Below are 232053 nucleotides of genomic sequence, written 5' to 3'. Positions count from 1 at the left end.
CTGAACAATGAGACCACCGTGATTACAAGAAAAGCACTTTATTCCTATAATTCACATAGTAAGTTTCTGGGATCGGCCATTGTCAAGGAAAGTTTGCCCTCGTGAAACCCAGCGTGTCACCCGTGGTACCAGATTGAATATAAAACATCGCGAGAAACACTACTGCCGCTAGGAAGATGTCTTTCCACGTCCGAAGATCTGTATCTAGCAGAGCATGTGCATAAACTTTAGCTTTCTTCTTCAGCAATGATAATCTTAATAATAAACCCGTTGGTGCTAGGAGCTGGGATGTTACGCAGTGCAGCGATGCGCACGCACCCTTGCTAACGACATCTGAGAACCCCGACTCCATGGGATTATCATTGGAAGTATCTCTGTGTTCGTATCTTGTTAGCTCCCACAAAGACTGTGATACCAGAACACTGCGGACTGCGCTGTGTGAGTGAGGGGAGGAGTCTGAAAGGAGACCATACCGGATGCCTCCTTCGCCCCTTGATGTGCAGTTGAGCATCCCAGCGTGAAGCCCACTGCTGGCAGTGCACATGCTGGGACTGTCAAGGGGCAGACGGGCATTTCAGCAAGGCAGCTAAAGACGCAGAGTAGTTTAGACAATTTTTAGTGTTTCGTGTTTTATCTTTAGCGACGGATGGATAATCAGTCAGAAACCTATCACGATGTATATGCTAACTACATAGGATCTGATGCTGTCACCTTCTAACACTAAATGTGTAGAGATTATCCCTCTGTAGGGAGTGAGCGCAGTAAATGCATGGCAGGTCTGTAGAAGTGTCTGTGCTGACAGCGAGTGAATGACTGATGTAACTGATGATGCAGTAGATGGGCATTATAATTTTCTGCAGAGGCCTCATACTTAGAGGCTGAAACTATGGTGGTTCAAAAACTGTGTTCTGTGCCTGTGGCGTTACTTTTTTTCCTACGTTTTCAGCTTGTAACAGCAATAAGGCTTTTGACACAGGGCACCTATAGCTCATGGCAGTGTGGGTTTGTGCCTCTGGCCAACCCTTCCTCATGCTGCGAAGAAAGGGGCCCTGTTGGTGGGTTTGGTTCATCATTGCATAGCTACTTAGAATGCAGTTTGCAGTAAATATCTGTCGGTGAATTCTTTGAAAACCTCTTAAGGCTTCATTCAACTTGCATTGTATTGCTGCCTTCCAAAGTCTCATTCATCAAGTATATACTACAAAGAGTTAGCAGTCATTTAATGCTGCCCTGGGCTGGGGGATTCTCTCTGAGCAGTGTTAGAAGTGGATAAAAGATGAATTATAAAGCTGTGCTGAGAGAAACTTTTGAAGCTCTTCTTTTCCTGCTTGCAGTCGTAGGTGGGCTTGGGCAGCACGTGGTGGTGGCTGGGTACCTGATGAGCCTTCTGAGCACAGTACATTTCAGACGCTGACTCCAGCTTGTACTGACTTCCATGACAGACACTATGCCCTCTTGTACTGCAGCCATCTTGGAGGAATAGGTCATTTCTGTTTGGGTTTTGGCAGTTTTGCACACAGCTTTGCTTTCCACACCAATCCATCTTCCAGTACATTCCTGTTGCTTAAAGAACATTTATTCCAGTATTGTTTTCTGTTTCGTTCCCATCTATCCTCGCGGCTTCTTAAAGCTGACTGTTCTTGCAGGGGCCATGTGCTTCTCCTAGAGTACAAAAGTAAGGTCTCTCCTTACTAACTGCAGGGTCTATATATTACACCTCAATGTACACACTTTGCTGCTACTGTTTGTACTGTCTACAGTAGAATTTCCTTATCTTGCTCCTGGTAGTGCATTACAGGCAAGCATGAAATGTAAAGTATTTATTTAAATAAAAACCTCTAAATTGGTAATTGAATTACCTCCCTGTAGCTTTAGAGTTTGTGACATTTCTTGACCTTGCTAGTTCTTTCATTAGATCCATGCAAGATCTAGTCATATGGTTAAGGATATTAAGCAGACACGACTATGAACCCAAGAAACCGTATTACTGTTGGTCATACTTAAACTGTTTATTTCCTTAAGTATATGACCCACAAGGATGTGAAATAACTACAAGAAACTGTTTTTGTACACTGTACATCCTTAGTATTTTTACACATATATGATAGGGATGCACATTATTTTCCTTCGTACAGACAGCTTAAATAAAGCACTATGTCAATCTGCTACTTCTGTGTTTTTTAATGCTAATTTGTTCTGGAGGTTTGTAAATATATTATATATATATGTTCAGGCTTGCCACAAAGGACATATTTTTTTATATCTGCACATTAAATATCTTAGAGGATAAAGTTCCAAAATCGTTCCGTGTCAGAGACAGAAAAAGGGAAGCGAGAAGGTGGTTTTGCAGACTATTACAAAAGATCTCTTGAGTTTGGCTTTGAATATTTACTCCATATTTTGAAACAATTTTATATAGGTTAGATGTTTTGATCCTGAAATGCACAAAGAATTGACTTAATTAATTTCTTCTTACAAGAAAGTGTACATGGTTATTTTTTTAATCACTGTATGTATAATGATCTGTGCGTGTTTAGTTACAAGTTTTATTTGCTGTGAAGTCCTCGTGGTAACTGTTCCTTGCCGTGACCTATTTCAGATACCGGGTGAGCAGTTTCAGCTTGTAAATTCAGTTACGGTATTGTCACCAAAAAAGGTTTTTCTGGCTAAGCGAGACGTATTTGTGCTGTGGACCAAGGCTATTTGCACGCCGGTGGTTCATGTTTTGAGGTATGTGTGTCTTCTAAAAGTAAATTTGGGATACAGTCTTTAAATAATGATTACAGGGGGTTGCATTCTATCAGAAAACCCAGTATTGAAGTGGAATTGGTAGTCTCAAATCCTGTAGCTAGGTAATAGTGCTGGAGGAGGGAGACAGGGGAGGTGTGATTTGCAGGGCACTGAGAGGTGGGACTCGTTGAAGCCCAGCCGCCCTGTTTGGGTCAGGAGGGCTGAGTGTCCCCGAGCAGTCTGGGCATCAGCTCAGTTCTCAGACATGAACCCTTCCCTGCAATGTGAAGGAATGTGTGAGCCAGCTCTCTTTTTTTCTTCTTTTTCCCCTTGCAGTAGGAAGTACGGAGCACAAGACAGACAGTTGCAATAGCAGATCAGTGTCTGGGCCTCAACCAGGACAGCGGGACCGTCTGTTCAGCCTGTGTGGAGGTACAGGCACAGAGCATGTTGGGGTGATGCTTCAGCTGTAGACACGGAAGGTTTGATCACCTCATCTGGCTTTTGTAAACTTTATAAAACCAAGCATTTTGTGGCTAAATAGATGGTGAGATGGGGGGCAAATGGGAGCTGGGAAGACCTGGCCCTGTCCGTGCCCAGCAAATATGCAACTGCTACGAGCAGAGAAGCTGCTGCAGAGAAGTTGCTCCTTGTAGTCAGGCAGCCCAGTGGCTGGCAGTTGTTCTCTCCATGCTGCCATCAGCAGCAGCTGGCAGTGAAGCAGGTCCAGGAAGGGTGAGGTGCATCAGTGCTCCAGGGTCTCAGTGAAGCCTCAGTGTTGGGACTTTGGTGCCCGAGTCCCTTTGCACATGTAGCTGAGAGACGCTTCTGTTGAAAGATTTAGAGCATGGGAAAAAAAAAAAGAGTTTGCAGACTCTTACCTTTATAAACTCATTCTTACCTGTCTATCTATCTATAAAGTAGTGTCAGTTAAAGATGTCCTTGAGTGTGGAGAGCCCATACTTGTGCTAGACAGGAACCTTCTTTGTCAGGCATTCCTTGCTGACAGACCTGAGGCAGTGGAAGCACGTTTACTGTCACGGCAGGGAGGCAGGCCAGGGAGGAGCTCAGATGTGTTTGGCAGTTTCATATGGCAGGAAATTGAAATGGGAAGAAAACCACTTTGATGTTAAAGCTGTACCACTAATAATTCCTGAAATACAACGGAATGAAAGATTGCGTCCCACAGCAAATGGTAACTGTGTCGGTGCGGGTGCTGTTCCTCCTCTTTTTGTTATGTTTCATTGTTCATGCTGGCTGGGGTAGCCTTATCACAGGGAAATCTTTCTCAGCACTTTTTTCTTCTCTTTACCGGTGCGATTCAGCAGTTACACTGAATGTAGAAACCTTTTTCTTGTATAGTTTACCTTGCAGTAGTTCAGCAAAAGATTCAGCTAAATTCTGTCCGAAAGAGCTTGGCATTTGGAAAGTCATTTTAAAAATACAAACATGAAGGTAAGCAGAAAGAATAGTCCTCCCAGCGTATTGCCAGCTGCTTTAAGTTCAGTCATTTGAACTTGAGTTCAGCTGCTGCCCATCCCTCAGACAGCCGAGTGTCTGCCAGCAGGGGGGTCCCAAACAGCTTCCTTGGTGCCAAGAGCCTGGCGCCCCGATGCCTGCGCTAACACAGGGTCCCTTGTGCCCAGGGCTTTGGCCACTGAAGGGAAACCTGCCCCAGGGAAATGACTCAGTGGTTCTCATGCTCTTCTGATGGATAAGTGGCTGTTTGTTAGGACTCAGATTTTTGTGTAAAGGGGACAAACACTTCCAAAACATCAGTTTCCCAGGTAGATGCTGGTAGCGAATCCTTAACACAAGCCTGGTGTGATTTGTGCTAGGCTTATACATTCTCCTCCACATACACAAGTTTTCCCTTGAACGCGAAAGGACACAACCAGGAAAAAAAGAATTAGTAAACTAAGTTTATTGGGTTTGCCATCTGTAAATAAGACATCTGTATTAAATTATAAAAACAGATTAAAACCATTTTATAAAAATCATAGAAATAAATCCAGTACGCGCTCCATCACGGCTGTTGCCACTGGATTGCAGTCTCTTAGGCAAGTCTGAGATGTCTTCCTAGAAAGTTCGGTAGGGGAGTAATGTTTCAATATGTTGATGGCACTGTAGTTAAAAACAAGTACAGAGCAGGTGAGGGTAGGCAGCACGTTGGTTCTCTGCGTGAGCTTCAGAGAAGCCCAAGTTTCAGGCGCATATAGAGGAGAACTGAAAGACAGAAGAAAGAGATGGGAGCAGAGCGTAAGTAGTGAGCATGGAGCCACTTGCACTTCTCGTTTGTGTCACTCCAGCCTGGGGGTGAGTTCTTAGAAGAGAAATACATAACTGGTTAAGAATGTGGCAATGCTGTGTAAACAAGCGCTGTTCCAAAGCCTGGCTTCCTGTGGGCCTGCTGTCCTGCCTCTTTCTAAGATCAGAACTCGTCCAGGTAACAAGCACAGGAGCTGTCTGATTTCTGAAAAACAAGGTCTCCCTGAGCTTTAGCCATCACTCGTGTTTAGCAGTAAATAACTGAGCTGTTGTTTTGGGGCACGTCTTGCATCCTGCCCCTTCTCCCTTCCAGGAAGGAGGAGGCAGGGTTGTGCCAGAGAGTGTTTACTGTGAATTGTACAGACTGTGTACGGGGTGGGCAGCTGTATCAAAACAGGAAGCTGCCTGGATGCTGTCAGAAAACCTCTGGTGGGAAGGCTAATTTACAGTTTTGAAGCTCTTGCATCGCTATTGTTTGTGCATCCTCAGTAGCACTTCAGGACTTCATTAAGACCGAGAGATGAAGCTCTGGTGGAGCTGGGTGGATACCCAGAATTAAGTGACTGGAGTTCTGAAATTTGAATTCTAAGAGATGTAAAATGACCTCAGAAATAAAAATAAACTTTCCACATCAGCTGGTTTTATGTTAGAGGGCTGGAGGGTTTTTCTTTTTAAAAAACAAACTTGGTAAGGTAATGAAGGCAGAGTTTAAAAAAAAAAAAAAAAAGGATTTATAATGCTGCAGTTCATTAAAGAATTAATTAAAAACAGTAACATGGGACTTTTTTTTCCAAGAACACATGCACCACATTACCTGCGGTGGTGATCAGCGCGCTGCAATGCGAGTGAAATCCAGGGAAAGGCATAGAGGATAAGCTCAATATCGGTGGCTGTTCAGAGGAAGCCTGTTCTGTGCTGCATTAACCCGCTGTGTAGGGCCAGCACCAGAGGACAGACAAAAGATGGCAAACTACGCCCACCCTGCCCCGCTGTGCTCCTGGCCAGGCACCCTGCAGGAAGCACGGATGCTGCTTACAGCTGCAGGCGCACAGAACTGGCCACGCTCACCTGATGCAGCACTGGGAGGGTTCCTATCAGGGCATCTGGGCATCAGAGACCGTCCTGGCTGTTCCCTCCCTTCCTTTCATAGTTTAACTCACCAGTGCTCCAGAAATGACACCTTGTCTGCAGAATGTCACTGGCTATTACAAACACCGGGCAGATGCACATTTTTGTACGTTACACTAAAAATATATGGCCTTCCTCCCCCCAAGTGGTCTCCTGAAAGAGGTGAGGACCTTGTAAGGATCAGCCCAAATAACTCCGACATCAAAGACAGAAGGGCTACTCATCTTCTGGCTGTGCAAAAGGCACCTCCAGCATTTAAGTTGAAAGAAAGGGCAAACTAAGCACTTGGGAGCCCATCCAAACTCTGCTTGTTGCTGGGGCCCTGCAGCAGACCTAAGAAGACAAAGAACAACTCAGCTCAAAACAGCTGTAACTCTGACAGTACCTGTATGAAGCGAGGGGGGTAAATATGCTCAAGGTTGAGTATATTTGATATTCCTTTTAGAAACAGTGGTTAGTCACAGGGAGGCTCGCTGAAAAATAAGATGAGTGAGGAGGCAGCTTCACTCGCACAACAATCTGGAGAGCACAGGGAGATGTTCAAGGGAGAAGGCAGACCTGGCTGGCGGTATCCCAAGGTCCCAGCCCCGTCAGCTGTGTGCGCACAGGTGGGCACAGCTGGCAGCAGCCCCTCAGGCAACCGCGGTCAGCAGGGGGATTACAAACTGGGACAAACAGCTACTTCTGTATAACTGATGGACACCAGGGCAGATCCTGCAAGTGAAGAGCATTCCAGCATTCAGAAACATTGGGTGGACAACACTGAGGTTGTTTTGTCTACTATATTATGCACATTTGTATTTAGTACTTGGGATGGGAGCTCTGTATCTCGCTCTCCTGACTTAGAGTGACTGGTGATCTAAAGACTTTCAAAAGCAGAAACTCAAAACATGATTCTTCCAAAAGCTTTCAGAAAAAGAGGTATCAACCCTGTAATTAAACTTTTGTCTGCCTTCAGGTGGATCTGCCTATGGTAAACTTTATTCCAGTATTAACTATTAACGACATCTATTAACCATCAGTGTAATGGCTTCACCTGCAGCACATGCTGTAAGTTCAGGCTGAATTATCGTACCGATCTTTTTAGCGCTATGAAAATTAAAATTATGATTTGAGAATCCTCATCACATTGTACCCATTACTGCCTTACTCTGGAATGACAAAATTCCACTCCTCCGCTTCCCAGGGTCTCTGCCTACAGCGTGCTTCACATGTTAGAAAAGAAGATACATAAGGAAAGTTTGACAAGGAAATGAACTGGAAAAACATTAACAGCGAAATAAATCGGTGCTAGAGTGGGAAGGTGTGTGGATAATTGGAGCCTTCTGCTGTCCTCTGTCCGTGGGACAAGTTTTCCAAGTGAAGATGCTGAACCCAGCCCTAAATTTGCAGGCAGGTGATTATTCAGAGCTTCTTTCAGTGACATGGGATTTCATGTCATTGTTTCAAAGGATGTAATTCATTGCTGAGGATGACAGAGGCATTCTTGAGTCCTGTGGCAATTGCCTGGGTGCCAAGATTTGTATATCCTTCTTTCTCTCCAGTTCAAACTTTGTTTTAATTGTGCCAGGTAAACCTGCTTCTGCTGTGGAGTGCTTGCCCTGATTGTTCAGTGTGGAAAAAAACCCAAACCATGCCACAAACAACACACCAACAATTTCTAGCCCCAAAATATTTCAAACACTTTCTTCTCCCTTTTGTCTTGAAGTGTTTGCCAGATTCAGCCCACATCTGCAAATAGTTTTAGTCCTCCTTTCCTCTCTCTCCTTTTTCTCTATATATAGTGTACAGAAAAAATACCTACTTGTTCTCATTTCTCTTCATCCGTCCAGGTTTTTACTTGATTCCATCTGTGTCCTGTTTGAGATCTGCATCCCATTTCTTCTCCTGAAATACACAACTGCTCATGTTCCAAGATACAACAGCAAATCTCACTTAGTGTATCTGACATCATTTTGCAAGGATTCAGTGTAATTCATTTCTCCCCTTTCCCCAAGCTAACTGCAAAGGGTAGCAGCTGACTGAGGCAGTAAACCAAGGTATATGATGTCACTTTCACCTTTAATCAATACTGATCACACAATTGAAGTTACAAAGTATATCTTTCTATAATAACTAAATACATCTTTCTCTAAGTAAAATTTCCCATTCATGGTGAACTATCCTTTACTTCAAACAATTGTCTGATACTCCAGGCAGCTCTCTTGGGCTGAATCTCCGTTCCCAGAGAACACTGCTGCTTTAAATAGCTGCAAATAGGTTTTTAGTATTATTCATTTTGTATTAAGTTTTAAAAGAATTCTAAGTAAGCGTTCTCAAGTAAAAGCATCCTCTGGAGCACAATCAACTTATAATGAAGATGCAAAAGGAAGTCAGGACTTGATAGCAATATATCTCAAAGACTGTTTTTGTTTGACTTTTGTACTTCTGCCCAGTTCTATAAAAGCACACTTACTTCCAGATAAAAGAGATGAGCAATAACAGAATCCCCATGGACTGCATATAAAGTCTCTTCCTATTACCAAGAGAGTGCTTCCCTTCAAGTAGTTATTTTCATCTCTGAACAGCAAACCTTCCTTAGCTGCCTTACAGAGAGAACACTGCTGTTGCCCTCACGCTTGTCAGTAGTTACTACATGCTGATAACCCAACACTATCTTGGTTACCAGGCTTGGCTACCACAACAGGAAACCCTGTCAAACCAAACACACTGACATGATTAAAAACTTAAGTATGGATTTTATTTGCCTATTATAAGCACTTACTTATTAAATCCAACTTCTAAGACATTCTTTTTCTGTTTACTGCTATGTGTCCTACAAACAAAATACTCTCTGCTGCATTTCTTTTGTCACCCATTGAGCAAAATCCTGTGCAAACTCACAAGTCTGCTGCATTCATCAGTTAGAAGACTTCATGGAACAGCTGAATTAGCTGACTGACTTGGTCACATAACAAGAGTTTGATTATTTGATAGTTTTACTATCAAATATGCTCCTGCTTCTCTTTCTTCCTCCTTTTTCTGAAAGAAGTGGTTGAAAGAAAACAACCACACAGTCCTCTGCCTTATTTCCAAAGCACTGACTAAAGAACAGTGGCCGAACAGCTGAGCAACAGCAGCCCACAGGAACCTGCGTCTTCCTGGAGACCGCTGGAAGCAGCACGTGGTCCTGCTGAGGTGCACTGCAGTGCTCACTGCTCATGTAGAGCTGTCTTACGTTCTCCATCACATTTGGGTGAGTGGCCGTGAAGAAGCAGGGAAAATGGATGGCATTTAAAAATAAGGGGAAAAAAATCACCAAGTGATCGATGGACCTGAGTCTGACAAATGGTGGCAAAAAGATCCAACTAATTACCAGCATCAGCTACAGTTCAAATGGTAATGCTGTGGAAGAGTGGATTTGCATTATCTCTGAAAAGGGAACACAACAATCTTCTGATAAGAATGCTAGGAACAGTAACCAAGAATAACTGCTGCTGTTCTCCTGTCTCTTCTAAACACTTCTTCCTTTAGTTTGGGCTGAAGCAGGACTCGGGTCCAGCTAACAGTCTCTCTCCAATTTAATGGAATAATTTTTTCATACACCAACAGAAGCCAGCAGTTGGGAAGAGACTGCTGGTGGATTTCTCTGCTAAAGCTGCAGAACATTCCCCTCAGATTTCCTTTTCTTTTGGCACAAATACCTGTGTTCGCAGAAACTGCACCTCTTCTGTCAGCAGCTGCTTCTCTTTGAAGAGCTGGTTCTGTTTGTTGAGGAGCTCCACCAGCTGCTGGGCAGTGACCTGGCAGTGCTTGTCCAGCTGGTGCAACCTGGAGAAACAGATGAAAGGGTTGCGCTGTGCCTGAAGTGGGAGTGCACCGCAGGGCTCAGATGTTTGCACTGCAGGTGAAGCTCCCAGGTGACGGAGCTCTGCCTGGCTCTACAATGGGACTGAAGTATTGCTCCCAGGGTAGGCATTCAGTGCATTCTGATGCTTTCAGCAAGCGTTTCTACATGTCTGCCCTTCTCATGACAGGACAGCAAGTCAGTGTTGCAACATCAGCAAAGGCCCCAGGGCTGCATCCCAGTATCTGCAGCTACGCAAGCTATGCCTTAAGCTATGCCTTGGTCTTCTCTGGCATGGATCAGGTGGAGGCAGGGATTCCTATAGAAAGACACCAAGAGCCCATGTCCCCAAGGGTCCCACTTTGTGATGCTGCTACACAGAGGGCAGCTGCACCTTTTCCTGTCTGGGGTAGAGGATTAAACATCTCCGGTCACTGCTCAGCACTCTGAATGCCACCATGGACGTTTTTAAGTTTGCCTGGATCAGTAGCAAGCAAAGTATATGGAAATATGCTGGAAAATGTTTTTACGTTAAATGCACTCCATCCATTCTTTAAGTAAAACCACCTTTAACTAGGAGGCCTTGCAGATATCTGTAATCTAGAGAAAAATGCACTTAGGAAGCAGGAAACAAGTTGCTTTTTGTTATGCTTAGGTCTAGATCCAAACTTCCCACTTGTTTTTTTAAAGGCTTTCTTGCTCAACATACTGAAATACAGCTTTCACCGAACAAGGTGCATCCTGTATCTCTTGTACAGTCTCTGCTTATAATGGAATTAGTTATATGCTCACAATAAGGCACATGATTTTCGGAATTTCTTCACTTTCAACTCCATGTGGTAGCTCTGACTTGTACAGCTGTCATAACTCAGCTCAGATCATCGCTCTGAATATTCACATTCTTCATCAGGATTGTTCAAATAAGTGCATCAGTAAACACCCCCAAATTTCTTGATAGTGAAATCTCAAACTTTGTATCAAAACCAGCACTTAGTGGTCTGCATCAGTCAGCCACCTTCTTTGAAGTCAAACCGCAAGAATCCTGCAGCAAACACTCTGAATGGATAAATTTCATCCTGCCCTGTTACTCTGCTAATATATACTGCAGAGAGGGCCGTGGGGAGCTGCAGGACCATCTCCTGGGGATCAGAACAAAAGTATATTCAGCAGGCTGCAGTGACAGCAGGTTTGTCAACATCCCATGATGTAAATAAAAAGACCACTTTAATAGCACAGAATATTCTATCAAATACACACTTACACACTCTGAGTTCAGTTTCACACTCCCTACACTTTCTAAACTGTAGCACATAGATACATGAGCTGGTCATGCTTGATTACTTTATTAAGTGTGATTTCAGGGGCAAGGAACTCCAAAAAGAACAACCACAAACCGAAACAAACAAGGACACAAACCCAAACCAAAATGAAATTCCCTCACACAAAATGCCCTTGCACACTTTTTTGGTTCTGTTTTCAAAGATACTTGCTCCTCAAGAGCATCAGATTGCTCCCAGTGTGTGCAAGGACAACAGCATTATTTGCTGGAGGCAATGTACCAGTTTCAGACTGGAGAGCTGAGTTCTGCCTACTATTTTGCCATTGATTTCCTTAAATGTGAGGTTTTGTGACCTTATCACGCTTCTTTATTTGTAATAAAGGCATCTTCCAGCCCTTTATTTATTTATAGAGCACCTACCTACCTGTGTGCCCCCGGTGGCGCACGGTGTTAGAACCGCCGCTTGCAACACCAGAGGGCCCGGGTTCGAATCCCCCCTGTGGCGCAAGGGGTAAAACTGCCGCTCTGCTACACTAGAGGGCTCGAATACCGGGAGTTGGACTCGATGATCTCTAAGGTCCCTTCCAACTCGCACGATACTATGATACTATGATACCGCTTTATAGCAGTACTTGTAGGAAAGAGTAGCTGGAATGTGCTGCCTTCAGGCAGCCAAAAAAAACCTCTAGTGCCACCTTACTTAGGTATAGCCTCAAGGCTAAGAAATCCTCTTTGTGCAAGGTCACCTCAGATAGTACAAAAGTCCCAATTCAACAACCACCAACTACAGTCTGGATTCAAGCCATTCAAATGTAAGCTTCTGATGAGTTCTACATTATATTAGTACCTTTCCCATTATGCTAGCACTTCAGTCTGCTTTAAGGGTCTTCAAGAGACCATCTTACACATTACTTCTGCTGCAGCTAAAGACATTGTTAAGTGCATAGACCTCTCAACAACAATTCTGCAGCAACACATGGAGCATCGTCCATCCACCCTGCATGCAAAGAAACCACCACTGAAGGAGACCATGAGTAAAGGACCTTCCTTCTTGTTGAGGAGAAGGCTCCAGTTGAAGAGACACCACTTCAGTGCAAAGAACTCTAGTTCTGGCACACAGAGTGAAGTATCTATCTTCCAGCTGATGGAAATTCTACATCAAAACTGCACCGTCTACTAGATACAGGCAGCCCATGCAAACCACAGAAACATCTCTGGATATGAGCCTTAAGTGTTCTCCATCGTAAAGCTCTGTATCTTATCAGATCCTGTAAAGAGTAATTTGGATGAACTTTTGTAAATATAGAACTCTCTAATGTTTCATAATTTTACCATGTCACATCAGACTAGCTCCTTAAACAAAAGTAGAAAATGATGCAGGCACTGAACTGGGCTTGGCTGGCAGACCAAACCTTTACTAGTATCACCTGTAGCCAGATCCAGATACAGGGTTAATAATGTTCCTTCCTACAGCTCTGGGTCATGATAATGAGGGAGTAGATCTCATCAGTGCACATCTCAGTCTATTAATTCCCAAATTCTGTCTACCATTCTGCTCTCCCAAAACTGCTGCCAAGCTGGCCCTTGCTCTGCATGCTGGGACGACCAGCCTGCTCCAGTGCAGTCAGCTCCCGAGGACAGGCTCTGGGCCCTCTCACAGTGTCTGCTATTACGTGTGACATGTGCAGCACAGCCACACATTCCCATATGCATTGTATCTGGCCTGCCTGCTGATCTCGTAAATGATTCAAGATGAGAAATGAACAGCTCCACCCACATTCACTGTACTTCCCATATGTTACAACTGCACATCGATGCCTGCCATCATTTTTACAACTGGGTGACAGAACCTTCTGCACATTTTGCTAATACGAGTGAGTGAGGTTGTGCAGTCACCACATTCACTTCGGCAACACCATCGACTGAGCAAATGTGCACCATGCCCTGAGCATGAGTGACCACTGCACAACGGCCCACACATTTCCCAGTGAGTTCACCTTCCCACTGGAGCACAAAGAGCTCCCCAGTTGGGATGCCAGTGGCTGCTGCTGCTCTGTGGCCTGGGAGCACTGAAGGGTGGGACCTGATCCCACTCTCTGCCATGTTGTTTCAAGGCAATGAGGATTAGAAACGTGTTATATTTGGACTATTTACAAGATAACTTTACATCAACAGGTAGCTTCCATATAGTCACAATAATGTCCTTAAATTATTTTTCCACTCAAACTGAGCCAGTCTACACCAATATTCCCATTTCTACACAGAGGCAGGAGATGGGCACTTTTGAGCAGCATAGGCTTCCAGCAGAGACCAAAATGGAGGCATCACAAGCTGCAGCAAAGCACTTCATGGTGAGCATTTTGTTCTGATCCTGAGCACCTGAGTTCGAGTGTAGCTCTGTGTCAGAGGGGTTCTGGGCTACCTTACCAACTTCATGCAGCACACGCTATAGCCTGCAGAAGGGCTCATCTCTCATTGCACAGAAAATGAACTTGGATCTGAACAAGCAGTCCTGGGATGAAATAGAAAGGACAGGTACATTTTGTTACATTACAGGTAGGAGCAAACAGCCAGAAACACCATAAACGCAGAGTGCAGAGCAAATCTGTGGCACCAAGGTGAATTCTGCTCAGCGGAATTAACTACAGCACAAAGCTGGGCTAGTGCCTTATGCCTACAGACAGATGTAACAGCTTCCTTTTCTACAGCCCCAGCACCGACCCAGTGGCACCTGCCAGGCCCCAGCAAGGATGCTGCAAGCCCCTGCTCTGGGGAAGTCAGACCCATTAATCCACAGGCAACTGTGAGCCATGTGGGAGAGCCGGTACTACAGGGGCGGGGGTAGGGCCTGTCAGCCCTCCCTCCTCTGAGTTGCACGGCTGACAAGGGAGAAATTAATGTGCGGGGATTGGTAGGCAGCACCCATCCAGCCAGCAGTGGGGATCAGTCCTTGACAACACAGAGGCATTAAAAAGGTTATTTACTCTTTCGGCACAGTCAGGGAACTAACGTAAAATGCTTTCCCTCTGCTCTGCCGAGTGGAATCTGCTGAAATGGCACGACTGGATTGCAGCAACCTGCAGCCGCTAAATCACCAAATCCAATAACCACGCTGCATTTACTGGCACACATCTTAATTAGGTTTTAATACAAGTAATCTGATAACTACTGCTGGCCAGCGCGCATGGAGCTGTCAGAGCTGAAAGGGCCGTTACCACCCTCACCAAAGCCCCCCATCTGCCAGTTGCTGTGAAGATGGGGGGCAGCCCGTCAGGCCAGGGGCTCCCTGTGGCAGGCCCAGAGCTCCCTTCTCTGCACACCACACAGCTCTGCACCATGGCCTCACCACTCGCCTGTGGGAGGGAAGGGCCTGAGACCACAAAAAGACTGAAAAGGGGATAGGCAGAATGGGGCAGCATGCAGCCCGCAACGCCTCCCCAGCCAGGAGGCTGGAGTACCAAGAGGGAGCATCTTTGTGCCCATGTGCCTGGGAATGGACATGGCAATCAAGTGCTGCTTCTGGTCATCAGGGGAAAGATGGGAGCAAAGGCACAGACCCCAGGATGCTGCACAGATGCTGTTGAAGGAGGGCAATGGTGGACCTGGTAGCCGGCCTTTTGTGAGCCTCAGGTAGTGTGTGCCAGGCTTAAAAACTACTAGCTAACAACCAGGAGGGAACAAGCCAGTTAGGAAAGACAACAAAAGCCAGCACTTTCCTTCAACAAGCTTCCACCCCTACTAGCATTTATTTAGGACATCTTGCAAATTCGCTATTGTACTGAAATGGTAGGAAGTAGTTAAGGTGGGGTAATTCACAGATAGCTGTACTACAACACATTGAAGGATGTTGGGCTTGTATATTCAGATAGTCAGAGGGTTAGGAAACACCAAAGCAAAAGCTCTCTGTGCAGTCTCTTCTGGCCCTGCCTCCCACCTCCAATGCAGCTCCCCCACACTCACCTTTTCCCCAGGCAATTCCCCACTATCACCGTTGAACTGTTTCAGATCATAAGTTCAGACTGTAACTATTCAGACTGTAAACCATAAGTTTGTGACAAACCCAATGAAATCACAAAGAACTTAATGTCTTAAAACAACAAGCACCACCACAAACCTTAAAACAAAAATGCTGGGGATCACAGCTTGCTCTTGACTAGGATAAAGAAGGCACAAAAATACTGCTCCACATGCATTGATGATCACACTTGCTTTGTCTGTGAGAGTTACAGAAAACTAGACTTACTGCCACTTGAAGAGTTCGGTGGTCCAGCTGGTGCTTATGGTAACAGAGGACCATCCTTTCTCAGCCTCCCAAACTGCGGTCACTCCCATCTTTCTTGTGGGGTCAGCAGCATGGGTCCTCTCTGCTTTTCAGCTCAACTCTGCTACTCTTCTCTCCTCCCTTTTCATAGCAAGAGTGAAGTCGCCCCTTTCTTAAAGACACCAAAATTTACTTTCAACAGCTCTATGTGCCTTCAATCAGCTCCACAGGCTACTAGGACACTAAAACTAGTTGTAAAAGTTAGTTCTCACATAAGCATCTGCATCATTGTGGTTTGCAACACTCACAGATTCACACAGTAAATTTCCAAGAAATTAAACAAGAACCTATAAATCTTGAAATGCAGGCAAATAGAGAACTATAATTCAAAGCTTTGCTATTGTTCTACGCTGGTATTTATTTAAGTTGTCAAGGCACAGATCAGGACCTTGTGACATGAACATCTCAGAGAATCTCCCTAAATGCTCCCAAAAATTAAACACTGTACTATCTATCCTTTAACTGAACCCCATTCTCCCTTCTTGTGTTAACAAAAGAGAAAAAAACTCTTAAAATCCTTGATAACGGTGAATGTCTCAGTACTGTTACACTTGAAGTTGTGACTTCTAGTACGGGGAGATGGTTTAAGGCACATTAACAGATGTTTCTGTGGCATTTACCACCAGACTGAAATCCTTACCAAAATTCTGTTGTCTTCTATAAGGCCAAGACTGTTGTTTGTTTAGCTGGACCGGGAATGCAATCAATACAAATTCTAGTTTAGTAAGGTAAGTACTTGCCTACTATAAGCTGAACAAACTGATCTAGCATATGTTAACAGTAAGTAACTTGAGATTAATATCCCTTGCAGAATCTGGAATCAAACACTTAAAATATCCACATCTCACCATGGGTCTGTTGACCCAGGTGGTTCTTAGTTAACGTTTTCTCCTTAATGTATATTGGGTAATCTCTAAATTTCCCATTATTAAAGATACTCTTAATTACTCCACACAATTTCCAAGAATAGGCTACATTACTACATCTTCCCCAAGAAGATAACCAAATGCATGCCATAAAAACAACTGCAAATAGGGTTTAATTAAAAGTTTACATAGAAACAGTAGCTTCCGCTTTATTTAAGATGTCATCACCGACTACTGGAATATATCTTCACTTTCACAGCTGGTCCTACAAGTTAAACAAATAGATCATGTAGGAAACCTGAGTCTGGGTCTATTCTTGGGCTTCCAGTAGCTCATGTCTAAAGTGCTGAAGAGAGTATTACCAGCCTGCTCTTCAGTAGGGGGTGTAGCAGCTGGGCTGAGCTGATATGTCAGTCACTTTTAGCCCACCTGGGTTTTGACAGGAAGGAAACCATTCAAGAGAATGGACAGGGTGCCGTAAAAGATACGGGTGAAACCTTTATTATTATCTCTGTTTGCGTCTGAGTCCCTAGGCTAAAAAAGTCTTTCTTCCTTTAGAAGAATTCAAATGCTATCACCCATGACAACGATGTGAACTCTGGATCAGTTTCAGTTTTGCTCTAGAAAAGAACAGTTCTCATTCATAGTTTTTGCTTACTGCTGAAAAAAAAAAACCTGTTTAGTAAGAATTCTCCAAATTATTCAGGCTATTAAATCAGAATGCCATAAGACATCTCAGGAGAAAAAAGAGGAGCAGAGCTGGAAGCAGGCAGTGTTACAGGAATACAATGAATCTTACAGTCAGGCTCTGTAAAACATTCACCTTTCTAATTTTGTTACGTGATGGACAGAACAGATTTTACACAACTTCCCAACCAGGAAACAGTGTCATGATAACGATGCAAGACCTCAATCTTAGCAAGCCTTCACAACTGACTGCTAATGTTCAGAAGGCTCATTCTACAAGGTACATAGGCACATTACTGATTTTTTTTTTTTCCTATGCTTGTCTTTTACTAGTTTTAACATCTTTTTGTTTTACTTTTTAGAATGCATGCTCCATTTTTCCCACATCTTACTGTTTCCTCTCATTTCAGACTAACTGGAACCTTTGCAGGTTGCTAGCTGGTGTCCGCACAAAATGATCCCGATATCCGAGTCAGGGAGATGGAGAATTTTTTAATGCAATCTGCCAAATCTGAACTCTTTCCTTCAGAAACACTTTGCCTTTAAAAAGAAATACCCAGCATGAACCTCATCAGAAGCGACATGTAACAGACAGTACATGTGGTGTTTGGGCAGGCGACAGAGAACTGAAAAAAAGTCTTTACTTTTTCTATCCCGTGGCATGTGCACAGTGTACATGTGGCCCAAGCTGACATGAGGCATTTGAACCAAAAAGCTGATAAAAGCATCAGCTTCTGTTAATTTACTTTTTCAGACATTGTCTTAATTAAAAAAATACTACTGCTAGAAAGGGTAGCGCAGCTGAGCTACAACTGCTTCAGTTGTTTCTGACAGTTGCAATTACAGGGTAGCAGCACAGCTTTGAGTTCAGTCCTGCTGTCCTTACTGAGCCCAAACTAGCTGCTGTCAGGAAGGACTGCAGGCACGGTATTACAGAGAGCATAAAACTTCTGTTTGTTGTCATTACTACCTGTGTCGGAAAGGTAAAATGTTTCTCACCGATGGCCTTTCAAATGGAAGCTCAGTAGTGCCAGGTGTAGTCCTTCTGATCCTGTTATCTGCAAGGGAGCCTTCCCAATTTAATACTTACATATCACAGCTCTTCAAAATGCTCCTCAGCATAAAAACCAAGGCTGTTATCCTGAATAGTTTGGCTGCTATAAAAATATCAGTGTTAAATATCTTTGCAGGCATCATTCATTAGCTTCTTTGATTAAATCCCATCACCTTTATTTGCACCTCTGATGTGCAAAATATGCCCCCCTTCCAGAATCATTTCAGATGTGTGATTTTGCCTACAAGCTCTGGAAGGCTAAACACATTTGCTTACTTCCAGGGCTCACACAAGGTTATCATAGTTTTCAAAAATTAGTGAAATAATTAATATACAGAGTGTAGTTTTATGCTTGTGACATACAAGAGGATGAAGATTACTTCAATGTAACAAAGATCATTTGTCTGTGCAGCATATGCAGATACATGTCTCCCATACAAGACCGCTGCTCTCTCTACACAGGCCATACTGCTTCCATTTGTGAACTTCTCCCAAGCCTAACTTATTCCCTTCCCTCACATACAGCTCTACCACACATCTATTCTCGAAATCTATTCCATCTTGGAAAGAAAAAGGAGCACCAAGGAACATGTAGAGTGAAAACATTATAGAGAAGATACTGGGAAGCAGGTGATATGAATAGACCAGGTGAGCAAAGGAATCCATGATGCGCATGGGATGCAGAGAAGAGCTGTGCATGGGTTTACCCAAGGAACTTTTTGGCTTCTGCTCCCCACTAGCACTGTCCAGACAGACAAGCATGGTTCTACCTTGCCTGAGCTACTGCTGTCACCCTTTGGACCAGTGCCTACCTCCCTGACTCCCTTGGTATGCCATAAAGCTTCTGTAGAGACTGAAGGGAGAGTCACAGCATGAAGAAAACACCGGGTGAGGAATGTCACACTGAACACCAAAAGCTGGGAAGATAGCATGGCTTACTGAAACAGGTTTTGCATTGGAAACAGCAGAGAAGAAAGGAGTTGCACCGTGAGAAAATGGAAGTCAGAAAATTGGGGAAAAAAATAAAGAAATAAAAATCTGAATGATCTGAGCAGTATTGTCAAGTGACCTCCATGGGCTCAGCTCTTGTGAATGCAAAGTCCATGTGATCTTTTGCCTTAAGGTATATTTAAAACACAGAAAATTATGGCAATTGTTTAGAAACACTGAAGGAAAACAGGGAAGCATTTCAGAGAAACACATCTTAAAAATAATTCTCTGTAAGAATGACTACTTATTTCATTATTTGTGTATATTAGTTCAATTTTGGTCTGAATTTACCACACCAAGCCTGAACTTGATCACTGCTACAAAAAGGTTTTATTCCTGCTTTAGAGGCAAAACTCATTGCAGTTGTCTTCAGTATAACCATTAACACCTTCACAATAAGCAATATGACTGCAACCCAGCAGTCTGGAGAAGAGTATCAACACACTCAGATCACAGCCAGTAGGAAGGGTCTACTACACCGTTTTGGGGACAGTACCTTAGCTCATGGATGAGAACAGCCAGCCTCTCAAACAGTGGCACAGGCCTTCTGAAAGCACCAGGCAATCTGAGCACAAATGTGGCTCCAGCCTGGCTCTGCTATGTCTTGGCTTGGCACGTCCATCAGCAGGCACCGGACCCTTCACAGGAATCCTGTGGTAAGGCTACTGGTATTTTCCAGCAGAAAAATTCATTCTGTCCAGAATATGCTTTCACGTGCTCTTCTGTTTTCCATGGAATTTTAGTTACTGTCAAAAAGTCCAATAAAACTTTTAGTCTTTTCTGGACTACAAGTTACAATGTATATTAATCATTTTCTTGATGCATCTTCAGTGCAAATACAGGAAGAATACTTTTCCATTTAAATTGCTTCAGAAGACCTTGCAAGAAGTAAGTTTGCTTTTCTCCTATTTTCTCACTGCCTTGTGAGGCTGTGAATGTTCCCTCCCTGGAAGCATTCAAGGCCAGGCAGGACGAGGCGTTGAGCAACCTGGTCTAGAGGGAGGTGTCCCTGCCTACAGCAGGAGGTAGGAACTAAATGATCTTAGTGGTCCCTTCCAACCCAAACCATTCTATGATTCTATATTCCCTATATTCTGTTCTTTCAACGGTAAGTGATAGTAAAGCTTTATGAAACAAGAGTTTAAACAGAAAGCTCAGAAGTACTGATATTCTGGGAGCTGATAACTCACATAAGTGACTGATCAATTCAAATTAAGTGCCCAAAATCACCTGTAGTAAATAAAGAAAACAAAGCCATGTATATTTAAAAAGACAACTGAACTGTGGTTTTTGTTCTTTTAAGTAGCAATACAGATAACAAGCATATTCACAAAATGAGAAGCAAGAGATCCATCTACTACTAATCAATTACTTGTCTTCTAGTCTTGGTAACCTCTGATACTGCTGCTATAGCATAACAATACTGTTATTCACAATTCATTACTGAGTGATCTACAAAGATGAAAGCAGATTTCTAAATGAATGCACCCTTTTGGTAACACACACAGCTATGACAGTGAACTCGCATGCTACCAGCACAAAACCCAGCCAGGATTTCTGGAAGACTGAAAGTTCAGCAGAGGACACAGGAGCAGCACAGGCCCCCATGGGCTCTCACCGGCCCGGCCCCATTCCTCCTCAGCAGCCACCAGACGGCTGCCTAGAGCCCTCCAGAGAGGTGCTGGTGGTCCTGGCACGGCTCTAGGCGGACAACTGCCCACCTCACACCTGGCCCAGCCATGGCGAGGTGACGAACAGGCTGACAGAGCCAACCCAAGCCTCACTCCCCGGGGAGGCTGCTTTTCATCGGCGCTGAGCAACATATGTGGGCTCAAGCAGGGGGGCACGAAGGCGGCTCAGGAAAAAGCATGCGCTGCTGTAACTAAACTGCAGATTAAGCTGAAGGCTGCTGTTTCCTAAGCTCCAGATAAGGACCCTTCTGGGCAGTAAGGAAAAAAAAAAAAAAAGAATAAAGAGCAGTAATTGTAGTTTTACTTCTACATTATTGTTAATTTGGGCTATATTAGAAAAGCATTTGTCTCAGATTAAGATAATATATTTTTCAGCAAGTATCCTCAGTAGGGAAGATGCTTCTGCAGTTAATGGTTTGTTTCTAATGTCTCTGAAACGATAACGTTGCCTGCTCAGCATGTATTTACCTATGAATGAATATCTAGGTGTCCCTCATGTTATCTCTTTACATAAAAATCACGATATGGGATGATAATGTCCTTAAGGTCTCTTCAAATAAAATAATCCTCATTTAATCAAACTCTTTTACTGCAGCATCAGATTTTTATATTTTCTTTGTAAAAAACAAGACTGAGAAGATAAAACTGCACTGACAGGTATAGCAAGAGGCAAGATTTCATTGACATCCACAGAGTAGTCTAACATTCTATTTTGTGACAAAAGAGAAACGAATAAAACCTATTTCTGTTACAGATCTAGATACAAAAGCCTTCCTTCTGATCCAGAATAACTCCCGTGAGCTGCAACATGAAATACTGAGACTCCCATAAAGCACAGAAAAGCCCACCGAGAGCCCAATCCTGTGTTAATAAAAACAAAAGGAATTTTGCCTTTAATAGGAGCAGGACCCTTGTTTGCATAAAGAGCAACTTGTCAAACAGAATACAAGTGCCAAGCTGGTACATTACAGCCACCAGCACAATAGCCCCAATCTTGTTTTTAACTAAGTAAATCCCAGAGAGAGCAGTTCCCCCTCAAAATCTGGGCATCAGCTACAAATTAAATGAATCGGTGTCTCAAAGTGTTCACGAAGGATGCAGGAAATTTGCAGAAGGGCACGAGGCTCTCATTGCAAGCAGAGGGAAACTGCATGCTTTCATTATAAAATACGAGAGTGTGAACAAAAACCCTGAGCACAATAGTCCTCTTTCAGGTATAAAGTTCAGAATTAGATCTGCAAGTTTCCTGCATGTTAAAAGAAGAGCAGAGAATAACGATATAAAAATCCTTCACGAAAAACCAACAAGCAAGGATGAAGCAGTACCCGCCTGGGGGCCAATTGCCTCTCCAGCAGCGGTAAGGCTGTTACTAGGCTTGCAGTACCATTTGTTCCATTACACAATCTCCTGAAGCCTTTTACAGAGAGCTAAAACAACTGCCTGTACCAACACGACACATGGCTTTCCATCCCGACTCTTTGCTAATCCAGACGCTCCAACCATCTTTCTTTAAGATGCCATATGGTTGGCAGAAGCCTGTAGATCTAGCAGCACATCTGCTTGTATGTTACTTCTCCCCTCCAACTCCCCCCTCCACACCACAAAAGAGAGAGCAAATAATTATTTAACATGTAACCAGTTAAACTGCATTTAAAGAGGACAGGAATTATTTAGCTCTAGATATTTAAAAAATATAGATTGTTGTAGAGGAACATTTGCCTATCAGTGATCTGACAAATACAGAGAAACAAAACAAAGGAATGAAAGGCATACGGGCAGAACGACTGCTACATTTGAATTATTTAAATGACTGCCATTTCAGACCTTATGCCCTAAGATTTATTTCCTGCATTACTGTGCCACTGAAGAAAAGATTGAATTTTCTCTCTCCGCTTTTGTCAGGGGTGACTCAGACAAGCAGACTAGGAAACTGTAATATACTGAACCGTGCTTTGTTAAGCAAGCAGAGTGAGTCTGTATGCTAATGACTCTGCAGGAATACACTGACACACTGATTTTTTTTGGTGTGATGAGCAAAGATTATTGACACTGTTGAAATCCTGGTTACGCTGGCATGCAGGCATCCAGGTTGTCTCTTTAGAATCCAGACGCTAGTAAGACAGGCTGCAAAAATAATTTTGTTTGTGATGAGTTATCATTTGACCATTTATGACATAATTGACTATAACAGAAAAGAAAATATACACTTTGGGGCTGGAATCAAAAAAACCAAAAACACCTAGAAAACAGAAATTATAAATAAACGTGCCTATAAAACTCTCATCAACCACTGTGATTGAATAGTGATCTCAGTTAATGAAGGACAGGCAGAGATGGAAATGTGTAAGGACAGACGGCACTTTGCAATTCTGTCTGCTGAGGATTTGCAGCACCTTTTGTTCAGAAACACTATTTCCTCATTCAACTTTTCATGCATAAGTAAAATAAGACATCAAAGAGATAAAAGATAACAGTTCTACCTCAAATGCTGCTCACATGTACAGTTCATGTGATTATCCACACAGACAGACAAAGTACACAGCATAAGGAACATGAAGCACGTTTAGGGTTTTTCTGAGAACAGAAACTATGCATGGATTTGCTCCCAGTAGTCTCCCCTTATCAACTCTCCCTTATACTGAGCATAGAGAATTTCACTGCCTGAACAGAGACAGCTTTCCTTACAACACAAGAATGCTGGTTTTTGACAACGTAACCTAGAAATAAGTGAAGGATGGGGTGACCAGAGCCCACCCTCACTGAAAGGTCCAGTGGAGTATTTCTGAGGACATAACACTCAACTTTCTATGCTATTTATTTTAGGTTTTGTATTCTCCTTTTATCCTGTGTCTCAAGGTGATTTTACTTTTCAACAAAATTGCCTTCGAATAGTCTAACAAAAAAAAACCAACAACCCAAACCCAAAAGGCCATTTTCTGTTCCCATAATTCCATTATTTTCCTTTTTCTTTAAGATAAAGATGACAAAAGTTTAAAACACAATTTAATTTCAAAACGTAAATTGTATCAATGCATTCAACGAGGCAGAATTTGCTCAGTTAAGATGTGATAAGGGTTGGTTTACTGCCCATAATAAATAACTGCAATAAGAAATGTTCATTAATAACTACAACTTAACATTATAAAACTCTCCATAGTTCAGAAATTAGGGAACTACTTACATGCTGAAAAAACACAACCAACAATCAAAACTAAACACACAACACACACAAACCCCCAGAAAACCTGGAAAATAAACAAGCCCAATCCTCTAGCCTCTTAGATGAACATCTTTCCAACCTACTTTGTTTAGCATACATTCCTGATCATTAATCATTTTTTATTTCAGATCTTAAGGGCCAGGCAGGGCCACCTGCACCACCCTTCTCTGAGGATTCTGGGAGATGTCAGGGAAATTTTTGTCCCAAACAGAATTGTATCCATTAACATCCCTTACTTTCCCTGATGGAAAGCTACAGTCAAATTTTCCTGAAAGATTCTCGGTAAACCAGACAGTACTTAGTAGGTCAAAATACCTATTTTGCCTACTTGGTTGCTTTGGATACCAAAGGAATCAAACCAGCAGGATCTCCTCTGAACTGATAGTCAAAACCCATCATCCCTAACCAAGTTCAGCATCTCTCTGAACATCAGCTGTGACAGAAGCTCCAGAAGATGCTGTGCTTGGAGCACAGTCACATAGATTCTCACATCCCATTCCAGTCCCTCACTGGAGGATTTCAGTACATCCTTTCTTCATTAAAAGCCCATACAAACATCTGAAACTGAATTTCAGAAACAACAGGGCTGGCCAAGAGTGGTCCTTTGGACTATGTGAAACATGCTTTGGATTAAATATCTAAGAATTTAGGGATTACAGTAAACACTGCTTGTGATTACTGCAATAGGAGACAAAGCATATAGTTTAGATAGAGGCAGAAGAAGGCAAGTGAACTTTGTATACCTGCTTTATCTTCTTGTTTCAGAACAGGCAAATGAAAAGAAACCATGGGCATCTTGGCCAAAACTCACTGCAAACTGACCACTGTAGAAAGAATGTGAATGCTTTTATGTGTTACATTCTTTCTCTTAACAGTGTCTGCCAAGAGCTTCTCCCTTGTCTGGAGACTCCAACTACAATGCTTCATAAAATGCTCATCCTCAGTGATCTCTGGTCAACAGTGCCAATGAGTTCACTGGATTGCAGTTTGGACCATTCAAAAAGAACCGTCTCTCTTTAATTTACTAATATCACAGTAACATAGCTACAAATGCAAAACAAGGTGTTAGTTTATTCGTTAGTTTTTGAAGAAAAGACAGTTCCTATTGCATGGAATACTCAAGATCATAAAAATACTCTTAATGCTTGAGGTATTCATACTCATACATACAGGTAAACCTGAAAGGTCTGATATCGTTAAGCAATCATTGTAAATTATCTACTCAGTTTTATTAGGCGCTGCACTAATTGAAAGAAATAACACAATATTGCTCTTCCACTGAGACAAAGAAAAATGGGGAATTGAAAGCAAAGTCCTTTTCATTTGAAAAGGCCTGAACGAGGAAGCGTGGATGTTAGCAAGGGAATGAGGTTTTTTTTCCCTTAGCACACCCATTAAAAACAGAAAGCATAGAGCCCCTACAGTAAAAAATGACAACACTTCAAACTGACATTTTTGTTTTACAATTCCAGTTTTGGTATCATTTCTAGATGGGATAGTGACTGCGTATTTAATTCTAAGGATACAATAAGAAAACATAGCTTACAGAAATTAAGTATTCAATAAGGTATCGGAAAGATTTCCGCTAACATTTCTGCCAGTTTCATGGTATTCAAACTATTTCAATGCAAAATTAGAGAAAATAGAGCAATTATGAAAATATTTAAGAATATTTTTAATTTTCAGGTCTGTGGTACTGAAGTTCCACATTTCTGCAGTTCTCAGCTCTGGAAACACCCTTCCTTGAGCTTTTAACTTTGCCTTCCCTCATCCTCCACACACAGACTGTGGAAGAGTTCAGCCTCCACACTGCAGTTTGTAACATCAGAAGTGCACATGAACAATAGCCCTCCTGCGAATTATTACTTATTCAGTAACGACATACATCTTACATGTGCACAATATACTATATTCAACTGTTATGATCTATCACTGTAAGGTGCACATCCACTTACTCCAGCATCTCTCTACAGCATTTTGAGTTCTGAAATTTTACTTGCATTGTGATGTCTCCACCACCATCACAGCACCCTTACAACAAAAATTAGTAGGCCAAGATAGTCTTCTAAAATTAAACTCCGATCTGAAAGGTATATTTGAACATTTGGGGACCTCTCTTCAGATGCTGACAGCGAGACATGTGAGCGGATGTAGAGAGAATCTGGATATATGGTTCACATATGGGCCTAACAAGAGCAATCTCTTCATATAATGAATTATTTCTCATGCTAAGTCTACCTTGTTTTCTAATGTCATCTGAAAGGAATGCTGGAATCTGGGACAGCTTTCCACATCAGAGTCTGTTATTTAGCTGCCTCATGTCAGAATTATTATCTAATTTCATAGGACTTCTGCAGATTTTTTTATTTTTTTTTTTAACTGGTTTTTGTACTGTTCTTTTGTTTGTTTTGTTCTGCTTTAATACAACCAATACCACATCTTCTTAGGAAATCTTTTACTTTTTCCTTATTCTTATATCTTATTTCCTTACATCCAAAGCACCTGAAGTTATACAGGTGTCCTTAGTGATAGCAGCAACCTTTGTCTTTGCCTTCCTTTCCTGCACATTTTTTCTTAAGGTAAGCTTGGACAGCATGTTAAATATTGGATTTACATTGCATTTCCATTTCAGCTAAAATGCAGCTTTGAGTAAAATGGCCTGTGGGGTTATATGATATGTGGTTTCACACAAACCTTTACAGGACAGAACTAATTCAATAGGGTTTATTTTTCACTTCCTCCTGATCGCTTTTTATCTTCAGCTAACACACTGAATTCTGCACTGTACAAAGGAAAGCTCAATATGACTGCTCATGTAGAGTCATGCTTGGGACCTATTTGGATCTAGAATCAGATGAAGGACTTGTGCTCAAAAAAATTAAGTACTCAGCAATCTCAATTGATTTTTTCTTTTTTAACAGGTACAGTACCACAGTTCTGGGGCACTGTTGCAAAAACAAAACAAAACCTTCACTTTCACTTAGGGAAAAATATTCAATTAAGAAGAATGAAGGCAAAAGTTGCTTAGAGCTGCCCAGCTATTTTGCAGTTAAGTCATCACTGAAATCACTTAAGTCATCAGAGACAAAGGGGTTTAATAATTTACAGCTAGCTACGAGTCACAAGTTTCACAGGCAGGTCTTCATTTAGTTCCCCACGTGCTAAAGAAATGAAAAATTCCCTTTCTGATTCAAGGTCCTAATTAGGATGATAACTGGAAGAATTCCAGAGCCATCACATTTGAAAATAACAACCTATCTATTTACAACCAACCTCATTTGTGGCATATCATGAGGGGAAAAGAAAGACTACACCAAATGAACTACCATACCCAGTTGAGGTCTGAACTTTTCCAAGTTTCAAGGAAGTCCAGGACTTTGGAGGGAACTCAGCCAGTAATTCAAGCAAAGATTCTTCAAAGGATAAAAGGGGCTGATATATATATATTTTTTCCTCTTTAACTAAAAGCAGCATCCCTGGTTTCTGAGAACAGAGTTTTGGAAGAAAGGAAGAAAACAGAATTACAAATAGCAATCAAAGCTTTCTGTTTATGATGCTACCATTTCACCTATGAAAAAACCCAGTTGTCTTCATCATCATTTCCAAACAATTGCATTATTTAAGGCAATGGTGGAGTACGAGACTGGTCTGTTTCCCACATTTTCAGTTGTCTCAGCTGGAAAGTGAATAAGGCTATTTCCCCAGGATGAGTGAATAATTTAACTCAGTGCAGTTTTGCACAAAATTATTTCCTCAACTGAAGGAGGGAAAAAAAAAGCATGGCTAGTCAAACTCGTGTTAGAGAAGACACAGATTTAATTTTATTTCCTAAAAAAACCTGTTAGTTTCCACAAAGTTTAACTCACAGCGCTACTGTTAAATAAGTATAAATCTTCACATTAAATCAGCATGGTTTTCTGTGCTAAGAGTTTACTGCCTCTGCACAAAGTGTCACATACAATACTTATGTATTACCTCTCAAACAATACTGCATCAATCTGGGTGAGATAAAATTTATGCTGGAATAGGCACAGGATGAAATCCCCACATTATACACTGATACTTAGGAGAGGTCTGCTGCATGCAGAACTGGTTTTGATCTTTAGATCATAAACTCCTGGGGGCACAGATCTTCTTTAATTACATGACTACAAAGCACCATGTGTTTCCATTATGCTATTTAAATAGTAGATTTAATTTGAATTTACATTTATTGATGTAAACATTACTGACTGTAACGGTACCCTCCAGTCTGATGCAGAAAGTCACTGAAGTTTTAGGAAAAAAAAATAAATAAAATCCTTCCCATAAACATGACAAAGGTAAGAATTTCCAAATGTACTATTTGAAAAAAAATGAACAGAAATTAATAGGAGAGAATAAATTTTAGGAGGACAGGCATTTTAACATGATATCTTCATACAAATGACACTAACACCTCAGGTAGCCCTAGTCCACAGTTCTGCTCTAATACTTCTGTCTTGCATTTATTGCAGGACTGAATGAATTCAATTGTCTCCAGCAACCTGCATTCCACTGATTATTGAAAGCAGCATGGGAAGGCTCGTTCATTTACCTTACAACGCTGCTCTAACAGAAGTGGAAGCTCTGTTAATGAATGTAACTGTCAGGACTCCAATCAGTTCTGCTTTTTACCGTAATTAATCCTATCTCTGATTTTGTGTGTATAGTCCAGTCATTGAAAACTTCATTTTGTGTGCCTTCTGTAAATTCAGTGAGGTTCAAATAGACTAGAAAGGTACCGAATCCACTGAGAGTTAGGAGGGCAAATAAGTGTAAAGCATTTTTACACAACAATTTCAGGTAAGCTTTTCTTTCTATTAAAAACACATGTCCAAAATTGCACTAATGCTGCAAGAGTCTTTAGTTTCATCCTAAAGATAACTTGCAAACACTTAAAGAGTTACTGTTTGGAAGAACCTAGGCAAAAAGTAGAAAAAAAAATTATCTACTATAAAGATGCAATGTATTTTTCAGTTACTGTCACGTTCCTATTAAAAACAACTTTCAAATAGTGGATCTTGTAAATTATATGTAATCAGAACATACAAGCACTAATTTACCAGCCTAAAATTTGCCAGAATAGATATAATTGAAAATGAAAGCAGACAGCTATGTGAAAAGTAGTAATATTCAGCACATATTATACTGCTTTAGACTTCACTGATCAGTTTTCATGATATAACTCACAAGGCAGCTAAGCAAAGTAGTAAGCTGCAAGTAAACACTCTTCCTTTCTGTCTACAGAAGTAATTTTTTTCAGATCAAGGAATACTTTTTGATTTTGGACATGACCACCCCTGACCCATCCTTCTTTTTCATTTTGTCCTTACTCTACCTTGCAGAAAGAAAGAGTGGAATACAGGACCTTCTGGCTAATCTAAAGACACGTGGGCAGAAAAAGACTTAATAAAAGAATCTTAATAAAGATTCACTACAAATCTCCCAATGGTGGGAACATAATTATGCAGATAAATGATCATCTGGAATAATCTTGGATTTTTGATCACATCACCAATAAACGCTGGTACATAGGCTAAGTTAGCATAGACTAACTGCAAAAATAAGTTATATTAAGTACACTGAAAGTGTAAGACTGACAGCTTTCTTGATTCTCTGCACATAGAGGACTACAGCACTGTGACTTGTTCTGCTCTTGCCCACTCCCTCCATCTCCGATTCTCATTTGCTTACCTACTGAATGAAGGTAATAACCCTTCGTAAAAACAGTTTTCTTTAGACATTTGCAGCTTTGGAACACTGGAAAAAAAATGCAGTGGATCTACCAGACTCATTATGCAAAAATGTGCAAGCCTTCCTTGTGAACTTACAGACTATCTAAATGACTCTAAGAGAAACTAACAACTTTCTGTATGCAACAGTGCAAAAACCTTAAGTAAGACACCATTAAGCTGGTGCACATGCATGCTTTGTCAGAGGTTAAATATTCTCCTTTTTCTGCACACAATCTGTACAGTTGCACACAGAACTGAATAAGGAAGCCACAGCACTATTTCTGAAAGGTAAGCACAGGTCTTAGTAGGACTTTCAAGAATAGCGCAATATTTACAATATTTTTACAATAAAAGCAATTGTTCCAAGATGGCCTTTGTACCAGGATGTTTACTGCAACATCTGGGTAACCTAGTAATTGCTCAGAGAAGTTCATAAAACTTCTTTATTAGTAAAGCCCGAAAGGAGGTACGACGGGGAGATGTTATTCTACAAGCACATCACTCAACAACCTCCTTTTGTTTCTTAATCCATAGCACTCAACAACCACCTTTTGTTTCTTAATCCATAGCACTCAACAACCTCCTTTTGTTTCTTAATCTTTGTGTTCCTGCAACAACTTTCTCCAGACCCGGGCAGCTCTTATAAATACACCAGCAAGATAAACAAATGCAAAACAAACAATAACTTGGAGCATGATACTTCACACACTGCAAGTCTCCATAGCATGGCTTCTGCAATCTTAGAAGTGACATCGTTTCTCTGAATGTGATTCACAGAGAGAGTATGGGGCACACTACTATAGTGGAGACCGTGAAGAATCAGGAATGGTGATGTCTTTTTTCCTCTAGGCTGAGACATGAGGGTACTAGCTCTGGTACAGCAGCTGTCTTACCAGCTCCTGGATTAGTTATGGGAGAACTAAATACTGACATGCACTCTCCCAGATGAAACACCCCTCACTACATTCATATTACTGAACAAAATAAACATAACATTTCATGATCTTTGAATACAGTGTTTATAGAGGGAAACTCCAACATTCCTATAAACATAAGGAGCAATGCAGTCTTCGTTCTTGTCATAGCGTATTGATTTTACATACATTTATGAGAAAACTACTGTGCAAGCTTTCAACGTAGCAACAGTTTTCTTAGTAATACTACAAAAAGCTTTTTTTCTTTAATACAGTTTGAAAACAGCCCTGCAATAAAAAAAAATGAAGAAGCAAATGATTTAACACCCTTTCTCCCCTTCTCTATCCTATCACAGAACACCAAAAACAGTATTCCTGTGGTACTCATCACTGCTTCTAACAGTTAGACTGTTTCTTATTTGTGCATTAAGATCGTTTATTTTTTCAAGGTTAGGACATAAATGGCTTCGCTCACCTTTACCTAATGCACTATGAATCTGCAAGTAGTAGCCCTTGGGAATTAACTTTCAGAATTCGTGGAATTATCCCAAACACACATCAAGGTTGATCTAGGACAAGATTTCAAGTTTCTCCTACAAAGGCTCAGAAGTGTTTGCCAGTCATGTAGATACAGCACTGACGAAATACGCTCTTCTCTGAGACAAGAAACATAGTGCACAATAATGCAGTGAAAGGAACATGCAACTATCGCAAACAACTGCCTGTTACAATTAGCCTTTTTGGCATGAAACCTGGATTTCTTCATGTTACACTCCAATTCAATGTTTTCTCCCTTTCATATTCACTACCAATTTCTCTGAACCCAAAAATGTCAAGAGGTCAACAATTACATTGTTCACAATAGACCTCAAAAGTAAGAGTGACCCTATGTTATATCTTCATTTTTCTCCTTTGATCATCATTTTATTTGACTGTATTTCAGTAAATTATCCATGTAGTTTTTATTTTGACAGCTCTCTTTACAGCAGTAAAACAAAATGTGTGCATTGCAAATGGCAAAGATTCAAATTTCAGCTATGTTTATCCAAAATAGCACTGAACTGCTTCTGTACTTATGCTATACTGCCTACAGCCTTACGGAAGGGGAGACAGATGGGATGAATTTAGCAGGGAAACAGCTGTGGCTTGAAGAAGAGACAAGCAAAAGTTTCGCTATCAGGCTTCATTATGTATCAAGGTACCAGTAAAATGTGTATCCGTAAGGCAGCCAAAAAAGTGTTTTTCATTTGACTAGTGATAATTACCTTTTCTCGACAGCTGACAATGTTCTAAGCAGCATTAAATAGGTATAATAATTAAGCAATAAGATAAGACAAGCAGTGCCTTGCTGGGGATTATGGCTTGCCTCGGGCATGTTGGGAGGCACAAGGCTGAATGGTGAGTGACTTCAGCCACCCACGAAATGCAATAATCCCCCAGAAATGCACTGCCTGGAGTGTCATCTTGCTATTAAAAATGGAAATTTAAAAAGGACAAAACGTTAGACGTGTTTCCTGTAGATTTTTTGACATGGGCTAACATTACAGAAAGCTAATGAAGAAATTCCATTTCAGCCCAGCCTTTGAAAACCCTTTTCCAAGGAGACAATTACCTCTGTTCTACATGTTTCTACACTGTATTCAAAAAATGGACTTGAGAAGCACATGGATTTGCATCATCTAACATCTGAAGAGGCACACCATATTACAATATCCTTCATGATGGTAAATGTTAAAGCCAGACTGTTTCTAAGATGTCTCCAAATATTTACTCTGTGCAATTGTCCAAGCATGGTGTGATTTTACAGACAAACTTTTTGCACAGGATGGGGGAAAGGGGAAGAGGAAGAAAGAGGAATAGAGGGAGAGAGATCACAAAGTTGAAACTAAGAATAAATCCCTCCTAGTGTTGGTAGTGCTAGTGTAGCACTCAGAAGGATTACACCAGCTCACATAAACAGAGGAAAATTTATTATAATTGCAGCTGTTGCACTATGAGAACCTTTTGAATCTGGAGACTTGGAAGCATCCAACAACCTTGGCTTGAATCAAATAAAAATTCTAAATGCCTTTCAGGAACAAGTTGGGTCAAAGATGAGTTTCCTTTCCCATAAATAAAGGTAGAATAAGATTGTAGGAGGTTAAAAAGGTCTTTACAAAAAATAGCTCTAGGAAAGAGTGGCATTTTAAGTTACAGAAGAAGAGTCTATCTGCACTTTTTAGAAGTGCAAAAACAACGGTGCAAAAACAAGTCTTCAGTCTCATAATCTGGAACCAACCCCACTTCCAATTAATTTGAAAAAGTGAAAAAAAAGTCACAAACAAAAAATCTCTTTAAATGCAACATTAGTTGTGGAACTTACTGACACATCAAGGTTAAACATAGAAAAATTTAGAGGCAGGTTAGGCACAGGGAAAATGACAGCAACCACAACTATATTAACTTCAATTAGAGCAAAACTGTATTATGTGCAAGTAACTACAATGTTGAAGTTACTACCAAAAAAGCTGGGTTCCAACAGCCTAGCAAAAATCAACTCACTCATTATATTAAAAACATCAGCTGTCATTAGTTTTGGGTCTCCTTACAACACTAACCTTCAAAGCAGGTAAGTGCCAGGATTTTATTATGGCACTGGTAAATTTTAAATGTTATTCATCAGTTTTCAGTTTCAGTTCCCCATTACGTGGAAAGAGAAGACAGTCTGAAAATTTCAGCTACACATCATACATAGAGACCAAAACCAGAAGAAATTCTGCTACTGCTGAAAGGAGTTTGCCAAATAGGTTAATAGATTTTAATAGTATAGTGACTTTACTATAGGCCCTGTTTTCTATTGAAAAGATCTCAAATACTGCTAAATATTCCAACTACCACAAGAAATATGGTACAGAAAAAAGAATTTTGAAAATGGAGATGCAACACAATATGGAAGAAAATAAAATGACCATAACAGTCACAGATTTCAGCAAATTTATTTTTAGATAGTGTAAAGAACCAAGACTTGCTAAAGATGTATCTAGCTCTAGGAGAAACATGGGAAGGACTGTCCTCTAGAGTGCATACTATATTGGGAAGGTTATTATCCTGAGTAGAAACCTTTATTCTGTAGCTCTGAATACATATTAGCAAATGCTTTACATGATGCACGATGCATTTCGGTGCTGTTTCTTGCCATTAAACAAGAAAGTTTTTATGAACTCACAGGCAAGGGTGCAATGTGATCAACTGACTGGTCCATTACTAATGTCATTGACCAGAAAGGCTACTAGCAGTCACAGAAGGCAAAAATATTCAAAGGATGTGGTGGCTAAAGGAAATTGGTAGATTAACACAACAAGGACTGCATATCATCACCAGAAGCAATCTCCAATTGAAAAAAAAGGGAGATTAAAAGTTGGTTTTTCACTGGAAGTCCATGGCTATAATTGTAACACAACCCTTCTCTAGCATCAGTACGATGCTCTGCATGGGGCCAAGAATTTATAGATTTTGCCATAATAAGGAGAGTCTGCACTGGGCTGCTGAAGACATCACCTTTATCCACCTCCTTTTCAGAGGATAGAATCAAGAATTCTTTGTTAATGCTAAATTAACATTTAAATTTGAAACCCAGCAACTGTGCTGACAACAGAAAGTAACAAGAACAGCCTGGAACCTTATGCTGTGCTGTTTTATGTCACACATTTCAAGGCTTTTTACATTCCTGGTAGACAAGAACACAAGCTTACTATTAGTGAGCTGAAGGCTTTGACTCCCAGAAGCTGAAGGCATGAATAAGAACTATCCCTCACGTTTTAGAGAAGGCTGAGAACATCAAAGCAGTCAAGTTGAAGATATCCTCAGCAGTGGACAATTATCAGACTCTTAACAGAAGGGATGTTAGTCAGTGCTAATAGCTGTTCAAAAGGGAAGCAAGTTATTTGTGCCTCTAGCTTTTCTTCGAGGCATAGACTATCCCCCATGCCTCAAATATCCCCATGAATCATCTCTTTCCCAAATATTATCCTCCAATTTCTAAAACACTGCAACTGTGGTGACCAGCTGTTACCAGTGTGTTACACATGCAAAGCGAACATGGACACGGTGTACTTTTTCCCCTCTATATAGTTTACATGCTAACTGATCAAAACATATGTAGCATTAACTAGTCCATAAAAAAGGCAATTCAATAACTATTGGCCCATTAATATGACTTCAAACATCTGAAAAAACTACAACAAATGATGAAGAAAAAAGAATACATAAGGACATGAAGGTAAATGGAAAATATGAAAAAAACAGAATCATAAGATTAAACCATGAAGATTCTGTCATGTCAATCCTAATTTCTCTGGCAGATCAAGGCAACTAACTTAATAATTTAGTAAGTAACTACCTGACTAAAACAAAGAGCACATATGATGGAAGAGCTGATGGTGAAGAATAAGTGCATTTCTTTTAGTTGTGTTTAAGCAGATTACTGAATATCTGGAATTATGATTCAGCAGAAAAAGTGATAGTGGGCCAATAAATTTAAAGACAAGTCATGAGCTTAGAGAAGGTCTGGAATACTGCACAGAAAGAAACATTATGCACAAGAACAGCAAAAATGGGAAAAAATTTGATGATACAAAATCTTACACTGCAGACTTCATGGATTTTTAGTTCATAGTAAAAAAGTCTTTGCTAACAACCTGTAATCACTTGGGAGAAAGAGGCCCTGGATGCACTTTTTGGATAGAGATGGATTACCAGTATTAAGTAGCTATAAGAATGACAAATGTAATCATAGGATGTCAGTCAAGGAATGTACAGTAAATATATTATTCTACTACCCAAGAAACTCAAATGCCCTTATCCAATGCCCTGCCAACAGGTCTGATCACCCATATTAAAAGATCAACACCAGAAAACACAGGGAGAGGGAAAGCATACTGCCAAAAGAACAAATAAGAAAGGCTTCATTTATTATTGAGTAGTAGACTGAATTGATACAACCACTGTCTATAAATATGGTGCAGATAAAATAAAAGCAAAACAAAAGAACTACTTACAGATATTTTGAATCAAGGGCAAATGGGTACAAGCTGACCACAAATAAATGCAGATCCCAATCAGTAGGACAGTGGTGCTGGAAATGACCTAATTAGAGCTGTGAGGCCTAATGACTCTTATAGTGGAGCTTAACGGAGTCCCAAAGAAACGGTTATATATATGCATATATCTAATATATAAGCATACATCAAATGTACATGTTCAGTCATAGCTGCAGTAGAATAATACAGAATGTGGTAACCAAGAATAGATCTTACAGAACATTATTATATTCCCATAACTGTTTGAAACTTGTGCGTGATATTTATGTCCAATTGTCATTTACTTCTCAAGAAAGGGAACTTGTGCACTATATCACAGCATTTTTCTGAAGACTATATTTTATTCTTGGTATACATTTTCAGGTTTTCTAACAACTAAGATAATTCTTGCTGTATGTGTGTGTGCTATCCAAGCAGTTAGAGAATATATCTTCAAAAAAAATTGTTCAGGAGTTTGCAAAATGTCATAAAAGCTGTTACCTATTTAGAAAACCAATATTAACCTGTAGTCTATACATATAAAGGTATAAATAATATATACGCACATGCTACATATATGCCCCTATTTAAAATAAGGAGAAGGAAATAAAATAGACAGCAAGCAGGAGAGGAAGAGGGACGGAGATCATATCTACCATGTTAATATATCCAAACACATTAAACAAAAGCCAAATACAGTTTTATATTTTGAGTGATTTGTTATATATATATATATGTAATATATATACACACATATATATACATACATTTGTTATTTTTAATAGTAATTCTCTACAAAAAAAATTACAAACTAAAATATGAGCATATTGCATAGCAATAAAAAATTAAGTAATAACGATAATCCCAAATTCCGAATAGAGCTGAGATTTTTTCACTATTCTCAATATAAAACTTAATGCCTTTTAAACTAAAAAGATGCAATTTAATGCATTTTTTACTTTGTAACTGCATTATAAAACATATGCTTAGTCTATTAAGACTAAGGTAACAATTATTCCATTGGAAATATATATAATATATATTGGAAAATAAAAGGCCTTCTAAGCAATGGTCGAAACTGAGTTTTTCTACTCATCAACATTTATAGAAAAACAAAACAAAACAAACAGAAAAAACAACAATACATGAACTATAATTGTATGACTTAGAAAGGAAATGTAAAATATGTAATTCAAGTTAATAGATTCAGTTATCAAGAAATAATTTTATTCAATTTCACTGGAGATCTACCAAACAAACTCCAAATTTCTATTCCATAGTGTGACAGCAAGTCAGCTATTACGATTTCAGCTACTTGAAATGGCTGGTATATTCTCAATTTGTGTCTCAATTCTCATATATATGTGCTCTCTCATGCATATGAGATCTCTCACACTTCACTTAGTAACAGCAACAAAAAAATTAATGGTGGAAAAAACGTTCAAATTACTGTCAATCTAAGCATCATTTATTCTCTCTAACTCCTATAGTGGTCCACTTAAGAATCCATTTTAGCTACTCTTACAGATAAGCTTATCCATAAGAATCATACATTTCCCCATAGGTGGAAAACAAATATAATTTCTCACACGTTGTGGTATACAGACATTTCTGCACAGTTGCTGCACTCCACTAGAATCTCTGAAGGGGAAGACACCCCAGGTAGTTGGCTGCAGACACATCTCAGCAACATGGCACGTAGTTACAATTTGACACATAGAGTCTTTATAAATCCAATGTCTATGAAGTCAAACAAATCTCCTTATTTATAGTAACAGGCAAGAGCAGATCTCTGCCGTCTTGTTACACAGATGGCTGTAACATTTTTATAGTTAACTTGCAACCACTGATGCCTGAGGAATAGACACACATCTGCCCCAAACTGCCAGTCCTGCAGGCTCTTCTTTTTAACTTCAGCTCCCAAAAATACAGTTGAAACACACACAACACTACTGCCTCCCCCAAAGCACCATGACAAAAAGCTCCAGTCAAATCTGTATAACATGTATGGCTGATGTTGTGTCGATCAAACAGTGATCACACAGACATTAAAGGAAAAAACACCAGCTCTAGTCATCAGATAGGAATTCTAGGGAAAACTTACAGCTCCTAGATTCTACCTACAAATAGTAGTTTGAAAATTAGTTTGGATGCATCCAATCATAAGCTTCTAGAATTGTTTTATTACTAATGTTCCAAAAAAGCATTATACTTCATACAACATATTATTCATGTACTCCTTCTCGTTCTTCGATATAAAGGCATAATTGGTTCATCTTTAAGAAAGGAAATTGATTGCTTGTGATTTTCTTCTGCTACTTGAAGATATCAATCCACATTGCACACATCATTTGGGTCTTTAAAATTCCATACTTTCTTCTATCTGCTAACTTCTACTATGAACACTTACCCACAGAATCTGAAAAATTTAATCATAAAATCTGCTTTCAAGTTGAAAATTGTTACCACTGTGCTCTTTGCCACAGTAAAGAGATCTTATTTCTCCAACAGCCATACCTGTAAAGGCACTGAGACAGATCAGCTCGCTTCCACAGGCACAGCCTTATGTCATGCTATCTAATACTTCTGAGATAACTTATATAGCAAATCACTATTTACAATCATTTAGATGGATGTCTACCTTTTTTAATGCTGTATTTCACTGAGCAAAAAACCAGAAAGGGATGAATATTTGCATTACCTTGAAGACTGATTTAAAATCATCTTTAAAGACTTCAGTGTAAAGCAAACTTTTGTTTTGAAACCTGCTTACAACATTTCATACAATATTCATGTACAGCATATAGCCAGGCAGAAAGATAGGAATGGCAAAAAAAAAAAAGTTATCCTGTTCATTTTTAGCAGTGTAGCTATCACAACTATCAAAGCACTGCCGATCCAAAATACATCCTGATCTCCTACATCTCCTACTGATCAATTAAGTCTTGCTCCACAAAGCAGTTACACCAGGGCCCACTGTATTTTCATAGCAGAAAACAAGTAGTGACAGACTTCTTAAGTACAATGCAAACATTTCTTATTAATCAAATGCAATATTAAGTTCAAGATTTAAGTCAAAACAATTTTGCTACAAGAAACTAAAGAAAGGCAGAATAAAAATAGAAAGAAAATCAGGGAGGAACCTGCTGCACATGGTTGCATTGCAAGGAGACCAAGGGTACTGGTGGCTGAATAAAAAGGGAAAACATATCCTTGCAATAAGAAGCGATGAGCCTTAATAACAAGTTGTGCTTATTTGTACCTCAGTGGTGGAAATCTGAGGCAAGACACACTAATTGTTCTTCTCTGTATTGCTAAATAGCACTGATAGATCTTTGTTTCCAAAATCAAAAGGGAAAAATGGTTGTTTTTTATTTGGTGGAAGTCCTTCGACTTATATAGAAAGTAGTGTGATATTCATTTTTTGTACAAGTTATACTTGCTGTTTTTCTTCACTTGGAAAAGAATAGTTCATAGCCAATTTATAGCAGTTGGCAACTAAGAATCCATTACAGTTTTGACATGGAAACTAAAAGCAGATTACACTGAATTTTTAAAGCAGATTATAATAGCAGCTTTGTCATTAATTACCTGGATTTTAAATAAATGCAGTGTAAAATCATAATTAAAAATATGTTAGAAGAGCCTTCTCTTAAAATGCTGTTACTGGCCATGATTCGAATGCTTGATAATCTCCGCCACATTTAAATATTCTAAAATATTTAATGTGACAAACATTATCACTGTGCTGTTTTCTCTCCTTGCCGTTATCAAAACAGCAGCAGAAGGTAGGGCACTGCCTGCAGCATGACCGCTCTGCTTTCAAACCACTTTTCTGTTCTGGATTAATGCTTTCAATCTTTTCTACTGTATAGTCACTGCTGCTGCAGCAGAGAATGAACATTTTCCAGTAGTTCCATTTGGTTCTTACATAAAGGAAAGGCTCTCCAAAAACTTACTAAGAAATTTTAAATTCACCTAGATACTAATAATACAGGGGAACAGCTAAGGAAAAATAAAAAGATGGATTTTTTTTCCCCCTACAAGTAAAACTGAGTCCTCGGTGTGTGTTGCCCAAATGTGAAAAATCCACCACAAGAAAACAAAAGGGAGGTAAGATCGATGGAAAAATTATACGGTCACATAGATGGGAGACAATCATGTAGGTATTTTGAGTTTCTTTGTTCTCTAAGCTGTAAAAAATTACAGCAATTCTGGGTTACAAAAGAACAAGATGAAGCTCAAACAGAAATCTGAAAAGAAAAAGAGAGGGACCTAGGAGACTGGAAAGAAAACAGAGAGTTTGCAAGAAACAGTGGACAGACAGAGACCACAGCTGGAATGGAGTGAACAAACAGGACTGGAAGATTCAGTACATGCAAGCTATGTTCTTGTCAGGTACTTTGTTGTCAAAAATAGACCATAAACTTTTACTCTGTGAGGACTACCTAGCCCAAATGAGCTTAAACTGAACCTTGTCTTTCAGTACTGACAAGAAAGAAGTAGCCAGGTCAACTGGACTTGCAGAAATGAAATCTTTTCTACTTCTCCCATCTTCCCAGCCACTCCTCAGATTCCCTCAGAGACCATTAGACTCAAAACAGAGCAAGAGGGTACAGAATCCTTCTGGTACCAAGAAGAAAAGCCTCCAGAGTGATCTTTAAGACTATCCAACGCAGATCACAGCACAAGGTAGTCTGGACACTGGCCAGAACGTGTATCAGTGGTACTATTTCACTCTAGCTGCTCCCAGTTATTCCCAAGAAGTCAGTACTCCTTTGAAAAGGCTAGAGGTACCTGGAAGCAATCAATAGCTCTCGGATACTAAGACCTTCCACAATTTTTTTTGTTTATATAAGTTAAATATTACCAAGAAACATAAGTTACAGAATCCACATCTGTAATATGCCTTCACACTACTAAATAACCTCCTCTTTTCCTCAGCCCTCCCTTCCCTTCTCTTTTTTTGTATGGTAAGACAATTCATCCAAGTTAGAACAGAGAACAGCCGAAGCAGCCCACACACATATGTAGTAGGCTTAAATTCTTTGGAAGACTATGCTGTTCAAGTTTTCCTTTTATTTATCCAAAGTAGCACGAGCAAAAGATGTTACAAAAAAAAAAAGAAAGAAACAAAACACACCACAAACTTGACAGAATGCTTAAAGGAGTCGGGGGAAGGGTGGTCATTTTCATAAAGCAAGACCATTACTTTCAAACAATTTAGTGTCATTTTTATGTTTACAGCCTAACAGGTAATAGTATAGCATACCACCTGCTGACAGATTAACAGGACCTCCTACCTTGACTTCATCCTCTCATGCATTCTCCCATGCTGGATACACTGTTGGTCCAATTCATCATTTCGTTTCTGCATCTTCTCCAATCTGCCATGAAGATACTCTTTTTCCTGACTAAGCTGGTTGACTTTAGATCTACAGAAGTAAAACACAGTGATGATGGATGTTGTCAGATTTCATCCTGCAGCGTGCCATCAATATGTGGCTTCAGCATTTATGAAATTCCATATATGTATATATAATGTATAAACAGGCTATTACTAGAACTTCCAGAAACAAGAAACCACTTCAAATAATCTTAAAATGAAAGAACATGAATCTGCACTGTGTCTGGTAAATATGTCAATTACTCAGTCACAGGTTGGCTATGCTAATTTCAGTTTTATGTAAACAGGCATGTCATTTGACATTAGGTGCTGCTATTAAACATCATCAATACATGTAAATTCATGCTTGTTAAGCATTTTGAAAACTCCTTTCAAGTTCTTTGTTGGTAAAGGCCAACGTCTAATTCAAAAAATGGCTACTAGAAACTTTTTCAACCCTTATTGTACTGCACAAGTTGAACTCTGAATAGTACTACTGTTTTAGAAACTTTATCGCCCTGATGTGCCCAAAATACTGCATGATACATTAAAAAAATAAATAAAAAGAGGAAAATTAATAAAAGCAACGTATAAAGCATACACACACTCTAATCTACATAAGGCTTGGCAGAGCCTTTAAGAAATTTAGTCACTTTCTAGCAATTCTTATTCTTCACGGGTGAGCAGAGATACCAGATCCATGAATGACCTGGGACTGTTACTTGCTACATCTCTAACCATCAGCCCATGGAGAAACAGGCATGAGCTGTTTCTTAATATCAGGAAAAGACCTCAGATAAAATTGTGATAAAATATACATTATGCACTAGTACAGTTTAACTCCTTAGAAAAGGTTAATGAGAACATGTCAGAATCTGCTATACCATCAGAACGTAAGAATCAAAAGCAGGCAAATTTGTTTTATGGCATCTGCCACTCCAGATCTTGAGGTTAAAAAGCTTCAGAGATATCTTTAAATCATAAACTTAAATATGCTGCAGATACAGAATGAAGAGACTTTACCTTCCTGGCTGTTACAGAATGCAACAACAACTGACATTCTGAAACACACAACAAAGTGCAGGGGGAATAAATACTTCTTCAAAAACATGTTGTTACACTGACAAGACAGATCTGGAAATGACAACATAATCTTTTCGTATTTAAATGGAGAACAATACAGGATATCATCTGTGAATCTGAAAGAACTTAGCAAGGGCAACTTTGAAAGAAGACTGTAAATAATTGAATTTAAATATGGAGTTATGGCTCTATTATGGAACAACAATGAAAAATATATCAGAGTCACACTAATGTTCACATCAAACTTAGGTGAATGAGTAAATGGACAGCTTCCTAACAGCGTGCAGGATAGAATAGGGAAGTAACATAAGTAGAACATGAGAACATAAGTAACACAGTCTCTAATCTCTAACACACAGCTCTAAGTGCCTGATGCTTTGAACCACGTTACTTGTTTACTCTTCTTCTAATACATCTCTTTTGGAATTACAGCTGATGAACTCAACAGAAAACCTACATTTATTCCAGTTTAAACACTATTTACACAATGGCCGTTCTAAGTTAAATATTAAATAAGTATTTCACGACGCTGAAATTTTAAAAAACAGCACACAGGAATGGTGGGATGCCCACTGAAGTCCATATTAAGAAGTTCAAGTGTTGGTATTAAAAAGAGAACACTGGTCCCCAACAACATGCATACTGAGTTTGTATCATTGTCTGACGAAGATACTGCCTGTATTTTTAAACACATCACTCGATCACGTCAGTTTCCAAAGTTTATAGAAGAGCAGTTAATTCTACATGATTTTCAAACAATTTCAACATCACTGAGTAGTAAAAACATACCTGTAATAAGCCTAAACCATCATGATAGCAAATATACACTATGAGCAGTCAGCCCAGGGGCAGTACACGGTCTGCACAAACGATCCTAAATAGCTCTGCTCACACAGCATCATAAGAGGAGTGAGCTGTATTCAAAGTAATTGCTGAAGGAGGTAACAACAGAAAAAACCCCTATGCCTCTGGATCCAGCCATCTACTGTATAAGACAACTCAAGAAGCAAGTTATATTTGTACCCCTACCACACCTGTTGGGACAATCTTGGAAAAAATACCACAAACATAACAGGCTCACCCAAAACATTCAGATAAAAGAGGCAAAGAACCAGTAAATGTTAAGTCATAACTTAAAGTTGGACATAGGATATTTTTAGGATGAGCTGATTTTTCAGTATTAAGGTGGCAAAGCCGTCTTTACTCCCCTGAATCATCTTTTGCACTGCAGCACTAGGACTCACAGCAAGAGGCTGGCTTTTTTAAGCATTGTCTTTTCCTGCCCTTAAAACCAGTTATTTACTTGTACAGCAATCAGATACATTAAATATATGCTGTAAAATATTTTCTGCCATCTCAATGAGTACCACTGTATATTATTTTAATGATTCATCTCTCAGACAGACTCTGTTTCACATCTTCACACGGCTACCCTAAGCAAACACTCTGCTCCTGGTAGCGAAGTGCAATTGACTGCAGTCAACCAAACCCGCAGAAAAATAGTTCAGCCGGGTGCGTGTTCTTTACTTCAATTAAACTCACACAGTTGGATGCCTACTGTTGCCAAAACAGTAATATAATTTATACATTATAGTCCAAACAGTAAAACTACACTAAAAGTCATTTAACAATATTTATAACGCCATAAAATACAGTGTTAAAATATATGAACTGCAATATGTACCAAAATTATAAAATTTGTTTCTCATCATCAGTGATTAAAACCAGGATCATTGCTCTAGCTTCAATACTCACAACCCTGGTGACAGATTAGAATTCAAATCTTAATGATCAATTTACAATTAACAAGATAGAAGTGAAACAAATTAAACCAACCATTATATATAACGAGACCCAACGGACTCCCATTGTTCCCCTTAATTACAAAACGCAAATGACAAATACACAGTGGGCAGTGTTAAGCATTAATCCACAACCTAGAAACTCAGATAGTGACAATTGGAGAAAATTAATAAAAAAATAAAAGAAGAAATCAACAGAAGACTATGGTTTAAACACGCCTTTGCATACAAAAACCTTCCCAGACACTACCTTCTTTTGCACGGCTTGAGGGGTTTATAATTTGTCTGAAGTTGTCTTCCTGATTTATTTTTTTTTAATCCTATGGAAGCGGTTAGGTTGTAAAAAAAATAAAAAATATTACATCTATCAGAAAGCCTGCATTTAATACAAAAACATGCATGCAACACAGAGGTATCTCACAAGTAGTGCAAAGATGTAGTCATCAAAAACAAATTTGAAATGCCTTTCATTAGAAGTGGACCCTTTTCTTTCTACAAGAAAAACATGAAGTTACTCTCATATCTTTTCTTAATAATAGTTTCACCTGCTTTTACTAATGTACATAAGTTATAACATCTTCCAAAAAAGACTTTTTGTTGTTGTTGTTGTTTTTGTTGTTGTTTTGTTTTTTGGAGCACAAAGGTACAACATTCTATCCCTGAACTGCAGCTTTACACTGTATCATAAGAGAACGAGTGTGGAGAGTGCCCTTTGGAGAGATGCTACTGAAAGCTAAAGAATGTCCATGAATTTTAAACCCAGTTTAAGTCATTTTCTGCATCTGATCTTCTGACTGCATCATTCTTGAACTAAGTTACTATTTCACACCATCTCCAGTTTCACCTTTCAGTTCTCCTTTTCATACACATACTTTTCCCCCATACATGTTTGTCCATTCCTTTTACTGCCTGCAACAGCTCCCACCCCAACACAGGCAATCTCAAACCATTCTGGGGCCATTTCTCAAAACTTCCATAGTGTTTCTTGTGCAAAGTGTACCACTTTATGGAGATCCAAGGGAGCTTCTTCTCCCCTTTCAGGTTCTTGACATAGTCAGCTAATGCTGCTAGGTGGAGAAACACTTGGCAATCTCTGGTATTTATTTTCAGAGAATAATGTGTTTTCACAGTATGTTTTCTGTCTTTCCTTTATCCTTTTACAGTTACTAGTCTGTGATTCTGAGCTCTAGCAACAAAGTCTGTGTGCATTTTTATTGCTGGAATAATGATATGGTTTGAATCTATTTAGATTTCATATTACTTTAGCAGTGGAGCCCTGCTTTTTCAGAAGAAAAATTCTGTTTGCTTCTCTCTCAAACACCCATCACAACATTTGCAAGGGAAGATGGCTTATATTTCCTCAAGTTTCTTGTTTGTTCCCCAAATACTCATGGTGGGATTCATCTCCCAACTTCAGCTACTTAGCAGCTAGTCAACACCTCTTATTCTGTGGAAAGTAGGATAGCCAGTGGAGGCAGTACCTGCGGAAAGCATCATCTACTTATATCATTCCCCTTTGATCATCCCTGGAGACAGGATATTGGGATAAATGAGTTCTCCCCCTGAGTGAGTGTTGACCCTGTTGTTAGTTCAACAGGATAATAAAATCCACCCAGAAGAAGAAACCTATCTTGAAAACCAGTTTTTTCTTTGCTGAATGCTTCTCTTACTTCACATAAGCCATACAAGATTCCTGCCTTTAATTGCCAAATTCATTTTGCATGAAATTTACAGAAGTCACAGAATACTACCTCACCATTTCAGCCTTCTTTGCCAGTGCCCTTAATATGACCTTGCAGAAAGTTTCAACAAAGTCTACTTTCATACTGAAAAATATGCAACATCAAATTAATGATGAGGAAGGAATATGAGGGCTGGAACTGTCTTACAGAACTTAGTTTTTAAATAGTTCCCTTCATACTTTTGCATTTATTAAACCAGTTGTTGCTTCTAGTTTTTATTGTACTCCAGAATTTTTAATAGTTTTGTAACGTAGCCCTACAACTGATTTCAAATGAGAGCAACACATAATAATCAGCAGCAGAATCAGAGCCTCAATGACAAGCAATTCTGACAACAAATTTTTCAGAGATAATTATTCAGTGTGTACTATTATGAATGGAGCTTTAAGTAAATAACTAAACCAACACATTACGGTTTTGAGAGCTTTAAATATTTACTAGTTTCAATACAGTTTTAGATAAACTGGAACCGTAGTTCCACTAACAACTTTATACTTCTCATATTAAGAATAAGAACATTAGAAATAATATAGTAAGCAATTTTTACACTGGGAATTATCTAAAGCCAAGAAGATTAAATTAATAGCCACAAACATCATCTGAAAAGTAGAAAATGAGAACCATCTTGGAAAAAAATCCATCCATGTTAATTTAATGGCATGTATTATATTGAGAGGATGTGCAACATCTGGGACAAGATGAACAATAACAAATATTAAAAGTCAAATATACAATAAGGAAGCACGTCAAAATAGTAAAGGGGATAGGATAAGAAAATATACTGACCTGTATTTTTCTGACATTTGCTCCAACTTGCTTGCCAACAAACAACATTCTTTCTTTAATTTTGCTATGAATGTTTTCTGGGAGGTCAGCAATGAGTCCAGTTCATTTACTAGAAATAATAAAATTAGGATACTAGAAAATTATTTTAAAATTACATAAATATAAAGAGAATTTAGAAACTATTTAACATTCTTTATTTCTTTTGTTTAGATCTGAGTGCTTTTGGTACGTTTTTTTATACTTCAGCTATATGCATATGAAATTATAACATCATCATTCACCAAATAAAAAGGCTGTATGTCAGAATAAGCTAACCTAAAGCATTAAAGTGATGTGACCATTGAATCAAGTCTTGTGTGACAGGAGTCCCTGTAAAAACTACATATCTCATCCCGTGGTTTTACTTTTCAGCTGGAAGGTTACTGGTATTTCTGGGAGGAATAAAATTAGTAGCCTTAGCATCCTTTTGCTTGCTCATCTGGCGCAGAGGATATGCTAGTAATCCAAACATGCTGACAGTAAAGTGCATTATTTTGTCCTTCTAGAAAGCAGTTATTTTATTTACAATGCCCTGTGCTTACTGTAATTTACGTTGTCTCTTATGATCAGATACCAGACTTATCCAGTTCTTATAAATTCATTTTCAGCTACTAATAGCTTGGGCTACACCAAAATGCATGACCTAGAAATAAAAAAACCTTTATTGTTCCAAGAGGAAGATAGTGCAAAATATTTTTTTTATTCCTGCCTTTAAAATCACTCAGAGAAATATAGAGAACTATTACCCAAATTTCCTATATACATGAAAGATCATAATACACAAGGGTTTCTTTAATAATATAAAGGAGTGTTGAAAATAGAGACATACTCAGCCTCAAAGTTGTTTCATTTTTATGTACTGAGATAATTAATACACCAGGAGGGTAAATTACACATCTCTTGTGCAAAGTTACACTTGGTGATATGCAGATGCGCTGGCTAGAGCAGCAATTCTCTGATTCTGAGTGCTTCTTTTCTCCTACTGTGTAGAGAGTAGCTATAACATTTGTTTGAATTCCCTGAACATAAAATAAGGTCCTCAAGTACTGCGATAAGGCTGCAAAAAAGGAAAAAATTTAAAAAAATTAAAAAAAATTTAAAAATCAATGGGAGATGTAAATGTGCCTGCTTCTTCAGGTATTAATTGGAACTGCTAAGGAGTAACACAGGCTACATCATTTTTCTGAAGGCATTAGAGGACTGGTGAATAAGAATGCTGTTTCTTTAAAGATATAAATACACCATGCTCCATAAAAGCTGAAGCTTCTCCTCCTTTCTATGCTCAGAGGCTACTTCCCTAAAAATTATTTTTTGGTTATAATATGCCCCTTTGTTCATTTTATTGGCATGTCAAAATAACAAAAAGGCTTTTTTTGTTTTGTTTAGTAAAACCCATTTTTACTCACAGATTAAGGTTAGAAGCTATTGATCTGCTAAGTCAATACAGTGGGGTCTCCTATTATGACAAATTGAAGTATGCAAGGGATTAAATATCCTTCTTCTAGATTGGGGGTGTTGGGAGGGGGCTCATACTAATGCTAAAAATGTTTGAGGCTGCAAAGATTAAATAAAGGAACATATCAATTTGGAGCCAGTGAATTACATCCAGCTGCGACAGTGAATTAAGAACCGATTAATGGCTAAAGCTTTTCTCCAGTTTGGATGCCGAAGCAAACTCATTAAGCTTTTAGAGTAGCTATAATGTGTGTACTGTGGGAACTGTTCAATGCTATTCAGGAGACTTTAACTGTAAGCTCAGAGCATTTCCCGCAGAGCTTCTGATGCTATTTTCTTTATATAACATGTGTGCCTGAAAATCCAGCCAAAAACAAGCCCTTTGTTTTTCTACTTTGTTGTGGTCTCTCTCAGCTTTACGTTTCTTGAACACAGGTAAATAAACTCATAATCCAGATGGTGCAACAGATGTGAGAGCAGCACTCTGAAATCAACAGACAGTGGGCAATACTTTCCATTTTCTCTTTTAAACGCTAACTAATATGTAATTCGGAATCTCCGGTGTAGTTAGCATCTGCTCCCTTCGGCCAGCCAAAGGTTACAGGTGTTCCTGATGTCATTTCACAGTAAGGCGTGGGCCTGGCTTGTGAGTGAGTGCCCAGGCTCTAATCTTTCCCTACCACCTACCAGTTTTCTCATGCTGGGCCTCCATTTGCTGCATCTTCTGTGTCAGCTCCTGCTCTCTTTGCTGGGCCTGCAGGGCTCGGGCCTTTGCTTGATTGCTAATGCTGCGCTGAATGCTCTCTTTCTCCAATCTATTAAAAAAAACATACGTATAAGAAAAAAAAATGTAAATTTGATAAAATAAGGCAAAAAGGCAAAGCAGCATATTCAATTAAGAAAAACAAAACTCAAAATCTGTCCAGGCTTTTCACAGGAATCATTTTTATCCCACTGCAGGTTAAGCAAGCTGACCTTTCTCTTACAATGTCAGAATTTCTCTAGTGACTAGTAGAAAATGGGTAAAAAAAAATATGACCTATTTCCTGAGTGAAAATAAGCCATGAAGACCATCATTTTTATTATTATTTTTTTTAATTTAAACACAACTTCTTTTTTGTAAGGAACATCCCCAACATGCATTTTGCACTGAACAGACTACTTGTATTTTCTTTTAAATGCTATCTGTTTAATTCCGTAAGGAAACTCGGGGACCTGACCCTGAGATGGACTGGTTCCCAGTGAACCAGCAGGAGACAAGTCAATGGGAGCAATTGCCACAGTGCTCATAATTCAGCTACTCTAAAAGCCTAATGAGTTTTCTTAAGCAACCAAACAAGTTTTAACTATTAATTTATGTAAATAGGAGATGAATGCATCCATTACAACGCAGAAGCCTGTTAGTGCCACACAGGCCCAGCCCCTTGCAGCCCTGCACACTGGGGGGCTGTACAGGAAGGTCTAAAGCACAGTACTATTATGGAAGTACACAGGCAAGAGAGCAATTTACTTGACCAGATATGCAAGATGGGGCAATCTACTCCTGAGGCAAAACAAATGCTAGACTACCACACTCCATTGAAGCATTTTATTTAATGCAAGCCAAGCAAAAACAGCATGGAAAATAAGAAACAAAAAAAGATATATGCATATAAATTAGAAAAGGTCCTCAACCACAAATTTATATCTAGACTTCCCCAGAGGTCATAAATATTTTTCTGGTACGTATTTGGAGCCAGATTCAAAATTTCACACATATGAGGACTGATTTCTAGATTTCAAAGGACTTATATACACATACACTTTTGCACTGAAACTATGTTTTGTAGCTTACGATACATTTCAATGAAGTCCTGAAAACGTGTTGTTTTATTCTAGTGATAATTCCCATTCCAGGGGACTACAAAATAGAACACGGGCACAGATCATGTAAGGATAAAGCCACGTCTCATGTGGCTGCTGCACTTAACCTTTGGATCAGTGCCTAATAACCCATCCAAGATATTGCAATATCTCAGCATGACATACACAATGTTAAATCTTCTCTCTTAAATTTACCCCAAAGCAATACAAATGGTGGGTCACATTACACTAATTCCTGGTCCTGATGTTGCAAGCAGTACCTGAGGCAAAACTCCCTTTGAAATCACAGGCAGCTTTTTCTGAGGTGGGACTGAGTGATTTGACAGAGATAATACACTTCAATAGCAGGAATATTATAGCTTTAAAAAAAAACAAAGCACATTGTACAAGGATATTTCAAGCACTGTTTTACACTTTATCACATCACTCTTAGAATTACCTTGTAAATATATTGGTACTCAGGAATTATACTTACATCAGTTCCTAAGTATAAGCTCCAAACCTGGAAAACTTTAATATGAAAAAAACATTTCATAGTTGCTGGGGGAAAAAAAAACAACACATATATATATGTTTATATATATAAATATATATCTAACAGCCCCTTCCTTCCATTTCCAAATGTCTTTTGCCTTCAGATAGCTGTCATGACCCATAGACTGTTAAAAAAAAATGCACTAGCACCTCACATATCCCCCAGACACTTTCAGCAGCAGAAAGTGGCATTAACACAGTATTTGTTTAATAGTAACTTTGCATGAGATGGCTGTTGGGAACTAAGTTGTCATCTGGAACACAGCTAGCTAGCAGGATCCAAACTATTGAGAGCTGAAGCTACCAAGGTAAATCTGTACAGGTCTGTTTCTTATTGATGGGGTCCCTCCTGTCTAACAAGAACTCATGTTATTGGAGAGTTCAAAATGAATGGAGAGCATTGTATTGCTAAGGGGATTCACCAAAAAAACCAATGCATCTAGGGTACCTACTGTAAATGTAAACAAACAGGAGCTCAGAAACAGTGGATACATGACAAGCTCCTTATACCTGAAGAACATAGAGATGGGTGAAAATCAGTGACTTAGCGTAATGCATACAAACCAGTAGAAGAGTATGAAGATAGATGTAAGTCTTTAAGCAGAATGGTAGCTGATTAGTCTCAGTATTCTGGGGACTAAGGCATATCCAGTGTCAATAAAGACCAAGACATGAGGTGCTTAGAGCTGCTGAGGAATGAAACATTTCTTGGAGCCAAAGTTGTCTGAACTTAGTGGTTAATCACTCACAAACAGATCTGACACCCTCCCTGCCCCCTTACTTTGCTCTCTCTGCTCTCTTAAGTAAAGTGTCCCCTATATATATATATATATATATACACACACACACTTTTTTCCTATGGGTATAAAATAAGTATGCATAAAGCATGTATAACAACACCCAAGAAACTTTAGAACTACTGGAAGAAAGCGAACTTGGTTTAAGAAAAATAAAAGCTTTCAACTGTATCTAGACAGTAAAATGTTAGGCTCCTCCAGCACTAAAAGTTTTCTATTCCAATAGCTTCAACATTTCTCGTATTGACTAAGGAAAAACGCAAAGACAGTGAAATGTAAAGAAAGTACAGCCCAATTTTGATGATGCAAGTAAGATCAGAATCAGAAATGATGGTTTAAGATTAATTGTACCAGTTTTGTGGTTTTTTTTTTTTTAAAGTGTGAACTATAGTTACCAACAAAAACGATAGAGAATGGGTGAGCTGCTTCCCTAAAGCAGAAGTATTAAACTCACGAGGATTTTCATTTTTTGTGCCATATAGTCAGAAGAAAGGAGACAAACTTAAGCTCTCCTCAGTCTCTGCTCTGAACTACAAGCTTTCCATTGTGATTTTCTTGGAGCACCAATTGCCCTGGGCCTGGTTATTCCTGTCAAGGGCAGACCACTTAGTTAACATGTTTCTAAATAATTCTTGCTTTCTAAATAATTGTTGACATAACCAAGGCCACAATGAGCTGCAGCTCACAGAACAGGAAGGTAAAAAACAGGATTGACATCACTTGCAAGCCATAAAAATCCCTTGATGAAGATCAAGTGAAAATTCACTTGACCTCAAGCTAACATGTAAAGCACATTGGCTCAATTTGAGTCAACAAAGTCAATAAAACAAGCAGAGAAACAAAACTTCCCTATCGCTAGTAAATGAAGAGTAGTTCACAGGTACAGTTTTCCACAAGGAATGAAGAATTTAACTATTAGCGATGTGGAAGTCTAATTTGACCAAGAAACTGATTTTTTGCCTAGAAAAGAGCAAAACTTAGATTGATACAACTTTGAATTTTACAGTGCAGTTTAGTAGTAAATACGTCTGCGCAAATTTTGCTTTGCCAGGAGTAAAAAACCAAATTAAGGGAACACAAGATGAATCACAGCACAGAATCAGGTCTTTGACTCTGGAAGTTGCCAGTAAGCCTCCTCACAAAGCAACTACGATGTTGAAACAACCATGCTCCCTATCTTGACAGTTTGATTTTTCCATGAGATCCACTACATGGTATTTTGTAAAAAGCTAATGGATCCATTAGTAAGGACTATGAACTTAAGTAAACAAATTAAAATACTCCAACAATTATATGTAAGTTCTGCAGCACATAAGGAGCTATAATCTTATTTCTGACAACTTCATTTCTTGCTAATTAAATATTTAATTACAAAATCTTGTAGGCTTTTATATATATATATATATATATGTATATATATATTATTTATTTTTTTAAAACTGGAGTTCATAAATTGTTAAAGAGTAGCTGGCAGTACTGCATTATTGTACCAAATGTTTATGATACCTGAACAACCAGGAATGCTGGTCTCCATAACAGCCAGTCCCAGACTCTGCATCAACACTCACACTTGGGCAGCAAAAGGCCCAGTGGAGCCTAGCACTTCTCCCACATACCCAGTGGTCAAGCATGAGGCCATTCCTAGGTAACCAGCAGCCAAGAAGTCCAGCACTGTGAACTACTGCTGTCCTAAGATGGAAGGCACAAAACTGAGGACTCCCTTAGCTTGCCAAGAATTTCTGACAATACTCAGAAGTTTGTGCTACCCATTTATCAAATGGAACAACAGTTTAGAGAAGGTACTTAAGCACTGAATTCCTAGTATCTTTATAAAACAATTGGCCTGCAGACACTAAAATAGATTCAAATGAAAGGACCTGAAAATCTTTGTGTATTAGGAACTTCAAGGATCGCAGCCAACAGATCAGGATACAAAGGTCCAGAAGTTTTTTATACAGTTTACTTCGTAACTTTCCATGACACAGGTCTAACAGACTGTCCTAATAAGCATAACAAGCAGCTTTCTGAACCATCTTCTTACAGGCTGCTCATATTCTTTCAGCTACAGGTATCAAGAGAAGAACAGAAAAATCAGATGACAACCTTGCTCTTCTTTCAGGCAACATAACGTACACAGTAAAAAAAAAAAAAAGTAAAGAAAAGAAAAGAAAAGAAAATCTGGAAGAAGAGGTTACAGTGTCTACGTGTATTTCCTATTATGTGAAATATTAGAAAAATACAGTTCCTACTACAATAACAGAAAGCATTCAAATAGTAATAAAGGTCATAGGCAAATGTACATAAAATAAAATCATTGTTTGCTTCACAACACTTTACAAATTTCTTCTTTATGTGCTCCATATGCATCTTAGAGCATAACTCTATAAACTTGTTATCTGAAATTTTAGTGTTCCAAATACTTAAGGTAAGGAAATACAACACAATAAGATTCCAAATATTTAGATAAAGAAGTAAATGTTGGTTTTAAATGTAGTCACGACATACAAGTTATTTATTACCATATCTTAAAAATTTACAGTTAAGTACGTAACATGCTCATATTTTAGGGTCTGGTAAGTAATAAGACTTAGAATCTTAAGAAAACTCCCTTTCTCTTCAGTCAAGCTTCTAGAAACCTTTTGTTTAGTGCTGGTTGGTTATCTTCCTTTATAAGGCCTACATACTATCATCATCTAATCGATCCCTGTTAATACTGAGGACTGCTAAGACTGAAGACACAGCTGGGCAGTGTTTCATGTTATCCTCTTATGCAACAATGTTAATTTTGTATTTTCTCTCCATTTTTTTTTTTTTAATTTATTTATTTTTTTACAATAGATGTATTGATTTTTCCCTACTTGTGTAAACTCACCACACCATGTTTGGGATGGCCAGATTTTATGGTGCTCTGTTCTCTTACAGGGCGGAAGGAGAGGCATGACATGGATATTTGTGATATCCAAAAATAAAAGGGAAAAAAAAAAAAAAGGATGTTTGCATGCATGCAAGTGGAAGAATTATATAGAAATGACTTGTAAAAGCGTCATGATCAGGTCACTTTTTCAAATCCCTCCAAGAAGCTGAAAAATTGCTCTTCCTGTATCCCATTGTGGGAATTACCCACTGAGTTGCTCTTTCTGTCTGTTTCTGGGAGCTGACCGGATGCTGATTCTGGAGCTGGCTGCCAGGTCTTCTCAGTGGAAAGCTCAAGTTTCTGGAATCTGCCCCAGCCAGCACACTGTGTTTCATGAGCTTCAGTACAAGCAACATTTGTACGGTCACATTTTGCAGAGATTCAGTTGGTAAAACCAGAGGAATGCTTGATTTTTAAGAATGCAAACAGTCTTATTTGTGAGAAGAGAAGCTTATGAGATTTTTGTTTTTACAATGAAAGATGTCTACTTACATTTGTTGGTAGACACAGAGACCTTTGTAAAATAATGAAGTATCTGAGTTTTCTCATAACTATGTGAAGAAGTTACTGAAAGCAATTATAAAAGTTATGCCTTAAGATAAGCATTTAAAAGTGGTATGAAATTAAACATTCAAATCTATTGCACTTTTCAAATAAAGACCTGCAAGAGAAGAAGACAGTATGGAAATCACTTTAAAGTAGAAACATCTTAAAAGTAGGTTTATGAATGAAACAAAATTTTTCACTATCCTATCTGAGATAAGCAACCAGAAAAGACAACCCTCCCCAGGTACTCTTACTTCACAAAAACACCTCAAACCTAAGGAGCATAAAAATGGGGGAGAAAGCAAGTCAAAGCTCTGCCTATATTTCCAACTTTCTCAAGAGACTAAATAGAAATATTTGATAACCTTACTTACAACTATTTTCCTCACAATGCAAATAATACAATAGGTCATATAAATCCATCCCCTTTACTGGAATCCAAATAATTCCAACCTTGTTATACAACATTCTACTTATTCTGAGAATTTCAATTTTGCTGAGATAGAAAGTTAGTGCGTATTGCCTTCCTTGTTTCCACTGCATTTTTTTCTCCCTGTTTCCTCTACTTGAAGTATATTTACAACAGCTGGAAAGTGCTTATAACTCCTATAGATGTTTGTACTTTATGTAGTATACAGTATTAGAAGTTCTACAGAATAAATAAAATGCAAAGTCCAGACTGTGATTTTGACCTTTAAGTCCTGCCAGAGGCATCAGAATATATTATTAATTAATGACTGCAAATGACAACAACTCCTCTATTTTTGATTACTTACTATGCTTGAAAACTACTTCAAAACTTACCACTAACTGTAATAGAGATAATGATGATGGGCAAGTAAAAGATGAAAAGTTTTAAGGGAAAATGAATTGAGAGACACAGAGCATTATTCCTACAAAAGCTTATACAGTGTGAAGAAGTTTTAAAATCATTAATTTCAGCATTCGCGCTACTGGTGTTGCATCTATTGCTATGTACTGGATCTATTAACAAAATGAAAAGACTGCATTTCTCACTGGTGTTTTAAAATCAACATAAATAATTTTCAAATAAGTAATCTATAACACTATTCCATTACTTTAGTGTTTTTCCTTCGAAGGATATATACTGAAAAATGCAAGTTTCTCAACGTAGACTGTAACTCCTTTTAAGTTTGGGTATTTCAATGTATGCCAAGCCACAGCTAAACATTAACTAGCTTCTCATTCACTGTTAGGAAAGAAAGAAAAAAGAAAGTTTCTTTTTCTGGAACATCCACAAGCCTTGCCTGTAAGATACGCACCTTGCATTCAATCTGTAAATGCTATTACCATCAGACTGGGAATTACTTGGCTGATAAGACCACGTAGGAACATGCAATTAAGTACAGCACAGAAGTTTCACAGGAAGATACTACATGAGAAGTGGTTTCAGTCAAGCCAGTGCACAGCACTAAGCACTTCACAGTATTGCGCCCTTTTCTACAAAATATTCTTTCCTCCTTTGCTCTTTGTTCCACAAGCCAGTTTCACAGATGGCTTAATGTTGAAATGTTTGCTTCACATAGAAGATTTTTACTTCATACACATAGTTACATATAATATTTTCTCTATATTTTAAATGCAATTTTTTTCTTTTTTTTTAAAACTTATTGCTGTTCCTGATTTTGGTACCAGCAGTCTCTTATTATGTGGTTCCATAACAGTTTTAAGCCAGTCTAAGGCAACATTGCCAGTTTAAGGTGCGTTCTTTTTGTCCTCTGACAATCAGCATTCGTACAAATTCTCCAGGAGCAAATAATTGTTTTTCAAAAGAATCAGCTCCCTGAACTCCCTGATCACACAGTTGCTGGTATTAACCTAAACAAGGGCCTGGAGATGTGTGGGTATGTGGCCAAGCAAAACCACATGTTATCCACTCCTGGGAACTGCCTTTTCAGTAGCAGCACAGACTTAGACTACATCAGAACCATTGCAGAACTGTACACCAAGGCTCAGCTTGTTGATACAGTACATCCAGACTTCAAGCTCCTACTGCTGAATCAAAAAATGATGCAGCTAAATGATGCAGAGATCTGATTTGCTATGAACGCAGCCTGTCATTTTAAATTTGTTTAAAAAAGAAATAAAATCCAATGATTTTGGTACACTAATTTTATACCAGCAAGCTTTGTGCTGAATCAGGTATCATCTGTCCCCCTGCAGCTGGCATAAAGTCAGCATAAGCAGCGCATTGCATGCTCTGGCTAATTCAAAAGAAAAGTGACTGTGCAGCCACACCTGATCCGCATCAGATCAGCACAGTTGAATGATCCAGTAGATCACAGATGCACTCTGAATGCCTGCTGAACAGCCACCTCAAATTTTTCAGACATTCTGTTTGGGCAGAGACACAACTTCCAGTCAAGCTACCATATTAGCCACAGGTCTGATGCTCTGAAGCTGTTAACTCTCCCCGACTACTGCTGAAGTTAGGAACTGAGGAATATTACTCTCTGCCTCACACGAACAGCCTGGGAAGAAGTAGAACTTCACACAATAATCAGTTCCTCATGAAGACAATCTGAAGGATAACATTTCTTGTTAAGACATTTAATCTAGGGTAAGCTAGACTTCTCCCCAATTCTACAGCAAAATACCACGTATTCCAGCAATCTGACAATGCTGTAACCAAAAAGCAAGATCAAGCAAATATTAAGCTAATCCTACATTATACTTGATGTTGATTTGCTTTGATGTTACAGAAACATACCAATAAAAAACATGTCTATATGCCCACATACCACAAGAACTAGGTACAGACAGATGAGTCAAAAAACAGAAATCCAGCCTTATGGATCCTTCATTGTGGCATAATTTTGGTATCCTGACTGAAACACTGTCTGCACATTAATATTAGAAATAATGGACAAGTAGGATACTAGTCAAGGGTTGGTTAGTTGTTCTCTTTTTTAGTCAGGTTATTAATCTCTTCTTTATGCTGTCAAGATTTAAGGAGAAACATGTTTCAATAGCAACTTTAAAACTGAACTCATAAATTACTACCGTTATGTTAAGTGCTAGATATCCCACTGTGCAGTTTTGCTTTGTGAATTTTTACCTTCTTCCATGCACACTTTTAGCCACTGATCGCACAGCCTTTCAGTGTTTTCTGCCTTTTCCTTTAAATAAACTGGCTCTGGCTCCTTCCATCTGGTTCCCCTTCCGTCAGCAACCCTGCACCTGTTCACACCTCCTCTCCTGTTGGATTCCACTGAACATTTCCTCCTCTGCCAGGGCTATTCTGGCACTCGCAACCTTTCTGTCATTCAATCCATCTGTCAGAAGTGAACTTTGTTTACCGCAAGCTTCTGCTTTCTTCTTCAAGAAGCAAAGCCCCTCAAGGTCATTGTCAAATGAACTGTCGGTGTGGATTTAAATCCACTTCTGCTAACCAGCAGAAGATGAAGTTCTTTGCAGTTCTCAATTTATGAAGATCAGTCTGGGGTTTAAGAGAAATAATATAGAAGTAAAATAAAAGACTTTAGTCATTTATTAACTCCTAATATGTTTTTCTTCATGTATGTATACCTCCTTGCAAAGAATGGCATAATCCCTGAGAAGACCTTGCAAAGCTATATGAAGAAGAGGAAAAAATATGACAATAAAAATAATAAATGAACAATTTTGATTCATTTTAACACTGTGCAACAAAGATATCAACTGAAAATGCAAAAAAATAAAAAAAAATAAAAAAAATAGGAACATCCAACTAAGTTTATGAGTTTCCAAACTTACCTACAGATGTTTAAAATGCAACAATGTTTAAGGACAAAAAAGAGTTGAATATTTTTTCCTGCTTTCAAGCCTTGTAAACACATGTGTATGTCTCTGATAAAATACTGCCTTACACATTAGGATGAATTGTAAAGATTCTTTGTCAAAGCTGAGATTAAATTCATTTTGTCAACAGGATATATTATTTTTAGCAACTCCTGTGTCTGTATTTCTTTTCAGGAATAGATTCCGATAGCTACAAACTCCTGAATTATTAACTAACCTCCTCGAGAGTCTCATTCTTCTAAAATAAGAAACAACTTTCAATTTAACTGCCTGCATCTTGGGCATCCATGAAAAAGTTGTGGGGGGGGGGGCGTAGGGGGGGCAGGAGAGGGGTAAGAATTATTTCACCAAGATTAAATTTAGTACAAAAAATATAAATACATATTTCAGTTTTAAGAAAATATAATGAAACAAGCATTTTATTACTGCGTTAAAAAAAATAAATGAATTTAAAGTAAAGCTTTCTGGGAGCAAATCCAAGAGCTAATCCAATCTCATTAGCAGAAATGCAGTTATACTTATGTTAAGTCTGAATTTGACTCTAATAAAAATTGCACTGACAAGTACTATGTAAGTTTAGCTCAATAATAACTTAACACTGATACACTCCTTACACAGGGATTAGTCCCTGCATTTGCAAGTAAATGTTTTCTGATGTTATGATCTTCTTCTTCCTCAGGAAACTACAGACAGGTCAACAAAAGCACTGGAAATGGAGGAGGAACTTTGGGACAAACCAAATACACAGCATCGTCCCACGTAATGACAAAGAAACATTTAATTCTTATTTTGAGTCCTGTAGAATGTATCTGAACAACAAGGAGCTGCTAATCAGGAACAGTTGCTCCTGTTTCTGCAAAAGCAGAGTTTGATACTTGAATCACTAGGATACCACAGGGGCAACCAATGGCAGCATGCTACTAAACTCGCCAGGCTGCCAGCACAGACAGGGAAAGGAGGTCAGCTCTGTTGAGCAGCCGACAGCAGAAGCAGCACTCATCTGCTCGCTTAGGACAGGCTTCTCCCAGCTCACATTTCCCCCCAGCCAGTCAGCGGCACCAGGGTACCAAGTGCAGGGGTGGCAAGAGCAGCAGAGCAGCCAATGCTGGCATGCTCAGGTAATTTGCCTGCCTTCCCTCCTCCATCCACCAGCTACCTTCCACAGAGATGACAACCCTCAGGTTGATGCTCTTAAATGTCAAGTTACATCTAGTCTCTAATTAAGGACCTTTTGGTTTCTCTGTTGAAATATTTTCTAGGCGAGAATTTCAGGAGCAGAATCTTGCATAAGGGAAAAAAAACAGTCACTGTGACAGCACACAGTAAATGACTACCAGTGTGCTTTTAAAAGCACAAGGCAGTTTTTAAAGTTAAGTTCATAATTACCAAGTACTGATAGCAAAAGAATATTTCAGCTTATTGTAAAATCGAGCTTTCACATAGACTTGAGAGAAAAACCCCAGACTAGTCAAGGATAAAAATTAGAAACATTTCTCCAGTAGAGAATTCAGCCAAAAACTCAGCAGCCTTGAATACAAGTGTCTGAAAGATTATTATGGTTAAAAAAAAATAAATCATTATCCTGTTGTCATTAGTCACACAAATAGACAACATAATTTGAATGAAACTGAAGTAAATATTTGGTACACACACAAACTTATTACTGTTGGTGCTGAATAATAGCTGCTCAAAACAAAGACCTTCCAAAGATGCTTGTTTTCTGCAGCAATCTCTTCCATATTCCATCTGAATTCACTGCTCGCTCCCAAGCACTCTAAGTATTGTCGCTCCCGAACCACCCTCTCCACGCAGCAGCATTTTGGCTGCCTCAGCAACCTGACGCGCTGTATAAAAGATGAAATCATTAGAGAAATTTGATGTGACCGCTTGCAGTTTAAATGCCACGGAGAAAAATTTACATAAATCTAGGACTGAAATCAGACAACGTATCATTTTGTTCTTCTTGAGAAACTGGTGCTGTAGGGCAATAAATTAAGCTGTAAACCATGTTTGAATTCTTTACAAATGGAAAAAAAAGGTTATTTATAAAGAATTCAGTGTTCAAACTTAACAGATGATTTTGAGTTTCTTTATTTGATCACTCATCTTTTTTCTTCCTCTTTTAAACTTCATTGGTGCCCTTTTAATGTTGGTACAATAATCTTAAATATGTTTTAATGATTAAATAGAAAGATACTTAAATGTGTATTATCTTGACACAACGTTCACAAGCTTCAAAATTTCTAAAAGGCATTGCCAGAACACGACAGAGCCGATTTATTTCAAATCACTCAGTATCAGTCTTCGTAAAGCAGCATATGGTCTTACCATGGCAGGTAAAATATTTTACCTTCTATAATAACGCAGAGCAGCTAATTTATCTACATGCTGTATAATGAGATAAACAATTTCAGCTGCACTATGAAAACCTATAGGAGAGGAAGAAATCTATCCCCCCCACATTATTGATTCTCCTGCCTATTCATTCATATAATTGCTAACAATAGAGGTTATTCTTTCTTCCATCCTCTTCAATTACCTTAAAGCAAGACCTTCTTTTCAACTGGGGAAATATTTGCAGTTTCTACAGCTGCAGCACAACAGACTGAGACATTTTCATTGAGTTACTCAGGGAAAAAGAAAGGAAAAAAAAAAAAAGCCTTCCAAGATTATATTGCAAGTAAAGTAGGGTGAATGACAACTTTCAAAGCTAACACAATCATTTACTAATGTGCTGCTATATCAAATAAGTCTAATTTTTTCTGACAGTACCAAATTAGATTTATTGCAAAAAACTGCTGCATAAATAGCATATGGCTATGTTATACCACCTATTTCAAATCCATGGAATGTATCCTCCCGTCCCTGCTCAAAATGAATAATTGAACCAAGCTATAAACCTTCTGCAAAAGAGAGATACATGAGTTCGAAAGCAGATGCAGGAGATGTACATTCCCTTTTTAATTGTTTAAAAAAAGAGTCCCACCCCATGATCAAATACAGCTGGACAGTAGTAAGTCAGGTTCCCTTTGTTACTTCCCTCCTCCTTGATAAAATTTTGTTTTCATTTCTCTTTCAAGCTGACAGTCATCGACTTAGAGTATGAACCACTAATTTTCCTTTATGTGACTACCTCTTACTTGCACAAAAAATCTAATGATTTTTATTTCTTACATGGATAATATTTTTCATGTCACTCAAGATCAGAAGGCTCAGACCTTAATTCAGATCTCACAAGCTCTCACTTACAAAGAAGCAAGTGCCTCCTCTAAGCAAAAACAAAACATCAGAAGACTCTTCTCACCGATCAGTGGGGCCCAGCCCTGTGGGAAGCTGCTGACCTACAGCTCTTCCTCCTTTCAGTAAAAGGCAGAGTTTTCTCATCAGTTTGCCGGATCAGTCCCCACATCCACATGCTTTTGCATTTCTACAGATCTCCAAGTTCTATATTTAACATGCCACCACAACAAAATGCAACCCCACGCATCCTTATATTGTGGGACAGGGTAAGGGCAAACAACACTTGTGCAGGGCATGGGCAGCCTGATGCACCTAGCAGGGCTGGGCTGGGGGCTCAGGAGGCTGCATGAGGCCAGGCAAGCAGCTCATGCCTCCCATCACTGCAAGTGGCGGCCAGGCGCTCTATCCGCCCCAAAGTTTGTGCAGCTTTTGCCTAGAAAGACATTGCAAGGTCTTATCTCGGACCAACGGGCACACCACTGCACACATCGCGGAAGGCTGCGGCTACCCCGCCGCTTGCCTCTCGGTGGTCAGTCCTCCCAGCTGCCCTATCTGTTACTGTCTGATTAGTTCTGCTAAGGAGCCCCTCCCCGGCCAGCTTTCCCCGCCATCTGTTCCACACGCGATGGCTGCTGCCCAGCAGCCTCGCGCTGCCCTCCTACCTGGCACCCGGCTCCCGGCCTTACCCCAAAGTGCTAACACAGGTTCTCGCTGCTGGCAGAGTCAGGATTTCATTACTACTACTTTGACAAGTGCAGGGTTGTTTGTAATTTCTCTTTTATCCTGATTTTGATTGTACAACCACCTCCCACTGATTCAGTTTGCTTCAGTTTTGTTGCTCACAGATTTTACTCTCCACATTAATCTCCCTCTGGCATGTTACTGCATCTGTTCCCTTTTTTATTATTAATTTTCAAATTCCCACCATTTTTGACAAAAAGGAGGTAATCTACACTCTGCTTCTGCCCATTTCATTTTCTTTAATTTGGAAGATAAGTATGAAAGCATGCCAAAGAAGTTAATTCTCCGTTAACAGTTTATTTTCTGGCATCCCGATGCCTTTGTATATGAAAAACAGATAGAAATAAATGTTGACTGAATCGCAACAACACAGTTGCAACCGTCCCTAAATTTAATGAAAAGTAAACATACAAAGCAAGATCTGAAAAGTTTATTAGTTATCGGAGTTGCTTCACGTTATCGCTCCCCCCTGCATCTCAAAATAATGCTTTTGTGTAAAATTAGCAAATGTAAAAAAATATATATATATTGAAATCAATCATTGCTTACACTTCATTTCTGCTTTTCCCCTTTCCCCCCCTTCCCCAGTATAAGTCCTTTCGTCAGTCAGCCAGTCTGGGAACATAAAACAGTATCTCAGTCACTTAATATTAACATTTCTTTGACTGTTATCTTCCACCCAGCAGAGTCGATGACTCTTTGGGATGTGCTATAACTGGAGGACAAGAACGTGCTGCTAACTATTGTTTCCTAGAAAAAAATAAAAATGAAACAACAACAAACACCCAAACACACAGCAGATTATATCCGGCACTGTGCAAGTACCTAGCTGACTATGGAGGACTAAAATGTAAAAATCAAGAAGTTAACTTATATTTTAGAATTTAATAGTATAGATTAAATGGGAAATCTGATGTCTGAGGTAGATATCACAATTCTAGCAATTCTAATAAGGAATGCTGGTGACATCACGAAGCACAACAGCAAAGCTGTGACAAAATAATGCCACAGGAACCTGAAGGTGGAATGACAGATTTATGTGCTTTATTTAATATACATGCACTACAATTAGAGTTAATGGTGGTGTTGAAATCAGCAAGAGGCTGCTGGGCAGACCTGTGCATAGCAGGAAGGCACTACTAAAATCCACTGTACTCCCCAAATACCACAGTCTCTGTTTCTCTGCTTTCTAGGTAAGACTTGTGAAAATGAGGGAGAAAAATATCACATAACTGAAAAGATGAAGAACAGCAACAAGCCCTTGTCCACTACTATCCTCTAAGGAAGCGGCACAGGCATTCAGTTACCCTGAAATGTCACTTTTGACGGAACAGAAAAGTGCAGTTTATTATATGGGTTAGTAACTTTTCTTCACCTAGAAGTCATTCAGTACTGTTTGTAATGTCTTCTATATGCAAACAATAATAGTAAATAATAAACAAAAAATCTGCCTCAATTCTATTCAATTAAATTTTCCATTAAATTTTAGATGACATTGCATCCAAGTGTATCTCTGCCTATGCCCACGTCTGAGAAAACATGTGATGACACAGAAAAAATTCAATTTTAAAATTCTGTGATCCCTCCAATTCTTAAGATTTAACTGTTCTGGCAAACAAAAACAAGAGCTACATCTGACAAACCAGAGCAAGTAATAAATTCTGATTTGTTTTGTAACAAAAAGAGGAAAGACTCCTTAATGATGATTGTCTTACACTGGAATAGTGAAAGTTTTTATTAAATTAGATGACATGCTAAAATCTTTGCAAGCTGTTAAGGTCTTGCATCTTTCACGTGATCTTTTCCACTAGCATACCAACATGATTTTTAACAATCGCACTCTCATGAGCCAAGAACAATCGATCTGTATGTTTTATATGCCACAAGGAACAGATTCAGATAAGCTTAACCAGCACGACCCAACCATGTCAAAATAACAACTTAAAACTGACTTTAGGAGTAATTTCAGAAGATATTTCTACTCGGGAAACTACTGAAGTAAAAGCAAAAATCAAAACTGGGGTTAACAAAACTACAAAAAGTTAGTTATGCAAGTATGGTCAGATTCATAACATGGTGACATCTACAGAATTACAACTGACAACTGAAACTACACTGCAAAGGTTCCATATTTTCCCAGTTATTTGAAAACATACATGTTAGAATTACTAACTAGATTCAATAGCAGGAAGGCATGCTAATAGCAAAGATTTCTAAGCAACATATTGCTCCAGAAACAAAGGTGACGGGAAAAGGCAAATTTAAACTATGTGCAATGGTTTAGAATAGCTAATTGTAACCTCTTTCTTGATTTTTTTAACAAGTACACTTTGTTAACTTAGACGCTGTTTAGCAGTTAATCAATCAACAAGGTTTGAAAACTGGGATGCAAGAAAAGAAGTGGGACTCCTGAAGAAGAGCACAGCTCTGCAGAACGCTTTCTTTTTCTCACTAAGACATAGACTGTATCTTTTAAATTTCATCCTTCATATAATCTTTACTGTCTCATGTTTGCATACTAGAATCTAAGGCTCTTGTATTCATTTTATTATTCTATTTACAATACCCAAGCTTAGAATCAGTGGATTAGTATAGAACTTTTTTCATCAGTGATTTACTAAGTCATACAAAGCAAAAATTTATTTCTGTAACTCCTCAGCTATATATAATTTTTGCCAGAACAAAGAAAGTTTATGCAAGGCAACAGAAACACCATCCACAATGGTATAAGAGCAGTACAGAACTCCCTTAAGTTCAGCTTTTAGAGGAGACTTGCAGTTGACCAGCTGGCTCTGTCCTGAAAATAGGGAAGTCAGTAAGACCAGGCCAAGGCCAGAATACCCAAGAGATGCACTGAATCAGTGCAGTTTCTGTTGCAACCTCCCACAGGCAGGACTCTAGAGCTCAAAATCTGTTTTCCTTGGCAAATGCCATGGTGTACAATTCCACAAGCCCCAAAGGACTGATATTACCACTACCCTTCAAGTGAGTATTTTCTCTGGCACAGCTGCCATTTCAGGTGAAGGAAATAAAAAAGGAGGACAGACTGCAATTGAATCAAGTTCACATGACAACTTGACAACTACGGGTGTACTGTGCCATTAAAAACACACTGGCTTTACAACACAGAACTGTAATGCCATTAAAGACATGTAAATCTTGACCCTTCATGAGTACAGTAAGCTTACTCTACCAGAAGTGACCTGAGAAGGAGAGTACAGGCTGAGGAGAAGTGAAATTTGAGTTGGGTATCTTTTCCTCTGTGACTTGGGGAAAACAGAAGACATTATGAGAAGATCTCTAACCCTGTGCTACCAAGATAGGTACACAGGGACCACAGGTAATAGTTCAGAAGCAATACATCTCATCCTTCCTCAGCCACCACTTGTGACATTAGCATCACCTACTGTATTCCTGGAAAGAAGATAAGAAGAATATTAAAAAAACCTACGTAGCACTACAGAATTATAGATATTTGAAGGAAAAATATTTGAATCAATTTCCCAAGTTTAATGTACACATCTTTCTCACAGTCATTCGGCAGTACAGAAAACATTTTAATACCTAAAATGTATACTCACAATCAGAAAATATAATATGAACAAGAAGTAGAGAAAATAAACAAAGATTAGGACATCTCAGAAGAGTGGCCACACTTGATCAAAGAAGCTGTACTAATTCAGTGCCTGTCTCCAAAAGCAGATGCCTATTAAAGACTGCAAGAATAGGGCCAGCATAAAGCATTACTTGCCCCAAACACTGTTCCCAGCCTCCAGTGATTTGCGGCTCACAAAGTTCCCAAGTCAGACACCACAGACTGTAAAGATACCTGAGTCACCTGAATGTTAGCTACCTCCCCAGAGCCATACTATGTAAAAGCAGTAAATAGTGCTGATTTTTACAAGCCACACATTTTCACAAAAATTCATTGGCTAGTCAGACTTCCTCCAAGATATCCAGAGTTTTATTGCATATAATCAGCCTTTTGCTAAAAGGAGCGTGGTGAGCCATTTGGTTAACTATCACAACAAATCATTATTAATAAAGTTCTGCTAAATCAAAACTTTAGATATCTTAACAACTCACCCAAAACTTTTTTCAAGTTCATTAACCTCTAGCATATTTTTTCTCTAAATACAGGCTGTTAGAGTGGTACTTTCTTCCATCTGTTAAACTACCGTGCTCTGAATTGCACAGAAATGCAGCTGAATAAAAAACTGATTCATTGAATTTAATAATTTAGATGAAGCTCTATTTTATTTCCATTTACTCAATGGCAGAATTCTCATAAAGCCCAAAGAGTACAAGACTTGAACATGCAGACATTCTGTTAAGTGATAAAAATCCAAGGGTTTTTTCCCCTCCCATGTAAAATTTAAAATAACTCAACTTTTTGATTAAGGACTGAGTAAAAGTCTTCAGATTTCTATCTAGATACTCAGTTCTCAGGTGAGAAGAGGGGAGGAGTTAGAAAAAAAGCCCAACACATACACAGCCAAAATCTTCCAAGAGTAAGACAGTAATGTGTGGGAGAAAAGGAAAAAAAAGAAAAAAGAAAAAAAAGAAATTCAAGCTGGAATGAATAATTGTCAGGATAATCTTCTGTTATTTTCTAGAAATGTTTAATGAATAATGTCACATATCCACCAAATAAGTGACTTCAACACCCTCTGCACATTCTTATCTCCTACTTGTAGATAATAATGTTACCCTTTGATTGTTTAACCTTCAAGGAAGCTTAGCATGATAAGGTACATTTATCTGTTCCTGGTCATTCACCTACAAAAACTTCACATTATTAATCTGCAAATTCCATTCTTTAAGGGTGCTGCTGTACATTACAGTCTGAAGTGACATTTTAAAATATCCTCATCCCACCAAACACAGTAACAAGAAAGTAGCTGCACTCTTCCCAGCTCTTTTTCCTGCCTACAAGTATGGAACCTCACCGCTGGAGTTAAACATTGCCTTTGCTTCACACTAGTAATTTGCTTTTAGCTGCTTATAGCTCATAACTCAGTCATTCAAGTCTCCACTTTTAATATGATTGAGGGCTGCCCATGCAATGACTGCAGCTATCAGCTGTGGGGAAAGCCTGTGGCAAAAACATTAGCAGAATGAAATTGGTACTATAGCATGTAATAGGATAAGGGGTACCTGGTGAGGTGCAGTTGGTGCTCAGATTTACTCAGCAGTTCTGTCAGTTTTAGGCAGTCCTCTCTGGCTCCTGCCACATCCTGCTGGGCTTGTTCCAAACGCTGCTTGTTTCCATTCAGCTCTAATCCCAGTTTTTCTATTTTCTTAGAAAATTGTAGAACCATAGAAAGTATATTTAAGAAATGCAAGGAAACACATTTAAAGACAGTAAATCTTAATGTGACAAAAACCAAATAGTAACAAGTATTTTTGCTTTAGAACAAAAGTAATTTGATGATGAAAACTGCAAAACAAGTAAATTAAAGTATTTGACATTATACTCTCATGCAAAGTCAAAATTATACTCTCATGCAAAGTCAAAATGCATACCATATAGACACCATAAGCACATTAATAAACAATCGAGATTATTGCCTTGGCATGTTTAAGAGATCCACATTACAATCATTTTCTTATTTCCTCATGCAAAAGCTTCCATATTTGTATCTGTAACTCACTGCAACAGAAAGCAGAACAGTGACCGTGTTTAGATGCTATTGGACATAGGATATGTCCTCTGTTTGCTTATCTATTACATAAGCAACAGTGCATGGGAATCAAGCTCTTGTCATACTCTTAAAATATTATGTTAAGAGAATACAGGTAATTTCATGATTTTGTTACTTACAAAACAAGTTATTTATGACTGAATCTTAAATAGCGGTCATGGCTAATCCTACCACATTCTTTACAGTGTAAGTCTTTATATGTCAACTAAATCAAAAAAGGAAACCTGATTTAGGTAATGAGTACTTTAATTTATTACACATACAACCATCAGGAAAGTTGATGGACCCTGGACATACTATTGCCAACTTAATCACAGTATCAACACTTGAAACATTTTCTATAAACATTCTCAGAAGAAATAGAGACCAATACGTTTGAAACATAATGCAACACTTTTTCCTAAGGATGTTCTAAGGACAGTAATGTAGTATAGAATAAGTTAACAATACATGTATTTGAAGGTAGTAGCTTTCTTTCACAAACTCCCTACACAAACATTTAGCCATTATTGGATCTAGACAGAACTTTTAAAGTCATCTAAACTGTGAAAGGACATATGCAGTACAGAATAAAATTGTTCATGTAGGGAGTCAGTGCAGAATAACTATTATACTTCAAATTCATACCATAACTTATTTTGTCATAGCTTTCTCATGTAGACAGGCCTTAGTAGCTTCTTCAGTTAATTGAATTATTCATTCAAACAACTACAAGAACAAATGACTGTAATTCAGTGCCAATATTTGCACTTGAAGCATCTTTGTAATAATGTTGTCTCCGTTCCTCTTGTGAAAATGTTAACTCAAATCTCTTCCAGTATGTTATGATGTTGCAGATAAACACAATTTCTCCATCCAGAAAAAGGTTTCATGATGTTCTTTTTATTGATATTAGATATCGGTAATTACCGTATACTTTTCCCATAAGACCATTCAACAAAGGTTCATGATATATCTTTTGATTGGAGTTTGAATGTCACCTCGATGATACAGGACACCTCCCATATTAAACTGATAATTTCAATTTTGAATACAAAACGAGTGAAAGTATTTGCAAGATCATTAGTCTTCTTCCCTTTCAGAGACTGTAACAACCTATTGCACCATGAGAATATTTTCATACCAATCCACATACACTTTGTCTTTTCACTTATTTCCAGAGACTTCTGCATCCTTTCAGTAGAACAACAGAAGTCTCAGCAAGTTCTCTGCACTCTAGTCTTCTCAGCAGCAGTAGTTTGACAATATTATTTTTCTCTGTTTTAAATTAGGACATGACCTTTTCCCATTTTTACAAGCTAAAACCAGAAAAGTCCTACAACACTCATTAAAATTCACTTAACAAAAAATATATATTTCAAAAAGACAACAAAAATATGAATTAGTTGAAAAGAATCAAATAAGTATTTGAGAAAGCATAACCACAGCTGTGAACATCAATACACTTCACTGCCACTCCGTAAGAGAAAAGCCTCAGTGAACAGAAGGGCTTTACACCATTCCCTCCAGTTAAACGAGCTCAGTCAGGTTTTGACAGAGACCTACAGAAGGTAGCAAATTCAGAGCAGAATGATCTGTGGTGAAAATGTTCTATCAGCCAGATGCTGAACCTTCAGGATTCAACCCTAAAATGCATCCACAGATTTCAGCTGTCATGGATATGCACAACGAAAGAAATGAATTCTCAATCAGTGACTCCGTAACAGGATCTTTAAGAATTCATAGGGGTTTTATGACTTCCATAACAAGTAACAAGGAAGCAAATACGGGTTTTCATGACCAATTTTATTTCTGCTACTTTAATCAGTAACCCCAACATTCTAGATCAGATGCTTCTCTCCACACATGTATATGCCCCTGTGTGTGTATTTGTGTGTATGCATACAGAAATATATCTTAAATACCATTATTTAGACATCATCACAACACGAGTGATGAGAGGAATAAGAATTCTAACCTAGCAATGGCCACAGCAGAACTAGCAGACAATCTCAGAAGAAAAGGACAGAAGGAAACTACTCTCATCCAAGAAGACATGCTAACAAGCAAGTTACAAAGCAGTGGTGTCTGATCCAGGCATACTTCAGAGACACTAACTAAATTATTCTTAAGAAACGGTTATTAAAAACAAGTTGGTAGAAGCCAAGCTTTATTATGTTGAAAACTCACAGCCCACTTCCAGATGCTAGATGCTCCCTCAGTTTAGTAACTCAGATAATGGCTCGAAACACACAAAGCCTCTGAACCTGAGATCTGTTCATGCATAATAAAAAACAAAACTTTTCCCCCTTCTGCAAACAGTGTCTACTACATACTAAACTACATAATGCATACACAAGTCAAGCTCATCACAAGGTAATCAGAATTCAAAATACAGAAGAACTCCATAATCAATGAGTTTTCTTCACTGATCCCACAAGGAACCTTATCAGATAGCATCTTTCCAAAACTATTCAGATGCAGGCTAGTTTTCATGTTACCTTTTGTACAAATTTCTTCTACTGGGAACTGTAGCTGCTATCTGGGCTTTAGCATAACTGTAGGGAGACGTAGAAACAAACCACCAACTAAACTACTTTGATAACAACTCCACTTCTCATGCAGTGTTAATTTGATCCTTCAGAGCCTATCACTTGCAGTGCAGCTTTTTACATGATCAGATAATATTTCTTCAAGATACTTAACTTTTCAATGCATGTGAGAGACAAGAGATGGAGTACAGAACAGAAAAAAGACAGATGACAATCTTGAGTTTAAGAAAATCTGAAACAGATTTTCAGTATAACAAGGAACAGAATTATCATAACGTATACGTACAACAAGACTACATTAAACTTGGAACATTGAAACAGGAAAATTATGGTGCCTAACTCCCCAACTTTAATATTCCTATTACTTCTGCATATAATTTTAAGAGTATTATTTGATCTGTCTTGCACTGCCTAAACTTCTGGAAGTATGGAAAAGGCAGTTTGCCATTGAAAGATGGCAGCCTGAACCTCAGCAAGAGAAACATATTAGTAAGAAGAAGCACATTAACACCACTCTGCATTCCTCTCCAAATCAGTTGAAAGAAGAAAGCTTTACCTAACGATAATTAACACACTGATGAAATAACACCACAGTAAGGATTTATACACATGCCTATATATATATCTTCTCGGAATTTAAAGTATTTTATGTTCGCAGCATGCAGTACTTTCTAGAGGTTGTTGAAACAGTTGGGATTCTGAGCATTTCTCATTCATTAGTTCATGAGTTTACAAACTGTCTTCTGATTTTCACAATGCATTTTGACGATAGAACTGGAGGTGCTCATTCAGTGACATAAATGCAGCTTACTGAAAGGCATAAAGGATTTCTCAAACACTGGATGAACCTTCACATATCCTCCTCATTAATCATCTGAAATTATCTTCACCTATGAATACTCATGTATGTTTTTAAATCAACTAGACATTTCTTTAACTCTGTAAAATCTGATAAAATTAAATAATGAAGTAATTTGATTCAAAACAAGCCAAATTAAAGATTAAAATAATTGCTTAATTCCTTTTGTACTGATGCTGATTCTATTGTATGCAGAAAAAAATGGAACTTCAAATTCTAAACCAGCAGATGTTTTTCACAGAATTTTAAATAGCATTTGTCTTTTCTGTCAGCTTTGCTGCTATTTTTTAAATTAAATAGATGAGAATGATTAAGCAGTGATAAAAAGTCATACTCTATAAAAATGTAAAAACAACTTGAGAAGCCTTTTAACAAATCAAAAATATATTAACACTAAATGAGCTAATAGTTGACTTATGACATGCACTGATATACCAGTATACTTCCATACCAGGCATGAAAGTGCACACTAAACCTAAAAAATAAATGCTGCACTAACTATACCACAGCACAAATTCTGCAGTAGTATAATTTTGGAGGGAAAGAGACATCCACATATTTACAGTACTTTCTTTTCTTTGTTTCCTACTTCATTCCCTTCATTTTAACACTTTTAAAGGACAAAAAATAGAACCAAAAAATAAAAGAATGAAGACAAAGTAACAGAAAGCAAGATATAAATGTTATGGTTGTTGGCGTTTGCACCAAAAGGCAATCAGCAGCTATAAAATCACATACATTCCAAATTAATATATAGTAAAACTTTAAAGGCCCTGAAGCTCCCATGCTCAGTTCCATTTACTAAAACAGCCCTTCAAAGCAATGAATTCGTGCACAGGAGTAAGGCCAAAACTAAGCTCCTTTTAAGAGGTACCATCAGCGTTGCCATTCAAGTGCACTTAACCACTATATATAATAGCAACTGGGAATTTCTGCATTGTTTAAAACTTATCTTAACCAATTCTGCCTTCCTTATTTATGCACAAATTAATCCAATATAGAATTATCACACACATTTTCTTGTTTTCTTATTTAAATTACAAGAAAGAGGAAACTTTTTGCAGCAAGATTCCAGTGTATTTTACTTGAAGAAAACTAGCAGCCCATATTCAGCAGGGGTCGCTTGCAGTCATTTCTATCTTAATCTTGATATCAATCAAACAACACTAAGTCCTGGTCAGTCTCTAAACCTCAGACCTCCCAGGCACAGCCATCTGACATAGCATATTGCGCGTGAAGAGCTATCCAACTTCATAAAGTGAGTTAGGGGCATCGCAAGGTTAACCTCTGCTAGGCCCCAACAACGTTTTTCTCCTTTCTGAATACTACTGAATTACTGCTGTTTTCTATTTAAATCTGCTTTGGGACACAATGTAGTTTTGGAAACGAAACTTGGTTTTAAAGAAGAAAAATTCTTTCTGGAAGTATATTTAAGATTAAAAAGCCATGACAACGTACAAATAAATTGCAAGAAATACAACATGAGCAAGGCATAAAAGAGTCTACAAAGATCACCTCCTTAAACTAGAGTCAATTCTTTACAAATATAGAACAACACAAAGTTCTACAAACCATTTAGCCCAAAACAAAAAATCTCAAGTTAGGAATGAAATTGAGAACCCACTCATATATTGACAATGAAAGATGAGCAGAAGCACAAAAGTATCTCCAATAAACACACAGAGTTCCTTTTCCCCACCAACAGTCCGCAAATCTATAGATCTCCAAATACTAAACAGAAAAGAAGAATCTAGTCTAGATGAACAGTAGAGACTGCAATTCATTGTACAGATATTAATCACCCTGGCCTTATGTAGTGGAAGTCTTGCAGTCCTCAGATGCACATAGTTTTGTGACCATATTATCGCTTAAGCTGAAACATAATGACATCTGGCAGTAATGTGGCACCCCTTCAACGTAATGAAGGGCAAAACTTTGTGATCGGAGCCATCACCTACACAAAAGTCAGGAGCAAACCTGCTTCCAAAATGATAATTAACAGAAATGAGGGGCTGCAGATTGCTAGAAGAGAGGCAGAGAAAGAACAGGGAATAGCATGGAGGTGGGATGATCTTAAACACATTTTTAAATCTAATCAAAGCAAACTTCCTATCTGTAACTGTTAGCTATGTGCAGCTGGGGCAAGAAAAAAAAATAACAGACAAGATCTGTGTTGCTAAGTATATATTTATGAATATGCACACACAATTTTTAAATTAAGCAGTACTTTAACATGGCTGTCCTTGTGCAAACTCTCGAAGAGCATCACTGCCCCTGGATACTGTGGATAAATACCAAGAGAAACAGAAAAGAATAAATATCTTCTACAAGAATTTTACCTCATTATTTTCTTGAAAATATTTAAGCCACAATGCTATTTCAGGAACAAAACTTTCAAACCCATGAAGATTACTATTGCAACATTTTAACAGACAACATTGCTGTACTAGAGATTAGCTCAGCAGCCACCAGTAGAGATAAGAAAATGATTTTGTACCATAGTGGATCAAGATGCATTTTTAAATGGACTGCAGCTGTGGGTGAGGATGCTGGGGAAAGATGGGTTGGTGGAGAGTAGATAGTTTGCTCACTGATTTTAAAAGATATTACCAGAAAAGGAGGGATACAAATAAGAAATGCAAATGGGGAGATTACACCTTCACCGTGGAGAAAGAGGACAAAACTTACTTTACTTATCCTTTCAAAACACATATTTCACGTGATCGATGTGGGATTGCCTCTTCCTAGATAGCATTAAGAAGAGCTACACAGTGAAAATAGGCAAGTGATAGTCAGGGAATTCGACATTATTTTTCTTCTTAGTTGATTGTTAACACAATGACTATTGATAAAGTCACCCTTACTCAAGTAAGAGAATTGAGAAAACAGGCATTTCTGTAAGCATTAAGTTTAAACACACTACACCAAGAGCTGTGCAATTCTTTTCCTACTTCGAATAATGTTTAATGTACACAAATAATTTTATGTGTATCACCACTCTGGGTACTAGAGCATGGATCAAGATTACTTAGGCCACTGGCAGCTATGAGAAATAAAATTCTGAGAAGTAATTTGGGCTGAAAAAGCTCATCTCACTCTTCTCAGCAGGCCAGCTGCTTTAGAGAAGCAGACCAGTACAAAAAAATAAAGATAAATAATAATTAAAAAAAATCTACTGGGATTTCCCAGCCTCAGATATTTCTGTAATGAAAATAGGACTAAGAGTGTATAATGAAGGGTGATCCTCAGTGATCCTTGAGGAATGGATGGTTGACATAGGAGAGCAATGCTACAGCACAGCAGGAACAGCAGATATTTCATAACTGTAAACAGACACTTCTTTTGTAAAATAGGGTCAAGATCAGATCATCATTTTTACTCAAAAATCGAGTTGAACTACTAAACCCAGTTAGGAAAATATTTTCCTCCTGAACAGGTCAGAAAAATTGTAACAAAACAAGCCATAAAGTAGCAACATTTTACTCCCTTCTCCTTTACCTATTTTGAGAGTAGGACTTGAAATACTTTTTTAAAAAGATTTATTACAAAGCAATTAGTTACAGTAGAAGGTTATCACATATTCTTTCTTAAGGCTTTATTGTCCAATAGCAAATGTGTGGGTTTTTCTTACTCTGAAGGCCATTATTTTCAAGGTCAGATGAGAAAAATCTAACCTTAAAGAATTTCAAGCTGCCTTAGTAGTAGTATTTTCATTTTTGCCCTCCGTGCCAAACAACATTCAAATACACTTACTAATTTAACAGAATTCCCTTTAAAAATAGAAACTTCTGAGAATCTTTTTAACTAATGGAGTCACCAAATATTCAGTAGAACAATGAACATTCTTGTAACAGCTCTGAATTCTGACATATAATCCTAATCCATCCTCAGCAGAGTACCAACCCTTGCAATTCTATTGAGTTTCAAAACATCTGGTGATATTGTCGGTGTCCCAGCCCTTGAAAAACTTCAATATTTAAAGCATGGCTTACGGAAGTCTCATATCTATTCACATGACGACATCTCAGGGAATCAGTGTCTTCAGGAGGTTGTATTTTATCTTGTATTGGACACACTTTATTCTGGAAATGCATATATATCCAAATTCTTGGCCTGTTTTATTTTTGATGAAGACAGTCAGTAATCTCTTCATTTATAATGTCTAAATTAGGTTACTATAAATCATGGATTTATGACAAATGAGATAAACATTCCCAAAATACCTTTTGGCAAAATGCTTTTGGACTGCAATTTTGCCAGATTTTTATTTGTCTGCAAAATTGTCACTCAGTCTATAGTGTATGGAGACATCATTTAGGTTCTGTCATGCAACAGCAAAATGCTCTTATGTATAACTCTTTCCACGTGTATAGGTTGTGCATACTAGTGATTTCATCCTCTTTTACTTGGGCTGAGAAACTTACAAACCACAGCTCAGAAAAGAAATAAAATAAAATCTCGGGTTTTTCTGGTAAAATATTTCTGGAGGTTTCCATTCTGTCATCTACAAGGCACGCAAAAGAATTTTGCTATCCCCAGTTTCAAACTATATTCAGATAATTTTAAACACAGCATTGAAAGGTTGTTTTTCTGTTGATTTTGCAGGTTGAGTTTAAGGGCTTGGATTTATTCCTACATAAAATGTTTTTCTGATTTTTCACATTACAAGAAAATGTACAGCACTGATTTCCTCTAGTTGCATTTAACTTATCCCAGAGCTTTATTACAAGACAAGTTGTGAAACACTCCTGAACTCTAACAAAGATGCCCAAATTAGCTGGGACTACATAAGCCAAGACTACAAACTGTCTCCTGAAGCTTGCAAAATTTTCTAAACCAAATAAAAATGACTTACACAGAGACATGAAGCAAAGAAAAACAACAAACAACAACAACAACAAAAAAAGAAAATGCAGAGCAGAAAAGAATAAGTGATGTTAATCTGAGGAAACAATGACTTAATTTTCTCAAAAAAGATTTCTACAAGAAATACACAAATCAGCCCATGCAGTGCTTCTAAATTCACAGAAAAAGTACCATAAAAGTGAAGTCCTACTTTGTCAAATATGCCACAATTTTTTCTTCTGATAATAGCTATTTAGGTTAGGGCGTGACTTCTCTCTGATATAGTTGTGCTAGTACAACCCCTAGTGTGGACACTGTTTACTGCCATGAAGGCATTGCACTTGTTTTTTTCCAAGTTCGTTCCTAGGAAGATAAAGCAGAAAATATTTCATTTCAGCACAGTCGCAATGGGAGAGCTGAGACAGAAAAGAGAGGGCAGCAGGCTATGCTACTTCACAATACACCGGCTCCAATGAACAGATGCAGTTTTTATGTTGAAAAACTGTGCGGTATATACCCTCCTTGCCCCCTGCACCCTCAATCTTAAGGTTAATCACATCACGATGGATGATATTACAAAACAATTATTCAATTTAGATGTTAGCACTGCCCCTTGCTTCTTTATTTTCATTTTAAGACATATGCATATTCAATGTCAATTACAGATATTCCTACAAAAGCAACAATAGTCTACATTAGTCCCTGTTGAGTTAATAAAGACAGGAAAAGAGATATCAGGAAAAAAAGGGGGAAAATACTATATATTATGTAGATAACATTTCCTTTAATTTTCCCATATGATACAAATTCATTTTCAAAGATTGTTATAAATATTAGCTTTTACCAAATATATACCTGATCATCTCAGATTGCACACGTGGGAATCTGACTCTTCTGACACATCTGGATAACATTAATCCTTTTTATAAAGTCATTATATATAAACTCAAATACAGCCTCAAATCCAGAACTTATCCACACAATTAAAAAACATCTCAAAAAACAAGGAAACTCATTCTCAGTATCTCAGAAGTGAATTTGAAATAACGTAATTTGCTTTTAAAACAGAAAAATGCATAGCAGCACTGTTTGTACACTATTATCTCTCCACTTCTAAAATATAAATATGTATTCATTATGAACAGATGGTGGCCAAGGAAGGTATCAACTCTGTCTTAGCCAGAAGGTCAGGTCATGGCTGAGAGACCAAAGAACATTTACTGTTTGCAATTCAGTGCCATGTAAGATGAAACAACTTAGGTCCGTCTTTAAATACACTGGATGTGATTAAGCTGTTTTCATTTTATTTATATGAAACGATCACCTGACTTCTGTAAAGCTATGCTTTAAAACAAGAAAAAGAACGGAATAAAACACACCTTTTAACATATTAAATAATATTAGAACCTATACAGAACTTTCTTGATGACTAGAGTCTCACCAATGAAACAGCTAAGAGACACCAAGCCTTAAAACTTAAAATTAAGAATAAGTTTGTTTTCTATTGTTGTTTTTTTTTCTCCTGCTTTTCTTTTACAAAGGAACGAACAACTGTATTGGACCAATATAGTTGCTTCAGGTAATTACTGAATTACTCTAATAATCTCTACTGGTAGGGATTCCCCCTCCCATCACTTTATTTTGATTATATCAAATCACCACATTTTAGTACATCCGTTCCCACAAGGAATATAATACCACTATGTCAGTACATGAGGTTAGAATATTTTGTTCAATTTTGCAGTTTATTCAGAAGGCAATCCTGAAGCAAGTCGGAGAACAGGATTTAAAATCCAAGTTACTTCTTCAGATATCTTATTAAACACATCCTGTTTTATTTGTATGCCAAGATTATGCCAACTCCCTTATCTGTGATATCTGTCAAGGCACAGACGACAAGCCTGCTTTTTGTTTTTCAAAGTGTCCTTAGGCCTAAGGGATGCAGGAGGATAGAAAAAAAAAAAACAACAAAAAAAGCAGCTCTGAAAACAAAAGGCTTTGGAAGGCCCCTCATTTTCTGGGTTGTAAGATTTTTTCAATACATATTAATGAGTTATTTTATCTAATTAATTTTTATGATTTTGTGTATCTTTATTATAATTTGAATCAATAACATTTCAAGTCCAAACTTAATTATGTTAATAAACTTATTGTCTACATGCAGATTTTGGGCAACTGGTGAATAAAATTTAATTTCAGAAATACTGATTTTATGTTCTTATATAAGGACAGATTTGTTCACTTATTTACAAGTAAAAGAATCATTTAAAACTTGTTGGATAGTCTGCTCTCTGTACAAAATCCATGTAAAAATTATGCTTCCGTGCATCTTATGCACTCTCCTCTGTGTACTCAGAAGAAATTTACTCTCATGAAAAATCACAAATTTTGAAGGAATAACTGGAAATTTGAAAACCTAAAGAAAAATGGATAAAACTTCAACAGAAAGGGCACCTCGAAGATGCAGAGTACACCAGTTAAAGCTGTTTGCCAAGCATGTTGCATGTTATCCTAATAATATTCTTTATTGCAGTGGATGTTTTTTCACCTGTAAAGCATATATTGTTTTTTTTTTTTATTATTATTTTTATTTTTAATATATGTATAGTATAAGAGATTGTTTTTTAAACTTTTCTATGAAGCCCAACATTCATTAGACTTGAATCTTTACAGAAACTGGAATACAAACAACTTTCTTTTTTTCCTGGTACAGTTGGTTTATATTAAGACTTTGTAGTGTTCTGTCAAGCTATATGTATACCTAATTACATGTGACTTACTTGTGAGAAAAAACTGTATAAGCATATGTATATAGGATATACAATTTAAGTACATTGTATGAATTCATATGCTAGAGTAATTCTGTATTAAAGCATGGGATGAGTACTACGTAAAACGTAACATATTAGGGCTGAAAACAAGAACAAGATAACCAAGAGGTATTTACTTAACAGTAATAGCTGGCTTGTTGCCATTAATTCAGAAACCATTTAACAGCAATAAATGATCACTATTAGAAAAATGAATCATTCTAACTTCCGAAATAACCCTATTTAGGCTTCCAATAACTGCAAAGCTACAGCAGTATCATCTCTTACCTGGTCCTTAATTTCAAGCTGCCTTATAGTTTTTGTTCTGTACTCTCTGAGCTCCTTTTCTGCCTCATCCTTCTTCATTTTGGTTTGATTCAACTGATAGCGCATTTCTCCACACACCTGTTAGATTATACAGACAACATGATCCGTAGCTTGAAGAATCAGGATTTGCAATGAGATCTTTTGGTGCCCTCTAGAGGACGTTTAAGTACAAGATTTTAATTTACAGAAATTTAAGACTACATATGGTAAATGTTTTTTACATAAAAAGTAGATCTGAATTCTCTATGTAGTGATTAACTTTGAAATATGCACTGCCTTCTACATTCAATTATATTTGGATCAAGATTTAGCTAACTATAAATATTTATGTTGTAAATATATGTGCCACTAAATACTGTTAAACTACTGTTACTTTTATATTCTTCTCCCATTCTTTTTGAAATCTCAGGGAAGTCTATGTGAACACTTTCAACAACCTAGAAGTAAAGAATCTATCCCATTCCTGTATAAGGGCATAGCTTCTTGTCTTCCCAACTCTCTGCTGTGAAGAAAACATTTAGACATTAATACATTAATTTTCCAAAGTTACAGAACTACAGACTTGCTATAAGTTACAATCCAGTTTTAAAAAAAGGTGTATTTCTACCATATGCATGGGCCAAAAGAGAGGGAATGAAGCAACATTAAAAAATAAATAAATAAATAAATAAAAATCACAAAACCTACAAGTATTCTGCACTATTGGGATGTTCACTACCCTAACCCCCTCATTTCTATTACATCTGATAAGTAGCTTGACTTCAGAAGGCTTGAGGGAGCCCAGTCCCTCCCATGTAACAAACTACTACTCCGAGACAATATTACTCTCTATTTCCCACTTTAAATCTATCTGTTGGGAATGGAGAAGGATAGCAAACAAGCTGTCTCCTTTTCACTTTTCCTGGCCAATTACCTGCAATTTGTGCCTATTTACTTTATCTTAATAATTAACAAAACATAAATATATGCAAGACTGCTATCCCTCACAACCCCTAATGAGAACAGGTAAGAACATTCTGAGGGTAACTCACACCTGCCCAGTTTATAGTCTTCCACAAGACTTGTTTCCTAAATAGGCACATTTTTAATGTGCTGATGGTCCCATGCACTTCTCAACAGCCTCCTCTCACATATTCTACAAAACAAATTCATTTCTACTGTTCAGTCTCATATCTCTTCTCACTTCTATATTTTTTAACTCTTAAAAAGATAAAGTAAATATGCATATGACCATGGATCTCTTTAGAGTCATAACATCTTACTGTTATTCAAAACCAGCATTCCTTTCCTCACAAAACTGTTCTGACACTAAGATACAGCATCACTTATGAATTAAAGGTATGAGAGGGAAAAAAGATCATTTTCTTGGAGGATAACTTGCTGATTTAGTCCTGTTGCAGATAATGGAAAGTACCAAATGCTATAAACTATTATAATTGTTTTCTTTATTTGTTTTATTTAATATTGAAATGTGACATGCAACTGAAAAATCCCAAGAAGCAGCTGCATGGACTGCCAGTCCTGTTTGTTTTTTTAACTCCTTCTTTCTTTATATGAAGAATGGACATACTGTGACCTGTTCCCTCCTCCAAGCAAAACAAAAAACACGCAGCCATCCCTGCCTTTGGCTTCCCCGCACACAGTGCACACTGAATAACACAGAAGGATCAGCAGATGGTGCTGTCCTAATAACTGATTTTCCAGCCTCCTAGTAGTTCAGAATGAAGGTTAAAAAAAAATTCTCACCATGCTTTTTCCCTCCCACTCCTACTACTGGTTTAAAAAAAAAAAAAAAAAAAAAAAAGAAAAAAGAAAAAAGAAAAAAAAAAAGAATTTCAGAGAAATCAAAATTTAGTATTTTTAATAATGGCAAACCATGTTTGGAAAGGAGTAAGATCCACAAATGGATGTACACATTATACAGCTAATGAAAGCAGTCATGCTGATGTATATAGTCCCAATAAATCATCATCAGGACTTTCCTCCAGAATTCTGAGTTGAGCTCAGAGACATGAACACACTTTTTCAGTCTCTCAGGACTGCAATGAAAACACAGCACTACCTATTGCAAAGGGGTCACCTATTAAGCTTTCTATCAATTTTAACTCAAGCAGAGACTAGGAATGCAAAATTGCCTCTCATGAGATCGCAACAAATCAGTAGGCTACAAATTTAGTCAACCAAAATCAGTAGATATTTAGACACATTGCTTCCATCCCCTGCTACCCCACACACAAAAGTAGCATCACAGCTATCCATGAATCTGGTCCAAAACAGAAGCAGTAAAATAGATCATTTTTACATTCTTAAAATGAGCTTTCATATTTCCTTAAGTTGAATCTGAATTAAGTATTCTAACACATTTGACTGGCTCTTTGCTGTAAATTTTCTGCATAACTTACACCTATTTGCATCAGCACAGGTAGCTGAGGATGACAAACAGCTGACAATCTCTCAAGAAGTGGAGACCTGAAGAACAAATTGCTCCCCAAAACCTTCCAATTAACTACTGCCTATAGGATTACTGAGCAGCCACATAAACATTTCAGAAGGCCATAACAAATTTTCATTTGCAGATCGTCTATCCTGCATAAAAATTAGCATCCCTTCATCTTCACAAAGTTGAATTAATTTCTATAATAAAAAAATAACTGCTGTAACAAGACATCATTCCCCATTATAAGCTTCAGACTGCATTTGTTTTTTATTTCTCATGGTATGACTAACACTGAGGCTCTAATAGGATGAGAAATGTGCAAAATAAAGCACCCCAAACCATTACAGACCTAATTTGAATATGAATTTTTAATACAGTATATACGAAACACAATTAATATATATTTTAAACAGTAATTCTTATAAGAAATATTTCTTGGGAGGATGCTTATCATCAACATTAATTAATAAAGCAGTACACTGCAAAGCATTTCTGCAAGAAAGTACTTGAAAAACTGTAATTACAGGACAGGGTTGATTACTGTGGTGTCTTACACCTAATACACATTATAATCAGAATTTGCATAGTCTGTGAAAAAGAAAGCTTAACTTCAGAATCACAAGGTGACTTGGCAGACATAAAAGTTCTCTTCTGTAAAACTTTATGTAGAATCTTCAGAAGAGTTTACATTTGTAATCATGCACTCTTTAACAATACAGAGGAAAATGGAGAAACAAAAGAAGTCTCATCTTTTAAGTCACAACAATAAAGTAAAGCAGTGTGTCTACCTTGGTCATCTCCATTTCATGAGATGCAAGCTGATGTTGTGTTTCTTCTAGCTGGTTGACCAGAGAACTCTTTTCCCTTGTAATTCTCTCTACCTGAGCCTCTAACATGGCGACATTCTCAGACATGGCCATTACCTGCAGAAAACCCAAGAACACAGCAATGGTGAAATTCAGACGGCTACAGATCTAAACCCTGTAGGACTTTCTCCTTGAAAGTAACTGTAGTTATATAGACAAAATATACACCAAGCAATGCAAGAAAAAAAAACATAAATTAGAAATATAATAAAAATATCCAAATATGGCTAGATTACTTTAATAATTGGTATATTATTTTGAATTAATTTATCACAGGTTTTGTATTTGAAATGATTCATTAGTCAGACCAGTCTCCAGAACTTGCTAGCATAATCAGTGTCATAAGCATCCAGCTGCAATATTTTTGCTGCTGTGCAAGAACTATTTAACACCTTCTTATCTCTACTTATGTAGATTGTTTTCAACAAAATCACATTCCCCCAGCTATCTTCTGCATCAGTAAAAAAAACTGCCATTGTAACTATATTTATTCAATTAACTCCAAACACAGACAGTATTTCAGCACTGAAAGTCAAAGCATAATACTGTACAAGAAGCACACAAATAGTATGTTAAAAGCTCTAATTAATTCGGATCAAATTTTACTGAATGCTGAAAAAAATGTAACAATAAAACAGAGACAGTGACCCTTCAGCTATTTAGCCCTGAAGCTTACTAATGTAAGTGGAAATAATGGTGTCTGACAGTTTTAGGTTAACTTACAGGAATTCAAAGCCAAACCTAGAGGATTATATATTCATAACTATTCTTCACTTATTACATATTCACCTGAATGTTGAATCATGCCAATTCCTTCCCTCAAACAAGTGACTTCTTAAAGAAAGTGATAAAATACTCACATAGGAGTTGATTTGATGCACTGTATTCTGTCATTTTCCTGAAGCATAATAGTTGGTTGAATAATATGCAGACTTAAATTATACATATAGATCATAGTTTTCTAGAAACTCACTCTATATCTTTCTTAATTAGAAAAAAAAAAAAAAAGAACAACATAACTGTAATGTAACTATGCATCATTTAACGTGTATGTGGGATTTGGAAAGAAAAGAAAAAAAAAAAAGAAAAAAAGACAGACTACAACTTTTAAGACTTGAGATCAGTTTCAGTAAAGTACAGCACAGCATATGATGAAATGCAAGGTGATGCACTGACATGGAAGAATGAATTATTCTGCTGATAAAAAATAAGACATGCTTGTCACTGTCACCAGAGAGCAGAAATCAGTGCCCTTGCTCCCCCTGTGAGTAAGCTGTAAGCCACCATGAGGCTCCATAGCCTCCACTTCTTCAAGCAGAATAACCGAAAGGATCTCAGTCACTCCTCAAATGCTTGCCCTACAGACCATTCAACATCTTCACAGCCCTCCTCTGAACAACCTCTAATAGTTTTGTCTTTAAGGATGACTTCCAATAGACAGCAATGACTTAAACAAAAAAACTGCTTACTATTTAATGATGGCTCACTGTCCACAGTTTAGGTTTTAATTTCTTTTTGCCTCACCTCAGATCTATGAAGACCTCTTACAAAAGCTTACTTTTTAAAATATCATTCAATCCTTATTACCATACTTAATTCTTGTTTTTATATCTGGAATTGAAGTCAAAGACTTTAAATTCCTAAATATTATTCCACCATCTCACAGTACCAGAAATACAACCATATTCCCTTAGTTCTATATACTATCTATAGCCATATTACTATATAAATACAGAAAAAGCCTTGAGTCAGAAGAGAAATTCACTGTATAATTCCCAAAAATCCATGAGAACATGGTTGAAGAGGCCTTTAAATCAAACATCCCACAGGTTTACTGCTGCGTGAAGTTTCCTCGGTATAAGTGACTGGGCAGAAAACTCTTGTACTTAGTACTCAACATCACACTTGGATCTAGAAGTCTAATGCAAGATTACGTTACAACAGTCAGTCTTAATATAAATAATGAGATTCTGTCTGAGAGATTCCATAAATATAAGGTTGTTTTATTTTGCTTTAAAAGAGAGCTGCAGATTTCTGCAGAGGCAAATTAAGCATTAATCAGATCCCTCTGAAAAATACCATATTAAAATACAATTACAATACTGTAGATTTGATATATTTTTAAGTATTATATAGCACAAGGTCCTAACCTTCATACATACAAAATTTTGAATGTTCAACTTGACAACCTAAGTAATATTCCTTATATAAGAAACCAGGAACAAATCATGCTTTAAAGGAGTGACACAATAGATTTACTGAGCTCTAAAATCCAAAATAGAAACAAAATAAAGGATGCCCAAACAGAAAGTTTAGAGAAATTTTACACTCCTTCTATATACAAATAGGAAAAATCATATGCATACCATTGCTGCCAAGTTCTCCCTTTCTTTCTTCATTTCTTCCCTCACAGCTTCTTTTTCCTCAGTCCTCTTATTGAGCTGGACAGCTAACTCCTTTTCAAGACGATTCTTCTGGCGCTCCATCTCACTTTTCAGTTGCTCACACTGAACTAGAGCCTAAATAAAGAAAAAGTTTCTGTATTTTAAGTAAGAGTGAACTGAAACTTCAAATTACTGCAATATGTATCTAATGTCTCCAGAGAAACCAATTTGCTATTAGAAAGGATGGGTTTTTTCTCGTGTTTTTTTGATGTTTTTTACTTTTTAACATAGCTATTACGATGTTTATGCAATCCTACCATATTAACATCTAGAATAGGACTAACAAATTGCAAACAGATGTATGTTTATTTGTATAAACATACCCTACCGTGATCTGTAATTCTAAATCCACTTCTAAATGCGTTTAGAAGTCAGGGCAAAGAAGAAGGCACTCGCAAGGTATATTTTTCCAAATAAGCAGCTGTTCTTCTACAGCTGATTATTTGCCTTTCATTTAAAACTTCTGAATGCACATCTGTAGAACCAGGCTCCAATTCCCAACTCCTTGCAAACTCTGCTGTTTTTACTATGTGAGTGATTCAAAAAGTTATTCTATGAAATCTATGTTGAACACAGTCCTGGATTTACTGCACCTAAGCAAGTTTAGCCTTTCCAGATCTTCTCCTGTCTCTAAGGAACAGAAACAACTGAAAAATAGGGGAAAAAACCACAATGCTTTTTAAACAATAAGTACCCAAGGTTAGATAGTCTGACAGGATAATGAAATTGTAATACATTGGGCTTCTAAATGCTACGCCCTCACATTTCTCAGGTGGACTTTTCTAAGTGATTCCTTGATACCTACAAAAACAAACAGCCAATTTGTGCTTATCAAGATAAACAGTAGTATTTGTAAAACCAAAACAAATAAAATAAAAACACCAGCCAAACAAAAAACCACCACACAGAGCTGCCTTTCTTATATGGGAGAAACAGTGTATACACAAAGATTCATTTTATTAAAGATTCTACTTATTTGTCTTAAAACATTAAAACATTACTAATGTGAGCTAAACTGACTCATCACCTCTCTGTTGAGTAAAAACTTGGAGCTGTAATAACCACATCTAACAAGTATGTAGGATTTCAAGCTCTTACAATATTTTCTCCTACAAATCACAGACTGGATAAACATGTTCCTATAATACTGGATAAATACTATCAACTGCTATTGCTTCTTTGGTCATTAGAACAGTGTTATAAACCTTACCCAATATTAAAAACAGAGGTGCTTCATTAAAAACAAGTATACTTAAAAAACAAATAATTTAATGATTCAGAAAAATAAAAATATCCCCAAACCACAACCTCTCAATTCCATAGTAATTCACTAATAATACAGTAGATGTCACTAAATCTCAAGGAAATAATTTAGATCAATGTTAGTTATGCTAGCCCTAGTTACTGTAATAAGCATTAGATCAAAACTTGTTTTGCCATTATTATTTACCCAGTGCCAAGAGTTTGATAAAGGTAGCATTTATATAGGACTTCTCATCTTCAGAGTTATGATAACTAATCAGTTCTTGCCTCACACTCATCAGAGGTAAAAATAATTGTTTGTAAACAATGAACAGTTCAGAAATGTGGCATTACCTGTGTGACCTACTGTAGAGAACTGCTTTAGCAGGGGGGTTGGACATGATACTCTCTTGTGGTCCAGCCCCCGTGATTCTGTGATTACAATTATCTTCCTGTGATTACAATAATCTTCCTGTATGCTGTAAATGCCTTTGAAAATATTACCTTTCAGTTTGTATCATCTAGCTCTGAAACCACTTCAGAACTTAAATAATGACCTCACAACGCAACGCATCCCACAGCTTAGGTTGACAACTTAAGAATCCAGAGTTCATGTTCCTACTCAAAATCATTCGCTGTTTGACCCTACCACATCAGTAATAAAGGTTTTATGCATGCATCTCTCATTAGCTTGCAAACTAATTCATATTTATAGGAGTTTTGAATACTCAAAAGCTCTAATCTTTTTGATGACTTTACCTTTGTTTTTTCTAAATTGGCCTCTTCTGTCATTTGCACAGCTTGTTTAACTTGCTCATACGCATTACATTCTCTTTCCTGCATCTCCTTCACGTTTCGCCTCACTGAAACAAGTGCATCCATCAAATCATCTCTCTCTCTGCATATAAAGACAAGAAAAAACACATTTCTTCTGTATCTTCCCATAAGCAGGGAAAAAAAAGCAGGTGTATCAGATGAACAGATATTAACAGATAAAACAGATATTTACAGATAAAAGGCCAAAGTGATAAGCAAAGCAAAACTAAAACTAGTACGGGTTAAGCATAAAAGACAGAATACTCTTAGTATAGGCTGAGATGTTAGTATCTTATGCTACTGGTGTTATGCTTCAGAAGGATGAACTGTTAGGGAAGCTACCAGTAAAACTGGCAGAGCTCAGGTCATGAATGTATTGAAGCAGAATAACTTTCTAGTGGCATTACAAAATATGATCCATGTTAAAAAAAAACCCTTATAAAATATCAGAACAAAGCAGTACAGCATTACCCTGTCATTACATGTAAAATAGCAAGAAAAAAAGAATTAAAAGAAAGGATTTAGGTTCCAAAAATAATTCAGATTACTGAATACATCAGGAAAAATCAGTAGCTTTTTGCTGCACACTACAACTGAGCTAAAGAAAAAGACTCCTGGATTGTCCACCCCTGCACATCTTCTTTATTAAAAAAAAAAAACTGAGCTCTATACCAGAGTACCAAAATCAGTTAAGTCATGATACTTAACCTTTTCACTATTTCTCATACGCTGAATGCTTTTCAGTTCTGAGACAATAATTGCCTTCATCTATTTAAAATACAACTAGATTCTGACTGAAAATTGCTGCTGTTTTGTCTGTGCATCTGCTTCATTGAATCATAACACAGTTCTGCCTATTCATTTTAGCAGCATTTGGACAAACTACTTAGACCCTTTGAAAATATTTACTGTACTATCTTTGTTTTAGTAAGTTCCACCAAAGAAGTTGATTTCAGATGCTGAGAGATGATTTAAGAGGAAGAAATAAAGCAGCTCAAAGATTTTGTTTCAAAGTGCCCTGTAACACAAGGTGACAAAAAAGTACCGGCTGAGTTTCTACAAGTAACAAATAGTTACTTTAAAAAAATAAAAAATAAAAAATGGCAAAATGGCAGATTTGGAAACAGGATTTTTCAGCAACAAAGAGCTTTCCCAGAAAATTCTTGGACTTGTGACAACAAAAATAAATCAATCCTCCCAGTAACCATATAATATGTAGAGATCGCATCCATTTGTAAAAAGGCACGTATTACGCCCCTTCAAAACTCTCCCTTCTAATTGACAAACTACCTCCTCTCCAGAAGACTCATTCTAAAACTCGGGAAATCCTAAGAAGTTTCATGTACCTGACAATAGACAGATGGCTCTTTAACAAACTTTGAGAAAGCTGCAGTATTCTGCCACTATTACTAACAAGTAAAAACGGAGAGATTTCTGAAGATAGACAGACTAGCTGCATTTCTTCTAAATAAATAAATAAATAAAAATGTTCAAGCTGCTGGAATTTCTGAATTACTATATCTCATTACAAACTGCATCTTCTATGTTCAGTTCATACAGTTATTATTTTCTAAACCCTTTAAATACAAGCCACAATTTAAAAATGACTGCTAAAAATAATTTCATTTTTTTCTGATTCAAAGGAAGTTGCTTCAAATTAGTTAGGAAAGTATTCTGTCCCAAACTCTGAAGCTATTAATCACAGTCAAGAAGAAGAGAGATTTCTCTGACAGAGTGAAAGGTTTGCTTGTAGAATTAGTGCAATAAATACAGTCTACCAACAGCCTGGTTGGGAAATTCCCAGGTGATTGCAGTTATTAGATACAGACTAACTTCCTTTTGCATTTGACATAAGAAAAAAACTACCATGGATTTCCCAGTGGCTGTGACCACTCATTCTGCCACCAATTTTCACATTACAATCTGATCTTGGGACTTCGCTGCCCTATAAATGTCTCTAACAAATACAACCAAACACCATGATATATGTGGTCTAATGTAAGCAACTTTTATTTTACGAGAAATAAAATATTCCCAAACTTACTTTGTTACTCTCTCAATGACCTGCATATGAACATTAGAATGTGTCTGCGCAAGAATTGCCTCCTGCTGTGCACATTTCAGACAAAGACCACCAACTCGACTAGAATTTGTGGCTGAAACCAGCGATTTCTGGTGTTTTAGCCTTGCTTCCAAATCTTCACATGTCTTCTGAGATTCTGAAAGGTGCTTCCTAGAAGCAATAACAAACATATTGGAGCACCACCCAAACATTGAACAAGCTATGTTTATATGATATATATAATAATAAATGCAAAAAAAAAGAGCTGTAAGAAGCTCTGTAATGTACATTATTTTACACATTTCAACAGCCTATGGAAAATCTTAACAGAGAAACAGCAGTCGAAGTGTCCCAACAAAATTCAATCGTGTCTTCTGCTGTGAAGAAACCACTCATTTTGAGCACATGACTTATTTTCACTTTTACTTTTAAAATATTTTTACTTTTAAAAGATATGCAGCTTACATGACTGGAAACACAGCATGCATCCTTCAAAACTACATTGTCCTGGGCCAAAATAGTCATGTGGCCTAAACAAGCACAAAGATTCCTAAAATTTTTGATACCAGATATAAGAAGAAAGTTAATGGTGAAAGAGCTCACACGGGTTAAAAAGTCAGCTTCTTTTTACTTTGTTTGGATTATCGGAACAGACACGGAGTCTCCATAAGGAAACTGGACAAAAAAGCATAAAGAGATTTCATATGAAGTTTTGAGGTTCAGTAACATCTGTAAATACAACAACTTGACATAATACACATATTGCCATAACATAACAATGCATTCAAATAAATCATTTGAGAAAATACAAGTAAATCCTATAAAGCCAGCTTTCAGGCAATGTACTTGAAAACATCATAGTTAGTATTTAAGCACACTGTTATTTAAATTCAAACGAAGAACGCTTCCTGTTAGGAGTTGATAATATTTCTTCAATCATAATTTTAACAAAAAAATAAACATTTTGCTTTACCTTAGAGATTGTACTTGGGCATCCAAGATACTGATTTTGTCCTGATAAAGAAGTTTTAGTTTCTCCTTTAGAAAAGATGGGAGAAGAAAAAACAACACATAATTGTGTCTTTTGGTTTGTTCCTTAGATGGTCTTTATATATAAATCTAGACATTAACCACATTCATTCCATTCCCCTGAAGATATAAACCTGTTAGATTTCTCTGAGTCTAGTGATTTAAGAATTTCACATTTTTGTTACAGTTCACAACACAAATAAACCTCCCATTTTCTTAGTTCTACACAACTTGACAGTTCCTCATATGGAATAAATTGCTACAGCTCCACATATTTCAGCCATCTACAACAATTTACAAAAATTAATGATCTTAACTCAGTTTTCCTTTTACTCTCCCCACAACCCTGCAGAAATAAAAGATTCTTCAAGTAGAGTAGCTATTTTCTCATAATATAATAATATACTCCCCCTACCTGGTACTCCTATTATCAAAGAAACAAATAAATCAACCACAGCAGTGATAAAGTACAATGGTGATAACAAGACAAAGAAAGCATCAAAGATCTAGCTCACTATGATGCTTAGAAAGAAGTCAGAATCAATGTGATACTCCCACTTTAAATATTATTGAGGAAAAAAAAAGCATTTAGTGTAAAATGCTAGCTTTCAAATTGGTGTTATTAATAATTGAATATGTTTTCAGCTGAACATGTGCCACAAGCATGATTAAATGCATACCAAAACTTTCAATTAAGCCTGTTCTTCTCCCAAAAGATGGTGTCATGGTCTTGTAATTTTTGCTATTGATATTCCACTTCATGACATCATGTGGAGCACAGAGAAGAACTACACGTCCCAGAGGACCTCAGAGAGGAAAATACGTCACGGAAGTGATGCTCGCTCTCTCTCTGCCTGGCAGCAGGTGTGGGTGTGCTTCCAAGCTGAGAGCCTTCAATTTCAAAGTAGGTTTCTCAGTCTTCAGAAATCTCTCTCTCTTTTATTTTACTTAATTTAATTAGCTTCAACTTCAATTAGACTGTATACTATTGTGTTATCTTGCATTCTGATATCATAGTTAGTAAAATAAGTTTCCCTCCTTAGATCATTGCCATTGCTCTGTTTGTTTTCTTGAGCCCAGCTCCTACCTCCTTAGCCCTTTTCGCTTCCCATTTTTGGGTGCCAGGGGGCCCATGGGCCTACTGGCCCCCTGTCACAGATGTGGATTCTAAATAACTATAATAAACTATAATAAAGACATATAATGATAATAAAGACATTTTTGTACCCTACTGACCCTGCTCTGCTCCAGAGTAGGAAGTCTCATTGCAAACAAGCTTGTCTGGAGGCCCGCTTAAAACATAGCAGCTAGTTTCCATCTGTTTATGGGTTGTGTTACTGCCAAGAATCTCTAAAGTACAGCAGAGCCATCACTGACCTGATATTCTTGAACCAAGATTTACCTCTTGGAAATCAACACCCGCAGCTACAGCCTAACATCTGTGTCTAACTGGAGAATTATATTAATTAGGGAATAATGAGGAGATGAGGTTTAAGAGAATAAAATTTGATCTCAGATCAAATTTGGTTCACTCAACCAAAATTCCTTCAATAAATCTATTACAAAATTGTAACAATAACATATCACAGAATCACAGAATTATAGGGGTTGGAAGGGACCTCTAGAGATCATCGAGTCCAACCCCCCTGCCAAAGCAGGCTCCCTACACCACGTCGCACAGGTAGGCATCCAGGTGGGTCTTGAATATCTCCAGAGAAGGAGACTCCACCACCTCCCTGGGCAGCCTGTTCCAGTGCTCCGTCACCCTCACTGTAAAGAAGCTCTTGCGCACATTCGTGCGGAACTTCCTATGCTGAAGTTTCAGCCCATTGCCCCTAGTCCTGTCCCCACGCACTACTGAAAACAGACCAGGATATACATATACATATGTATACATATAATACATATATCATATAATACATAATCATATAATACATATATCATATAATAATCATATAATACATATACATATGTATACATATAATCCTATATGTATAGGATTACATATACATAGTACTGAATGCTTTTCCAAAGGTAAAAAAAAAATCCTAACACCAACCAGTTCTACGTGCCAGTTTTCTACTTCTCCAACAGTTTTTGAAACCAAAGCTGGACCTCCATTATGCGCTGATGATGATGCAGGAGGCTGATGCAGTTTCAAGTCATTACACCTGGAGTTCTCATTATTTGCCTAAAATTAAAATGTTAATGCTTCAATAAAATTATGTATGCTGTATTTTTAAACAAATATTAATTATGCATACATTGAATGTTATAATTAAAATTACAGTAAAATATATGAACCAGTAAACAAGTTCATGAGGCTAGCGACCTATGATATCTACAGAAACTCGCATTTTCAAACTGTCATTCTGTTTTTAACTAAAATTCAGTTTGCAGATAGCATCCTTCCTTCCTTAACAGGAGTTAGTTCACAGAACCCTGGTTAAAACAACAACAAAGAAATAAAAACTTACCGAGGTACCTAGAAGAGCTTGTTCTCCTAAGGTATATTCATCAGTCAAAAATTTCAGTTTCTGATGGAGGTCCTCATTTTCAAGTATAACTACTCGAACCTGATCTTTCATCTCCGACAATTCTTCCTGTGCGGCAGAGAAACTGCATGTAAAAGGTTCCTTGAGACAATCATCAACCTCTTAAGAACAAAGTCTAGATAAATATTTCAGCTTTTTCAAACAAAATAAGAACACTCAAAAAAGAGCCATATGGAAATTTAAGCTACAAAATCACATCTTAAAAAAATACACTTATTTGCCTTTGTAAAATGAAATAGAAACATTTTTGAAGGTTCTTAAGCACTACACAAACACCAAGATGCGTGACAAAGCTGTGTTTATTGAACTGTGGTTTACTCATTTTTTGGTCATTAAAGCAATTTATATCAAGACTAAAGAGCAATCTTTTTTTTAAAGGAACTCTTCATAATTGGGGGATTGGAATTTCAATAGTTGGAATATATTATGTAATACCTTGCAAAACTTCACTTCTGCTTCTAAATGGTTAATGTACTGAGACTGATCATTAATTCTAGGAATAAGATCAGAAGGGTCTGGTAAGTCTTCTGTTGTAGCTTCTGGGGTTTTCTGAAGGAAGTAAAGAATAGAATGTGTTATTTTCTGGTTTACCAATTACTGCAATAAGAAGTCACTTGCACACAGAATACAGCTTATGCTTAATAAAAGAAATACACACCCCACTAAATACCAGGTCACGAGAAAGGGAAAAACAGCAAGAACTTCTAATCTTCAGTTCAAAATGTAAATACACCATTTCTACCAAAATATATTACGGCTTGAATAAGCACATCTATAGAAAATAATCACCAACAAATGCCCAAATAAAATTCACACGCTATTTATTATTCATTTTAGACAAATGTTAGAGGGAATTTTCTTCTATGAAATGGATATTGAAATACCTTGAATTTTAATTGGTATGCATCAAAGGACACACCTCTAAATGTTTGCTAATAATTGCTGCAGAAATACGAGTTATGTCTGCAATTTTAACAGCCATACAGAAGCACAAGAAAACGTCTAACAGACATTTATGAAAGAACCTGATATTTTAAGATTCTATAACTTCACAGCATTTACACCTAAAAATAGTCTACAAGTTAAACAAGAATGTAGATAAATCTATTATTAAAACACACTTAAAAATCACAGTTGTAATGGTTTCACAAAAACAATGACCTCTCTTTTATCCTACTAGCAACAAAGAGTCCTTGGCTGTCTGGAAACAGAAGTAATTTAGAGTTGACATTACACAAATATTTTGCATACTGAAATTCATTCTGATCTAATTATTGAGTCTTAAAGGTCCCAGATGTAATTTTCAGGAACTAGCTGAACTGGTGGACACCTAAATCTCCTGGACCTCATAAAAGATTCAGAAACCAACAGCTTTGTTTTTTAAAAATTACTTTTTAAATATTCACAATCAAATATACATAAGTATCTTAAAAAAAAATTAAAAAAGTCAAGCTACTCCTGGGTAACTATTACATTTACTATGCAAAACATGCATCTACCAAGAAGAGTAATTGACAGAAGATGTTTTATTTTCCACGGTGATGTACTAAGATTCCCTGTCAAATATTTAAGATAAAAACTTCTGGTTTTAAAAACAGAATTCTCCCATGGCGTTTAAATGAGAATGAATAATCAAACCTTCAAAGGCAACCAAAATTTCTAGTAACAACAGTTTTTCTTTCAAATTATACCCAATATAAGTTTGGAGCATAGTAAAGGAGTGACCCTTGTTTCACCTGGAAAGGTGGTATTTGAGGAAATAAATGCTGAGTTTTCCATAAGCATCCAGAAAAACACAGAATAGATGCTACATTTGTAATGAATCCCACCCTGTTAAAAATCTCCTATTTCCCTTACTTTGAATTCACCTACTTTACAGACTATTTACGTAAATTAGTTTAGACTGTTTTAAAATACGAATTTCTGGAGATCCAAGAATCCTTGGTACTCATTGCCCTGTTCCCCCAGCTCGCACTCATCCCCCACTCTTTTCTTAAAAGTTTAAGACCTTTTCCAGCTAAGAACTCCAATTGTCTCACACAACTGTACTGTTTTGTAATGGAAAAATTTTCTTTTCCATACAAATTACTTTTCTATGGAAAACATTTCTAAGCTTCAACCTGAGAAATACTTGTGTAATATATACAAGAGTAAAGAACAGGTTTCACTAAAAGGTAAGGGAGTAAGTAAAATATTTTCCCAACAGAAAAGGAACAGAGGAATTGCCAGCTCAGAGCACTGTCACACTGATAGTTCTTTATTTAAAGCTTATGCCCGTCCTTGGACAGGATGAACACTTGCCAGATAAATTGTAATCTTTTTTCAGCACGTGATTGTTACCACTGGGATTTTTCTTCTGCTGTGGTCATAAACATACCAAGTTCAGACAACATCACTGAGAATCAAGATTTCAAAATGTAAAAATGGCTCAGAAGCTCTTATTCTTCCAGGACAGCAGAAAACATATCACAGCATGCATGCCATTCATTCAAATTACACAAAAAGATGAGAAGAAACATACTGGGAATTGCATCTTCCTCCTTGATGGAGAGGCTTCACTTTCCATCTTTTCCTGATGTTGCAACAACATTTTAAGTTGATTAACTAGGAAGAGATAAAACAACAAAACAAAACATCACATTGGTTATAAGCAAAACTATTGATAGCATGAATGGATAAATTTAATATTACTTCTAACATTTTTAAGCTCTTTGCCTTCAGAGTAATCTTACCAGCGTGACTGTGCTGTAGTTCCTCCCAGGGTGGATTCCCACTGTTGTCATTTCCCCTGTCCACATCATCACTGTCCTTGTCCACAGAGGACTGGTCAAATCCAACTTCATCCTTACTCTCTGCAAAATGTCTTTCCTCCAAGGCATATTTCAGCTGATGGATAGTTTCGTTAGCACGCTCTGTAAACAATCATATCATTAGCCACAGCTGACAAAATAAAAGGAAATATTTTAAGTTGCAAAAAATTGTGAGAACTAAATGCATTCAGCAACTGTCTAACTTGACTCCTTCATCTTAAGCCAGTCACTGAAAGCAATTACATAATGCAAACAGCCAAAACTATGATAGGTCACAACTTGAGGAAGCAACATTTACTACATTTCTAAATATCAAGTTATGAACACAATGTTAGCCTGTTAATTCCATATGACTTTATAGCAGCACAAGTAGCTACTACTAGAAATCACCAGTACAAAGCTTCAATTACTAGTCATAGTAGTCATTCTAGACTAGAATATTTTCTAGCATGTAGAGCCTGACTGTATTTCAAACATAATACTCATTCTATATTTCATACAACGCACTGTAAGGACAGCTTTAGTGATTTCTCATGGCGATACCTTATGTGACAAAGCAATGCCTCACACAACAGAAAAATAGCTGAAATAATTCAGCAAATGCGGTCAACATAAAACAGAGATTAAATAAAGACAGATGGCTTCTGGATGAGTTTAAAAAATAAATATCACTCACTCAAAAGAGAACAAAGAAACACCTCTTTCTATATAAACCAAAATACTTTATATGAATCCTTTCAAGAACTGATTAATAACTTCAAAATGAAATGAAAATCTTGTATCTATTTTGTTCATTAATCCTGCATTCTTCAAAGGGTAATTCTACCATAGGACTGAAGTATACGAAGCATTTAGGTATAAATGTCCACTGAACAGGAACTTCACTACTGTGAGACGTGACTGATAAGGTAACAACTTTTATTAGGGCAACTGCTATAACCAAGAAAATGACAAGTTTTTCAGCATATGTAGCTTTCATCTCTTCTGCTGTGCATGTAATTTGTAAACTTGTATGACACTTAAAAACAACTACCTGAAAATATATTCTGAATATCTAAAACAAACAAACAAACAAACAAACTTACTAAAAAGATCACTGTTAAGCATTTGCTGGTAGAATTCAAGAGACATGTCTCAGAGTATAACAAATACTGATGGTTAAAAATATTAATAGCTCCTTTCTTCTAAACAGTAAAGTGAACTCAAAGTCGTAACAAAAGCTAAGTACATGTATCTAGCTTCACTTTATCTATCTTAATACATCATCAAATCATCGTCAAATACATCATCTTGACTAAAGTTGGGAAATACTTTATTTTCCCCCAGATATAATGGTTTACACAGTCCTTTTCTCTGCACTGCCATAACTTACCCATAGTTCATAAAATATAAATAAGACACCAAAAACATTCTATTCAAGAACACGGTTTTCAACCCAGTGTGCCACCTCTCTCTCACATTTTAGTGATGCTAGTTTTTCATAGAAGCATGAGCTGCTTCTCACATACTAATATTCCCACATTAGCCCATTAGTGTTATGACTAGCCTTAACTCTTGTGATTTTCAGGTACTCCATGCTTTAACCAATTTAGTGTAAGAGAAGAAGCAATAGCACTTTTTAGACAGTCGAAATTTATCATAACAAACCCAGATATATTTCACAAGGCGATGGCTCAGGCAAGAGAATCTAGGTCATACATTTTTCTGTTAGTTAATGAGCATAATTAACTTACCCATTCTTAAGGACTACAGGATGTTATGAGACTGGGAGAGTTAATTGACAAATAGTAACAGTATCTCGTTGATGCAATGACTTGAATATTTAGTAAACTACGTTGCAATGAGTTGTTGCCAATGGATATTCCCTGACAGATAAAGAACTACACGGACAGTCATCTGATACCTAAAAAATTCACCAAATTTTCCTGTTCACTGCAGGCCTCTGCCAGAGAACCATGAAGCCTAATATTCTGCTTCTGTAACAAATAGGGGTAAAAATAAACAAACAAACAAAACAAACAAAAAACAAACAAAAAAATTACAGGTCCATGTATATGTTTTCTTCCATAAAATAAACCGGGCAGGAGTAGTAGTGAAACATCATAAAAACATTAGCTGTGACACACTGATGGCTACTTTTCTTGGCTAAATATTTCCTGTCTCCGGAAGAGTATCCCCATATTTTTTGAAAGCTTCATTAATATTTGATAAAGTTGCTTAAAAGCTCGCTGGTTTCATAACTAAAAAGGCTGCTGCCATAAGCAAAAAGCTCACTACTGGGAAAGTGGGAATTAGGAGCTTCCAGTACCAAACAGCTAACATTCCTTTGAGTTAAGAGCTGAACTGGACATATAGAAGGCAAAACGTTCAATTTTTTTTCTAAGAACATCATTTAGGGCATTAGATAAGATAACAAATATTAACAAGTGGGAATGTACACATTTGTTGCTTTTATCAATGTAAAAATGTTCTTTCTAAACATGGAAGAAGCAGAAAAAAAAGCTTGCATGCCTAAAATTCAATTGTCATTTTCTGTTCTGCACTTAACAAGACTTTACAAACAATATCTGAGAACATATTGCTGCTGTGTGATAAAATGTCACTAATGTGTTACCTCCCATAGGTAGAGCTAAGGATATAGACGAACTGCAGCACGGCTGAGGTTGAAAGGCACCTCTGGAGGCCATCTGGTACAACCTCCAGCACAGACACCACATCCAGGTGGCATTCAAAGACCTCCACAAACAGATTCCACTCGCAAAAGAGTACTGCTTGTGTTAAACATTCATCTTTAATTGGACACAGATCAAAATGATAACACAAACTAGGATTTCTGAAAGAAATCAAATCTTATATGCAGATACTATAAACAGAGGGGAAAGAAAGCCCTGATCTGTTTTTTTCCCCTTACACTTTTCCCCCCTCCAGTACTCAGTAAGATCATTTTTCTTTTTAAGTTGCCTACAGACATATAAAAGTAATTATAACATTTCCTACACTAGTGAGGATCTGATGCAACTTCGTACTATCCATTAAAATACACACTTGAAAATCTGCTTCAAAAAATATTTCATTTGTTTCCTAGAATGAAATATATAAAGTGTCAAAATACATACATAAACTCAATTTCACTATTTCTAAAGATCTCTTATCTGGACTACAAAGAAAATTGAAGAAAAAACAAAACAAAACAAAACAGAACAAAGCCCTTTATTTCCTGATAATGCTTTCTGGTTTTCAGTACTTCGTGGTCATGGCACCAAACCTGCTGGAGGTCAAGGAGTGTTTGAACAGCACTCTCAGACACGGGGTCTGGAGTGTAGGTAGGCTATGCAGAAGCTGGAGTTGGGCTCAATGATTCCCTGGGGTCCCTCCCAACCCAGGAGGTTCCATGATCCTATCTTCACAAAAAAATACAAGCTAGCAACAAAACACAACATGTCTTTTTTCCTTGATGTATCAGGTTTCATCTTAAGTATTAAACCCTGAAGATATATTACAGGAATCCTTTTTTTCAGAGAAGTCTCTTATATATATACCATTAATACAAGATTTTAGCAGCAATTCACTACTACTGTAGAATGTATGTCGTTTTTTTTTTTTTTTATTTTAAATTGGAGATGTTACTGATGCATTCAACTTGGTAAAAAGAACAAACAACAACAAAACAAGGTAAAGGTTAGAGTCAGAACACCAAAATGAAATTCAACACAGAAAAGCCTGCTGTATTTCCATACAAGTAGTACTCAGCTACTCAGAACAATACGTCACTGAAGGGAAAACATGAAAAACAGAGAAGGCATTGAACCCTGTTTGCACTGCCTAAACAAAAGACGTTTTTTCAGGCACTGCCCAAGATGGTCTATGAAAAGCACTTATCCAAACGAAAGCACCAAAGTCACCTCATTCATGAACTCGGAAGTGCCACAGAAAATACTCTAAGACCAAATGGAGAGCTTAGCAAAGGAACCAACCATCCAGAACAACAAAATTGGCTGCAAGACATGGAAAAAACTCCAGCTGGTAGAAGTGTTAAGGAACAGACACTGAAAGAAAATAACTACAACTGCAAAAAATGTTGCTTTTACTATCATCTAAGGACAACTGTCTAGTTTGTTTTCAATAAGACTGAAATGTAACTAGTAGTATTTAAAATATGTGCTTGACAGAGGAGTGACTGAAGGAACTGAGGCTGTTCAGACTGAGGAGGCTGAGGGGAGGAGACCTTATTGCTCTCTTCCGATATCTGAAAGGTGCTTACAGCAAGAGTGAGGTTGGTCTCTTCTCACTGGTGACAGGACAAAGGGAAATGGCCTCAAACTGCACCAGGGTAAGTTTAGGTTGGATATCAGGAAAAACTTCTTTACAGAAAGGGTTGTTAAGCACTGGAATAGGAGGCTGAGTCACCATCCCTGGATGTGCTTAAAAACCGTTTGGATGTGGTGCTCAGGGACACGATTTAGCAGAGGGTTGTTAGTTAGGGTGGTGTGGTTAGGTTGTGGTTGGACTCAATAATCATGAAGGTCTTTTCCAATCTGAGTGATTCTATAATTTCCACAGGTTGATAAAAACAACTCTCCTTCAAAAACAACGATTTGCACTCAACAGACTATTTTGTAGTATTGAAGCATGACAGCTACAGCTGATTCTTTTTTCCCCATTCAAACAGCAGTGCTCATGACATTGATAGAGCAGAAGGCTCACAGGACATTCACATCATGACCACCAGATTTTGGTAATTAATGCGACTACAACAGCACAGCTCTTAGTCTACAGTAGAAAATACCTCTCTTCCCCTAAGGATAATTTTTGAATAGAAATTCAATTACCTCCTGAGTACTTTGAAGTTAATTTGAAACAGTTTCAATTGTGTGTAAGTTTACCTAGTAACCTAATAAACCCACTGTACAAATACCAACCCTCCTAACTCCACATTACACACAATGGTAAAGACCGTAATCATACAAAGTCTTACCAGGAAAATCCCTTCTTCAAGGCCTTCACTACTTCCATCAGAAATCCCTCTACTGGGCTCTAGGACAGCTTATTTCTCAGTCACACTCAGTCTGGCTTTCTGCCTTCCGGCTGTTGTAATTGGCTTGCTGAACGCTTGAACCTCCCTACAAACCAGCCTTCTGAGGCAACCGTCTTTACAACAAAGGACACTGCACTGAAGAGGAACTGGTAATTTATACACCCTTTCATCATACCAAATAAGGCCATAAAGCCTACATCCAAGAGGAACTGTTGTGATGCATCAGCCAGGATCCTCATAAGGTCAAGGATCGCACTTCAGCATTGCTGTATATCAAAAATATCAGATACTGCTAAACGCTACCAGAAATACCAGAATCCCGATCACATGAACGATGCAAGCTTGGACAAAAATCTCACACTATGTAACTAAAACTGGAAAAAAATTAGGTGCATCAGCTCATGGAGCAATAAATATATTCATTCCACGGTGAATCATACAGCTAGTGGGACTGATGAGAGCAAATGAGTGAGAAGTGAAACAGCCAATAGAAGACTGTGTTCTGAAGTGATTTAAAAGCCACAGCGGATCCAGTGTAAAGCAATCCAGACAGAGAAATGGAAAATTAAAATAAATTGCATGAACAGAATATGCGCAACCAGTCATTTTATATTATGTGCTCTAATATCACTCCTGAAAACAGTTAGAGTTGAAGATGCAAGATTCTTGAGAAATGCCCTTTAAAATGACATGAAGTTTAAAGCCATCACCTACCAGATAGCTTCGTACAAAGGCACGCTTCAAACTCTACATATTAAAAGCTTATAAGCTTGTCATGACTATGAAGATGTATGTACCTATAGATATACGACAGTTCCCAAGCAATCCCAGCTGGAAAGCTGCACGGAGGAAAAGAACCTGGAAACATAAGTCAACAGCTGGCTGAACGTGAGCCAGCAGTATGCTCAGGTGGCTAAGACCAATAGCTTGTATAAGAAATAGTGTTGTTAGCCAGAGGAAGGAAGTGATAAGTCTCTCAGTACTGAGCTCTGTGAAAGCCACAACTTGAGTGATGAGTTCACTGCTGGGTCCCTCAGTAAAAGAAAGACTCTAAGGCCCTGGAGCACGTCCAGGGAAGTGCAACAAAGCTGTAAGGGGTCTGGAACACAAGTCTTACAGGGAGCAGCCAAGGTTGTTTAATGTGGAGGAGGCTCAGGGGTGACCTCATCGCTCTCAGCAACTGCCTGAAGTGAGGTTGTGGTGAGGAGAGGGTTGGCCTCTTCTCACGTGTAACTAGTAATAAGACTAGAGGGAATAGCCTCAAATTGCACCGGGGAAGATTCATGTTGGACATTAAGAAAAATTTACTCTCGGGAAGAGTAGCAATGCATTGGGACAGGCTGCCAAGGAGGTGGTGGAGACATTCAGGAATTGTGTGCACTGAGGAACACTGTTAGCGGGATGCTGGGGACAGGTTGGCAGCTGACTAGATGATCCAACAGGTCTCTTCCAACCTTAATAATTCTGAAGTTTGTTACAGAGCACCTTAGAAACCACCAAGAGAGCTGTAACTAGTGAAAAACAGCCCGTGTGATCACGCAGGGCTCACCAGACGCAACGCTTTCAGGCTCGTTCTAATTTCACTGTAAGTTCCGGCTCCCTCGAGCACTTGATGAAAAAGCTAAACCTCAGGAAAGCCGCCTCGGGCCGCCAACAGCGGAGCGGCGCACGGCCGCAGCGCGTCCGACCACCGGCGGGCTCCCAGCCGGGGCCGGCCCGGGCAGGAGCGGCCCTCCTCACCCGCCCACAGCTCCGCGGGCCGCGCTCACCTCGGAGCCGCCTCTGGTACCGCTGCAGGGACTCCTCCAGGGCGGGTTGCCCGCGAGGCGTCCGCATCGGGACGCCACCGACCGCCAGGAAGGACGCGCACCGAACTTCCCGGCGCTGCCCCGCGGCACTTCGTTAGGTCCGCGCCGCCTCCCCGGCTCCCTCAGGAACCGCTACTCCCACGAGCTCCCTCCCGTTGCTACAACGCCAACTACCAGCCGCGTCCGAGCGCTCGACACCCGATCCGCAGCACGCCCCCAGCCGCACGGCGCGGGCAGACCGCGGCAGCAACCACAGCTCCCGGCAAACGGCGCGCCGCGCGGTGCACGCTGGGAGGCGTAGTCCCCCCCGCGCTCCGCATCGGCTGCATAGCAGGAGGATACGCACCGCTTCCCTGTGCCTCTTTGTTGGGGCTGGAGGCTGACACCGCCCTCGCGCCTGCGCACTGCCTACCGCGCACGCCTTCCGCCTACGTCCCCGCGCCCGCAGTGGCCGAGCACGGCGCAGGCCCCGACCGGGCTGAGGGGGCGGATCTCCGCTCCCCGCCCTCTGCCGTACGCTGTGGCGCGAGAGCCGCTCACCGCGCTATTGTCTGAAGTCGGCGCAGGCGCAGCTCCGCTTCCCCCGGCTCGGCCCCCTGCGCCTGCGCGGCGCCGTCCGCCCTTCGCCCCCCCCCCGCATTGTGTGAGTTCGGGCGGCGCCTGCGCAGCGCCGTGCCCGCTCTGCCCGTTAGCCGCTATGTGCCGGGAATAACGTTGCCGCGGTTGCCGGAGGAACGCGGAACGGAGCGCCCCGCCCAGCGGGGCAGCCGGCTCGGCGGACACCCGGAGCCACCGCTATCGGCAGCGGGTCGTCCCCGCGGCGCGGAGAGCCTCCTCGGAGGGGTGAGCGGGGGCTCGGGCGGAGAAGCGGGGCTGGGGTCGCGCCGCCCATTGTGTCAGCGGGTGCTGGGCGGGCCCCGCACCGCGACGCGGGGTCCGGTCGTAGCTGCGCGCCCCGCGGGGCCCGGAGGCCGCCCCGCGCCCCCGCCTCCATCCGCCCTCGGCAGCGCGGCGGGAGGCGGCGGCGGGGCGAGCTGCGGTGCCGCCCCTCCGGGCCTCGCCGCCGGCACACCCCCCGAACCGCCGCCGCGCCTCCTTCGGGGTCCGAACGCGCCCTCGGCGGCGGTGTCCGCGCTACGGCGGTCAGCTGACGGACGGCGTTGCCCGGCGAGACGGGGCGGCTGATGGAGAACGGCCGCCTGCGCCCTCTCCCCATTGTGCGCGCCCGCCAGGCGAGGAGGGTCCTCTACTCCGCGCCGTCCTCCCGTGTTCTTCTCCCCGCGGTGGAGCGGCACGGCCGCCCCCTCCTCCGCGCGGGCGGTCAGGGCCCTCACGGGGGGCCGCGAAGCACCGGGCGGGGCGGGAGCGCGCGGTTGATGAGGCGCCTCGCAGCGCCGTGCTGCCCGTTACGGCGTCACGCGGGGAGCGGGCTGTGGGTGCGATGCTGCCGAATGGGAGACAAAAAGAGCAGCCCCCTTGTGACAGCCCAGGGAACGCAGAGAGCATCCGCGGCTCGGCGGTTTGAAGGTGTTTTCTTTGCTGCGAATAAATATTTAAGCGGTTTGTAAGAAGAAAGCGTGCTGCCGGCACCGTGGTGGACGTGGCCTTCCGACGGCCGCTCGAGGCTGTGACAGCGCTCCTGGCCCAGCGCTCGCCTGTGTGGGATGGGGCTTCTTGTGTAAACTGAGCTGAGGCGTGAGCGCATATGCCGTGATTTCCTGTGATTAATTTCCTCTGGGAATTGCTGTCCAGATGCTGAGGAGCCCATCCTGCAGGGAACTGAGCTGTCACCATGGGAGCTGCTCAGCTTCAGATTTTATTTAACAACGTTTCTGTCTGAAAGGGGTCACAAAGCCACCTGACTGGGTGGGGAGAAGAGTGTGGCTGAAGATGCACAGAAATCTATCAGAAGCAAAGCGATGAGGTATTATTGCGTGGTTTGTTTTTTTTTTCCCCTTTCATTTCTCAACTACCTAAAAGTTATTTGTAAGGGATCGGATCCAAATATTTTCTCGTTCTCCTTTTAAGAGGAATATTATGGTTTACAAGTTGTTATCAAGCTTCCTTTCTTGTGGCAGCACAGGGATTTGTTTGATGCCTGTTCCAGTTGTTTTGCAGGTGCTGCCTGCCTCCCTTATCTGGTCAGGCTGAGGCTTGTGAATCAGAGTAGTTTCTCACTATCTTGTGCTTCCGGACTGTGAGAGACGTGGCAAAAAGGATTTTAACAGTTCTCTTGGTAACATATGAGCTGGAAAAGAGCCATGTTATGAAAGGGAACTACAAAAGTTGATGTACACTTGCAGGTGGAAGCTGGGAGCTTCTCTGAGTGACAAGAGCTCAACCTAATACACGAGTAGCAGCAGAAACTGATTTTGAAGTTCCATTTCTGTTTTTGCAAGCACAGGCAAAAAGTACTTGATGTGAATGGACACCACAATGTCTCCTTGGGTCCCTAAAGAGAACTACTGCAGTATCAGCACCACCTTCCATGGCTCTGCAGGCAGAATGACACTGGAGTAAAAACAGACTAGTTTTACTTAAACCAAAAGGCCAACAGAATCTGAAATTCTGCTTTCCCAGTAGAAAATGTTGGGCAGGAGAGCATAGTGGCACAGATTCTTTTATCTGCTTCTAACATCTGTGAGCTGCTCTCTGTAGAACATGCTGCTTGTTGTGCTAAATGTTGGCGTGGCTGGGACGAGGAAGCTGCAGATGAGGGAAGAAAGTCTTTTGTCTCTGAGGGATGGAGCTTGTGTGTGCTGAAGTTAGGTGCGTGTCTCTTCTACAGCGTCCTATGGCTGTGCCTGTGCCAAGTGAGTCTGGGAGGTGTCTCTTGCTGCCTGCCAAGTTTATAATGCTCATACAGAGCACCTGCGCTCCTTCTGGTCCTGTGTTTGTTGTTGTATCTTGCATTGTCATGTTCTTTGAGCATCTTCGATGGAGTGATGTGCAGATAGCAGCTTCCTTCTGCGTGCAGTGCTCGTGCTGCTCTCGGTCAGAGACCATGCAGTGCTGAATGAGCCAGTTGTCCTGGGAAAAATAGAGCATGATCACATGTCTTGAATTGTAAGGTATAATGTATGCAAATGAGGCTGGGAGGAAAGCACAAACTACTTAATGAATCAGTTCTGTGGATGTCTGTTGCATAGACACAACAAAATATTAAAATTACAAATGTTTGGTTCACTTTTATCATATAGCATCTTCCAATGTGTCCTCTTTAAGCTGGGAGGCTGTTTTTATTTTAGAGATGCATTTAGAGTTAGAGGCCGTAAGACACTTTTATTTCAAATTTTGTTTGATCTTCAAAAAAAAAATAAAACAACCAACACATATATTTTAAATTAATGTGTTTTATTTTAATCTTGCATTATGTCAAAAGCAGTTTGTCCTAGAAACTTCAAATACAACCATCAAAGATGTTTGAGCAGATTGCTCCTGATGCTGAAGTGCTTTGTTCAGGCTCTTAGGTGGTTGAGTGTAAAGATGAGGCAGACTGGCACTTGCCTGTCTCACAGTGGCCGTGAATGGAGCAGTCGCACTCACCTGGTCCCCTGATGCTGTTGCCGTGGCTCTGGTACTTGTCTGAGTGTGTGAAAAGTTGATTCACGCGACTAATCCAGCAAGCTTCTTTTCTTTTTGTTCTGTCTGACTTTCTTTTTCTTTTTTTCCCCTGGGTTAGCAAATTGAGTTATTTTATTGCGTGGTCAGACGAGTGCTGGGGTGAGTACACAGGGTGGGGACAGCGATGTCAGGTCTGGAAGAAGGCAATATTCCCTTTTCTGGTAGCAGAGATCCATTTGGACTGCTTGGCTGACAGTCTCGTTGCTGTAGAATACTGCAGATGGAAATGGAAACGTATATATCCAAGAAAACCATCAGGTGACTGGTTTTAGTTTTATCAATTGTCTTTGCTGTTCTTTATCTGTAAATGTTGGCATCTGCGATGTTCAGAACATGTAACTGGGCAAAAAATAATGTTTCTCTGAACGAAGGGATGCAAAGAGAATTGGGATGGGAAGCGGTTCTGCCAAATGATGTGGCCTTTGCATAAGAAAATGTGTGAAAAGTGTTTTTTTTCTTCTTTTCTTCCCTTTAAAAATTGTTTTAAGGTGCTGTATGTGGAGAATTTGTTTTTACAAATTCAAAACATAAGTATCTTTCATTTCTTCCCCTGAATAAAATACGTAAAAAAAATAGGGTATCTCTTTTCCTGCGTGCATCTGATATGTCAATTTTGTTTCTTCTCTTTTTGTCCCTGTAGAAATGGCTATTGAAAAACAGGCTTCCCATTAGCTAGGTGTTTTTCAGAGCTCCATCCCCACCCACTGGTGGGCCTCGCAAGCTGACTCACCGCCAGCAGCTGCAGCCCTCTTACAGTCTAAAGCTTCTTCAGTTTGTTCTGCTGTATTTATTGCAAGGATTGGTGTTATTCCTTTGCCTACTTCTTTCCAACCTTGCGAACTAAAATCTTATATTCCGAACTTCTCCATGAAACTAAGATGGTTGATATAAGAAGACTCTGGTATTCATACATCGTTCCTGAGATTTTGGTTCTCTTCCTGTTTCTTTCAGAAAGTACAGCGATTATTGATCTTCTCAGAGAATTAGAAAGAGAAATGATCCCACTCCCTGGTGTTTCCGAGATATTTCTTTGTGCACAGGGTGTTTTGCTGGTCTTCAGCTGTGGTTCTGCGTGGAGAAAGAACTGAACTTGTGATCAATCCATTAGCTAACCACTGTGGTCTGGAAGAAGCAGTACAGTGAATGCATTAAATCAGATGTACTTAGGACTCATCCCTCGAAATGACACGTTTAAATGATTTTCTTAATGATCTTTCTTTTTGACTGTGAATACTTGGCCATCTAAGCAGGCATTCTCAGAAGGCCTTTTCAGTTATTGTCTTGTTGTTACATTTCAAGATCCGAGAAGTCAGCATGTCATATCGCTTCTGTTTTCTCATGAACGTTCATTTTTCTTGCTTTCATTAATCTCACTTCTCACCCTCATCAACCACCAATGATAAAACTGATGATTTAGCCTTAGGTCTCTATCAGTGCAGGAATCTTGATGTCAGCAATTATTATAATTAATTTTTGTATTTTAGCTCATTAAGTGAAAGATAAAAGCAATATTATTGTTGTTTAGTTTAACTGCATTGTTTTATTTTGTAATTTTCCTAAGAACATGAGAATGGCCGTGTTGGGTCACAATAGAGGTCAATCTAATGAGGCCTCCAGGAAGAGCTGTAAGCCAATGCCTAGTGAGAGACAAGGAAGGTGTAGGCACGTATGATATTGTCTTCTAAAACAATGCTGGTCTCTGCATTTTCTACTTGAGAAGTAGAAAACTCGAATCAGGTGTGGTTTCTTTTAACTTTCCACTTGATCTGTATTTCTTCAGCATTGTCTTTTCAGGCAACACATTAAAATGGTCCCTTTTTGTTTTCAGACCTGTATTTTGCATAAACATTCAGCTTTACACTAGCTTAATTTAGTAACTAAAATATTGATTTCTTACCTCTTTTTATTATTAAAGATAGGCAAATGGTTTTCTTTTTTTGTGTGGTTTTTTTTTTTTTTTTTAGGTTAATGAAGGCTCACCCAAACTGCTACAAATCTGTTTTGAATTGCAAGCAAAAATGTTGATAACCCAGATCTTTTTTGCTTCTTTAGCTTTTGGACCCACAAAGTTTAAAAAAAAGCAACAAAACAAAAAGCCCACCAGAACTAGTTAATATAAGAATTATGGAATCACTCGAGTATTTCCATGGTATAGATAAGACCGCTCTCTTTGAACCATTAAAAAAACATTAGTTCCAAAAATGCCTTTCTTCTAAGTTCTGCTCATTCATTGCATTCTGAGAGTCAAGTAAATCTCATGCTAATTATTTTGTTGAGACAATATTGGAGATAATAGGGTAACACCTTTATTTTGGCTAGATCTGCACCAACCTCAATCACTAGCATCTTCAGTGAAAGAAGTTGGCTCAAAGTCTGTCAGAATTCACGCCTACTCGTTAAAATCAATGTGCTGACTTTTAACCATTTATATCACAAATCCGGGATTACATTCAGTACTTGGGTTTGTGTTTTTTATCATCCTTAGCCAAGGGAGAGCTGTGTGCCCAGTCTTGATGAAGCTGATGAAATCTTAGGAACTGCAGCAGCTCTGTGTAGAAGTTGGTCCTGCCATATGCTGAAATGCAAGGCCCAGAATGAAGCTGTTGCATTATATTATTTTGCTCCTCGTAGAAAATGTGTTGCTTGGTGTTTGTGAATACTGTCATCTTTTGTCCAAAAGAGAATATTTGCTTCCTCAGTATTTGCATTTTCTAAATTGCCAATATAATTATCTTGCATATTGCGTGTGCTATTTTCTCTTTCATGCCTTCCCTTATGCAAACATCTTTGCTTTTACTTTTTTTTTTTTTTTTTTTTTTTTGTGGCCTGAATTTTCTTTACCACACTGCATTAGCAACTCTAGCACTCAAAATTAAACGTACTGTTGGTGTGGCGTTGCTGTAACTGCAAATACTCGATGTCCTTCCCTGTGTCAGTCCAGAACCTGGTTTGCATTGTTCTCTTGCAGGCTGCTCGTTGCTAATGTATCTAAATGTTGCCTGGTGACTTGCTTTGAGGAGCTTGGTGTTTGTTGGGGAGCTGAGGGCTGAGTTACTTAACAGCTTCAGTTCTGCATGACTGACTTACATTTCAGTATCCACTCACCAAATAAATGTTTTCAAGTTTTCAGGTTTTTCTTTGTCATTCTTTGAATTCTATATTTTTAGGAAGCAAGATTGGTTTTTCTGCTACAGCTTCAGACGTTGCTTTCACGATCTTCACTTCTGTTTGCCTTCTTTAGTGCATCCTAAACAGTAGGTTTCCAGTTGCTCCAGTTAATATTATTGGGTTATATATTTAAATCTCTGATAAGGTGAATTCATTTCTATTTTTATGTGTTTTTTTCAGGTCAGCGTATAGCTTATGCTTTTAAAAGATGGCCGTTTTAAAAAAGGGTATCGAGACATTACAGTGAACCAGGATGTTCTGAGTCATTCCTTGCCCATTTGAGGCAAATCAAAGTCTTTGATCAATTAAAAATAAGTAAATGATCTGTCATTTTAGAGCAATTCATAAATTAACTTTAAGCAGTAGTTTAGGAGAAGGCTTGATTCAGTAGGATTGGATCTTTGAGTTGCTGTGTGTTGTGGGTCTTTCTATTGGTGCAACTTCATTCCAAAACCAAGAAGAGCCTTAGGCAGAGCTATTTGTATCTAGAGGGCTTTGAGAGTGCCAGTGCTTCAGTGTGTCTATGGGTTGCTTTATTTGTATGGCTATTTCCCATGGGAATTCTTCCTTTCTTTCTTCTCAAGGTATTTATTTGCACTTTGCAGCCTAATCTAAGGCAGCTTTAGAAGAAAGACTGTTGGGTTATTGTGAGATGGGAGATGGTAAGGATTGTATGACTGGGTTGTGATGTTTTAAGCAGCCACCAGGGCAAGTGCAAAGAGAATAAAAATATGGACTGGATATTTGAAAAGTATGTATTTTTCTTAATTACCCAACACAGATTTTGAAACTGTGGATATTATTATACTAATATTTGTGTGGCTATTATTTAAAGTAACCATATTTTTTTTTAATATGTGGAAGAAGTCAGGTGAGATGCAGGTGGGTTTGATGTAACCAGCCCAAGTTCTCATAGCAGCCTAAGCAAAGGTGACAGCAGACTGTCCTGCTCCTGCCTTTTTCTCCCAGCCCTGATTGCACAGCTGCATTCTTTTTGCTGTGGTGCTAGGCTTGTGTGCTGGCTTCTGGAAACACTTCATCTGTTTGTGGGAGTGGAGGAGTGAGGAGGAGTTGGTTTGTCACCAGCTGAACACGTTGCAGTAGCTCAGCTGTGTGGCCACAGCCATCTCACAGCCAAGGCAGAGGGAGAAGGTAGGGTGGGAGGACTGGGATCCTGACAGCAGCGAGCCTGGTTTGGGCTGATGTGGAAATGCAGCATCTTCAGTATATTATTAGTGTGATGAGAGTTACAATTGTTAATTTCCGTTTGGTTGAATCTTCCTCACTAAGGTTGAAAATAAATTGGTAGTGTGAAGCTGCGGGCACAGAAAGAACGTACGGTGGGGGAAACTAAATATGAACTGTGTCAGCTTCCCATTGTAACTTCTGCTGGGTTATTTGAGATTTGCTGCAGTGGAAGTATGGATGCATGAGCAGCTAATGAGGAAGAGATGCCATGCTGTAATTTACATCCTATACTGCTTTCCAGTAGACTTACTATAATTAGATCCTTAACTATATAAGTGTAATTGAGCTGCTAAAAATAACTTCTCTGTTTCAGACAGTAAAATTTTGGGCACAGACTGCTCCAATCATGAAAAATTCGGAACGTAGCACATGCTTTGGGATTTTTGATCTTTTCAGATATCAAGACTTGTGCAGGAGTTTGAAAATAAGATACATTTTCTCTAAGTGTGGGAAAACATCTGAATGAAAACCACTTTGAGCTTGGAGAAGGAGGGAAGAAATTTGGTCTTTGGCACTACATCGGTTATACTTTTTCATAGTATTTATAGTTACAATATTAAAAGAGAATTGTTTTCTTGTGGTGGTTTAGTTAACTGTTTAATTTCAACTGCTTTTTTGTGTGTGGAAGCCTGTAGATCAGTACCAACTTGTACAATCTAAAGCATCTGTTCCTAACTGTAGATCTTGACTTTTATTAATGCTTTCAATAGCATGGTGGAACCACCTTCAGTTTGAGGCTTGTGTGTTTAAGCTTGCAATATACTGTGCACTCACTCTGTTTATAAAAACATCTGTGCCCAGACTGAGGGTTGCCCACAACCTATCTCTTTTGTGGCCCAGGTTGAGGGAACCTGTTTCTTCCACTTGTGTCTTCCTCCCTCCAGTTGTAAGCACATGGCAAGTACTTCCAGGACTGAAGGGGAAAAAAACACATTTCTGAATTTCTGGCAACACTGTGAAAGCACTTTGCTTGTGATTCAAAGCAAAGCAAAGCAATTCAGCTGGTGAGGGGTCTGGAGCACAGGCCTTATGAGGAGCAGCTGAGGAAACTGGGATTGTTCAGCCTGGAGAAGAGGAGGCTCAGGGGAGACCTTATAGCTCTCTATAACTTCCTGAAGGGAGGTTGTGGTGAGCTGGGGGTTGGCCTTTTCTCTCGTGTAGACAGTGATAGAACTAGAGGGAATGGTTTCAAGCTGCGACAGGGGAGATTCAGGCTGGACATTAGGAAGTATTTTCTCAGAAAGGGTAGTCAGGCATTGGAATGCACTGCCCAGGGAGGTGGTAGAGTCACCGACCATGGGAGTGTTCAAGAAACGTTTGGATGTTGCGTTGAGGAACATGGTTTAGCTGGGAAGTATTGGTAATGGTTGGACTGGATGATCTTCTAGGTCTTTTCCAACCTGAAAAATTCTGTGATTCTGTGATTCTGTAATTCCTTTACAAAAAGATGGAGAGAAAAAATACATAGAAGCAGTGTCCACTTTTACAGGGATGTGTCCTGTATCCCAGGCTGTGCTGGGCTTTATTGTGCACATGTGCTCTTCCTTTCTCACTTGGACGGGAACTACCACTGTTCTAAGGAGAACATAAACTGAATGGCAGATACGCCCGAAGGCCAAGAACAGAGGAACCATGTGGGCATGGGATGGCAACAGGCCTCAAGGAGCCGCTGCCTGTCAGTCCCATAGCTGTGCTTCCACCAGTGGGATGATGAACTTGTTGTTTTGATCAGTACTGAGTCCTGCATTCCCCCAAAGCTGGTAGGAGCCTTGTAGCTTTGCAGTCTCCCGCTCTTGAAGGCTTGCTGGCAGGAGGAGCAATCGACAGCAGGAGTAGCTGCCTAGGTCAGGCTTTCTCAGGCAGCTAATGATTTCGATAAGAGTTTTAATTAATAACTGTGACAGAAGGAGAACATAGTTAAAAAAAAAAACAAAAAAAACCAAAAAACATAAATCCTTGTCTGTTTTAAAATATTCTTGCTTGAAGAGAGAAATCTGCTGCTTAATGTTTTTGGGGGCAAATCAAAATGAAGACTCCGTCTGTGCTATTGTTAGATTAAACGTCAGAAAATAGTAGTCTTGCATATGAAAGATTTGCCAAATAAATATTTACCGTCTCCTAAATGGGAAATGTAAAAGAGTTGAAATCTGGGAAGAGCCAAGGCAAAATAAACAGAAATACAATACTAATTTGCTCCAATATTTTACATGTTGTAGTATATTAAGTTATCAGGAGTGTTGTTCTCTGGATGCCAGTGGTAATACTATGACTTCTATACCATGGAAACCTAGAGGAATTTAAACAAAGGATGTGAATTGTTCCAGCCTTAAGAAAGGGGAAGTGGGATGATCAACTTTTTGTGCTTTTATCCACTTTTAGTTTGATGATAAATGATTTAAAATATGTTTGTTAAGCCAGAACACTGTATCTCTATCGCAGTAATGTGGTCACTGTTGCGTAATATACCTCTGTGTTGTTGTTGTTGTTGTTTTTAATGCAGCTAAATGCAACCAAGTTCCCTGTTAATTTTTCTTGTTGTTGGAGACATAAAATGAGACTTTTGCAGTAATTGTGGATATTAAAACAAACAAACAAACAAAAAACCCCAAACAATACCGGAACTCTTCAGTGAAATAGTGTTAGAAGGGGTGACTCAATCTCTTTTTGTGGATGGGGTTAGAGTACTGCTTCCTCTTGGTTCTGTGCCTGGAGCACTGTGTGTAGTTCCAAGCTCTTCCCGTTCAGCCTTTCCTTTCACATCTCTTCCTTCCAGGCCTTTATTTTAAGGTAACAAAAGTAAAGTTGCCAATTATTGAACTTACAAGGGAAAATGTGTATAGGTTTTCTTCCACAGAACTACTTCAATTCCAGATTTCTGTCTATTGAAAGACATGCTTGTGTTCATTTAATAGTTGTTACAGTTATTTATTTTAGCTTACTTATGAAAATATTTTCTAGTAGTCTCCAAAGGAGAGATGGCAATGCAGCCCTTCAGTCAAGTCCCTGTGTAGAAATGTCAAGCTGTACGTACTCACTGCATTTGTTTACAGTGAGAATTTCATGTGTAATTGTTTGGTTGCTTTTAGTAAATAATAGGCAGTGTAAGAAAGAATTGAGATTTATGCTGTACTCTAATAGCTGTATCTCTGTTTGTTGGTTGCATACAATAAAGGAGTGAGCAGGCACTGCGAGCAAAATGTGGAATAGCTCCTCTCCAGGGAAGCCATTTCCTAGCTACTAATTACAGACTGCTTTAAAATCTGAAGTGTAATTTATGCTGCTTTAAAGTCTTTGTAATAGGTTATATTTATCATCAGACCACTGGCATTCATTGTGCAAATGTCTCACTCCTTGGGTTTTGGGGGGCAGTTCTTTCTACGTGATTATGCATTGTGCAAGTGCTTGTGTCATATGTGTTACTTAAGTTTTGTTTTATGGGAAAGGGGACAGATGGGAAAGGCACGTGCATTAAAGAGATGCTGTAGCCCAAAATACAAGACAAGGTTCCTGTTGTGTGATCTGAGATGTGACAGAAGAACTTTTATGAAGAATTAAAATATATAAGACCTTTTAATCCCTTTTCAGCTTTATTTTTTTCCATGAATCTCCAGGAAGAGTTACTACTCTTACTCAGTTACTAAACTGAGTGCATAAGATGGTTCTGTATTATTGTCTGAAACTGCAATACATTGAATGGATGTGTTACCTTGATGCCAATGGTTGTCCTCCATGTCCACTGCTTTCATATTTTATGTGCTTTTGTGTCATGTCAGGAGGTAAAACGGAATTGAATAATGAAATACAGATATTAAAATTACTTAAATATGTTTGTTTTCATTTTACTTTTTTCTTCCCTTTGGAAAATATGCTTATCTTCATACCAATGGGATAAATAATTTCCTGTATTGTAGAAGAGAAATTTTATATTGCTTTGAATGTAATTTAATCATATTCAGTATCTTGGGACATGGAAGAAACTCCATATATTTCACAATTTTGGGGAAAGTGAAATCACCACCCTTGGGAGGTTAGGAAGTCCAGTTTTCTTTGCAAAGTGGTATTTGTTTTCTCAGTACTGGTCAGGACTGTGGTCTGTACTTAGCCAATGCAAATAAAATCTCCTCTTTTTACACAGCCTACAAAACAACTTGGAGTATGCCATATGATGGAGGCAGTGAGAATGGGAAATAGGGGAGGAAGGCTTGACTCCATCTTGATTACATTCTGCCTGAATACAGTGCGCAACTATCTATTTTCTCATTCACTTATCTTGGCAATAATATAATCTGATAGTATAGCCTGATTTGGAGGGTGGGGAGGAGGAGGGATTTCTGTAGCTATATTAGAAGAATCTTTCTTAAAGGCAATTTGGTTATGACCAGCTTGTTTCATTAGCATGCAGGCTGTGTTGCTCTCTGTGTGACTGGCCTCGTTTAGTCATGGTGATGTAAGAAAATTTCAGAATACTTCTGTGTGCATTTCCTTAATTGAAACTAGAATGGTGGGCAAAATGTGAACATTTGATTGTTTGATTATAAATTAAGCTACTTTTAGAGGCAGTCTTTAATTTATGCTTTATCTTAACTGTTTATTGAAAGCAACTTTTGAGAAGCATTGCATTTTGGTGTAGGAATGCTCCAAAGAGGAAAATTCATGAGAACTCATTTCTTACTTATGCCTGTAAGGATTAGAAATGCAAATTAGCCAGCAGTTGGCTTTAATAAATGCAAAATATCCTTATTCTCCAGATCAAAGGTTAGAATAAGATAATAAGATAGCTTTTTGAAGTCTGAGACCGGCTTTATCCTTGTGGCTATCACCGAGAATGCTTTTCACAATTTGAAATCCAATATTTCAACAATACCTTCATATTCTACAGTGTAACTATTTGTTTCCCTTCAAGCACCCCTGATTGTTTTTACAATATGTATAAGAGACTTACGTTGGTTGTGAAAGACCAGCCATGGACAGTAGCAACACTGTGCAGAATTTTCTAAATGGTCTTTTAAGAGCATGCATGTTGGCCAGTATTATCAGTGAAGGTTCCCAGTATTTGTTGTTGTTGCAAGCAGCTAAATTCTTTTTTTCAACTGCTGCCGTTACCTTTGGTTCATTAAATTGCTCCTAATGAAATTCAATCTCCTAGCATTACTACAAATTGGCGTCGCTTGGGTTTGGTTTTGCCCTTGGTATTTTCTGAATCTCTCAGGCTTTCTTCCCTTTACTCCCCTGAAAAGGGACTTCTCTAGCAGGAAAAGGCGTGACTGCCTGCATAGTTCCTCTAATGTTTATCTTCCCTTTCTGAGGGTGTTTTACATGGGAATGGAGATTATTTTCACTCTATGAGTTTGGTTAAACTTTGTACGAAGTCTTAAAGTTAGGCTTTATGTTTGTTACTGACATCCTGATTGTTTATTCATACAAAGAATGTTAGTTTGTGTACTACGACATTCAAATGTTTGATAGCTGTCAATTAGGCCTTCTGTAAAATTTTGGTTGTATGCTGGTAGAACAGCAAAAGAAAAGATTTTGTTAGTTTTTTCTTTATCACATCAAAAACAGGATACAGTATTCCGAGTCATTACCATGGAATCACCATGGTTGAAAGAGACCTCCAAGAGATCCAGTCCAACCATCCACATATCACCAATATTTCCCTAGTAAACCATGTACCTTAGTACCATATAGATGTTTTGTGAGCACCTCCAGGGACAGTGACTCCCCCACCTCCCTGGGCAGTCCCTTCCAGCACCTGAGCGCTCTTTCAAAGAGAAAAAAAAAACAAAAACAAACAAACAAACAAAAAAAAAAGCTAAATATCCAGCCCGACCCTTCCCTGGTACAACTTAAAAGCATTCCTTCCAGCCCTGTCACTAGTTACGAGGGAGAAGAGGCCAGTGCCCACCTCCACCACCACCTCCTTCCAGGTATTTGTAGAGAGGGATAAGGTCACCCCTGAGCCTTCTCTTCTCCAAACTAAACAATCCCAGCTCTGTCTGCAGCTTCCTATAGGACTTGTGCTTTACACCCCTCACAGCTTTGTTGCTCTTTTCTGGACATGCTTCAGGGCCTCAATGTCTTTCATGTAGAGAGAGACCCAAAACTGAACACAGTACTTGAAGTGCAGCCTCCCAGAGAGAGAGGGAGGGAGAGAGAGAGGAGGATCTGCGTGCCTTTGGTAGAGATCTCAAACTCTTTGAATGCAGGAGGGAAGTCTCGGTCTATCCTTAGTAGCATACCCAGACAGAAGGCTTGTGTCTTTTTCTAATTAAAATATGAGAGAAGAAATGTTTCTTCCAGCAAATGCTGCTGTGGAATTTCCTGTGATAATCTGGCTCTAGGGCACCAGACTGGACCCTCCTGGGAGACTGGGGTTTTATCACAGAAAGCACTTCATCACTACCAACCAGAGACACAGAAGAATGCAGTGCTGATGCTTTATTGATTTGGTGAAATGCTAACTCTTGTTTTAGATGGACTTAGACAATGGGTAATCTGTAATGTGCTGGGTGCGTATTAATTAAAGTATATAAAAATAAAAGGGAAAGAGGGTGACTGATGCTCTCCCGATGCTCTGTAAATGCATACGTTTGCTCAGATTTTAATTTCTTTTCTATTGTATGTGTTAAAAAGAATTGTCCTTAGAATTATTTTCAGAAGTATCTTCTTGCAAATCAGATCTTACAGATGTTACAAGTAAACTCTGTTTAAAAAGAAAAAAAAGGCCCAAAAAGGTTTTCTAGATTTGAATTCAAAGAGGCTTAGATAGGCTTAGTTTGTTTTTTCTTCCTCCTTTTCTATGTGGAGGGGGGGGGGTGGGGGAAAGAAGACGAAAAGAGAAGGGAGGAGGAGAGGAAAAGAGGAAAAGAACACTTTGCAGGGTAGTGGCTAACAGGGGTTCTTCATTCTCTGTGGTTCCCTTGCTGTGCAGAATTTAGTCATGATCATCAGAGATTTTAGAAAAACAAGGCTTCAGTGTGGTGTTCTGATGATTCTTCAGGGAACTGTAGCCTCTTTCAGAGCTTTGAGCAAAGATGCTACCTCAAAAACAGGAGGAAAACGTGTGGCTGTTATTCAGTTGCCTTATACATTAAAGTTTATCTGACAAGCCAGCAGACCGAGGTCTGCAATTTATTTATTTGTTTATATTTGGTGAAGCATTACAGATAGGGACAGTCATCCTGAACATAGGCCCATTCCCCATTTGAGCAGGGTAGATAAACTGAATGGATGCTTAATTTTTCTTCCTGTGGGCTTCCTGTATTCTTCCACATTACCGATTTTCATGCTTGCCATCTTGTTCCATCCTGTTACATCAGTGTAACTGATATAATTGTATAAGTAAGAACTTTCATGAAACGAAATATTTTTTTAATCAAAGAAATTTTATCAGTTCTGATCGTAACAGCAGTTTCCTGTTCAGGGTTATAAATACCATTTGAATGTTTCTAGAGGGATCTTTTGAGGTGAATTTTCCCATTGGCAAAATATTTGGTAATGTACAATTGCAGCTTGTTTGACAGATGTTGAAAATCTGGAGTCCTTTTGATCAGTGTTTGTGAGCGTGTGAGCTCATCTTCGCTGTGGTACATTGAAGAAGTTTCCTTAGTTTTAAGCATGAGCTTAAATAATATATTAAAATATTAAATAATACTTTGTTTATACTTTCAACCTTTTTTTTTCTTTTAAATTTTGTTACAGCCTGTAGTCTTATTAACCCCTGTGGATATTGTCAAGACAGAGTGAAAAGCCTGTTAACTTTATGCACTGGTCCAAGCATTACTTGAGATGTGTCTTTTAATTGTGCTACGCTTCTTTGGAAGTATCTCGTGCTGTTTGGCAAGCAAGGATCCAAGGCTGCAAGTCTTGTTATTGTCCCCTTCTGAAGTACACTGTCTGTGAGCCCAGAAGGTTCACAGATTGATTTTTTTTTCTTGAATTTAGCCTAAAATACTTTAATTTTAGATGGGTTTAACATTACTGGGGAGCAACACTATGAAGTACTGTTATGTAAAGGGCTGCTTTAAGTAGCCTCAGTTGCAGTTGAATTGAATTCCAATTCCCAGTGAAAAGTTCTTCAGCCATACCTGTATTGTTTTCTTTATTAGCAAGTTTGCTGAATGGACTAACTGCAGAATTCAGAATAGTTTCAGCCAAGAGACTCTTGCTTGTGGAGCTCTCAGTATCCCTTTCTGATATGACAGAAACGTGAGTAATGAAAGCACGAGATTGTATAAACACCAAAACTAATTTAACGACTAAAGCATTTAAAGCTACCCAACAGTATGAATTTTTATATACAGTTCGTGTGATGGGAGATGAGCTATTTACCTCTAGTTTGGAAAGGTGGTCTTTTTTCTGCAGTCCTGTACCCATACCCTTTATCCTTACTTGTGAGAGAATTGTTCAGTGTTATAAATGAAATCATTGAGACCGTTTGAACACCTGTAGTGGTGTGTCAAACTGGGTGCTTTAAGATGAAGTGCTGTTGCTTTTAGAATTCAGATAGTCCAAAATTAAGATACTGTATTGTTAAATGGGGAACTATAGAGTGGCTATCTTTTTATTATATACCCTTTACAGAGATGTCATGGAGCTTTTGCCGTAAGTGTTAATGAATTTCTCATGCTGTGATGATGAGCATGGTAGGTAAAGTCAGTGGGAAGTTAATAATTCATGGAAGGTTTTAGTGATGTGCAATAAATAAGGCACAGGACAATCAAGTGATGAGAAAAGGAGAAAAAAACATCACGAACTGATTGTTGAGCTTCCTTTTTTAACACAAATATGGTAGAGATCCTGGTTCAACTATTATATGGCAATGTAGCTAGAGGTTATTTTCTTATAATGTATGTAAGTAGGTTAATTATGATAGTGCATCAAACACCACTTGTGATCCTGCCCCACAGCAGTGTTTTACAGAGTAGATTTAATATTATAGTGGCATTTTCCATTCATCTTCCTACAGTTCAGTTTGTTACCTTTATAGAGGTTACCTTATAGTATCAATTATATTGATGCAGAAATCTTCTTAGGGTTGGAATTAGGTTCACTTTTTTCTTTGTATAGGATAGATTTCACAGTTTCAGTCAAAAAACAGAGCTGTTGGCAGTAGCATTCTTAGTTCTCCCAGACGGTTGGTGCAGCAGCCATGGTAGGCACTTTTCTGATGGGCATTGTTTGCTGAGAGCATTTTTTTTGTGAACTTGGGAATGACTTCAACTTCAGGCCACTTTCAGTCATTGCTAATGCTGTCAGTGCACTCTTAAGGCTGTTTTCTCCCTTGTCATGACTTGCATCTGATGTTTTCCTTCCTGGAGTTCTCACTGCAGTCTGCCTGTCTCCTGTTCAGGTGTCTTCTGTGGCATTCACTTTCTCTGGCCCTACCACCAGCAGGGGAAGAACTGAGAGTAATGGGGAGGAGGTGCTGGTTCCAGCTCTAACTGGTCCTACAACATTACAGAGCAGTATTTAAAGCTCTATGTAGGCAGATGGCAAGAAAGTTCATCTGTGTACTTGCTGAACTAACATACAGATAGAAAGTTTTGAAAAGCCTTTTTCTTGCCTGCATTTGGATAGATTTGCACAAGAGCGGTAGCAGAAGCTACAAACTGATACTGGGGCCTCCTGTCACATTTCAATTACCAATTTATGAGCATTACCAATTCATTTTAATTACCAATGTATGAGGTACTGCTTCCGATTATTATTATTATTTTGATGCCAGTAAGACAAAATATTTTCCTTTTACCTTGTTTCAAAAACATTTGAGCCATTTCTTATTTTTTCCTGAAACTACCCCATGTGTGCTGCACTGTGCTTCTTGTCAGTGATATGGCAAAGGTGGCTTAATATTAGCATCATTTTAGCAGCTGGAAACAGGAACTTAAAAGTTCAAATACTGGGCACTGTAGGGATTGCATCTCTGTCAATATTGTGTATCAGCTTCATGCAGAACTTTTTGCACGTTGTTATTTAAATAAAATATACATTGTACAGTAATAGGGTAATTGTGTACTATTAAGGTGTGATTTTCAGTTGTAATATGGAAAACTGTGATGCTTAAATATGAATTTCAGCGTATATTAGCTTTAGTTTTAATTTTAAGCATTGCTTTTTGTTCCGCTGTAGGACTCTCACTAATGGAGAAAAGTGTTGTTTGTTCTCAGTGACATGCAGATACAAAAATGTAGTCTGTAGATGGCTCAAATGAGAGATTATTAAGGATTTTTGCTGTATCAAAACTATAATCCTGGCAATGTTTTTCTGGACATGTTAAAATTGGTTACACCCATCTCTTGGCTACGTAATGTAGGACTTTAGTTGTTAGGACTGAATTATATTTACAGTCTTATGTAGCCAATTTTCCTTTGCCGCTGCATCTGTTTCGAATGACTTATGACCTGTGTGTAGTTCCTTACATGCTGATTATTGCTTTTTGGTATTCCTGGTCCTTGACCATAAAGTGCCATTTATTCTGCAGACGAGGAAACCTTTCACAGTTGCAATGAAAGTCTGAGAACAGACACCCATGGTATGTAGAATGAAGCACTGCCTTGGATGGTCCCAGTCTCAGTAATTATGTTACAATCCAATGCCACCCTGGTATCAAAGTCTAGGAAAGTTTTTAAAATTCATTTTGCTGGTGTGGAAATCCTGATGTGTTTGGTGAGTACCTCAGCTAAAAGGGTTATCTGTCCTGCAGCAGTGCAGGTCCATCCAGGCCACTGTCCTGCTCCCCATGAGCACAGGCTTCGTAAGGAAGGGAGCGTGTTAGCTACAGTGATATCAAGTGACAGCTCCCTAGAGCCCTATTCCTGACTCAGGCAGTTCCTGAGCCAGAAATGGGATCGTTGCATTTAAATGGCATAATTACTTTTCTCTTCCTTGACTGCTTATTGCATATTGACCCAGTGTAACCTTTTAGTATCCTTAATGTCTCACTGCAAGAATTATTGTGACCTAAAATTGCCTTGAGTAAAGAGCTGCTTCTGATAATGATTTTGCACCTGTGCTGCAGTAATTCAGTTTGGTATCTCCCAGACAGTGAGCAATCATTCACCCTCTTATTGTTCAGAATCTTTTCACTACAGTCAGAATACTTAATACAGCAGTGTATATAAAACATTAAGCTTTCGTGAACTTTTCAGACCTCGGTGTAATTGTCCAGATACTATCTATGTCAGTTGCTCCAAAAGTAATGCCTCTTACAATGCATACAAGGAGCGCAGTGACACTGTTGGATAGAGCAAATTCTCAGCTATAAAAGTATTTTTCAATGTGCTCACTACCATTAGCTGTACATTTTTACCATCAGCGAACAAGAACCTGCATGCTGCACTTTGTTCAGTGGAGGTGACCTATGATTGCTGTCACCACTGCTGAAACACATCACCCTCTGCCTCTCTTTTCCTGTTCGCTGTTTGGTCTCCAGAAACATGCAGCAAGTGTTGATGAATGTCAGCGGGTGCCATTTTTGCCTTTTGCAGGGTAGAATTAAATCCCAGCTCTTAGGTTCAGGTGCCATTGTGTCAGACTGCCCCTCTGCTGCTGCCTGTCACACAGCAGTGGTACATAATGGAATGTTGGTAGGAAGGTTTTACTTCTACTGCTGTACCACCAACATCTACATCTGATGTCCTGGGCTAACATGCTAAAGTAGGAGGCATTACTTTTGGAGCAGCTCTTAGAGCTAATGAGAAGCATGATTTCCTATAAAAATTTCAGTGCTCTTACTTTGCTCTGCTATCTGTTGCTACTGTATCTCTTTTCAGTCACTTTTGCCACATGCAATTTCAGCCAAGCTTTTTTGATCAAAGGCGTTAGTTTATTCTAATGAATACTTGAAACTTAAATATGTATCTGGGTTGATGATTTGTCACAGAGGCAGTGAGCACTGCTGGAAAAGAACAACAGTATTAGCTTTGATAGAAATGGTGATGGACTTTTAACTACGAATGTGCTGCCAAGCTGTGTGGCAATGATTACTCTGTATAATTTCTTTTTTATTTACTTACTTTCAGGTAACTTCATTTAATGTGCTTGTTGTCAGACTTTACCATTTGTGGGAGGTTTGAGGTTCTTATTTCTTTCTAGCTTCGTAGTTGTTGACCTACTTGTCTGCTTTAAAAGTAAAAGTCTGTGTAAACAAATGCATAGTATGAGATTCAAAATAGCACATATGTTCATACATATACACACAAAGAGCATCATATTTGAAGTTTGGTATGAATTTGCAGTTAGTGTAGGATGACCACATGGTGTAAATGGTATTACAATAAACAGATGGGAGACTTAACAGTTAGTCAAACATGAACTGAATAAGGAGCTTTGATATTGACCGGTATGCTTGCTTTAGGATACCCATATAATTTGCTTGTTAAAAGTGGCAACTTAGACTGGCAATCTTCAATACTTCCTTTTCTTTCTAAAAGGAATGCAAAGATACAATTTAATTAAGCTGGCTTATCTTCGAGTTTTAAACTAGATCATATTAAAAATAAAGAGTTTAATTTCCTTGAGGGCAGCTGAATAAACTATTGTAATTATTATTATACTTACAGGGTACCTAGATGTGTTTAAATATGCTGTTGGGATGTTATTCTTGTAGACACAATTTGGTGTTGAAAAGTACAGTGTAGATGGTTCGCCATTTCTTCCACTGAGTGTGAATTAAGCATTTGCTTCATCTGAAGAATCTGTTGTAATACAGCTGTGAGAAGGTAATCCCACCTAGGTATTGTGTGTATGAGAACACGCTCCTGCAAATACCAGTGTATCCTTTTAATGAAATAAACCTTTAAAACAATAAACCCTCTTTCTATGTTCTTTCATTTGGATTCCATTTTGTTTAATTGGTTTCACAGTTTCGCTGGTTCATTTCAGCACTTCCATAGCAAGCTGCAGACTTAACTGCGGCCTGCTGTGCCACTTTTAGATAGAGTTTTGACTTTTCTTGTTCTTCATGTGCATTCATGATTTGTGGTCTCTTCTTGATCATAGTTTACTTAATGGAGCAGTGTTGGTGGCTTATTCAGTGCTTACACATTAGCCTGGTTTTGAGAACCTCTCAGCATCCTTGTTAGAATGAAGATTATGCTCAAATCTACTATAAGTTTATGTCTGCTTAGAGTACTGTTGCTCAGCTTGATTTCTCTAAATGATGTAAATAAAACAACAGAGGTACCAGCTATTTGGTTCTGAGAAGGAATGCAGACTGTTTGCTTTCTGAATTCTTTAGGTAATGAATGAATGATATGATTGCTCTGGCTGACTGTTTCTTAAGGAGAGATTTGGAACTCTGTCTGTCCCAAGTATCAACCATAATATTTTTCCCAAGAAGATCTAACAGTAAATAGGATGAAAAATTGGGTGTGGCGTGGAGAACTTAAGCTTAAAATAGAATAAATTTGAAGTAGTTCTTTTTCACTGCAAAATATGCAAGCCACACATGCACATTGCTGTTTTTTGTGTTTGCCATGCTATTTATTGATTGTGATAGCAAACCATTTATGTGGCAATTACCTCAAGACTAAGTGGTTAAATGTTAAAAGCTTTCTGACAGCTTGATGTATGACTGGCATTAGCCCAATGCTCATTTATTTTGAAGAAGCTTACCTCTGATCGAGTTTGCCTCGTTGCATCAGGACTATGGAAGCCTGTAGCCTGTCACTTCCTCCAGTTGCTGGCATCAGTGTCTGCTACTGAGAGATGCTGTATTTTCAGAGGCTTTATGTATTCTGTTTGCGATGTTTGCAGAGTAGGAACTGTAGCTAAAAATAATCAAAATGACTTTCTGTGTTCCTCTTTCTTTCTGTCTCGCTGCAGGATGACGTAGCTTTGCCAAGGATTTATCAGCTAAGCAGAAAATGAGCTTAACATCCTGGTTTTTGGTGAGCAGTGGAGGCACCCGCCATCGGCTGCCACGAGAAATGATTTTTGTTGGAAGAGATGACTGTGAGCTGATGTTACAGGTAATTGCATCAGCTTCCCATGTGCAGCTGCTCAAATCTTGAATCAGTTTAATACTGTGCATGAAAATGAGATTTGCCAGATGTTGGGAGGGGTGATAGTTTTGATTAATCTGTTGTGTTTGTACAAAAAGTTAGAATATATTGCCATCAAGCAGACACTTACTGTCAAAGTGCAGAGGTTCATATTTCCTTTATAGAAATATATTGAATGCAAGAATAGAAGGCTGAAGAAATTCTGCAGTATGATGAATGAAAAATAAACTGCTTCCTTAATATGTGATAATGTTGTGTGCACCGGATGCTTTTGAAAAGAGCTTTCTTTTTTTCTTGTAATCTAATTTAGTCACATGATTTGATGCAACTCTATCTCCATGTCCCGATCTCCTTGTACAAAGGCAATGAAATCAGTAGCAAAGCTATTTCCTGTATCTCTAAGGAATTTGAATGACTCAATTTCAGTAACGATTCCGGTTCAACTGTAAAAATACAAGTCTGTCAGAATAGTTGAATGGTTCAGTAGCTTCCTCAACTCTTGAGTCACTTTGGGAGCTCTTAGAGGAGATGTGGAACTGTATTGCCGTGCAGCGATACAGCATGCTCTCTGCTTTATCAAAGCTGTAGGCCTCTGAGCCACTTTCAAGTGTATGTAGTTTTTAATAGCAAATGCTGATATTTTGGGGAAATCTTTGATTACTGTAGAGCTCTTATGATGATTAAACTTTCATATTCTCAGTGAGAATTACCTTGCAGTAACATAGTTACTTTTCAGTTCTTTGTGGTCAGGAATTGTATATGTAGCCATTAATAGATAAGTTGGAATCCTGTTTGCAAATGAAGTGCCTAGAAACCTATTTTTTACGTGTATTACCAAGAGTGTAATTTCAGTACAAAGTCATGTCAACCTCAGATGATATCTGACAGGTTTATTGCTGGTAGAAATACTTTGTCTTTTATAAAGTTGAAAATACTCTCCATTTTTCTTAAAAACAAAACAACAACAACAAAAACAACCCAGGTATTGTGAGGTCTTGGGGATTTATGCATGAAGTGGTTGTTTTCAGTAAGGAAAAAAAAAAAAAGCAAATAAAACACAATTGGTTCCTACCCAGGATGATATAATAAAAAAACGTTCTGGTTTAGGTCATTAAACTGAGAGAGAGCAAAGTTGGCTTTTTTGAGGTGGGTTGTGAGATGGTGTTTTTACACCTTATATAACCACACTTTGTTGTTGTTCACATGTTGGGAAAATGTAGAAGTTTAAACAGTTTAAAGGTAGTAACATGCTTCAAATAGTTTATGTTGGTTAGGCAATTCTGGAAACTGATTCTCACCTCCCCTTTCCAACAGTAAATATTATTTACAGTTTAATCTATGCAATTGTTCATGCCAGGTAAAATAGCAGAGTTGCAACTTACTAGAATGTAGCTGGTTAGCTACAAACTTTGTATTAAAATCCATGTGTGTGTGTTTTCTGCTAATGGAACTTTTAAGATCATCTAGTTCCAATCCCCTGCTATATGCAGGGACACTTTCCCATAGCTTCCCCATAGACCAGGTTGCTCAAAGCCCCATCCAGCCTGGCCTTGAATGCTTCCAGGGAGGGGGCTTCCACAGCCTCTTGGGGCAACCAGTTCCAGTGTCTCACCGTTCTCACTTAACCCTCAGTTAACCCACCTTTTATTCATAGAGCCAAATACCTTGTTTAACAAAATTAATTCTGTCTGACATGATTTTGTAACTTCTGCTACTTAAATGAATGATTTCAAATGCTGATAAGGAAGGATTTTTTTTTTCCAGTTCCATATACTCAAACCTAGCTTGAATTCCTTGCTATTTGTCACTTTCCTTAAATCCTTCCATAACTGGAGATGCTGTGATATGTTTTCCTCATGCTTTATATGTATGTGTGTGTGTTGTGTTGTGGTTTGCAGTTTTCTCATTAGTAAATAACGTAGTTCTAATGGTCCTCGTCTGTGGCTGATCAGTCTTTAGAGTGAAGCTTATTACTTGAGCATTTATTATTTTGTTACAAAACTTCAGTCATCAGCACCTCCAAAAGCAGCTGCCTGCTGGATGAGTATTTTGAATAGAGTCCAGTCATTCATGGATGTTATTGTCTGTTGTTGACTTTAGAAGTAGTAAAAAGGATCAAGAGGCCCTGTGATTTTCAAGAGTATTCTGTGTAGCCTGCTGTTAGGTCTACATGCCAGCATGAATGTGACACCACGAATTGTTGAAGGGGGGAGGAACCCACCAAAGGAGAAGCTGATAATGTGTTCTTGTTCTGTATGTGTAGCTCTTTGTGTAGGACCTTCCATTCCACTTCTGACAACTTGGTTGTTCTTTTACTGCAAAGCATGTGGACAATGCATGATAAAGAAAGTGGCATTTAATGCTTTTATTCATGCTCTCTTGTCAGAAAGCATGTTACAGTAGTCTTATTAGTGAGCATTTTAACGCTATTTTGTGTTTTATGGATTTAGACCTCAAATCTATGCCTAGCCACTGTTTTTCCAGCAGGGCTTTTTTTTTCCATGTCTGGGAATATAGGTTTACTTCTCTCAGTAAATTTTTAACTCCTAACTTCATAATATATTTTGTAAGTATTCTAAAATGAACTTGAAAGGTGGCCCTGTGTGCATGGTTTTGCACTTGGATCAGACTAATCCCAGATATGTATACAGACTGGGAGAAGAACTTGAGAGTAGCCCTGCGGAGAAGGACCTGGGCATCCTGGTGGATGAAAATCTGAACATGAGCCAGCAGTGTGCTCTTGCAGCTCAGAAGTCCAGTGGATCCCAGGTTCTATCAGAAGAGGGGTGGCCAGCAGGGACAGGGAGGTGATTGTCCCTCTCTACTCTGCCCTCATGAGTAATGAAGTACTGCGTCCAGGTCTGGGGGCCCTCAGTACAAGAAAGATGCAGAGCTGTTGGAGTGGGTCCAGTGGGGGCCATGAAGGTGATCAGAAGGCTGGAGCGCCTCCTCTGTAAAGACAGGCTGAGGTAGATGGGCTTGTTCAACCCAGAAAAGAGTGGGCTGCAAGGAGATCTCATTGAAGCCTCCCAAGTATTTAAAAGGAGATTATAAAAAGGAGGAGAATCAACTCTTTATAAGGATAGGCAGTGATAGGACAGGGGGGAATGGTTTAAAGCTCAAGGAGGGACGGTTTAGATTGGGCGTCAGGGAAGTTCTTTACAGAGAGAGTGTTGAGGTACTGGAACAGGTTGCCCAGAAAGGCTGTGGATGCTCCATCCCTGGAGGTGCTTGTAGGTTGGATGGGGCCATGGGCAACCTGGTCTAGTACCAGATCTGGTAGTTGGTTGGCCATGCCTGTGGCAGGAGAATTGGAGCTTGATGATCCTTGGGGCCCCTTCTGACCCAAGCCTTTCTATGATTCTGTGGTATGCAGCGACATGTAAAGATAATATAATAATCGGTTAATAATGCAATATGTAATTGAATAAAATAATTATTAGAAGTTTGGTGAAAGCATTTCCTTAGATGATATGATTGCATGGCCTGGTGTCTTGATCTGGCTAATCTTCACTAACCTAGTATCCTTAAAACTAGCAGACTGCAGGTACTAGTACAGGAATAAGCCCACAGGTCTTTCTCAGTGCTATGTAAGTGTGGGGATTTGGTCTTAGTGTTTTCAGAGAAAATAGCAGCAATGTTTGTTCCTAATTTATGGTTCACATTTGGAAGCAAGTTTCATTTAAAAAATAATAATTAAAAAATTGCTGAAATACTTATAGAGGGAAAAAAAGAATTAAAGAAATAAATCAGAGGCAATGAGAATAGGAACTCAGGAACCACTCAGACATTTAATGAAGAGGTTATAGATAATTTCTTCATAAAATTAAGATCAAGTAGGAAAAAAATGAATGTTTGTATACTACAGTAACAATCCCAGACAACATAATGAAGGGTTTATAAATGTATGACAGGAAACTGTTCGTATTAGAGAGAACAGCCATACCAGAGAACTATAATCATGTTTTGGTGTAAGCATGTAGTTACAGGGAGAAAGAAAGCAAAAGAGAAATAAAGGTGAAATTGATGTAAAATTGAACATCAGTTATAGTGTGGGGAAAAGAAAAATAATTTTTTTTGGATAAGATATGGCTGGATGCAACTTAGAATCATGTTTGAGGAAATATTAAGAAAATAATTATTCTGAATTTTGTGATAATGCTGTGAGTACTGAGAGTCAGATTTGGATGTGGTTAGACATCGTGTTAGTGGGGATTAATTATTTTGTATAAAGTTTGAAGAAATGCATGAAGAGGACATAGCTGCATTACTCTAAGAAATAGCAGTTAGTTCTGTCTTGGTCTATTTTTGAAATATCTTATTTTTTTATTCTTGTTATTTTAGTCACGAAGTGTGGACAAGCAACATGCTGTACTTAACTATGAACCTTCTACAGATGAACACTTGGTGAAGGATTTAGGTAGCTTGAATGGGGTAAGTTAACAATGGGAACTTTTTTTTCTGAACAAGGAAACAGTAAATGAGCAAACATTAATTAACTGCTTCTTCATGTAAGTTTTTAAAAGGGAGAAATGTCTGAAAAATAAAGGTTGTTTTGTGGAGCTTCAATTAAAGGACTGAAATAAAGTCCTTTAGTGAAAGAGCTTTGGCAATAGAAAAAATTCAGTAGAATACAAAGGTATATTTTATTCTTCTGTATATTGGAAATGTAGAAACAAAAAATGTTAAATTGATTATATGTTTTAGTTTTTTTTATTTAAAAAAGGGTATTTTAATCTCTAGAAATTTTCTGTAAGAAATGGGTTTCTATTTCGTGGTATTCCTTACTATCTTTTTTTCATACAGATAGGGATGTTACTGTACTCTGTATGTGAAAACAGATTTTGGGTGTACAATAGCTGTGTTGCATGTAAGCTTACTTACCATAATTTATATTTGCATGTTCTTTCTCAGTGTCCTTTGTGTCACTTTCTGTAGCCCTTTAAATATTTCTTGGAGCTCTTTATAGATAGTAGTTGTGGTTGGTATTTTCTCTGTCTATATCATGAATGTGAGATTGTCTCTGACACTTATTCTATATTAGGAACTTACTAAATATTGATTTCAGTAAATATTACTAAAAGTTTGAAAAATTATGAGGAGAAATGTCTCTTAGCATTGATTTTTTTTTAACTTGATGTTTGGTCATGAAGTGCTTTTCAAGATAAATTCTCAGACTGCCTTTATTAGTTTTTTGTGTTTTAAGACATAGACCTTAAGATGTTTGTAGGTGCTTTTTCTTACATGCCTCTGCCTGTCTGGTTTCAGATACAAAATCCTATATTTCCTCTATACAGCAGAATACTTCAGCAAAATGGCGTGGCGGAACAATATATGCAATGCCTCTGTACCCTGAAATGAACTAATAACAAGGCAATCATTCTTTTCATCCTTCTATACCATTTGCTGTGAATATTAGGCAGTGACAAATGGCTTTGAATGACATTCAAAATGACAAAGAATAAACTGGGGAGGAGAGTGTGTAGAGATGGAAGTAAAACAAAATCCCTGATACTCTCAGACCACTGATCTTTTGTTTTGATTCTAATTTAAAATGTTAGGCAGTTAGCTTTCTGTAACTGAACCTCATTGCATAATTCAGCCTACTTCTGTGTGCAAAGGCTGTTTTGAAGCCACCTTTGGAAAATAGTATCTGTTGTTGGGATCAGGGAGAGAGCTACTAAATCTAGTGATTATCTGCGATAAATTACTGAGAAGGCCTCCTTTTACTGTAGCATTACAGTTTGACTTGTTTTGGCAGATTTAAGTGCTGACTTCCTGCAGAAAAAGAGAGCTGAATTCTGTGAAGAGTTTTCATCTCTATATATGCTTCCTTGTTACTTACAAATAAGATGTTCCAAAATCTGACTTCTTTAGCATTGTAACTAATGCTTTCAGCTGCCGCCTTTACTTACTTAAGGGTACTCATTTCTGCACCAGGCTGAGTGAAACATCTGAAGTTCTGTCAAGCTTTAGAGGATCCAGGTTCTTCAGACACTTCCTTTACCCAGTTGCTGTTGAAGTGTGACAACTTATTTTTGTGCTCCTAGTGAAGAATATAACAGAGAGCCTATTCCATGACCAAAAGTGCAAGCATTGCATTTCTGTCTTATTCTTCAGCATCCTTGTGGAAGTTAATGGTTTTCTGTTTCTAAACCAGTAATGAAATTCAGGCTGTGTTGAGGATATTGTTTGCATGTCTGGGCTCTCATAATGTTGAATTAGAATAAATATGCATTAAATACTACTTTTAAGTTTTAGGCTTACTACACAGTAATTCTTAATCCTTATTTCTTAGAGAAGTTATTTACATCATAGAAAATAGTCAGTTTTATGATTGAGGTGAGCATTAGTAGAAAAAAATCAAAGAAAATTAAATTACTATTTATTACTATATTTAGAAAACTAAAATAAAACAGAGGAGCCCTGTATTATTTAGGGGAAGGTAATCCTCTCTGTTTTTAGAGACTTCATCTCATACTGGATTTATTTAAATGAACAAAACAAGTGTTTAAAGACTCAGATACTTGACTTACTTATTAAAGATTTATTTCTTGTGTGCACTCCTGGCTTCAAAGTGCTTTAAAAGTGGCAGACTTCAGCTGCTCCAGTTCTTAAAAACATGTAGATATTGTAGATTTTTTTTTCAAGTTTGAATTTGCAGTGCCTGCAGCCTTCTGCAGGGTGCTGGAATTTTGAGCCCCCGAAAATGGCCCAAAACAAAGTAAGTTTCTTTAATCTGGGCATTCCATGTTCAGCCTCGCATCTGCAGAATTAATGCTTAGTCATTCAATAAAAATAAAAATGAGCAGGGAGCTGTAAAATTGTTTTTGAGCAAGGAACAGAAAATAATACAACTGCTAAATAATTCATAAAATATTGCAATAGGCTCATACGAGCTAAGCCATAAATATTTTATTTGCCCCGAATTTGCCCTAAATTAAGGCTTTTTAAGGATTTGGAAAGAGGATGAGGGAAGCAAATCTAAGGAACGAGTCTGGTCCCAAGTAACTGATTGGTTGTATTTCTTGCAAGGAAGGTGTTACGTTGCTATAAGGCCAGATGTAACATTCTTTTTGAGTAAAAGTAGAAGGGCGATTTTAAGAAGGCCAGAAGAGAACAAAAAGAGAATAACTGAGACCATGAATTTTAGTTCCTTGGTACTGATTTGGATTCAGTGTTGAGAAACAGTTTAAGAGATGATGTGGTGCAGGAGGTTTTTGTCAGCTCATATGGTGGACAGATTCTTCAAGGGCCTGAGTGTAGAGTTAATGTCTTCTCTTTTAATTGCAGCCTTGTTGCTAGGTTGGTTGGTTGGTTCCAGAGTCACATTCAGCCTGGCCTTGAATGCCTCCAGGGATAATATAGCTTTGACTCGTAACTTTCTAGAATTTTCTGTAGAGCTTGAGCAATGTAATTTCAAGCTCTATTTACATTCCCTTTTTTTTCATCCCCCTGCCAGAGGTGAAGTTGTTTGCCAAATCTTTCAGTTTCCCTCTCTCAGATCTGTTTGGACTTGAACATGTATTATTCCTCCACCTTGCTGGTTCTTGCTCCTCTTTGTATCTCAGATGTTCTCTTGAAGTTATACCAGGATCTTTTTGTGAGTTTCTTGTTGTTTTTAGCCACTAGGATTTCAGGTCTGAATTAATCTGTACTGCCTCTAACAGCTAGCTTCTATAGCTGGAGAAATAGGGCCGTATTTTAGGTGCATCAATCTTTCTTCAAATTGATGAAAGCTTGCCTGGTTTCTCTAATTGTTTCTTACAGCGAATGAGGGAGGACTAGTTATGGTACAACAAGTGAACTTTCAAAAGGTATTGTCAAGACTGTGGACTTCACCCTGCTTTGCTGCTAGCTGGTGTAATGATGTTATTTTTGCTTACAAATATTGTTATGCCTGCTGTTGTTCAGGTGTCACAACAGATGAGTTCTTTACCACTGCTTTTTGGAGATAATTTGGATGCGGTAATTTGGTCCATATTTGTTTTCCTTGAAGTCTTTTGACAAAGTAGATAACTTCAAAACTACCTCAGAATTTGTATACCCAACCTGAAATACTGAAAGGTGTTCACAAAGTTGATGATAAATCAATTCTGATCTCTAATTGAGAATGTAAAAGCAAGCTACAAGAAAAATAACGATGATAAGTGCTAATCTGAAGTCATGTTCCCCAGTGAATCAACAGTGGGAAAACTTGCAGTGCTGAAAACTTCTTATAAAATTCGTCTAGTGATTGATTGTTGGGGAACTTGTTTTGTTCTGTTAGGTTGTTGGCTTTTTATCAGTTTAACAGCATCTCTTTCTGTCCTCATTTATTTCTACAGACATTTGTGAATGATGTGAGGATTCCAGAACAGACGTACATCACTCTAAAATTAGAAGATAAACTGAGATTTGGATATGATATCCTTGTCATGAAAAAAAAGCTTGGTGCCCTGTTACACACTTCTCACAAGGAAAGTATGATTGCATTAAATGAAGGGTTCTCATTGTATCTGAGAACTTTAAATATCTCTCTTTACAACAGAAATGCCCATAATAAGAGAAAATTGCAGAATACTGTACCATGATCAGAAATATTGATGACGTACATCTCATTGTTTCTCACTAAAAGAGACCTTGATTTCTAATTACTGTTTCAAACCTTTATGCTTCTCTTGATGCTTCCTTTATGCTTCACTTTTGTGTGTCACTTCCATGCTACTGAGAAGCAATACTTTGAGGAAAATAGACTAAGTCTTCTACTGTATGGGAAGAGAAAAGAAGAGTAGTGTTACAACATGAAATTATCTATTCAGTGGTCTATTTATAAGTAATAAGTAATTGTGTTGTGCATTTTCTTTTACAAGTATTACTGTACATGCTAGTCCTAACAGTGATAAATGTGTAGAACAGTTCTTACTGTTGGAATGACAGAACAAGCTGCAGATCTGTTGCCTTTGTAGAAAATCCTCTTGTGAGCTGTGTGTTTTCCTTAGCACTTCCCACATACTAATCTTTTTACTGTTGTCAGAGGAGAGATGAGAGTCCCTGAAGAAGCCCTTAAGGTAACAATGGATTGTGCCTAGCTGGTGCTCTGTCATTATCATATATTGGTAAAAGATTTTTTTTTTCATTCTTTCAAATTGATTTATTTACTTAATGTCATGTAGCATGAGAAATTTTCAAGCCAACTCCAGTTATCCCAGAAATCTTCCGAGACAGAAGGGTCAAAGCAAACCAGCTCCAAAAGTTCAGAGTCCAGAGAAACAGACTCCACATCTGAAGTGCACCACAAGACTACTGAATCACTGAAATCTGAAGAGAAATCCGTAGGTAAGGTGCATGTTTGCTGCAGAAGCATGCAAACTTGGAAGAGACATTTGTTTGCTTCACTAGGATGTCTGTGAAATTACACACATGGATGTTTTGTTTCATTTTTAAGTCATGTGTTAAATTTTAGATGTATTATAAGCCTTAGAATTATAGTCTTTAATGTTGGAAAAGACCTTGAAGATCACCTAGTACAACTGCCAACAGATGCCAACTATGCCCACTAACCATGTTCCTCACTGCCACGTCTTCACATTTCTTCCAGGATCAGAGATTGTACCTCTTTCCTGGGCAACCTGTTCCAATGCATTTTCACCCTTTTGGAGAAAAAATTAGAGTAATTAGTAACTTTCAGAATAGAATTTCTGCCTTTATCATGAATCTACATGTTAAGAAAACAGCTAAAACAAATTTTTAAGCAGCATTACCTGGGTTTTGTATTTCTGTTACCAACAGTATTCTGATTTAATGTTGTTTTTTTAGCCACTTAAGTTTTCATTATGAAGTACAATGGATTTTTTTCACCTCAACTTCCTTTGTCTCTTGACTGCTTCCACAATAACAGTAAAAGTTAATTTGACTACAGCTGATAAGCTTTTAGGGGATTTATTCCCTAACTGTTGTTGTATGTTTGCAAAGCTGTTCCCATCAAGCTTTTGAGGACAATTCAGTATTAAGTGAGATGTAAGCCTGTTTTCAAATAATTAAAATTACTTAATATCTTTAAATCATGCTGAATTATTTTGGCATGACTATGAAATTTATATTGAATCTATTTAATTGCTTTGAATAAAGCACTGAAGAAAAATGCAAAATGAAACATTAATGACAGGCGAACTAATAGGTACCTAGTAAGCTACATTGGAACAGGTCACAATCTTTAATAAAAGACTCTTTAAATTAACCTCAGAACTAAAATCTCAGTATGGTAAATAAACTCTCAGGTGGGGAGGTCAGATCAAGGCTAGTCCAATAAGTTATTGTGAAGACAGATATTGTAATTTTGTGTTTGCATTCTGTGTAATAAATACTTTCTCCTTTATTGTACAGCAGTTTAACTATGGCCTGTTTTAAAAATAATTGTGCTTGCTAATGTTTTATACTTGTTAACTTACAACACTGCGCTCTCTGTCAGCGGTTTGGAGCCCTGGCAGTGCTGCAAAATCAGTTTTTCACGCGCTGAGTTCAGATTTCAGCAGAAGGTCAATGTGGGTAAAAGTGAAGGTCTTCTCATAGGAATAGCAGTGAACAGCTTTTAGGAATGCACTGCTCTAGTGACGGCTTCAAACTGAATGCAGAAAATGGTGTTTGCAGATGTATCAGGGCAACAATAAGAGATGTCAGCTGCCTTTGCAGATGTGTTTGTGCCAAAAGTTTTGATCAGGTCCTTAGTAAGCTTTTATATTTAGAACTCAGATCACTTATCCAGTTGGTTTTGTATTTAGGCAAATGCATGCAACCAATGCACTTCAGCTTCCAGGAGAAATGTTCCCAATAAATCACTCTCTTTTTTTGTTGCTTGAACCTAAATAACACAACTAAACAAAAAAGCGATTTCCTTGGTTTTGTGCTATTTTAATAGATCTTTCTACCATGCCTCGTGGTACTCCTCTGTATGGACAGCCAGCCTGGTGGGGTGAGGATGAAGCTGATGAAAAAGGTGGTTGTAAACCAGACAGCAAACGTGAAGAGAAAATGCATGAGACGACAGCTTCGGGTAAATCTCTTTTCTCTCTCTTTTCTAATTCTTTGGGGAGCTTTTGCTGTTTAGTTGATTTTCATGTACTGTCAACTAGAGATCTAAACAATATTATTTTTGGAAGTTTGACAGATAGTTTGCACAGATGAAAGCTTAATAAAATTTACCTTAAAAAAATAATTCTGCAAGAAACTAGAAATTTCCAGAGATGCATTTCAGACATCTGTCAGTTCTCCAGTGTCCAGTACAATTTTTGTCAGTGAATTTAGAAAATGTTCCCTGAACTACTGTCTCTTACTTATCTGTTTAGTCAATCTGTCATTTCTTATGCTAGAAGTTAGAGATAGCATTGGGATGTTTTAAGGAAATCACTTCTGAAAATGTGCTTTTTATTTTTGTGTTTGAGTCTTGGCTATATACAGTGGTTTGTGCTCTCTGTCCTGTAATTTAGTAATGCTGCATTAGCAGGGATTGCATCTTGTACTTTATGCAGTAAACATTTGCTTAGTCTAAAGTTAAGTCGATGAAGTTTTATTTCCCTTAATACTTTTTTTTAATAATCAGGTTGTCTGCAGCATGTGTTGCCAAAATGTGGATCTCAGTGTCTATAATTAGACCCCTAAATCTATCATCAGACATATAAATAGAGTAACTGTTTCTCTAATAAGGAGGAATTGAAATGAACTCTAAACATGAGGAAATCAAATAAAACTAACGCACGCTGTAGTAAAATTAATTTCTTTGTTGTTTTTTCACCATAGCTTTTAGAAAGCTATGTCTTGTTAGTCTAAAGTTCTCAAGATGCAGACAGTAAGCCGCTTACAATTTGGACTAATAGGAAAGAAACCAGGTGAAATCATTTATTGTAGCGAAGGTTTTCTTGAAACAACTTGTTGCATGTGGAACAAAGGTGTCACAATGCATTACTGCAAACTTGTGTGTATGTTTGTAAAAAGGTTTTCTCTACCATGGATGCTGTGAGGTGCTATTTTGTACTCCAGTGGTGAAGGCTTTTTAAGTACAGGTTTAATAGCCCACGTTAGTAATCTCTGACTCTGTAATGTGTGGTAGAAATCTTGTCTAGAAAGGTGTTCTTCAAACACTTCTAAGCGTTCTCAGGAAATACATTTTTTTTCTTTTCCCACTGGCACTAATAATAATAATGAGATATTAAGGCTGTTAGATGTTGTTCCACCTTGAACAACAAAAAGAAAGTGGGGAAGTATGTTTGACATCAATTACAAAGAAGTCCTTGCCTTCAAGTCATGCTATTGGTACACTGGCTATAAAACCTGTGCCTTGCTCTCTGTATACCAAAATGGGGAGTGTGAAGTCTATGGTATTTGTGATTTTGTTTCTTTGACCATACATTTAGCAAAAAAATATAACAAAACTATGATTAAATTGCAAGGCTTGCATTTATCCAATGACGTTATTTTAATATAAAATCATGATTGTTATTTATTCCTCTTAAATATAGACTTACTAAAAACAAACATCCCGAAGTCTGTGGTTTCAGTGCCATACCGTTAACAAGCTATGACACAGAACTCCAGGTTCTCTTTAGTAGTTTTTCTTTTTTTTTCCTTTTTTTAAAGCTATTTTTTCATAGACATTATGGCATTAAATGTTTCACATATTTTTTACTTATTTATCAAGAGATTTTGGTAAGGGGTTGCTGGTATTTGCCTCCTTGGTCCCCAGACAGTAACTGTATTAATTACTATTTTAATAAAAACTTTTCAAAATGGATACAGTTATTCATTTTTTTTAGGGGCTTAAGGCACAATTTTGGTTCATATTATAAACGTCATATTGTAAACTGCAAGAATTCATGGAAGATGAATTCACTTATGTGAGTTTTGAAACTTTCTTCAATATCTCAAATCCTGAAGCCTGATATCATTTTAACAAATTAATCCTATGAATAATCTGCGTCATGCTTTAATGATTTGGTACATGATTATTTCTTGAATAGAAAAGAAGGCATGAATTATAACAGATGGGACAAGGTTTAATGAGGAGATTCAAATGGGAGATTTGTTTCTGCTAAACCAACTATGGACAATTAGTCTCCACAGTCTCAATTTAATAGGTTTATTTCACTGTTACTGTCTTCCTACCTCAACGGAAGCTCACTAATGGAAGTTCTTTGCAAATATCAGGAAAGCCTGCAAAATCTCAAGAAGTTAAAGCTTTTTTTGTTTTTTTTTTCTTACATGCTTGTTAATTTTATTTAATGATCCATGACTCTGCTAGCCCCAATTAAAATCAATTGCTGCAAAGATACCTACAGTATGACTGTTTTATTTATGCTGCATCTTTTAGGGTTACGTGCTAGTGACAAGTTCCTGGGTAGGTAATTATTATTTTGTCCATTTGTTGTATTCTTATTTCTTGGAAAAGTGAAAAATACATTTCTGCTGATCTCAGTAGCAGTTGTAGAGTTTTACAACAATAAAGCCTTTACTAGAAAAGACAGAACTCATGAATTTTAAATGGGTTTTAGGAAATAGAAGTCAATTACAGTTACAGAGCTGTGATGATCACTATCTTAATTATTTGCTTTATGATTATCTTCTATACCTATGTTTGGTTTTATATGCAATTTCCTTCAGCTTGGCTGATGACTTACTATAATAGGAGTTCACTATAAAGTGGCTTTAATTTGTAATACACAGCTGTAAGTACTTGCAGTCATATTTTCAGTGAAAAATTCTGAAGCGTGATTTAGCCCAGGATTTATGTTATTTTTGGTTTCATCCTTGCTTCCAATAGTATTATTGGTTAGAATAAACAATATTTAACTCTTTATAAGATGCAAGTACTTTGGTCAGAAAACAGCACTTTCAAGTGATGAAAATTAGCTTGTACTTGGAATATTTTGCGTAAGATAAATTGTAAGATTGTTTTCTAGCTTGGAAGTTGCTTTAGTCTGGTAATCCAGTTTCTTGATTCTTTGGTTAAAGAGAAATATGTTGTCTAGTACAGTATCTTAGTAAACAAGAATCTCATGAAATTCAGTGAGAAGTGCAAAATCCTGCACATGGGGAGAAGCAGACCCAGGCACTGGTATGTGCTGGGGGCTACCCAGCTGGATGGCAGCTTGGTAGAAAGTACCTGGGGATCCTGGTAGACAGTAAGTTGAATGTGATTTAGCAACATGCCTTTGCTGGTAAGAAGACAGGTGGTATCTTGGCTACATTAAGCAAAGTATCAGCAGCAAGCAAAGGGGGCTGAACTTTCCCCTCTTCTCAGCACAGGTGAGCCCGCTGTGTCCAGTTCTGGGGTCTTCCAGTACAAGAGATCTGGGGCTCCTGAAGTGAGTCCAAGGAAGGGCTAATGAGATAAGATTAGCAAAAGAGTAGAGCACCTCTCCTGTGAGGAGAGGCTGAGAGCTGAGACTATTTAGCTGGAGAAGAGAAGACTTGGGGAGATGTTATCAATATATAGAAAGACCTAATGGGAAGGTGCAGTGAAGACAGAGTAGGAAGAGTGGGCATAAGCTGAAACACAGGAAGTTTCCTCTAAACATCAGGAAGCACTTCTTCACTGTACAGGTGACTGAGCACTGGTATTGGCTAACCAGAGAGTTTTTGGAGACTCCTTCCTTGTAGACTTTAAATTGCTTTATCTGCTTCATGCTTCTTGGAGATGCGAGGGGGAGGGCTGCCATTTCCCAGAATGTGGAGTAGTGAGGTGCTGTTGTACGGCCTAAGCACTGCGCTCCAGAGATGAGGTATCCCAGGATGGAATAAGATCTGGCAGTGCAGGGACCTGCCTGGAAAGAACGTGCATCAGTAAAATGAGTTAATAAGAGTGTTCCTGGCTTGCAACAGCATGGTATAAAAAACATCTTTTTGTGTTTGCAGTGGCAACGTATGAAGAATATGTACTATTTTGTTATTCATTAACAATGTTCCCCTCCTTTTTAATTTCTACCCGCTATTTTGTTATTCCTTGATTCGTTCTATTCTGTTTCTCTCTATCAAACTTCTATTCTGTATTTCATTTTTCTAAACCTTCCCAAGAAGTATGTCAGAGAGGAACATAGATGTATTAAGCTGCCCTGCATACTTGACCACTTAAACTCCTGTCTGTAGCATGCATGTTTCTAATGCTACCTTATTGCATAATAATTTCCCACATAAACATTTATGTCAGCTGATATACTGTGACTGTTTTTACCTCCAGAAATCTATTAGTTGCATTCTTGTTTATCTTCGTGGCAACCTGAAGTGATTTCTTAAACATCTTGATTCATGATAAATCGTGTAGGAGCTATTCAGTATTCTTTGCTGTGATCTAATTAGCCATTGCTGCTAACATCTCAAGCGTCTGTTGCTTGTTGCACATCTTCACACCTGATATTTTGGCTGGCTTACTGCTTAATGAACTGCAACCAGAAGATTTCTTTTCTTAAAGGCACATTGTAGCTTTCTGAGCAACCACGGGAGGCATTAACCTTCTTTCAGGCTGTACAGTGGAACATCTCCATGCTTTTTCCACATTCTGCTTTCTTTACCCAGAGCATGGTTTTGTAACATTCTGCATGCCTCCAGCTATTGTTGCTTTTCCTGTTCTGCAAGCTGGAAACCAGTAAAATAAGAGCAGATGATGATAGAGTTTAGCTTGATTTTACATTTTGTAGAAACATAAAAGGTGCTCGAATTCCAAAACGTTTTATCCAATTCTTATCAGTGTTAAAATTTTCAAGTCAGTCTTAATGTTGATCTTGTATTAGTGTGTGAATTGTTTTTCCAAAGATTTTTACCAAAATTATACTAGCTCTGCACAAAATGAGATAGAAGCCAGATCACTGGCACTTGTTTTAGGGAGGTCTTGATCTGATGTTTCTTGAAATAGATTGAAATTGCGGTAACTATAATCTCAACAATTTCTGTCGTGCTTTTTGCCTGTTTTCCCTGTTAGTAATAACTCATGTGACTTTTACATCGTCCAAACGCTTTTGGAATGCAGACTTCCTTTGTCAGATTTGAAGTGAGCTTTCTGCTGCTTTGCACTCCTTACAGCCAGAGCTCATGCTGTCTTTTCAGTAACGCTTTTCATATGTAATTCTGGAAGTATTTTTCCAGAGCGGTGTTGCTCAATCTTCTCAACAGTCTTGCTGTTTAGTCCAGAAATTAGTCAAGTGGCCTTTATAGAAATTCAGAAACTTCTTGAAGAACCTGAAGTTCCCAAGCGTTGTGAAATCTATCTTTTATTTTTCTTAATAGGAAGCAGCACAGATGCCAAGCAAGCTGAGGAGCAGTCTGCAGCTGCAAGTGAAGAACTTTATCCTTTGTGTAGGGAGCCAAGTTATTTTGAAATTCCTACAAAAGAATTCCAGCAGACTTCACAGGTAGCAGAGAGCGCTATTCATGAAATTCCAACTAAAGACACCCAAAGCTCCCATGCAGCAAGCGCGGGACATGCTTCCTTTACCATTGAGTTTGATGACAACACACCAGGGAAAGTAACAATCAAAGATCACGTGACAAAATTCACATCTGAGCAGCGCCACAAGTCAAAGAAGCCTTCTTCCTCCGGTGGTCAGGACCTGCCTGGGCTTCAGAATGTGATGATGGCCGCAGAAAGCAAAGTAGCAGATTGGCTAGCACAGAACAATCCTCCTAGAATGATATGGGAGCCAACAGAGGAGGATTCCAAAAGTATTAAGAGTGATGTTCCAGTCTACTTGAAGAGACTGAAAGGTAACGTGAATAATTCCAGCTATGCTTATTTCTGAGGACAGCAATTCTTCACAAGCTTCCAGTCAGTGAATCCCTGAGCCCTTGCAGAGTTCAGTGGAAATTACAGATACTCTGCAGGAGCACAAGGATTTGCGCTTGGGAAATCTTACTGCACCACTGAGTATTAGAAAGATGATATCAAACCAAACCATAAATCATCTTATAGTAAGTATACTAACTGGGGATATTCTCGAACAGCTAAGTATGGTACAGAAGCAATCATCAGATATTTCAGTCATAATTTTGAAGGGAATGAGAAAAAACCCAAGCCTTTAGTTAAAGTTCAAACATCTGACTTTTTCCTATGCATTGCTTTAAAAAGTGAGATTGCTTGATAGAATCAAAGTTCTGAAGTACAAGTTATTCAGAAGTACTTTGAGAAAATCACCTGGTGGCAAAAAATATACAGTTATTCTGATGATACTGATCATGTATGATGAAGTCAGACTTGGTTCTGGATTCTGAAATTAACCAAGAACTTCCATTTTTATACTATGCTTCCAGAATTTTTATAGGAATGCTGCTTTTAGATGAAGTTCCAGTTGGCTACACGTTCATTTACTTCAGACAATGACATTTCAATTAAAAGATAAATTAAATGTTGAGTGAAAAGTGTACTTCCTTTTGGATCCAACACCACAGAATAGAGTAGAAGGAAATTTTCATTTTCAGACAAAGGGGTTCCACAGAAATTCAAACTTTTAGAATGAAAGCTCTGAAGACACTTTTCAAGTTATTTTCTCTGTCATTTTCTGTGTTTACTTTCAGAAGGTTAACTCTGCTATTCAAACTTTATTATTCTGCAATACTATCATTTCTAACTCCTAAAGTAGCTGGGATTTTGTAAAGTGAGTTTTCTCTTACTGATGTAAAGTCTGTATATTAAGGCCAGCTCTTCCAAAATACACTAAATAGTAGCAATTTCAAAACATAATGAGAACACTAACATTAAAATAATGACGTAATGTTCTTCTAGAGGGTATCACAGGGCATTCTTTGATCTTCATGATGTTGTATTGTGTTTGATAAATAGGAACGATTTTGTTTACAAGGCCTCAGTCTTTTCCTGGCAGCAGGATCTCCTGGATTTTTGATTCTTTTTAAGTTTACTTTTTTGTTTGCTTGTTCAGGAAGGTGTAAGTTACAGGTTGCATTTGGCCATGACACATATCTGAATTTTGTAATCTTTGGAGATCTGTTCATATTCTTACTCTTTACTTCTGCTTGGTCCAAAAGGGTACAAAATGTATCTAGCCTTGAAAGTTTGATTTAAATAAAGAAGTGGAAAATTCTTTTTTGTTTTTCTCCTCAACTTTTCCTACAGTACCGTGTACTGAATTCACATTGCAAAAATTGTTGTAAGACTTTCACATTGGTGTTGAGGTGTATTGCTACTATATGGATGTGACCCATCGCACCATTTTCTTTGTCACTTGTTTGTACAGCAGCTAACAGAGGTCTCTGCCAAAGAAGTGCAGTAAAGATTTCAGCTGTGTATTCAGTTCTGTTTAGCCTGCTATGTAAAGTTTCCCAACATACAATTATCATTTAAAAGAATAGTAGCTGAGTGTTCTAATTATGTGAGCTGGAACGCCTTCCAAAGCTATCCTCTTCAGAAAAGTGGGGGGAAAATCGCTTGTATATTCTATGTATACATGAGTAAGTCTTGATCCAAAAGAATTTAAAGATGTCAAAACTGTTTCTTTACAGGAACAGCAGTAAAATTAAGGTATAGACTAGTTCATTGTACGTGAAATGAAGTTACTCAAATTTAAATGTGACGTAATGTGTATGAGTACCCAGTCTTCCATAGATTTTTCAGGCATTATTGTTAAATATATTTAAATCTATGTGTGTATATGATTTATGAAATGCATAGTCCTTATTCAAAGATCACAAAGTAGTTTGAGGAATGGATAACTACGAACAGCCATTTTGCATACATACACCAGATAGTGTGAGGAATGAATGATAGAATAATTCATGGTGCTTCTTGGAAAGAGTAATAAAGAGTTAATTCAAATTTTCTTTAGATTTTTCTCATGATAAACTGTTGTTGTAATTGTGTAAGGAAAAGACAATCTAACCATATAAATTGCGATTTGACAGGTATTCTCACCTAACAGAATGATTACCTTAGTTTTCCTTTTTCCTTTTAGCCCTACCAAGAATATTTCAGTAGTCATTTGTATCAATCAATTGGCTGTGTAATAAAATTAATATAACTGGGAAACAAGTTGTTTACTTACTACCTTGCATCTAGTAAAATGCTGCTTTTTAAAAATCAGTGATAAGTATTTGCAGATTAAAACATTGGTGAGAAGGATATTTAGAATGCACTGATATTGTTGTTCAGCCTTTGTATAAGCAGCATCTGTGCAGGATTTGCAGCTACAGAGAAGTGTTTGATTCTACACAGTAAATCAGTTTGCAGTTCTTTCTTAGTCTGCCAGTTTCTTTTGTATATGTTGAGTTTGTTTTTTGTTATTCGTTTCTCTTTTTGTAGTTTCATAGTGCTGTATCTTGTTTTGCTTTGGTTGTAGGGAATAAGCACGATGATGGCACACAGAGTGATTCAGAAAATGCTGGTGCCCACCGGCATTACAGTAAGCGAGCAGCACTTGAAGAACATTTGAGGCACCACCATGCAGAGCTGAAAAAGTCGCACCAGAAAGTCCATTCCACAGAAAATCAGCAAGAACAAGCTGGTGTGAATCAGACTGCTTTTATGATTGAGTTTTTTGATGAGGACCATCCTCGAAAGAGACGTTCTTACTCTTTTTCTCAGAATGTAGGAGCTCTTTGCTCAGAATCTCCATCTCCAACACCTCATGTGCGAGCTGAAAGAGCTAAACCTACATCAGGTGAGAAAGCTGCCCCTTCAAGTGTGCAGGGTAGTTCATCACATCATAGAGCAGCACACAGTGTTCATGCAAAACTTTTAAAACAAAAATCTGAAGATCCCTCTGCTGCTTTACCTGTCTTTCAAGCTGCGTTGTTAAGGAGTTCAGGAAGCCTTGGCCACAGGCCTAGTCAAAACCAGGAGATGGACAAGAAGTTGAAAAGCCAACATATTTCTGCTGCTACTGAGAAGGACAATGAGGATGACCAGAGTGACAAAGGTACTTACACTATTGAGTTGGAAAATCCCAATTCTGAAGAAATGGAAGCCCGTAAAATGATTGACAAGGTGAGAAACCTGAAGTGTGCATGTGTGCTAAACTGGTACGTGTTATGTGGGCAACAGTTTGCCTGTACAATTCTACTTCCTTAAAGCTACTGCAGTAATGGAAGTTTATCAGCCATTGTATAATGTTTATATACAGAATATCTTAAAAGCAGAAGCAGACATTTGACTAAACATTGTTCCTACGTAATATTGTTGTTCCCTTGTTGGCTACTTTTAGTATGTTTTCAAAATCATATTACCAAAATACTAAGGAACAACATTAAATGAGCCAGTATTTTTAAGAAGCGTTTGATTTCAATTTATTATGTACCATGTAGAAATACTCAATTGTTCTTAAAATCTGTTGTCTCTGCAGTTTGTGGCAGGTAGGCCTAGGAGCCTTGTAGTGACGAAATACCTTTTGCTTATAGGGAAAAATAAATGTAAAAATAGAAGTGACTTAATTTGAATTCAATAGGATGAATAGAAGAATCCACATTGAATCATTAGTCTTAACTGACTCATGAACAGATTTTCTTTTTCCTTTTACTATCGTGTCTTCATAAATAATCCAATGTAATGGGATGCTGGCGTCCAATTTTGCCTTGTTAACAGAGAATTCATTATTTGTTATAGAGTTATTAAGAGTTGTTTCTGTGTTTCTCCAGTTTTGAATTTATTTATTTATTTATTTTTTCTTTTAGAGCTGAACGAATGCATTGATGCTTTTAGTTTTGGCTACATTTTAAAATGGTTAGATTGACTCACTGAGTAGAGACACATTCACTTACTTTCTGTTACAGATCTTCACTTGCTATTGCAACACAAAATTTGTAATTCCAGCTTTTAGTCGGTCAAGTTCTACAACAGGATTTATTAGAAAACTACAGGAAAAAAATACTACTTTGAAATGGATAATTGAAGTACAAGGCAAGAATGTAAATACTATCTGATGTTTAATAAGATTTCAAAATATTTTTGGTCTTTAATATATCTTTGGGATATCTGGTCAGGTTTTTTTTTTCTTGAAGTATCTGCAGCTACTTGACAGGAAGTGAACTTGAACATTAAGGATGATAATGAAGTATTAGTTGATATTCGTAGTGTTATATAAAAAGCTTTTGGATATCATAAATACTTCTTACTGCTAACCTAGAAAGCTACATCATTAAACATTAACGATTTAGAATGAAGTAAAGCAGAGACATTTATTCTTTGAGATGTCCTATATCTTTTCACTTTTATTTAAGGTTCTGTTCACAGATACTGGATTTTGATATGTAAGCCTTCCTGTGCAATTCTTTTCTTGGTAGTATGAAAGTAATATGATACTGTTTTTATGCAGTGCAGAAAAACAGCCAGTGCAGAAAATCAAAGTCAGAGGGAACTCAGAATCTATGTGCAGTTCCGCTCAGCTTTGCTTCCCTTCCATTTTTAAATTCTAATGCTGAGGATTCTTATACTTTCCTAATAAAAGGTGGATAAGTGTGGAATAAAACAAGGTCTCGTGCTAGGCTGTTGACTACTGTGCTGCTCTCTTGAGTGTTTTAGTGAATAGTTGTTATGTGTTTAATCAGAAGTTTCAGCAGAACCTCTCTTTCTAAGTTGATGCAGCAGTCTTTTCTTCTGAGCAGCCTGCCCCTCTGCTGCCATCTGTCGCATGGCAACAACATGTAGTGGAATATTGGTGGGAAGGTTCAACTTCTACCACCAACATCTGCTTTCTAACGTTGCGGGCCAACATAATAAAATAGGTGGCACTACTTTTGGAGTAACTGTATTTTGCTCTGAATTGTAAACAAGTAAAAAACAAAGAAACAAAGAGAAAAGCCCACTCGCTTGTGAAGAAATTTCTAATCTAATAGATAAGACATGTTCCTGAACCACACAAAAGGTAAGTCTTCGGTGGATGAAGAAATTAAGAATGAAGTTTCTGCCGTTCGTCTTTGTATTTATTAATAGAAAGACTTCACATTATCAGGGCAGTGAGTTTCATGTTCTTAATGAATCAAAATATCAATGTTAGATTTTAATGACTGAGAATGGATGTATTTTGGAACATTAAGGGTTTTCATGCAGAACTGCAGTAAATGAGAAGCTACTCAATGAGTTGTGTGCAGGCCCTTTCTGGCTTTTGGAGTGTAGGAAGAGTATTTTCTATTTGTGTTGGTTTGGGTTTTCTAGGAGTTAACCATAGCAGAACTACACTTCTTTGCATGCCTGGGAAGAAATCAAATAGAATAAAGATCATACATCTCTTTTGAATCTCATCTGCTTTGCTTAACAAGGAATCTGGAATTCATAAGCAAATCGTGCGTATGAAAAGATTGGTCTTGGATAAACATTTCTTTTGTCCTCATTGATTACTTCAGTTATTTTAAATATTCGATTATAAACGACAGGTAGAACATACATAGAACATTGTTCTGTTGACTCAGTTATGAGATTCTTTTTCCTCTTTTTAAATCTGGAATAGCTGTGATAGTTCAGGAGGTGACGCAGAGCTGGTGTTGATAGAGACACCAGGTTTTCCATTTTCATTTTCTGCATCTTTCATCTTTCTGTTTTTCTGATAAAACTTACGTTTCAATTGTTTCTTTCTTTTTTATTTTTATTTTTTATTCTCCCACTGTACATGTAAATGGGCATTACAATAAATTGAATCTCCTTGTTCATTTTGCTTTTGGGGTTTGTCTGCTCATACTCTATTAAGTGACTAGTTAAAGTTGCATTCTTCAAGGACTGCTCTGTATTTCATGCTGAGCTAGGACTTCTTAATGAGAGAGTCTTTATTGCTTTTGTGTTGCAAGCAGTAATGAAACTGCTTAATATCAGATTATTTTAACATGCAAGGTGACTTTAGGGGTCAATAGCCTGAGGTATCATTATCTATAAAATGCTATAAAAAAAAACTGTATTTCAAACAGCTTAATTTTTGACTGCATAATTTTCCATAGGTGTTTTTTCTTGTTGTGTCCTTTAAGTGTGCAGAAAGTTTGCTTGTTGGATCTTGTCTGTCGTAGGCTTTAAAGCTATACAGATAATTTTGCATATGCTGTGAAAGTACCTGCAATGCCTCCACTGTGTTAGGCATAAAGTAGCTGCTAAATGATGAATTGTGATCTGGCAAGTTTCAGAGTAACATTGAGTATTTTGAAAGTAAGACTGACCAAATAATAAGTAGGCGTTTCATTACATGGCTACATCTCTAATATATGTCAGTCTATCTCTGTGAGAATTATAGACTAATTTGGATGTTTTCCATCATTTGTGAATAGTGTGCAGCGCAGAGTGGGGATTGGTTCAAAACATGAATCTTTACATAGCTGAACATATATATATTTTTAGGACCCTAAGGATGTATTTAAAAAGGTGTCATCTGATCTCTATTATTAAAACTGTGCTTCCAAAAACATGCATTTATGGTGCAAGAAGAGCAGGGAAGGGGGAAATGTCTTGCGTTGCAATATGTAATGTCCACACGATGGTCTGTATTTTTTGCAATGGTATATATGACAAACTATGTGAAAAGAATCAAAGAATGGGAAAGAAGTCAGGAGAAAAAAAAACAAGAAATCTGGATGCATTAAAGCCTGCTAAGGAGCCGAGACAGATGGATCTATTCTCAGAAAATGGCTTTTTGATCATCTGCCTTTTCGCATTCTGTGAATTTAATTGCTTTTATCACTGCTTCAGTGATTCAGTGATTTATTTTATTTTTTTTCCAGCACAAATGCATTTTAGCCTTACTTAGTGTTGGTTGTGGAGTGACTCTACTGCATGAGTACAACTTAAAAAAAGAAAAAAGAAAACCATCAGTAGAGCAGCTGAAGCCATCAAATCATCTGAGCTTGTACATTTAATAGGAATGCAGAATGCCTGTAACTTCTTTTCTTTCTACAGTGAGGGAGGATGAGGAGTCTTACAGTCACTAAGCTTAGTGACTGTAAAAATTCCACTCCTTTGGAATTTGAAATTCAGAAGAAAATGAATTTTTCATTAAAACAAGTACAAAATATGTGTGTTTGTAAGTAGGTAACTGGCTGTTGGTAAGAGGAAGTTATTAAGCTTAGCGCACTGCTCTTCTTTATATGCATATATAGCTTTTTTTTACACATGTGTTTTGTGTTGTAAGTCTTCAATATGTAGATAAAATGCCTTGAACAGCTTCTGTGAAAAGCCCCAGGAATTCATGAGAAATTCCCTGCACAGGACACAGCCTGTTTGGCTGCAATAGCTCAGCTAGCTGCTAGCAGCAAACAGAAGCTATTCAAATTAGGCAACTCAGAAGCAGCTTGGTTAAACGCAGTTCACGCAATAGCTATTTGCCAGATGAAAATAGGCATACTTATACTCTGGCTTATCATATGTTAAGGGAGAGGAAAATGCTTTCTCATTTGTCCTTTTTTCCAATTCTCAGTAATTTTAATTTCTAACAACCAACTTACTGCATATTATGAATGTCCAGACTAACCTCTTTGGAAGAATTATGAGCTCAGTCTGAACACTCAAAGCTCAGCATTGCCACATTTACCTGCTGTGTGGATCCAATGCCTCTTTCCCTTCTCTTTGAAATCTCTTCTTATCAGTCAAGCATCCTCAGAGTTCGGATTATTCAGACTTTTTTGTTATTGCATAGCCTGACCTAACTGTGTCTTCATTTGGCTTGCATTTCCCAATTAATGTCTCTTCTGTCTCTTTTATTTTTCCTTGCTGGTTTGGCTGCATCAGTTCACAACTTGGTTTTTGAAATTTGCTTCTGTTGACTTCTCTGGCAGTCAAACATACTCATCATCTTCTTTTCCCATAAAAGTTAAGAAGCAATTGCTGTTCTAATTTACATTCTCTTCATTTTACAATGATAAATATTACTTCAAGTTCAATTGCTTCTTCCTTGCTTACTTTGCCACGACCCTCTCTTGAGCGCACTGTACAATATAGCCTTATGTTCCTTGTCTGCCTTCCTCTTGGATTAGAATCCCTGCTCTAGCGTGTCTAATTTGCTATAAAACTGAGTGAGCAATCAAAGAGTCTCAAACAAGGCCTTTTCTTTGCCGATGTCTGTATTTTCGGTAGTGATTTAGATGGTGAACTGTAAGAGTGGACACAAAGTACTGAGTAGCATTCAGAGCTACAACTGAAATTAGTATCTTGAAATTAAAAAGCAACTATAACGTCCTAATGTTAGAAATTCTGAAAAGCACTTAGTGGGTCACAGCTGGAAAGGTATCATATAAAACTGGGGAAAAAAGGTTCTTCCTCAGGTACTTAAAGTGTAGATAAAGCACATTTGGCAAATGTGAAGTTCTTTCTTATGTACCTGCCCCATTTTCTGCCTTTTATTAAGAAGGGCATTTCCTTCAGCTAGCTTGTTTATTTTAATTTCTAGATTCTTAGCAGTAAAGAATTTTTAAAGAACAGTTGCTTCTGCCTAAACACATTATTCTGACCTATAAGGTAGTTATCTATTGTATACAACATTAACTCATCTACTGAGGGATGTAGTGTGAAGATGACCAATAACTGCCCTCTAAAGCCAGCTTCTGTTACAGCTCTGCTTCAACTATTGTGACAAGCAGGTGTGCTCTGAGTCATGACCTGCTTTCATGGGAAAATGCACACTGTCTGACAGGGGAGGTTGCTCTTCTTTTCTCCAATATTAGCCCTTGTAGAACAGGGCAAAGCAATTGTTCAGAGTTGGTCCTGTAGCTCAGGCTGTCCCCAGAAATGCACCAGTACTCCTCGGGAGAACTGTGTCTTGCTTATTTTGTGTTACTCAGGTTTTGTTGCTTTCTTTTCTAATTGGATTAATCTTTATTTTGTGTGTGTGTGTGTTTTTTCTTTGTTTTTTGTTTGTTTTTTTTTAATGACTGTTTTATGTGGTTAAAGTTAGTCTTAAGTAATGATATTGGAAAACCATTGCTGAAATAAATTGGTAGCATTTATTAACATACTCCACAAGGTCCAGTTACTTTACTGTCAGTTAATTTGCACGTCACCTCCAAAGAAGCTTTTCCTTTCTATGCCATCTGAATCTCTCTTGTTTATATTATGCAAGTTATCCCTTGTCCTCCTACAGTGACAGCAAGACATGTCCCAGCACAAGCGTTCAGGTTATCCCATGGCTGTTTCTTTTGAGGGCATATTCCCATTCTTTGGTAGACAATAGAATTGGATTGGTTAATCCCAAAGTACTCATTTATGATGTGTCTGAGATGTTCTAAATTTTGTCAAACGTTAAGAAAGAGCTACTTTTTGCATAGCTGTCACATGTAAAGCTTTCAGTATCTATTAATGACTTCTGGATTTAAAGGGGTATTTTATATAGCAGTTCTGAAATTTAGTCTTTGAACTAGATCAGTCTTCCCAAGAAGAGCTTTGAGGTAGCATAGCAATGCAACATTGATGGTGCAGTTGCTTGTGCGTGCAAGTGTTCCTAGAAGTTAAATGTATGTGCAAATTATTAATTTATTGAAGAAGATTTTTTCCTTTGCTTTCTAAATAATAGTAATGTTGCCAAATATTTGCTGTATCTCTTTGGGCTTTTTGATGTCCCTGCTATGTTTGCAGAGGGAACATTCAAAGTAGTATTAAGAAGTTAATCTATTTCTTAGGTCTTATTGAAGTAAGTATTGCCTTACACAGGAAAAAAAATAATCAGATTTGCTTTTGAAGTGATTTCAGTAATGGTAGGAGAATAACAAAATGTACTCAAATAAAGCACCAAGACGAGAAGAGATGATGCTGAAAGAAAGAAGGCTTACATGATGTTTGTGGTACAAGCAAAGAAATTTGACATATTAAGTGTGCCACCAGCAGTAGTAAGAAATGTACAGACTGCTGTTTGTGTAGTCTTCATTCCTCTAGCTGTGGAAGTGTGAATTCCTATTTTCCTTCAGATATCTGAAAAAAATAAAAAAAATGTTTTTATTTAAAAGAAAGTTTTAAACTCTGGGCAAGAGAAGTACAGTAAACAAGGAGAATGTGGCTGCAGAATAATAATATGCTCAAAGAAAGGAGGCACCATATAACAGCTGGATTGTTTTTACTTTTAAAAATTGCCCCAACATTACGAGTCAAAAATAGATCATTAAAGGGAAATCCTATGTTTTGTTACACATTTTCTAAGGAAATATGTGGATGTGATTACATGTATTGCAAATCTAGGGAACATTAGCGCACAATGCTTTTCAAGCATTAACAAACATTATGGCTTGTGGCCATCTAGTGGTGAACCTTTCTTAGATATACTAACATGATGCAGAATTTTGTTTAACTAAGCCACTAGCATAGTCCAAAACTGAATGATAAAAAAAATAATAATTATTATTCTCTGTATCTTTTTCTGCTTTGGACGAGCCATTTTTTACAAGAGGATAATTCCCATTTTCTTCCTTTTTTTTTTTTTTGGTCTTGAAGATGAAGTGATTGTTGATGTTACAGATCCTTTCTGGCAGCTAGCTATAATGTAAAGTTTTTAAATGGTACATTTTCAAGATGCAAAATATTCTTTTAAGTGTCTTTGAAGTATACGTAAGTTCTGAAGACAGTGAATATTCCTTAATACATTTGACTCACATGACATTCGACAGACGGTGTACTGGCTGTCCTGTGTAACTCCATGTTATGAAATTGCCTTGGTGAAAGATAAAATGTACCTAACATTTTCTAGTATTTTTCTCTAGGAGCAGTGGCTTGAAATGTTGTGGGAAAGGTATTTCTCTCAAATGACTTTATGTAAGCATCTTTAGGAAACAGTATAACAGAACCACAGCAAGGCACATATTGAACAAGATTATTCTGCATGGCTTGTGAGATCTGCTTAACTTCTGATGTCTAATAAATTCCCAAGAAATGAAAAACTGAGCTTTTGTTTACATTCAGTGATCCATTGAGATTGCCAGTGACGAATGTAACCGTTTAGATTTGTTTTGTCTAGCTCATGACAAAATTCTGAAAATATGGTAGGTTTTAATGGTTTTCATTGACTGGGAAATGGATTCTGCAATAATTTTGACTTCACCATTTCTTTCTTCCATCGGTGCCATTTTTCATTTGCGACCATTCCAGCTAGCACTTCTCTGAATTTTTGGTGCTGACATACACTTCTGTTCTTTCTTTTTTTAAACTGCAGTAGACCTTTCTTCTATTCAATCTGCAGATTTCACCAGGATGTCAGATATACATAAAAAACCAAAAATACATGAACTCACTATCCAGCATGCCACCATCCATCCATTAACATCCAATGTAACATCAGGATGGTACTGAGTTAATGTGTGTAATGGTTTGTTTCATTTTCAGGTATTTGGAGTGGATGACAGCCAGGATTATAATAGGCCTGTTATCAACGAGAACCAGAAAGATTTAGTAAAAGATTGGTCTATAGATTCTACTACAGTAGTGCTGGAAGAAAAAAGACCACTGAGTACAACTGGATTTCTTGACACAGAGGTAGAATTTAATTTTTGATGGTCTTCCTTTTTCTTCCAATAAGACAGAGCACTAATAGTTGACCAATAAGTATTAAGCAGCAAACAAAGCTTTTCCTAGAAGATATTGGCTAAGGTCTATAAGTTTACTTTTCTTCATTCTTTATTGTATTACTGAAATTTCTATGTCCCAGTTTCCCAAGTTAAATTGGGAAGGTATTAAAATTTAGAAATCTGTTACATGCATTCAGTGAGGGACAGAAAGCCAGCTAGGAAAGAATGGGAATGAATGAAAGAACACACTTCAATTATTTATTTGAATTTTTTTTGTTACAATGATGGAGATTTTTGCATTCAGGGTTTCAGTTCTCAAGTAAGATGCTACTCATGAGAAGTTGCATATGCTAATTGCCTCAGAAGCAGTATAATTTAATCAGTTGATAAAAGATAAGGTAAAGTGTCTCTTCTTTTAAATGAATCAGAATATGCACGTGAGCTGCATGTTAATCATATTGTATATCGAAATCTTGGGAGACATTCTGATGTAGGGGTGGGGGATAAACTGTAGCCTGAAATGTGTTAGAACAGGCTCAGGCTGGAGCAGAATTATCTGATAGTGATACACACCACTTTTGTTCCACTGGCTGTATCAAACCGGTACTGAAATATCATACTGTAAATAAGAAAACGTTAGAAGTAAGGACATTTTCTGGAATATATTAAGAGCTTTAAGTACCAAGTATCTGCTGGGTTTGGTATCTTGACTTGTGCTTTCCATAGAAAAAGTGTACTTTATAGTTTTTGTCATTGAGTTACTCTGCAATCCTGATACACTAAATATGTAATTCAGTTTGATTAGATTCTTTGAGTAGTTTTCCTAAGGTTACTGCTTCACGTAAGTTATTATCATAGCAGGATGGTTGTGTTATATAAAAGAATTTGACGAATTTTGCCTTTCACCATGCTTCTTTGAGTTAATCTGTAAATGAAACCTTTCTATCTCACTTCTTCGTGACTTTCTGCTTTTTTAAGCCTAATGAGTTTTCAAGATAATTAAAAGTACTGATTTATTTCTTCTTCTAGTTTTTTGGGGGCTTGAGTTTTTTGTTTTTTGTAAACAGCAGTAGAATATATGATTAATTTTATGACCACAATTGTGCTTTCCACATACTTTACACATTGCAATCACAGGACAAGTTCAAGAACTCTTGTGGCAGTGCCATAGAAAAACTTGGTTTGAATTAGCTTGAAATTACCAAAATGGTCACTTTTTGTTTGCTGAATAAATAAGCCTTCTTTATGTATCACAGGAAGAGTGGGCTTTGTGGTATAGTCTTAATTTGCAGGATCATTATGAGGCATCATAGGGGGAAAATGAAAATTGATTTGTATGGATAGAAGACCAAACATGTAGATGTAGCACAAATTAGTGTAGTAAGAGACAAGGACAAATGACAATTGGTAAACAACAGAGTATGTCAGTACATATATGGTAGAAAAAGAGAAGTTAATTCAGAAAAAGGGAGGTGCCTTTTGCAGTATCATAACAGGGGAACATCAGGAGCGTAGCTGTTGGTTCAACTGGAGAGAAGAATGCAATATGTAAAGTCTATATTACCAAAACAGACTGTTATTACTGGGAAAGGGAAAGGCAAATGTGCTTGATTTGCTAAGTACACGAGCACCATATTCTCATCACAGATGAGCTTTTCTGCTTGCTCTTTTTGGTAAACCTACTTTGTTACTGAGCTGCAGATCGTTTAAGTGAATAAACTTTATTGAAGGTCTTGACTAAACAATCAAGTGATATTGGGGTAGCTCGCTGTTCCAGGCTTGTTTTGTTTGCCCATCGTGGCTGTGACTGTACATATTTAGAAGAATCAGAGGAAATCAGAAGATGTTTGACATAGAAAAAGATATTTCAATTTTGGAAGTCAGAAATGATGTCTTGGGAAATTAATAATGTTTTATAAAAACATTTAGGGGTTGAGAGATTGTTCTCAGCTTAGACGTGTTAACTTTACAGACCAGGTTATAAATAGCTTGCTTTGAAGAGAGTAGAATTCACTTCTTTTACAAAGAACGTCTCACTTTTTGCTTTGATGTGATGGGCTTTGATTCTCTAAAGTGGTGCTCTCTATGTCAGGAGAGCAGAGTAAATGTCTTAGCACAATTGCACTAAGCCTGCATGCACTTGCCTTTTCCAAGATTACAGATTAGACAGTAAAAACACTGAGTTCATTTATCTAAAATATTTAAACATTTTTATTTTCTGTATTATAAGCTGAAGAAAGAACAAAAGTTAAATGATGAAGAACAAAGAGAATAATTTTTGCTGTTGATATATGTTCTGATTATATGAGCTTATTTCATAAACTACTGCAGTCTTTTGGGCATACATCCACCCAGCTTGCATTTAATTTTCAGTGACCCATTCTCACTATATGCTAGCCAGTGTTCTAAAATCATGGACATGATATATCATTTTTGTTTTTGATGTGCTTGTTAAGGGAATACTTTTTTATTTTGCTATTTACGGTGTTCCTTGTTTTGAACACCCATTTCATGTCTTTGCCGTTGAAGTGCTGATATTGCAAACACAAAATAAATTCATGTAAATATTTGTTGTGTTGCTCCTTAAAGCTGGAGAAGAGCCATGTCTATTCAGAGGCTTTATGTCCTTTTGTTTGTCTATTCTAATTACACTAATTTCATATCCTTCTGTAGAGAAACCATTGAGTATGAAGTTTGATATTGGCTTTTTGTTTGAAATTAGAAGCTATGATTAAACATAGGTTGATTATGTTAGCAGTGTCCTATGGCTGTGAAAAGGCAAGCACTGGGCAATGCATTAACAGCAGAAATGGGAAATCTTGGCACCCTGACGGGAGATGGCAGTGAATCTCCAGAACACTGGCAAGGGATTTGTTACCATGCTTGTTTAGGAAAGGAGAATTCAAAACTAGAGAAGGAGCGAAGAGGTTTACTCACATTATTAAGGGAATAGAGATTCACATTACAAGAACAGATTGACACAATTCATTTACTTCAGATATGTGGTAGCTGACATGGATGTGGTTGCTGGATTTTGCTGTGTAAGCATAGTAAATGCAACAGAAGGAAAAAAGAACTATTTGTGATGCACCATTAAGTTGCTAAGGTATGCAGGGAGGAAGCAAGGGAAAAGCCCGACTGAAATTTAGATTGGCTACTACAGTAAAAGGGAATAAAACATACTTTTACAATTATATCAGTGATAAGAGGAGAACCAAGGAAAACGTCCACCCCTTGATGCAACGGAGAATGTGGCCACTGGGAATAAAGAGAAGGCTGAGGTCCTCAATGCTTCTTTACATCTGCCTTTAATGGGCAGAACAGTTGTCCTCAGGGCACTTTACATCCTGATCTGAAAGTCTGTGGTGGAACACAAAATACACCCCCATTGATTCAGATGGAGACCGCTAAAGAGCTCCTCCTCCTTCCTGAAGGGAGGTTGTGATGAGGAGGGGGATTGGCCTCTTCTGCCAGGCAACGAACAGGACCTGAGGAAATGGCCACAAGTTGTACCAGAGGAGGTTTAGATTAGACATAAGGAAAAACTTTTTCTCTCAGAGAGTGGTCAGGCACTGGAACGGCTGCCCAGGGAGGTGGTGGAGTTGCCATCCCTGACAGTGTTCAAGATGCATCTGGATAAGGAGCTACGAGGGATGGTTTAGTGGTTTGAGGTGGCAATGGTAATGGGAGGATGGTTGGACTAGATGATCTTGTAGGCCTTTTCCAACCTTGTGATTCTATGATTCTATGCATATCAGTGTTGTTCCTTGAAGAAATGTGGAAACATTGTCTATGAGTAAAGTACAGAAACTTGGGGGAAAAAATCAGCACTCACAGAGGAATATGATTCAGAAACAGAAGAAGGGAGAGGGACAAAAAGACTTTCAAGGTGTCTCTTAAATGTTTGTAAAGAGGGCATAGTCAGATATTAAGAACTTGAGGTGACTGGAATATGTATCTAAAAAAACTTATTTGGGTTCTGTTTACTGAAATGTTTTTGAAATTATTACAGTGCTCTGAACTGCCAAGTAACAAGGATGCTTCTAGGCGTCATATGCTTCTGCTGTGGCTTTTTTCAGATAACACAGATGGAAGCTCTGAATCTTCAGGGTGAATAATAAATCTTCATAAATCCATGAGTATTTTTTCTGTGGATGTATCACTCAGATTTAGTTTGACTATGTAATAAAGCAGATTCAACACAGAGTTAAAATGTTGGTCTTCTTTTGTCAGCCTGGCGTTTCTGAAAGGCTCTTGGTCTTAAGGGAAGACTTAGAGGGCTGCTTATTGAAAACCTGTAAGACCAATGGATTATAAGGAGAAAATTAGGATGGCTGGATGTGAGATTTTTAATGCTGTATGAACGTTTCACATCTGGATATGTTAGATTATATTTTGGAGCTGCATATTGCTTTTAATGCAAAACATTTTAGTTAGGGATTAAAATATCCATTTTTTTAACTAGTACTAAAAGGGACTTCATAGTATTGTTGTTTATGCTTCTATATATAGAAAATTGACAAACCACACGTTTGCATCCACTGCTATGTAAGAAATGTTTTTCAACAGTGTAATTGCCATTAATTCGCAAAATCTTCATACTTCACTGCGAAGTGCAATTCAGATTACTGACTATTTATTGGGAGTCATATCAGTGCAATTGCTTAGATGAAGTACAAACACCATAGCAAAGATAAGTTGGACTACTGTCATATCTGGTTTAGGCTGTAATTAATTGCTTTAGTAGGGACAGAGAAACAAACCAAAGGTAGTTTAGAGATTTAAGAGACAAAGAAGGTATTGGCAGTAGGAATTCTTTTTGTCAGTGCCTAAATGCTGCTTGTTTTCACATGTTTTTTGTTATTAAATGATTCTTTCTGGCAATCTTCCTTACATCATGTTCAGAAATGCCTATAAATAACTGAACTGTTGAATTGCATTACTTCAGTGCTGTTAGATTTGAATTTTGTAACATTTTGATTCTAAGAAATGAATTCAGAATGTGGACATTTCTGTGGTAGTTCTTGGAAGTGATTTGATGCATCTCTGGCATAATACTTTTGTAACAATCTTAACTAGATTCACAATGCTTTTGTTTGCATTAATTAAAGTCACGCACATGATTAAGAGACATTCAGGAATATAAATTCAAGTGTTCTTAATTAGCTAAGTAACTTAATTTGAAAGAGATTCTTGTGCATTAGATGACACCCTTTCAGCTTTCCATTTTTACTGAATTAATGTCATAGAATTTATACCATTAATTCCTGATCAAAGATTAGAATCCCAGAGTGCCCAATAAATTAAGCAGAAGTCTACATTTTTAATGTCAGCGTCAAGCAGAGCTTCAGGTAAACTCTGAATTAGTTGCTTCACATTCTCTTTAGAAGCAAGTTGCACGTATCTTCATGTCCTTCCCATTTCTTCCGTTGATCTTGAATTGCAGTTTCTGATTTGACTTGTCTATAATTATGTAATTCCCTTAGTGCTGTAGACAGTGACATTTTTCATTTGCAGTGTTTTGGTTTGAGTCCCGTAGATTAGACTATTTAAACTAGAAAACGTTTCAAGCCTTCATTAGCTTTCTTCCCATGTATGCATGTATACATCCACAGTTGTCTGCTGTCTTTGGAGGAACAAGAGAAACTCTAATATACTGGATAAAACAATAATCTAAATTATATTTAGAAATCTGTATTTGGCAAATAAACTTTTATCATACTGTAAGAATACAGACTATGAAGGTGGTTTGAGTTTTATTTTTCATTCATTTAAAAACTTGTCACAGTTTCAAAAGACTTTCCTATTGGGAAAGCACGTCAATTTCCTTTTCAAGTCAGCTGAAGGAAAAAAAAAATAAATCAGATAGTGATTGCACTGACTACCTGTTAACCAGTATGATGGTATAAATCTTTCCTTCTTTCATCATTTAGACTGGACAAATTATTCTTCTTTCCATCTCAGCTTTTCTTTTCCTTTCAATCCTTAAGGTATTCATTCTTTCTGTACTGAAGTTAATACAGTGTATCAAGGCATCTTCTAAACTGGTAAAATGTAACACATGTATCTTCTTGAAGCTCATTGTTAATTCTTGCCCACACCCATAACTGCAGTGTTTCTATATTATATATATTAACCTATTTTCTATAGGTTCTGATGTTTACAATTTCATAGCATGAGAAAATGCTGTTTATTGATTTTGAAGCCGTATGTAGAGTCATTTATGTTCGTGTTCTAGAAACGGTAAATCTAAAATGTATTGAAGTAAACTCCTTTTTGAGTTTCCTCCAGGAAGATAGTGTCTGACGTTTCTATTCCAGGTAAACCTGGAATGAGAACATGATTTTATCAGACTGTTGTCATCTTTCTTCTGCTTTTTTTTCTTCCCTAGGAAGGTTCTGCTGCCCCTGGAAGAAAACGTTGGGTATCACAGTGGGCTAGTTTGGCTGCCAATCACATACGTCACGACCAAGATGATATCAGATTGGAGTCTCCTGTTCCTGCACCGTTAGAAAATGGTAATAAAACAGTTCTTTTTGTCATAATTTCTGATGAAGAAACCTCTGAAATGTTGATGCAGCAGAACAATGTAGTGCACTTCTAATGCTGATTTTTACATCCTGGGGTAGAAACTACTGTATCTGGCAAAGTAGTTCCTTAATTTTCTTCTGTAAATTATGAGTTAAAATAGCTCTTTGTTGCCAAATTGATTACACAGGGATGTCATTTCCATGCTTTCCACATTCTGAATGGGGAATGCTGTTAAGAAATTGTGAAGTAACCAACTGTCAGTCTACCACTAGTTATGTTTCTGTCCTGCAATTCCAGCATTTCCTCTTATTCCAGTTGACTCTGAAATTCACAACAAAGTTTAAAAGATTTTTAAAATGGGAAAAAATGTGTTTTAAAAGTAGAATTGCTTTTCTATGTACCTCACTTCAGAAGACTCACTACCACCTAAAGAATTTGTCCAATAACCTCTTGTTAGATATCGGTGAGTATAATTAATTAATTGTCTTTCTAATAACTTGGTTTGTTTTTTTTTTTTCCATGGAATTACATTCAGGAAATAATGTGTATTCTCTACTTTTTTTGTTATAGCTGCTGGTTTTCTTCAGATTCTCAAGAATCCATATTTCTATTACAATTTCAGAGCAAGTTACATCTTTGACCTTTAAGTTAGTCTCTCAGAAGAATGCATTTTCAAAATGATAAAACTAAATCTTCACTGCTTTCAGAATGGAATCCCGTAATTCTCTCTTGCTAAGTCTGGAAACTTGGTCTCAGCCCTCTGCCTCAGCAGGCAGGCTTCTGCAGAGCAAGATTAAGCTTCCCTGTTGCTCACTGTTCTGGGTTTTTTGGTTGATGGGGGTTTTTACTGGGGAAGGAGAGAGCAGGGGGAGGGGGACTGTTTAGTTGGTTTGTTCCTCACTGCGCACACTCCTTCTTGAGTCCTCAAACAAATGTAAAAGCATAGCAGCAGAGATTTCTCCAAAATAGTTATCAAGTTTGCATTGCAGATGTGGTAAATAATTACTTCTTTAAAAGGAAAAAGAACAAAACAATATCATATCCATATTTTACTGTACAAATTATAGGTTTCTTGGTTCCAGGCCTGGGTTATGTGAACTGAACCATTGTTTGAGTTGGTTTATCTTGAATCCCATAGTGATTTTTTTTTTCTTTGTAATTCTTTCTGCTTGGCCTGGGCATCTTGATTTAGTTGTAACTGATGTATACCTTTCTTAGGTGGATTTGTTGCAGATTTATTTTGCTGCCTTTAGATTTAAGATAACACTGAGAAATGGATTTGCATACTTTGTGTTTATAGAGACCTTATCCATACAATTTATTCTATATTAGAAAAAAAGCCAGTTAGCTTCTCCACAAAAGAGTTAGCTTTTCATTCTGTGTATTGTTCTAACATGAAGAATGGAAGACAAAGGAAAATAATATTAATCCTATGGTTGGGTTAATATCTTAAATATTGTATTAAATAAAAGAAAAAGAAACATGATGGGGAATTACAACCAAACTAAGCAGGTGTTCTGTGACGTTTACTAACTGAAGCTCTATTCAGGCTTGTATTCAGCAGATGATACTGTATGTGTAAGTATGTTTAATTAAATAACTTTTAAATAATTTAATCATTTGTAGTTATTTATCTTATTACTTTCCTTTTAAGTTAATTGCATGGTTTTAAAAGATAACATGCGAGGCCATATATTAAAGCAAACAATAAAAATACTTCTGATTTCAGAGCCTCATTGTATTGTTTTCAAAGAAATTTTGCCTTTGCTGTTGTGTAGTGTAAATGTCTGTGTCAGTGCATGAAAGAATTCTTACCAGTGACTGCTGCTTCTCTTGGAGCTTTTCTACCCCTTGTAGAGTTTGAATTTTGAATATGTTGTTCTTTAGGATATCAAGTATATGGAAGGGGGGGAAATCAAATCATCTGATGTATCATGTACACAGAATAATGGGAATTGAGTTAATTCTATACTACTTGGAAGCATCTGGTGTGTGGGTGTGGGTGTGTCTGTATAGAAGTACTTAAAACCATGGTGATGAGACTGATCCTTTGGATGGTTAACTAGCAAGCTGGGGGACATGTTGTGGCTTTTTGATTCATTTAAATTCTGTGTTTTATGTGAATCTTTGAAGGGATGAATGCTTCTTTTGCCAGTATAAGACCTTTGATTTAAGTGAACTAACAACTGTAATATGCACCTATACTGCAAGAATTCTGAAACACTTAAGATCCAAAAATGAAAATTGTAATTAATGTGAATGTCCACAGAACAATTCACAGTCTGCTTTGTTGGCTCAGATGCCTGCATTTTCTTCAGAAATGTTGGTAGTTAAACTTCCAGTGGTGTGTATATTGCTGTCAGCAATGCTGAGTCACTCCATGCCTCTACTGCTAAAGACTTTTAAGTGTCTAGATAATCTGAATAAAATAAGTAAATAAATAAATTGAGCTTATAGGTACGTCTGGGAGAACCGTCTTCACAAATATCAGTTACGCTGATTTTTGTTGAACCTTCAATATATTTTTTAATTTACAAGTGTGACAGTTCCCAAGAAAAATTGTCAGAAATGTTTAGTGTCCTAACACAGGTTATACAAGAAAAATGTGCAAGTTGTTTTGCCGCCTTTTTCTAAGGTGTGACACTGTACAAAGCAAAAATAAAAATTAGGAAGGCAGAAGGTAAGTAATTATTTGATTTATTGTAGTAGTTTTATACATACTACTGCACACATATGGTGTAATTGATAAGATTTAATTAAAGGGGTTAGAGAGTTCTTGCAGCGAGGGACACCTTATTCTCGTGGAACAACAAATGTATGTCTATATATATTTTTCAACATAGACGTCACCATTACGTCTGAATTTTCACTGGTGATGATAAAGACTGTGCATGTCATGCTCATAAAAATATGCACCAGTGGAGGTGAACTGCTGTTGCCACTGCTGAAATGCACACTCACCACCTCACTGTGCTCACGTCCACTGTTTGGTCTCCAGAAGTGTTCAGCAAGCATCAATAAATGTCAGTGGGTGCCGTTTTTTCTGCATGGAGGAGTTCAGTTCCACACTCTGGCTTCATCCACTTCCACATCAGATGCCTTTGTGTCAGACTGCCCCTCTGTTGCCATCTGTCAAGACAAGAACAAAATATAATGGGATACTGGCAGGAGGGCTCACCCTCTACTGTCACGCCACCATCATCTGCCTCTGACGTCGTGGGCCAACATAATAAAGCAGGAGACACTACTTTTAGAGCTGCCCTCAGTTGCTCCAGTGACATTTCACAGTTTTATGTTGTTTGAGTAGTGTTATGCTGTCTTAATTTAATGTTTGTGTTTAGCTTGATACTGAATTAATTCTTAGCTATATTTTCTTTTTCATTTTTAGACACAGATATCAGTGAGTCCGGTATTTCCATCAGAAGCACTGGTTCAGCTACTTCTGTGACTAGCCAAGGGGAGCGAAAGCGAAGGACGCTTCCACAGCCTCCCAAGGAGGAGAAAATGAGTGAAAGCTCCAGAACAAAAAGTGCATCTCATCAGAGATCAGAAATTGGTGAAAAGCAGGACACTGAGCTTCAAGAGAAAGAAACTCCAGCTTGTGCCTCAGATACTGACAGCAGAAGTATAGCTAAGTCAAGCAGAACAGTGAACGGCCTTTCACCCAAAGCAACAGGAGAGAAAGTTTTTTCTTTCCCTAGTTCTTCCAGTAAAGAGAGAGCTGAAACTGGCAGAGAAACTTCTGTGGTGAAACAAGCTTTAGCTAAAATTCAACAAGAACGAAAGGAGCAGGGACACTGGACACCCTCAAAATCTGCTACAAACCTAGTTGAGAAAGATAAGGAGGAGACTGCTGTGTCACGCAAAACTTTGGATAATCAGGACAAAGCTCCTGGACATGATAAGGCAGCAGTGAAGTTAGCACAGAGTGAGGGAAAAAGAAGAAGAAATGAGGAAAGTATTAAAGGACAAAGTCCTAAAGCATCAGGAGAAAAAAAGGAATCTTCAAAACCGTTAGTGAGGCAAGGCAGTTTTACTATAGATAAGCCTAGCACAAATATACCCATAGAGCTTATTCCTCACATTAATAAGCAAAGTGGATCTGCTGCCCCCTTAGCATCTGCAAACAGAATACGTGACAGGAGTGATTCCATGGACACTGATTCCAGTCTAGATACAACACTCATTTTGAAAGACACTGAAGCTGTAATGGCTTTCCTTGAAGCTAAATTGCGTGAAGAAAGTAAAACTGATGAAGGCCCTGAGACTCCTAGCTATAACAGAGATAATTCCATATCACCAGAATCAGATGTAGATACAGCCAGCACAATCAGTCTCGTTACTGGTGACAGTGAAAGGAAATCCACACAGAAACGCAAGAGTTTTACAACCTTATATAAAGATAGATGTTCCTCTGGTTCCCCTTCGAAGGATGTTGTAAAATCTTCTGCAACAAGTGCCAGAGAAAAGATGGAGAAGAAAACTAAGAGTCGGTCTTCAGATAGTGGATCCAGAGCTGATAGTCGCAAATCAGTGCAATCTAGTGGAAGAATGAGACAACCATCAGTAGACTTGACAGATGATGACCAAACATCTAGTGTACCTCATTCTGCCATTTCCGATATCTTATCATCTGACCAGGAAACCTACTCTGGCAAATCCCATGGAAGAGTTCCTTTTGCCTCAGCAGATGAACTTTTGCATTCTAAACTGGAAGGAAAGTCAGCTAAATCAAAAAGCTCTCCTGTCGTACTTGGACAATCTAGTAAATCTACCACTCTTCCAAGACCTCGTCCTACAAGGACTTCTCTCCTGCGCAGAGCACGACTTGGTGAAGCCTCAGATAGCGAGCTTGCTGATGCTGATAAAGCTTCAGTGGCTTCTGAAGTGTCCACTACAAGTTCTACATCAAAACCTCCATCAGGGAGGAGGAGTATTTCCAGAATAGACTTACTTGCTCAACCCCGCAGAACTCGACTTGGCTCTTTATCAGCACGTAGTGATTCTGAAGCGACAATAACCAGAAGCACTGCTTCATCTCGTACTCCAGAAGTTATTATCAGAAGTGCAAGGTTGACATCAGCAGAAGCTAGTAAAGTTTCTGCTAGAACTCGAGCCAATAGCATTTCTCGACTTTCAGATTCAAAATCCAAATCTTTGGCTTCAGCTCATAATTCTCCCTCAGGTACGTCTGATTATTTGAACTAGTCTCCTACAGTACTATATATACGTATATGTATTTGATATGTGGGTAATTTATTTACTTATTTTTAAGGTACTGTTCTCAGCAAACTTGAGTTTTAGTTGACTCAATCTTTCCCTTTCAAGTAGGAAGCTTTCTTGGTGATGCTTTTGGATGTTTCTCGCTTAAAGTCACAAAGACAAGAAATTTTAATCCTTTAACTTCTTGGATGGCGATATTCTTGTGTGTGTATACGTGTATAAAATTATGTTTGTCTAACTGGAAGTCAATTGCACTGAGGTATTCGAGTGTGGCAGCACTGATTTGCATGAGAGTGGAATCTCTCGGCTCAAGCCATAGCTGTAAATGTTTAGAAGGTCAGCAACATCTTTACTACATAGAATACACAGCATTAGTTTAGTAAGTATATTTACCAGCCTGACATACAGTAAGTGTTCCATAAGGGAACACCCCAAGAAGTTTTTAGGATATTCTTGTTCATAATTTAAGATTAGCTTCTAAAACCACAACAGAGAGATTTGTTCACTATGGATAATAACAAAGAAGTAACAAAGGGAAAATTAAACGCAAATACTACCTAACTAAGCACACTAAAGTTAAACAATTCGTATTACGTTTGCCTTGCATTAGAATAGTTTTTATTCTCTCATCTAAGTCATGTCAATTTCTGATTTCCTCATGATTTCCAAATCGTATTTATCTTCTTTTGAATAGTAGCTCATTTACTGTAATTTATCTTACATGTGGATGAAAAAAAGTATCCATGGAGTTGATTAATTTTAACCTGCTATTCAGTTAGAAGCCAACACAGTGCTTTAAATATGAACAGAGTGAAAGGCTGCTAGCTTTTTATCCAACAGAAATATTGAATCAACCAAAGTTGAAATGTGGTGATTCTAAGGGTTATCTATCACATGAAATGAATATTTTTAATTGGTGACTTCCTGCTTTTTGAATTGCCATTGACTGTATTTGAAGCCAATGAGCAATCTAAGAAAAAGATAAATCACAATAGCTTTCTTAATTCCTGTGCTGAGTGTTTGCACTGAGATTATATTTGTGATGCACCGCCTCCTATTTAGAATATGTCTATTTATTTATTTAGGTATATTTCCTGCAACCCTTCTGTTTTTTGTATGTCATAAATGTACCATTAGGATTCCTAAGTGTTTTCTCCTGGAAGGCTGTATTTTTGCTTTCACTTCTAGTGAGTTTTGATTGGATTTGTGCAGATTGAAAGCTGGCAATAGGCCAGAGAGAAGAGTCCATAAATAGTGCTTGTGCCTTTAATAACCAACGCTAATTCTCATCCTGCTACCACTGATTTTTTACAAGGCAATCCACAGATATTGTCACTTTGCTTTCCCCCCCCCCCAAAAAACTGTAGCTGAATGTTGAGGTTTGTGTACATTTGTACAGCTCTGTGCTTTCTAAACTTTCTAAAACATTGCTGCACTGAGGTGATTTGTTACCTGTGTTTAGTAGTTCCTTTCAGCTTTCACTTCCCGATCTATTAGTCTGTCCTGGCTGTCTGTCCTTTAATGTTCATTTCCATTACCTGCATTATACAACAAACTCTGCCTTGTATAAAATATACGGCTTTACAAAGGGAAAAGATGCCGTCATCTCATGAGCGACCCAACTTATGCAATAAGCTAACTATTAGAAAACAATACTGTTTTGAAAAATTTGCAGTAGATCTAGCTTATGTCATTAAAACTAAATTATCAATTTACATACCTAAATCAGGAGTAGCATGTAGGCCGATTAGAATTTACTTTAGGTATATTGGAATTGCTATAAAACTGCGGTGAAATTTACTACTGCAGGCCACCTACACATGCCGCAACTCCTTTTCATATGGTGTTACAGGAAGAGCCACGTGCTGGGGAGAAAGAGCTGTGAGGACAGACTTAGTGCAGGAATGCCAACTGCAACTGTAAAATTCTGCAGTATTTTAAAGCAGAGAGACCTTGGTGAACAGCTAGTGTTGGCAGCGCTGCCAGCTTTCTGACTGAGCTGTCATTGCAAATAGTTAGCAGATAGGTTTGTCGAAGTTGCTGAGGTATCCCTGAAAGAAAGAGAAAAGGGTTGGAGCATAGAGAGAAAATGACCCTTATCTAACCTTTCGCATTTTTGCAGTGCTGAGGACCAGGTGTCAGGATTTGATACAGGCAATGTCTGAGAAGGCAATGCATCAATGAGAATTGATGGGATAAGAGATAGGGAAGGGATAAGGGGTAGGATTGGTAAAGGGTATTTTGAATATATCTGTCCCCAAATCTTGAAAGTAAGATCATGGTGTCATTTGCCAAATTACGGTGTTGTCAACACACTGTGTTTTTATGCAGTAGTCACCAACGAGATTTGTCAGCTGTTAACATTTTTCCCACATTAAACCAATCATAATAATAAATTATTAAGATTGGTTTTGACACACGATGTAGACAGCTGCTATTGATGTTATTTCAATTACATGGTATCTCTGGCATGTTTAGGCTTTTGCAAAGTTCTTTATTTTTGAATGAATGTGTAATTTAACAATTTTCCTAAAAAGTGCAAGTCAGTGCTGTGTGGAAAAAGAGGAATTAATACTGATCTCATCAATAGATTTTATTTAAGCAAATGATTCTTATCTGAATGTTTTAATGCAAATTAACATGATAAAACACTATTTTGTACACAGAGAAACCCAAGCTTCTCCCAGACCCAGATCCTGATGTTGAAACTTACAGTGGTAGAGTACTAGAAATCAAATCTGTTTCTGATATTTCACTTCTCATTCAATCTTTAGTTTTTGAATATATGACTACATATGCTCATTGTACAGTGCTGAGTTACCAGGCTAGCTCACTTGAGAGATTCTATGATCAATTTTATATTTATTTTGATGCATTTCATTGCAATTCGGACAAAATATTTAAAAAAAAATTGATAATGAAATGTGGGCCCAACTCATGAATCTCTTTGGACTTCAGTCACAAGTTGCTTGCATGCTACTGGCGGGGAAATGTGCTTTTTCTGCTTATGTTCTATTTCCCTAATCACAACAAACTTGAAACCCCGAAAAGGAATGCAGTAAGTAAATGGGGGGATCTTTTTCTTTCTTTCAGTAAAGTTAGAATAATAATAATTAAATAATAAATAAATAAATTGTAGAGCTGGACACAATTTGAAGCCCACATTTAAACCTGGAAAAATTGCACAAGAATGTTTGTGTTATTAGCAATTAAAAATGGATTCTTTACATGAGGGAAGGGGTGCAAGTTTATGACATTGCCGTCATATTATAAGCTTTATAATCATTCAAGGCATTCCACAAATAGTTTCACAATTAAAAAGGACTTTCCAAAACTTCATTTTTACTATGCTGGCTCTTTTATTGGTATCTTAAAACCACTATAAATAAATCGAATCTGTTACTTTAAATTACCAGGAGTTGATCACACACTTTACAAAATGTCTACGGTAATTATAGAGCCTCATGAATATCAGTGAGTTTAGGGGATTAAATACCCTGCGAGACTTCAGCAGGTCACAATGCTGAGCACTCCTTTACACTCGAGTGATCTCTCTCCCTGCTGGAAGTGTTTGAGGACAGTATGTCTGAAACACACTTTTTGGACTTGACTAATTCCTAGGGGGAAGAAAGCTTCCTACTTAATTCCAGATCTCTTCTACTTCAGTCTGTCTGCAGCAATATGGCCATATATACGTTGTGCTACATATGAGAAAAATTACATGCGTTTTGCTCTAAGGTTTCTGGAGATCTGCCTGCTGGTTTTTATGGCACAGTATTAGATGTATTTTTATCTATGCTAAATTGTATCTTCTAGGTTTTTATGCTTTCCTTACGTAAGCATGCATTCTAGGCTTGGTGCCAGCTCAGTCCTTCTTTCATGTCTTTTTTTTTTTGGTGCACTACTTGAAGCTTAAATGAAACTTTATGGGAAAAAAATCTGCAGAAAAAGTGCAAGCTTAACTTAACTTAAATGTTAATGAATTGGGCCCCTCTTTTTAATACAGTTTGCTTGAGCTCATACACAGTTACTGGCTTTTACATGCTATTTCACTCATCATTATACAAAGAGCATCCAATTTATGTTTTATTAGTATTATTTAACACAATTTCTGTAGCTTTCTTTTTAAGATGTAGTAAAAAAAAGCTTTCTGTAAGATATCTGGGGATTGGCAATTAATAGTTGTGTATTTTTATGAAAATACTGAAATAATTTTGTTTTTTTTCCCTTACAAAAGATCCAATAATAATTCTTTTTTAATGATTAAACTAATTTAGTAAGTGCAAGATGGAGGCGCTTTCCTACAGATTATGCTTCCACCTCAGAAGATGAATTCGGATCAAACCGTAATTCCCCTAAACATACCCGTCTACGTACCTCTCCAGCCCTGAAAACCACACGACTGCAGAGCACGGGGACAGCAATTCAAAGTAGCAATGCTTTCAAGCACAGAATAAAAGAACAGGAAGATTACATACGTGATTGGACTGCTCACCGAGAAGAAATAGCAAGGTTGGTTTCAGAGGAGCACCACCAAAATGACAGATTTGTACCCAGCCATTTGTATGGTACATATATAGGAGAAAGTAAGCTGGTAGATTATCTGTATCACTCTACTTAGTTTTTGTTCTCTAACTGAATGGGTGATTTTAAATTCCTCTTAGGAGATACTGGCAGAGCATTTGTGTTACCTGCGCATATATTTGAAATGGTATATGATGTTTATTTCTGATTTACAAAGGTGCTTACAGTGAGAGTGGGGTTAGTCTCTTCTCACTGGTGACAGGTAACAGGACGAGGGGAAATGGCCTCAAGTTGCACCAGGGTAAGTTTAGGTTGGATATGAGGAAAAACTTCTTTACAGGAAGAGTTGTTATGCACTGAAGTGGGCTCTCCGGGGAGGTGGTTGAATCACCATCCCTGGATGTGTTTAAAAACTGTTTGGATGTGGTACTCAGGGACATCATTTAGCTGAGGGTTGTTAGGGTGGTGTGGCTGGGACATGGTTGGACTCGATTATCTTTAAGGTCTTTTCCGACCTGTCATAGCTAGACCCCAGAATGCAACTTCTGGTTGCATTAGCAGGACTTGCGGAGGAACTTTGTGTGGAAATGTTGGTTGCTAATGGTATATTTGATGGTATATATTGAGGTATATTCGAATTATATCTGATTTTGTATTACGTTTGCATTGATAGGTAGAATTTCAGATGAGTGCATAGCTGTCAGAGAGGAAGTAAGTGCTCGGAGATCATTAGGTCATGTTAGATATCATGTGATCTAAAATCACACGTATCCATCCAAACTTAATTGTGGGTCTCTGGGATTAGTGTTGCAATTTCTGTGTTACTGCTATTAGCACCGTGCTTCAAGTGAACCATGGAAAAGGCAGCCACTTCTTCTACACTCTAGTAACTGATTGTTCCAATGTCATGCGATACCCAGGCAATGTGAGTAGCTTGCACAAAATAAATTAAACTACGTTCAAGTTTTGAACATTTTCACATAACTTAGTTTGAAAGGCTTAACAAGAAAAGTGGTTTTTATTTGTTTAATTTATCTTACACTGTGTTCTCACAGCTGTGATGTACTGTGCACAGCTTAGTGTAAGTAACTATTTATTTTTTTCCCATCTTCTTCATAATATTTTTCAGTATTTTCTTGTAGTGTAGTCTGTGCAAAGGGAAAATACTTAAGGCAGACTTGGTAAGTTGTGAGAAACACCTTAAACTGACAGGTTATGAATTTAATTATAATTTAAGGGCAAGAATATGAAGAAGGTATGATTAAAATCAGAAATGTATGAGGCTTAGAAACTTCAAAGATGTAATTTTCATACTGTAGCTTAGGTGATACTGTGCCCTCATGAACACAGATGAATACAAGAACTTTAACATCAGAAATGTGATATATTTATATAATATATTTGTGCATACATGAGCATTCATTCACACGTGCACATCTATGAAAATATTCAACTCTTGCAGAATTCTGTGAGTTAAGATCTATTTACACGTTTAACAGTGTCTTTGTAAAAGATTTGAAGGGACAGGAGAGGGAGGGTTGATTTTTTTGTTAAAATCATTTGAATGACTGATCAGACTGGAGAGGTTCTAAGTATTTCCTAGAATAAATGTGTTGTGAGAAGTTGAGATTATATGACAAGCGTTTTGTTTTTTCCACATTACCATCATGTTCTTTAAACTGGTCTTCCAAGAATGATCCAGTTTACACTTTTCACAGACTCTAGAATTAACAAATGTTAATTATTCTGCTGAACAAAATGCAGAGCAGAGCTGTGTTGAGATGTGGAAGAAAGAAAAAGGCAAGTGCAGAGAAAGACAGCAGTAGTTCAGAGCTCTTCAAGTAGTAATTAGTCAAAGGAACCTTCAGCTGAGAAGTTGAATGTATTTATATAGTGCTATCATACATGTGCATTTCCAAATGGCAAGCTTTTCTTGTTTAAATTTGGGGATTTAAGGTATTGGTCATGAATTTTAGACATGTAAGCAGTTCAATCTGAGCGAGCTTCAAGGCTGCTGGATAATAAGAGGTCTTGTAGAAGTTCTTTCAAGTAGATAAACTGAAATATAAATTAAAGGTGTCTACATGGGACATCGGTGCAGTATTTTCATAGTATTTCCAGTGCTTCCTATGTTGGACCTAAATGTGTTGCATGCGTCTCTGCCTGGGAATCCTAGGAAGAAAACAAGCATACTCTCTTGAGGTTGCTTTCTACCGTCTTATTCTATTAAGGCACATTATTAAGAGTTTCAGTTAAGAATTTCCTGTTGTATTTCTATGCACACATTTTCTGTCCTGAAAAGCGCACTCCTCCTCATAACACTGCTACCATCAAAAACTGGAACGTCACCTGAAAGGTGGCAGGCTGGACTCTGCTGCTCTGTTTGTACTTGTCTACAAGAGTGTAATGCTGTCTTTATTACCAGGATCAGTCAAGATCTGGCTCTCATCGCACGGGAAATCAACGATGTAGCAGGAGAAATAGATTCAGTGACTTCATCAGGCACTGCCCCCAGTACCACAGTAAGCACTGCTGCCACCACCCCTGGCTCTGCCATAGACACTAGAGAAGAGGTAGGAGATCTTCATGGAGAAATGCATAAGGTTCTTTCTTTTCTTTATTTCTTTTGCTTTTAGCATTTTGCATAGCCTTTTTTAGTTATTTCCACCCAACCTCTATGCATGATCTCTACCTTCATTTTTAATTTAAAATTCTTTTACATTCTGATAAACTACGCAGAAATGATTCTGTTAACACAGATTGTAAAAAATACCACACAAATGCATACTATCTGTCTGTCTCTTTTTTTCCACAAAGCATTGGAGAGGATGGTTATTTGTTTCTTGCTTGTACTTAGCCTTAGATACTTGTTGGGTGGTATCTAAGTGCATTTAAAAGCGCTAGTAGCACACACAGGTATTATATATATGTATACATTTAATACTTTATGTAGCTATTTTTAAAAGCCCCTCTTTTCACAGGTTGTCTTAAATCTTCTTCTGAAAACTGGAATGCATGGGCACCATCAGCTAACAATAACTTCGCATTTTCTTTCCTAATAATGTCGTAAAAACTGCCTTGAAATAAGTTTGCATTGTGCTTCTATTAATTCTTACTTTCTTCGACTCTATCTGCTGTGCTGTTGCTTGAATATATTGACTAACTTCTTCTAGTAACCATCACAGTTGTAATGCTGGTCTACACGTTAATCAGAACTTAATTCATCACTTTCTTCCATGTTCCAATTCACCCTAATGTTTACTGCATCTTTAAACTCATAATTACTCTTTCCAAAATGTGTTTATTCATTTTTGTGTATGTAAAGTTTGGTTAATAGATTAGTTGACCATGTCTAGTATAATACTGTCTTTTTCTGTGGAAAAAAAGATATAAACAGTGACAAGAAACTTTTGAGTTGTGTACTCAGAGAAGATTATAACTACACTCAGGCAGAATTTATCTTCAGTTTCTTCTCATAGATTGATAGCTAAACTTCAGCAAGTAGTACTCATTCTTTCAGATGTAGTCAGATCGCTCTGATTTTTGTACTACTGTTTATTTTCTTTATAAAATGCTGTACAGTTGTACGTGCTACTGCAGGTGGCAGTATTGCCTTTAAGTAGGCACAGGTGTGTCTGTAGCTCTGTGACTAGTTGGGAAAGATCTAAATTTGATTGCACTGTACCTAATCTCACATATATATTCCTTTGACTGAAGGAATCAATTTCCAGTACCAGTTTGTAGGTTATCCACATTACTTGTACGTAAGCAAAATTTCTATGGGGTAACCTTATTTCTGTTGCCACATAGATCTGCTGTTTGAAAAAAAGACGTTAATTTTAACAAGGCATTGCTATATGTGAACGTGGCATCAGGTTATACTATAGAAGACAACAAAGTGAATTTTGTTTCATAAGCTTCTTCTTAGCTGTTTGAAAAAGGGGAAAAAAATAAATAAATAATTAGTCTCATTTGACACATATCCCGTTGGTTTAATAAACTGCGTTTTTCTTTCACTCTCCAGTTGGTTGACCGAGTATTTGATGAAAGTCTCAATTTTAGAAAGATCCCTCCCCTCGTGCATGCCAAACCACCAGAGGGGAACGGTCAGCCTAATGAAGCCAGACCTCAGCTACCAGATGTCATGGATCCCCCAACAATTACCCGAAGAAGGACTTGGAGCAGAGATGAAGTAAGTACAAAAGGAATTTCTCTATGTAATGTATCTATTTCATTTTTTCATAATCATCTCTCTGCTTAGCATTCTGCACTGTCTTTTCTTTCCTACCTGTATCAGGTAGCATTAATCCTGGAAAAAATTATTTGTTATTTAATGTGCAAATTGTTTTTGTATGATGGTTTGTATAGGACACTAATTAGAATGCAAGTCATATTTTTTTAAGGTTAAAAAAATGGAAAATGTATGGAATTGATTGTTTAATTCTATTTAAAATTTATTCCAGGTTATGGGGGATAGTTTGCTGTTGTCCTCAGTCTTCCAGTTCTCTCGCAAGATAAGACAATCCATAGACAAAACAGCTGGCAAAATCAGGTGAGTTTTCTTTTTAAAGTTATTCTTATTTCTGAAAATGTCCTCCTCACATTGACATCCCTGCTTTTAGATGTGTGTAATTCAAATAGAGCAAATCTATCATTATTTGTGTATGCTCCCTATTATGTGAAGATAAATATCATCAAAATTTGCATGGATAGGATAATGCCCAACATATTTCCAGCGGAACAGCTGTTCCAAAGCATGGAAATACTGTACAAAATCTGCATTACTTCTGCTCAAGCCTCATAAAACTCCCTTACTTAAAAAATAAGGTTAAAATTTTGCTGAATTGTCTATTTGCCAACCTGATGTAGAGATCAGCCATTTTAGGAAGAAGAACAATTGGAGAGAGAAGAGCAGTTTCAGTAAATCCTTCTGAAAAAGAACTTATCAGGAGACAATAACTAAAATAACAGATGATGACATCTGTTGTTTTTAATTACAAAGTCCTGCTTAGATAGCTAGATTCCTGCCAAAAATGCCATAGTAGCTAACAGGAAGTCCAGACTTATCAAAAATGATAACTTGTGTCTCTATCAACAGCTGCATTTGACTTCAGTAACATTTGGTGACCATTTTAGTTGACAAGAGGAAATGAAAACTGTAAATGCAAAGTTCAGTTCTGTTTAATTTACATGTCCTTCCTCGTGTCTCACTGTAGCTAATCATTTAAGAATAGTGTATATTAAAAAGAAGAGACACTTGGCTGAACTTAGTGCAAATCTTTTAAATGTGAGAACATGCTGGGTCTGTAATTGATCGGTTTGGCTAGGAAGTGTCCCATATTGAAATCTTGGATGGGCGACCAATTGATCACCAAATCACAAATGTAATTCTTTATATAGTGTGATAAAAATACTAAAAGAAGCAAAATGCTTAAAATGCTTACATATCTGTGTGTTGTAATCTCATGGAGGTACAGAAAAAGACTTGACCATACAAATAAAGATTTAAAATAATCATTATAATTTCATAAAAATAATTATCTGCCATTTCTGGCACTACTATTTCTGGTAGGATCAGTGTCACCGAAGGGTCAGGTTTTTAAAAGAGCCCATTCTTATTATTTCTATTCTGTTTATTTGTAAGTCTGTTCTGTTTTTACCAGTGGTTACCAGTAACATTTGTGAGTGTAGTATATTGTCACCATCTCAGAATGTGTTTCCAGACTGACATTCGTCTTGCTTCTTTTTCCTAGTTTCCATTTTGAGCCTGCAGGATTATAATGCAGGAAAGCACTCCTTGGTTTTCTCAAAACACACGATTTTATGTATGATTTTATTTATCTAGATATCTTTAAGGAATATACATAAATATATTTTACTATGTCAGTTTCAGATGGAAATGAGTTTTTGAAATGTAGGTTTAAAATGTAGTTGCTCTCAGAAACTCTGTACTCTGGTTCTGTCCCCTCCCAGGTACCTGTAGCTCTCTTAATGGCAGGATAGTGTAAGAAGATGATACCCTCCTGGTTTCAGCTCTCACAGAATTTATTTTCTTCATAGTTTCTGCTTTGTTGCTATGTATTAGGTTTAGGAGAAAAATATATATACACACATACACACTGCTTCTTTTCTTCCCCCCTCAGTTGTCTCCCCCATTACACTGGGAGTGGGGAATGAACAAATGGCTGTGAGCCACCTGCCTGGATAAACCACAGCACTGTGTCAAATTAAGGATTTGACTTTATTGAGCAGAACTTACTATAAATTATGTAGAAATTCACAACTTATTCAATACTAAACTACCTTTGAGCGCACTGTAGCATTTACTTCAATAGCTCATCTCAAAAAATGAGCAAATAAACACATGCGAAGAGATAACGAAGTCTGATCATTCTTTGAAAGTCTTTCTAGATATCCACAAGGAGCCCTGCTTACCAGTATATTTTTTTTCCTTTTAAAGCTGCATCATCGGAACAAGAATCTTACTTATTGACTGACTTTTTTATGGTAGGCTTGTAGGATGATACGTACTTTAAAATACCATAAAAGCAGTAGATGGTAGATGCTGTACTCTTTTTTTTTGTCATCCTGATTTTTCTCAATTGTTAGAAGTTTGTGATCTGTAAGTATTTTGCCAGTACAGTTGTAGTTTATTTAATGCAAAATCTGTGAGTACAGTACAATAAATTTAAACAAATCTACACATGCAAATACATTCTGAGAAACAGTAATATCATCTTATATTTTTTAGCTAAACTTTGTGAGCGTAATGGGTGTGTGATACTACATTGTAATTAATGCAACAATGCTATGATTATGGTAAGGTACATACGAGGATATGTATAAACATTATATGTACATTTTAAAGAGAGTAGCATTACATATTTCCATGAAAATATGTTCATTGGAGAACTTTCTTTAGCGTATTCTTCAGAGCTGTGATTAAAGCTTTCTTTACCTGTTACTCAGAATGGATTTGAATAATATGACATTTTCCATGATGTCATTGGTATTTTGAAATAGAAAAACACACTAGTTGTAGAATTGTTTTTTAGCGAGCATGTAAGGGTGCAGTGAGCTATGTACATCAAAACAAAGCTAAGCTAAATTCTGTGGTAAGGTCAATAGGCTGCTATGCTTCTATTTATTTCTCTGGAGCTAAGCTGTTTAAAATTTCTGCCCGGAACGGATACGATGAGAATCAATCAGGATTTGTCAAGCTAACAGTTGCTTACAGTTCTGCAGTATTTGACCCTGAAAGGGGATGAGGAAGTTTTAAGGATGCCAGTGCTCCTGACTGTGTTGTCAAAGTCCTCCCTCAAGTTTCTTCGTTCACCGGTGTAACCTTCACTCACAAGAGTGGAGGCAGTATGGGACAGTTACAGTGATTACAGATTCCACCATATATACTGGAAAGTGACATCGCTTCTGTCTGAGTCCAAATGGACAAATACATGTTTTCTGTTAATGTGAATGCTTCTTTCTGTAATATTTTAGTTGCAGTATCTAGTTTTACTGAAAATACCAGTTTTGCTTTGGCTAAAGTATTAAGAAGGTAAATATTTTCAGTCACTCTTGACAAGAAGATGTGTCAGAAATTATAATGAGCAGAACTCAGTCATGAAAATAAATGCATCTGAGGAAAATTGGAGGAAATACATATCCTTCTGCTTGACTAATTTCTTCCCCATTTCATTGGAGCCGCCATTTCTGTGTACCAATTTGAACATAATGTTCTGACACCGAGTTCTGTCAGCACAGGGGCACCTGTTGTGCAGCAACAGCTGCAGGTTCCATGGCAGCTGAGGGAAGAGGTGTCGTGCTGCCACCAGCCTGCCCAGACTCAGGGCTCAGAGCATCACCTGCTGTCTGGAGCTGGACGGCAGGTCTGCGAGCACCAAGGTTACAAGTCTAGGACTCACATAGATGATCTGAGAGCAGAATGACCTCTCAGGCAGCACCACGTCCCATCCCAGCTCTGTGTGGGAATTGCCCTTTGACTGATGGAAAAACTGACGAAAAAAGGAACGCAGCTTGCCACCATTCTAGTGGGCTGCCTTAGGCAAAAGGGAGATGAGAAAAAGGAGTTGGGGGACGACCGCTCTTTCAAAGCGAATTGTGTGGGACTGCACTCAATTTCTGTGAGCCTGCCTCTGCAGAAGGGAGATAAGATTAGAAAGTGAGGCTTTGGAAGAGTCTTGTTGCTCATCGGAGGGAGAGAGGGAAACTTTCTTTGTGTGGTGAATTTGTGAGGTCACAGCTGGTCCTGTGTGAAGCCAGCAGAGTCCATGCCAATTCCATGACCATTCCTACCTTATATTAAGGTGTAGGATTCAGAGAAGCTTTTGGAGCTTTATTCTTTGGCTAAATTCTCTCAGAACTGGTATAGCTGTTTTTATTTCTTTCTGGGTCCTGGTATATTGAGTTCAGCTTGTAACAGATTCAAGTACCCAATTCTTTCACAAAATCCCCTCTATAGTTCTGGTTTTCTTCAGGATAAGGTCATAGCTTGACTGTGGCTAAGCTCCTTTTTATAATTTACTTTTATTCATTGCTGTGTTTAATCAATTTTGTTTTTAGCCTCTAGTATACACAAAATGACACTGTAATGGAAAATTCGGTGGCATTCTTGCCATGTGTCTTACATCCAGTTCTTTGATAATGAATTACTCCGGTGAATTCGCAGGAAGCAGATATGGGGGGGCGGAGGGGTTATTTATTTTTTTATTTTTTATTTTTTTCCCTTTTCTATCTGTATATAACACACGACTTTGCAGGAATTTTTGGAGATGATGAAGTGATGTAAGGTATGTATTTCAGTGATGAGGCCTTTGGAGTTTTATTTGTACTGTACAATGCAAATGGTGTATTACTGGCTGCCTTAAAGCAAGCAGGTTAAGAACCTGTGCAGTCAAGCAAAATCTAGGCAAGGCAGTCTGCTCAGTGCAAGCACCACTCATCTGTTTCTGCAGTTGTCTGTGCATCCTGCAGTATGCAGCAAAAGAGAAACAGGGACAAAACACAACTAAATAAGAATGGTCAGGCAGATTTGCCACATAAAGTAAGACTGGGAAAGGCAAGAGCAGAAGCAGGCAGTCATTTGTAAAATACATTCTTCTTATATAACGAGTGTGGTTTCAAGGAGGAAGAGCAAAGCAGACAGAGATGCTATTCACAAGAGGTTGGCATGTATTAAAAGCAGAAGTGGAAAAAATAAAGAAGTTGAAAATATAAAGTAGGCTTCCTAAAATTATAAGGAAAGCAATTGACCAGTCTACCTTATAGTGGGAATAATAACATTTAGAATAAATTGTAAGGATTTTTTACTTTTTTTTTTTTCTTTCTAATAAAATAACTTCTGAAATGTAAAATATTTAGAATTTTAGAGAACTCATCTCATCTCTGAAAGATGGGAAGGTTGAAAGCACCACATAAAGGCATTAATCACGTATATGAATATATCGAGTGTTTTAGTCTAATATGAACAAGGTAGATGGAAAAGCAAGCGATGTCAACATAATTTCTGTATTTTTCTACTCACAGTCTTAACTGCTAAATAAAGCCTCTGAGATGCAAAGTATCATGAATTTCCCCCTTAAAAAGTTATTTCCTCAAGGTCCTACCAATAGCAGTGATTCCTTTAAAAGCTACTGCTGTTATGTTATGGTGTTAAAATGATTTTCTTGTTTGCTTAGCAGTCTTTGTTTGCTTAGCAGTAGTAGTGCTGCTGTCCTCATACTTAGAAGTCTTAAATACCATTAATGTTGGCTAGTTACATTTCCAACTGGAGTTAATACCTAATTATTGCAATTGAAGAAGAAAGGGATTTAGAATATAAACCTCCAATATTATTTTGGCATCACTTAAAATAAGGGGAAAAAAAATCCCAATATCCATCAATATTCACAGATTCCACGCTTTCCATAGTGTAATTATACACTATTTAAATTATTTTCATGATACTGCAATTTCACAAGAAGTTATTTATCAAGGCAGGGAAGTAATCTTATAATATGCCTTGGAATTTATGTGTACAAGAAGTGACTTCTTTAAACATGTGATATGAGTGATACTCCAGCATCTGAAAAAATTATATCCTACGGGATGGATTTTTATTCTTAGTCACCAAATTAAAATACAAATATGTAAGATACAAATGTGTATTTTGCAGCTATTGTAAAACACAATGTTAACAGGGAATTCTACTATTATATAGTTGGATTAAGAAATAAATAAAACTTGGTGCTGAAGGAAAGAATGAAGTGTAACTTTTCAACACCTCAAGCAAGTATTTAGCTGCACAGCCTGCATTTTATTGTAAATATAAACGATGTTGCTGAACCTTTGTGTGCTGCCCTGAAAATTCAAACCTGGGTTTCTGTCTGTTCTCACTGTTTTAGATTTCAGATTGATTTAGTGCTCCCTGCGTTACTTTCTTGTATCTCGTGTCTGATCTTTATGTTTTTGTTTGTTTACTTCTGAACATACTATTCTTGTATTTCCTTCTTTCAGAATATTATTTAAGGACAAAGACAGAAATTGGGATGAAATTGAGAACAAGTTACGAGCAGAAAGTGAAGTTCCTATTGTGAAAACATCAAGCATGGTATGAATAATTATCTTTTCTGGGGTAGAATGAGCCTTTTTCTTATCTAATTTTTCAATTATAAGTAGAAGAAAGTGCTATTTTCACTGCTGATGTTAACCCCTGTAAGTGATTTTTCTTTGACAGTATCTATTTCAATAAAGAATTTAATCTTTTGAAATGATTACTAAGACTGTCTTAGACAGAACCACTCCTGAGTAACTATTCTAAGGAATTTCTCAGGTAAAGAATAACCTAAAAGGATACAAACTATATGCAGGCTCCATTGGCGCCAGTATTTAAAAGAGGGTAATGACCATCAGTTTGATTGTTGGTTTCTTTCAAATAAAGTTGTTTTACATTATTAATGCTCTATTACCTATTGTTTTCTCATATTTGAAGAAACATTTATATTACATTATATGGGAATGAAACAAATCTGTAGGTATGCTGTAATAAAAGCGCTCTTCTAATCTGTGATAATATTGTTTTGAAGTAACAACGGTAGGGTACCAACTACAGGTTGAGTTCATCTAGCATTCTGGCTGTGCCTAATTAGAGCTGCTTCGTGACCAGACTTTGTGGCAGTATGAAGGAATGGAGCATGTGTTATTTCCCAGTATGTTTTGGCATTTGAAGCTTTTGCGAGGATTTGCTTTTTGCAATTTTTTTTCTACAGTGCATTAAAGTATCACACGTTGTTTAAAATTCCTTGATCTATGCACTCATTTTCAGGTTTTGGCTTTGTTTTGTATGTATCATTCAAATCCATACTAAAACAGCATTTGGATTACTTTTAACTACAAAAATTTACAAGGAGTTACCAGAGGACAATTCCAGTTGATGTTTGCTTTGACCTTGGGGCGTTTATTTCCAGCTCAGATGAGGAATCTGCTTTAAGATAATGGCTTTGTAAAATCCAGTATAATCCATTTCTTTTCCACCCACAGAAATTCTCAGCTTATGAGGACCCTACTGATAGCTCTTCTCAGCAGTCAAATTAGTAGTATTCTCAATGCAGGATCTTTCAGCTGTAGGATTTACATACTTATTAACTGCACCATCTTTTAGATCACATCGTAGCCTTTCTGACTGGGTTGCTGTGGCTATGACACTGTTAGCAAGCAGCGTAGCTCTGGGCATTCCAAGGCAAATGAGTGCTTCTACACTACTGTGATGTCTGTTGGTCAGTGCTTGAGAAAATTAGCATAGGCAAATAAGTAAGAGGTAAAATGAGACATGGTTGATTTGGGAAGTTGAGCAATCAAGAAGGACTCTTTATTTGTAAGAGGACCATCCTTAGCACTGGGACCCATGGTGCAAACAGCATGGTCACACCCAACAAGGTTGTTTTCAATGCAAGGAGGGATAACGCAAATATCATATATCAGAATTTGGGGAGGGAACTTATTTGCTACTGATACACAGCTTGAATGTCTTTTTCCTTAATGAAGTAAGGCCTTGAGCTTTGGAATATCTGTTTCTTTCGTAGGAAATATCGTCAATTTTACAGGAACTGAAACGAGTTGAGAAGCAGCTCCAAGGTACAGATCCTTTTTTACTTTTCTCTATCGTTGCTGTCTGTTTCCAATTTCTTTTATTTATATATATATATATATACACATAGCATGGAACAAGCAAAAATGTCACATTTTATTAAAATATGCTCACAGTATCAGTTGCATACATTAATACCATATAATTGCTAACACATCTGGTTAAGAAACAGCACTGAATTCATTATATTAAAACAGAATTCTGATATATTTTTACATTGGTGGGAAAATGCTTAACTACTTAAAATGAATTAGTCCAGAGAATTCCAAAATAATTATTCATGAAAATTCCTTAATAAACATGATTTTGTGGGTAAACTTTGACCAGCAGGTGATAGCAAATTCTTGTGACATTAATGCATCAGGAATACCCTGGTGTGTACAACAGTTCAATATAAGGAATGCACTGGGGCCAGAGTCTATAGGAAACCTTCTTAAAAAGATTTTTCTGATGCCATAAAATGAAAATTTTGGGACCAGTTCTTGACATCTTCCCTTCACATTACTGGATCTGCTTTCTGTGGTTGCAGAATCCACCGACTATGAAATAAAAGAGTTTTTTCTTTGTTTTTCATTTTTCAAAGGCTTTCCTCTGTGTAAAATGGAGGGAAGAAAAAAAAAAAAAAAAAAAAAGGTGTGAAGTTGACAAAGTCTGCTGTTTAGACATATATTGTATTTATGACATCAGTTTAAAAATAGAGAATATTTCAAAAAGGAGGCACTGATCTTTGCTCCCCAGAAACTGATGACAGGACACACAGGAGTGGCACAAAGCTATTCCAGAGGAGGTTCAGTCTGGGCATTAGGAAAACTTTGTCTACTGTGATTGCAGTAAAACAGTGGAACAGGATTCCTAGCAAGGTGGTTGGTGACATATGCCTGTCAGTATTTAAGGGGCATTCAGCTAAAGCCCTCAGCAATATGCTTTAACTTTTGATTAGCCCTGAAGTGAAGGACACTGATTCTAGAATTGTAGAGTGGTTTGGGTTGGGAGGACCTTTAAAATCATCTAGTTACAAGTTACAACGTGGCAGGCACATCTCCCTGTAGACCAGGTTGCTCAGAGTCCCATCCGGCCTGGCCTTGAATGCTTCCAGGGAGGGAGTGTTCACAACCTCACATGGCAATCCGTTCCAGTGTCTCTCCACCCTCACAGAAAAGAATTTCTTCCTGATATTTAGTCTAAAACTACACTCTTATGTTTAAAACCATTTCCCCTCATCCTTTTTCTGCATGCCCTTATAAAAAGTCCCTCCACAACTTTCCTGTAGGCCCCCTTCAGGTACTGGAAGGCTGCAATAAGATCTCCTTGGAGCCTTCTCCTCTCAAGGTTGAAGAGCTGCAGCTCTCTCATCATGTCATCATAGGGGAGGTTCTCCAGCCCTCTCATAAATCTTCATGGCCTTTCTCTGGGCCCACTCCAACAACTCCACATTCTGCTTGTGTTGTGGGCTCCAGAACTGAATGCAGTATTCCACGTGCAGTCTCAGAAGGGCAGAGTGGAGGGGCAGAATGGCCTCCCTCAGCCAGCTGGTCATGCTTCTCTTGATGTAACCCAGGATACAGTTGGCATTCTGGGCTGCAAGCTCATGTTGAATCTTTCATCAGTCAGCACTCCAAAGTTCATCTACTTAGGTCTGATCTCAAGCTATTCTCTGCCCAGCCTGTATCTGTGCTTGAGATTGCCCTGACCCAGATTCAGGACCTTACACTTGGCCTTGTTGAACTTCATGAGGTTAGCATGCATCCACCTCTCAAGCCTGTCCTGGTCCCTCAGGGATAGCATCTCTTCCCTCTAGTGTGTCAAGTGCACCACTCAGCTTGGTGTCACCTGCAAACTTTCTGAGGGTGCACTCAATCCCACTGTCCATGTTGCCTATGGAGGCATTAAATAACGATGATCCCAACACTGATCCCTGATGAATGGCCACTCATCACCTGGTCTATACTTGGACACTGAGCTGTTGACCACAAATCTGATCAGACAAGTTCTAGCTGCTCAGACAGCTACTTTGTAGTCCTCCCAGGTAGCCCATTCCTGCTTCCACTCCCTCTAGACTTTCTTTTTGAGTTTAAGTCAGTCCAGGAGCTCCTTGATGATGCATGGAAGCCTCCTGGCATTCTTGCCTGACGTTGTTCTACTTGGGATGCACTGTTTCTCAGCCTGGAGGAGATGGTCCTTGAATACTGACCAGCTTTCTTGGGCCTCTATTCCCTCCAGGGCTTTTTCCCATGTCACCCTGCCAAGCAGTTCCCAGAAGAGTTCAAAGTCTGCTCTTCTGAAGTCCAGAGTAACAAGCTGGCTGCACACCTTTTTTGACATCCTAAGGATTTTGAACTCCACCATTTTGTGGTCACTACAGCCAGGTCTGCCCTTGAGCTTTGCATTACTCACAGGCCCTCCTCGATAATGAAGACTAGGTCCAGCATAGCACCTTTTCTCATGGGTTCCTGGACTGCTTGGGAGAACAAATTATCATCAACACACTCCAGGAACCTCTCTGATTTCTGGTGCACTGCTTTGTTGTCCCTCCAACAGATATCAGGGTGTTTGAAGTTCCCCATGAGGACCATATTTTATGAATGTGAAGCTGTTCCTATCTGTTTGTAGAGTGCCTCATGCACTGAGTCTTCCTGATCAAGCAGCCTGTAGCAGACTCCCACTACGATATATCCTTCCCCTGCCTTCCCTTTAACCCTAACCCATAAGCTCTCTGTCATCTCATCTACCCCACATGGAGCTCCAAGTGGTTATTAATATAGAGGACAAGTGTCCCTCCCTTTCTCCCCTGTCTGTCTTTCCTAAAGAGTTTATACCCATCTGGTCTTACATTCCAGTTGCGAGAGTCATCCTACCACATCTCAGTGATTCTGATGACATCGTAACCCCATAGACACGCATACATCTGCTCTACACATTGGTGTACAGGCACTTGAGGCTGATTTACCAATTAGAGTTCCAGTATTCTGAACCTTAAGTGCAGTCTTCGTGTTGCTGACATCTGTGTCCCTGGTGCTTATGTGAAACAGCATTAGGAGGCAGTAGCCTGTGGAACATGCAAGGTCTGGCAGCCTCTCTGTCATGTCCTTGATGTGGACCCCTGGCAAGCAGCAGACCTCTCTAAGATAGCATGTCAAGGCAGTAAATATGTGCCTCTGTGCCCCAGTGAGATTGTTTGTAGGCTTTTACTCTAGGCGGAGGTGCTAATATGTGAAAATAATAAACATTTTTTGTCAGCGCAGAAAATAATATTTGTTATGGTTTCTACCCTGTCCCTTTCATCTTCTCTCAATTGCTTAGCTATTAATGCTATGATTGACCCCGATGGCACCTTGGATGCTCTGAGCAACTTGGGATTTGCCGGCCCCATCGTGCCAGCTCAGCCGAAGCAGAAGTCCAGTCCTGTTTCCCAGAGCGCCCGTCCCCAGGTGCAGCCAAACTGCCAGACCGAGGTGAGGGCTGCCCGCCCCGCTGCCGGCCCCACTGCAGCTGAACTGGGGACCGCTGAATCTGAGCCAGACTTCAGCATACATTTCAATAGGTTTAACCCGGATGGCGAAGAGGAAGATTCCACTCTGCATGAATGACATCTCACTGTTGGTACTAATACCCTTCGTGTGGAATGTCTAGAAATGGAAAGATCACAATATCGGTTTTATAAATAAAAAAAGCAACATAAAAAGGCTTGGTCGAACAGCAGTTGTTTTATTAAACCAGTTTTCTTTAACTGTAATTCTTTGCTTGTCACACAAATCCCTTTCAAATCATAAAGACGTGCATAGAGTGTAGGAAAGCAGATTGTGGCAGATTTGCCCTTTGTGGTTGTGCGCTTTGCAAAGAAATTATTATATCGGCCGTTTTCCCTTAACAGATTTCCTTTTTTTTTTTTAAAGCCATGTGAGCAGTCTAACATTTAATGTTACTGAAACCCCAAATCTCTTTGCCAAGCTACTTATTTAATGGCCCTCCTCCTCTAAAGTTTGTACAGATCTGTTTTACGCTCGATTCTGGTTTGGATGATTTATATAGGAAACGTTATCTTTGGCTACAGTGACACATTACTGCAAAAGGTAAGACGGATTTCAGAAAGCATTCGTTCTTGTGTGCTGGGAATCTCCAACAGTTCTGTGTTTTGTATAACCTTGTTGCTGCGTACATTGTCTTGGGGTTTACGAACTTCACGTGTTATGTTTGCACTAAGATTTGCTGGGAGTGGTAGGTGAACATATCGATACCATTAAACCACAGTGTTTTGGTGTACATAAAAAACTGGTAATACCATACTTGTATTAACAGTGCAGTGTTTTAATCCACTTTCCGAAAGGATTATTTGGCACTTTTTGATCTTCAGATGTCTTTTTGATGTTCATAAAAGTAGAAGTATCTCATATCTCATTTCTGCCCAAACGTTAGTTGGAATTAGAGAACAAATCTAAACATACAGAGACATGGGACATTTTAAAGCATATTCGGGCAAGTGGGCTCTCACCAATTGGAACACAACGTAAGCTTCTGGAAAAAAAAAAGACAAAAAAAGAAAAGACTATTCCTTGAAATGATGATGAGATGTAAAATTTTCTTTAGGGATTTGGGCATAGAATTGTCATATTTACCTTTGTCGATAGATGCACTCCCAAGCAAATGATTTTAATTTGCTTCTGTATATTTTCCCGTAGTCTTGCTAGTAAAACTGTCTCTGTCTTTCATATTTAAAAGGATTCTGGAAGAAGACTGCTAACAGACATGTTGCTTACACCACTGAAAAGCAAGTCTATTTAAAGTTTCCTATATAAGCTTATTTTCCTTATAAGTTGTCCCAGTAACTTAACATTTGGAAATAGTAATAAAAACAAAAGTAAATTACTTTGTATTTCCAGAACACTGTAATTTGGAGGAATGTTATTTCTGTTAACTGTAACTAATAGACTGGAATTTTCCTATGTTTGCATCGGTCTCTATATATTAAGGTTGAAGATACAGTTTTGCAGCTTTTATGAAATGGTCTTTAATATTTCAGCAATAATCCTATATGACGTTTGTTTAAAAAAGAAACCTACTTTCTGTACACTTTTAAATTGTACAGGCTTTCAGGAGTCAGTCAAAGTTGGACCAGTTAATAAAAACGCAAAAACTTTTTTTGTAGAGATGTAAAAACAAAACCACTAATCTGTTGTATAATGGATTTCATATTTTCTTTAAAAAAAGAATTAAAAGCAGACAGCCTTCACGTATGACTCGGTGATGCTCTACTCCAGCTAACTGTGGAAGCCTGAACTACGCTAGTTTACTGAGGCTACAAGAGAAGTTTTAGAAGGTGCAGAAGGGCAGAAACAAATAGAAACTAGAGCTAGGTATCAAAACAGAGTGTATCAAACCATCACCATAATTCCTTCTTTTGTTCAATGCTTGGGAACATAATTTTTCTGCAGACTCAAGTGGGAAGTAGGAGATGGCGAGGATGGCTTGGAGGCGCAGGCTCTTCATGCGAGATTCTGTTTGTGTTCTTTCAGGCGTTTATACCTTTCTGTTCTGTAATAAGCATTTTGCATTACTATGTTCTTATTTTATATGAACATGTTCTCCTTATTTATTTTTGTTACATTTATTATGTATGTTATTTTGTTATATGCATTTACAACTCCATTTTTAAATAAATAAAGTGTTTCTGGAACTTTAAAAATGTGTAAATATGTAATTTGGAGCTGGGAAGTTCACACGGTCTTCCTATGTTCTGTTCTGCCTTTACTGAAATAGGAAATGGCACTTCTCATGAACATCCCTTCTTCCGCAAAGGTTGTGTTATTGCCATCGCTGCTTCGTTTAATCTGTGCTGACAGTGCTGGCTCACTCTCCTCTGTTTGGGTTCATTTCCACATTTGAATTCATCTTTGTGTGCAGAACTAGAAACAAAAATAATCCCAAGCTTTAGTCACTCATCGTTTCCCCTTTGTGAAATGAAAATAAGTGACTTTTAACGTACCTGCCAGGTACAATATTTGATGTTTTCCAGACTGTTTTCCCATTGCTTTGTATGTTGGGCAACTTTATTGCACATTCTGATTTGTTTCCAGATTGGTGCCTTTTCTTATTTGGCTCCAGACTGATGCTTTTGTTCCTTCTCCTAGCTTGGACTTGTTTTTTTTTTGAACTTTTCTACAGGCTGCTGCATTTCCTCTGCTGTAGTTAGCTTCGTGCAAGAACAAAACTAAGAGATTAGTGTTAAGTTCCCACAATTCATTGCCAGCTTGCACATTTCAGAGTTACTGAGCTTTGCATTGACTTGGCAGTGGTGAACTGTGATCTTCTGCTTACCTCTTTCTCCTTTTTGCCCTCAGTTTGATGGCACCAAGCCTGTACTGCTGTCACACAGTAACACTCAATAGCACTCAGCTGTATGGGAGCAGGAGAGATTTACTGATGTTGATGGATGCCCATTTGGTTTAGTGAGACTTGAGCAACTGAAAAGGACTTTCCAGATGCTCATGATTTTTTCATATTCCCCCACTTCATCTGCTGCTATTCACATTTCCTCAATTGTTGCCAGCCTTCCTTTATATTTGCAAAAGTAAAGGAAATGCACTTAATATACTCTAGCATGAATCCTCATTTGCTCAAGTGTTAATGGTTTGTTATTTATTTCCTTGTAGCATTTTCATCTATCTGGCATACTTTGGGCAGAGGTTCTGCAGAGAGGTGTTTAAAACTCGTTGGGCAATCAGCTAGCGTGCTTCAGTCCTCTGCTTCCTTTTGTCATCAGCTAGGCTGACTGACATGTAGAGCACAGAGAAGGGACACCACACCATTCTGCTCGGCATGCAAGCTTCCTCCCTTACAGGCCTGCACTGATACAACCAATGAATACTCCTAAGGACTATCACATCTAATCATGGCATACAGAAATGAAGCAGAGTGCAGGCTGTGTGCCTGGCCTGGTAGCAGTGAGATGGTGTTTCACTAGTAGCGTGTACTTCATACCAGAATTAACTGCTCCTTCAGTCTTCAAAGAGAATGCTGCTTCATACCAAAGACTGAATTCCAGGTGGGTAATGCCTTTTGAAAAACCTTTGCAGTTTTAACCGAGAAGGCTTCTAGCATAGAAAAGATCTGAAACTGATGTTTTGAGTAATCAAGAATCTAAAGAAAGAAGGGTGTGGAGGAACACATGAAGCATTCTGTGACACAGAATGTAAAGCTAATGGACGCAACTGCCTGCTGAGGAGAAGTATTTTGTTCTGGGAGGGTTCTCATAAGGCTTTTCCCCACAGGGATGCAGTGAGAACTGAAGGCTCTGTGAGTGCTGTGGAGCTGCTGTGGATGATCAATGCAACCATTCCCCACCTGCTGGAGCCTCCAGACAGCAGGGTTGGGGCTGGGAACACTGCTTCAGGCCTGTGGGGCACTGCCAATGCTAAAGAGCTAGAGATCGACCCTACAGTGGGACTTCTGTCTGAGCTTTTCTAATGGCTTCACAACCATTTTTTTTCTGTTATTAAAGTCCTGTGAGGAAAGAGTTTAATCCCAGTCTTGCAGATGAGAAAACAGACTAAGAAAAATCTTATTGCGCTTGCTGTCTTGAGGGCGCTGAGGCGAGGCGTTGCCAGGGCTGACATCTCAGTGAGTGACGCATGCAGCCTGGCAGTCACAGCACTGGGTCAGGCAGGGATCACTTATCCATTCCTGCATGACCTGTACCTCCCAGTGGATGTGATGGAGCTGGTGCCTTTGTCTTCTCCAGGGTCACTTTCCTCACACCCATACTCTGCACTGGGCTGCAAGACACCTCCAGGGGTTGCCTCGGCTGGGTGCAGGCCGCACACAGCGGACTGAAGGCCTTGTGGTGTGCAGCTCTGTGGGCACCACAGCAGCTGAGGGGAGAGGCATCCCTGACCACCCAGAGCAGTGTCTGCGAGCACTAAAGTTACAGGCCTAAGACACACATAGGTGGTCTGAGAACAGATGACCTCTCAGGCAGCACCACATCCCATCCCAACTCTCTGTGGGAACTGCCCTTTGACTGATGGAAAAACTGACGAAAAAAGGAACGCAGCTTGCCACCATTCTAGTGGGCTGCCTTAGGCAAAAGGGAGATGAGAGAAAGGAGTTGGGGGACGACCGCTCTTTCAAAGCGAGTTGTGTGGGACTGCACTCAATTTCTGTGAGCCTGCCTCTGCAGAAGGGAGATAAGATTAGAAAGTGAGGCTTTGGAAGAGGCTTGTTGCTCATCAGAAGGAGAGAGGGAAACTTTCTTCATGTGGAGAATTTGTGAGGTCACAGCTGGTCCTGTGTGAAGCCAGGAGATGGCCTCCATGATCCTTGCAGATCCCATCCAGCTCCAGATAGTCTGTGATTCTATGGTATGTATCTGTTTAATTTGAATTTATATGCTCTGTGTGTGAGAGAAGTACTGTAATTCTCCATGCAAACTATGCATGTTTATGTGCATATATTAAAAGATGTTCTTTTTATTTTAATCTGAAGATTTACTGGACTAATGGAGATTGTATCTTAGAAATTTTCAGCCATTCATAACTGGGGCTTGAGATTTGCTGCCAGCAAAGCACTATCAGTGAGATTGCAGAGCTGCAGCAGCAGCTCTGAGGTAGTCATTTGTTTCAGTTTGCTAACATAAGGACTCTGTTCCGAAGTGGGGAAGAAGAGAGGAGTAAAAGACATCCAAGCAACTTTTTTGTTCAGTTGCCCCAAAAATATCAGCAATACATGAAAAAATGACATTTTGTACATGCACAGAGTGGGGCACAAATGAGTCTTCCTGTAGGGCAGGATGGAGCCAGAGGGCTTTGTAGAAGGACTGAGTCTCAGTAACCAGTCATGGCTGCATTGCCTCTGCATGCTACAGATCTACAGGGGCACAGGACCAAAAAACACACTGGCATTTGCAGTGTATACCTAGAAAAAAATCTTAAGACAGTCACTTTCCCATCAGCTTTTCAAGAAAAAGGAAAAATGCAGTGATGTACCATTTTTGGAGCAAAAAAATACCTGAAGCATCTGAGATGCTGTAGTTTGACTGCTAATGATCAGGACTTCCACTGTTGAAGTTGTCATGAGAGAGGTCACATCCTCTAAGTCTGAGAGGAATGACCACATATGACCAAGTTTCCTAATTTCTCATGGATCTCTACCAACCACCAAATTACATGAAGTTAATGGCCAGTCAGGAAGGACTGTGGCTGAGGTTTCCACTTTCTTCAAGAGTGTGGAAGTTCAGAGCTAAGTGTGTGATCCCATGTTTTGTATGATGCTTAATAGCATCTCTTTCAAGGGAGAAATGAGAGGCAGAAGGACCCATGAACATTTCAAGGTGGCCAAGTTACGCCAGGCTCTGGCTGTGCCCACACTCTGGCTCTCTGCTCTCTCCTGTGATGGCAATTTCAGCAAAAAATGTACTAGACTTTTCCCACTGATAGAAACCTTGGTTCTGAGCTCTGAGAAGGGGAGGATAAAGACAAAGCAGCGCTGCTACTTTTAGCAGCAGAGCTTCTGAGGAGCAAGGTTGGGGTCTGGTACTGCTGAACCAAGGTGGAAGAAATAATACGTGACTCAATTGAATTAAAAAGAAAAGGTACGTTACAGTCAGGGTCAGAAATTCCTCAAGTAAATCAAATGAGAGAAAAGAAAAAAAACTAAGGAGAAAAAAAAATAAGAAAAAGAAACTTTCCAGTAAGCTTCCCAGTAAGCAATTTTAAAAGATTTCCATATCCAGGAAATATCTGAGGTAACTAAAATGTTGATTGGACCAATCTCTGCCAAATGTTCACATAAACCTGTGAAACCAGCTACAGCTTTCCCAGTCTGAACTTTAATGAGTCACATTGCAAAGAAATATGAAGCGTAGACATTTTGTGTGGAAGCTGATTGCCTGGGTGGGAAGTCAGGCTGTGCTGCAGAGGCTCTCCTTCCTCGGCAGAAGGTGGGCAGGGGGGTATCGGCGCTTTTCTCACGTGTTAATTCTCTAATCAGGAGCAGAAAGGACTGTGGGAGCTGACAGCTGACAGAGCTGTTCTTACAGCCCCACAGATCTCATGACCATGGCAGAGGCAGCGTCATGGCTGTGGGTACATCACTGTGGGACAGGGACACAAGTCCAGGACACACAGAAGAGTGGAATGCCAACAGGACCCTGGAAATGAGTGAGTTCTCCTCTATGCTTCATTTCCAGGATAAAAACAGGTGCAGGGCTTCCTCATTACATTTTGAACACTTCTGAAAGCTTCGGTAAACGGTTACATCTGTTTCCTAGAATGAGTGAAATTCGGCAATGCATAAATGAGGGCAGATGTTCAGCTTAGTGACAGAACTGCGAAGTGGTGGTTCTCAAACAAGGTTGCTTGAAGCAACTAAAGAAAATGCCTCGGGGTCTTTGTGCAATCCCTGGAGCTCATTCAAAAACATGGAAGGGGGAGGAAGGGCCATTGCTGCACTGAGATGCCAGAAACAGTCCTATGCTGTTGCTTAGTTCGGAGTATTATAAAATAAAGGCATTTGACAACTGAATAGGATCAAGAAAGACAGGGGTTTGATTCAGGCACAGAAGTTTTTTGCCCAGATGTACAAATCATGCTGAAGGATGGAGAAGCCAAGATGCTGTTGCTTGGAGTCAAACAGGAGAAAACACTGGGAAATCAGGAGAGTAAAAGTCAGATAGCTGCACTTCTGGTAAGACATTTTACAGACTGATTTGGCAGAGTGCTAAAATTGTGCAAGTTTTATTTATGGGGAATGACTGGAGAAAAACTAATCGAAATAAATCTTGAACATTCCCTGCATTGAAATCACTCTGTGTACGTGTGGTCTGGGCAAAATTCATTTTAATCCTCAGATTTAATATCCTTCTACATTTCAAAGTTTCTCGAGATTAAAAGAAAAATATTATCATGTCAGAGCTATAACTTGAATAATTCTGGTTTAAAGATTCATGTGAAGGTGCAGGTAGGAGATGGATCATTTTGTGCACTTAAACACATGCCCTCTGAGGGTTTAAAGGTTCACATTGTAGCTCTGCACAGTATCTTCCCTGTTCTGATGCATTTAAGTATTTAAACATCACTGTGTGCCCCCAGTGGCGCAGTGGTATAAGCTGCTGCTTGCGGCACTGGAGGGCCCAGGTTCGAATCCCCCCTGTGGCGTAGGGGGTAGAAGTGCCGCTTCGCTACACAGGCGGCTCGAAACCTGGGAGTTGGACTCGATGATCTCTAAGGTCCCTTCCAACTCGCACGATACTATGATACTATGATCACACATGAAGTGTTTTGAAGCACCTACCAACACAGCAGACCTGTGCTTTGGCCACTGAGCAGAGCTGCCTTTCAGACTCACCATTCAAAGATGTCATGCTTGGTTTTTCTTTGACAGCTTCCATAGTTGTGCTGCCTGGGGCCACTCAGCTGCAGCCTCAGGAGGGAATCAGCAAAGGAACCACTGAGGAGTGTAGAGAAAGCCAATGGGAGGACAGCAATAGCTGTGTTTCCAGAACTGCTGATGTGAGTGATAGCTGCTCATCATCTCCTCACACACTGTCCAGTGTGGCCTGGCCAGCAAGGCACAACACAGTGGGAACAAGCAGATGTGATCTTTCCACCAGAAAATGGGATTACAGGGTTTATTACTGTTAAGAACTGGTGAGCAAGAGGGAAAGAGAGATTTTTACATTTCACTGTTTCTTTTTCATTCCTCTCTGGGCTGCTCCTTCTGATTTATTTATTTATTTCCATTTTTAATAGAGAAAGTTTCACTTGAAGAAAAAAAAAAGAATCCTGATATTCTTTACAGAGAATGTGAGTCCAAATAAAACTGATAATCTGGTTATCGACTCCCTAATACTAGCATAATGACTGAGCAAACGTTTTGAACCTTTTCCAGGGCCAACACAAATCTGTGTTAGTCTGAGTCCTCTGGTCCTTATCCATTGTAGGGTTGTTCCAAATTTCACTTCTTGTGCTTAGTTAGCCATGAGATTCCAGACTGAACATCCACGAGTTCAAATAAATGTCACCATCTTCAGATCTGATTGAAGACGACTTTATGGGCCCCGAAGTGCCTTCACAGACTTTCTGTGCTCTGCACTGTTTTTTCTAAAACACTATAGCACTAATTTTTGATCGCTCCATTTCAAACCAGTGAGCAGGCACTGGCCAAATAAAGCTACATATACAGGCAGAAAAGCAGGACTGCAGTGTGCCTGTCAGGGTGCAGTGCAGCACCACACACTGCTTTATGGCTTCTCTGCAGGGTAGTGCTTTCATGAGAGACGTTTAGTGAAAAGGGATAATCGAGCAGCTGCTCTCTGGTGCTGAAGCACAGTAACTGCAGGGTTACTGCTCACTGCATTGCGCTGTAAGTCGATAAAACTTCCTGTTCTCATTGCACTGCAGCTCAAGGAGCTGCACATAAAACTGATTTTGTCTCTTTCTCAGAATATTCCTTTTTTCTTTTATTATCTGGGTCTATATTAATTGATAATTGTTTATTTTCTAATGGAAGAAGACTAAAAGCAAAACCTATCTTAAAAGATTCATGAGAGCTTTCTATCTGTGTTATTTTACATCTTAACGTAATAACAACTATTCATTTATTTCTCTTTTATTATCAAGAGGCTTTCTGTAGAGCAAAACAGGATCATATATTTCCACTTTGGTTTCAAAAAGCTTTTTCTAAGCACAGAATTCAAGAAAAATCAATTCTTCTCCACAGGAGAGAGATGAATGTAACTTAATTCTGCAGCCCTTAAATCCTGAATACATCTGCCAAAAGCGGTGTGTTCTCTGAAGCCATTACACTGAGCCAGAGAAGGGGCTTTTCTTTTAATGGGTATTTAACATTTGGTGATTTTTTGTTTAGCATGCCAAAGATTCCCGTGCCCTATAAGTTCAGTGTGTTGCAAACATGAGTCAAACACTGGGAACTGGGAGCATGTTTCTCTGCTGGCCTCTGTGCTTATAAATTGAATGAATAACTCTTCCTTTGTGCCCAGGCTAAGTTATCAAGATGAAGAACCTATTAATTTTGACTTTTTTTCACTTAAAAACAGAGAGGAAAAGCCATGAAGGAACCTACCTCAGGGAGGCAGGCAGCCTTTGGAACTTAATCTTTGTACCAAGGGCCAGAAAAAGCTGCTTGAGCAAAAAGAGCACCAGGCCCATTGGACTTCCTTTCCTACATCTGCAGTCACTCAACACAATCAAAACTCTTCATTTACAGTTTTGTTGAGAATCTGAGATAACTGGTGAGATTCTAAGGCTTTCCCAACTTCACCATCCATTTGTGAAGCAAATCTTATGTAACTGATCAGTAATAGAAGCGGGATAAAGCACAGGTGGGTATAACTAGGAGCCTCTTTCACCCGACTCCTCTCTTTGCCAGCTGTCTCTATTGGATGCATTTGATGGCATCTCAGGCTCTGTCTTTTCCTGGAATTTCCTGTCCTGTTTTCTAGCTGCCTCTAGTCAGTTACTTCTAAGAAAACGTTCACAGAGCACTTCAGGATAACTGCTCCCTCAGGTTCAAATAACTGTGTCAGTGCGTGCATCACACAGGTACAGAGATTGTCTCACTGCTACCATACAGGACAGATAAATGCTATTTCAGCTTTTGTGCTTCTGCTTATTTGCTGCTTCTCTGTAATGCTTTCCAGGGGAACATCAATAAGGATTGATACATGTCAGCTGTGCTGAACAATGTAATTACATGCTTGCATTGAGAAGCTAATACCTTGCTGCAGAATACTAGGGAGCACTTATCTTAGTTTCCAGATTTGTTATGCTGCTAGCCACGTGCATGAGTATTTACATCAAAAGGCGAATCAGTGACCTATAACTGAGCTTTCAAAAGTTAATGTAAATGAAGAAGGTAGGCTATCACATCTGACTGTTTCTAGAGCGTGAGCCACCTGAACAGTGATGAGCAACAGCTACAAGATGGGGAATGACCAAGCAGGATTAATTTAAATTAGCTTGAGCTAGGTTTAATGAACTTCTATACATAAGCAATTTGCGCTCTGTGATCTCAGTACCAGAGTGCTTGAAGAGACTGTGCCTTACGTGCTTAAGTAGCGATGTTATTATTGCTATAGCTTGATTGCTTATGGGGTTGAATAACAACTTTTCTTGATTTCAGGAATCTGAGGATTCAGGTCCTGTAAACCAGCCATCATTGGCTATATCATGTAATGAAGTCCTAGAACTGCAGGCTTCTCTGCTTCAGTGCGCTTGGGAGTGGTGAATGGAAAACACTTGAAATAAGCCTGCTGCAAGCAGCGAGGGCCTTTGTGGTACATGGAATGAAAAGGTAAAAGATATAAAACAGTTTCTTCAGCCTCGAGACTGAAAGAAGCACTAGCTTTTAATCTGTTTTTACTTTGTTCTCTGCCATTTCCTTTTAGCTCCCCACTGAACTGGTGTTTCTTTTCCATTCCATTTCATTGCACCTGCAACAGTCCTGGACATGTCAGGAGTTGCTTGTCTGTCTATCTGGTCTGAGTACGAGGAATGTTGTTTTATACAAGAAGGTAAGAGTGCAGGGTCAGTCTCGTAGTCTGATTTTCCTTCCACTAGAAGGGCCTCCTTTGCTGTCAGAGAAGTACAGGAGACTGTAAGTGGGGAAGATTCGTCTATTTCCTGTTTGATACTAGAATCATAGAATCCTTAGAGTTGGAATGGGCCTTTAAAAGTTGTCTAATCCAACTCACTCACAATGAATGGAAACATGCACAGCTAGACCAGGTTGCCTAGGGTCTGATCCAGCCTTGCTTTGAGTCTCCAGGGATGGGGCGCCCACCACTTGTCTGGGCAACTGGTTCATGTGCCCAACCACCCACGTTCTTTGAGCTTAAAACAGTTTCCCCTTGTTCTATCACCACAGAGCGTGCTAAAGAGTCTGTCCCCTTCTTTCCTGTAGCTTCCCCTTAGATACTGAAAAGCTGCTGTCAGGTCACCTCAGAGCCTTTTTTTTCATGGAGAACAGTCCCAGCTCTTTGAGTCTGCCCTTTGAGAAGAGGTGTTCTAAACCTTGTACCAATGGCCTTTGATTCCTGCTACTCATATTTATGCCTCAGAGCAGTGTGACACGAGTAAGCACACCATCTAACTCTTTATGTTGTGTTCTGGTCACCTACAGAGTACTTTATTCTGTATCATCTGTCCCATGAGAACTTACTGAACTTGGAGAAAAAAAAGCCTGACAGTGTTTTGTAAGAAAGCTGCAGGGCTTTTCGGTCATAATTCCACAGAATTCAGACAGACTAAAGCTGCTGTTGTAATTTCTACATTTTTCATGCACATCTGAGAAAATGCGGGAAGGATAATATGATAGTTTATCATTAGGGAATTAAGCTTGAGGCCATAAGTAACAGCCCACAGGATTTTAGCATTAGACGTGAACTACAGCTAATGATACCAAATTAGTGCTCAAACTACAACATGGCTTTTCTCAAATGGCATTTCAACCACCTCCTGGCTCACAGTGCAATATGGAGTAGCTCATTCTGAATTTCAAGTGTCCTGCCTCAACCGAACAACCAAATATAGCAGTTCAGAGACAGATAATTAATGATGACGCTACATAAATGGCTGACATAAAAAATAACTGGTGCCTGTGACTACAAATGTTGGCTATGCTTTGCCTTTGGACATGCAAGGTAAGCTTTTCAAAGATTGCATTGATTTGCTTTGTTTTATATTCAGTCCTGTTTCCCATATTCACTGTGAATTTCTGCCAAATTTGTGCAAATAAGGATCGCTTTCATGAGGTCTGGAGCACCTCTCTGATCTTTAAAACAATTCATTATTAGCATTATACATAGCTACCTGCTTTGTTTCATGGAAAGTTTTTAATAATGGGAGGGATTTGTAGTGTAACACTTAACATCTTGCAAGCAAATCTCTGACGTTTTGCCAGAGAACCTGGTGATAACTTGTGCTATAAGCTAGGATTATAGACCATTTACAGATATGTTTTCTTGTTACTAGGGGAGGAACCAGGACTTCAGCTAGATGGGAAAAGTAGTTGAGCATATCAAACTCATTTCACGTGTGAATGGTGACCAGAGATGAAACTAGTTTGTTGTACTTTATGACTGTACATTGTACAAGTCTGTGATTTCAAGCTGTTTGTTTTGTTTTTTTCTGTTGGCACCTGGAATATGACATCTATTAACTACCTGCTTAAGAGAAAATGTGAAATAATGTCTGGAATCGTGATTTCAGCTACAATACAAAATTATCATTTTTGATTATTTTTTTCTTTAGATTGAAAGAACTTGCAGTTTTTCTTTTCAAAATTATATTTATTTATTTACCAATCTCTTTAACTCCTGCTCATCTCTGGAGACTATGATGAGGCATAAAACTGAAGTAGAGGGGGAGCGATCAGAAAAGTTTGTCTTATATCCCTTTGCATTTTAGTACTTAACCCAATGGCTCACACCATCTCACAGCAGGAAACACACCATTTCAGCTGTTTACTTTTCACTGACATTCACACCTTTACAGGGAATACAGGTAATTAGCACTGCTTAATCAGGTTGATTATTCCAGGCTGTGAATGCCTGCACTACACTGACACAAACTCAAACTGTTATCCATGTCACTCTACACTCTCACTGAGCTCTTTCTAAATGTTTGCAAGGTTATTCTGGCTATTTGCCCTATACGGCCTTTGAGACAACTGCTGCCTTGAGCCCTGGAGCAGATTCTTGGCTGTCTCGTGCCTTGTGATTATTCCCAGCACAAAAAGATGGAAAGCCTCAGAAAAGAGCAGATGCTCAGGTTTTCTGTACTTCTTGCCAACTACTTCTGCTTTTTGGCAGCTATTACTTCTACAAACTTTTCTATCTCAACTCTGTACAAGTAACTCTTCTGCTTACCTTCTAGATATGACCAGATGGCAAAGTAAGGTCCTATTGCTTTGGGAAAGAAATAAAAAAAGCAGATCAGACTAGATTCTTTAATACATGTATATTGGTGGAAGTGTTTCTACACTTAGATATTTTTGCAATGCAAATATATCCAGAATTCAAATGTTAATTGCAACTAAAATGAAGGAGTCAGCAGACCGTGGTGGCAGCTGGCAGTTTTCCATTCCCTCTATGATATATGTCTCACTGGCAGTGCCTTTCATTTCTAGCCAGAGAGATCAAAAACCCAGCACGCGTGTCTTACACTAAAACACTAGTTATGCCATGGGATGAGCACACGGAGACTCCAAAACAGGATATGACTGAGGAAAATGGAAAAGAAAACAAACCATAAAAGACTGTGGAGACTCTATGCCTCTGCACTGGTGCTCATTCCACGCTCTGTCTCCCTGTCTCTTTTAGGAAAGTTACCCCCATTCACCTTCAAATCCTACAGCATGTGACATCCAGCTGTGTGGCAGATGGCTGATCAGTGCTTTGTCCTGTATACAACCACCAGGAATTGTTTAGAAATATTAAACCTGATACAGCAATTGACTCGGCCCAGTTTTGCAACTGGATTTTACTGAGCTTTTAGAAACTGTAAAATTGTCTTGCCTGACTCAAACAGCACAGCTTTAAAAATAAAGCAAACAAACAAAAACAACAAAACAAAACAGTCCTGGATTTAAGGGCCATTGAAGCTGTTGTTTATGTAGTAATATGCAGCAGAACTCGAGTGCTCAGCTCCATGAGTACCTTGTATGATGGTGCCCTACCTACAGCAGTCCTGGGGAAAAGGGACAGAAACATCCTTTGGGCCTGTAGCTGACATGGGATAGGGGGTACTGACTGAAGGAAAGGCACTGCCATATGTGACACAGAAAGCTCCTTGCACTACTTGCCTCCGGTGGCGCAGTGGTATAAGTTGCTTCTTGCAACATCAGAGGCCTGGGGTTCGAATCCCCCCTGTGGTGTAAGTGGCAGAAGTGCCGCTCTGCTACACAGAGGGCTCGAATCCCGGGAGTTGGACTCGATGATCTCTAAGGTCCCTTCCAACTCACATGATACTGTGATACTGTGATACTTTAAAGTAGGGGGTACCGAAGGAGAAGGAGAGCAAGCTAAATCAGAGTGAGGTAAAAGAAGAGGAAATTTGATGACAAGGAGTTCGATCTGCTTCTTCCCAGCATTTCCCCAAACTCTTTGCCCCTATAAGCCTATCTCTGCCTGCTCTTCTTGGCTTTGAGTTGTGTGGGCAGAAGAATTAGGAAGAAAATTTTCCAGGTTTCTGGCATCTGTTGGGTGTTTACAGTCTCTGCCCTCTGAATTGCTTCCAGTCAGAAAGGGTAAAGTACCCATTATGGATGCTCTAATTCTATGTGCTATGGGGATATCGTGGACCTAAACAGTGTTATACGTTTGCTCTGGCTCAATCTGTAGACTATTCTGATTATTACCTTTTCCCTGATAGTAGTATCAGGGAGATACCATAAACATGAAAATGGCTCCAAATTCCCCTACTAAACTAAGCTGAACTTGGCAGGAGCTTTGCTCTTCTTTCTGTACAGCATTGGTAATTTCATATTTTTTGTGTAGGTGAAGTCATGCAGTCAACCTGAGGGGGTCTGACCCAAGGTGCCCTTGATGTCTCAAGGAGTTTTTGCTCTTGATTCTGGAAGAAGTGAATTTCTATGGGCCTGGCTGTAAAGTGGCATATCCTGTGACTGAGGCATGCAGCTAATGAGAAACTGAATCAATACAATGCCTTTTTAGGCTTCCAGGTCATCCTGGAGGGAATACTCTGTGTAGACCACAGATATCTTACTGTATCTTCACCATTAAGTGTCTTCTGTTTAGAAGCTTGAACTCTGAAGATAAAAACATTCCTTCTGCTTTTTGGGCATTCTACATAAGAAAGCTTGTGGGAGAGCAGACTTGCTTCTGATCTACTGCTGGTATAGCCACATGCTTGGAATTGTGTCACCTGTCAAAACAGCATCCTGCATCTTTATCTGTTTAAAGTTTGATAGCACTGATGGTGAAATGATAGCAAAAGGCAGCAGACAAACCAGGCTGACCCATGAAGTTTGTAATCAAGACTCATCAATTTATCAGGACATTTTTAATAAGTACACAGGGTTTTTTAGAATGACTCGAAGATTTGCAAAATATCTTTCTGATTCTACTGGCTACATGACTAAAAGAACAACAGATTTACAGGGATGGGATGCTGTAGCATATGCAAGGCTAAATTTTGACTGTGGGGAAATCTGCATAGAGCTGACAAGTGCATTACCTTCTGGAATCAATTAACTCAGTCTGATGACTGTTTAGGGCTGGCCTAACTTTAGTACCTGAAATTAATAATAAAGACTTAGTGGGAACTGCATCTAGTAAAAAATAACAAAAAAGCAAATTAAAATACCAAAAGTAGTTCTGTAGTGCTGTGGTTAAATTGTCAAAGATGACAAGGATAAGTTCTTAGCATGGCTAAATAGTGCATGCTGTATACTGGAAACCTGGAGCCTTTGAAAATACATTCTGTTGAATGCCAGACTCAGAAGTAACCAAACTCATTATTCATGTTTAAAGATTGTGCCAATCAAAACAGCTAAAATGGTCACTGCTGTTCATACCTCAGCTCTAGAATGTGTCTATGACACCAGCACAAATGAATTATTTTATTCTTTAGACAGAAAAAAATAAATAAATAAAATAAAAATTAAAAAAAATAAAAATAAAAATAAAAAAATCCTCAGCATTTAGAATGGCTGCTGCATGTTGTGATAGTGGCCGCTTCTATTACTGGAGCTGACCATACGTTTCCCTCTCTTAACTGTTGACTGGACTGTTTCTGCTGGAGCTCCTCAAGTACTTTCCAGTTTGACACATTTCCTGATCTTGTTCTACTTCTGTAGGAGCTGGGTAATTTTAATGAAAGAAAGAGGCCTGAATGATGATTATCTTCTTATTATTAAATGATTGAGAACAGCTGATTTTTATTCACACCTAAGCATAGCTTATGGATGACCTGGCTAAAAATAGGTTTTTTGTTTTTTTACCACCCCACCTGTGAATGTTAGTTGTCCTGTATGCTGCATGTTTTCTCCTCTTGAATCCACCAGTAAGAAGCTCAATCCAAGACTTTTTGCAAGTAATTCAACTTTATTTACTCAACGTCTTCTGTTTGGCTTCAGGTATGGTTACAATACTACTCTGCTGAATGATCACCTAACGGGTTCATTAAGTAGATTTTTTCAGACCAAAATCACCAGTATAACTTCTTGAATACCTCAGAGCTTCTTGGATTGCTATTAAAAATAAAAAAATAAATAAATAAAGATTTTCTAAGAATATGTGTAATAAACAGAATCTGAAATGTTGACAATGAGAATGCCTACAGAGCTTTCCACTGTGGGCCAAGCATTGGTTCAAAAGAAACATGAGCACATGAGCACAGGTTTTTATGGAAGGTAATGATTTCGATGGGCAGGGTGTGTTTTCCTGGACTGCAAAGCAAAAACATGAAAATACAAATCTGTTCCAAACTGAAGCGAGTCTGTATAGCAAGTCAGTGACTTCCATTTCAGATAAAATGGAAGAAATAATCAGTTTGGTTTTCAGGCTCAGCTGCATTGTCACTAGATGGCACATCGGTCTAAAGTTTCAGAACCATCACTGTGGTGTTGATCACAGTTATAGCAGCTGTGTGGACGCATTATAAGCCATATATGGGAAACAGCCAGGACATCGCTATGTATGTAGCTGTCCTCTGTGTGTATGGTAGTGCAATTGCGTAGATGAATTTGCGAGTCTGCTGTTCTGTATATAACTGCTATATTAGATAGAGATGGCTGATGTTTAGGTGCTAACATCCAAGACAGGTGTGGGGAAAGAAAGGATGAAGGTGTCTATCTGGCTGCCACGTTTTAGACTGGTCTGCTTTGAACACAGCAGCTGGAAGTCACGTCTGGCTGTATGCATCAATGCTTCCTCAAAGCAGCTTTCGTTATGCAGAGGCTCGTAATTAACAGGAAGATCTTAGGAGCTCTAACTGTAAATGAGTAAGATAAGTGATAATGTGGGTGACAAATAAGAAGAATTTTTGTGTTAATCTGCAGAGAGAAGTGTAGGCTGTTTCCAGAATCTCAACTAAGTTCTTTTAGGTGGCATTTTAGATCTTGTTCTGAAAATGTTAAAGAGGGCAAGACAGAAACACACTGTATTACACGTTGTCTTTATTTCATGCCAGAAATATGTGTGTTATATTCTTAACCACTGTCCTTTTCTCTCTGCTGTCCTTCCCATTTGTTCCTTATGAAGAATCCATTTCCCAACATCAAGAAGCCTGTCACAGCTTAGAGAAATGGGTAGCTCGATCATAAATTTTGGCAATGCATTTACAGGTCTGTTTTCCCATTTGTGAGAAGCACTTTCAAGAGTGCACGAACCTTCTTGTCCAAAAATTTTTCATTATCACAAATAATTTCAAGTTCTGGATTCTCAAAAACAAAGAAATCTAATGAATAGCAAGAGCACAGGACAGTGACCTTAGAGAAGACACTAAGGTTAATGGGTTGGGGCTTTTTCTGGCTTCTGCTCGTGCTTGCATTTTAAAATTGAACACCAATAAATGATAAATAATATTAGTTCATGTCTTTTCCCAAACTGTTATTTAGGAAATACATATTGAATGTATCAGTTGTGTCACTCCAGTATCCTTCCATTCCTGAAGAGGTAATGGAAAAAATATTGATTGGTAGTTCAAGCCAGACAAATTAACTTTGCTGCGTAGTAGCATGCAGTATAAGTATTCATGAGGCAGCGTTCCACTGCTGTGGATGTTCCTGTTACAAGTAACTTAGCCACAGCAATACCTTTGACAAAATGATTTGCACTACAATGCAGGCAAAGTTGGCAAGACACGTTATTTCATTTGTAAGCTGAGGAATGGTTTATTATGTGCATTCCTTGATGCTGGATTTTGTATAAATTAAGAGCTCTGGAAACAAACCTAGGTTTCTTCCTAGGATTTTCTAAAACTCTAGCATCATCTCCCAAATTATCGGCAGCTTCCCTTCTGACCTTTGATGTCTCATGACCACAGGAATGAACACCAATATGTTAGTTAAGGTTTACAGAAGTAGGGAAGTGAAATAGTGTCAAACAAAGAGTTTCTGGCCTTGCACTTTCTTCATCTGCATTGCCTTTTTTCTCCTAGGCTTTTTTGGAGTAAAACTATAATGAAGTCTTGTGAAATTTAATTTCCTGCTCTCTGTTTTCTTGGGAAAAACACAGCAATTTTCTGTATCTGAAAATGTATCCTATTTAAGCTGTTGAACCTATTAAAAAAAAAATAATAATAATAAGGAGGGGTCTGAACCTTACGTGGTTTTTTGTCTTTCAGAAGTGCTGTGTCTGAATTGAATTGCCATGCTCAGGAGAAAATAAGGAAATATTCCAACATTGGTTCACCAGGAGGTCAGATGCTTTTCAGCAAAAGAATAAAGCCCTGCTAGGTAAAGCCTGATCCCACTTTAACAATATACCATAGTTACCCGTAGTTTCTCTTTTCGGTAAAATATCTCCTTCATAATATGACGTGCATTATGTGACATTTCAGGTGACTTTAGATTTAGAAACACAACTGCTCGGCCAAATTTCATCTGCTGATGTTTGGCTAGAACATTAATTTTATCTTTGCTTTCAGCTGTTTACTACCAGTCAGTCATTAATCACAGATAATGACTGATTTCCTGAGGGTTAAAGCTTGAATGCATTCAAACTGAAAAATATTTCTGTTTTCAATTTTATTGCTCTGCCATGCAATGTAGGAGTGCAATATTTGTTTGCTTCTGTTCTAAGGGTACCACTGATCTATGTCTAATTCACATACTCCAGATGTCAGTACTGTTAACATTTGTCACTCAACTATATGACTGCTAAATATGTTATAATCTGTTTTTTGGGGTTTCTTTGATAGCAAGTTTTAAAAAACATGACAGTTGCTTTTTCATCCTAGAACATGATGAATGTGAGCAGAAGAACTGTACTGTCAGTAAGATTCATTCCACCATAGAAAATTAGTGGTAGGTTATCTATTTGTTTTAGGAAATGCAATTTATTTTTCAGCACTACAGTGCTAGACATAAATTCTCCCTCTTGTTACCCCAGATCCTCCAAGGACCCATTTAATAACAAGTATCACTATCCATAAAGTATTCATGCTTCACAACAGCATTAATTCTTTAACTATAACAAAAAAATACAGTTAACCAGTTAAAGGCATCTTTGCCAATTGACCAAGTGTAAGCTTGCAATGGTATACAGATAGTGCTATTTGTTGACAGCGTGGCTACCTTTCAAGTGCTTAACAAGGTAGTTTGGACCAGGAGAGTGAGGTGGAGGGACTGTAATGCTATTGCCATGCTGCCTAGTAGGTGGCTGTGTTCTAGCCTGTGTGCAGACTCTGCGTGCTCTGTGATGCAGCAGTGCTCCACCTTCTTTCTACTGACAGAAATACAACCCCCAGTACTTCTGGAAGAATCGAGCAACTTTTCTTACATCTATGATAATCTAAAAATACAGTGAAAAACAGTTTTAAGATCTGTTCTCATTCCATAAACCTGCAGAACAAAACTGAATTAGCAGCATGTTTCAAAGCTTGTCACAGACTTACTCAACAAGGAGTAAACAAGGAACTTCAAAGGTGAGCAGGAATATCTTTAAATAACTGAAAGGTGCATGAAGTAAACAGTTGCTAATTAAATATCTGGGCCATAAACAAAGGAAAGTGCTGGAATTTGTCATCCCCTTTATGTCTGTGAGATAACAGTTGCAATGCTGCACTAAGTACAGAAGCAGAGCAGCTGAGAATCAGTTCTGATTTGAGATCCTATCAACAGCAGAAGATACAAAGCAGTCTTTACTGTTCCTGCTGTTGCTGTTTTACAGGGAGGAGTTTCTACTGAAGTTTTACCTTGCTTTGGCTCTGAAACATCAATTTACTATCATAAATACAAATTCGGGGTCTAGGCACACCAAAGCCCCTCACTGCATTGAAGCTTATTCTGTACATAGTTGAGCACTGACAATGTAATGGAATATATGATGGAGAGATGGCCTTAGCTTACCTACAGTGAACTTGATCTAATTTTACTTTACAGAATTATAGATAAAGTAAGATTCATTAAATGAGAATGGAACTCTTTTTTTTTTTTCTTTTTTCTTTTTTTTTTTTTTTAATCACAAAGAGAATAATAAATATTTGCAATAAATTACAATCTATATGGGATGCTATAGTTGCTACTCAGCAGGGTTCATATGCAAGGTTTAATAAGGTTATTTTTTTCCTCCTCTAAGTCAGTTCTTGCAGGAACAGGCTGGATTCCATCTAAAATATGCTAATAATGTAGCAATGATGTTGCAGGCTCAGTCCTGAATTTTTCTCCTCATGTCTCAAGTACATATCAGTTTCCTTCTTCTGACCTCTTTACATGCCCAGTTTGCAATAAGATCATGATGAAGATACAAGGGAGCAACCTTGAGTATAGACGTGTCCTGCCCTAGCCCTCATTATTCCTAAGATCCTTGATCTGAGTTTTCTCACTAGATTCTTGTGGTCAGTAAGGTTCACTTACTGGAAGATGGGTGACATTTTGTTGTAAACTTATTTAGCATTTAGCACCACCTTTTTTCCTCATGGTACCAGTGGAGACCTAATGATTCCTAATGGCTGACTAACATACAGGAAGTTAAGGATGTGCTCTTATGCAGCTAATTGCACAATGAGGGATACTTTTATTTTGGTGACTATATATAGAGAAAGCACTGTGATTTTCTCTTCAGTCATATAAATATTCATCTTCATAGCACAATCTTGCTTACCTGGACATTTATAGCTTTTGGTAGTAGTGCCAAGTGAGCTATCATGAACGTAAGAGCACTAACAAGAAGTTCAGCAGAGCCTTCTCTTTGTGCAATTTAAAGATGTGATCAACACTGCTTTCAGCAACTGCTATTGGGGTAACAACTCCTAACTAGAGTAGGATCAATCAAGGTTATTACATTTAGTGCTTGGATTGCATTTTTCCCAGTTACTTTTGTCATGGGAAGTGTCAGCCTCTGGGTGGGGGATGCTAGAAACTGAGGGATGAGGAAAGAGGTGCAGGATAATCAAGCCAATCGTGCCTCATAGATCACAGACTGTTCCTCAAAAGTGAACTCATTGCTGATTTGACATGAAATGCAGTCTTCTGACCAAGGATGGCATCAAAATGGCCATAATTGCTGGCAGGATGAAACTATGTCACTTGGACTTTAGAGGGATATTAGCATTTCAAATGTTTGAATGCAGCCATGGTGGCAAAATGAAGGGAAAGAAAGGAAGAAGGCTAAGTGCTTGATACCGAGTTCATACCATGCTAGGTAAAAGCAAGAAGGGACAAAGGGACACAGATTTATCCATTTTTGATTTGCGAGTTGAACCTTGCTGTTGATCAAAGTGCATTTACTTGTTTTTAGTATTATTGTAAGCTGCTTTCCCTTGCCTTGTTACCATGTTCAACTACTTATTTTAATTGCAAAAAGTAAGCCACTGATCTGTATAAAGGTTTTATTGAAATGTGGACAAACATACAAAAGCTCAAGCAGTTACATGAGCCACTTAAAAAGCACCTTGTGTCCTTAACGAGCAAGCACAGGGATACAATTAATTGATATTTTATTTGTTAAATGAATTGACCTTTATCCAAGGCAATCTATAAAATTAATTTGGCACTCTGTAGTCCTTGCAGATTGGCAGGCCAATCACACCAGCAGTCCAGGACATAAAAAAAGAAGAAGAAAAAAAGAAAAGCACAGCAGGCACTTCAATACCTTTTAACCTACCAAAACATGCCCCATGTTATTTCACAATCCACATAACCGTACCAGCATTTGCAATTGATTACACGTTACAACCACCATGTGTGACATAGACATTAACTTGTATGGCACCTTAATATCCCTTGACCTTAGTCCAGTATTGCTTAGGAGAGGGCACTTTTCACTTGTGTGAAATGGTGAAAGAGTCTTTCCGCAACAGAGAAATTCACCTTGCAAACTGCTTTTCTCTAGTTTCGTTGTAGCTGTGTCCTGGTGTGAATTTTGTAGTCCCATGCAATGTTGGTAACATTTGCATCTATGTGCTTCTGAATCGAGTGCTGCTTTTCCTTCAGCTTTGTGAACAGGCACAGTTATACCAATTGTTGAAAGCATATTTGAATTTCTTTACAGTGCTGTGGTTTGTAAGCGGGGTTTAGCCTTCAATGGAGAAAGAAAAGACAGAACCTCTCAAAATGCAAGTTGTCAATAGCTTCTTCATGATTGCCTCATCACTGACAAAGTCAAAGAATATGAATATCAGATATTGTAAAATTTCTGTGCTACAATTTGTAAGTGCTTTGCAGGGATGTTCATGCTGTTTCCCATATCTGTAATACAGTACCCTTCTTAATATACCTCTTTGCTTTTGTGTGAGCACAGCCTATATACATCAGAGTTCTGGTGATACAGTTGGAAATCTGTATCTGAAAGCAGTACATCATTTCAGCTGCCCTCCAAGTTTCCAATTGGCAAAAGCATTGTAACTTTTCATCACCAGCAATAAAAGAAGTACTCGCTAATATTAAGTTAGCTGTGCACCTTTAGCAGTCTTGGGAAGTTCTACCTTAGGCAGTAATGTAAAGCTACATCCATAAGACCATGGCTTTCTTGACTTACGTGCAGTGGTGGAAAAAAAATATTCTTTGTCCAACCTTAATTATGTCTAGGCTGCAAAACAGAACTGGGTTAAGACATGAGATTACATTTCCACACTGCTTAGCTCTTGATGCTGTTTTTGTCTGTGCCAACTAACAGTTCCTGAGACAATACCCAAGAACAGACCAGGGAAAAGTATGTGCCAGGCACCATTTTCAGTACACTGTGTGAAAGTACTGCACTAGGCTTACTTCTTTCTGCCCTTTACCATTCTTCAGCACCATCCTGCAAGCTTTGTACACTCAGATGTTCCTATATGACCACATTTCACATTTAGAGGCAAGAAAAAAATACTTTTTTTCCCCTCTTCCTAGAAGAACACCTCTCTGGTGTACGGCAGTACAGCTTCTGATAATGGTAAATCAAACTCCACATAGAACCCAGAGGAGAATGTGAGTCAGGCACTATGCAGCGCAGAGGTAGCTCATGCCGTTTGGCTGCAAGGTCAGTAAACCATTCACTGACTTTGTTTTATTTCACAGTATAGAAGTTAACTTCCACATCTGCCTTCTCAGAAAAAGTATTGGGGCTATTCTTAGCCAGGTTATGTCTGCAAATAAGCTCAGTTCAATTTCTGTGGTATATCTTCAGCAGTACGCATGAGCAGGGTGATGGAACAAGGAGCACTACTTGTCATGTTTTTCAGTTCTTTTTTGCAGACTATTTTAATGTTCTCTGTGTGTATTTTCTTTCTATTTTATAGAACAAATGAGTCCTCTCTTACCTGTATGAATGACTATCTACAAACTGAATTTTTAAGACTATGGATAAGAAGAGTAATACCAAAAGGTACCTGGTTCTAGCCAGGAAATACCTTCAGTGTGCTTCAGTGTGCTAAACCAGCTCTGTGCAACTGATAGTGGGCAAAAATAATGCTGTCCTGTGGGAGTTTCCAGAAAGAGCATATATACCTATTCCATGAGAGACACTGTACTGGATTTTCCTGGGATGGAAACAGCCTTCTTCACTGTAGCCATATGTTGATGTGTTCTAGAGGGCTGATCCAATCAGTGCTGATAACATGCTGATGTTTTAGCTACTTTTGCACACTGCTCACAGTGTTGAGGACCTCTCTATTTCTTACCCTGCTGTCCCAGTGCATAGGCTGATGGTGGGTAGAGCACTGGGAGAGGATCCAGCTGAGACAGCTGATGTGAACTGGCCAAAAGGGTATTCCATACCACATGCTAAACTAAAAGGAGATTTTCCCAAAGTAGCGGTTGCCCAAGCAATGCTGATCTACTGATAACAAGTAATTGTCTTTGCATGACTTTTTCTTTCTCCCCTCTCACTTACAAAACTGTCTTTATTTTGTCCCATTGTATGGGAGATTGGTAATCACAGCCTGAACCTCTGATTAATCAGCTGAGGCAAGTATGGGGTCAGCTGTGGGAGCACAGGTGAGAGTGATGTAGCTGTGCTCCCGGGAGGGGTGGAGCTCGACTCCATCCCCTCTGAGACCTCATTTAAGGGCTGACTCCCACTGAAGCAGTATCTCTTGGAGATTGCTCACCAGTGAGGACTGCCCCAGCTTCTTCAGCCAAGGCACCACCATTGGTGAGTTTTCCTTTACTTATATTTACTTATACCTTCTGTACATTTGTTACCATCTGTATATTAATAACCAATACACCCATGAACTTTTTTTGCCTGTGTTTTTGCCCTTTGATTCTCTCCCCCATCCCTCTGTGGGGAAGTGAGGAGCTGGATGGGGACTTTTCTGCTAGTAGAGGTAAATCCACCATGGGTATCCAATCTCTTTTTGCCCATATTTCTGTCTATCTCTTTGAAATGCTATAGTTTAGAATCCTAATACTGTTCAAAGAATGGATACAAGCACAGAATGGAGAAGTGTGAACATCGCTTGGCTGCACTGGTCAAAGCAATGACAATAAAGGAAGCGTAATCTGTCAGTTCTGAGTGTGCAGACCACATGTGAATATCTCCATACTCACATATGTATGACTTCTAAAAACATGCAATTTCATTTTGTTTCAGTTTAGGAATATCTACTTGGAAAACAAACAAACAAACAAAAAAACAAAAAACTATAACTGAAAAGAACACAAGTGTTACCAGGTAATTCATAAGGGGCAATAATAAACTGTTGACTTAGATTCTGGGAGAACTCCAAACCCTACAGAGATCGGTCACCAAACTCTGTGGTCTTGTTGAGCATTGTAACTGCAGCAGTGCTGGGGAATGGAATTTTTATGACGCCCTGTGGCTGTCTGCCAGGCTGAACAGGCATTATGTTTTGAAAAATCACACGTATCCAAGAGAAGAACAGCCAGAGCTACCTCTGTGCTCACCAGTATTGGGCAGTGGAATTCAAAATGATGAACTGCTCAAATTTGGTTTCAATCGTTCTTAACCATACTTAATAGTGCTTTTAATCAAATAGACTTGTTATAAAAACTATGTAAATTCAAGGAAGAAAAAAATCTTTAGAGAGCAGGATAATTATTTATTAAAGACAATTCTGGGCATATCGTCAAAAGCTGTTAACTAATCAATATCATTTTGAGGTAAGTATCTGGGGATATAATTTTGATGTCCATACAAATTTGGGGAAGGCTCCCATCTTGATGACACTAGAAATGTGAAATTATATAAATACTGGAGCTCTTTAGATCCCTTGTCTGAAGTCAGTGAAGTTACTCTGACTTCAGTCTTAACAGTGACAAAAGATTTTGACCTAATTTGGTAGGAAGTATGTTCAGAGGAAATATTTAATTTTCAGAGATAATAAATACCTCAGAATGTAGAGTTCAATTGTCTTCCCCAGATTGAAAGACTCCTGTTCATTGTACAGCCAGCTGAGATTTTAAAAGTGCCTATAGCTCCATATGGGAAGTATTAAATCACCAAACCATAATGAGACATTAAAATGCAAAATATTCAACATCCATCTATTTCTTGATTGGTTTTTCAAAGCTGTATAGCTTACAGAGAAATGAAAATGAAAGAAATCGTTTTAGAGCCATAACTTATTTGAGAGTAGAATAATTCAGTGCTTTTTTTTCCCAGGTTTTCAGATCAATATTGTGTTTCCAAGTTAATGGCATCTCTAATGCCAGTAATACTTTTTAGTCACTGAATATGCCACAAATTACTTTTTTCACCTGGTGCTCTACAAACAGCTTTGAATGCAAAGAAAAATTGAGAATAACAATGTATAACAGTGTTGATCTGCAAGAAGCACTGTTAACATACTAAACTAAATCAAACCAGACTTGAATTCAGCTTTTACCTTCATGACTGCTCAGATTTACTGGCAGGGCTTTGGAGGCAGGCAATCAGCTAGTTTTGCCTGTCATCAGGGCAGTGTATGGGATGGCTGCTCCCTGTAGGCCAGAGAGCCTGGGGCTGGTAGGACAGGGCACCATTAGCCAGGATATGTCCCACCAGTCCCAACCAATGGTGTAGGGCAAGTTGGCAGGACAGCTGGAAAGACAGGCTAAGATCAGGCTGGGTCATCAGCCCTAAGATAAAGGCAGCCAGGGTTAGCCCCAGTCCCAATGCTGAGTAAAAACTGTGGAGCTGCTTGTATGAACATTAAAAAGATGGACTGGCATTATTGGCAGGAGTGGAAATGAGCAGTGTGGAGATTCATCTTTCTATTACTCAAATGGGAAATTGGGCTCCCTTTTGAGGGAACTTTCCCAAGTGGCGAAGGAGAAGGAATCAGCAGGGAGAGGGAACTGAATTTCCCTCAGCATTTTGAAAGCATGAGAGGGGAAACATTTTTTTTGCTAACAATGAAAGAAAGCCTGGATAGATGATGCAGGAGTGGAAAGAATGTCTCAAAGATTATATAAAACAAGATCTATTACAGTTTTAGGTGTGACCTAATTAAAAACTCTGAGAGGGAGGGCCAAAACATAGCTCATTATGGAGTTGTGGCTGAACAAAGTGACAGTGACAGTGTTACTGGTGTTCTTCATCTAAAGAAACTTTTGCAAGCCTACATAACATTGAATAAGTATAGAGTTTTAAAACAATGACTGCAAGCGATCATACCATTAACAGAATTTAATATCACTTAGATGCAGACCGGCATTTTTCTGTTGTTTGTACATGCAAAGATAGTTTAGTTTCAGACACCATGGGTTTAAATTTAATGCTTGAGAAAAGAACAGTGTGAGATCAATGACTGTCATCCAATGGAAAGCGATAAACACATTTCCCTTCTGAGATGATGTGTCTAAACAATGCTTTTATATCTCTACAGAAAATAAATGCAACTCATGGCTAATCTGAAAATGCAGTTGACTCCTACACTAGGGACTGACATTAATTCGGTGGTGTTTACAAACTTAGGATTTGTTTCTGATACGCTGCAGTGCTAAAAAGAAACCAGATGCATTAACAGCTTGAGTCACATGCAAATGACATATTTCTCCTTCTCTCTGGACTTGATCCTACAGCCAGTTTTTTTCCATCAAACAGTCCACCCATCAAATCCATATGTTTCCAATTTGGAAAGAAAGATGGTGTGAGGTACCATGTCAAAAGCCTTACTGAAGTTGAGATAGATGACATCAGTGGCTTTTCTTTTGTCCATTGTTGCAGTTACACCACCATAGAAGGCTAGCAGGTTGGTCAAGTAGGATCTGCCCCTGGTGAAGCCATGCTGGTTCTCCCATATCATCTCCCTGCCTTCCATGTGCCTTAGCATATCTTCCAGGAGGATCTGTTCCATGATATTTCCTGGCACAGATGCGAGACTGACAAGTCAGTGGTTCCTGGGGTCATCCTTTTAACCCTTTTTAAAAAGGGGTGATATGTTGCTTTTTATTCCAGTCACTGGGGCTTTCACCTGATTGTCATGACTTTTCAAAAACCATTGAAAGTAACCTGGCAACTACATCAACTAATACCCTCAGGACTCTGAAATGCATCCCATTGGGACCCATAGTCTTCTGGGTGTTCTGATTCCTCAAGTGTTCACAAACTTGATTTTCACTTACAGTGACAGGGACTTTGCTATCCCAGTCCCTTCCTGCCAAACCAAATGTTTAAGAGCCGTGTGGTGAGCAGTTATCAGGGAAGAAAAATATTAAGTACCTCAGCCACCTTCTTGTCAGATATTACCAGTAGGCAAATTTAAAAGTGCTACTCAATCAGTACATTGTCATCTATTTCACTTTGCATTGGAGTAGGTAAGTTTAGCTAACATAAGATTTTGATGAATTAAGTTAGTGCATTTATCACAAACCTGTCTGTCAGAATCAGCCATGTAGGACCAACTCTGAAGGAAGCAAATGAGCTGACAAAATGGCAAGAATTTGGAGGAACTGTCACCACAGTGTCTGGTTCTGTTGAAAAACATTAGTCAGGGAAAAATGAGGTTCAGAATTAAAGCTTTTTGCCAAGAGACTATGGACTCAAACACCTGGATTACGTCTTTTATGGGGTTATAGTTTCAGAATTCCTGGCTTTAACAGACTTTTGTTGGCTTCACTGAATCAACAAAGTGTTTACACCGAGTTCTTGAGATACAGCACTTTTAACTTCCTGGCTTCACTGAGATATAGAGTCAAAAGCTATATCGAGAATCTGATCTTTACTTACACCCTCAATATTAGGTGGATTACGCTGCAGTGCTGTAAATCAAAGTTGCTGCTTCTCTCTTTTTTTTCCCTCCTATCATTTGTGGATTTTGGCTAATCATTTAGTCTTGGCAGCTGTTTCTTTTAACTTCAAAGATGTATTCCTGTATGACAGTAGTACAGTTTCTGGGGCTTTTCATAGCATTCTGCACAAAATAACTCCTGTTTGCTCGTGTCATTTACAGTTTGAATGCCTGATACTTAAAGGAACATTGTACAACATATAAACTAGTATAGTTATCCTACAGCGTCATTCCTGATTATCTGTATGTCTTTCTGCCTTATTACTAAAGAAATTTGCTATGTAATCATCTTATTAGCATTCATGAAATCTTCCTGGATATTCTTTTCCTTAAATTGTGACCATGGCTACAATTGGAATAGAAACACAAAAAATATGATGAGCAGAAATTTAATACGAATTCATGAAAGGTTGGTGAACTTCCATGTTGTGAACAGTTTAGAGAGGTTAAATGTCAGGACTTCAGTTGTATGATTAGTAATATTTTCATTCTGAAGGGAAAAAAATTAGAATTCAAAGCACAGTGTTTCAAATATGTATATTGAATTAGTAAGATGAGGCAAAAGGGCTCACTGAGGTAACTGAAAAAGCCATTTGCATATATTATGTTTCTGCTGCACAAAGTTCTTTCACTGTGTGAATCATCAAGCACTGGGAATTCTAAAGAAGATCCTTAACAGTTATTTTCTTGAAAGAGTGGTCTGGAGAATTAGAGAAACTCAGATCTAATTGAATGTAGCTGATGTTATGCTTAAGAGTGTTCCAACATTCAGCTGTGAGACATTACTAGATGTTTTTGGATTGAAGGTACTGTTGTCTCAGAGATATGATGATGTTGCCACCACTATGTAATGCAGAGACAACTTTAAAATAAGTTAATCTATTTTTTATAGCAGTCAAAAGTTTTCCATTGCAAGCAACATTTCCCACATCTTAGTTATCCTTGTGATTTATTTTCTCTAAATACTATAGTATTTATCTGCAACTCTTCTTGAGATTAAGATACACAATTCAAGTGGCATTAGCATGAACATGAATAATAGTGATGTTTTAACCTACCCAACATGAGTTCCAAAATACACAAGCATCATTTTCCTACTGCTTTTGATTGCCATTTCCTAAAAAACATGCTTACAGGGTGCGAAAGGCACAGTGCAGTACGTAGATTTATAAAGACACACACTTCTCAGCATATAGTCTTGTCCTATAAGCAGAATATCCAACATACATTGCGTAAAGTGACTATGCACCACTAGTTTGGTTGCTATTTTTCACCCTCCTCTTGTGTACAGCCTACCCAACAATCTCCTTTGACTTTTGTCAGTAGTCCTTTGTTTCAATTACATTGTAGGTCTCCAATCTCATCCATAAATCTTATTAGTGATTTTGTATTGTTTTGGGTAAAAATTCTTCAGAGGGGGAACACCTGAAGAAATTCATTATGAACATAACTGTTTTATCCTGCTTTAAATGAGAATATTATTTTTTTTAAGTGTAATCTTAATTTCAGCAAAGATTTTTTATTAAAATGTCAAAGCAATATATTACATCAACAGCTTCAACTGTTTTGAGGAAGTACACTTGCACCCCAAGCTGTAATGGCATTAATCAAGTTAAATGAAAATATCCATTGTTTGTAGCCACGCTGCTTAGCTTTATTAGTCTTCTCTAATTCCTCATTAACACATCTAGTCGATTCTAGTCTTTTGACCAGGACTGATGTCAGACTGATGGTCTCTAGCTTGTGTTTTTAATACTGTCTGTATGGGAACTGTTGAGTCACGGCCTGAACCACTGATTGAGCCCCTGGGGAAAGGATGGAGTGAGCCCTGGAAGCACAAGTGAAGCCTGGTTGCACCTCCCTTAGACCTCATTTAAGAACTGGCTGCCACTGGGGAACAATCTCTTCCTGTAGATCCTTCCTTGGTGAAGCTTTCCTCTGTGAGCCTAGACTCTTCTAATATAGGTGAGCAATTTTCTTCCCTTACCTTATAGCACCTTTCTATCATGCTGGTCCTTCCATCATCGCACCTTTGTTGTAATACCTTTTCTGTCCTATTGATCTGCCCTATTGCTACACTGTTGTATGTGGTTTTTTTCCTACCATCTGGAACTTCAACAATGTTTCAAGAATTACCAAGAGTCAGTATCCATGACTCAGTTCTGAGTGCTCTCAGAGTCGTAACTTGGTTGAGGCTGTCAGGGACCTCTGGAGGTCATCAATTCAACTCCTGTTCGTGCAGGGACACTCTGTGCTGCCCCAGACCATATTCAGGTGGCTTTAGAAGATCTCCAAGGAGACTACAAATTCTCTGGGTATCCTGTGCTCAATAACTTGCAGAGAAAGTGTTTCCTGAGGTTCAGATAGAGTTCAGACTGAAATTGTATTTTGTTTTGTGCCCATTGCCACTTGTTCTCTTTCTGTGCACCACTGAAAACAGCCTGTCTCCATCCTCTGTGCCCTTCCTTCAGGTATTTGACATACTGATAAGATCCCTCTGGGCCTTCTAATTTCTAGATTGAATTGTCCCAGCCTTTCCTCACATGTGAAATGTTCCAACTCCAGTACTAGAATGCAGATGAAAAAGTTAGGTGCCATTATCAATAGGCAACTGTTTCACTGTTACACTTTTTCTTAAAAATACATATAAACAGACCGCTTTCTGGGGCAGCTTTGTGTCTGAAAGAGGTCTGCCTTTAGTGAATATTAACCTTTCTGCAAATCTGATCAAAAGAGGTGGTGATGAAGCTTGTTGGAATCCATCTTGGAGAAGTCACAGTGCCATCTCCTTTGGTGAAAGGTTCACATCCAATTTATCTTTGACCAACAAGAGTCTCTGCAATCACTCTGAATCCTGAGCACTGGTGACTAACAGTTCTTGGGAATTTCTGTGGGTATGGAAACTTTTCTCACCCTGAAGTAAAGATCTGGCTTCGGTTACTCTTGTCTTTGTTGCATCATCTGACATATAATGAGACACTAAAAATGAGCCGGTAGCCTTAAGTACTCAGGAAAACCCAGTTAATGCATCATTTCTCTTCTGCAACACAGCTTACCACAAATACTTCACATTGTCCCTTGCATAGACTTCCCCTCCAAGTGTAAGTACACACCCAAGGCCACGCTCATATCTCCAAGTGTTTGCTAACTAGAGACAAAGAAAATACAAGAGACAAATTAGCAATGTGGAACAACAAGGGTAAGGATTTTACTCCTTAGAAGCAGTGAAGTTGTCTTCAGAAAAGCCTTAATTGCATGGCGTGTAAAGTTGTCTGATTTATTACAGAATTCTCTTTAAAACAAAACAAAACAAACAAACAAAAAAAAACCAATAAGTTTTATGAGGAGGAGTAGCAGCTTATAACTGTTAATAACAGCTGTATCTCATGTGGCCTTAGTTTTCAGCTTTCACTAATATAATTCTATCAACTTCATTGGGAACTTTCACTTGTGTAAAAGGACAATTACGTGCATTGTTATTCAAACCTACTTCAAATCTTGTAGCATATAATTATCAAAGAGAAGATTGTGACTCTTCAATTTAAGAGTAATTGCTGCAGTGGATTCAATTATCTTTTGCAAGCCAGTGATTTGTCTTACAAAAATCCTGAACTTGTCCTCTAACCAAAATCTTCATAGTAGTCTCAGTAGCAATAATCAAAACTATACAGTGTGGTTGTACTTGGAGTAACATTTAACACTTGGATAGTGTCAAATGCAAACATTCAGTTCTCTTTGGTTATACTGTTGGGTACAATCTCATTAGCTAATAATCTTTTTTGTTTTTTTCCTGGACTCTCTCATGTTTATTTATCATACCCAGTGGCTTTAATTTAAGTCCTGACATTGTTGCATTGTGTGCTGTACAAGCTTTGTCTCATGGGAACTGCAGTTCAACTGTGTACAACTGGAAAAATGTTCATAAGGGAGTAAAAGACAGTGGTGTAGGTTGTCCAAACTCATACAGAAGCTTCATCTGCCTGTCCCCATGAAGATACAGGTCTCTGTAGGATCAAAGTCGGTGTTGATATTCTGGAATACTCTTACTGAGAGTATTTTTGTTCACTCCAAGCTTATAGTAGTTAGTTTCAGCCTGACATCAATAGCCAACATCTTTTGCTATTGAATGTTTGCATTAGCAACATGGAACTTGCCATAATTATTTCAGCTAAATCATTTGCTAAGGCTGGAAAGTCTCTTTTCTTAAGTTAAGTTCTAATCTGTTCTGTATGTTTTCCTTTTCTTTGCTGGAAAAGAAACAAAAGTATGAAAATAAATGGCCTTCACTTACTTTGATATTGTAGTCGTTTGCTCCCTTACATAGTACAGAAACAACTCGAACAAAATTCTGTTTTCTTCAGTATGAGTAATGTGCATAAAGTTAAGTCTGACTATAATGTTTATCATATCTAGAACACAAAGAACTACTATTCAGTGCTACTATTGATGGATGAGAAATGGAGGTATGCAGGCAGTCATGGTTTTTCTCTTCAGTTCTTATAGTGTTCTGACTAATTTGGCTCCTCTTTAAAAAAAGAGATCATAAATCATGAAAATACTTGCATATGTACCTGCTTTTAGCATGAGATTCAAAACTATTGATTTCAGTTGTTCCATTAGAATGAAAAAGCGCAACCTAAAATAAGGCATAGTCCTTGGTCTAATCTTGTTTACTTTCATTGTGTCATGTTTCTTTAAACACAGTGGACAACTGCTTTGTTTCAAAACTCATGTATCTGTGATACTCCAACCTCTACAAGTCATGTCTATGCTTTTGATTTATTATGCTTGCAATTCTTGCCACTACCTTTCTTCTGCAAGCTATAGAGGCTACAATTAGACCTAGAACCCCAGCACTTAAAATCACTACACTCGCTATTAACCTTCTTTGATTATTTTATGTGCCAGTTATTCAGCCATTGAATTTTAGCTCCATTTTGATGTTCTTATTGCTAGAATTGCTCCAGCTAAGCCATAAAATACTTGTGAAAGGACAGTGTTTTTCTATCAGTAGTAATTCTGTAGCTAGATGAGACGAGTGTGTTGTAGTAGGTTATGTCCAAGGCTAAGACATGAGGCTTAAAACAGTGAGCAGTGAAAAATTATGACTGAATACTGCAAGACATACAGGAACCAAAGCCAGCAAGTTGTTTATTTGCTGATAAATCCTGAAGAAAAGGTTAAGGCTAGCTGTGAAATCTTGCAAGATGCATGTGGAAACAATGAGGACAAGTGCTTTTGCATGGACAAAAGCTTTCTGTTCTGACACAATAATGTTATTTACTATTTGTGTTGTGTCTAAGGTAGGCTGGGATAAAATAAGGATCACTTTCCAAACAGAAATAAGATGATTTTTGTGCAGAGAGTGTCTGAGCTGTGGAGTCAACATTAGAGGTTATTTTGGTGCTAAAAGTCTGCATGGATTTATAGGGAGATTGGTCAAGTTCATGGATGAGAAATCCATCAATGACCTCTAAAAACATAAGCATCATCTCTGAGCTGGAAAGTGCTTGGGTGGAATAGCACTGTTCAGAAATAGAAGATTGGCTTGCCTTGTTCTGCTGCTGCTCCTCAGGCACCTGCTTTTGGCATCTATTTGAACTTGTTTTTGTGTAGTTATGTTATTCACATTAAGTACCAGCTCAGAAAATGTCTACTAGTAGAACTAAGTGGGAAGTTAATTGCTTGCTCATCCTGAGGAAAATTCATGGAAGCAGCAAGGCTAGTCTGTAGAAATATGCCTTAACTATCTGTCTAATTTAAACATATCAACTCTGTTAGATTAGTAATAGTGTGACTCATAATACAATTAATGGACTTAACCTGACAACAGTGTTCTGAGGTAAGTACTACTGTGTGATACCAGCAGATCTCTGAGATGCAGCTTTACCCTGCCTTACCTCTGAGTACAATTGTAGGTTGACAAGTGAAAATATAGGTTCACATTCACAGAGCAAAAGGGTACAAACCATAATGCTTGTTTTGTGGATCTTGGAGATGAGGTTGGCTTCCCTTGGTTGCATAGACCTGAGACAGGAAAAAATTATCCCAGTTTCAAAGCAATCTGTATGGCACAGCATGCTGCTCCTTTAGATTTAGGAACTTGTTTAACTAACATACTAGAAAGCACAAGGATGTTTCAAGGCAGTGTGGTACAGTAAGATGTATGTATATACATCTTACAGCAGGGGAGATTCAGGCTGGACATTAGGAAGTATTACTTCTCAGAAAGGGTGGTCAGGCACTAGAATGGACTGCCTAGGGAGGTGGTGGAGTCACCGACCCTGGGGATGTTCAAGGAAAGACTGGATGTTGTGTTGAGGGACATGGTTTAGTGGGAGCTAGTAGTAATAGGTGAATGGTTGGACTGGATGATCTTTTAGGTCTTTTCCAACTGTGCTGATTCTATTATTATATATTAATGTATATATTTTTTGCATTGTCCTATTACTGAGTTTCATTCAGTCTTTCTTTGTGGCCCTTAACCATGGGAATCAGATCATTATAAATCCCCTTATACATATCAGAATTAACTGGAGAAGACTGTTGAACCTACATGGTAGATGAGTCGGTCTATAATGGCAGATGTCAAAGACATCTAAGCACAACACTTCAAGGTAAAAACAGAGGGTTTCAACAGTGCTGGGGTGTTACAGCTTCCTTCATCTCAGAGGAGGAGTGTGGTGGCTGACAAAGTCATGACTCCAGTGCAAGGGGACCGCTGCTCACCCCACCTCCCTCCCCACCCCTTGCAGTCAATAGCCAATGTGTAACAGCCAGTGGCTCTTGAACCTCTGGTCTCCACTGTCCCATCCCATCCATTTGCTGTGTCCTTGCCATGCTGCAACTGCTGCCTTTTATGTTCATCCTTCACTTTCTGATCACCGCTTCATGCATACTCTTAATTCATTTGGCATTCCCGTGGGAAGGAAGGACAAGGTGAAGGCTATGGAGACTCCACAAAAGAGTTTCCTTGGCATGTAGTAAATTTGCAATATGTGGAGAGCTTAATCTTCTTAACCTGTTAAAACACATGGAGGTCAATGCAAGGAGAAGGCTAGATGCAGCTGTGAACTGAATACAAGCACTGTGAAGGAGGGATGTTGTGGTCTGACCTCTGCTGATACTGTGTGGCAGCAAAGTAGGCTGTCTTCTGAGGATGATGCAGGTGTCTTCCAATTACTTTTATTTTTCCCCCAAAAAAATATTTCTTAATAAGTGAAAGTAAAATTAGAGCTCATTATATAGAGTTACCATCTCATTTATTGAGGTCTCCATAAACAGTGTGCCCCCAGGACCTGGAGAGAGTAATAAAAATGGCCAATAACAATGTAATTTTGAGTGTTAAAATGTTTTGGTCTTACATATCCAGATTGCACATGAACTACAAAAACAAACAACTAAATGAGAATTTAGAAGCAAACTGTTTGCTAAGTTTTGACTTTACTGATCTGAAAATACAGACTTTGACATAAGTGTTATAAGAATTTCTGCTTAGCGAGGTGAGAAAAGAAAATGCGTTTATACTAGGAATAAATTACAGTATGTAGAGTTAAGGTTCACTGATTGTAGAAAAGCAATTACAAAGAAATCATTATTTTTGCTAGTGCAAGCAATGCATAAATCAGGACTGACCTAAAAACCGGAGAAGCATCCATTGAAGGGCCACTCTCCATTTACCTAAAACATAAAAAAAGAATGAGAAAGAAAAATGTGTGCAGAGATGAAGATAGGCACTACTAATGACTGTTGTCCAGAACAATATTTTAAAACAGATTAGTACATTAAACTGGCTAAAGTTTGAAGAAGATGTGACCTTGATTGCCAGTCAAAGGTTACTTTCTAGCATAAGTGCATGATTGTTATATATACCGATAACTAATTGTTTAAGTTGGACTGCTTTTATGTTAGGGTTCCCTTGTGTATTTTTTCTCCTTGAGAGGTAAAAAAAAATAACATATCAGTGTTTGGTAGAGCTGGGTCAAGAACTGAATGGGAAGAGATTCTTATTTACTTGACCCTTTCATCTTATCACAGTCAAAAAGTGAAACACATGAGGGGTGTCATAAAGGACTTTTCCTGTTTCATTATCTCCACTGTTCTTTTATGCTTCTATCCATTTCTATTATGCTTTTGCAATTTGAATGAGGCACAGTCCATGGACCTGGGTGATTGGAGCATCTGCTAAAGAAAGGCATGGCTCTGATTTTGGTTGCACATTCAGACTTTTTAGTGACAATAAAAATGCATAAAGGAAAAGGGAAGAAATTGAAAGGAGCATTTAATCTGATAAGGCATCTGTAGTTGTGAGACAGTACATATAGCTTTCAGCAGACTTCAGATATGAGGTGCTCTGGTTCTGCATATGGGGCACAATGCCAGATTATTAGATGGATTCTATCAGAGTATCAAATACTAGAAGAATGCACACTCCACAAAATGCAAATATATATACCTGTCATGATCCATTATTTTGATGTATAAAGTAATCTCTCTGCTTTTATCTGCTTTTCTACTCTTTCTCATTTTTTTTCCTTTGCTGCTTCACCTATTTCTGCCTTCTATTTTCCGTTATCATTTTCTCTGGAGGCCTGATGTCTCACATCACCTTGTGCTCAGTATGCGAGGAATAGGAATGACTTCTGTCCAGCATTCACACTTTTCCCTTTTTTTAGCTAGATAATCATTGCTACTGCTCATTTTTAATCTAGAGCACCTTAAATTAACACCATATTGGAAGAACTGCTCCCCTGCTAATGTATATACCTATTCACAAGGCGAAAAGACAGCAGATACAGTGACTCAGTCAGAATTTGAGACGTACTTAAGTCAACTATCACACAGAGAATAAGAGGGAAGTATTGTGCTGCCAAGGTGTCGAAAAAAAGCTGCTTTACTCCCTTTCATAGAATCACAGAATCACAAGATTGGAAAGGACCTCCAAGATCATCTAGTCCAGCTGACCTCCCATTACCGTAGCTACAGCAAGCCACTAAGCCATATCTCTAAACCATATCTTGTAGCTCCAGATGCCTCTTGAGCACTGCCTCCACCACTTCCCTGGGCAGCCATTCCAGTGCCTCACCTCTCCCTGAGAGAAAAAGTTCCTTCTTATGTCTAGTCTAAACCTCTTATGGTACTCTTCTGGTACACTTCTTGTTTTCACTCACAAAATTGCTTTCTAAACAGTCATGTTACCTTCCTTCAATTACCAAACTTCCTGTAATCTGTCAGTACTTTTGTTCTCAAAAATTAAACCATCTGGTAAAAATATTGTCACAGACTTAAGTGTTACCTTAGGGAGCAAAAACAACATGTTCTGTAAATCTCACATCATGAAGGAGTAGACTAAAACCACATTCAGATCCCTATGTTGGAAAAGAAAAAGTAGTGGTTTGGTTGCTTTTTGTTTAGTTTTGTGTTTTTTGTTTGTTTTTGTTTGTTTGTTTGTTTTTAACAGATACTGGCATTGATAGATTAGTTTGGTAATACACATATGTCTATAAGGATCCATAAAAAATAAAACATTTGAAATAGCTCTGATTCCTAAGAGCTCTCTATTTGTAAGAGTATTTGTAAATAGGTGATATTATGTGCTGCAGAGTGAGGCTGTTTTCTGCTGCTAAAAGGACTTAAGAAATTGAACTAATTTACATGCACACCTGTCCTTTTTTTGGTGCACATTAACAGTAAAATCTAAGAATGTACTATAAATGTATTGTCCAGAGTTGAATTTTGCAGTGTCAGCTTGCTTCTGAAGAGTCTGGATAAATGAAAAATAATTCACCTGAATCAATGAATTCAGTGCCAAGCATAGTAAGACTGTCCTCTTTTTTTATTCTCTTATTTCTTAATTTCTTTCTCTTTCTCTCTCTCTCTTTTTTTTACCGTAAAGGGAACACATAAAATTGATATGCGCTAACATTTTCGTGACGTTAGGATACTTCTTTGTATTACCACAAGAAGCTTGACAAAAATAATAAATCATATTAATTTGGGCACAGTATCAACAGCATCTGTGCCTGTCTGCTACCTCAGAGTATTTAGAGAAATCAATCACATAGCCAGTCTTGCTTAATAAGCTGCTCTAAGATATACTGCTGGAGAGGAAATGCTTGGTGTAAGGCTGGACTAGTGTTTGTGGTACTTTGCTTTTCTCTCCTTTGCCTCTGATTCATGTCAGATTGGAAGAATGAAAAAGAAGAACTATGTGTTCTCTTACCTAATTTTTGAAGAGACTAATAAGATGCTACTAAAGAGTTGTTTAAAGAGTACTACAGCATAATGCTCAAGAGCTAAGGTATAGGCAATCTGTTCATCAATAAATAATTTCAAGTTAGTCATTAAGCCTCCAAATTAGTGTTATATATATATATATATTTTTCTGATTTAAAAATAGATGTTCAATAAGTAACTCATCTCTTCAGTGTGGGGAATCCCCAGGCTCCTGTGGGATGTGTTTGAACTTTCTACTTTTTTCTACCTTGCTTTCATGCACAGTGGTGAAAGTATCCCATTGCTGAGATAGCTTTCAGGACACTGTTCAGCGTAGCTTTTAGACTACTGTGAGGTTGCTTAAGTTATGCTGGAGACAAAAGCAGTACAAAACTATTTGGGAGAGAGGGAATAATAATAATAATGGGAGATAATCCCATTTTGCTACATCTTGATTTGTGTCTTGTGCTCACAGGGTCAAAGCATTAAAGAAGCCTCTCATTAATACGGCACTGGAGCCTACTAGGAGATGAAAGCATTTCTACAGAGCATTTCAATATTAATGCCATTTGCCTACAGATGAAAATGAAAGATGATAGAAAAATCAATCAGGACATTGATTCTTTGCTGTTTATAAAAACAAAAAAACTCTGGAAAGCAGAAATATTGAACAAAATCATGACAAAAATCATTTCTCATGAGCACGTGGGTTTATTTTTTAGTCTCGCTTACGCTCCTTCCCTGGTTTATCCATGATGGATTTTGTTCCTCTTTTTTTTCCTGGAGAGGATCTCTGTAGGCAAACCTCTTTGATGTAACAATCTTTTAATTGCATGAGTTGGTGATACCAAGATGTGCCTCAGGTATGGGTTCTGAGTACTTTGCTCACCTGTGGCTTAAGTATTTATTTCCTGAGGCGAACGTGCATTTAGTACAGTGGCTGTGTGCTTAATATATTGGAACAGGTCACTTGAGTGCAGACAGGGTTAGAATAGCCTTGTTAGAAGAGTAACTGATAGAGGTCTTGCGGGCCATCAGGCGCAGCACAGGACTGGTGCTGGCTGAGGTTCGCTGCGCCCCCTGCAGCCGCCCTGTGAGCGCTGGCGGCGCTCTGCCCGCGGCGGCTGCCTGCTCTGAGCAGTGCGCATGCGCATCAGTCAGCGCCTCGTGCCCATCCGTTGGTGGCGGTTATGCCGCGTTTAAATTTGCTGCCGTTACTTTCGGCTCTGGGATAAATTCTGAGTATCTCAGAGAACGCACGGATGGAACGTGCTAAATTAACGACAGCGTGAGGTGTGTCACAACTACCGTGAGCCTGAAGGAGAAATTGTGCTTATTTTGTATTTAAACAGCAGAGCCACAGTCTGCCTGGAGCATAAAATACACGGCTAAAAGGGTGGTTCAGCCACAACCTAGGGAGGAAAGAAGAGGCCTTGTGCAGCTGTGGAACAGATCTCACGATACAGGAGCTTGAGCAGCTTTGGGCAGGAGTCAGGAGAGCAAAGCAAAAGCCTATCCTTGCTGGTAAATCCACGTTCGGTCTTTATTCAGTGCAAAATAGCATAGAGATTCCAGGTGGCAAATGATATATATATACTGCTGTATCTCTAGATAGGAAGGAGGAGCCTGGTTTGTGCGGTGTGCCAGTGCAGCACTGACGTGTTTGGAGAGCATTTCTCAGCTTGAGACAGCAGCCAAACAGCTGTGCCAGGGCAGTGCAGCAGTAGGTGGAACTGTCTAAGAGATCAAGTGCAATTGACTGCTGCATATTTCTGTGGTAGACATATGGTGCCCAGTGGAAGTATTACTGCCAAACTGGGGGCACTGGTCTTTTGTTTCAAGGTAAAAAGATAGTTCTTAAAGGAGCTGTCTCCTCCTCTGATGACTGCTGAGGGATCAGTATTCTGCTGTTGTCTGCTGCAGCTCTATATGCCTGAGCCAATGCAGACACTAAGCAGTACTCAAAAGTCTTCTGTATGCCGGAGATAAATTTCAGATGAAGGGGAATATGTAATTGCATTTAAAACCCGTCTGTTCTTCCTTGTATAACACATAATAATGCTTCTTTAACTATTCAAAAGGGTGTAGATGCCCTTCTCTCTGCCTTCATTTCTTTTGAGTGATGCAGTAGCATAAATGTACAAGTTACAATTTGGCCTTTTTATGTTCCCCTCCATGGCTGCGTGGACCATGCCTAAACCACACCTAGTGAGTTGAGGTGAGTACTTTGACACTCGTACACTGGTCCTTGCTCACCAGTCCTTATACCAATAACAATAGGCAGTTTCTGCAGGTTTAGTTCTGTCATCCTCTAAGCAAGAGGCCTGAGAGTATTGTTACAACAACTGTTGATTGACAAGAAAGTGTCTGAATGTTTCACAACCTTCTATAAAAGGAGAGAGGAAGTTCCTTCATTTTTATTTATTTATTTATTTTTTCTATTAAACTACATAACGCAAGGAAGATTGTTTTGGAAAATATATTCCTCAAAAATTTTGTTCTGTTTCACTTTTTTCCTTTTTTTTTCTCTCTTCTACACAGAAAGCCCATGTGTCAGCTGTGGAGAAACAAGTTCAGTGGCTCAACGAAAAAGAGTAAGTCTCCTTTTTCACCTGTACCAACCAGTATCTCAGCTGTTAGAAGTAAGCATTCTTCTGCTTGAGAGACAGGATGTAGTGAGTCCGCACCAAGTGTCATCTTGTGGTTTTACCTGTGACCACAGAGGTTGTGGAGAACTAGGATGGAAAATCCACCTTGACCCTAGAGATATGGGTATGAAATTTGTACGGTAGAACAATCACAAGAGAGAGTTCTTTCAGGAAAATGACTGCTCTAGTTTCCATTGGGCAGTTCCTCTGTATTACACTAATGCTTGGGCTACCTGAGTACCTCATTTATTCTGCAACAAAACGAATATCCAGGTTTGCCAGTCACAATCAGAATAACTGCTCAAGGGCCTTAAACTGACCTTATTTCCTTCTAATGCATACTTCAATACTTCATTGAAATTTGGGTATGAACTGTTGCAAGGTGAATAATGACTGCCATAGTTTTATACCAAGTTATGTGTTGTGATTTATGTCTTCATTCATCTGGTACATCTGGAAGTGGAAAGATGTGATATGAAATGTATTGTCTTCTCTTTGATTCCATTTTATTTTCAAAAGGACTTTAGCAGGAGTAGAATTGACATGATAGCTGGAGCTTCACTGGTTTAAGCAAAATGCTTGAGTACCTCATTTAGAAAGATAGCGTCTATAAAATCAATTCAGTGAAACTGAGAAAAAGAAAGGCCTTCTGTTTAAAAATCCAAATGACTTTGCAGTCACGGAAGAAAAGTCTTTTAAACACCAAAGAAAACTGTATGTTCCAAGATAGTTTTTTCTCATTTCCTCACTGTAGATCACCACTCATTTGCTTTTTTTCACTTAGGTTTTGTGAAGCTGCTGAAGTTATAATCTGGAGGTTTTTAAATGGTGTTTAGGAAATGGAAATAACAATACTTTAAAAACAGCGAATATTACTGATGATTTTAGGTGCTATGTAATAGAACAAGCATTTTTGACACTTTCTAAAGCAGCAGATCTGATTTATGTCTTCCTAAAGTGGTAACTTGAGCCTGTATCCCCCAAAATCTTCTCGGATGTGTTCAGTTGGATGAGGGCTGAAAGAGCTGAAATCCTTTTTCCCCTCTCTGATGATAATTTATTAGTTTGTAGAGTATGAGTAAAATATTAAATGACGATAAAGTATTAGTTTCCTGTGCAACATCAGATGCATTATTTTCCTGGTGAATATTAAAAGTTGCTTAATATTCTATTGCTGTTTCTACATGTCCTTGAAATAGGCTTTCCTGCAGTGAGTCCAGATGTTTCTACAGTCACTTTCCACCCCCCTCCCACATAGGCTGGCTTTGAGTCCTCAACTGCGCTTCATTATTTCCTACAGCATGGAACGATAGCACTTAATAAATCACAATGAAAATAAAAAGAAGTGACTCCCAGGATAGGTGAGTTGAGCACAGAAGACCTCAGGAAGCTGAGCAGTTTAATTATTTTTATGAAATTAAATTTACATTTCCATCAAAACCTCAGATGGGTCTTTATTAAGCATTTTATTATTATTTCTGAGAATAACTTGAATATGCCTGAGTGCTTAATACCACAAAGTACAATTATCTTTGAGGCAAAGATAATTTCATAGACAAGAAAGCTTTGCTTATGTAGGTTGTTGCTGAATTCAACTCTTGCTCCAGGAACCCAGTTGATTCAGAAAGCAAATTTATAAGGAAATTACTTTAACTACACTGTGGCAAATTTGTGCAAGCAAGTTATGAAGAAGTGATATAGTTGTAGTGACAGACAAAGAGAGAAGCATGGAAATGTGCTGTGCAATCTCCCTCTGTGCTGCAGGGAACCTGCTTACCAGTCCAAATTTAAATCAGTTAAACACATTCAAGTAGCAGTGTATTTCAGCATAAGAGGGACAGTCTTCAACAACTGGAAACATTCAAAGCGGGCTAGGTGGGTCTTTGAGCAACCTGGTCTAGAGGAAGGTGTTCCTGTCTATTAGCAGGGGCACTGGAACTTGTTCTTAAGGGTCCTTTTCAATCCAATCCACAATTCTATGATTTTATCTTGCTTTGAATTTTTGGGGAATTATGGCTATTTTCAGCTTCTTCAGATTGATCCTAAAAAATCTATGGAACTATGTTGTTTTCTTGAACTGTGAATGAATGCTGAGCTATAATTTGAAAGCATCTGTGTGTGAGGATGTCGTCTGCAAAATTTGGTTTCATACTTGTCATATTTTTTGAGATGTTGGTGTTTCTTTTTAACTAGATGGCCTTTTCTCAATGGTCTCTTATCTCAATTCGTTGTTTAGTGACAAATTGCACTTAATGAGTTGTAGCCTTAGAGACAGAGTTCTGATAGACCTTCATGAGATTTCTACTGAAGGTAACTGTTTGCTCTAGGAAGTGGAGAATAAACTTCCCACTAAGACTAGGTGATATTATGAGAAAAGACTCATCACATGTCTGTTCTTAGCAGCAGCATTTGTCTAAATTATTACGTGCCTTTTCACATCTGTGTTTAATTTTCTCTAACGTTATGGTGGGCTCAGCTTTACAGACTAATTTTGACTTTGTTGATGTTTTTAGGTCCCATCTGACCTCATCTCTGAATCTAAATAAAAAAATAGGTGATTTTGATCTTCAGAGATTGCTTATAGTATGACAGCAGGATAGCATCTGTGGGGATGTGCAGATAAAGAGAGTTGCAGCTGTACTGAAAATGTGTAAATATAAGACAGAATTCTCATATTTTTCTAGGAAGAATTAGTTTTTTAGCCTATGAGTAATAAAATAAACGATGTTGAAATAGGTTTTGAAGGTTAAATTTGAAGAATTCAGTCTTTGTGTTGACTTGTGAAACAAACATTAATTTACAATACTACCATATGCTTTATATATAGTGCCTTCTATTGGCAGCTAGAAAACAATTATTAAATAGTTTTTAATATTAACTAATTACATATTAGGAAAAAATCTAAAAGAAAATTCATTAAGAATCCTTTCTGGCAAATAGAGCAGATTTTTCAGACTCTGTTATTACAAATAATATATCGTACAGTGGAAGAAGGCTGCATTCCTCATAAAACCTATGCTTTCACTTATTAAAAATTGACAGTAACAATAATCCATAGTAGTGAGGCAGCACAACTCTTAAATGTGACACCTACCTTCACATTTCATCAATGATTTCATGTTCTGCCTGATTGCAGCGTCTAGGCTATCTGAATGGCTTGCATTTAAATATTGTTTTATTCCCCTTTGCTGCTTTTATGATATTTAACTCAACCCTTTAGATCTTGACAGAGTTTAAAAAATGTGTATCTTTCCTGCAGCATCAGAAAGCCCTAGAGAAATTTTCTATCACAAGAGTAAGGATCAAATGCATCAGGAGTCACACTGTAACTTTGGCTAGTGAAAGGTTTTTGCAAAAAACTGATATCAGATACTGTTGCTAGGAAGCTCTAATTTGAAAGAGCTTCACATTTCTTGGTGGAATGGACTCCAGTTTAGGTTTGATAACAGGAATTCAGTTCTTTAATGCTTGCCCTGACAAATCAGTCTACCTCAACGCTGAGTGGCCTGAAGGATTGAGTGGTTTTAAAAGGAGTAAATGGATACTAGTGGGAAGCAGTTAGCATCCATTCAGATGTCCCAGAATCTGGGTGTTAGGAAAGAGATGTGTATTGTAAGCTATAACCAGTTCTTAAATTGGCAGTGAACTTTCTGCCTTAATGCTAACCAACATTTTGCCTCATATGTTCATTTTGAAGTTAAGCTCCAGATCCATGTATAGTCTTATGTTTATCATATTTCATTAAAAATCTTTTACTTTGGTAGTAAAATATCCCGTATTTATCTCAAACTCACTGTTTCTTTCAGTTTCAGACTTCAGTTCTAGGATTCTCTCCTGGCATTTTTCCAATTAATTGGATCTACTTACTGAGTACCCATGTGTCTCAAATCAGTGTGTCATGTTGCACAGCTGGAAATGAAACAGCTTATTTTTTCTTTTAGTTCTCTTTTATCAGTTTTATTCTAAATTTACCATTTTATGCCTTCTAAATCCTAGCCTGCCACAACACCCATGACTGAGTCCTGAAGAACATGGAAGAATATATTCTGTCTAGTAATAAGCTGATGAAAATCCTTCTAAAAAATCCTGGATGTTGGTGTTTGAAATCCTGTCCTGGCTCTGGACAAAAGTTTATCATTGTGCTGTAAATACTTGATGTCCAGATTAGCTTCTTCCAGACTGCTGCACACTGACTTTTATTCTTACACATCCATGTAGTCAGCTATCATTGTTACTCACATAATGGGCCTTTGGAGAAATATAGCTAAGAAACAGGCACAGAAGAAACAGATGCAAATTTGAGTCAGCAGACAGATACTGCTGTATCTGTACTTGCCTTTGGAACCAGAATCCCATTCTGTCATTCTACTTATCTTAGTATTTTACCTTTCTAGTGGTTGTTGCATGAGTTAATGTTGGATTTTAAATATTCCAACATCTTCTAGAAAATGATGAAATTCAAACAAGAAGTCAGAATGGATTACTATACTGAAGTTACTGTCAAAATGCTTAAAATAAGATCAATAATTAAAAAAGGCTTAACTCATTCTACGCTTCTCTTTTTAAGTTAGGAATAATGATACTAAATTGTGTGAAATCCTTTTGATAAAAATGCCAGAAAATAATGTAAAGTTTTGGTTTACTGTTTTTTAATTCTACACACTTGAATATTATTCAAAGCTGATGACAAGGAGTTATAGCTATCTCTGCTCTTGCCAAAGAGAAAGGAAAAAAAATATGTATAAATACACACGCAAGGTGAAAGTATGTATACAGATACAGTACCAGTGGTCAGGAACTGGAATGGGCTGCCCAGGGAGGTGGTGGAGTCACCAACCCTGGAGGTGTTCAAGAAATGTTTAGATGTAGTACTGAGGGACATGGTTTAGTGGGAAGTATTGATGATAAGTGGACAGTTGGACTGAATGATCTTGGAGGTCTTTTCCAACTTTAGTAGTTCTATGATGCTATAATTCTGTTTTTATGTGGATTCTTCAGTTCACTGTACAATCACAATCATGTGTTTCCTGTACGCCTCTATTTTGGTGGGAACAGTTTTGTAAGTATCTGAAAGAGCTTTCTTTCAACAAGAAAATGAAATAGGTTTTAAGGAAACATGTATCTTTGTACTTTTGTAAACAAAAAGGTGCCTTTTTTTTTTTTTTTTTTTTTTGGCAACTTCAATTGTTAGCTCACTAAGTACTAGATAATTTGCTAATTTTCTCAGGTGCATCCCATTTAAAATACATTTGTC

At 38.2% G+C, this 232053-nt stretch overlaps 2 protein-coding genes and 1 long non-coding RNA gene across 16 annotated transcripts; 2 read left to right on the top strand and 1 right to left on the bottom strand.

Moving 5' to 3' along the window:
* Nucleotides 1-4639: 4639 nt before the first annotated feature.
* SDCCAG8 (SHH signaling and ciliogenesis regulator SDCCAG8) lies at nucleotides 4640-103149 on the bottom strand. 3 transcript variants are annotated; one of them, XM_072333843.1, is made up of 19 exons: nucleotides 103044-103149; nucleotides 95777-95956; nucleotides 95566-95648; nucleotides 93480-93593; nucleotides 92967-93092; nucleotides 92549-92680; nucleotides 90434-90498; nucleotides 89443-89631; nucleotides 87342-87480; nucleotides 85263-85415; nucleotides 82819-82953; nucleotides 79555-79671; nucleotides 67674-67816; nucleotides 48768-48895; nucleotides 46587-46695; nucleotides 41091-41222; nucleotides 9810-9936; nucleotides 7931-8013; nucleotides 4640-4956 (listed from the first exon to the last, which is right to left on the bottom strand). In XM_072333843.1, the coding sequence occupies exons 3-18, from the start codon at nucleotides 95632-95634 to the stop codon at nucleotides 7963-7965; spliced, it is 1929 nt and encodes a 642-aa protein (XP_072189944.1). In that variant the 5' UTR covers nucleotides 95635-95648; nucleotides 95777-95956; nucleotides 103044-103149; the 3' UTR covers nucleotides 4640-4956; nucleotides 7931-7962. The 3 variants fall into 3 exon arrangements, with proteins under 3 accessions (XP_072189944.1, XP_072189943.1, XP_072189945.1); XM_072333842.1 differs by lacking the exon at nucleotides 103044-103149 and adding an exon at nucleotides 102659-102980; XM_072333844.1 differs by lacking the exons at nucleotides 4640-4956; nucleotides 103044-103149 and adding an exon at nucleotides 102659-102980 and having other exon boundaries at nucleotides 7937-8026.
* A 189-nt stretch (nucleotides 103150-103338) lies between these two features.
* CEP170 (centrosomal protein 170) lies at nucleotides 103339-187261 on the top strand. Of its 11 annotated transcripts, none has more exons than XM_072331422.1 (20): nucleotides 103372-103540; nucleotides 124565-124710; nucleotides 129088-129177; nucleotides 133071-133152; nucleotides 133738-133793; nucleotides 133899-134061; nucleotides 135641-135775; nucleotides 140995-141471; nucleotides 144054-144700; nucleotides 152984-153133; nucleotides 159557-159683; nucleotides 163085-164881; nucleotides 167586-167636; nucleotides 169197-169431; nucleotides 171869-171965; nucleotides 173468-173635; nucleotides 173907-173995; nucleotides 179956-180049; nucleotides 181521-181572; nucleotides 184886-187260. In XM_072331422.1, exons 2-20 carry the CDS (start codon nucleotides 124606-124608, stop codon nucleotides 185170-185172), a joined length of 4902 nt encoding a protein of 1633 aa, XP_072187523.1. In that variant the 5' UTR covers nucleotides 103372-103540; nucleotides 124565-124605; the 3' UTR covers nucleotides 185173-187260. The 11 variants fall into 11 exon arrangements, with proteins under 11 accessions (XP_072187522.1, XP_072187523.1, XP_072187518.1 ...); XM_072331417.1 differs by having other exon boundaries at nucleotides 171869-172016; XM_072331416.1 differs by having other exon boundaries at nucleotides 171869-172046.
* Nucleotides 187262-194955: 7694 nt separating this feature from the next.
* LOC140250746 (uncharacterized) lies at nucleotides 194956-196114 on the top strand. 2 transcript variants are annotated; one of them, XR_011903256.1, is made up of 3 exons: nucleotides 194956-195138; nucleotides 195719-195889; nucleotides 195984-196114. It is a non-coding gene; the product is annotated as an uncharacterized lncRNA (long non-coding RNA). The 2 variants fall into 2 exon arrangements; XR_011903257.1 differs by lacking the exon at nucleotides 194956-195138 and adding an exon at nucleotides 195333-195451.
* Nucleotides 196115-232053: the final 35939 nt, after the last annotated feature.

The sequence above is a fragment of the Excalfactoria chinensis genome, chromosome 3 (genome assembly GCF_039878825.1).
Source record: "Excalfactoria chinensis isolate bCotChi1 chromosome 3, bCotChi1.hap2, whole genome shotgun sequence".
NCBI lineage: Eukaryota > Metazoa > Chordata > Aves > Galliformes > Phasianidae > Excalfactoria > Excalfactoria chinensis.
Note: the sequence above shows the minus strand (reverse complement) of the source record. Positions and strands in the feature narration are given on the sequence as shown.

What these genes read in the sequence shown, in the direction of transcription:
- SDCCAG8 (XM_072333844.1), bottom strand. Translation starts at nt 102,725, where the DNA reads ATGCGGACGCCTCGCGGGCAACCCGCCCTGGAGGAGTCCCTGCAGCGG. An exon ending in GTACCAGAGGCGGCTCCGAG is followed by an intron (nt 95,957 to 102,658) that starts GTGAGCGCGGCC and finishes GATTGTTTACAG; the next exon opens with AGCGTGCTAACGAAACTATC. An exon ending in GGCCCAGCATGAGAAAACTG is followed by an intron (nt 46,696 to 48,767) that starts GTAGGTGGTAGG and finishes TATTATTTCTAG; the next exon opens with TAAATGAACTGGACTCATTG.
- CEP170 (XM_072331416.1), top strand. Translation starts at nt 124,606, where the DNA reads ATGAGCTTAACATCCTGGTTTTTGGTGAGCAGTGGAGGCACCCGCCAT. An exon ending in TGATGTTGAAACTTACAGTG is followed by an intron (nt 167,637 to 169,196) that starts GTAGAGTACTAG and finishes AAACTAATTTAG; the next exon opens with TAAGTGCAAGATGGAGGCGC. An exon ending in TTGTGAAAACATCAAGCATG is followed by an intron (nt 180,050 to 181,520) that starts GTATGAATAATT and finishes TTTCTTTCGTAG; the next exon opens with GAAATATCGTCAATTTTACA.